Genomic DNA, 277167 nt, shown 5'->3' with positions numbered 1-277167 from the left:
GCATTATTTTCAAGAGGTCTACTGTACACTTGGATGGGGTTTTTTTGCACATAGTAAAGGGATGTGGGAGTTTTGTTGGCTCCATTTTTCAAAGGTGGCCGTTCACATTATTAAATGGGTTGTGAATAGTATGGAGTCTGTTTTGTGTTAAAGAGCCAGCCCAATGGTTGTGAAATGCAACATATCACAAGCTTGCACTGCCCTGATTTACCCATTCTGCTTGGTTTTAGTAAATTATTTGGATCAACTGTTCATTAAAAATGCGTTGTTCATGTTAGAAAGATTGTTTCTGTTTGAAAAATAATCCTGAATATCACAAATGCCTTCCTGGTATCCCAGTTCCAGGTGTTCATTCCTTTTGGCTGAAGAAATGAAAAGGAAACACTTGTTCATTATTATTACTTTAAACTTCTGCATATGGCTCAAATATCTTTCAAGTTAGTGCACTCCTTTAAATGCTCAGAATTTCAAGATTGTTCAACAACAGCTCACATTTACATAGCGTTCTCATGCAGGGTAACATCCTGGAGCCCTTGTTCGCCTTAAATTAAAACTACAAGGATGTAACTCAAAAGTTTAGTTCAAAAGATCCCTGTGCACATGTGGTTTGGATCATTCCTTAATGAATGCATTGAGTAGTAAAGTGCCGCAGGTTCTGGCCTTTGTTACTCGGCAACCAATTGCTGGTGGGTGAAAGTGGCACTTAGACTAAATGGCACTTTTCATGCCTAATGGATAGCAGTTAACCTCTGCTGATGAGCAGAGTAAAATTTGCAACTTGCTCTGCATGGCGTTATCAATGGAAATGCATTGTATCGCCACTTTGCAACAGTAAATCTCATTAGTGCCCTTCTAATCATCGCAACAGGCAGAGATCCTCCACCTTAATGAAAAGTTGTGGTGCACTCAGTAATGTCTGCAGGTTTCTCCCTTGAATAATGATTAGGGTCTTATTACACCTGCATGTATGGGGGGGGGGGGGGTTACAGCTAAATACATTATGGAGATGTAAATAAGCACCTTCAGGTGAAAGTGAAAGCATTCCAGTCCCATCCAGTCAGTACAAGTATAGCTTAAAGATTTAAAGGAATGCAATGTTTGGAGCTCTAGAGCTCTAATTCAGGTATTCAACTTTATCACAGGATGAATTAGTGACTGAAGTTTTTTTTTGATTATTTTTTGTCTAACATAACACTGTACTTAAGAGTATCTAAATCAGACTGAGAATTCCATATATGTACGACACCTACATGTCGGAATTTTCCTGTGTCTGAAATAGAGAGCATTTTGACATGTTGATGGGACAGATCATGCCTTGATACCCGAATACTGATCACTACTGTGAACTGGACTCTTCTAATCTACCACGGTTTGACTGCACACCTCCGAAGTTCACTTTATAATTAATCTTTTTTGCTGCAATTGTGTCCAGTCATTGCCCCTTCAATCACTGACATTTGTAGAGCACAGTGGATCTCTTTGTGGGTTAATTGAATCAATGTTCCTCTGGTTTGGCTTTCCTCCAGTGATGGGCAATATACTGCTTATATCAATTCTTTTGTTGGTAGCTTGTCACAGTATTGTCTGTGGTTTCTTTGAGCATTCTAGCATTCTCTCCGGTTACCATATTGATTTTGTGTGCTCTGTCTTTGTTCCAGTGGGAGGCTAACATCAGGGCTGTGGGGATCAATGATGCTTCCTGAGGCATTGGTAAGTCATTAATAAACTTTCCTTGATTCCTTCACTTGCCACTCGAGGCATGAAACTCACACTTGCTTGGAATGCGATCGCTCAATAGAGGATGCGATCTGAAATAGACAGAACAAATATTCCAAAGATAGTCATGGTTCAGGGCTGAATGCAGAAACACTACTTCAGTGAGCAAGTAGTAAATGTATGGAACAGGCACCCTAGGGAAGCAGAAAGTATTGATTCTTTCAAAAGCAAATTAGATAGATTTCTTATAGGGAGTAATACTTTGGGATACAGTATATAGTTTGGGTCACGTGCATGTGACTGCCAAAATGGTAGAGTGAATTGAATGGAACTTGGTTTCCTTTTGTCCAGCAATTCTTATGTTCTTATGAAGCAACGTCTTCACTGAAAATGTAACAAGCAGTGATGTGTTAAGAGAATTTTTTTTACAGCAATTTTCTCTTTTGGAGAAGGAGCAATACGTGGTCATTGTTGGCGACAATAGGGCTTGTTAGACTGTTATATAAAATAACCCTCGCTCATAGATTATTTTTCTGGTGGCATTCCCTGTTTTGTGCCGGAAGAGCTTTTTTTTGGAGAAGAATGCACCAAATTCAACAAAAACAGCAAAAATGGCATCCATTCGAAAGCTTAAATTGAAGGCACTAAACAGTGTTCACAAAGAGACAAAGCCAAGTTCATGTATCAGTTTGTAACCCTCTTCCCCCCCCCCCCACCCCGAGTTGTATTTTGCCACATGCAGAGCCAAATCGGGGCAGAGACTCAGGTCATTTGTTTTATTGTTGACGTGAATACATATAAACTATATTAATGAACACACAATAAATGTGCGATAAAGGAGGATTGTACACTGTTCAAGCTATAGATTTATTGAACTATTGTGAATGTCCCGTGAATCATTTATTGTACTTTTACTACATAGTGCTGAAGAATCATTTTTTTTCATGGTAAATCCTCTGACTTGAGCAGAAAAGGATGATTCGTCCTGGAAGAATCTGACATTTTTAAGGCACTATATGAATAACTTGCTCTAAAATACTTTGAACGAAAATGTTGTTGATAATTCTCAACGTCTCAGTCCCACAAGTCGAGCAGCTTGTCCAAGCAAAGAAATAGTTCTAAATGATGAACTTGCACTTCCCTCCTCATCGGCCTTCCGAACTCTTCCCTTCACAAGCTGTAGATCATCCAAACCTCTGCAGCTTGTCTACTCTCACGCACCAGGCTCCGCGACCCCATCACTCCCACTCTCGCCCGACTCCACTGGCTCCCCATCCCCCAGAGGATCGAGTTCAAGATCCTCGTCCTCACCTTTAAGGCCATCCATGGCCTCTCTGACCTGCTGATTCCCTACCAACCTGCCCACTCCCTCCGCTCGTCAGGCTCCAGCCTGCTCTATGTCTCCCACCTGACCCGCCCTACCATCGGTGGCCGGGCTTTCAGCCTCTCTGCCCCCACACTCTGGAACTCCATCCCACGGTCCCTTCGCCTCACTTCCTCCCTCGCCTCCTTCAAGGCCGGTCTCAAGACCCTTCTCTTCGACCGTGCTTTTGGTCTCCCTCCCACCTCTCTGCCTTCCCTCACCTCTACACCACCCCTCCCCCATGCTCGGGCCCCGACATCTGACTGTGCAGCGCTTTGGGACGTCCTCCTGGCTGAAAGGTGCTCTATAAATGTAATTTTGTTGTTTTATTCAGACATTTTTCCTTTAAAAATAAAACTGTGCTGAATAATGAAAGCATGAGCTATTTAGCTGTGTCGATGACAAAAGCATTTTAATTCTTTCTCAAGGAAAGTTGCTTGAATATTATCCCAGTCGTCAGCTATTTCTCCCCTCCTCTCGTGCTAGGATATTGTGCCACTGGCTGCCCTTTGATAACTCGACAAAGATTGGCCGATCTTCAGTCGTGAGTTCAGTACCTTGGTAGATTATCCAAGCATGAAGCAAGGCCAATCCTGTGCTCCCTCACTTTCATGTTGTGTGTCAGCCTGACTTGGTCAGTAGGGCTCTTGCTTGAGTCAGAAGACTGTGGGTTCAAGCCACATATAGGGCCTTTGACCTCACAGACTAGACTGAGATTCCAATACATTGCTGCGGGTGGTGTTGCGATTTCAGAGGTGCCGTCCTTCAGAGGAGATGTTAAATGTCCTGTTGAGGTGGACATTAAAGACCCTTGTCACTATTCAAAAAAAGAGCAGGGAGTTTCTCTTGGTGCCCTGCCCTGGCCAACACTCGCACTTACTGCTGAGATCACATTTAGTTTATTTGGTCCAGCAGCGATCAAATAGACTAGAATTTCTTGCATGTTACCACCAGAGGGAGATGAGTGTTAATATCGGATGTTGAATTGCTGAAACACAAACGTTCTATTTTCCTTGACTTTCAGAGGATCTGTTATCCTTTTTTGTTTGGTCAGCTGGGTGTCTGACACATGTGTAAACCCATCACCTTGCTTAATGGTATCCAAACCAAGTTGAGATTTCCATGCATCCCACCTAGATGTGAAAATCCCACAGTACTCCAGATGGCAAATTGTTATGTGGAAAATTGGGAAACCAGTCTTAATTTTGCATCCAATTTTACAGAAGTCCAGCTTCAAAATCAAAACTGAATTAGTCAATTTCTGGAAACTCTGAAATGCTAAGAGAATGGAATAAATCTAGACCCAGATAGAATTTCAAACCCCTTGATCAATTTGTTCTGTGCTTTGCACTTTGGTAATTGTACTGCAGAGAAACTAAAGAAACCTAATTTATACATATATACTTTGGGTTTAAGAAGAGTTGAGCATGTTGAATGTATAACATTTTGAAACAGACAAAAGTACACTATTTTCCAATGATAAGCAAGTAAATAAAGTGACAGGGCAGATTGATTTCCCTTCCACAGATAAGGGATATTAGGGCTTTGACTCAGTAGATCACAAAGAAGACAAAGGTCTTCAACGGATGGACTTAATACAGAACAATTTATCATTCAGATCCAGCGCAATTTTCGGCTTCATAATTTCATGGGCAATCTTCCAGTAACTCTGCCTACACATTAGGTTTCATAAACTAGGGCAGGGATGTCGAGGTGATAAATATTGAACTTTGTCAAAATGAATGTACAATTTTAAAACGATTCCTGGTTTATAGCCTGCAATGAGAACACATCTTGTTCCTGACCTTGGTCTGGAAGAGAACTTGAGCAAGAATAGAAAAAACACTTGGAGGCAGGTCACCACAGACAACTCTCACACTTATTCCTGTGGATTGCTTGAAAAATATTATTCGAAGCTTGAATTGAAGCTTGGACTGGGTCAGCTGCAGTAGGCAGATGTGTGGGTGTGTATTGTGTGTTTGGAAATGCATTTTATAAAGGGGAAAGGGTATTGCTGCTGAGAGATGAGGGTGTTTGTGTTTTTTTGTTTGGGGGTCCGTTTTTTCTAAGGTACATGGGAAGTCCCAACTGTTGTTTTGTGAGTTGTCTTTGCAAATAAATGTACAGGCCGTGTGTTTTTTTTGGGGGGGTGGGCTTTGTGCTTTTTAAACAATCGCGAGTATCATACCTGAACAAGGCAAAGTGTGCCTCTATCGCTGTCAGAGTCATGGTCAGTAAACTAACTGTGTGTTTTATAGGTTCACTGCAATAGTGCGACACCCTAGAACCTCGCTAGGTTGCACGCGTTGAATGGAAATCATTGCTATCAATAATCATTAAGAGTTGCTGTTTCAGCACCTGAAAGGCAGCCTGTCAATCCATGTAACTGGATGTTACACTGCGGTATAAGATAGACTGCTTCAGACGGAAAAAAGAGAGTGGGATAAATATCTGATTGAGAACAGTGTTGGAGGATTACAAGCATAAATGTATACCCTGAACAAATACTGCATGGAGCATTGTGATATCTGTACCTCTGGGAGGGGAGATTGTTTGTCTGTGGAAGGAAGGAGACCTATAGTTTAATAGTGCAAATGTGGGGATGGAGGAAGAATATAGAGCGCTGCTTGATTGACTGAGGGGTTTTGCATGTCTCTTTTCAGAGCTTTTTCCCAGTGACAAAGGTCCTGTTTGTTGTTTTAGTACCATTTCTTTGATGGGATGCCTGTCCCAAAAGCTTTATTCTTCACTCGCATAAAACGCATGAGTTGGAAGCGATACAATCCACAAACATGAACACAGCATCAAACTGTGTTTGCTGGGTCAATGTTCCAAATAAATCTGTGGGAAAAGATACTTCTGATCTTTAGCTTCAATTGGGCCCTGTTTAGTATTAACCCAAGTATTGGAAGGCAGTAGTGGATGGAAGATTGACCTCTAATAGACTCCTGCAGATAATGCACCCCATGCTATAATACAGACTTTGGCTGACTTTGAAACATTGTTTTCTGAAGCTACTTTACCATATTAGGGCTGTTTTCTTTTGCAGAACAGGTTGGCAACTCAAAACTCTTCGTAAAAGTTGGAATCATGAATTTACGATCCAGCTGGGTTGAAATACTTAACCTCGCCATGAGTTCCCAATTTGAAACCTGGTATTTTGTAGAGTTGAAGGTATCTGAATGGAACGGTGGGATTTAGTTTCTGGCTCGTACATAAGCATGTCTGACATGAGTATTTGTTCTCCCGAAATATTTATTCCAAATAGCAACGGGATGGAAATGGACCTCTCTGTGAAACAAAAGGGTTGTTTGCTCTGTTTCTCCCAATGTGAATGCTCTTACTACATCAGTCTTCCACCAGGTGACCAGGGCGCTCTGACCTGCAAGATCGTCAAGATATCAGCCAATGTTCTTCCATAATCTACGGCCAAATCTGCTGTGGAACCAATTAATTTGTGGTCACTTTTTGTGTAAACTGTTGCCCCACCCTGGCCACCTTCTATCAACGTGGCTAGAGATCATGCTTTATTTGGGTGCTTGACTATCAATATATGGCATAGTATTGTGTACGATGGATCCTCCCAGGTCTTTAATCCTCTTGGAGAACCTTGCCATCAGAAACATTCAGTCCCAATTGAGAGACTGGATGAAAGTAAGGGATGGCTTCTCCTCCAGTTCCAGGTCGCTGAAGCAACATCTTAATTTTACTTTGAACATTAATCTAAGCCATGAGCTTCATTCCCTTTCACTTAAGAGATGAAACGTTTCATCAGCCCACTATGTGCACCTAATGCTCTGATGTCGAATGCATGACACAATTCACACAAAGACTTTGTACGATTGTAAAATATTTGCACTTTAATGTGGAACAATATAGGGTTAAATATCAGTGAGGAGAGAACACATCACATATTGAAGACAGACAATGAAATATAAAACAGATATATAATATATATGTATATATATATAAAAAATAACAGGCACACATATTTAAGTCATCTTACCAAATAGTTGTTGCGCAGCAAGCAAACATTGTTTGGGTCACAACAATCAGTTAAATATTAATTGCTCCCTCTCCTCTTATTTTTTTTGACGCTGATCAAACAGAAAGTGGCTGAAGGGTTGATTTGGTGAGGGTTTGGAACCTTCGAGCATCCCAGACACTCACCTAAGATATTCAGTGTCAACTAAAGACAAAACTTGTTGACGTGTCCTGAACTTTTAAGCCTTCGAACATATAATTGTGAATAGGAAGAGGTTTTTAGGAATTCTACCAAGAGGCTAATTCTCTCAGCGCTTGTGATTTCGCAAATATATTTGCAGCTCAACCTAATCCCTTCCCAATAATTAATTCCTTTGAACATTCATGACCTAGATGAAATGTTACAAGAAACGTTTATATGTTGGAACTGGTGAGCATTTTTTTGTAATATCAATTTCAAACCCATCCAATACCATAAGTTGCACAAGATTGTTGTGGCCCGAGAGGTTTCATTTCATTGGAATGGAATTTACTGACAGCGCAAAGGGACTATTATGTCAAGTGTAAGATTTTGTTAACAGTCGTCAAGCTAGAATATCTGGAGCTGTTTTCTGTATTTAAGTCTACAGTTAACCTTTTTTGAAATAAAATAATTTGGTAATTTGGTCACGCAATCCAAGACTGTTTGTGGGACACTGCTATATGGAATTGGCTGCCATATTTTGCACAAATAATATACATTCAATTCACTTTACAGTATATTCTGTGAAGCGCTTTGAGACGTCTCGAAGACGTGAAAAGGCGCTGTATCAAATGCAAGGATTATTATTATATCTATCTAACGTCATTGTGGATCATACACATTGGTGTATGGCAGAGTGCTGCTGTTTGTATTTTGGGTTTGTCAAGTATCCTGACTTCAAAGTATCACAACATAGGTTGTGCCACATTTGGGAGGCTGTTTTGAAAAATTGTCTTCAAATTACTAGAATCAATCATAAAACGTAAAGCATGGAAAGAGACCATTCGGACCATCAAAACTCATCTGGTGCTGATTCATTCACTAGAGTGAACTACACTATTCCCAATTTCCCACTGTTTCATTTGGATGAGAATTTTACTCTCGAGTTCTGCTTTCATCCGTCAATAGCTGGAACTAATTATTTGGACTTTGACAAACGACTTCAGGTTTGGGTGCAATTCTATCACAAATTCAGTGAAGGTGGCATTTTATTGGCACCGGGAAATGAACACATCAGTGGATTGTTTTGGACTTTTTGCACTATAGAAATGGTTGGGTCTGAGTTTGTGCCCATCATGAATCCATGTAATGAGTTGCAGTCCTTGAATTAATCTTTAGAGAGTACCAGTAAGTAGAGACATTGCTCTGCATCTTTAGTGAGAACAAGGAAAAGGTCAGAAGATACACTCCTTAGAGCTGCTCTTGTGAAACCTCCAAAAGGGGCCTTATAAATAAATGAGTCTACTAAAGAGGGGCCATTACAATCAGAAAAGCTATTGTGACAAAAAGGAACAACTTGCTAAATGTTAATTATAGCTTTCTGCTGGCAAAGGACTTAAAGGACACCTAAGAGAAAAATTCCCACTCACAGCAGCAATTAGAATTGTGCTGTGATAAAGTATAGAGTACTGCACAAGCCCACAGACTGAATACCAGAGATTATTAGCATTGATTTAAGTAAATGGAGAATTCAACACTGAATAATCTGATAGTGTAGAACAAAGACACTAGTTATTTTGTTCTGTGATAGCTCATCAACACAGAGTGTGGCAGGATTTATATTAATTTGCAACTGCTTATTAAAGATGAGGAATATTCATACATTTGCTTCTTGTTACCGCCCAAGTGATCTCACCACAATAAATACAACAACAGAAACTTACACTTACATAGCGCCCTCCACGCAGGGTAGTGTCTCAGATCGCTTAACTGTGGTGGAGCCTGACTCCGAGCCAGGGTGTGGAGGGGAGGTGGCTGTAAGCACGGTCGAAGAGGAACGTTTGCAGGATTTGAGAGAGGGGGCAAGGCGGAGGGTTTGAGGGGGAGTGTTCCAGAGTTTATTGGTAACATTAGCAATTCTTTATAGAAACGTAACCACTTTACAAATTATAATGCTTCTCATTTATCACAAAGATAGCTTGCTTAAATAAAATGTACATCATCAAAACATGAATCTAGTGCATTTTGATACCAAGCCAAAAAAAAAACAATATACATTTTAAGCTTTATTTAGCAGCTAATCTAACTGGCAAGTTTCTTGCCTGATTTTATAAGTTGTAAAGCTCTCTACACCAACAATACACATTAACGTTGTCACTCAAGTCGCTCACTTACACAAAGCAAAGCACAGAGACACATGCCTAGATATTTAGGGGTTAAGTGAAAATGTACAGGTATGTATACACTCTAAACCAAGAGATAGATCAAACTTTTTTTCTTCGTGATAAACCATAGAATGGTAGCTTTATACTTCCAATGCGGTAATGCCAATGCTATGCTTCTCTGTAAATTTTCTCTACATAACTACAGGACTTATTTTTAGTTGGTGATTGGTCACCAACATTTAAGATGATTGCGAAAACAAATTTTAGGGACTAACACACAGGTGTAAGTGAATTACAAGCAACTAATCTAATGGAGGATGTTGTACGATTTTGCTTTGTATGAACTCTGATTTACTTTACTTACGCTGTTGTATTGTTGAAGATTTTCGTGACAATGACGGTGTATTGCTGATTTCCATTTCAAAATGATACATGAAAAATTCTGGATTTGCAATGCTGGAAACACAGTACTACCGCATAATTTCTGATGGTAAATGATGTGGAAGTGTCACCACATTGCATGTTTTACTTAGGAGATAATTCTGATGACTGGGTGATATGAAAGATTAATAACTGCAAAAGTACCCTACAGTTATAAAAAGCAATGTTCTCCACTGTGTTACCAGCAGTGCAATAAAATTCTTATCTAACTTAAATCCCACAATGTTCAACACATCAACTTGTATTACATTCCTGTGAATCCTGACCAAAATATTATAGTCAGATATCATTGTATTTGATTTATTCCATGGGTAACTCCATTTACATGTATTCCAGAACGATAACTGTGCAGCAAATGATAATAGTGGCAGGCAGCTATATTTTAATGCGTTCCCATGGAATAAATACTTTCTAAAGACTAAAAAGATTCAGTCAGACGCCATTGATCTCAAGTTTGTTTTTAACAGGGAAACAACCAGTTGGGTTGGAATATACCAGCATAAAGTGAAACATCCCACGCTTAATACAAATTTGTACATTTTTGTTGATCAATCTATATTAAACTGAAATACACAGTGAGGAATACAATTATAGTATTAATATAGGCGTAAAACTAAGTTTTAAGAGCTAAGACCATTGCTACCTTATACTGTACACAAGTTTTAAGCTTTAGCACATGATACTCTTTTGACAATCACATGACATCGTAAAGAGAACTCCAGCACTATTTCTGCACCAAAATCAAAAACTTCTATTACAAAATTACTTTTAAAAAGAACCTTCAAACTTCAAGCATATTGAGAATTGGTTCCACATACTTCACTCACAGAACCTAATATTATTCACAAGGAACGTACAAAATAACACCATTCTCAAAGGCACAGTTTGAAGGAAAATATTCATACTTTGAGGGTTGAAAAGTGTTTTCACTATCTCTGAGTCACACATCACTGCCACCAAACCACTGCCAGTAAGAGGTTGCTGTACTTTATTTTGTAACTACAGTATAAATTATATAATTGCCTAAGTCATATATCTGCTCAAGTCCCATTAAATTTCCTATTATTTATAAGGTTCATATAACTCATGCTTCACATAAGTCATATGAAATGTACGGTTCAACTGATACAACTTATGTGACTGTAGTTCCAGCCTGTTTACTTCCTCCCTGCTATAGAAGTTTGGGAAAGCCCGTTCTGACCTACACATCCATTGGAGTTCATTTTTAAATACTTCATTTAATAAAAAGACTGTTCTCATTTCAAAACCATGTGTCAAAAACTACAGTGATGAATTGAGTTGTGGTGACAGGGAGCTGTTTGAATTAATGCTAATTGTGATCATTAGCTCCATGAATCGAAAGAGATGACAATTTTCTGGGCTGAAATATAACCCAGTTGTTCAAAGCAATGAAAGAATGCAATACAAATTTACATTTATATAGCGCCTTTAAAGTCGGGAGAACGAGGCTTGATAATTTCATTGCACCAATGTGTGTTTGCAAATGTCTTCTTCATTTCCGAGCTAAGTGTGTGTTCTGTCAATAGTTTACGTAATTGTGATTCATCTTTGCTCGGCATGGCTTATAATGGTTAAAATGTAAAACATTTTACGAGAATGCATAATGCAAGGATTATTATTAAGCATTGAAGAGCGTGTTTGGCGGCATATTCTGAATGCTGTACACATATCTGAGGGAGAACACATGTCCTCCCTATGTGCTAGGACTCCAGATCTCTGATTTATAGGGCATAAGTCTTCACATAAACTCCAGATTCTTAGCAATTTGGCACTGGTGGGGCAAGCGACTTTGAACACAAAACTGCAAAAGGAAAGCTTCACCTAAAGTAAATAAAACCGCTGATTTAAGAGTGCCCTGTATGATTAATTAACGGTGTTCAGTTCACTGCATATCATCAGTTTGCATGAATAACTAGACACAAGAGATTCCTGTTTAATATGTGAAATTAATGCACTGAATATATATTATATATGGGATCTGAAGTGATTTGTGAAAACACTCTTCCTGAAAAAGGGGCACACTAGGATTATCACATTAGGATAATTTTTTAATTGAATTGTCTAACTCTGAATCTCCCTGCCCTAAAAATTTTAGTTTTGCAAATGATTTGTATTCCTGATAGCTGCAAGAGAAAAAAAGAGTTGTACTGTTTTTACTATATTGGCTGTAACCAACCACACAAAACTGTTCTAACAATTAGAGAACAGATTTATAAGGATGGTTCCAGCCAACACCATCCTGGTTAATTATTCTAATCCGTGTTATCAATTGTGTTTTCCAACCAGGACTTCATTTGATACACTAATCCAGTAATAAAACCACACGATAAATCAATACATACAGATAAAGATCGAGTTCCGACTTTTATAGACACAGGTTAATTACAACAGTGTTCATTTGGTGAATATCAAATGCAAGGATTATTATTATAATACATAAAGGTTCCAGTTCATGGAAAACCTGGGATATCTTCTGATATCAAAGACCAGCGGCACACCAGTGCTCGCATCCAAGAACATTGAACAAACTAACGTTAATCCTGCACATTGAGTCTTCACTCAATGACGCATCCAGGTTCCATTTTTTTTTCGGTCTTTCCTTCCCAATAAAGCCACGACAACTGACTCTACATAGGAAGGTGGTGCTGAAAGCTTTTCCCTGTAAAATGAGGAAACTAGGATTTGCCTGTGAATGTGTTGTTAGGTGAATTTTAATACAGAGCGCAATTTAGTGATGTAGTCCAGTTCTTCTTATACATTGGACACTGGAACCACTGTACTTATTCACATTGTGTTGCATTAAAAGCATTTGGTATTTAGAATTATCTGCACAGATGTGTGATTTGATGTGACTTTACTTCCTAATTAAAGTTCAGCTTTATGCACAATATTTACAATGTGGGGGGGTGCAAAACAACAACAACAGATTACATTTGTATAACGCCTTTCACGTCAAGAGGACATTCCAAGGCTCTGGTCAGTCAGGGATTTGGAGCTCCTGTGTGTTCATATAATGGGTGACCTTGTGTTGCAATAGTTCATTATTATAACCGTATGATCTTTGCAAAATCATAACCCATTCTCAAGCCAAGGAGTATATACTTATTCTAACTCCATTCATTCAGGGCTCAACAGGACCCTTCTCCCAAACCAGGTTGGAAGTATTAGGTGTGACTGCAGAGAGCGCTGAGATATCATGTTGCTTGCTGAAGGGGGAGGGGGAGAACTGAATGAGTGACTCCATTCAAATACTGGTTTGGAGATCGTCCCCATTCAAGAGAGTTCGTTGGGTGTCTGTCACGTCTTGAAGCCGAGACTTGTCTTGCCTGCTGTCGCTGCGCTCTACCTCGTCGAAGCCAGCAACTTTTTTCAAACAAAGTACATTCTGAAAACTTTTCTTGAAATTGTCAGACAGGAAGGCGTAGAGGATGGGGTTGGCACAACTATTGGCGTAGGAGAGGATTACCACAAACTCGAAGATCCCCTTCATACCCCTGGTGAGTCTGAAGGACCGCGAGAGAGACACAAAGTTGATAATGTAGATTGGCAACCAGCAGAAGACAAAGACCACCACCACGATGGACACCATTTTGGTGACTTTCTTCTCTGACTTCTTGCGCTTGGAGGAGCCCACGCGAATTCCCGAAGCCTTCACCTTAACGATGATCATGAGGTAACAGAAGCAGATGATAGTCAAAGGCAGGAAAAAACCCAAGACAAAAGTGTAGATGATAAAAGCCACATTCCAGGCCTGGTTGGTACTTGGCCAGATGATGTTACAGCTGCCCTTTCCTTCGGAGGGCTGTATTCCGGAGTAGATCATGATGGGAAGGATGACCAACAGCGAGAGTATCCAAACTGCCCCGTTGATCAACTTGGCGACGTGTGGTTTGCGCCATTTAGACGACTTGATGGGATGGACCACGGCCAGAAACCTGTCGATGCTCATCACGGTCAGACAGAAAATACTGGTGAACTGATTGATGCCGTCCACAGTCATCTGGACCCTGCAGGTTGCCTGGCCGAAGGGCCAATAGGCCTTGGCCACTTGGATTGCCATGAAGGGCAGCCCCAACATGAAGAGTTCATCTGCTATGGCCAAGTTGAGGATGTAGATGTTCGTCACCGTCTTCATTTTGGCGTAGCGCAAGATGACATAGATGACTAAGGTGTTGCCGCTGAGTCCCACGACGCACACCACAAAATAGATAAAAGGGATGAACACACTGCCGCTCATGTCGTCAGGAGACCCAGTGGTGTTTTTGGAAGCATTGGAGAAAAGCTCTGTCGAGAAGTTGCCTCCTTCGTATGTGGCCAAAGCCCAATCGGCCGCTGTGGTGAACTGGAATGAGTTGTCCAACGCCATCTTATTTATTACTTTTTGGAACGATCCTCTTTTACACTTACTGACTGACCATTCTAAACCAACCTGAAGCAAAAGACAGTCTCAGTCATCAACTCATCACACACTATCGCACCCTATTTTATTGTTAGAATACCAATAATCCTTGCACTTGATATAGCGTCTTATCACATTGTTGAGCTGTCTCGAAGGCTTCACACAATATTACTGTAAAGTGAATTTATTCTATATTGTGGAGTCCTGTAGCTCACTGGTTAGAGCACTCGCTTTGCAAGCGAGAGACCTGAGTTCAATTCCAGGCAGGTCAGGGCGAAACCTTGGGCAAGTTTCCTTACTCCACACAGAGCCTAATAATAATCCCTCCAAAACCAAAAACAATAATAAATTGGTCATTTTCAATCTACGACTGTTTGTGGGACATTGCTGTGTGCAATTGGCTGCCGCGTTCGCCCACAAATATACAGTCAATTCACTTTACAGTGTGTTCTGTGAAGCGCTTTGGGACGTCCTCCCGACGTGAAAAGCGCTATATCAAATGCAAGGATTATTATTATTATTATTTTGTTGGGGTAAACGCGGCACGCAATTGCACACAGATGTGTCCCACAAACAGTCGTGGATTGAGTGACCAAATTATTATTGTTGTTTTTTGAACAGATTACTACTCCTGAAAAGCAAACAAATGTTAGAAACGAATAGTTATTTCAAAAGACTCAACCCAACACCCCCAAACCGCAGCACAGATTCCAACCGTACATTTTTTACGGCTCCTTTTGCTGACGAGGGGCTTGGTTGAGAGTTGCGCAGGGACTTGATTTAAGGTTCTACCAGTTCTCTGGTCTCACCCACAAAATATACAGTCAATTCACTTTACAGTATTATCTGTGAAGCGCCTTGAGATATCGACTCAAATGCAAGGATAATAATAATTTGTATTATCTTTTATGAACTCGAGGTTTTCCATACAGAGATCATTCAGATGATCATTTCATCCACACACAAAACATACAGTCAATTCACTTTCCAGTATATTGTGTGAAGCGCTTTGAGATGTCTCGAAGACGTGATAAGGTGCTGGATCAAAATGCAAGGATTATTATTTTGTTATTAGATACAGAGCGATCCACCAACAAGTTAACTTGTGAGACAGTGCTAATCAGATCAAGAATAGAATAATGAATATAGGAAATACCTTTGGCAACTCGGAACAGGAGAAACCCGACTTCAAATGCGGTGTGGCGCAGCAATAAATACTGAGGAACTTTTTAAAAATATATGTTCAGTATTAATGAAGCGAACAGCATGACTTTTTGCCGGGAGGAGGGCAGAAATTTGTTTGACCACAGGAGTATATCTGAGACAAACTCTTCTGCACTCCCCTCCCCTACATCTATACAAAACACACCCTTAGTCGAAGGAAGAATCAACTTTCTTAAAAGGCGAAATTCCGCTCCGAGTTGAAAAGCGAGCAAGACTCTCAACAGCGCAAAGCTTACGAGATCCAACATAGCTCTTCCAATACTGTACATATATCTTTCATCTGCTTTTTTTTTTAACATTACAAAAAAAAACTCAGGTGGTAGAACTGCTTGATACACCCGAGGAGCATACGGCAAACATTGGCGTGGGTCGGGATATGTTTTACAGGTCGATTTTAATGGCAAGTTATTTGCAAGAGAATAACCCACCACGCACACACATACATACACGCACACACACCTGTGGAATCCGTGTCAGACCCAGATCAGTGGAAGAACAGGAGAGGGGGCAAACGATTCTGTTTCACATGCACATACACCAGTGATATTTAAGTCTAGATTCCAAGCTATGAAGATCCCGACCACTCGCTCAATAAACCTAACGATAGAGGGAGAAAATAATTTAGGATTTTAACCAGGACTTGGTCAAACACTGTCTGTAATCCCCTTTTTAACCATAGTAAACCACAATAGCATTTAACCCTTTAAATCCCCCCCACTCCCACTACCACCACTACCACCTTCCTTTTTTTTCAATGTAAAACATTTTTTTTTGTGTGGGGGGGGGGGGGGGGGGGAAGAAAAAGAAAAGATAAGGTTGATTTAAATGGCTAAACTCAAACCGGTCCAATGCTGTGTAAAAAGCACTTGACTTACCTCTCTGGAAGCGAAGTGTGGGAGTCAGAAAGCAGCCAATGAACCAAACGCCAGTGACTTTCTTTTGGGAGGTTGAGATGGTCAGAAAAGAATAACCAGATCACAATCGCCATGGGTTTCAAATTCACACCGAGGTCTTTTTTTTTGGGGTGGGGGAATGGAAAAAAAATGCAGTCTAGTCTTTTTTTAACCTTCTTTCTCTGCCTCCCCAACCTGGAATCAATTGAGAGGAGGAGGAGGAGGGGTGAGGTGGTGAAAGGATGAAAGAGGAGAGAGACCCTGATAGACAATTATTTTTAAAAAAAAAGATTTCTCATCACTTTTTGTTTTGTTTTGCTCTCCAAAAACCCTCTCTCTTTGCATCACACACACACACACACTGTACACCCCCTGTACACCCCCCACCACCACCACCCCAAAAAAAATAAAGAGACTATCGTTGCAGAAGTTACAGAGCAAAGCCTCTGCAATGAGAAAGGAGGCTTTTTTTTGGGGGGGGGGGGGGGGGGGGGGGTGGAGTGGGGGGTTAAAAAGAAGGTGGAAAAAGACTTTCAGCCCTGAAACAGCGAAGGGCAGAAGAAAAGACGTGGATTTTTGCGATCAGGGCTATTTTTTTTGTTGGGGAGGGGGTGTTGGGAGGAGGGGATGAAGCAGCCTCGAATGTTGCACACACGATGGAGCCAAAGCGATGGCTGTGACAGATCCTCAGCTGTTGTTAAATATCTGCGACGTTTCTAACGTATCCCTTACGTCAGGTTCCACACAGAGAGAGAGAGAGGGAGGGAGGGAGGAGGGAGGGAGGGAATGAGAGAGAGAAAGAGAGAAAGAAAGAAAGAGAGAGAGAGAGAGAGAGGTACAGAGGCAACTGGTCAGTTACTCCGCAAATCACTGCAACTGAGAGCAGATCAGCTTTGCAAACAGTGAGAAATCCACAGAGAAATACCATCGTTTCCATTATATATATACACACACACACACACACATATATATATATATGCACTTCTATATATATATACATATACATATACATATGTATTCTTATATCAATGCCACAAATGCAACGATTATTGTCGTTGGTGTTCGTTATTACTGTTGGTATTTCTGTCGGTGCATAAGACAAAACACATGGGATTTATTTGTCCACCTTTTCCTGTTCGTGCAATGAAATAATTACCCCCTCGGCTGCCGATTCTTACCCCCCGGGTACTGTCCAGCACATTCAAACCCGGGTTCAGTGGCTCAAAACCATTTCAAAGGCGTAATGATTGATTGATTGATTGATTGATTGATTGATTGATTGATTGATTGATTGATTGATTGATTGATTAAATGAACACTTAGGTATGTGCTGCCTGTGACTGGGAGAGGGCACCGTCTGCTGATGCATTGGCAGTGGTCGGTGTTCCCATTGTCACTTCGATATATTTTGTTCCCAAACGTTAAGAGTTCAGGAAAATGAGCTTCGAAATATTAAATTAAATCACAATCCATTGATGGCCACTGAGCAGATCTGTTTCTGTTAAAACCCACGGGGGGGGGGGGGGGGGGGAGCGATTGGGGGCACTGTTTGGCTCATTTAAGTGTCTTTGAGAGGAGGAATAGTTCTCTCCCTCTATCCTCACCCCCTCACACCCCCCAAAAAAAAAATCTTGATGCAAATGAATCCAAAAATGTCACTTCATCACCAAAAAAAAAGCAAGTGATGGTGGTAGAGATATCACCTCGTTTGCGCCACCTGCGCTTGAAACACTGCATAAAAGTGGAGTTCTATTGCTTTACCAAATAAAAAATAAAAATAAAAATAATAATAAAAATAAAAATAAAAATAAAAATAATAATAATAATAATAATAATAGTGGGGAGAAAATAATACACCCGAGGGGGAGAGGCAGAGGTTTAATGGTTACTTTGGGGGCAGTGGTTTCAAGTGGGTGGAGGAGTTTTGCTGTGATATTTAGGTGCAGGAGATTAAAGAATGGACACACACACACATATATAATATATATATATATATCTTTTGTGTGTGTGTATATATATATACACATAAAGGATCCATCTCTGTGGCCAGAGTCGTGAAGAACAAGGAGATAAATCCTTTGGGGATATATTTTTTTCTCTCGAGAAATTAGCTTAGGTTTCTTTTTCTCTTTCTTTCTCTCTTTCTTTCTTTCTCTCTCTCTTTCTTTCTTTCTTTCTTTCTTTCTTTCTTTCTTTCTCTCTCTCCCTCTCTCTTACTGCACGTCAGACCAGAGGGGCAAACCTGAGAGAGGTAAAGACAACCGCTGGAAAGATGATGGGAAGCAAAATCGGGTGGTGCTGCGATATGGATTTTTTAAAATTATTTTTTAAATTAAATTGAAATAATTGATCTGGAAAAATTTTTTTTTTTTTTTTGGAGGGGGGGGATTCTGTTGAATGCAATTGCATTGCCTTAAGCCAAGTAATATACAAAGCGTCTCAGGTACACAACAGCAGGGATTCATACCAATGTTATTAAGCAAACAATTACTTTGGGGAGGTGGGAGGTGGTTGCAAAATCCTTCGTGATATCATTATTGCCACTCAGTGCAATTCACTGACTTCAGTTGCCAGTCTCGTAAGCAGTGGGTATTTCCTTAAGTACACAACAGTGTCCTAATTATTAACTATATTAAGCCCTCGGAATTGTCAGCCAGTAGTGAACTGCCTAACGTCCTCCAACCATAATATTTGATCTTAATTTTGCTTTAAAGGGGCCACCTGTAACCACTGCTCAAGGATAAGGTAATACAGTACTTATTTAGCCATGGATTCAACTTAACGGGTGCTTAGAACTTAGAAAAATATTAAATAAAAATAATTTCGTCACTTAATCCACGACTGTTTGTGGGACGCTGCTGTGCGCAATTGGCTGCTGAGTTTCTCTCCCACATAATATTACAGTCAATTATTTTTTCGGTATTTTCTGTGAAGGACTTGGAGATGTCTCAATGATGCGATAAGCATTGTATCAAACAAAAAGACTATTATAACTTGGTTAGGTTCCTTCCACCTGAATTACAGAGAGATGCACTTCTGTGCTGTATTAGGCATCAGGAAAGGATTGCTAACAGGACTGCATATGGGGTTTAAAGACCTGACTGGATTGCAATGGAACCAGAAGCAAGAGGGGATGTACAATCCTTTTTGGAAGTGGGTATTTGCTATAACAGGTTCCGGTGGACTGAATTTTCAACATTCACTCACTCTTTGGAGCTCTTTGTATTTGGGAATGTAAATATCTGGGGAGGTGGAGGAGAAGGTCTTTTGCTTTGTTTTGTTCTAGATAGGAACGGGTTAATTGGGTTTGTATAAGTTCCGTAAAGGAGAGTGGGAGTTTTATTGCGCTCGCTTGGCAAAGAGCAAACTGTCCACAGTTTATAGCCTGGGGTTACCATGGCAAAGTGTTCTGGGTACTTGTCCTTATGACCCACCGGTTTAGGCGCTGTGAGTATTAAAATTGGAAATTTGAGCAATATGCAAACAGCAGGCCCATTGATACGTACCTTCTGCAGAGAATGGGAACTTGGACAAACTGAAGCCGTTTATCCGAGAAAACATGGCCACATCTGCTGATGCCGGAGCGCGGTGTGTTGTAAAGGTCAGGCAAGAAGCTAACACATGCAGTCAGTCCGTTTCCCTGACGTCAGCCTCAAAACCTAAGTGTCTTGGCAACCTCACTGTTTCATGAGGCTTTTTGTTGGTAGTGCATACAATGGCTTCTGCTTGCTTTTACAACAACAACAACAAAATTACTTTCACATCGAGAGGATGTCTCAAGGCACTTTACCTACTGCTGGTACCAAGGTTGTTGCCATTTGCCCATAAAATCCACTTTACAGTGTATTCTGTGAAGCTCTGTGAGATTTCTCGATGACATGTTAAGGCGCTACACCAAATGCAAGGATTATTATTATTGTTTTATTTTTGCTTCAGTAATGGTCCCAGAACATTTTTTTTAACAACATACTGAGCAGAACGGATGGGGCGGTGGTTGTGTGTGGGGATATCCTTCATATTTGCAATATGGCACAGTTTGACTGAATTGCTAAAAACAGCAGGACAAGAGGGCGCAGGGTCAGGATTGTGAGGACAAATTTCAAATCTTGTAAAACAATATTTTCAGGTGTTGGTTCTTGCCAACCCGCACTCAATACTTTCCGGAATTAGGTAAGCAGGATGTGTCCCTCCGGGGAGAGAGTACGCATTCCATTCCAACAATCTTTCTCTGGAATTTCGATGAGTAGGTGGGACGCATGGAATTCTCAGTTTGGTTTGGATACTCTTAAGCATGGGGATGGGGTTTCCGCTTGTGTCAGACACCCGGCTGACCAAATATATATTATATATATATATATATATAATGTTTTACACATTCAACTGGTGGACAGGGTTCCCAAGATAGGTGGTTGTGGACACTGGACTCCTGTAAGAAAGATTTTACTTTGGGAAAGGTAGTTGGGTTGTTTTCGTGGAAGGAGGAGATAAAATTACCCAACTAAGCCAAACAAGGGGTCTTCTTCAACTGAATTTGTTTTGTGTCAGTGATAGTGAAGGGGTGGGTTTGTTGCATTTTTAGTTTCTCAATAGGTTAGGTGGCAGGCAGCAACATTGATGACATGACTAAAGTACTGTAATGTTGCATTATTCCAACATTATGTTCAGTCTTTTTCTTTTCCACCTATTTAGTAATTGGATGAAGCAATGAATCCATTTGAAAGAATCTTAAAACCATTTGACAGGATTAAAATATAGAGTTATTTTTACATTTAAAGGCTGTGAAGCGCTTTGAGACATCTCGAAGACATGATAAGGCATCATATCAAATGCTTCTAAACTGTAATGACCCCGCCACCTCTTGGCTTTTTTTTTCACTGGGATTGGGACGTTTTGTCTACGTTTGGCTTGCTCGCCAGCTGATGTCTGATATGTTTCCCAATAAAAACGGTTCGTGTTATTATAAAATATCTGGAGTGTTGGGTTAAAAAATCATTGGAATCAAGCGCTTCAAACAATGCTGGAACCACTTGTTCTGTGAAGACTGTCCTAAGGAAGTTAGCCAGCACGCAGAGAGAAGGCGAAATGACATGCAGTTAAAAAGATGAAAACTATTAACTTTCAAAAGGGAATTGGATATTTGCTTGAAAAGGAAACAAATTGCAAAGGCCATGGGGAAAGAGTGGGGGAGTGGGACTAACAGACATGATGGACCTAATGGCCTTCTTCTGTGCTGTAAGATTCTATGATTCTATCTTGGTTTCTTGGCAAGTCAATTTGAAACACTGTGAATGTCCCATAAAAAATAGCAATTTTTAAAGCGTAAAATTAGACATTTTTGTAAAACGTGTGGATTCTGGATTCAGTTTAAATGCTTCAGTGCATCTATCAATCTTATGGAGACCAATTAAAAGCCACAGCACATGGCTACTAAGCACTGCAATATATTTGGTTAGATAAGAGTTCCAAATAGTAAAGGTGGCTCCCATGTTTAGAAAAAGTAATATCACAAAAAGATATGGTGACAAGATAGGTGGGATATTCCGTGGAAAGATTTCTCTTCCCTCCATCATTAGAACATGTCAATGCTCTCTGTGCAAGCCACTTAAAATTTCCCCCAATCCCACACACACAGGTCAAATGCCACAATGGAATTACTGATTCATATGACATTAATCCATTCAGTTAATAAACTGGGTGTTCTTCAGTAAAACCACAAAAAAACAGACAGCATTAATTCCAAATGGAAAACAGTACGTCTTAAACATTGTAGTAAATGGGTCAAACCCATTTCTGTTGACAGTTGATAGAACTGGATTGATCTAAGAGCTTGCAACTCTCTTGATTATGCACGTCTGGCAAAGGCACCCGGTCACCATCAATCACACGAATAACTGTACCGCACAGAAAGTATAAAGTATTAGAAAGTCCAGTGTCTCGTAGGAAAGTAGAGCACCGCAGAATCTCACTGCTGCGAGAGAGAGAAAAAAAGATAAGAGGCAGGTGTCATCCTTTTGTCAATTGGTCTGGATTTAGATGCGGAGTTGTGGGTACCAATTCCAATGTGTACAGTCAATGTCTCATCCATTTACTGTACTTTACAATTTAGTTGAGTTCAGCATTTCTGTACAATTCTGAAAATGTTGTGTCCCTCCTTCTGTACAAAGAGACACTACCAGAACATCCAGACAAGGATAGGAATGCTTCCTCCCCAATCAAATGCACAGGTGGTGGCGAAATGTAGAGGTATTGCAGTAATTTGCAGCACTGGATTGATCCCAACTGCAAGTCAGTTTCAACAGTTAAGACACCAGGTGGCGAGATTTGCTATGTTGGGGATGTACCCATTTCAGAGGTGCAGGGGAAGGTTGGTGGACTCAATTAGCAGGCAAGCTAAGCTTCCCATTAACTATTATTATTATTATTATTATATAACTACTCATGGGATAGGTTTGACAATACTTGTTCGCCTCAGGCTTTTCTTTGCTGAATGGGGGAAATACCCTGCATATCATACCCTTCGAATGATATCAGTAGAGTGCAAAAAAAAGTCTACGACGTCACTTATCTCTCCTGGCTTCAGCAGGAATGTCCTTACCCTCACATTTTCTGTGGAATATTGTACTGATAGTCATTCTCATCCTGCTACTACTTTCATGTTGTAAATAATTAATTTCTGGGTTAAAGCTGAAACGAACTTTTGCGTGTCAAGTGTGAAGGGCAATGTTATGAATGTGATTATTTTAGTGTATCACACTGAATCATTCATTCATTCAAATTATAATACTCTTTTTAATGTAATTCCAGCAGGGGGGTTGTGGGAGTAATAAATCGTTACTGCCAGCACCATATCTGTATGGAATAAGTAAATATAAATGAAAAGTAAACTATAATGTGAGTTCGCTGAAGGCTGATATTAAAAAGGATTTGGTATTGATCTGTTTGGTTGAATGGCATCATTGTATTGCTCTTGATGCACCTCCCGATATCGGCAGGTCTTTTGAACACTGCAATTTCCTGGTCAATATTTACAAGGAGCAAATTATTATTTTTAAAAATGTACAAAATTGTGTCGAAAAATGTCTGTGTGCACAGCAGTGTCCTACAAACAGTTGTGGATTGAGTGACCAAATTATTGTTTGTTTATATAATATATTATCTGCCACTTTCCCGGTAATGTGAGAAACTCAATGACTTGTAAATTTTGTTTCCCGCTTTGAATGCAATTTGGAGCTTAATTAAATTTAGAAGAAACACATCTTTCACTCTGCGATGTTTAATCGGTTAACAACAATTGGTGTTTTGTGATTTCTACAGCCAGTCAAACACAGCTAGATAAATTATCCACGTGTAGGGCTGCAAATCCCTCAAGTAATGAGTAGGTTTGAATTTGTCTTATTTTACTCTAATCAAAGTAGCATTATTCCACAGCAGATTTAAATGTCCTTGGCCCATGCTAAGCTAGAGCTGCAGAAAATGCCATTCTGCTTATTTGCAAGTTATCTTAATTATTATTGAATAATGAGAATGAAATTCAGTTCAATTGAGTAATGAAAATGCCCTACTCAGTTTAGTCCCTTAGCTCAGTAAACCGTTGTTTTGCTACACTCCCAGGCAAGCAAATGGGTGGCAACCATCCACTTATCATAGAATTATACAGCACAGAAGAAGGCCGTTCGGCCCATTGTGTCTGTGCAGGCTCTTTGAAAAGAGCTATCCAATTCAATCCCACTGCCCCGCTCTCTCCCCATATCCCTGCAAACTTTTCCTCCCCAAATAATCATGCCACAGGACAGATTGGCAGGAATTTGGGAGGCTAAAGGAGACAGTTACACAGCACACATTGGGTCAATGCAAACCAGCATTTGTATTCTCATTGACACAAGGCAATTAGCATCATCCCTGAACCCGTGTAAATTCCACACTTTGCTTGGAATGTGAGATCACCCAAAACTGGCAGTTACACAAAAAAAAACTTCCATGTTTCTAAGGACAGAAAAGAACAGATAGATGTTCAGCTTCTAACCTCCGCATAATTGGAATCTAATGAGCAGAACTCTGCCTTGTGTGTGTTCTGAGCTTGCCCCGAATTAGACCAGACCGCTTTAACATGGGACTCGTTTCTCATTGCTAATCACGCTCTTATCTGATCATTGAATATTGTTCTGTGTTAGTTACGGTTGAATACATTATTATAAAAACAGAAAAAGAAAGTAAATTCTGTGCAACGGAATTTTCCAAGAAAATAGACTAGCATAAGGCACACACCTGACGGTGCTTGGTTCAGTATTAACCTTAACAATAAAAGGACACTGCCGTTATATTCTGTATATTCTATTATTAGTATAAATTCTGGCACTAACTAACACTAAGACTTTTTTTTACTGTTATATTAAAAAATCTGCACCTTTCTTCAGCTAATCACCCCCACTGAATGGTATCAGCCCTGCCATTAACCCACGGGGTGACTTCCACTTTCAGCTCTACCAGTCTGGGAGGGGAGAGGGTGAGACACCACACGTGGATCAAACACTTACCATATTGGGAAGGAAAATGATAGTTAACCTGTGCCTCTAATGCTTTCATCTCTTGGTTGGCTCCAAGTGGTTAGATAGAGTTGGTGATAGACCTTCCTCACCAGAGAAGGCATTATAGTAAAGGAAAGGGGGGGCGGACGTAATAAATGACTTACATATACAATAAATAATGGGTTCAGTTGGAAACCGGTCTAGTATTTTGGCTCAGTTGTTCATCACGGAGCTCCATCGTCACAACTCTATCCATCTAATTTGAGTCTACGCTACACTGACAGAAAGCATGAGGAAAATTACAATATTGCATCTGACACCACATAACTCTCGGGGTTGCTTGCAGCGATTAGCAGGACACACAACTGCATTAACAACGTGACCAGTCTTTATTAATGAGTTTAAAGTGGCATTTTGTGCAAAGAGTTTCTACGTAGGCTTGAATGTCTTAGGTGTAATTAATCTTTTTGTTTAAAATGAGACTGTGTAAACCACACTGCTCTTTTAAATTATACGTTACACCGCCTCAGTCTTCGATAAACCTCTACTTTTTCCTCTAAATACAGGATTGTCAAATTTCACCATTTCTGCTGCTGAATGTAAATGTTTTCAATTATTTCTTGGTATTTTGATTAAGTGCGGACTTTGATGGAATATCACACAAGTCCAACCAATAGGGACCATTAATTGTGTCCTTGACTTACTTACTTTATTGTCAGTAAAGATAATTACATGTTCACCAAATTAAAACCTTAATAATGAGCGGCTGCTGAAGTCGAACAAAATGAATCGCATTAATTCAAAACGATTTACTGTATTATGCAAATGTTACTGGCTTCAAAAGATTTATTTGTTACATGACTTGGGTCATTCTGACCACTCAACAATGCAGTAAAAAGTAGTTTAGCTCAGCTATTTGAGTTTGGTGTTCTGATATTTTTCTTTTATTAATATAAAAAGTAGATTTGTTTTGCGGATTTACCTTCAGTGCAACAGCATAAAATATCCAATAATAGTAATAATCTTTGCATTTGATATAGCGCTTTTCAAGTCTTCTAGACGTCTCAAAGCGCTTCACAGGATATACAGTAAAGTGAAATGACTGTACATTTGTGGGTGAAACGCGGCAGCCAATTGCGCACAGCAGTGTCCCACAAACAGTTGTGGATTGAGTGACCAAATTTTTTTTTTAAGGATTGTTATTCTCTGAAAGTGATCCGCCAATCGACTAACAAACGGGTTCCTTCTTACTTCTAAGTAAACAGAGGTGTGTGGAGTAAGGAAACTTGCCCAACATTTTGCCCTGCCAGGAATCGAACCCAGGTCTCTCACTTGCAAGGCGAGTGCTCTAGCCACTGAGCTACAGGTCTCCAGGACTATGCACACATGTAACCTGGAGTCAAAAGTATCCCAACTTTTGCAACTGTTAAAATGCGCTCAAACATTTGCCTAACCTGTGAGAGTTTGCTTCGTGTAGTGTGTATATTAATAGGAATAAAGGTAAATGTAAAAGGCACTGCTAATGATAACAGCTGGGCGTTACATGTCATATCACGGGTGTAATGTGCAGCCAGTACCTGCCCAACAGAAACAATAGTGGAGGAGAAATGAGGGCAGGGAAATAGAGAGAGGCAAGAATAAAATCAGCCTGCCCTTTCCTCTGGCTGGCTGTAGCTTGGCAGAATCAAAGGCATAATTCAAGTTGAAAGGCAGTCATTTGACCCGAAGGGAAGATAATTAATTTCAGATGGCCTTGCCACTATCCACTTTATATCACTGTACGTTTGTCATTTGCACGTTTTTAAATGTTTTAACTTCGGGGGATGGGGTGAGGGGTGTGGGGGGGGTGGGGGTGGATGGAATACAATGTGCGCTGGCAGTTCTGTACAAGCTGTACAACGTTAATCCAAGTGTAACTACACTTAGCCTGTTTAAACCTATCTGCTCCATTACCAGTGCCTCTTTAGAGATTGAGGTATGCTCTCATTAAAGTTACTGAACTTCGCTTTGAACCAGCAACAGTCACATTAAGTAGCACATAAAGTATGACCTTCAGTAATACTGTTGTGTTGTTTGACTGAATTGGGGCGCTTCAGTCTCAACATATCAACCACTAAGTTCTTGGCATTCACAATGAAGCTGATAGTGGGGTATATATATACATATATATATTTACTGTGTATATACATAGGGTTTGCACAAGCTTGGCAGCAATGGATGAATTGGTTGTCATGGACCATCACTGATTTGGAGCATTGCCCACACATCTTTTTGGACTTGAAGATGGAGTGTTTAAAAAAAAGTTAAAGTTGGCTGCTTTTGTGATTCCTTAACCCCTCCTTTTCTCTCGGCAAACAGCATGCCAAATGGAAAAGAACTTACTGCTTAACTCCATCCTTTGGTTCAGTTTTCAATCGCATTCTCACTAAACCCTTAAACTTTAAGACTAAGATTTCAGATGGTTAGACTCCAGCAGTTACCCGCAATGCACGCTCTGGGGTCCCCGAGTCTTAGTCCCTGCCAACCTGCGCCTAATACTTTCCGGAATTAGGTAAGCAGGATGCATCCCTCCAGGGAGAGAGAGAGTATTCCATTCCAACAATCTATTTCTGGAATTTCAATGTCTAGGTGCCTGGAATTCTCAGTTTGGTTTGGATTCTCTTAAGCGCGGTGATGGGTTTCAGCATGTGTCAGACACCTGGCTGACCAAACCAAATATAAGACTAAGATGACAGGGTTAAGTTCCCAGCTATAACTCAAAGCAGTGATCATTAAAGGTCCCAAGTATCAATTGCTTTTTCCTGGCTGCATTTGATGGTTGTGGATCCAAAGTATAGCCGGCGCCCCAACTCTCTGAATAATGAACGACTCATACAGGATGAAATGAACCAAACTGTGCTGATCCAAACTAAATTTACATTTTTAGCTGCTCAGATGACTTAGCACAGTCGCTTCAGAGCAGATCGGCTGTACAGGTGGTTCCCACGGTCAGTGCAGTCCATTAAATTAATGGTCAGTTTCGTTCTGATGTTTTTTATTTTAAAAAAACTTGAGGGTAGAGACGTGACAATATTCAGAAACTCACGCAACTGCCTCCCAGATTTAGTAGAGATATTTACGATAACTGAGTGTGCCTTGGCAAACGAGGATAATTCCCACCAATATATAAAAGGGAGATAATCACAGGGATCGGGCAAACAAAAACAAAACACCCTCTGGGCCCTAACCACAAGATCTCAAAACAAGCAGCTGGGCTTGTACGTAAGATTGAATTCTATCTCCCCTCATTCCTAGCAATATAAAATATCTTATCTGGTCTGGAGTAAGATTTGAAGAATTTCTAATGCAGTTTAGCCCAAGCTAAGGAGATAATGCCGTGCTTTCTGATACTTAGATGTAGACCCTTCATCAGACTGTGAATTGGATGTCATTTCCCATGCGCAGTGACTAACTAGATAATAATTACAGATTATGATGGAAGAGCTGTTGTCTATATGACAAGAGTGCAGTCAGTGGTCACTTTACTGAACACAGATTTATCTTTACGTTGAACCTTACAGACTTGGATCTGAGGCAGGATCGTGCCAAGAAATTTGCCAGGACCATATTATGTACCTAGGTGCAAATAAGAGTAAACTCTCTCCTGCCCACCCCCCCCCCCCCCACACACACACACGCCCTGAATGTACACCTGCATTTAGTTCAAAGATCAATATCTAATTTAGTACAATATTGATCTAATTTCCTGAATTAATCTGGAGACCAAATACGCATTCTCCCTCTGGGGGCTTGTATTGATTTTTAAACGCATGACCAGCGTTTACTCAAGCTGGTTTCATCCATTAACAGATTAATCTTCCAACACATGAACATATTTTTTTTTTTAAAATTCTGTTGTAACTTTTGAATTATTAAATAAAAGTGTACGTACAACTCAACTGCTTCAAGAATTAAAATTTCTTGGCACATTGCACAACCAAAACCACTCAATCAAATAACATCTGTCATTTAAGGTGCAAGTCTGGCACAGTTGGTAGCAGTCTATTAAGGTGCGGGAGTGATAGGGTGGATGCTGCATTGCCGGAGGTCAGTCCTCCAGTCATAATGTTAAACCGAGGACTTGTCTGCTTGTGCGCTTCTTTAAAGATCCCATGGTACTATTGAAAAAGAGGAGGGTGTTTCTTCAAGCCAACCGTTCTCCGAAAAAATCAATCAACAACAACTTGCATTTATATAGCGTACCCCACACAGGGCAGCATCTCAGAGAGGTTAATCATTTGTGTCTTTGCTCTTTGTGGTACATTGCTAGGCACAAAATTGGATGCTGTTTTTCCTACAAATACATAGTCACTGCACTTTACAATGCAGTTCTATGAGACAATGTGATGACAAACAACAAATTACATTTGTATGTAGCGCCTTTCATGTCGAGAGGACATCCAAGGCGCTGGATTTGTACCCGAGCTGGGGTTTGGGATCAGGAGATGTGGAGAGCAGGGAGGGAAGAGTTAGGAGGGTGACCAAAGGCGAGGTCGAAGAGGAAGGTTTTGAAATGGGCCTTAAAGGAGGGAAGGGAGGTGGCGAGGCGAAGGGACTGTGGGATAGAGTTCCAAAGGGTGGAGGCAGAAAGGCTGAAGGGCCTAAGACAAGGCACTCTTTAAAATACAAGTATTATTATCTACCAAACTAATATTCAGTAAACTTAGAAAACAGATCACTGTTAAAATGAGTATATACAGAATTAATAAAGGAAAATAAACAGCAACGATATCTTTATGATGTAAGTGTCGGGATAAACTGGCAGAAAGACTAACATTGCATCCATTAGACCAAAGTTCTGTTTGGATCAAGTTGCATTTGTCTGCAATGTTTTGGAATAAAGTGAGGTTAGTCTATTAATAATTATTTTAATCGATTGATTTTCCCTAGTAGCAAAAGCAATTTCCCACAGAAATGAACATGAAAAGCATCTGACAAAAACACAGCACTCTAATAGTTCCTAGACTAAGTAAATTTATTTTTATTTTATTTTGTATGTTTACAATTTCATTAAACAGCTCTAAAAAAGTATGTTTAAACAAACACTAGGCAATAAGCACAATAAACCCTGAAAATATTTAATGTTTACTGAGAGGTGTCTTTACAAGACAAATGTAATGAATATTTTGCAAATCCTCCAAAAAAATAAGTCATGTTTACAAGTTTATTTTATTTAGGAAGGCATTAACGATGAAATATAACTCAAGCTATTTATTCCGGATCACTTTAAAAAACAAACAAACTGCTATTTTTAAAAAAATTCAAAGGGCCCAATATAATTTACAAGTACAAACAAGTTTTAGTCACTCCTTCATTAAACAAAACTGCTGGTGAATGAATATAGAATTCACAGCCAATGTATATTCACCCCACCTTACACTTGAGATGTACATTCCAGTCAAACAATATCGAGAGTAAATGAATTTAGAACACAAACCATGAATGTTTTAAGGTCCTTAGCCCTAAATGCAAGATACACTTGAGATAAATGCTTCTGTTTATATTTTGCTGCTTTGGAACCTAATTTAGTATAATCACAACACACTCCACCCAACTAACGCGTTCACACAAACTTCCCTTTAATCTGATACTGTTAACTGTCAAAATTATATGTTTTGCTCACAAAATACACATTCACTTCACAGTGTACTCTGTGAAGCGCTTTGGGACGTCCTCCCGATATTCTGTGAAGCGCTTTGAAACATCTCAACACTATATCAAGTGCAAGGATTATTATTATTATTATTATGATCCACTGAAAATGCATGGGCTGCAGTCTGCTTTAAGCAATCTTGGGGGTTCAAACTGAATTTTGGAAACGATTTGTATCATCTATCATTAGACAAATATGAATGAGCATGGACGTCTGCTACGACGGTATAAAATATTGGCTTCCAATTCAACTTTCAGCCTGGCTCTTTGTTAAAAAGCAAAACTCTCTGCAAGCGATCGAGTTGTGTTCAAAAGAAACAAAGTGGTTCCTGTGCATTTTTTCTGTAATTTCAGTGTAAATTGGAAACCGAGGCATACTATAGTTGTTTCATGTTGACTGTGGTCTATTGTTTCCTCTGTAACTGTGCAATGAGTTCTTGACTGGAATCACTTGTGCTCTATCTCCATTGTTTGTCTGAATGTAAAGGAAGGAAGACATCCTCAGCACGTGAGAATGCTTTCCATTTCACCACTGGAAAGGGTCAACTGACAATCTTTCAGATCACACATCCGCTGATCTTCCCACACTGTCACCTTCTTCCTCCTGACAGATTGAGGGCAGAGCATCATCTGGAAACTCCTCCAGAAACTCTCCGACAGGCAGATGTAGAGAATGGGGTTGAGGCAACTGTTGGAGTAGGAGAGAGTCACCATGAACTCGAAGAGCCTCTTGATGGGGAAGCTGACAGTCAGGGGCAGGAAGAGGAAGCAGACGTTAATCAGGTAGAATGGCAGCCAGCAAATAGCGAAGCCCAACACTATAGCAACCACCATACAGGTGATTTTCTTCTCTGAACTATCTGAGTGCTGTATGCAGGGTGTCACTGCTTTAGTCCTTATTCTAACCAACAACATGATGTAGCAGAGGGTGATGATGATGAACGGCAAGACAAAGCCGAGCACAAAGGTGTAGACAATGAAAGCAGTGTTCCACATAAACACAGGCTCGGGCCAGATGAAGGTACATATTCCAAAAGTGTGGTCCACGTCTGAATAGATTGCTAAGGGGATCACAAGTATGAAGGAGATCAACCACAACATGAGACTGATTTTCTTGGCCAGGCTTGGGTTGTGCCATTTGTAGGACCTGATAGGGTGCACCACCGCCAAGTACCTGTCGACGCTCAGCATAGTGATGCAGAAGACGCTGGTGAACTGGTTGATGCTATCCAGGATCATGACCAACTTACACATGAAGCCCCCAAAGGGCCAGCGATGGAGGGCGATCTGCAGAGCTAGAAAGGGCAGCCCCAACATGAACAAGCCGTCAGCCATGGCCAGGTTGAAGATATAGATGTTGGAAGCCACTCTTCTCATCTTGGCCTGTTGGACAATGGTGAAGATGACCAAAGAATTGCTGACGAGTCCCACCAGGCAAAGCAAACAGTTGAGTGTGGGGATCAGGATATCGTAACTACTTAAGGAAGTTCCATTGTCATGGTCATAATGGGTGTGGTTGGCATGCCACAATCCATCTGAAAGGTTGTCTGTAGTATCCACTTGAATGAGGTCTCCATCGCCCACCTTAAGTGCAGATGTGTTCATTGTTTGACGGGAACCAACTCACTTTGCTAGAAAGTACTGTACTGTAATCTTGTTGTGTTAGTAGAGACAGAATGGAGGTAATCGATGTACAGTGGAGCTATTTTCGATGCAATGGATGGGTGTGCTCGGACATTCACTGGGAACTTTACACTTGTTTTCTCACGAAATTCACTCCAGTCTCATTCGGAGCTCACTCAAGAATGAACACCTTTCTGCTTCTACAGAAGTCGCTGGGAACACTCAGCAGGTCAAGGCAGCATCTATGGAGAAAGGAAAGCGAGTCAATTCGGTCTCCACAGTCCTTTCTCCATAGACCCTTCCTGACCTGCTGAGTGTTCCCAGCCACCTCTGTTTTTGTATCAGATGTCCAGCATCTGCAGTGTATTTCGCGTTTGGTTTATACCTTTCTGCTTCTAATTTGGAAGGTATTTCAGTGACTCACTTCCGCCGGTTGCCAGCAGCCAGTCCATCTGTTCAGTCCTCCATCGAGCTGAACTCTTTCTTTGTCTCTGATCAGCCACTCACTCTCCTTTGAAATACTTTCCAACTTTTCGTCCTGTTAAGGTTACCATGTGAGTTAGTGGTCACTGGTTAAGGTCCAGCAGCCACGACTGCAGACTTAATTGCAGCCTCCACCACTCACTCAAGTGAGAAACATTTGCAGAGCTGTTTCTTTTTATTTCTCTGGAGGAGTTGCTGTTTGAATCAGGATCAAATGGCATTTGCCACCTTCGCGTCAATTTAAAACGACTCGTTGAGAAGGCACAAGGGATAGATCTGATCATTAATTGCCCACCTCCCGACAGAAAAACAACCCTTCTCCAGTTGAACTAAAATGACTCGTTACCTTCTCAAAAACTTCGCAAAGTCAATGCAATCCAGCTGAGTACTACTGCACCTCGGCCAACTTTATTGTCAACCGAGTATAGTTGAAACGCGAACAAAAGGACACTTTATTGTACAAAAGTTGGGATTTCGTGTTAAGAGTTTATAGGGCACTTGATTGCAATTCTATTTCTGATCTGATGCGCATAAAATGATTCACATGGGGGTGGGGGGAGAGGAACTAGCAATCACATAGACCAAAGATTGAATCGTAAGTTATATATTTGTGGGACATTGCTGTGCGCAATTGGCTGCCGCGTTCGCCCACAAATATACAGTCAATTCACTTTACAGTGTGTTCTGTGAAGCGCTTTGGGACGTCCTCCTGACGTGAAAAGCGCTATATCAAATGCAAGGATTATTATTATTATTATTATATTGTAATTTTAAGAAACAACTTCCCGAAGTCGCGTTTTTGTGTTACTCTCGTTAAATTGCAGCTTTCGCACGAACAGCACACATGCCTTGCCCGACACACACACGCACAGAACTATTTCGAACACGCTCTTTCTTAAAAGAGACAAATCTGCTGCCACTTTTTTTTATACATAAAAAAATGATGATGTTCGCTGAATCCCAGGAATAATCTGTGGAAGAATTTCCCAGTCTCATCCATCACAAGACGTGCCTAATTTAACGCATTCCTGTTTGGGCAAATGCCACATTTCCCCAAGGATAACACTCTGCATTCTCCCAGACCCGTTTGATTGACAGACAGACGGTCTCAATAAAAAAGTGTGTGTGTGTGTGTGTGAGGGGTAGAGAAACATATTCTCAGAAAGTCGCAAATCGTCAATAGTAAATTGGCAAGAAAATGTTTATGGAAACTCGCAGGTCTTTTTTTTGGGGGGTGGGGGGGCTTTGACTTTACATCGCATTAGACAAGTTTGTAGGTTACATACCCAACAGCGCAAAAAGTTTAAAAGCAAGTTGGACGGTGGTAGTGTTTCAACGATTCAAATGTTATTTTGTTTAAAAAAATGACATAATTTTTCGAGCACTTCCAAAAATGACTGGTTTCCTTCCCAATGCTAAAAATCGAAGACAATATAATTAAGGCGATTCGAAAGGAGAGCTTTGTCAATTAAAGCAGAACTAAATAATTCCCCCCCCCCCAAAAAAAAAGTGAGATTTTTTTTTTTGAACGTGCACCGTAACGTTAACGGAACACGAGTTGAATGCTCCCACAGCTCTGGGTTGTCGTTACCTAAAGATTATGAGATTATTGGAAATCGATTTACAAAATAAAGTGCAGGTCAAAAAGACACATTTTATAAGGTGGAACCAATTCAAGTTACAACAACAACAACAACAACAACAAGATTACACTTGTCCAGCGCCTTTCACGTCGGAAGGACGTCCCAAGACGTTAAGGTCTTTGGACCGTGGGGTTTGTTTTTGTTAAGTGACTTTTGGAAGTGTCCTGTTTCAAATGTAATTTAAAATGCAAATGTCATTTTAAATTTGGTGGGGGGGGGGGGGGGGGGGGGGGGTTGGTCAATGGAAGTGGATGCCAACAGCTTAACCGATGTGCAGCAAAGGTTTAAAAGGTAAAAAAAAAAAGAAGAAAACTTTTTTTTTTGGAAACAGAGGGACTTGGTCTGAAATCCAAAAAAAGGAGTATCGACGCACTCAGTTCCAAGTTTGAAGGCAGAGATTCGGAGTACTCGCCCACAAAGTGCTGTCAGTGTTAATCGGTGGTCTCTTTGCCTTGTGTGTGTGTGTGTGTTTTTGTGTGTGTGTGTGTTTTTTGTGTGTGTTTTTTGTGTGTGTTTTTTTTGTGTTTTTTTGTGTGTGTGTGTTTTTGTGTGTGTGTTTTTTTTGTGTGTGTGTGTTTTTTTTGTGTGTGTGTGTTTTTGTGTGTGTGTTTTTTGTGTATGTGGTTTTTTTTGTGTGTTTTTTTTGTGTGTGTGTTTTTTGTGTGTGTTTTTTGTGTGTGTGTGTGTGTTTTTGTGTGTGTGTGTGTTTTTTGTGTATGTGTTTTTTTTTGTGTGTTTTTTTTGTATGTGTGTGTTTTTTTGTATGTGTGTGTTTTTTTGTATGTGTGTGTTTTTTTTGTATGTGTGTGTTTTTTTGTGTGTGTGTGTTTTTTTGTATGTGTTTTTGTGTTGTGTGTGTGTGTGTGTGTGGGTTTGCAAAAAAAAAGAAGAAGATTATCACCAGAAATTGCTCCACTCGTCAAGTCAGACAGACACCTCTCCTCTCTTGCAACTGAGCTGAGCCCCCAATCTCCTGTCTCCTCCAAACCTGTGCCTCGCAGCCTCTGAAGGGAGGACTGCGCTGATCCATCCTCACTCTCTCTTAACGCTTTGCACCTCACCTGTACCCCCCACTCCCCAGATCCCCCCCCCACCCCCTCCCACCCCCTCCCCAGACCCCACACGCACTCTCACAGTTACCTGTCGCGATTTCCATCCGACTCCAAACACGACACAGATGTCCACACTGGAGAGTCATTTAACCCTTCGAACTGGAGTGACTGTGTCCTGTGAGATCCGCAGGAGACTACATCCAAAAAAAAAAATTTGCAGTAGCGTTCGACTTGACTCTTTGGTGGGTGGGGAGGGAGGGGGGGGGGGGGGGGGGGTTGGAAGTAACTGAAACTTATCCAAACTGTCCCCCCACCCACACTCCCCCCACCCAAAAAAAAAAAATGCTGCTAGAAGGGTATTTGCAGTTGATGATTAACTCCCATTTCTTCTGGACTGCGGTTCCTCCTGACGCAAAGAACAGTGTAAGCAGTGATCAGTCATCACTCAAACACCAAAGGACTTACTTTCTGCGACACTGGTGTAACTGGCAAGTCCTCATGAGTCACTGGATTAACTAAATCGTGGTGGGTTTAAGAGGGAGTACATGATATATATATATGTATGTATACTTTATATATATATATAATATATTTTTATATGTATATATATGTATACTTTACAGTATATACAGTGGAGTCCTGTAGCTCAGTGGTTAGAGCACTCGCTTTGCAAGCGAGAGACCTGAGTTGAATTCCAAGCAGGTCAGAGCCAAACCTTGGGCAAGTTTCCTTACTCCACCCACACGCCTAATAAATAATCCCTCCAAAACCAAAAACGATAATAAATTGGTCATTTTCAATCCACGACGGTTTGTGGGACGTTGCTGGGCACAATCGGCTGCCGCGTCCGCCCGCAACTGCACAGTCAATTCACTTTACAGTGCGTTCTGTGAAGCGCTTTGGGACGTCCTTCCGACGTGAAAAGCGCTATATCAAATGCAAGGATTATTATTATTATTATTATTATGATCATAGATTACAAGAGAGATGAGAATGTGCAAGGTCTGTTGTTACTTTCGGTACACAGAGACAAGACCGACCCCCCCCCCCCCCCACCACCACCACCACCATCCCTCATCTTCAAACCAACTGCTCCCGCACTCTCTTACCTCACCCCAATGCCCCTCATCCGCACTGCCTCCTCATCCGCACTACCCCCTTTACGCCCAAATCCCCCCTGAACTCCTGAGACTTGGAAAATAGAAAGCCTTGCCTTGTAATCATTTGTTTACAATTCTAATGGATTTAAAATTCTAATGGTTTTGTTAGTTGTCCCTCCCCCCACCACCACAACAAAAGTTTCTGAATACATTTTAAGACTTTTTAAAATATTGTTATTATCAGGAGTCATTTGAGGAAGGAGTGATCACTGGGAATACCTTTTAACCCACACAACAGTCTAAAAAAGTTAATTATGTTAATGAGAGTTTGGAATAAACCTTTTTTTTTGTGGGATGCATCCTGGTTACCTAATTCCGGAAAGTATTAGGCAAGAGCCAAGGCTTGGGGATCCTATGCTTTTCAACATGACTCAAATGTTCCTAAATACCAAGTACCTGTTTCCTTTTCGTTGAAAACAAACTATAAGCAACTTTATAAATCATTTCTCCCCCACCCTTATATTTTGATTCTTGCGACCTGGACCAATCCATCGGTACTGTATGTTTACCATAGGGGTTAATATGGATACTGTGGAGTCTTGTAGCATATTGGTTAGAGCACTCGCCTCCCAAGCAGAAGGATCTGAGTTTGATTCCCGGCAGGGTGAAACGTTAGACCAGTTTCTTTACTACACACACTTCTGTTTACCTGGCAGTAAGTAGGAACCCGGTTGTTCATCATTTGGTGGATTGCTTTTCCGGGGGTAATAATCCTTCCAAAATAATAAATAAAAAAAAATTGGGTCGCTCAACCACAACTGTTGTACTCAATTGGCTGCCGTGTTTTGCCACAAAATATACAGTTAATCCACTTTACAATATATTCTGTAAAGTGCTTTGAGAAGTCTCAATGACGTGGTAAGGCATTATATCAAATGCGAGGATTATTATTATCACAACTCTATATGAATAGTTCTTTGTTTTCATCAGTTTCAGGTGAACTACGTGTGTAGATCCAATGACAGTGGACATGGTGAGATTGTGTGAAGAAAAACAGTGAGTATCTGATTTTGTCCAATCAGGAAGGAATTTAAATAAACAGGATGCATATGAGGTTCATACAAAAAGAACAAGCTGCCCTTGTCATGATGCATTTAAAGAGAAATAGGTTTCAGTTGCTTGATGAAGGCATAAATCTCCCAAGACACCCACCAACATGCTTCACATAGATTCTGTTCTTTGGATAGCTTTTGAGTCAGTCTGGAAGGGTTTGTTCACCATCTTGAAAATCCCCAGAGCACGGATAATAACAACGGTAAATGAAATTACCATACTGTATAGGATTAAAACATTTTGAGAAATTGTCAAAAGTCAGAGTTGAGTTCTAACATCCATGACTCACTGGGGACTCAGTTGGGAAAAAAATAGAATGATCCAAATGTGTGTTAACCAGCCATGCAGTTGTGCAGCAGGTAAGAGAATCACTACAATATGCCATGATTGGTAAAGTGTAATTTGAATCTGTGTCTTAGGTTGTTCATAGAGTGTAGGGAAGGGTACCAACCAGAGGCCAAGGATTTCCCGCAGGGCAGGGAAAACTTGGAGCTTGATTTTTTTTCAGGAATTGGCAGTACCAGGAGCAAATTGCTACTAACATGTTGATGCAGAGCTCAAGAGACCTAAGAAGAGAAGGGGGAAGCATTTAAAAATAACTTCCAAAAGCAAAATTCTGCTTGCAATATTTTCAGCAGATCAAGAAACCATCTTGATCATCTTTCTCCTCCCCACCCCCCTCACTCCGCCTCTCCCAGCTCCGATGTCCATTCAGCACTGTAAAGGCACTTTCAGATGACGTCCGATGTGGATGGCACTATATAAATGTCAATTGTATTGTGTTCATCAAATACCGGTAGCATCAGGAAGCATCTTTGAATATTAACAGTACAATGTTTTTCTTCCATATTGTGTGCACCTTTCCTCAAAGGTGCTGGAAAAGCTTGTATTTTTTAAAAAAATCAATGAATTCCTTCCCTGATATGCGCAATTGACTGCCGTGTTTTGCTCAAAAAATATAGTCAAATCACTTTAAGTATATTCGATGAAGCGCTTTGAGACACTTTGAAGACGTGATAAGGAGCTATATCAAATGCAAGGATTATTATTATTTATATTGAGCATTCACTCCATTGCTGTTGTGTGAGACATTGCAATGTGCAAATCGATTGACACGTTTGCCCACAAAATGCATGCGGTCGCACTACTTTACAGTACATCAAGTAAATAAAGCTTTGAGACGTCTCGAAGATGTGATAAGGCGCTATATCAAATGCAAGGATTATTATTATTACTTTATTTATTATTATTAAATCCTGTTAAGCACTTTGAGACGTCTTGGCAACATGTCAAGGTGCTGCACCAAATGTGAGGATCATTTATTTCTCGTATTTAGTCATGTTCTTTCTTATATGCCATTCCTTTACTGATTGCTCCACAAACTGCACACAGTCACACCGCTTAACAACAACAACAAATTAGGGTAGTGGAAGCCGATTCAATAACAACTTTCAAGAGCGAAGTAGATGGGTATTTGGAGAGGACAAGATTTCAGGGCTCCGGAGAGAAAGTGGGGGCCAGTGGGATCGAGCTGGGTTGCTCTTTTCGGAGCGGGCGCAGAGCCCCCCAACCCCCGATGGGCCGCACGGCCTCTTTCTGCGCTGCGCTGCGCTGTACAATCCCGTGACCCTAAACGGCATGACCGGCGCCCCTTCCCGTTGCCTCGCGCGGGGCACGTCAGGGCGACGGCCCCCGTCGGGCGCTCGGAGACGTCGCGGAGATCGAAACGCCCTTCGTCAAGTGCGACCCGAAGCCCGTGGTGGCCATCGCCGCCCCCCCCACCCATCCACCCCACCCCAGAACCAATCAGCCCCCCAATCAGCCCCCCAATGGCTCCCACTGGGGCAGGTGGACTTAATGGGGACCTCTCAGTCAGCTGTGAAAGGGATACAAGGTGACGGTTGACCGACGGGCGCCGACCACCAATCCCGGCTCGCGTCCCGCCCCGACCGCGCTCCGATTGGAGGACGCGGGCAGCGATCGCCCAATGAGAGGCCGGTGGGGGGCGGGGCTAGCGCTGCCGACCCCGCCCCCTCCCGACACGTGTCCCCCCACTTGGATGCGGAAGTGAACGCTGGAGCCCGAGCGGCTGAGGCTCAGAGTGGTTGGTGGTCGAGCACTGACCCCCACACCCCCCCCCACCCGCACCCCCACACCCGCACCCCCACCGGACGGGCAGACATGATCGAGGGATCCCACCCGGTGTTTCAGAGCCTCCTCGGGACCCTCCTGACCTGGGCTGTCACCGCCGCGGGAGCTGCCTTGGTGTTCATATTCTCCAGCGGGCAGGTTGGTGCCAGAGGGCTGTGCAGCCGCTTGGCCGGTGTGCCAACCTGGCCCGCCTCCTGGGCCAGAGGGCTGTGGGTTCAAGACCCCCCCCCCCACCACCCCACATACCATCCCCAACCCCACCCTCCACACCCACCCCACCCCCCCCCAACCCAACCCCCCAACCCCACCCTCCACACTCCCCCACATCCCCCCCCACCCCACCCTCCACACCCACCCCACCCCCCAACCCCACCCTCCACACTCCCCCACATCCCCCCCAACCCCACCCTCCACACCCACCCCACCCCCCCCCAACCCAACCCCCCCAACCCCACCCCCACACCCCCCCACATCCCTCTAACCCCACACTCCACACACTCCCACCCCCCCAACCCCACCCTCCACACCCCCACCAACCCCACCCTCCACACTCCCCCACATCCCCCCCAACCCCACCCTCCACACACACCCCCATCCCATCCCCAACCCCACCCTCCACACCCCCACCAACCCCATCCCATCCCCAACCCCACCCTCCACACCCCCACCAACCCCACCCTCCACACCCCCACCAACCCCACCCTCCACACTCCCCCACATCCCCCCAACCCCACCCTCCACACACACCCCCATCCCATCCCCAACCCCACCCTCCACACCCCCACCAACCCCATCCCATCCCCAACCCCACCCTCCACACCCCCACCAACCCCACACTCCACACCCCACCCGCAACCCCACCCTCCACACACCCCCAACCCCACCCTCCACACCCCCACACACCCCCAACCCCACCCTCCACACCCCCCCTCTCCACACCCACCCTCCATGTTGGGAAGTTGGAATCACATAAGTCTAAGCTGACATTCTCCAGTGAGGTGCTGGAGGGGGTGTGGGGGTGCGGTGGCGTCGGTGGTGGTGGTGGTGGGGCGGCGGGGGGTATGTTGCATTGTGGCAGGTGCTGTCCTTTGAATGAGACGTTAAACCCGGGTTCCCGTCCGCCTGTTCGGGTGGATGATAAAGATCCCCTGGTACTCTTCGAAAATGGTACTATCTCTCTGGCCCAATGTCCACTGGCCAACAAACCCCCAAATAACACGAGGTGTCAAGCGACTGCCAGGATGGTGAAAGGCAAATTGGTCTCGTTTCGCCTCGTAAATTCTTACGTTCCTCAATAAAATTGATTACTCCATGGCTGTTTGTGGGACATTGCTATGCGCAACTGGCTGCTGCGTTTAGCTCACAGAATACACAGTCAATTCACTTGTGAAACACTTTGAGACGTCTCGACGACGTGATAAGCTGCTATATCAAACGCAAGGATTGTTATTATTAAATTATTTCCTTGGTCTCGATGTTTGGCAGAATCGTTTCTGCTCCTGGCGCAAAAAAGTATGAATGAGTTGCTTGTCTGGACTTTAAATTTCTGAATTCTTAGTGACGGTTGTATAGAATTTAGGGAATGCACGATGATGCAAAAGACAGTCTTGCAGTGCTCAATGGTCTTGCATAACGTTCTAAATAAATTATTAATGTCGAAGTGCCCTTGTACAGCAATATCGATGTCTCGCTCGTATTTGCTCCTGAAGCGGTACTTCAGCTGCAGAGACCATGCTTTGCACTCCAAGGTTTATGCTACGTGGTTACACAGCTACATGGTTACACGGGGTTTATGGTAGGGCTGAAGCAACATCTAGATCATCAAGAAGTGTAGAGTGACTTAAAGGTATTAAGCAATTCTGCTGATGTCTTTTGAGGCCCAAACTGGCCTTATCATCCCTATTCTGCCACTTGATAGTTTCTTCCAGTTTGCTTGGATGTACTTCTGCAATACATCTCCTTGACTTTAAGTATGTCCTCCCCTGGTTTTGCTCCCCTCTCTTTATTTTTGCGAGCGCTCCTTTCTGTTTCAGTTTGCCAACTGAAATGATGAACTCAGAATCTCAGACATTTGTGAAGAGGTTGGGTGCATCCCTCGGTGATGGGAAATTGGAGAAAGAGGGACCCTCGGCTGTACTTTCTTGTGGCTGGTTGTGGAGCAGCAGTGAATGAAGGGACCTGTCCTTTTGATCGTGGATATTGGAGTGATGGGGGAGACCACGGTGGGCGTGTGAAAGGAAGTGTAAATCTGAGGTGTTTAGTGGAAAATTAACTTTCTCAGCAAAGTACAAATTGGGATAGCAGTGGATTTTGGAACATAAACCACTTTCAGCAAACATAATGATGACCCTGGAGTTATGTTGACACATGGTAACTGCTTGATAGATTTTCTATAGGGCACCATATCCTCGTGTATATCCTGTTGTTGATGTATTATGTTGACATTGTGTGTTTTCCTCTAAGGCAGGAGGTAACTGCTGTAACTAGAACTTTGTAAGTGGGAGGCAGTAAGTAAAAGGTGAAACGAATACATATCTGAAAGATTTTCTCCTACAGTTTCGGTGCTTGAATAATTTCTGTCTTACAAGTTGCTGGAAACTCAAGTAGTTCCTGTTAATGGTATGGCTCCAGTGTTTAGATTCTAGCTTTAAACAAATACACATTTTTTTTTTAGTTTGGAGAGGGACATATTAAAAAAAAACATGTTTTCCCACCCGTAGAGGTTACGTAGGTATCCCATTAATATGTGTTGCATTCAGAATAATTTATTAAAACGTTGTTACATCAAAGTGGTGTGTTACAGTTCGTTATATACTATAGGTGGTGGAGTTTCCCCAGCGACAAATTGCATATTAATTCCTGATAAACATGCACAGAATTAGAAAGGATGTTATAGCACAGAAACAGGCCATTTAGTCCAACGAGTCCAGCAGTGTTTATACTTCACACAAGCTTCCACACCTCCTAATCCTTTCCCCCTATGCCCCTCTCTTCCCTTCTCCCTCATGAATGCATCAAGTTTGCTCTTAAATATCCTGATGGTATTCTCACCATGCAATATTCTCACGATGCGATTGTCAAGCATTAAGGATGCCGGCTCATCATAAACTGCCAGCAGCATGGAGGAAATAGCCTCCATGTAAAATAACATGGTTTCTTATATGTAATTGATGCTAAGGACTGACTTCAAGGCTGTAGTCTAGTCTCGACAATTACGTGTAAATTATTAGAGAAGAAAGAAGAAAGAAAGAAAGCTCCAGTGTTTTTTGACACTTCCAAACCTCATCCCTTGCACTTTTAGATTACCATCTGGTAAATGCCATACGCTCAATTAATTCTTAGTTAATTGCACAGTAATTAGCTGCTGGAATGTAGCAATGTTTGAAAGTATTTCTCATCTGGAACTCTACAATATAGAGCACCATTTCTTAAGATGCGATACTTCCAGGATTGGGGTGGAAATTGTTGGAGAGAGTCGGTGTGGGGAACTGAACAGCTTTGTCTTTACCACAGTATTGTCAGTACATTTCTGTGGGGTGCCTTGAAAACTGGGAGGCAGTTTCATTGACTTCTTTATGGTCATGCAGTTGGAAATGAGAGGTGAATGTTTAGAGCTGTTGTAAATACATTATACCTTTAATTTGATTCTTTTTTTTCTCTCTCTCTCGTACAGAAACGAATACTTGATGGAAGTCTTGGGTTTGCGGCAGGGGTAAGTATATAAAGTAGTATTCAACAGCTCTGTTAAAATTACCCTGTGGCCATATGCTGTATCCTTATTATTGCTCATCTTATTATGCCATCTTTATAAATAAATTTATATTTATAAATATAAATTGTTATGCCATCGGTCACACCTCTTCCCCCCCCACCCCTCTCCCGATCCCAGCTCGGGTCTGAAATGCTGTACACTGTCCAACGCCTTGGGACGTCCTCTCAACGTGAAAGGCGCTATACAAATGTAATTTTTCCTGATGTGAGTGAGTTCAAAGTGGCAGCAATTTGATGTGAGGTATCGTACAAGAAGTATATTGTCACATTAGAGTATGTTCATTTTGTTCAGTGTGTGTAGACTTCCGATTACTTGAAGTCAACACACTTGACCAAACCTTTTAGTTATCAGGCTTCCCTCAGCCATTGGTAAAGCGCTAAACTGATGTGCTGATGGAACACATCTCAGCCCCCTACACGATGGAGGATGTTGGTGTCCGTGGGAAGGTGATGGGATGGGTACCAGGTGGGCACATTAGAAGCAGAAGTAGTAGGATTCTATAGGAACGGAAGAGTGCGAACGGTTAGACCGCAAATGCAGCTGGAAACGTTATGCTGACGTGTCCGTGACCATCCTGTTTCACAGCGACTTGCTAACTATGAAACTGGTGACCCTAAAAGCAAATTATGGACATGTGCCAAATAGTACCAAAATGTACCAATCAGCTGTGCTTCAGTAAACCTTTCTTCCTTTAGTATCTAGCAGTTTTAAGAAGCTGATTTTCAAAACTGGCATCTCGGATGTGTTTAGTTAGGGTTGGATTAGGTGTCCACTGGGTACATTGCAGTAACTGCATTGGTCTATATATGTTGAGTACTTCTATCAATCCCAATCCCATACAGGTACTAGAATGGACTCTCAATACATAGCTACGCAGATGGCACAAGTATTCCAATAACTTTTGAGGGATGTTGTTTCTGATCCTTCAAAGGCCCTATGGTAACCGTTAAAGGTCATCAACCCCATTGGCACACAAGTCTTTTCAGCTCTTAAGAACATGATTTGACAAAGTTGCTCTGAACAAGCAATGCTGGATAATAACATTGTTCCGTTGAAGCTCCATCCGTACTGGGGCTGACATCAGTTTCAGCTTTTTCATAGTTCCTTAGTTTGATGTTCACAACGTTCCCAATATTTGTTCTGGAAGGGCATGGATACTGAAACTTCTTTTGTTCTCATTTGTACAAGTTTAACAGTTTAACTTTTTCCAATCCATAAAGTAGCTGTTTTAAGCAGTTTTCCTGTGAAAAGAACAATTTGTTTCCTGAAAATCTCTTTGTAATGAGAGTACGAAGTTGTGCTCAGGTTTGTGCATGGGGCCGAGGTTTCCATTTAAAATCATCCCCTTCACTTGCTCGTTGACCGCACTTCAAATGGACTTTATTATACTGTAAAGTGAATTAACTGAGTGATATTTTGTGGGTGAAACGGCCACATTTAATCGCGTTGTGTACACATAAAGGTTGTATGAGAAACGAGCAGGAGAGAGTGGGGTTAAAGGAGAGGTGGTTTGGATGGAGGGAAACCACTAGCGAATTGAATGGCCCATTTCTTTGCAGTAATGATGAATGATTTATGTGTATGAAATGCCTTCTTGGCCTTAATCTTTGTTGCCGTTGCTAACATTTCTAGCTGCTTAGCGCGAGCAGAACAGGGAGAGCTTTCCTCTGCAAATGGAGATGTTAGACCTAAACTGGAGGTGGTACTTGACACTGACCCTGGGTGCCCACAATGGGGGGAAAAAGGTCATCCTTTTCCCTGAATTCCCTTGCATAATTTCACTAGAAACGTGATTTCAAAGTGTTTCCGACGATTGCGTTCGGTGTGACTGCAACCACTTTAGTTTTTATGATTCCGCTTCCCCTCGCTCTTTCTTTGGTCTTCCCAGGCAGCAGGAGCCATACCCTGGCTGACAGGCCTGGTAGGCAAGAGGTCTCCAGGACTTCGCTAATGCTGCTCTACGACTCAGTGCCGACAGACGCCCAGAGGTTGCGTGACTTGATTCCTAATCTGTCCTCCCTTCAACCTCGGGGCAAAGTACCAAGTGTCTCTGCAGTACAGTATCTCCCATGGGGCAGAGACTTGGTGGGGCAGGAAGAGGGGAATCGTAAATAGCAAAGTATTTCCGTTCATTATTGCGTTTGAAATTCAGATTCAATTATTATTTAGCATATTTCATCCAGGTGCGTGCATGTTTAATTCCGCTAAGTCCTTTTGTTCCTCCCTGAATAACAGTCAGTAATGACTCGTGAAACAGCACAAGCACAGTGGGTAAAATGTGCTGCAAACTTTCTGCATCTTTATTCAGTAAATAAGAAAGAGCTGTTGGTTTTAAACTCCCATCTTAAACTCAATCCTATGACGATTCATCAACTCCCGAAAATTGTCTTTCACATCTCGTCCAAACCGGTGGATTTCCAGCCTTGTAACTCAAATTGATATAACGAGGAGATTCGGGGAGTAGTTTCTGCAAAGTACAAAGGATGGAGAATATATGTTCTGCTGGAAGATCTGGAATAAGATCCATTGTACCTTCGGGCAGAGATGCTGTTTGTTCTTTTCGATGCAGTTGCGCTTCCAAGTCTAAACTGTGTTGGAAAAAGTCCACATCAAAGTAACGCACTGAGTGATGGTAATAAAAGTAACGTGGAATATTTTACTTTCAAGTACATATTCCAAAGACTGGCAGAGACTCTTAATTGAATTGAAGGCAACAAACTAATTTCAAGGCTCACTTAAACCTAAAGTGCACAAGCTCGGATTTTCATGGTCTATGGTGCCACTTAAGCTTCATGATTAGATGGCTACAAAACCCCACTGAGAAAAATATCCTTTTCCCACTTACCAGCCTGTGGTTACCTGTCTTTTCTCTCACTACAAATCTGTCTCCCTTCACCAATTTGACTCCACAAGGAACCGAGAGAGCTTGGAGACGAGCAGTTTGCCTGAAAACCAATGTCCTAAACAGTCAAATCACAATTAAAATAAGATGCTGAGACGGAGTTCAAGCTGGTAAAAGAATGCAATTCAAATGGCTTGCTTAACCATTTTAGCTGTAGAGTTTGATATCGCTTCAACCTCTTTATATTATGGACTGTAAATCCCTCTTATATTGCTTTGCAACTTGATCCCCTCACAAAATACACAGTCAGTTCACTTTACAGTATATTCTGTGAAGCGCTTTGAGAAGTCTTTCAAATGCAAGGATTACGCAAGGATTACTATTATTAATAGGACCATTCCCATCCAGTAGTGTTATTTGTGGCAATGATTACAATGCCTGATAATATCAAATTAGCTTCCTGAAACTTCATAACTTAATGTCATAAAGGACCTTTTTCTAAGCGCTTTGGGACGTCCTCCCGACGTGAAAAGCGCTATATCAAATGCAAGGATTATTATTATTATTATTATTATTAGACCCTTCGGCTTGTTGAGTCTGTTCCGCTAGTTTATTTGCTTAAGCTAGTTTTTTTTGCTACATTTTTAATTTCATTTTTCTACTCTTTCTCCGCATCGCATAATATCGTTATTTTTTTTTAAAAAATCAAACACGATTCTTTCAATGAAAAAAATATACCAAACATAACCAGAATTCACCTGGTGAAGTTGGCCACTGATATATCCCGCATTATTTTAAGATGTTAAAATGGTTAAAAGTGTAAATAGAGATTCGTAGCCTTGCGGTTTGAATATTTGACAAACAGGGATTGTACAGGATGTGTAAGCTTGCAATGCACATCACTCCTGTTTGGGATTGTTGGAATGATATGTGTTTCAAGCTATTGAATGCAATCGTTACACTTAAGACGTCTCAACGACGTGATAAGGCGCTATATCAAATGCAAGGATTATTATATACATCCAATATTTTGTCATTTGGCCCATCGAGTATTATTTTGCAAATTCCTCCACTCGGGCTTTCAACTCTTATCCTGATTCCCTGATCTTTTTTAGTACACATTTATATTCCTCTTCAAATACTTATTCAGATACCTTTTAGATGCTGTTTTGCTCTTAGGCTCGGTAGTTATTTCAGGCAGAGCATTCCAATAGCGCTCTGTGTGAGAAAAGCCTGCTAGCCTCCTCGGTTCGATGATATCAAATTAGATTTCACGATGGAGGAAGATAAATATTTGTTAGGTCAGGATATTAAGGTCAGGATATGGTGCAAAGGCGGGCAAATGGGCTTGAGGTATAGGTCAGCCATGATCTTATAAAATCGCGGAACTGGCTCGAGAAGGGGCTGAATATCATATGTATCTATGATATTTCTGCCGGTTAGTACTAGATATTTGCTGTGCACGTCAGCACTTATTCAACACTGTGTTGGCGCAATGGGGGTTGAGGTGATTGACATTGCAACTCAGAAAACGTTCATCAACTCGAGAGAAAATTGCTTTATTCATTAAAAAATTGTTTCATTAAATATACATCATTGAAGCGTAGTAAAGGTTATTTTGACCCCATTGTGTTATTAGCAGGGCTGCACATAATAACTCAAGAATTGTGCTTGAAAACTTTTTTGTTGTGTGTGTAAATATATATATATATAAAAAATGTTGCAAAAAGGGCTTTTGTGTTAAATTGTGCACCAGCAAAGAGTGCATTGCATTTTCTTCTGGCGGGATGGGCTAATAACTAGAATAATTTCTATTAATGGAGCGTAAATTGTTGTGGTATTGATGTCTGGGGCTGTGAAAAAGGTTTGGTGATGAAAGTGCAGCATTATTTGCAGCTTGTGCTTAATGATAGGGTTAATGTTGAGCTCTTTCGAACAAAGACACCAAATCTGAGTGTCCATTAAGCATCATTCCCCACATACCCCATGAGCTGATACTAAGAAAAAAGAATCCAGTGATGCTATTATCCATCTTTGAATACAGTGGCAATTTTCCTCTCTGCCTGCTGTGGCGCACAGAAATTGTTATCCACATACAAAGATAAACATTTTTACTTTGAAACATCTCAATATACTTCACAGGTAATTTTGGTCAAGTGTAGTGACTGTTTTTGTAGGCACAACCGGGTTGATGGCTGCCATGTGATTAGATGACTTGCCCATGGGGAGAGAGTAACAGAGCCCTTCTTTTCCCTCCGCTTTCCACCCACTTGACACATTTTTTCTTTTGACATGTAAAAGTACATGTGTAAACTGGCTGAGAATTTGACCCGAGTTTATACCGAGTTCATCTAAGCTTCTGAGTTGAAGGCTCGTGCTCCACACACGCACCCATCTCTGCTCTTAATGCTTTGAGGGGAGGACAGTGGGGTGGGTATTGTGGAAGGATGAGATCAAATGTTGATCAAAAAAGGGCCTTCTTCATCCGCACCAATCTTGTGTGCGATGTTTGCTGGTTTGGAGAGCTCTTTGTGGTTTTGCTTAGCTTGAGCTTGCTTGATTGGAGTCGCTCGGATGGTGCCAGGGTGCTTTCCTTGATGGTTTGATTTTTAGCCTACTTTGTAACAAGGGATTTGTGCTGCAGCCTGTGTGAAGTTAATAGAGCAGCTCCAAATTCTCATCTTTGCAAATTCGGGTCCGAGCGAGTTACGAACCAGATGGATATGAATTTCAGCGACTGCCACGACAATGCCGGTAGAGTAAAAGCTTAGCTGGCGATTAAGAGGTCAAAACTCATAAAGCGTGACTGACATCAAAGGAGCCCGGCCATGCATCGGGCTTGACAGGATTATGTAAAGGCACCTAATTGATCCGCATCTCTGTCTGTGGAAATGTAATAACGACTCGAAATGAGAAGATTTTAAGCAATTGCGAGACGTAATTTTTGTTTCTTTACATCCTTAATTAACTCAGAAATTGCTTCAGCACAGCCTAATTCAAGCATCTGATCTCAAGCACCCAGACTAATGGCACGGCTGCATTGTAGGTTGCTTTTGTGTTTCTCTCACCATCCAGACATCTTGGCTCCACGGTCCATCACTGATACGGCAGTGCAAGCAAATGGGATGTGAATTTCTTGCTTATCGAGTGTTAATCAATGCTGCAGAATTATTGAACTGCCCCCCTCCCCCATATGTAGCTTTCGGGGGAGGGAGAAAGAGGTAGGCTGAGCTTCTCGACGCTGCTCTGAACTTTCAAGCCACAAATGGTTTAAAAGAAAGACTTACCGGTAATCTGCGTTCACCTACAAACTCCGCAGCCACTGCACTTTACACTAAATGCTTTGAAGCTTTGAGTTGTCCCTCTGACATAAAAGGCGCTGTATTAAATGCAATGATTACGATAATAATATAAAAATTCTTGCTTTTGATATAGCGACTTGTCGAGTCTTCGAGGCGTCTCAAAGCGCTTCACATAATGTACTGTAAAGTGAATTGACTGTATATTGTATAGTTGCAAACATTCAGATCGATTTCAGAAGAAACTGATAATGACTGAGACCAAATGTCTTAGGACAGGACAGTGGCCATGAAATGTAAGGAAGTGAGTTTTGTTTTGTGATGTACAAATGCAATAGGTTAGTTGGTGATGCGTCGGACTATAGGAATTAAATGATCTGTTTAGACATATTTAGGGTAAGTGAAAATAAATGTTTTTTTTGATGGATGGATATTTGACTTTTTTTGGGCAAGAAAAATGTCCCAACGATCGGGTGGTCAGGTTGCCACGGAGAACAGTCGGCTATTTTTTTTCTTAAAAACGTCTTTTTTCTTTAAATTGCTGAAAAATATATTTGCTTCGGACTTCGGAAAAATACCCGCCTCCGCATATTACACGTGTGTAGTGCCTTTCGCGTTAGGCAGACGTCCCATGGCGCTGGAGAGTCAGTCAGACGCAGTGCTGTGCCTCGGAGTAATTATGGTCATGTTCCTGTGTTCAAGGTTATGCTGGCTGCGTCCTACTGGTCACTACTGGCACCGGCTATTGAAATGGCCGAGACCTCGGGGAGCTACGGAGCCTTCGCATTCTTTCCCGTGGGAGTGGGCTTCACGCTCGGAGCCGCCTTCGTCTACATGGCTGACGTCTTGTTGTCCTCGCTGGTGAGTGCTGCTGATTGGTGGAGCCGGCATTCCCGGCCTCGCCCGGGCCTTTTTCCGCACCCTGCCGGTTGCGTCGCATGGTATTTAAAAGGTTTCGACCTCACCCCCGTTAACGGTGCGGAGGCTGTGGTTTCGTGCCCGTGGTCTACTCCTCGCCGGTCGGGCCTTCAGCCTTTCTGCCCCCACCCTTTCGAACTCCATCCCACATTCCCTTCGCCTCGGCCCCTCCCTTGCCTCCTTCAAGGCGCGGCTCAAAACCCTCCTCTTCGACTGCGCCTTCGTCCACCCTCCTACCTCCACCCTCCCCGATCCCAACCCCCATGCTTGGGGACCAACTCCCTGACTGTCCAGCGCTTTGGGACGTCCTCCCGACATGAAGGGCGCTCTACTAATGTAATTTTGTATTGAATTGAGCACATCATCCTGGCTTTGGGAGATGATTAGAAGCTGAGAGAACAATCAAGAGAGGTGTAAGAGCCAGGCTAAAGCGGGGGGAGCAAAACCACCACCGTGCAGGAAAAAAAATATTGCACTGCAATGTTGCTGGAGGAAAGGCTATGCTTGATAAATCCTGTTAACAGATTGGTAGAATATTAGCAGGAGACATTGGAATTACCATGGTATTTTTCTTACGAGCTGTGTAGTCTGGAGAACATCAATATCACAGGTCGGGAACACGCTGTACAAGCAATCATCAGCTGTTAGTTAAAGGGCTTGAAAGGAGTGAATGGATGCCTTTCATGCTACTTGCCTACCGAATTAGCAGAGGTCCACATGCCCCATGCTCATTGTGGTCGGACCTGTTTGGTTTGTAACCTGTACTTTAGACAGGTGGACACTTGCCCTCTGCTGAGGGGTCTTCATGACTTCCTGTGGCACAAGGTGAAAGATGTGCTTTGTGAGCTGTCGCTTCCCAGTGTGTTGTAGGGATTCCTACAACGCATCTAATTGGAATGATGGAACGCTGGGAGGCAGGCAAATAGGGCCAGAAAACAGGGAAGCAGAGCTTTCTAGTTATCAGCCACAATAAACGCAGAGGGGGAAAGGTCAAAACGAGTTATTTAAAAGCAGCCTTGAGAAACACAGCCTGTTTAATATTGGCCCCAAAACAACAAGATGTCTAATTCATAATCTATGTACAATTGAACTTGGAGCAATTGCATTTGCCTTTTGACCCATTCAATTTAGCTGACATGAAACGAATGGTGTTGTGTGGAGACCTCGTTGCTGTGCTGTGTAAGTGACATTTTATAAGATACACTTGTAATCCAGGTTATTTGTGTTTAGTTGGTGGATTTATCTAGCGTATTAACTTTAGGGCCATGCTGGAGGGCTGAAATAACTTGGATGCTGACATGCTACGGGCTCAAATTCAGCTGATTGCCGGGATGCAACTTGGAGCAGCATTACTTGGTTGACATTTCTCTGCGTAAGCCAGCAGACAGAAATTGGAAATTTTTGCCCCTCCCCCCCCCCCCGTTAAATAAGATCTTTCCCATATAAATCCTAGCAAGCGATGCACAATCCAGACTGACCTTTGTCTACACCAAATACATTTTTCTTTATTGAATTTTTCTTCACTTTAGGCATTTATGAAGGTGTTCATGTGGCATCATCAGTATTTAATGTAAAGTAAATTGTCACTTGCTCACTTACTCACTGGGTTCTTTTTAAGCTAATTTTAACTAACACTTAAAGTAGGATTGACCCCAAGTTAACGCACAAGCCAGCATGCTGTGCCTTTTTTTTGTATAAAAAGTACATGAATTAGAGTACTCCGCTTGATCGAATAATATAATAATAATATTTTTAGTCCCACAGTGGCTGAGGGTTTGGTTCATTCAGAGCAATGTTGTGTGACTTGGATGAATTCAGGCCGTTGAAGATGTTTGTGTCTCAAGAAGCAAGGATGAGTGGAAGAGAAGAACAAGTATAACGTGGAGTCTCCAGTACTTGACTGTTTATACGGCACTCCAATTCGCAATCATTTTTTGCACTAATCCTTCACTTATTTAACCGGAGACAACTATCTGAACTTTAATTCAGTTCCGAAAATAGTTCAGTCAAATTATAGCTCCAATGCACAAGTGGGTAAGAAAGAGGAAAGGAAGCAGCTTTCAATCAAACCAACTAGCAAGTCCCAGAGGGAATTTTTTTAAAAAAAAATATTTTTCAGTCTATTGGGAGTGAATTATAAGGTTTCTGCAGAGATGCTTATCAGGTTCAGTGGAAAAATAGCTAGTTGTAGAAGCTGAGTGATTTGGGTGTAAGAGATAAGGGAACAGATGCATCATCGGGTGAGTTTGGAAGGAAGCAAAGGATTTATGCATAAAGAAGTCCGTGCAGCAGATTGGTGTATGATTAAGCGAGAACGGGCGTGTGGGGCTGCAACAATAATGTGCAGAGGAATACCTGCAAACAGCTTGATTGAAGGACGAGTGGAGGACGTCATTGGGTGAGAGTGCTGCTGTCATGGTGCACTGCCCCTAGTGGACAAGTCTAAATCCTGATGATACTCCAATGCAGTGCTGGGGTCGGGTGTTGATTTGCCGCAGGTGCTGTCCATTGGATGAAACGGTAAACCGGATGTCTGTCTGTTCAGATGGACGCTAAAGATTCCATGGCACGACTGGAAAAGAGAAGGGAATTTCTCCCGGTGTCCTGGTCGACATTCCCCCAAATAAAATTGGTCACTCACTCCACGACTGCCTGTTGGGGCACTGCTGTGCTCAAACTGGCTGCCGTGTTTCGCCCACAAAATACATAGTCGCTCCACTTGACAGTGTATCCTGTGAAACGCTTTGAGACGATAAGGCGCTGCATCAAATGCAAGGATTGTTATTATTACTTGCAGCACCTTGTTCTGGAAATCTCTGATGGTATTGATGACAGGGTCAAGTAGATTGCGCACAAATACAAGGTCGCTGCCTTGACAGCAATTCCCCGTGAAACACTTGCACCCGGTTTGACATTGTGGGTGTTGCATCAAAAGGTTTACTGTAATGTACTGAAGCAAATCCTTCAGCTGGAAGCATAGGACCTTTAAAGCAGTAGAAAATTCAGCCCAGGAGGCTGGTCACCCCCACTGTGCTGTTCTACGTTACCTTGTGCCCTGGAGCTGTCTGCTCTATATTGTATTTCCCCCCAGACTTCATGCTTATGCATGGTAATGGAGGAGAGTCTGGTCACTCTACACCTAGAGTGTGTGCATTTTGCTTGCAATGGAACGATGTAGAGAAAGATTGTGGGGGGAATGGGCTTGGGCTGCAGATGCACGGAGGCAAATAAATGTCAGCCTTGAGCTCTGGTTGCAGTGATTGAAAGCAGTGCTGTGCGTGTCGTTGGGACATGTCTGCTGTAGGTTGTGTGAGTCATTGTTGGGTAATTGAGTCATATCACAGTGGTCGTGCATCATTATTCTGAAGTTCATAAGTGTGGTATGAAAGGTTATTCTTAAACAGAAAACCTCCAGTGTGGGAGCCTCAAATGATGAATCTTATGAGGGGAAAAGGGACAGCCAACTGCTGATAAACCTCTTGTCTAACATTTATTTTCTGAAAACTGTTCTTTCCCGGGACAGCAGATAGTAAATCAAATTAAATGTTCCTCAGCTCTGCAGCTGAGCAGTGCTCTTGGGGCGGAAACAGGTACGAAATGGCATAGGTGAAGCCGGGCACGTTTTGCGGAGGACGTCATTTTGAGGCAATAATAATTTTGACGGTTGTGTAAAGAAGGAAGCTAAACAGTGTAACCTTGGCCTCTGTCTGCGTTCCGAATTGATAACCCCAGAGACGGCTAATATTCAATGATTCAAACCTGCAGGAATTCAATCAGAAGCCTCTGCAATGATCAATATTTATAGCTAATGGCTCTCTGCACCCAGAGGTTACAAGGTGTGACGTCGCTGGAGTAAAGGCTGCCGCATTTTCACCCACAAAATATACAGTCAATTCACTTTCTTTAATTGTGTGACGCGCTTTGAGACATCTCAAAGACATGATAAGGCATTATATCAAATGCGAGGATTATTATATAAGGATTATTATAAAGCAGCACACATAAACCCAGCCTCTGCGGCCATAGAAAGTGCTAATTGTGGTTCATCAGGGCTGATAAAGTCGAATGTTGGAGTGAGGGGGGAAGGGTAAGGAAGATTCCCTCATCTCGAAAATCTGGCCGTTTAATGATTTAATACCAGTAACTGAACAGATGCAGAGAAGTACTCGTAATCTTAGCACGATTGCAGTTGCACGCCTGTCTGAAACACAGTCTGCACCGGCTGAGATTCCTTTGTGTGATATTGACACGTTAACCTGCAAGACAATTAATCAGCAAGTTGTAGATTTCCACTGATTCCTTCAGTAATCGATGGAGTAAATGATTGCTGCTGTGGTCGGTTGGTTCCAGCCATGTTTACCTTCAGTGAAACTGTAGGGACGAATGAGAAAAGCAGGTGGTTTTGGTTTTTGGGAGGCCGAAGTTGCCCTTTAATATTCATTCAAAATTGGATTTGATGTGAAGGAACCGGAGAGAGACTCGCTTTGTGGTTCAGCATTTCAAAGCCTGGATGTACTACCAGCCTTGGAATCGTGACGGGTGAGAGAACGGCAGCAGAAAATAGCTCCCGGTCTAATGAGGTGCACTAATGTTTCCATCTGTCATATTCAATACTTTATGAGACAGCTTGAGCATTCATTCATAACAAATTAAGAAGTGGCATTGCGTTGGGATAGCCATTACTTTTTTATTGTGCACGATGATTGTATATATTTCACCCACAAAACACAGTCAATTCACTTTACATTATATTCTGTGAAGTGCTTTGAGCCGTCTCGAAGACACGATAAAGCGCTATAACAAATGCAAGGATTATTATTATTATTAGGCATGGACCTTTGGAGATTTTCTGTCCCAAGTTGGGGCTATCTATCATCTTCATCTATGAACCTGAGCAATGACCGGCAGAATCATAGAAGGAGGCCATTTGGCCCATCTTGCCTGTGCCCGCTCTTTGAAAGAGCTACCAACTAATCTCACTACCACCCTTGCACCCCATAGTTCTGCAAATTTCCCCATAAGCCAGTGAAACAAAATGTGCACATAATCAGCAAGAGACTAACAGTAGGAAGTGCGAATGACTGAGGCAGATGGAGAGAGAATAAAGACTAGTGCGGATAGGAAGACCAGACCACCACAACTACTTGCAATTCCTGCAGACGAACGTCCAAAGCGCTTTACAGACCGAGCAAAGTGGCGTGGAATTGAGAATAGAGGGAGGCTGGCCTTAAGAGAAAGTGAGAGCGTGTATGCTGCCAGAACCAAGAGAACACATAAAGAGTTTTATGATATTAGATATTTAATTGTTTTAGATAAAATTATAAACAGACCGTGTGGGGGGTCTCCTGTTCCACAGTCGTTCTAAAGTATTGTAAAAGTTCAGTCTTGATTATATATTTAGCGAGGCCTGTAGCACAAGTCCAATCACCATTATACCCCGAAGTGCGGCAATTTCATAGGCACAGCAGACGAAAGCTTAAGCACATTATAAAGCAAAGCGATTTGGCATCTGGCATGCTTACACCTTGTAATGGTTTGGAACCATTCCCACTTCATTGCTTAATGGCGGGGTCTGGTGCTCCCCCTCTCTCACTTGTGAATGAAGTGTGTTGCTGGCAATGTTGTCCACTGAGGCTATTTTGGAGAAAGCAAAAATAAAAAGGTGACTGGGGGGGGAGGGAGCGGATGGAAAGATGTCGGTGTGACACAAATTGGGTACCTCATTCATCTACAAAATACGCAGTCGCAACACTTTGCAATAAATACTGTTATTTGCTTTGAGTCATTTCGAAGATGGGTTGAGGAGCTACAGTCGAATTGCAAGGATTATTATATATTCGAAACAGGATATGTTGGTTAATTCAGTCGAATTCTTCCATTCGCCGTACACCATCGTTATCATCAATCATCATCTTCTAATGGTGGCATCTCTACAAATAAGTCTTCCTCATCGATACCCAGGCCAAGTTTGATCATCCTGTTTGATCACTAATGTTATTAATAATAATAATAACCTATGCTTAATGGTAGCAACAGACAATTTAAGGAATCTCCATGGAGTGTTTTATTTTTGGAAGGGACACATTGATTTTTCTTTTACATCAGGCTCCGCCAATGTTAAGCGCTCTGAGACGCTACCGTACGTGTAAGTCGTTGTTGTTGTTGTTACATGGTTTATATCCTCCATAAGATTCGTTTTTAAACCAAAAAATTGCACAACACTTGTTAATAAAGACATGTGGCCCTTCACTACAGCGAAGGCTCTCAGGGGGAATATTGGAAGAAGCATGCAAGCAAGTGAGATCCAATTTCTGAAATGTTGTGAATTGACATGGGACATTAAGTCAGGAAAGGCCAGAGCTTGTTAATAAATAAAGCTTCGGAGTGAACACGAATACAGTATTTTCTGATTGAATTAGCAAAGGGGCAAAGAGATATCTGTAATCTGTTTTAAATGCCAGCTGTAAAGCCCTCCTGAAATACGACAAATCAAATTGAAATATCTCGCTAGTCGACCAACATTTATTTTCACAGCTTGGCACCCTCTTGCTGCCCGCTTAATCAGACCTCAAGTAGGGGACATGAGCATTGCACGTAATCATGCTGCCCATCACAATTATTTCCAGGACAATTGCAAATGGTTTCCAAGGCTCTTTGGCTCAATCTCCTTCTTCAGAAGCTGTGGCGACTGCTCTTCTGCCCCTCCACAGACTGAAAAGAAAATCCTTGTATTTGATACAGCGCCTTATCACGTCTTCGAGACTTCTCGAAGAGCTTCACAAAATATACTGTTAACGTGAATTTTTTTTGTGGGCGACAATAGAAGACCTTGCATCATTAAGTGCTCCGAGACTCCGTCTGGCTTGAAGGGCACTATGTAAATGCAAGTTGTTGTGGTTGTTCCATCTGTTGCCTAGCCAAAGTCTAAGCACTGACCCAGCTCTTTTGAGTCCGCCGACTAAAGTTCTGAGCGACTGAAGCTTTAGCGAGTGTATGTCTTCAGTAGCTTGTTGGGTCGGATGCCTGTCATGTTGGAGAATGTCTGTGGGTGTGGGGGGGAAGAGGGGGAAGTCTTATGCAGAATGATTTGAGGGTCATAAATTGCTCTATAATAAAATTGAAGCTGATCTGATCACAGAATATATGCAATTATGAATGGTTTCCACAGCAGCCATCGTGGTATTAAAATATTTTCCATTACTTCAATTGATTCAGTCTGAATTGATGAAATCTCTTATCTTGCTGTGTGAACCCAGCATGTAGAAATTTCAGGAGCCAGACAAGCACAGATAGGCTTCCCCCGATGGAGTTAGCATTGCTATTTCAGTTGGCCGACTGCTGATTGCCTATGAACGAACGCTTTGCTGGAGGGAAATCATTCATATGTGACCAAATTGGGCTGCAAGCTCCAGCCTAGGTTTAAGATAAAACGCAAATCTGTGCGGGGAGGGGAAAGATTTAAGTTGTAGATTTCGGGACCAAGGCTTTGTGGGTTTGAATGAATCCGACACCCAGAATCTGTCACAGATATGGTAGCAAATTCTAGCAACGCACTGGAAGTTAGGCTTGTTCTTAAAGAAAACATTCTTGATCCTATTACAAATAAAACTTAATTCATCAAATGAATAATTAAATCTCCGCTATTCTCATCCAAGGTTTGTTCAAAAATAATGTTGTTTTCAAGCAAACTCAGTTATAACTAGGGCAGCTTTCAAAGTACTGAGTCAGAAGGTTGTGGGTTCAAGCCCTTTGAGCCCCATATCAGGACTCCAGAGGAATGCTGGGGTTATGCTTGCTGTGTGTCGGCTTGGCTCAGTGGTAGCACTTTTGCCTCTGAGTCAGAAGGTTGTCGGTTCAAATCCCACATCGGGAACCCGTAGGCTAAGATGACATTCCAATGCAGTCTTGGGGGTGGTGGGGTTTTGCATTGTCAGATGTGCCATCCTTCGTGATGAGACAAAAAAAACGAGGTCCGGTCTGCTTCTTCAGATGGATGTTAAAAGATCTCGTGACACTATTCTAAAAGAGAAGGCAGGTTCTGCCTGTGTCCTGGCCAACAATCCCTCAAATAAAAATTAGTCATTCACGTCATGACTGTTCATGGGATAATGCTGTGCGCAAGTTAACTTCTGCGTTCGCCCACAAGCAAGCAGCGATGTCCTTTGAGGCTGCCTTTCAACTTGAAAGCCACTATACCAAATATGAGGATTACTATTACTGTATTATTTAGTTTTGAAGCGGTATGAGCTTCAACGTTCCTTTTTGTATTATTGACTCATATTTTCGCCTCCCAAACCACACGCTCACTGCACAGTTAACAAGATTTATGAAGTGCTTTGAGACATTTGCGACGTTATCCTCACGTTATCGAATGCAAGGCTTATTTTGATACTGAGTTCAAATTATATTTGTGTTTGGTTTTCAGTTCAAAAGATTCCCTGCTGCTTGTCACTCACATCCACTTGCTTCGTATGAGGCAAGTTTAGTTTGTCTCACCAACACGCTAAGTCCGTCCGGTATTCATTTTCCAGGAGAAGGAAAATAGGCATTGCTTTATCTTTCCAGCATGTGCAGTATTTTGTGAGCTTGATTTGTGATTGGCATTTATGGCCCTTAACCGTTGCATGATCATAGGTACATTTACTGAGCGGAAAGCACCTAAACAGCAGAAACTAGGTATGTCCAATGCTCAGTAAATAACAAAATATATATTGTCGCTTTATCTGCATGTCACTGAGTGCACAATATAAAGAAATAAACTGCTTACATGACTTACTGGTGTCTTTATTAGTACTCGATGATCTCCGGTTGCAATAGCCTGTGAATGGATTCAGATGGCATCAATAAATTGCAAGTGTAAGTGCTTTATGTGAACAAATTTGCTTTGTCTAGTCTCCAAATGGAGGCAACCAGATCTGAAAGATTCACTCTCCTCGCAGGAGATCACTGGTATCGTGTAGGTTCGATCTCCAGCTTGTGATCTAACCTACAAAATATTTTGCCCACAAGATAGACAGTCATTTCACTTTACGGTATATTCTGTGAGACGGCTTTGAGGCGTCTCGGAGACGTGATGAGGCGCTATATCAACTGCAAGGAATATTATTCTCGTTGTGGCAAGGGTTGAGTTATGGGATTACATTCTCTGTGCGTTACTTGTGTGAATGGCAAAGAGAGGTGCGTAATGAACAAGATAGCTTGCAGCTTTTTTTAAAAAAAAGAATGAGGTCGATCCACTGCAATAACCAGCGAAGATTGGGAAAAAAAAATCAAAGCTGCTGTTATATCTCCAGAGGTTTGAACCCCCTACTGCCATGCACTTTTGCCATGAACTCGCAGAGAAAGCTCACTAAATTCCATCTGTAGCCTTCTGAAAGAGGCAGGTCCTCGAGTCACAAATTGAAATCGACCACAGTTTATTTTTTGGTCTGTGCTTTTAACATTTAAAACCCCAAATCAATGTGTCTTAGGTTTCCAGTCGTTGCTTTCCACGTTGGTAGCTTGCTGTGTCATGGCAACCGATAGCAAAGCCACATCGGGCAGTGTGAGCAGCGAACAGACAACGAATCTCATGAAAGATGTAGAAGTGCATATCAGGACCAGACTTGAGAGCGCGTGACACTGTGTGTGATCCAGTCACGTTTTTAGCTGTCATTCACCTTGGGGACTGATACCGAGGGGGAGGAGGGGGAGGAAATGAGACAGTCACTTGTCAATTCTTCATGGTACTTGGCAAATGAGAACATAACCAGCTACAGTCAACCTGGTTACGCAGCACCATGTTCAAGAATCAAGCAATCAAGACACAAGAGCTCCAATTGTTTGAATAAAATTATTTAATGGGGAATACCAGATGCCGGTGGAAGTCACTTGGCTTTTACGAGCCTTCCTTGGATAATCCCTTTAGACTGAGTTCTTGCAGCGGATATCATGCTGAGTGCTGAAAACTACGAACATCTGGTCTTTGTTCCACGGCTACTACAAGTCGCAAAGACTCAACTCAGGAGTAAGGGTTGAAATTGTTTTCTACTGCCTGATACTTTTGCATGCGTCAACACAGTAGAACAAGACCGCAGCTTAGTGTGGCAAAAGGGGGAGCTTCAGGGCAGAATCCAGAAAGTATTTATTTAATGACTGGAACAGGTTGCCAGCAAAGATCAGGATGACGTACTCATTTAAAAAACAGCTTGATATTGTGATGGGAAGACGGTAGAGCGAGTATTCGGGAACGCCGAGAAGATAGGGCAGAAGGGCTTTCTTCATCCGAACTGATCTTGTGATCTTTAGAGCTTTGTTGCATGAGGACTGCATTTGCTCAGAAGTTAGCATTGTTAGCTCCCAGCTGTAAATGAGGAAAGGCGTCACTGGAGCTTTAACATTCGTCACGTCAAATAAATGACTCCCTTTAATAATGTGAGAAGAGATCTATTTTAAAATGTAAAACAACATTTTAGGCTCAATGTATTTGTATGAAGCTGTGCAGAGTTCTGATGGTTGCTTTGGATCTTTTCAAGCCCTCAGATCCATTTTATGGCCTTTGGTGGGATCTTAAGAATCGTCAAATCCTTCCATTTGATACAGTGCCTCTTCACGTCATAATGCTTCACAGAGGCTTTTCTGTAAAGTTTAGTGACTATTTATCTGTCGGAGAATGCAGCAGCAATTTATGCGGGGGAGGTTCCATAGACAGCCATGAAGCAAATGACCTTTTTTTCATCTGGAGGATTGATGGCCTGGTCACCAGCAGAAACTCCTCTTCAAATAGTGTCACGGGGCCTTTAATGTCCACCTGAACAGGCAAAAGGGACCTTGGTTTACTGTCCCATCTAACGGATGGTACTTCTGACAATGCAATGCTTCCCCCAGCACTGTATTAGCGTATCAGCCTCGACTTGTGAACTCAAAAAGTCCGAATTATGATGGTCAAAATTGGGATAAAACCCTTTCAACAAAGCTGTTGAAAAATCTGTTGAATATTGGTGGGCGAGGGTAGATAAATAATTAACTTTATTGGTTAATTATTTATTCATTATTATTGGATTTTGCCCACAAAATATACAGTCACTTTACAGTATATTCAGTGAAGGGCTTTGAGACGTCTCGAAGATGTGATAAGGCGCTGAATCAAATGCAAGGATTATTATTATATTTATTGCATTACGAACTAACATGCTACTCAACAACATCATGGAGGCAAGATACAATCCTGACCTTATTAATCATCAGTGCATTAGCAAAGGTCTTGAGATTCGTTGACTATAATGTTATACTGATTGGATTCAGTTTGTGCACTTGTAGACTTTGCCAACACAATATTGTTCCTTCATAATCACTGATTCACTTTTAAAGTTCTTTTTCCGTTTTCTCAAAAATGAAAATGAATTAAAATGCTGGTCTCCTAAAACCACAAAGGCTAGAATGTTTTTGTTATCAGATTGCATTAAACTCTCTGAATGAAGAGTTAGGTGTACAGTTTTCATCAACTTCCAATCAATCTGGCAGATTTCAAAATATCTCGGTTGATGTAATAGCTGGAAGAACTGAATGGATCAGTGAATTATATTGATTCCTGTCCTTTTCAATCAAATCGTGAGAGGGCCTCAGAGACAGCCTTGTGGGTTTGTGAGGATTTACGAGGAAAAAGCTGGATAACTCTTGTCAGCTGTACACAGTAGGTGTTATGTCCTTAAAGGTGAACTCCAAATTGGAGTTCAACTAAAACAAAAATTCAGAATAAACCTAAACTCTTTATTCAGTCGGGATTGCCTTGAATTTAAGATTTAAGCACTTTCATTTACTGTACGACATTTGACTTACTGTATGCACTCACACACAGATGTGCAGAAGGCTCCCTCAAAGCTACTTTCTTCGGTGGCAGATTTGCACCGAGGGTGGAGATTTTGTGGTTTGGGTGAGGTTTTCCTCGGGGGAAATCATTCTCACAGGATTACCCTGCTTCTCAGTAGAGTTGGCATCGTTCATCGATCAGGAAATCCCATTGGAAGCACACACCAATAACCACCTACCGGTGGTAACATGCCCCTGAAAATAGAAATTACATGGTACATTGACACTTTCTAACAGAGCAGCTGTGTCTAACATGGTGTTGAGAACTCCCACAATGGCATGGCTTCACAAAAATCCATTATTTATAGAACATAGTTACGATGCAGTGAGGAGTAATTACCATCATCAATTGAAGGCAGCTTTATTTACCGTTCCTCCAGTATGCTTGTTATCTGAGTGGTAATTATTGGCTATTAAGAGCAAGTTGCTACGTAACCATTTGCTGAATAATAATTGGGTTTTGAAATGGCATTAATTGTTTTGAGCGGTTGTTTTCCTTGCTAAAATTTAAATGAGTTGAGCGGTTGGTTGACTAAAGCTGAAATGTCGAATGAATTAAAAGGCAACTTATTTTTTCATTTCTTTCACTGCTCACTGTTTCGATGGTGCTGTTTTGGTTTTCCAACCACATTGGCCAGACGTAAGGATAGACCGTGGTAAATTGTGACACACAATTTGTCTTAGATACCACAAACTGGTTATCCATTGTCTCAGTTATCCTTTATCTGTAGAAGTGAAAGAGTTTGGCTAAGCTTCCCCCTCCACCCAGTGCAGCGAAGGGCTTGGTCTTAATTTTAATAATATAAATAATAATAATAATAATTTTAGTCCATTTGAAATCGAGCGTTGACAAAAATATCCAATTTCCTCTTTAAAACCGTCTCTTACCCACATCCACAAACTCTTCAAGTTTCCTTCTTGTTTTGAGGAACCACATCAATCCATTCCTTTTGGCTGTCACCTGAAGGAGTCACATTTGCACAACTCTGGGACCGTTAGGTCCGTTAAATGACATTCCGGGGGCGGGGACGGGGCTTGGGGTGGGAGGTGGGGAGAGGGAATGAAACACGAATGTACGATTGGATTGTAAAAGTGGCAAATTCATATCTTAAGCATTGAAGACTGGATTACATTTAGAAAATTGGCTGAAGGCACCATGGGTCATTTTTTGACAGTGCCGTTGTTCACACAAAGGTGCCTTTGGAGACAGTACCAGTGTTCTGAAAACGCTGTCAGCAGTGCTTCTTGTTACATGGCCAGACATTTTCATTGCCGCACTTATTTTGGCTCGACCCTTGCACAGTTGTCCCTGAACATCACCAGTCTCTTTGGAAGCCAGAATTTCCCTTGCGCTTCCTGATGCATTTTTAATAATAATAATAATCCTTGCGTTTGATACGCAGCCTTATCAGATCGTTGAGACCTCTCAAAGCGCTTCACAGGATACACTGCAAAGTGAATTGACTTGTGTATTTTGTGGGCGAAATGCGGCAGCCAAATAGTTGCGCGCAGTGGCGTCCCGCAAAATTTTGTGTTCACGCCGAAAATACTTTTCAGAGCGTAGGTTTATTTTTTGCATTGCATTTTGTTTTAAAAGAGATTGCTCTGAGAGTCCTCATTAATCCCTCAATGTGCCACCTCTTTTGAAACCATCCTCCAGAAGGGGAAATCTCCGTGTGCAGGTGTGCAGAGCGGCATCTCTCAGCGTTATCGACAAGGGGTTGTGTTGATTCGAATGCTGCAGCTGTTCAAAGGCACGCGGCAGTTTGGAAAATAATTTGCCAAGGAATTAACCGAAGAAAGGAAAAGGAGAAACGTTTTTGAAAGCTGGAAGCTTTCCTGTACGTCGTTCCTGTACAGTGGGGGAGATACTGTGAAGACCTCTTCAAATGATGGCTTAATAGTTCTCCAGCTGGATTCTCAAACTTCTCTTAAGCAACCGGGGCTGAGTGGCGTTCAGGCCATTGCAGAACCTGGCAGCTGTTGTACCCTGAGACCCACAATAGCAGCAGAGCGGATGTTGCATTGAGGGGACATGGCGATCCTTTGCTTTGTAGTTGTGCAATTTCCAGATCACGGTCCCGATACAACAGTTGAGCAAATCGACTGCACCCAAACCGCAAATAAGATATCCTTGAACACAGTACAATATAATATAAATTTACATCCGTACAGCGCCTTTCACATAGAGAGGACATTTGTAACTTTTTTTCTCTCTCACTGACGTTTTCCTTGAAGACTGTAATTTATCCTTGAGTTCAAATTGGGTACCTCAACCAGTGGCTTTTCTTTACCTTAACAATAATACGGACTTGCATTTGATGTACCTGACATCAAACCATCTCAAAATGTTTCACAGGTCATTGCGGTTGAGTGTAATGTCAAAACTGGTGGGTGAATGTGACAGCCAATTTGTACTCCGTGAGATCCTGCAAAATAGGCTTGAAGTGAATGACTAATACCTGGAAGATTGTTGGCCAGGAGCCTGGGAGAAAGCACTCTTCTCTTTTCTAATAGTAATAATAATAATCCTTGCATTGATTAGAGAGCCGTATAATGTCGTCACAACGTCTCAAAGCGCTTCACAGGATATACTGTAAAGTGGGAGCGACTGTGAGTTTTGTGGGCGAAACGCGGCAGCCAGTTGCGCAGAGCAATGTCTCACAAACAGCTGTGGAGTGAGTTGACCGGATTTATTTGGGGGATTCGTTGAAAAAAATAGTGCCACAGCATCTCTTGTCGTCCATTTGAACAGACAGACGCAACCTGGGTTTAATGCATGAGACGGAGGATAGTGCTTCTGTCAATACAGCGCTACCTCACTGGACTATGAAGCCTGGACCATGTAATGACATTCTCTAAGCCCGAGTTGTGAAGCCAGCCTTGCTGTAATGTGTCTCCCCTTTTCACCGTTAACTGCGATTCCTTCGCCTCTGCTTCTTATTAAAGTGGCAGGGGAATCGACAAGCATCCGTAGAAACCCCCTCCCCGCGCCAGTTACCATAGTAACCGTTGCCTTGGCAAGACGTACAAATGCATAATGTTCCTGGTACAGCTTGTGAAATGCAAATTCCATGGTAACATTTTTATGAGCCGGGAGAGAATTCCACACATACTTTCTCCATGACCGTGTCCTTTTGCGTGTCGGAGTGTTTGGGGCGGGGTGCGGGCGAAGGTACCTCACCCTTCAAAAGTGCTGACTCTTCATCCTCATCAACCAAGAGGAGAACTGAAAGCTGTAGGAAAATGGGCGGTAATGTTAGCGCCTTTCAGTCCCAAAAGATCACCGTAAAACTCTCTGACGGCGGAGAGCGAACAAAGGAGTTGTATTTCGTTGGTGAAGAAGCCACAACACCATTGAGATTGGGAGTGTCCTGGGGTTTCCCCTCTCCCCGCCCCCCCCACCTCCCTTTTGCCTCCTTCAAGGTTCGTTTCAAGATCTTCATCTTCAACCGTCCCTTCCGTCCCTTGGAGTCCTGTAGCTCAGTGGTTAGAGCACTCGCCTTGTGGGTTCAAGCGAGACACCTGGGTTCAATTCTAGGCAGGACGAAACCTTGGGCAAGTGTCCTTACTCCACACACAGCCTAATAATAATCCCTCCAAAACAAAACAATAATAAATTGGTCATTTTCAACCCACGACTGTTTGTGGTACATTGCTGTGCGCAATTGGCTGTCGCATTTCGCCCACAAATATACGGTCAATTCACTTTACAGCATATTCTGTGAAGCGCTTTGAGATGTCTAGAAGACGTGAAGAGGCGCTATGTGAAATGCAAGGATTATTATTATTATTGTCTTCCCGCACCATCTCCCCTTGCCCTCCACCCTGCTTGACTCCAACTCACAGCTCAGGTGCCAACCCTTCACTGTCCAAAGCCTTGGGATGTCCTTCCTACGTGAAAGGCGCTACATAAATGCAATTTGTTCTTTTATTCCCTAACACTTTGAGGAGGCGAGAGGAAATGATGGGTGAGATAAGGAAATACAGAGAACAGTGCAGCCAAATCCCGTCATTAATGTTAAGTCAATCAAACCTCCTCGTGTGGCTCATTTTTAACAGCCAGGGCTGCAGAAATTTGCTTTTTAAAGCAATAAATTAGAATTTGTTGCATATTACTCATGAACAAATGCCCGTCACTGACCGTCCACCTGCAAAAGAACTGGTGAAAGGAAAGAAATGTGATGCTGAGCTATTTCAGGAAACAACAACAACTTGGATTTAAACAGCGCCTTCACACAGGGCAGCATCATGGAGTGTTTTTTTTAGGTCAAGTCTGGGGGGATAGCTGTCGAGATGCACTCTGTAAATGCTAGCACACAGTGAGGAGGCTATGCAACCAAGTCACACTTCATTAATTCATTTCTCCTCAGTAATCTCACTCCCTTCATAAGAAATCCAATCCAATCATTCTTTAAGAGGCCTGTCAGTGTAGCTTCCTAGTTTTGCATTTTCATCACCTGTCCTTGAAGTTGATGTTCAGGATTTTGTCGTGGAGTCCTGTAGCTCAGTGGTTAGAGCACTCGCCTTGCAAGCGAAGACGCCTGGGTTCAACTCCAGACAGGGCGAAACCTTGGGCAAGTTTCCTTACTCCACACGCCTAATAATAATCCCTCCAAAACAAAAAAAACATAATAAATTGGTCATACGGTCAATTCACTTTACATCATATATTGTGAAGCGCTTTGAGATGTCTAGAAGACGTGAAAAGCGCTATATCAAGTGCAAGGATTATTATTATTAAAATCCCGTTTCCTTTGGTTTTGTGATTTTTTTAAATATAGATGCAGGGTGGAGTGACTCTTGGGGGTGAGATTCTGTCTTGGGGGTGGGGTTGTCAATCTGCCCTCACGTAGATAATAGTCAAATCTGTCTTCAACCAACCACTCAGTGGACTGGGCCGTAGTGGCCTTTTGTATTAGTGTGGCCTCTGAGTAAGGTTCTTTGGTGTGTGAACCTGACTGTTAACAGTTGGTGGTTGCTGAATAGAGGTAAAATCTTATAAGTGGCCATATGGTGCAGATAGTTTCTCCCAAGTGTGAGTCTCTCACTCACGCACGCCCTCATGAACTCATTCATGAACTCACTCATGAACTAACTCATGACTCGTGTGACTTCTCTTGGCTCTAATGCCTTCCAGAGCGCCTTTCTGCAAGGTCTTCTGTTACCGATCCGAGCCTTTAGCTGCTGTGAGGCTTGTTGACGATGCCCTTTTCCCTCTGTCGAGTGACAGTAATCGAGACAGACGTTCCCTGGCAGAGTCGGAGAAGTGAAATGATCACCCACCTCAACAAAGTGAAGTCTGCTGTCTCTGACACCAGAGGCATTGTTCGGTGGATTGCAAGCAAGGATCAATTTTGACAAGTGATGGCACAGCTCAGGCACTGTGATGAATAGGGGCTGCTGTTCTTTGGAAGACAGGTTTTGTTACAGCTTGATTCAGACAGGCTGTTGATGTTGGTGGCTAGACAACACACTTGAAACGTGAGCAGAATTTTTTAAATCTCAAATCATGTTCCTATTTATCCTTTGGATGATTTGCTTGTACCTTGCCAGTTCAACATAAATATGTGTTTGATATATAAACATGTACCCGCAGATCACTGAGCAGAACTCGATGCTTGGGGTCCAATTGTTTTTTTTACTTTTTCAGAGGACCCAACTTGATTTCCATGTCTTTCATCATTTGACGTGGTTTCTAATTTGTCAAAGCATCTCAAAGAACTTCAAAGGTAATTGCTGTCAATTGTAATGACTGTGGAAGCGAACCCTCAAGCCAATTAGCACACATCAATCAATGAGGACACCAGGTATTCTAGCTGAACCAACACCAAGTGGATGGGAGCTTGGTTTAAGTTGGATAAAGGCATTACACTGAGGTCTCATCTGCCTGTTGAAGTGGATCTAAATGGTCCCATCACATCGGTTGAAAAGAGAAAGGAGTTTCTCCTGGTGTCCTGGCCAACGTTCTCCCGGCTAAAATTGATCATTCACTTCATGGCTGTTTTGGGGGACATGGCTAGGTGCAGATTGGCTGCTGCGTTTTCCTACAAACTACAGTCATTAAGGTTCAGAGTAAATGCTGTGAACCGCTTAGGGACCTAACAATCTTCTAATTATAATATTTGCCTGAGCAGCATGGGTTAGTAGCCACCCTGCCCTCTGCCATGCTCTGTTATACTGCAGAGGCACATGTAGATCATAGGAAAGAATATAGGTGACTGGGGAACTGGCTGTATTTGCGATGATCGTGCCAGTTTCAAGGGGAAGGGAAATCTATTATTACTATTCTCTGCTTCAGTTTGCTTGTGGAAAACTAGATCCCAGGTCTCGGAGGCAACACAGCTGGCTTTTCTGCGGAAGAAATGGCGAATGTTGACTTCAAACAAAACCTGTGTGCTTGGAACGAACTAGGAGGTGATTCATGCTTCATCAGAGAGCTAGTCGTTATCAGCCGACTGTTTGTCATTCGTCTTCAATCGGAGGAGTTAAAAGAGAATGGAGCCTGGCCCATTTCGGGTGATTTCTTGGTAACAAAGTGTTTGTTGCTTTAATTTGTTGGTTTATCAGAAATGAAAGCCGTGGCAGATGCTGCTTTTTGACACGGATTGAATTTGTCGAGAGTTCTTCAGAAACCCTCTTCCATCAGTGTTGGGTATGAGGAGTGGACTGGGTACCTTTGTCTCATGCCCTGATCGTCTCCCCTCGTGACTCTTTGGGGGTCTGGAAGAAAACGATCCTCAAAATGTTGTTTTTTTTCGCTTGGACAACATGCTCAGAATCAGCTTTGGTGGTTGGAAACAAAGTCAGTCTGGATTCCATTCGAACTGTTTACACAAATAAGGAAGTGTAAAAGATACTGTTTGTAGCCCCCTTGGGTACATCTGAATCTAGGTCATTTTGTGCTGCTGTTCCTTCCCTGTAAACATTGCCAGTAATCACTGTCAGCAATTTCTAAGATGATCTCAACGCAGTGAGAGGTACATATGAGTTGGTCGCTCATTTCCTCTCTTCCTCTTTATAGTGCAACTTAGCCTTCCTACAGCAAAGGCTAATTTCTACAATCTTTTCCCTTCTTCCTCTTCCTCCCCATCCCCTTCTCTTACTGCTTTGAAGTACCCTCATTAGCTCTTTCAGACTGCTCAGTGAGATGTAGTTTTAGTATAATATCATATTTTTCTTAAGTATAACAGCGTAGAAGAAGGGAGCTGGCCATCAACCCTGCAGATTAATTGAGTTATTCACTTAGTGGCTGTTGGAAGTTCCTGCTGTGTGCAAATACAATGCCGCGTTTACTAACAAATTCAGTCACTTGTGCAGTAGCAGTGATTCCCTGTGAGACTCTTTGAGATGCTATTAGTGCTGTGTCAATATTGCAATGCAAGGATTATTAGATTATCAACATAATTTTTTCTTACGATTAATTTTATGGATTTACATTGTATTAAACTCATTATCGAGTGGCAAACACAATTTTGCTCAGGAGTTTTTTTTGTGTGGAAAAAAAACCTGACTGGCAATTCAATTAATGAGTAACCTTAAACCTGTCTTGTTTAAACATACCCGCCCGTCCACCCCATGACCTGCCCTTGTTTTGCTTGATGTTGTTCAAACCATTCGGGCCTTCTATCACCTCCACAATCTCCGTGTTTGTTTTCTGTCTCGTCCTCCGCTTTTGTTTGCTCTTGGAGTGGCGAGCACAGGTGATCGAACCCTGTTAAAGTGCAGCCCCCACCCCAGGCCAGCTCCCCTCGGTTCCTTACAACGCGTTTTATTCTTTCTTCTCAAAGGAATACTTTGTTTTCCCCCAAAAAGCTTTTTCACGTAATAACACAAATGGGTGAAGTCCATCGTGTTGTGGGCGATGCCTCAATTTCAAAGGCAGCCAAAGCTGAAAGCTAAAGTGGGTACATCATTACCAGCAACAACATGCCTGCACATGTACAGGTCTGATGCCACTTGAACCATCTGAGATACTCTTGCCTCGGAACGTAGGAATTGCTAAATGAAAAAAGACCGAGGTCCATTGAGTTCGCCTCCTACTATCCCGGTAATCGCACGCTACAATAATGGAGATAATAGTGCTACGATAATGGCATCTTCCCTACAAAAGAGTCACTGCCACTCAATAATTACCGAGAGACACGCTAAGACGTTTTGATGAAATTGGTGCCATAAATTGCAGGTTCTTCTTGCGTTCCTGATTCTGCTCGTTCTCCACCTTGGGTTACACGTGAACACTCACCGCAGCATTTGTACACGATGAGCACATTGCTGGCACAGGGAGTTAGGACAAGCAGTGGCATTGCTGAGACAAATTGCTGTAAAATAAATCGGGTGCCTTTGTCTTTCGGTGTGAGTTGAGATGTATGGTTTGGACGACGAGGAGTGGAGTCCTGTAGCTCAGTTGTTTGAGCACTTGCCTCGCAAGCGAGAGACCTGGGTTTGATTCCCGGTGGGCGAAATGTTAGGCAGTTTTTACTCCTTCCCCCTCTGTTTACCCATCAGTAAGCAGGAACCTGGTTGTTTGTTGATTAGCGGATCGCTTTTCCAGTGGTAATAATTCCTTCAAAAAAAGTGAAATAAACAATAATAATAAATTGGTCACTTCAATCCACGACTGTCTGTGGGACACCGCTGTGCGCAATTGGCTGCCTCGTTTCGCCCACAAAATACATGCAGTCAGTTTCACTTTACAGTATATTCTGTAAGCGCTTTGGGGCGTCTCAAAGGTGTGATTAGGCGCTATATCAAATGCAAAGATTATTATTATAAATCAGGACAACGGGGGACATTCCCCACTATACTTAGGGATAGAGGCAATACAATGTCCGTCATCGAGTTTGCTGTGTCGGGATTGAGGCGGGACTGTTAGCAATATGTTGAGAGCTCACAACCATCTCCAGTGACAAAGGGAACGAACACCTATTTGCTTCAACTGCAGCTGAGGGAGGAACACTCGTACACGACCTGGTGACTTAGCTTTCAAATCCATCATTCCTTGGTGGCATTTATTGTCCGTGTCTTCTCTCCTCCGATAACTCACTGACTGACCTTTGTTGAATTTGCTTAGCCTCTTTCCACAAGCTGATTGATATGTCATTGACCCTTCCCGACCTCATCCTTTAGTGAATGCAGCTGCGTTCACCTGCTTGTCAGTCCAGCTGAGGAATCCTCGCAATTCACTTGCTATTTATCGGGTTATTCCCAGGGCAGCGTGAGCTGCTCGTTCTATACGTCTGTTTGCTGCTGAAACCTGACCGTGGGCTTCCTTCATTCTCATGTTTATTCATGTTCTGCCGGCGGACGGCACGACGGGCCAATTGCACGCGAGGTGCAGACCGGCTCAGGATGGAACGCCCAGCTTCCCTGCAGTGAGCAACGCTGGCATCTGCTGAAGCAGATCCACCCCAGGCAGTTGTATTGAATGGAGAGCTTCCATAGAATGATATGGCACGGCTGCTGGTTAGGTTTGAAGGGAAACCCCTGGGTCTGATTACCCTCTCTGTCCCTTTCTGGCTAGGGATTCCTGAGGACACTTGTCTGCACCTCTCTAGGCCACAAGAGAGGTTTGGATGAAGAACGTTAGACCCATTTGATCTCATCCTTCCAGAATACCATGTACCATCTCCCATTGCACTGTCCAGAATGAGTGAGTCCGTCCACACCACCTTTCCTGGTGATTCAGTCCAACTGTCGATTACTCTCAGTGGGATGAAATACTTCCTGGCCTCTATTGTAAACTTGCCCTTTGTAGCAGTAAACCTGAGCTCCCTTATTAACTACCTTGGTGTATCTGTGTTCTTGGTTCGCTTTCTACCGCTCTTAAGACATGTTTTTTTGAAGCTGAAGAACCCCAGCATATTTAGTCTAGCTGTTGCTCATTTCTGATTGCTGGAGTTCTGCCTGATTCCTCTCTGTGTACGTCTAGCAACCTGGCCTTTATGTCGCGCTGACCAGAACTGTACACAGTACTCCAGGTGCAGCCTGAGCTGCACTTCTGCCCTTCTGAAACATGGCTTACGAAGATCTGAACTCAAACTCACTTGGCAATGCAGCCCAGGATCCCGTTTCTCTTGTTTGTTGTTGCCTCACACCGTTTAGACTTGGTGAATAATGCGTTACAAACGGCCAGAGATCGCTTTCAATTTCCCCTTTGGCATCTTCTATCCCAATACACATACCTCCCAATTATTTACTTTTCACATGCAGCACCTTGTATTTGTCTGCATTGAACTTTGTTTTCCAAGTGCGTATCTGATCGAGTTGTCTTTTAAGATATTTTGTCTGCTTCTGACTTCAGTGGTATTCTGCCTTCTCGTTCCTTCACCTTTCTTCCTATCTTCCCTTCCTTTCTCCCCCTGTCCCACGAGCTTGCCTGTTTGTGGCACATCGCAGTGTGCAAATTGCTGTCACATTAGCCTTACTAAACTCTACCGTAAATCCTGTGCATAACTTTGAATAACGTCCCCCTGATGTGAAAGGTGCTACATCAAACGCAAAGAGTATTATTTATTATTATTGGCATCATCTGCAAATGTAACTACCTTGTACAGAGTCTGATAAGTAAGCCCAGAGCAAGATTGAAGCTGGAAAGGTGTCGTTTTTTTTAATTACAAATTGTTAACCGTGCTGTTGACTCCCAGTAAAATAAGGAAATATACAGTCAACGGTAACAGATTTACTATCGGTGCAACTTATGCTTCTCTCTGATTTGTTGTTGTTCTTGCGTCTGGAAGCCATTAGAAGTGTGTTATTTTGTGTTGCAATGCAGCAAAATGGCTATAAAGCATTTATTAGGGTTGCTTATCTGAAAGCTGAGCATCTGTTGGTTTGGAGAGAAGCCTGCAGCTTCACCTCGTAAATAATGCAGGCTATGATGGGCCTTTTTATCTACAGTTACAGCAAACATCCAGCGCAACTCTTATTTGCCACGACCTAAATCCTTATCTTCATTCTCGTGGCCTGAAAGGCTATGAGATTAATGAAAGCTGAATTGCACTGTCAATGTGGCTGTTGTTTTTGGACAGCAATACAGATTGAGCATTCAGCTGGAAAGTTGGATTGCCTTGTTACCAGTTGTCGCAAGGTTTTAGTCTTGAGCACATTCCTTTTTTGTAAAAAAACACCCTGCAGTGGGTTCTGAATTGCGAAGCTGTGAGAGCAGACGGATTTGGAGAAATTGTACTCAGGTCAAGTCCAACTCTGCGAAAGTAACATTTTAGAGCTTTCACAACTTGGCAAATTCACAAATTCATGGCCGTTTTCGGGGGGCTACTGCTTACAAATTGGCTGCCTCGTTCACTAACAAAATACACAGCCACTACACTTTACAGGAAATCCTGAAGCACTTCGGGAGATCTCCTGAAGCGAATGGTGCTATATTAAATGCAAGGATGATTCTTCATTTTCTTCTTCTTTATTATTATTATTATTCACGGGTCTCAGTAAGCTATTACTTGGATTTTCCAGTGCCTTGAGACGTCCTCCTGCCCTGAAAGGCGCTGCACAAATGTAATTTGTTGTTTTATGGGGAGTTTTGAGTTTGCGACGGTGTCAATCTCGGGGTGAGGAGAAATTCTGTGCGTGTCTGGATTCACTATTTGTGTTAGTTTTGGCACATGACAGAGCGACATGCTACAGCTGATTAATAGCACGTGCTGGGAAATAACTTGTGGTGCTCAAACCCAGATAAACGCAAGCATTGGGGCAATTTATTATTGTTGTCAGATCGCACAGCTCCACGCATTTCTCTTCCCTTCAGTTTATTTTAAAAAGCCTTGGTGCTTACCTGATAAGGTGTTATATCAAATGCAAGGATTATTATTATTATTATTACTATTTATACTCCACACAAACCTCCCACCCCATCCTATTTCCCTCTCAAATGCTTCAACCGCAAATTCTGTCAGTCTCGCCACCCTCTGTGAAAAGAAATTACTCCTAAACTCTCCTTTAGATCTACCAGTGGCTATCTTATGGAGTCCTGTAGCTCAGTGGTTAGAGCACTCGCTTTGTAAGCGAGAGACCTGAGTTCAATTCCAGGCAGAGGGCGAAACCTTGGGCAAGTTTCCTTACTCCACACACAGAGCCTAATAATAATCCCTCCAAAACCAAAATCAATAATAAATTGGTCATTTTCAATCTACGACTGTTTGTGGGACATTGCTGTGCGCAATTGGCTGCCGCGTTCGCCCACAAATACACAGTCAATTCACTTTACAGTGTGTTCTGTGAAGCGCTTTGGGACGTCCTCCCGACGTGAAAAGCGCAATATCAAATGCAAGGATTATTATTATTATATTTATTCCCCCCACCATGTTATGGACCTGCCAATAATTGGGGTCAATAACTTCGCTTGACAAGTATCAGCATAGGATTCTGCTCCTTTAGGTTCAGGCAACGCAGAAAATAAACCTTAATTTTCCCCTCACACCACCCCAGCCCCCTCACTCCAAGCTTGATCAAATCTCTCTTAAACGGAATAGCTTTTGTTCAAAGTGACAACGTTTTTCTGCGCCAATAGAATGGGATTGAAGTTTTACGAGATCCAGAATTTGAACTCCAATCTTCAGATCGGTTAAAGAGGGAAGGAAGAATAACAAAATTACTGTGCAAATAATTCTTAGCGAGTAATTACTTTTTTATGGCGTTTTTAAGTCTGTTTCGAATTAGGGGTTTTACTTGAGGTATTGGAAAGAGGGACCGGGAGTATTAGAGGATTATCCATCGGAACAATCTAACTTCTAGCCCTGTGACCTGTGTGTTTTGTCTGCCTTGATATTGCCGTTAGATAGCGGAGAGGAATTTGCAGCATTAGCAGTGCGAGCTGAGATTTTATTGCATTGTAAGCTGTTTAGCGCCAAGCTTTTTATCCAGGTTTTATTGAAAGCCACCGGACTACACAGTTGTACTGTTTAATTCAATTTCACGAAAAGGAGGCACTATATTCTAAGTTTAGCTTTTGTAGACGGTTTGCAATGCAGCTCAGTGCCGTTTTGCTGACAGATATTGTGCCCTGTTGCATAAAGCTGTCGCTATTTTGTTAGACGTCACACATAGGGCTATCCTGATTTATATATTCCACAACATCTAGGCTGACATCCAGTACAGTGCTGGGGAAGCACTGCATTGTCGGAGGCAGCATACTTGTCTGTCAGGTAGATGTTGAAGAGAAAGGAGTTTCTCCTAGTGTCCTGACCAATAATTGTTCAGGTTGTTAATTTCATACCTGTTTCATAAGGGGCCTTTGCTGTGCGCAAAAGGACTGCCCCGTTTGCCAACTAAAAACAGTTACTACGCTTGCTCCCAATTACTCTGGGAGAGTATAACACCCTGAGAGATTCAAACATTTTAGGTGCTGTATATTAATTACTTTAATAATAATCCTTCAATTTTATATAGCACTTTTCATTGTCGAGAACGTCTCAAAACTCTTCACGGGATTTTCTGTCAAGTGCAGTAACGGTATTTTGTAGACAAATGCGAATTGCAAGAATTCTTATTCTTTTAATCTTCAATTATTATTATTCAATAACAATAATTATTATTATGTATTCTTAATAATAATCATCCTCGCATTTAACATAGCGCCTTATCACTTCTTCGAGACATCTCAAAGCGCTTCACGGAATATATTGTAAAGTGAATAAACCTCATATTTTGTGGGCGAAATGTGGTAGCCAATGACGCACAGCAATTGTTGTTATTATTATAAAAATAATAACAACAGTTACTTTCCTGAAAGGTTTCTCATGCTCTTCTTCCCTGAACTTTGCAGTCACCTCTCTCCGGTTTCCAGGCTGATAGCGCAAAACTCAGGTCAGTGGAAATCTCTCAGACTGTCGCATCACCAGAAAAGATTCATTTCTCAAAACGGCCACAAGTTTCGTGGTTTGCTGAAGGTCAAAGACAGGGCGAGAGCAGATAAGCATGATTTACAGATCTCTGTGGGAACACTGCCTTAATATTTCATTTTGTTAAAAGGCTTGGAATGTTTAAATAAAACAAGGAACCGATTGTTGGGGAACAGAACATTAACTTGTAAATAAATTGCTTTGTTCTTTTTTTTTCAAAGTGCCAGCAAATGCTTTTATAAACCCCCATTTGCCAGGGACCAGTTTGCACTTTGGTTTCTTTCCTAAATTGGAAACATAAGTAAACGAAGCAAAGAGCGTCCGGTTTCCCACTGCTGCTTAAAAAACAATCCGTTGTTCGGGATTCAGGTAGAAATTTTTTGTTGTTGCTCTGCGTCCGGTTAGAAACCCGAAATTTCACCTTATTTTAGGCTGCAAGTTCACTATGGTGCAAAATTCATCCGCTCGCTTTTATTTCGGAAGCCGGCATTCATCTCGAAGAGGTGATAAGGCGCTATATCAAACACAGGGATTATTATTATTATTTCATTATTATTCAGCGGTTCTCCCAAATTAAGGCTGAATTTTAAGACTTTTTTTCCCCCACACGGTACTTAAATTTTAAGAGCCAATGATCTCGGTGGAATTTCACGGTGTCAGTGGCACTGGTTGCAGCCAGGTTCTTAAATGCACATTTCCCTCTGTTTTGGGCTTATTGTAAAAATCCTTCTGTTCCCTCCCTGGCTTCCAGAGGTGAGTTGACACCTGGACCCACTCAACTGCAGGAAAGCTGCTTCTAAAACATTCATTACAAAGTAGGATTTTTCACCTGTGTTTGTCTGACCTCCCTTTAGTGCCCAACGCTGCTTTCAGAAGTTGCAGTTGAAGAGAATCATCAATGCCTATTGCTGTTAAGTGGCCGTCTCAAAGTCACCCATCTGGCCTTAGAATCTCAACTGAGTAATTAATAAAAGTAAGCGTTGTGATCCAGGGACTTAGGATTTGTGCATTTGCGATATCACGGGTGAACGACGGGCTGGAAGTATGTGCAAAAGTCAATTTTTGTGAGCTGCAGAGGGCAATATCTGTGCAATGGGGTGGAATGGAACTGTGGCAGGGCTGCTCCAAGGTAAGTACTGTTGAATTTTAAGTACATAGGTTGGATTTTTAAGAGATTTTAGCTTTGAAATGTATGTTTGTGTGTTTACTGCTTTATTAAGCTTTTAACAGGTACCTGACTGAATCTGAAGAACCTACATTTAACGTGAAGAGCTGTTTTCTTTAACCTCTTGTGATTTGCAAGTTATTTTTTTAAAAAAATGCAAATTGTATTAGATGGAGATTGTGTGCGCGCGTGTGTGTGTGTGTGAGGGGAGGAGGGTAAAAGGCAGGGGGGTCATTGAAGCAAAGATTATACACTGTACCAACTTTGAAAAGGAATAAGATTGCAGGAAAACAGTCTGTGGATTGTGTTCGCCGAAAGAGGTTTATGGTATTGGAGATGCTCTGTTGAAAGTCTGCGTTCCTTACCAGAGTAACAGCAAAACAACTTGCGTTTATATAGCATCCTTCGTTTGGGGTAGCTTCCCGGAGTGCTTTATCTGTGGAAGCCCAGCAACCAAGAGGAAATTGCCTGTGGTCGTGCAATGCAAATGTTTCTGCAAGCATTTTGTTTCGACGAGTCAGGTATGCTCACTGGCGGTCAGTTGGACTAGAGGGCGTGAGGCTCAGTGTCCCATCCAAGGGAGGGGGTGAGGGAGGGATAAGGAGGAGGAACAGAAATGGGATCCGAGGCGGAAATGGACACATATCCGTCCCGTTGATTTCACAAGGAAATTGACCAGAGTCCTGCCCAGCTCTGATTTTCAATGCAGTTCCAAGAGTAATGGTCTTCCTTTCCATCAGCCGTAGCTACTGCTGATCCTGGGGATGGATGTTAGCAACACACCTCCGAATGAAAAGCATGTCCCTCCCAGTCCATACTTGTTAGTGTCCTTACTTTCTAACTTCAGTATAACCCCAGTCTAACGCAGTCGTCCAAGTCCAATCTCTTAGGCTCCGTATTTTACAGACGTCTGGAAAAATTCCAGGTTGTCAGAGCGAAACCTTAGGCAAGTTTCCTTACTCCACACACCTCTGTTTACCTAGCAGTAACAACAACAACAGGATTACATATGTATCGCACTTTCACGTCGGGAGGATGTCCCAAGGCGCTGGACAGTGAACAGCATTTCAGAACCCAGTAAGTAGGAACCCAGTTGTTAAGTCGATTGGCAGTTCGCTTTCTGGGGGTAATAATCCCTTCAAATTATATATAAATTGGTCATTCAATCCATGACTGTTTGTGGGACACTGCTGTGCTCAATTGGCCGCTATGTTTCACCCACAAAATCTATAGTCAGTTCACCTGATAGTATATTCTGTGAAGAGCTTTGAGATGTTCTCAACGACGTGATACGGCCCCATATCAAATGCAAAGGTTATTATGTTAATTGGCAACACTTTCTGCACATTGTGCGTGGACAGTGCTTTGCTTCCTCGGCGAAAGCGACTGACTTCCAAGTCACTGGGTTGCCACCAACATCATTTCCTCTATGCTGTGTGCAAGGAGCACAGCTGACGTCACTTTCCTGAACAAAGCACAGGTGCAGTGGCCAGGAATGACATCGGAGGGGCTTGCTGTGCAAGTTTTAAGAGAAGAGAACCAGAGTCGCCGCAAGATTGTCCGTCTATCTCCCTTTCAAACAGCCCAAATGATTCTTGGTTAACGAATTGCAAGTTTCTGCAGCGCTCGGTGTGAAGAAATGTTTTCTGGGGCGTGCAAGCAATCAGCGGAGTGTGTTTCAGACTGTGAAGCGGGCAGGTTCAGGTTCAAATGATTTTCGCGAAGCTGAGAAGTATTGCTGATCTCTCAGAGCATCACAGCCTTTATAATCCTGTGTGTCCAGCCATCTGTTCAGTCCGCAGGCCGTCTTGCCTACAGGATACTGATATCCTGTAGGGGGTGGAGTAGGATTGTAGATTAATGGTGAGGCTGTTTTTTTTTGTTTGTTGTGCGTCTGTTTTGTTGTGTTTCTGTTCGCTGACCGGCGCACACTTCCTACAGCACTCATGAGGAGACGGCGGGTGGGTTGGACCATTGATTCCTTCCCTGGTTTCTCCCCCAAAAGGATGGGGGCCGAGGTCGCGGAGGTATTTGAATGGGAGGGCAAAAATCTTGAATTCGAAGCGAGCGAGGCTAGAATGTGCGAGACTCAGTATCTCGTCCTGTGGGGGTTGGTGGAGGATTTAGCAGGAGGAAGGTTGGTGGAGTCGAGATGGACATGGACACAAACCCTGTTGATTTCAGATAGCAGATGCCTCTCGTGAGCTGGGTGGCTCCCTCCAATGTTGGCATTTGGTCACACAGGCAACAGGACCTAGACTACGACGAGAAAGAAACATTGCAAAATAAGGTGTGTGTTTTTTTTAGAAAAAGTTAAAAGCAAAAATTGAGGCAAGACGATGAAAGATAAGTGCAAGTCACTTCAAGGACTCTTAACTGCAGCCGCGGAAAAGAAGTTTGATTCCCCTCATCACTCATTCAGGTTTTGTGTGGAATCGAGCAAAGCTTTTAACAGTCACATCAATCTGCAGCTCAACAGAACTGGAAACAGAGTAGATTTATCTTTTTGCCCCTTTTGTTGCTGTTACATCACAATAACAGTCATGAAAGTTGGGGGGACAGGCAATTAGGAACCCAGGAGCAGGAGGGCATTCAGCCCACTGAGACTGTTCCCCAGTTGATTAGCTCAGGGCAGATCATCTAATAGTGGGAGTGTGGAGAAGATGGGCTATGAGTCCAATTTTCAGCCAGTCAGCAATAGATTTATAATCAGATCGTCCTTAAACCAGGAGATGATTAGAAGCGACTGGTAGATTTTTTTTCTTCTGTGGGCGTCTCAAATCCTTGAATTTGTTTTTGGGGGAGAGGAGGCTAGTTTCGGTTGCAAACAAGTTGCCACTGTTGTTGAAAGTAAGCGCTTTAATTCATGTTTAATATATTAATGGAATAGAGAGCAGGTTCCTGCTCCCTATCATCTACAGAGCATTATCCCCCAGAATAATCTCTGCCTGCTGCATCCTCACTGCCTGGAAGATATTTTGGGACAGTTGCCTCATAAAAGTGCTTTTATTGGTGTATTTATTGCTCTTGATTAATACCAAGCAATTACTGCAGAGGAAATTAGACCCCACTCTATCTATGGTGTGAATCAGTCCCGAAACACAAAGAGAAACAGCGACTCTGTAATTAAATAACCAGCCCTCAGTTCAAATAGTTGATCAGCCAGCCCTGCCCACCTCCAACTCCAGGGGTGAGAATCTGCCAATGCTGATGAGAAAGAGCCTCACTTGTAGTATCTTTGAGGAGTTGGGAGAGTTTGCAGTGTGTTCGCGTGAGGATCTCTCAGCAACTGTGCTGGCAAATTGGGACCTAAAAGTTGCAAACCAGGTTTTGAACTCCTCAGCCTTGAAAAGAAGACATCTCGGAGAAGACCTTGTGAGAAGCTCCATGGGATTGAGAAAGAACAATACTTCCAGGGCTGCAAAATGGGAGGGAGCAGGTTGAGGGTTACAAAGGGAAATTTCAGGAAAGACACAACAAAGTATCCCTTAAATCCAGTGTTGACCAACCTTTTTGGTCGGCCGACAAAATAAATTTTCTTGATTGAATATTTCTTGATTTATGATATAAATCAAGAAACATACTATTGATTGAACATGGACTTACCCAGCCAGGTGTGAATATTCTGGGGGGGGCGTGGGGGAGGCATTTTTAAAGGCATGTAGGCCATGGGTTGGCCACCACTGCTTGGTGGAACATCAATTGAAATGTTGAAAAAGACAGTAGCTACTTGGGAAGTCAAGATACTAAGGGCTTGGAGAGAAGGACAAATGCTTGGTGAGAGGTGAAGATTGGTGTTTACATGTTGAGTGCTCTTGTGAGGTTGAGAGCAATGTGGAGGAGGCTTTATTCTGCATCTGGCACCAGCTATTTCTACCCTGGTGACAGCTTGTTATTGAGCTTGGGTACTCGAACCTCGCAAGGTGTTCCATTCCCTGGCCCTGGTTCACACTCTCAAACTAATTAGGAACTATTACTGATTATTTCTCCTAATACTGGGCTCAGAAGGCACCTGAGGGCATTCTCCCTTGATCGCATCATTAGCACAAAGCGATGGGATTAAAGTTTGGCAAAGAGGATGCTGAAGGTAGAGTGATCTTTGTGTGCTGACAGGCATTCGGAGCCATTGATCTACCTACCTGCCGGGCTGAGAAATTATTTTCCCACTTCGTGATGTGTATTGTAATTCTCTGGCTGTGTCCTGACTGATCCTCTGCATTCTGTTTCCTTCCCTCCCCCCCACCCCCACCAAACAAACCCCACAGTGAAATCAAAATTAGGAACATTCATCGACCCGGAGATGCGATCATTCTTAATTCAAGCAAAAAAGTAGACTTTGAACTCACACCATGCACAACGGGAGCCCAAGCTCAAACAACTTAAGCGCTTGTTTGCAATTCTTTTTCAACTTTCTTTTTAACGTTGAGAGAGAGCGAGAGAGAGAGAGATAATGCCTGTTTAAAGTGGTTGTATTAACAGCTGCCACAAGAAGGGGAGAGGTAGAGGGCACCTAGCCTAGTTTTGAACCAGGGTTGTAGTATTTTAAAGGGGCAGTTTTGTAACCCGCTGTGCTTCTGTAGAGTGAGCGCTGTGAAGATGAAACGCCGTGCACTTCATTGTTGGTGTGAACTTGACAATGTTTCAAGGTAGAAAGCAAGAGGTGTGCTTTGTTCGCCTTGCGTCCAAATCCCTGCCTGTCCAGCGCCTTCGGACGTCCTCCTGACTTGAAAGGCGCTACATAAATGTAATTTGCTCTCCTGTGTTTTGCTGCAAGATGGTACGAGGGAGATTGGTGCCTTTGTTTCTCACACAGTGAAATTTGCAGTCCCCCCTGATGTGGGAAGATGCTGATCAGAGGCCTGGGGACGGACTGCAAGGAAGGAGGCAGGACAAATCCAATAGGAAAGTTCACTCTAACCTACCAGAGCATTGCAGGAGAGGAGGTTGGGGGTGGGTGGGGGTGGGGGGGGGCGGAGAGAGGGAATGAAAATAATTGCCCTACAGAGCCTGAATAGCAACACAAAACCTAATCGGTTTCTCCCCTTCTGTTGCAGAATATTGGTGATTCTCCGCAAGTTGCTTTGGCGCTGAATCAAGAGTCGAAACCAACAAAGGATAAGGAGGAAGGTGCCTGCGGTGACGTTCATTCACGCGATGACGAGCTGGCCATCCGGATAGGTAGAAGTGGCTTCTTAGCAGGCAAGCATCGTGTCATATGCCGACAGAAAATATTCTAACCCCCCAGGTTAAAAGGGGAGAGATGCCTTTTATTTTAAGAAAAAGGTTTCATTTTTTTTAAAAAAAAGCAAAATTTCATTCACATTGTCGCCAAAGAGTTTGCTTTCTTTGATGGCTTAAACTGCTGAATTCTAATCAGTAACGAAAAAGCTTTGAAGATTTCTTTCCTTTGGCTTCTATCTTCTAATCTGTGTTTTTGTGTGTGTTGAGTGCGTGTGTGTGTGTGTGCGCGTGCATGCAATTTTGTTCTGGATGTAGTTATACCTTTAGGGTGTGAAATTGCTGTAGTTTTTAAAAGAGCTTACAGAAAACTGGCTTCAAAATTGAGAAATGTTAGTGCACCAAAGACGCAGAAAATTGAATAAATCTAGACCCAAGTGGGATTTCTCCACCTCAGTCCCTCCTTTAAACCACCATAATCAGCCTGATTTAGAAAATATCTTCTTGCACGTCACACCAACTTTTTTCAGAGGTGAGATCAGGTACAGACAAAAAATGTTGTTGTTTTTGATCGGGCCCGTTATACTATTGTGGTCGAATTAATGACCATTTGGGAATGTGTGGGGCTTTGATACAAACAGCCGTTGGAAGTTGGTTGAAGACCAACAGAGTTTATTGCAGTGATTAACGACAGTTGCAAAAAAAAATTAATATCTTGCGGTAGTAATGAGAATGTCACTGTGTTCGGGCCAGAATTATCGTTGCTTATATATTTTTTTGCCTTCTAATTTATCGTGATAATAAATTAATTGTTGAATCAAAAAAAATACATTGCCTGCTCAGGGCTGAGTTCTGATAATGGGACTTATTAAAAAAAAATGAAGGGTCACGGTCACATGCCTTAAATTCATGATTTTTATGATGATGGTCCATGAGACCAAGATCCTGGAACTTGAGGTAAAATCCTGTAAGGGCTTGAATTTGTTCAAAAGGCTCGAATTTTAGGATTCTCTGCCCTTCCGTTTCAAAAGAACCACCGGACCTCGGTGCGCTGAGGACTTAATATTCAGAGTGAGTTCATCAGGTGGAATGTTCGAAATCAATTCGTCCCCTTTCTCCTGTCAACTTGTCCTCATTAATTCAGACAGTCTACATCCTGGCATGTTCTTCCTTTAGGGAACTAATTTCCTCCTGATGTTCAGTGAACAATAGAACTGCCTCTTTTTAGTGGCTGATCCATGTCGGGTTTGACAACAACAACAAAATTACACTCGTATTGTTCCTTTCACGTCGGAAGGACATCCCAAGGAGCTGAACAACCAATGTTTCGGACCTGAGCTTGGGTTCGGGATCGGAGAGGGTGGAGGGCAGTGTCTGGAAGCACTGCTGAGCTGAGAGACATTGCAGCTCAGGTGTTATGCCGTGAAATACATCACTCATTCTGCAATTGACCCAAAACCTACCACACGCACCCCCATGCTATCTGTGGGGTATGCTTGCCGAGAAATCCTTTGATCCCCAAAGTGTATCATCATCTCAACCACATCCATCATCTCTGCTCTTGAATCCTGGCTTTCTTTCCCTGTTCAGGCTACTTTCCTTCCCCCGCCCTGTATTCCAGCAGCTACCTCTACAGCTTCCAGGAATGATCCCAAGCAACCCTTTGTCCAGGTTTTGTTTTTTTAACTTAAGACTCCGTGAACATGGGATTTCCTTCCTATGATGGGAGTTGCATACCGTTTTGTGTGCCTGCAAATTATTTTACTTTGCAATAAAAATTATTGGGAGAGGGCAGAACCTGATCTCACCAACTCTACTAATCCATATTTCATATTTTTTGTGAACTCTGGAACAACAGCTGAAGGTACGTTTTTGTAAAAGCACAGGAATTCTTTGAAACAAAAAAGAAGCCTGTTATGTCCAGTCCCTTTATAGATCATCATTCATGTTACCTTCCCACTACATCCTTTCTCACTGTTAACAGAAACACACATGGTTGCCTGTTGTTGTACACACTTATGATATCAAGTTAAGTCGTCTTGCGTTAAAAAAAATTCCCCTTTTTCAAGTCAAACTCCCTTTTGTATAAAAATATTCCACCTGAGTTCACAGGATCATAGAACGTCACAGCTCAGACATGGGCTAGTGGAAGCCTTCAAGGCTACACTGTTGTTTTTCCCCACATGAGCCAACCTAATCCCACTCACTCCCATTAATATTGCTGCAATCATCTATTCCCCTTTTTAAAAACTCTGTTTCCACTACGGTTTGGTAGCAAACAATTCAAAGTTTCGACTGCCCTCGGTGAGAGAGCTTTTTTCTTTCGAGCCTCCCCTTTATTTCTTCTTGTGATTGTCTGACAGTTGTGATGGAAGCGCTCCGAGCAATAACGGGAGCCTTCAGCGCTCCCAGGTGCAATCCTGCGCGAAGGGCACTACGTAAATGCAAGACGGTGTTGTTGTTGTCGTCGTCGTCGTCCACTTCCCTCCTTCATTCTACTTACCCTGAACTTCGCACCTGATATCCCAATCCTGTGCCAGAGAGCGGGAGAGAGAGAGAGAGAGAGAGAGAGGAGGGAGAGCAATCTTGGAAAGTTCAATTTGTAGCCTGTAAAAGATTGTGCTTTGTTAATATCCATTGAATGAGCAGAAAACATGCCAGTCAGAGAGCAATGGCTTATGAAGAGCAAGCCAATGGCATTACTGCACACCTGTGCCACAGTGCAGCTGGGTGCCACTATTTCACCAGCCCTTGACACGCATCCTGCATTTTATCATTTCTCCCGCTTCATTATTTGCCGCGATTAATGACGCGACTGCAGATTAGTTGGAGTTCGTCCGAAACAATGTAAATAATTAAAAGGACCTTCTAGAGAAGAGCCAGGAAGGTGGCAATCCTGGAGGCTGCTCAAGCCCGAGGTTATAAAACATCGTCCACTTGCCCTTCATTTATTATCTGTTATTGGTATAAATCTCCCTTCACTAAGTTAATGAATACAAAGCTGCGGCAAATTTTCTTTCAATTCTGCAAGCAGGTTCTCGAATACAGTGGATTATAAACAACAACTTTCATTTATATAGCGCTCCTCACGCAGGGTAGTGTTCCAGAGCGCTTGACAGTTGCTGACCCCAACCCAAGGTGGTGTCAGTAGGACGGTCGAAGAGGAAGGTCTTTAGGTGCAAACTAAAGATGGGGAAGGAAGGAGCAAGCCGGAGGGAGAGAGGAAGAGTATTCCGGTTTCAGAGTTTTAGGGAGTAGCGGCTGAAAGCATGGCCACCAATGGTGAAACAGAGGGCACAAGGACATGCAGGAGGCCGGAGCCAGTCGAGCAGAGGCAGTCGGTAGTGTATTGGGGAGTAAGCAGGTCGGAGAGGTAGGGAGGTGCCCAGGACATGAAGGGATTTGAAAATGAGTGTGAGAATCATGAGATCGATCCATTCAACGATAGGGAGCCAGTGGATGCTGGCTGGAACTGGTGTGACGGGGGTACAGAGTTTAGTACGGATGAGTATGCAGGCAAAGGGAGTTTTGGAGCAGCTGGATTTTGTGGATGGTGGAGCTGGGAACACCGACGAGGAGGGCATTTGAATTGTCGAGTCAGGAGATGACGAATGTTTCGGCTGCTTCTGGCAAAGGTACAGTTGGAGGTGGGCAATGTGGAGGAAGGTGTTGAATTGGGTTGGAGCGCGAAGTGACAAAGTGATTTGGGGTTTATCTTAGATTTGTAATCAGGCCATTGCTATTTATCTTTTTCCTCCCTCTCCCTCTCTCTCTCTCTGGCATTTTTGCCCTTCTCCAAAACGAGACCGTCTTGTTTCGGGCAGTTTTACCTGAGTTAAGAGGCTGGTGTGATCCAGCTTGTCAAAACCCTCAGCAAGTCACACGCCACATTGATAGATGGGTATCCATTGGCAAAGGTAGAACTCGGCAATGTTCTAGATGTGATTACCAACCATTTCGCTTCAGGCCTCCATTCAGTGCAAGGCTGTTGTCAGTGAGACGAATCAAGTACTCAGATGAGATCCGAGGTCGACTGGTTGTAAATCCTCAGATTTCTCAAAACAGGTTATTGTAACCTGGCATGAATCACTGGTGAGGCCACATTTGGAACACTGTGTGCAATCTGAAACCCTAACCCTCAGAAGTAATACACTGGACAGGGTTCTGAGAACAAGCTCACAAGGTTTTTCCCTTTATATAGAATATCGAGACTGGGCATAATCCAGCTCTTTTGCCTTGCTGAAAGGCACAAATCTTGTTGACTGCGATCCCTTCCCACTCCCAAAACACTCCGAAGGTTACCCCTGCTGCTTTGAATCTATTGCACCAATTGCTAGGAAGTTAGGATTTTGTCTTGGAGTAGTGGTCAGCCTGATTCAGGTGGTAGCATTCACCAGTTGGAGCTTTGAACTCTCACGCTTTAGGGTGACACTTCAGTGAACTGCTGTGGGGAGTGGTGGGATTGGAGGTTGCATTGTCGGAGAAGCCGTCCTTCAGATGAAATGTTAATACGAGGCCCCATCTGCCTGTTCAGGTGGATGGTAAAGACGATCATAATAATAATAATCCTCGCATTTGATATAGTGCCTCATCACGTTGCTGAGACCTATGGCACTACCTGAACAGAGAAGGGAGTTTCTCCTGGTGTCCTGGCCAACAATCACTCAGCAAAATTTGGTCATTCAGTCCATAGCTGTTTGTAGGACATTGCTGTCTGTACATTGCACCAAGTTGCAAAACCGTAGTAAGTAAAGCTATAATAATTATTGAAGCACGGCAGATTAAGTTGAGGCTTTTTGCTCATTTTAGGCAATTTCTACCATTGCTCCCTCCTCCCCCACATCATTGTATAATGTATGTCTAAACCTGCAGCACACTAGCAGCGAGATTTGATACAGAGCAGATTTTGTCGCAGTATAGGAGAGGATTCATTGGGGATTACTTGTCCTTTTCTATTTTTGCGAGCAAATGAGGCATTGTTGGGAATCAGCTAATGCTTTATGAAACCTTCGTAGCGCGGCTGATTCTGTGAGGCTAAATGATCTTAAGACATCTTACACAAAGCCTTTCTGGAGCATGCCCACATTGGTATTGATAAACTGGCATTTTCCACCTTCATCTCGTTCTATAAACAGCAGTTACACGCCAATGAATCTCTGCTAAAAAGAAAGGCTTTCTTTGGCACTGGATAAATTGAGATTGTAAAGTAAAACCCACTGTTTACAGGAGGAGGTTTTCAGATTGGCCTGATTCCGCAGACCCAGCTTCAGAGACTAGCAGATAGCAGCACAATGAAACGACGCAGCATTATCCATCAAGTCGTATTTGGGGGTGAGCGAGACGATGGCCTCTGAACCAGACTGTACACGTAAATGAAATGGTTGCCATAGCGCCAAATCGGAGCTTGTCCCACAATCAGATTGTGAGTTCCAGCTCAAAGGGATGCCACTTGACCCTCTCCAGCCATTGTTAGTTTCCTAGCTCTTCTGCTGGGAGCTAAAACATTTAATTTCCCAGACCTTCCATGGTAGATTTTTCTTCCAATATTTAACCAGTTCCCTTTGAAATATCGTTCTGGTCTTGGCTTCAGTAACCTCTTGTGTCAAAGCAAGCCACATTGGAACGTGCAAAGCCATGTTCTCGCACGCACAAGAGTTTCCATACGTTAGCTTTCTCGCTGGTGAATGTCTCTACGTTTCAGTTCTGGCAAAAGTGCTGTTCACTTAATTGGAAATGTTCCGTTCGGATCATGATTTCGATTAACTCAAAGTAACCAACTTACAAAATCTAGCGTCACAACCTCAGCTAAACAATGAGCCGATTTAACCCAAATCAAAAGTAATATATTAATAATTATTATTAAATCAAAAGTAGCGCTATTTTACATAAAATAGATCAGTTAAAATAGATCTTAAAAACACCTGACATATTTCTTGTATAAAAATTTGAATCGTTGATGAAAGAATACTGGGCAACTAGAAACTCGTCTGCTGTGGAATACATATACAGAAAGATGGTGTAGAAGGAAAGGTAGAGAGACGGAAAGAGAGAGAAAAGTAGAGTGGGAGAGAGCTACAGGGTGTGGAGCAGTTACACAGAGATAAACTCGGAATCAGACAGTAAGAAATTTGAGCAAAAATAAAATAGAAGCTTAGATTTGTATTGTATGAAAGTTATTCATCTTACGGTGCTGTAAGAATAGTATTAAGATTGGGCGTATGTGTTCTCATTCAGCACTATGACCTTTCTATTTCTCTGTTTTTCAACTGGTTGCTCCTGGTAATCTTTCTGTCTTCCTGGTGCTCTCACTTGCTTTTCCAAGGAAGTCTCTGAACGTTAATTGGGATTTCAAGCTACCCTGTTCGGGTTTTGCTGGCCTATCTAGGAGCGGTTTAAAAAAATTAAAAATAATTTACTGAGCTTTTGTTGCCTCGATTGATTGTATTTTCTAAACAGCTTCACAAAGACAGACGAGAGTCGATCTTCCTTCCAATTCTTGCCAAAACCTGCCTTTATGTCCCGAGGTCCCAATGAGTTTTGATAATTGGTGAACTTGGCAAAGCTGAGGGAGGGTTTGACCGTGCAATTATGCACAAGAATGGATCATTCTTTCCTGTTTTTAAACTAAACAATGAAGCTTGAGGTGCAGGAGCTTGGGTGCAATATGATAATAACTTTGATGCACCTTCGATGTTTAAATTGCCTGAGCTACTTCCAGCCTCCGAGTAACAAGACACGGACATGAGACATCACCTGCCATCATATCCAGGCTCTCACAGAGATGTTTCATTCAGTGCCATGTTGGCGCATTGGCGCATGTCCCCTAGAAATTCAGCTAATCCTGATCCGTTACTTAACTTCAACCCTTTAACATTCACAAGGGATCGTTAACCTGATCCCAAATATTTGGGCTTTTGCTGCGTCCTGCACCTCGGTAAAAACCACTGTGTCTGACCCGTCCTCCAAATGATTTGCAAAATACATGTCATACAGCCAACTCACTTTACAGTATATTCTGTGAATCGCTTTGAGACATCTCGACGATGCGGTTAGGCGCTATTATTATTATCACAATTAATCTCCCAATTTCTATTGTTGTTCCTTTCCTTTGAAGCCTCTCAACTCATCGCAGCTGCTTGTGGCAGTGCCAGGCATTTGCATCTTTGGGTTTGTCACCTATGTAGATGAATGTCAATCTACAGCTTGACTGAGGCAGGGACAGAGATTGCAAATCCCAATTGAAAGACAACCTCTGCTCAGTATCAGAATGATTGCTTTTGAAAGCCAAAGCTGTGCTAGTTCCTTCATCAAATTGCAATGTCAAATACGTTTTGTTTCATTTAAACCCACCCTAGAAGGCCAGCAGCTTTAGCTTGAAGCATGGATAATTAATTTTCTTTCTTTTCATCTAGCTTTTGCAGATGTCACGATATTTTAAAAGGCTTAATCGCAATGATGGCATGTTTCGTAAAATAAGTCATTCCCCCCCCCCACTGGAAAATATTCAAACATTTTGTCATCAGATATTTATTTCTCATTGTTTTCCGCGGATCGATTAATCAATAATGATATATTTATCGAAATGAGAAATCAGAATTGGGAGATTTGGATATTATTTCCTTAAATGAGAATTGTAATCAACATGCAAGCACAAGACCAAATAAATAATAGACTAAGTGCATATTCACTTTAATTGTAATTGCAAATATTATTCTGTGAAGATCTGAGGACTAATAAACACACAATGCAAGGCAGATTCTCATTGAGATCAAGTTTCCTCTAACTGCCTGTTATTCGCTATACTCCCCTATTAATTCTAACCTTTAAATGCTGGGATAATGACTCCAACTCAATATTGTGACATCCGTGTCTTGTAAGGTCTATTATCTAAACCAAATCATCCTGGCCATCAAAGACATTCAGAATTGCTGGAGCAAAAAAGATTCCATGTTAATATTAACAGGAAGTTTATTCAAGATATTATTCTTTTGAAAGAACCATCTGTAGTTTTTCGTTCCTGTTATGTATATTTACTCAGATTATGGTATATGACACAGGATGTTTTAAAATGCCTGCAGTTTATTACACATACTAATTATGTTCTCTTGCAAATTATGAATGTGATTATGAAATTATGAATGGCGGTTTTAGGGTGAAAAAAAAGTTCAGTTTTGGTGTAGCATGAGTTGCTTTCAAGTTTAATTTATTCTTCAATGAAAGTCTTCATTTTCTTCCCAATGATGTCTAATTTGCAGCAATTCATAACAGGAGTCATTATAGAAACAGGATTTAGATCAGGTCAGAGCAAAGTTCCCACAGGTTAATGTGACACCTTCAGTTACCAGAAGGATCCAGTATGATTAAAAGGCTCCTGTTATGATTCGCTGCAATTTAATCCCCAACGTAAGTATGTAAGAATTATCATCATTAAGTATATTGATGGAGATATGTGACATGAAGGTGATAAAATATTGTGACATTTTGATGCTTGGCAAGGGACAAACAAAAGGACCTTTGAGAACTATTTCAAATTTTTGACCACCAAGAGAAAGGTGAGTGTGTTTTGGTTCATTTTGTTTTTGTCAGCCGGGTGTCTGGTGAACTCTGACAACGTTTGTGCCTGCCAACTCAGCATACCATCACCATCTGGGCTCTGAGTGGAGACCAGCCACTTTTCTCTCCTGCACACAGAGAGTTATCAAACTAACTGTTGGAGCCTTAACCCTTAAACCTGGAACTCTTAACACTGGCTGGAACTCTTTACTGGAGTCTTCGTCCTCAGTCCCTGACCCCTAATGTCTCACACTTCACAGCAGTTCGCTGTGAAGCACCTGGAGACGTTTCCATGTAAAAGGCGTTACATGGACTGCGAGCATTCCCGAAGACAGGTTGTCTTCCCAGGGAGGCGAGGAAAGATTGTTTTTGAGAAGAACATTTATATGTCCTTATGCAAGTACATTTGTCACTTCTATAATCTTGAGGAGCAATATCAAAACTTTTTTTTGCAAATGTGATGTGGGAAAATATGTAAAGAGCATTCACTAATCAAAAATTTGTCAGACGCATATTCACTTTTTGAGATTAAATGGACTGAAGAGCCTTTTTAATGCAAACCGCTCTTCTGATGATAATAATAATAATAATCCTTACATTTGATATAGTGCCTTATCACGTCTTCGAAACGTCTCAAAGCACTTCACAGAATAAACTGTGAAGTGAATTGACTGTATATTTTGTGGGCGATCCAATTCCTTGGTTCACAAGTTTATCTCCTTCGCAAAGAGCTTGCAACAACAAAAGTTTTACCAGGTGCACAACTGAAGTAAAAGGCCCGCCAGGTGTGCTAAGTTTTGTAGAACATCAATGACTCTTATCACATCATGAGATATTTTCCATCCACGTTTGAAGTTGGTTGTTCTGTGTGTCGGAGAGTGAACTGACCAGAATGGATCAGTGGCTAAAAGGTTTGTTAGTGTTTGTTAGTTAAAAGTGTTTGTTAGTTCCCAAGCAAGAATTCAGTTCCTTTTCCAAATGACGTCCTTTTGATATTTAATCTGAAAAAAGAATTGTCTAACCTACAAGGAGAGGAATCGAGGTAAATAACAACTGGTAAATTTGTGGCCAGAATAAAGCAGAGCAGATTGCATTCTGCCTTTTTTGTTTTGTTTTACAGCACAAGTCCTTGCAGCGGAGAATTTCCAGGGGCAAACAGACGCTTAGATTTTAATAGATTTGTTAGTAAGTGGGTGGGGGAAGGAAAAAGCAACCATTAGGTCCATTTGTTTAAACAGCTTATTAGCAACTGTGGTGGTGGAACCGCCACAATAATGTTGGCTGCTGAGCGACAGATGTGCAGCTGCTTCATTGAATGGGTTTCATCCATTAGAATAACGCATTGGTCGTAAATCTGTTTGACTGGTTCTCGGAGACTATCCATCGTGCGCGTTTGAGAGGTAGAACTGTTTCTGGTTTGTTGAATCGAATTGACGAGGGCCGTATCCGTTCAGCTTCCAAGAGGAATGTCGCAGCTGCATTGGACTTGCGCTCGCTTTGCGCTGTGCGCTGTCGGCCGCGCGCAATTGGCTGCCTCGTTTCACCCACAAAATACACAAGTCAATTCACTTTGTAGTATGTTCTGTGAAGCGCGTTGAGTGTAAGTGTCTGAAGAGCATTGCTGCTTAAGAGATGCGCTTCCCCTACAGTTTCTGACGGAGAGTTTTGAAGTGAGACTTAATCCTGCTTGTTCCTTTGAACGACATTAAACGCTGAAATTCAGCGGAAGAACGCTGTGAACAAAATAGAGCAACCATTATTATGATTCATGGTCAAAACAAACAAAATAGACTGATTACAGCCCAGCCAATTCCATGCAACCAGTTACTGGACAAAAATACTGCAAAACGGTCTTCAATTATTCCTTGCCCGTAACCCCTTCACTGACCCGCCGTCTGAATGCAGAAACTATTTGTTCTGATGCCTGCAAACAGTGCAAAGGCTCAGCAAAAGAACACAGAGTTGCTTTGTCCTTTTAAGGAGTACTTTCTTTCATGATCTTTCTCTCTTTCTCTCTCTCTCTTTGCTCTTCTGAAGCCTGTGTGCCACCTATTGTTGCATATCGGGTGAGTTTTGCTCCAGCTCAGAATCGAGTTAGCCATCTAGCCACCATTGATTTAAAAATGTAGGAGAGATGATGGCGAAAGGATTAAATCTGTTTGAGGTTTCACAATGAAGGTCAGTTTAATTAGTCTCGCAGGTGACAATTTTCTGCAGCTCCACCGTCGACTTGGTTATTTATACAGCGCCCTTCACGTCAGACAACATCTTGGAGAACTACATTGAGTATTGGGGATGCTGCTGTATACCTTTAATGGTTTCTATTGAAATTGTTTGATTATTAATTAGCAGCGTTTTACTAATGAGTTCATTATGATAATTGTCATCAAGTGCATTTTGAAACGCCTCTAATTTCACCTCTACATCTGCGTTAATGTCTCGTCTGTTGTTTCTTATCGATCTGGTCAGTTCATCTATGTTTGACAACAATATGTAGGATATTATTATTGCTATTCAGATTTTCACCCGGGGAAACACATGAACTGAGTCCTCACCAGTAATGATATTTGGAAATGTAATAGTCAAGGATCCTTCAGCCGAGAGTGTTTACTCAAAGTCCCAATATGGGGCTTGAACCCAGAATTTTCTGACTCAGAGGCGAGAGTGTTACCAACTGAGCCAGGATGACGCCTGAGATAACACAATGAGTGCAAAAGAAGTTGGGTGAAAATCCTATGGCATCTGATGTTTGTAAGTAACTGAAGTATAGCTCGTTTTCTTTTGAGAACTAACATTATGGGATATAGTACATAGGTAGTTTGGGACATCTGTGCATGTGACCGCCAGGAAGGTGGAAGGTGAACTAGATGGTCCTTGGTCATTTTTCGTCTAGCATTTATTATGAAGTGTTGAAGGAATATAGCTGAGTTGAAGTACATACCACCTATAAATCACAGCAGTGAATGTCAGGAACTCATTGACACGAGCAGTCGTGCCCTGTCCTTAAAAATATTTTCCAAAGAAATCTAGTTTTCAAAGATCAAAGAGCAGCAGTGCTATATAACAAATGAGTGTCTGCCAGAATATTCATCATCGGTTCTTAAGAACTTATAAATATTACAATAATCGAGAAGCGGACACATACAGAGTTCCAAATCTCTCTCTGAAGTACAATTGATTTTGTCTGGGTTAACACAGGGACAGGTATTGCTGTCAGTATCATTTCCCCATCTTGTTTAATCAGAGTGTAGCATTGGAGAGAGTTCAGAGTAGATTTATAAGTATGTTACTAAAGATGAATGGATACAGCCATCAAGAAAGATTGAACAGGTTGGAGATTTTTCTCTCTTGCGTTCAGATGATTGAGAAGGGAACTGAAAGAGGTGTTAGGATCTTATAAGCATTTGATGAGGTGGAACGGAGTCTGTGTCCACTTGTTGGTGAGTCCAAAGCAAGAGGGCATAATAAATATAAGATAGCTACAGCAGATCTAATAGGGAGTTCAGGTGGAACTTCTTTACACAGACTGTGATGGGTATGTGGAACTTAAGGCCAAAAGATGTGGGCGGAACAAAAAGGATCAATGTACTTAAAGGAAAGCTTGATAAGTGTATAAATAGAAGGGATTAGAAGGGTGCAGGATTAGGAATGGGGGCTCTTGTAGACTACAAACACTGGCATGGACTGGTTGGGCCAAATGGCCTGTTTCCACGCTGTATCATTCACTCAATGGAATTCTATGTAATCATCAGGTTTAGTCTTTCTCTGTTGGAGGCGTCCTAAAATGAAAATTCTCTGTGGCGCTGTAGTCCCTGCCATCAACTTTCATATTATTCTTTCTCTGGTTCTGATCAGCAGCAAAGCACCAAGGCAATCTTTATAGTCGATCTGTTTATGTTGACATTGAGATGTGTCTAGGCATTTACAGATGCCTAGACCTCTGGAGTTTTGATGCTCAGTCCATCACTTGGCATCGAAGAAGATCGTGATCTTTTTAGTCATCCTGAGCTGTTCTGTTGGTACACAGGTTTGCCGCGATGAACGGACAGGCAAAATTAATAAGCTTCTGTTAAAACCCCTGAGTCTATAGATAGAAACAAGAACATAGGAAAACAGGAGCAGGTCAATCTCGAGCATGTTCCACCAGTTTATTAGATCCGGGATCATTTAATCTCAATGCGCTGCCCTTTTGCCATACCCTTTAACACCTCTACCATTGAAGAGTCTCTCTTTTAAACATCCCTATCGATCCCTCCCATACAGCTTCAGTGATTGATCATTTGCATCTGAATACCATATGTAACGCAGTTCAAAAATAAGCCAGAGGAGGTTTCCCTTCACTGTTACCTGTTGTTGCAAAATATCAAAGTGATGCACCTATGTGCTCTAATTGGTACCATTCGCTTCTTTTCTTGTCAGAGTGCCTGCAGCCCTGGTGGGAAGTTTTCTATCGACTTTCTTATAGTTGGCCAATGATTTGATATGTAATATATATATATATAATATATATAAAAGAAGCAGTCGTGACTTCAGTTTTAATGAAGCAGAAATTAAATTAAAGCGCTGCGTTCAGGCAGCAATCCTGAATCCCACACGCAGAGAACGGCACATTTATCAGCCTTGACATTTAGAAAGTCCTGGAGAGAGGCACAGTTTGCCCACTGTGGTCTGCATCAATTACTGTGCTTCATTTGACAATTAGTGCAGAGCACAGCTGAGGTAAGGGCTAGGTATTGATGGACGGAATCAAACTCCGAACAGCAAGCTTGGCGACTGGAGGAGTTGGAGGTCCGAGCGCAGTTGGAAGGTAATTAGGTTGAACTGCATAAAAGATGCGGTAATTTTGTTATTTACTGCGAAACATATTTGGAAAAAAAAAGCATTGTTGGAAGAGTTTGATGCAGGACATTAGATCGAAAACTATTTGCTTCATGAACGGGTGTGTTTATTGTGTGGAGCACCTCTTTCTCGCTAGACCAACCCCCACCCCCCTCCGCCCTAAATTCAAGGATTATAGGCCCCCATTCAAGTTGGATTCAGCAGCTTGAGAAATAAGGGGATTTGGCCGAATGCTGATTTGATCTTTGTGATCTTCCTAAAGCATTCGTGCTCATATCAGTATTGGTCTTTCTCCGTCGCAGGGCAAATTGGATCATTAGGGATTCCTCACACTGACTTTGACTCTTGCAAAAAAAAAGAAAAAATCCTCGCTCTGTTTCCGACGTGCACTGCAGTACGTGAATTGAAGTCTTCATCAAGTTGCTCACAAAGTTCTAGCCAGTATTTCTGCCTCATCCACATTCACCGGCAAAATAAAATACATTATGGATACTGGAGCAAAATTCCACCGGGTTTGTCTGGAAGTTCTTAAAAGAATGTAGAGAAAAGCAGTTTCGAAATGTAGGATGTATTTTGAGGATGAATTTGCCAAAACTTGTATGCTCTGAAAAGCTTATGTTAATAGAGTAAATCTAGATGCAGGTGAAATGTTACCCCTACATTAATATCCCATTAATTTCAATGGTGCTGCATGTAATGAGATGAAAAAAAATGTCCTGGGCTTCAAAAAGTGGTTCGTTGTTTGAAGAATTCTGAGACATGAAGAGGTACTGTATGCAATGCAAGTATTGTGCTCCTTTGATGGCCTATTGGGTGAAAGGACTACTGAGTACAGAACTCAGCTCTTCTTAATCCGGTCTTGCCTCTCATTATATTAGGTGTTTATTAATAAGTTCTCCAATGAGGATGCACTTCTAGAATTGCCTCTCCCAGCCCAGACTGTGAGCTCAAAGTTTATTTCCTGACCCAGAAATGAGGGTGCAACGAACTAAGCCAGGCTGACATCTCATTGCTCCCAACTTCGCCAACAAAATATGCAGTCAATTCATTTTACGGTATGAAACAGAAACAGAGAGAGCTGGTAAAACTCAGCAGGTCAGGCAGCATCTATGGAGAAAGGAAAGGAGTCAATGTTTCGGGTCCACGACCCTTCGTCAGAGCCCTGCTGAGTTTTTCCCAGATCTCTCTGTTTTTGTTTCAGATTTCCAGGATCTGCAGTATTTTGTGTTTTGTTCATTTTACAGTATATTCTGTGAAACACTTTTGAGACGTGATAAGACGCTATATCACGTGTCCTGTAGGTCAGTGGTTATAGCTCTCGCCTCACAAGCCAGAGACCTGGGTTCGATTCCTGACAGGGCGAAACGTTGGGCAAGTTTCCTTACTCCACACACCTCTGCCGACGTGAAAGGCGCTGTACAAATGTGTTTTTGTTGTTGTTCTTTACCTAGCAGTAAGTAGGAACCCGGTTTCCGGGGGGGGGAGGGGGGGTAAGAAAATTATTTGAGACGTCTCGAAGACGTGATAAGGCACTATATCAAATGCAAGGGTTATTGCTATATTAAATGCAAGGATTATTATTGTTCCATGCTCTCTGCCAATCTGGGTTGCTTTTATCCTGTTGGTGACGGTTACATGCGATAAAGAAATGAGCCAGTTGGTGAGAGAAGCTACTTCTAAAGCTCAGCAGTGCGACACACTGCGGAAAACAAAACCACTCAGAAGCACTCCTTCACAGTTCAATTCATCAGGAAATCCATTCATTTGGCCTTTCAGGTGGCAGAAAACAAACAAGGAAAACCTGCAGTGCTTTATTAGTGATATCTGCAGTGATACCTTCTCGGTTATATTTTTATATAAACATTCCCCATCCTTCCTCTCTCTCTTTCTCTCTCTCCACCCCCCACCTCCTTCATTTTCTCCCACCCTCCCTCTCCGGGACCCAGGGTGTTGTGCTGTATTTAGAACAAATTACTTGCAGCTGGCTTGTAAATGCTGAGCTGTGGTTGCACGGGAGATTGCCTCAAATCCACGATACAAAAGCTGCTAAGCATTTGAGTTTGTCTTAAACTGTGCTTGGAAGAAGCAAACATTGCCACCTTCCGCTCGGAAGCTTCTTACTAAGAAACCGCAACGTTCCTCTTGAGTTTCGAAGTAAACCCTAATGGCTTTCCCAAAAGCTGCACTGACTGAGTTACAAAGATTTCCAAATAATAATAATCCTTGCATTTGATATAGCGCTTTTCACGTCGGGAGGACGTCCCAAAGCGCTTCACAGAACACACTGTAAAGTGAATTGACTGTATATTTGTGGGCGAACGTGGCAGCCAATTGCACACAGCAATGTCCCACAAACAGTCGTAGATTGAAAGTGAAAGGAAACTTGCCCAAGGTTTGGCCCTGCCTGGAATTGAACTTAGGTCTCTTGCTTACAAACCGAGTGCTCTAACCACTGAGCTACAGGACTGAGTACAAAGAATGTACAGCATTAGGAACGTAGGAAGTGCTGGATGNAAAAAGACCAAGGTCCATCTAGTTTGCCTTCTACCATCCTGGTAGTCACATGCTACCATTACAATAATGAAACTATTGATAGTAATTAATTCTGTATGGATTAGGCTGCAACAGAGTGAAAAACGTTGGGAACCTTAGATCCAATGCTGCCTGGTTCTTTCGAGCATATTACACTTACTACATGTCATGTCTCAAATTACTTGCATACTGTATCCGAAAATATTATTTTCTAAAAGATATCTTATCTGATTTGTATTCGAATGAGTACAATTGATCGACCCGACCAAATCTGCGTTGGTGTTTATACTCTGCATGAGTCTCCACCCATTCCTTCCTTCCTCCCTCCCATAACCTTCCCGATGGGTCAACAGAGATAAAACAATCCATGCATTTGATATAGGACCTTTCACGTCAGGAGGGCGTCTCAAAGCGCTTTGGAGAGTTACCATAAAGTGTAGTGACTGTTTTGTAGGCAAACAAGGCGAAGCAAATGTGGAAAGACCCTGAGAAATTCATCTTTAGGTAATGTGCCGCAGTAAACATTGTGAATCTCTGGATCCAAATTGGCCCTGGCAAGGGGGACTAGCAGTACTAGTGGCATCCAGTTCATGTTCACTGGCCTTGTGCCAAGCAAAAAATAATTTTCTCCAACCATCTGCTGCACAAGTGATAGAATTAGACTCTAATTTTTGTAGGTCAGGGTACTAAGGGATATGGGGAGAAAGTGGGAAATTGGAATTGAAAGATTAGTTGAGCTACAGATCAGCCATGATCTAATTAAATGGCGGAACAGGCTCGAAGGGCTGAACAGCCTCCTCCTGTTCCTATGTTCCTATGTAATCAAATGTGGTGCTCGTCCTTTGAAGAATGTCAGAACATCTGGGCTTGCTTCTGGACGCGAGCAAAGGCTTCCTGGTATTTAGTTCGGAGAGAATTGACTCCCACTGAACTTAAGGCAATCATCTTCGAGCTGGGAGTCAAATTAACGGCTGCGAAGTTGAAAACTATGAAGTTGGCGAAATTGCATTCAGGCAAATGGAGCTGGGGGGGGGTGGGGGGAGTGGTTTCATCAGAGTGATGTTCATTGAAGAGTAACATTCAGCGAAAGAGGCTGCATTCAAAACCAATTTGTGGAGAAATTGCAGCACAGAAGGAGGCCATTTGGCCCTTTATTCCTTTGCTGGAGCCAGCTCCTCCTCCAATGGAGCTAAAGACTCCAACGCAATAGTCACTCCCAATAAGTTTATGCCTGTTTAAATCAACTGAGGGTTAGGATGTTCATTGGGGATGGATAAAGATGTTCATCTTCTATTTTTCTTTTCAGTTAGCTGCCAAATCCCCCATCAGGTCGATGCCATTGTCACTTCCTGGGACAAGCCGGGGAGGGTGAGAGGAGCAACATCATTATTACAGGGTTGCCCTGTAGCTTGTGAAGGAGAATTTGGCAGATAACTGAAAAGAAAAATAGAAGATGAACATCTTTATCCATCCCCAATGAACATCCTAACCCTCAGTTGATTTAGCTTGTCCCAGGAAGTGACAATGGCGTTGACCTGACGACTTGGAAGTCGGACATTTTTTCATGATTTACTTGTAACATGAGGCCTGAGATATTGGATCCAGGTGACTAGATTAAAACAGAATTGCCGCATATTAGGGATACTGCTTCAACCATCGTTTTGGTAGAGCATTTTAGAATCAACGCAGAACCAAGACTGAATGCAGTGAAGAGGATGCAACTTACGGAAGCTAACCAGTTCAGTAAAATGGCTCAAAGGCAGAAATCTAATCTTAATAGTTCCAACCCAACAACAGCAACAAGTTACATTTGTATAGTGCCTTTCAGTCGAGATTCAGTCCCGCAGGTAATTTTTTTTGACAGTTTTGACAGTATTCTGTCTATCAATTCAATGACTGTTCTGGAATTGCTCGAAGTCTCCTTAACCCTCCAGTTAATCTTTTGTCAGAGGTTAGAGATTTCCCCTGAGTGCCCACTTTGTCACTGAACAAGCACAGCTTAAGCTTTTCTCACCTTTGTCTCTGCAATAAAGTGGATTTGCCTTTTTATTTGCACTTAAGACCAAAATATGTGTTCGATGCTTTGACACCAATAAATAGTGATTGCAGGGCACTGTGAAATAGGGTGAGTAGCATGCAATAAATAGTGTGTGGAGGGGGCAGTGGGGAGGAGAGCTTATAAAAACACCTGGTCAGTCTCCTAATGCTTTCTGTCAGCCCAGGGCACCACGAAGGTCCAGCGGGCAGAAAAAGACAGTCGTTACACATTACACTAAATCCCGTGAAGAACTTTGAAACATCCTCCCGAGGTGAAAGACGCTATAATCAAATGCAAAGGTTGTTTATCGTGATTGTGAAAGGAATCTGGGACTGATGGTGTTCACATACACCCATGCGTAGGCGTGAAGCCTCAAGAGGGTGATTACTGTTGTTTTCGAGCAGTTCAGTGAACAAGTGAACGCTACAGCCCTGGAATTTGGGTGGAAAATGGCTCCTCCATTGCAAACAGTGCAACATTAATCTCCATTTGCTCGTTGCCTGCAGCAGGTCTCCAATATTCTTGAGAAATACAGCATGACCTGGAAGCTCCATTTCTCCCCAATTGCACCGAGGCTTTGAATAAGGTTATTAGTGTTGCTAGTCACGTTTAAATGTCATTGGGTTCCTGCATTTTAATAATAATAATAACCCTTGCATTTGATATAGCGCTTTTCACGTCGGGAGGACGTCCCAAAGCGCTTCACTGAACACACTGTAAAGTGAATTGACTATATTTTTGGGCGAATTTTCTTTGTCGCTTGACTAAGTGGAAGCTGCTTCAGTTTCTCATACAATTCATTTCTCTGTCTCCCTCTGCCCCCCCCCCCCCCCACCCTCTATCCCGATTTCACTCCCAACTCCATCGAAACTCTCACCACCTCCAGACTCCATTCCTCCAAACCCTGCTTGCCTACCTTTCCCGTGTCAAATCATCCAGAACTCTACAGCTCACAATCTTCCCCCTTCTCAGACTTTGTCAGCCCATCGCTTATCCGTGTTTGGCTCCATTGGCTCCACGTTCCCCAGCGGATTGATTGGTTTCACATTTGATCAGAAGGACGGCACCTCAGTCATTGCAGAGCTTCCCCCAGCACTGCACTCTTGTTTCTTCCCCAGCCGATGAGCTCAAAATCCTGGCGTGGAGCTCGACCTCGCAATCCGCTGACCGAGAGGCAAGATTGCTACCCACTGAGCCAGGCTTATTCTGTCTTATTGTGGTGGTTTGACCGACGCTGATTTAATATAGCATCAGAAACACTTAATTTGTTTTGATACACTCCAGTTCAATTATACAGAAAGCTCATCCTGAATTATTAAAACATTGAGCAGCCAAGAAGCTAATACAAGGAGAAAGCGCATGTTCTGCTTGCAAAGTAAGAATTCAATTAAGACTGAAAAGCCTAAAGGTATTGTACAGTTTCGAAGTAAGCCTGACGAGGTACAATGGGATTTAAACTTGCTTCAAACAGGAGGCTGAATGAACGAAGAGTTCTTAGATTAGTTGCAGCAGGTGACTCAACCCCACACTGCTAAACCCTCAGATTCCATGAGAAACGACTGATCATTTACAGGTATTCATTCCTGTGTCGTTCAGAACTCCTGGGCTGGGATACTCAATGATATCATAGCTAGGTCAAGAAAGAAAGAGTAAGAGAGGAAGCTTTACAGGTGATTGATGATCCTTGCACTTGATATAACGCCTTATCACATCCTCGAGACGTCTCAAAGCACTTTTTACAGGGTTGACTATAAAGTGTTGCAACTGCACATACGAAAGGAAAGGCCAATATTCCACAAACAGCCGTGAAGTGAATGACCAATTAATCCGAGGAGCCTGGCTGGCTCGCTTGCATGATCCCTGCCGACTGCAGCTGCTGACGTGTTCCCCTTGTGCTGGTGCCAGGTGGTGGGGACGTCCGCACTGTCTGTCCGGGTTGACCCCTTTGGAAAATATCCCAGCCCCGGAGGAAAACACTCTCCCCCGTGATTGATTGTACTCAAGCGAGCTGCGGCCTGCACTCGTGCCTCTTGAACCACTGGGCGGCCTCACAGTCAGGTCAGCGTCAGCCTGGCGGTTGCTGCACAGATCAGAGATCATGGATCACCCTGCTTCAAGTCTCAGGTCATGAGTCTTTTCACGCTTTGGCGGAGCTTCACGAGAGGAGGTTTGAGTGCTCCACTCGCTCCCCCTTTCCCCCCTATCACCCCACCCCTTACCCAGATGAATGAGAAATGATCGGGAACAGATGGGACCTGTGTTTCGCCTTGGATCTGTGCAGCAAAATCCCTGGCCGGGCGTAAGGCAGGCAGGTTTCCGAGAACAGAAAAAAATATTGGAAAAGAAAGTCGTACCATAAAAAAAAACCCTCATAAAACACGTCAATGGGGTTTTGCCTAATACCGGATTGAACTGAAAAGGGTGCAGTCCATCAGTAAATGCTAGCTTTTGCCAATTGCTCCCTGTGACCCCCCCACCCCTCTCCACTTCTCCAGCACCCCCCACCCCCCCCCAAGCTGTCCCTCCAGTATTTACTGGAAACGCACTGATTAAGCAGATATGCTAATGGGTGTCCCACTGGCTCTGTTCTGACCTTCCGAAGCCCTGCTCTACATTCACAGCTTGTCATGTCAGGAGGTGCACCAAAATAAATAGCTTTGTAGCCGGTTTCTTTTTAACCTCTTAATGATCCCATTCGTGGCGAAAGAGGGAACGGGCCGGGTTGGGGTGGGGGGAGAGGGAAGTGTGGGGGGTCACAGGGCTGTCCAGCCCGGTTTGATACTGTAACTCCCATGGCAGCAAGGCTGGAAAGTTTTGGATATGAAAATAATTGGTGGGGGAGGTCAGAACATTCCTGCGCGATATTAAAAATGTTTCTTTCGGGCTCTTGCATTCGTTATACGTTTGCCTATCTTTTGACCGGTTTCATTGGAAGCCTGCTTGTGTGAAAGGTGTACACTCAGGTACATTGAAGACAATATTTCACTGCATAAATGGCGTATTGATCAGCAACCCAGCGGTGGTATCTGCTGTGCGCTGTATAAATCCGTGGCTGCACTGCTGTCTGCTTTGCAGCCAAACAAATGGACCAAATCACTTCAACTCAAACAGTGGAAATCACCAGTATTAAAATTCAGCCTTACGACTTCTGTTTGAAGAACTGTGATTAAAGGTTGTCGCTGTTCACTTAACAGGCTCGTCAGACCACTATGTACATCAGGTGAAAGCCCGACTCAGGCACACACAGCCCTGTTGTTTGCAAATAGAAATTGTGAACTTTTCTGTTCCTCCGCTATATCCAATCTGTTTCTTCTGGGTTTTCTGTACACGTGGCTGAAACATACTCAGTAATGGGCTGCGGGTAGTGCGGCATAAACTCATGATTGTCATTGGAAGAGTTGTTAATATCGTCGTAAAACGAATTAATAATCCTTGCATTTGATCAAGCGCCTTTCACGTAAGCTTCCGCAAAGAGCTTCACTGGATTCACTGTGAAGTGCTGTGACTGTATTTTTGTGGGCAGGCACGACATCTGTTCAGTACACAGCAGTGTTCCACAAACAGCCACAAAGTCAATGACCAAATGCCTAGAATTTTAGGTTAGAAGAAACCTATTCACCCAGAGGCTTATCAGAGTATGGAATGCTTTGGCACCAGTGGTTACTGAGACTGTAACAACATATAAAAGGGAATCGGATAAACATTTGAAGATGAAGCACACAACATGGTGCAGGAAACGAGCAGGGAATTGGGATTGGAGTGGAGGATCGAGCAGTAGCAGCAACAAGTCCTGAAGCTCAGTGGTTAGAGCACTCGCCTTGCAAGCGAGACACCCGGGTTCAATTCCCGGCAGGTCAGGGCGAAACCTTGGGCAAGTTTCCTTACTCCACACACAGCCTAATAATAATCCCTCCAAAACAATAATAAATTGGTCATTCTCAATCCACGATTGTTTGTGGGACACTGCTGTGTGCAATTGGCTGCCACGTTTCGCCCACAAATATAGGGTCAATTCACTTTACAGCATATTCTGCAAAGCGCTTTGAGACGCCTGGAAGACGTGAAAAGCGCTATATCAAATGCAAGGATTATTATTATTATATAACAACAACTTGCATTTATATAGCGCCCCTCATGCAGGGCAGCGCCCCAGAGCGCTTGGGATAGCACAGGCTTGATTGCCTCCTTTGCTGTCATTTCACAAGATCTTGGGAGAAGTTGGCATGAAGAAGATTCATCAGTCCATTTGATCTTTCGGAATCCTCACCCATCCCTTTAAACATCCAGCTGTTTCTTAAAGGAGTCCCATTGCCCTGGCCTCTACCACCTTCCCTGCTACTGCCGACCGTCTGTAAAGAGAGACCTCATGTGATTGTGTTCTGTCTTTGTTTTAATGTCAAGAAATCGATTTGAAGGCAATTGCCAACCAGACTTTGAAACAAGCCACTCTGACTTTTCAGTCTTCAATGAGAAGCAATGGTCTTCACCGAGAGCTGGAGGAAACCCTGCAGCTTAAAAGGAAATGTTAACATACAAGAGAGTCAATTCAATAACTAAACACGTCTTGTGAATTATTTACTCAGACCTATTAGCAATTCTAAATGGTTTTCATGTTACCAAATTATTTGCAGAAAGTATTAGATCCATGGATCTTAATGAACGGGTGTTTGATTTGAAGGATCAGAATTGTATTGGACTGTTGAATTATTCAGTTAACATTTATAGCTCTTAATCTTTGGCGTGTGTTTTTGTATATGCTGTTTATAAGGTCTGAATCCATTTGAACCTTCAGTTACTAAAAGAAAGCTTCAAATTGAATGGGATTCATTAGGGATGTGTTTCCTTTTGCTACAGTAAAAGGAAATGTGTGTAGGACTCATTATAACCTCTCTGTCAATGCAAACGCTTGTACTTTCCATCTGCAGAGAACACTTTTGAAAGACCTGATTTCTAGGCATGAAGAGTTTTATTTACTTGGGCATTTCGATTAAGGTTTAAGCATACATTATTAAGACTTATTATGGAAGCTTCTCAACAACATAAATGTGTACATTTCATGTAGCGCTTTATCGTATGTAAGATGAGGTGCTTAGAAGTGTAGTGATATTTTTACACGAATCCCAACCCACGGCTCGGGTGCAATCTCCTCATTGTCCAGCAGCTTGGGACGTCCTCCCAATGTGAAAGACGATATATAAATGCAATTTGTTGTTGTTCCTGTTCTCTAACCCCGAACAACAACAACTTGCATTTATTTAGCGCCCTTCACGCGGGGTAGTGCCTGAAGCGCTGGAACTTCTGTGCATAGACTTAACACTTTCAGCAAATTATTTTAGCATTTATTTGCAGCTGTTCTGTAACAGGATTCCTCTTCATTCGAAGATTACATTGAAAGCTCAAATGCTCACGGATAGAAGAATCATTGATTAAGTTGGGAGTTCATATTCCTTTACTCGCGCTGTGTATGACTTCGGGGAAATCAACTCCTTTCAGAATTGAGGAAGTTGATCCAGATGATGTTAGTCAGATTAGCTTCGAGCGGCAAATAACCCAGGAGTCTCCTGAGATTGTATCTGATTGTCTGATGAATAAGCCCAGAGCTTGTTCCTGGAGTCAGCCGATGTGGATTTCAGATTCTCTGCAGTTAGTGTTGGGGTGGCGTGGGTGAACAGATTGAGGGCGAACAGTTGCTAAGGTCCAAATGATTGACGAATCGTACGTTAGATAAATGGTCCCTGGCCACTTGGATCGAATTAGCGCAAGAGCTGAGACCTTGAGATATCAGAGAGGCATCATTTTTAACATGCTTTAAAATGTTCGCCTTCGCTCAGAAGTTATTTCCCCTGAGCTCACATGCGCATTAATATCTGCTGAATATTTTGCATGGAAGAAGCCTCAAAGATTGAACACTTGAGGTGCAGATGGATCAGAGGTAGTTTAGCTCAGTGGTTAGAGAACTCGCCTCGCAAGCAAGAGGACCTGGGTTCGATTCCCCGGTGGGGGAAAATGTTAGGCAAGCTTCCTTACTCCACATGCCTCTGTTTTCCTAGCAGTAAATATGAACCCGGTTGTTAGTTGATTGGTGGATCACTTTTCCAGGGGAAATAATCCCTTCAAAAAAAAAATTTGGTCACTCAATCCACGACTGTTTGTGGGACGCTGCTGCGCACAATTGGCTGCCGCTTTTCCCCCACAAAATATACAGTCAATTCACTTTACAGTATGTTTTGTGAAGCGCTTTGAGATGTCTCGGAGACTGATAAAGCGATATATCAAATGCAAGGATTATTATTATTATCAGTTTTCCACTTTTACCATTTAGTGTAAATTCGCCGATTGGGGCTTGAAACTTGCCCTGAATGATCAAAATGACGATTTCCTCCCTGTGCCATCCGTAAGGGTCTGTAATGTGGGCAGTTCATAACTAGAGTGGGTTTCAGTTATTGCAACCCAGGCTCTAATGACCAGCAGTCCACAGCACAGCATAGAGTGGTACACTAATTGGCAGTACCGCTCTGGGGAACCTGAGGTTGTCTGGTGTAGGAAATGGAAAGGTCAAAGTGTAGTAGAAAGAAGAGCACTGCTGTGGTTCGGATCAAGCCATGTTAGTGGAAGGGGGCAGAGAGAGTTTTGCTCTGCACCTGGCCTGTTAGCCCAAATGCAGTAATAATCATAATCCTTGCCTTTGGTGCAGTAATCATAATGTTGAAACGTCTCGAAGAGCTTTACGAGCAGTTGCTGTCAAATTTTAGCGACTTGTGTGTATGTCACACTCACCACCGAGTGCATCACAACAACTTGAATTCCCATGGCATCCTTCATGTAGGATAGCATCTCGGAGGAGCACTCCACAGTGACAGCACTCCGAGACGCCATCCGGCTTGAAGGACGCTATCTAAATGCAAGTTGTTGGTGGCGGTGCTGTTGACAGACCTCGCCTTGTGGGGGGGGGAAAAAAAAAGTGGGGCTGTAGCTGTGGGAGAGTCTTTATCTCAGAAGCTCTTGGTTTGTTTTGGTGAGTAAAAAAATCAACAATACTAGAAAATCCGAATCAGGTTTTTCTCAAAAAGCCCTTTGAAAATTTGCGGCATGTTGCAAGCAGGAAGCCCCCGAGATTTTCGTGCAACATCTGATTCTCGGAGCACCTCAAATTAAATTTGGTTCCGAGGCAGCGCAGTACAGCTTGCTGGTGGCAATGTCAATCAATAGTGCATTTTCTGTTCCACCAGAAAAAGCCGTTGGATTCACAGCAAAATTGATGGGCTCAGTGAGGAAATGGAAATGTAATACTGGGCTCCCGAAACATTCTATCCTTGCGATGACCTTCACTGACATGTTTCAGCGGTGACTGGAATGCTAAATGGTGGTGGCTCACGTTAGAATAGTCTCCTCCTCTCCATTCATCCCAACCTGGACATTCTCTCTCCCTATGCTCTCTCTCTCTGTCTCTCTCCATCTCTCTCTCGTCTGCCCCTTCTTTATCCCATTTTCTCCACCTTTCTTTCTTTCTTTCTTTCTTTCTTTCTTTCTTTCTTTCTTTCTTTCTTTCTTTCTTTCTTTCTTTCTTTCTTTCTTTCTTTCTTTCTTTCTTTCTTTCTTTTTCTCTCTCTCTCACACTGTCTTCTTTCTCTTTTTCTCTTTCCTCTTTCTTATTCTCTCTATCCTATCTCCTTTCTCTCTATCCTGTCTCCCTCTAGCCTGTCACGTTCAAATAAAAGGAGTATTTTCACTCAACGCAGAAAGCATAATTTGAATGCGGGGCAGAAAGAAGATTTCTTTATCCAAAAGCCCTGAAGGTGAAATATTAGCAAGGTCCACAATTTCAATTGAAATTGAATGTTGTATTCTGTAAATTAAGTTAATGGTTTGAACGTTTCATTTCTGCTCTTTACAGAAAATCGGAAATCAAACCATCACTTGTTGCACCTGTGCCTTATTTGCATAACATTGTGAAATTATGTGGATTATTTGCAGGTCGGGGTTGTTGATGAAGCTCCCTTTGTGCTGCTGTGTTGATACATGAGACCAACAAGGTGGTTGTGGGGATTCTGCAGCATTTAAGATGGAATAACAGCTTGCGAAGGAAACCTTTCCCTCCAAGTTGCCCCTTTGGGTGACAGCCACTGCTCAAGTCGGGCTTGAGACTCGCAGTCCAGGCTGACACTCCAGTGTAGTGCTGGGGGAGTGCTGCAATGTCGGAGATGCTGCCCTTTGGTTGAGATGCCTGTTCAGGTGTTAGCCCTAGTCGAACAGAGAAGGGAGTTTCTCTTGATGTTGTGGCCCAAATAAAAATGGTCATTCACTTTCTGGATCTTTGTTGGACGTTGCAATCGGCTGCCGTGTTCTCCCACAAAATATACAGTCGTTCCACTTTACAGTATGTCCTGTGAAGCGCTTTGAGATGTCTTGTATCATCAAATGGCAAAGAAAATGAAAGGATTATCAGTGTTATGACAAAGACTTCACGGGTGTATGGAAGTAACTTGTTCCGAATAGATAATAATAATAAAATAATAATCCTTGCATTTGATATAGCGCCTCATCAAATTTTCGAGACGTCTCAAAGTGCTTCATAGAATATACTGTAAAGTGAATTGACTGTATATTTTGTGGGCGAAACCAATTGCGCACAGCAGTCATGGATTGAGTGAACAATTTATTGTTGTTATTATCAACCTAGTATGAATTTGAGTAGTTAGACATGAGCCTTATGATCTCTCCTCGGGGCATCTGCCCTTTTTTTTCCTGCCAAATAATATGTTGGGTGTTAATTTCATGGGTCAGTGCGCTGCAGGTGCTCTCCAAGCTGCCTGTATCTGATCCCGTTGGCTTCGTGAGCGGGATTAACAGCCCGAGGAATCATTTGCTGTTGAGCAAGCGGAAAATTTCACGCTCCAGTGTCAATTTCCGGAGACGTTGAGATTTATTTTCCCACCCAAACTGACCTTTCATCTCCAGGCGATTATTATTAATAATAATAATAATTTGCGTTTGCTGTTGCGAGTATTTTTTTCCCCGTACGCATCTGGGCCTGTGCTGCTTCATTTCAATTATCCGGGTCACTTGAATGATCGGTTGTAAAAAACATTTGCCGGTTGTCTGGTCGCTTCCTGTCGCAGATGAATTAGCAGCCATCGTCCGTCCTTGTCACCCTGCTTTCCGCTGCTTTCATGGTAATTGAACAAAGTGAGCCAAGCAGAATGATTCCCAAGAGTTTCATCCCGGGACTTAGATTTCCTCAATTTGCTTAGCGTTTCAGGCTATCCAGAATTTGGCGAATTCTTAAACTCAGCCATGACTTTGGTCTCAGCCTGCTTCAGTTGGTAGTTTTGAGCCACAAGGTTGTGGGTTCGAGCTGCACTTTGGGGACTTTAATGGCGTCCTTTGGATGAGACTTTAAACCCAGGTCCCATCTCGCGAAAGATCTCCCGGCACTATTCAAAAAGAGAAGGGAATTCCTCCTGGTGTCTGGGCTCCAACTTCCTGTAAATTCTGTGAAGCACTTTGAGACATCCACCCAACGTGAAAGGCACTATGAAATGCAAGGATAATTAACCATAGCCTAGACCAGTGGTGGCCAAGGTGTGGCTTAGGCCAGAAGTATCCCACAGGGTTGTCAAGAAGCCCCCTGAATATTTGCACAAGTCTAGGTGTGTTCGTATTCGATTGCTCGTGTGATTTTCAGTTTTTTTCTTGATTGATTTGTGGCATAAATCAAGAAATATTCAATCAAGAACATTTATTTTGTTGGCCGACCATAAAGGTTAGTCACCAGTGGTCTAGGCTCACTCTCCAGTTAAGCATTGAGTGTGTGTGTGTGTGTATGTATGCATGTATATGTGTGTGTGTTGAGTGTGCATTGCACACCAATGCCGTCCATATTGGGTGCAGTGCAGTTTTCACCTGATAATTATTGCATTGAATCTGCCAGGAAACCATGCCACCTCAGCGTGACAAGGGATGATTTGATCCTACACCTGGACTGAATTTTAATACGGTGAAACAATTGGTGATTGATTATGCAGTACATCTTACGTAAACTCTGCACCGTCTGACACACAAATCCAGCAGGTCTTCAATGGGCTCCATGTTCCTCCTGCAGATTGTTAGTGAGATGGTTTTATTTCCTTATCCGAATGGATTATGCCTGGTCGTAGGCAAATAAAAGATCTCTCAATTGATATACCAATGGCAGTGGGGACAAGAACAGAACCAAAGAGACCCAAAAAGGGGCAAGTTTTCAAGGGCCATATCCACAAGTGTCTGTGGGGGAGTCGGGGAAGAAATCAAAGTCACTGTTTCGACCCTGATGTTCTCTTCTGTTTAGCAACAGGAGATCACGAGTGTTAAAAAGAAAAGACTTTCCATCCGAGTCTGAAGAATTAAAATGCGGATGTGCTGTGTTGTGTGTGAGGGGATCAACGCCACCTTTGAAAATGTTTCATTTAAATTCAGTCAGCGCCTCTGCCAATGTGGGCAGCTTCGTAATTAGATGGATTTTTTGGAAGCTCTCAAACTGAATATAAATTGCTTCATCATAGCTCATCTACTTATGATGGTCTGTACTAAAAACAAGTCAATAAAAATCGAGATGGGGGCAATAATGGGGTTACAGTTGCAGGGAAAACGGGGCTTGGTGAATGAGTGTCGTTGGCTCACACGCTGAATTTTTTTCCGTGTCTGAACCATTTTGACTGGAATTATTTTACATTAAGTTAATTTGCTTTCCCTCTTTCCCTCTTTCGTGTGTCTTTACAGTCGGCTCTGACTGAGAGCATAGTTTGAGATCTTCACTGCTGCTGCTCTTCAGCAGAGAGAGAACTGGAAGAGAATTTGCTTTTTCTCAATGCCCTTATCAAGTCAAAATGTCTCGCAAGTGGATAGTGACTCTTTTTTTCTGGACGAACGCAGTGGCCTCTATTTCACACAGCTGGGTCCCACGCAAACAGCCACCAGGCGCTGTACGACTGGAAATATAGCAGTCCCTACCCTGGCTAAACCAGCTTCTGTTGTGCTATCATTGCGTCAAGTAAATCACCAAATTAACCCAACAGTGAATCAAAGGAAACCTAGTCACCTTCAGGGCGTACTTTGATGGAGAGAAATATTCACTGGAGGGACTATGTTTTAGCCCGTTTACGTGGCATTTTAGAGCGTTAGAATTTTTTTTCAAACACCGCTTTAATTTTCAAATCATATTTCTGTACATTTCTTTTAAGAACTGCAGGAAACTGACTTCAAAGGCAAGACTGCATTCAACAGTTTGCCGAATCCTGGGTGCTCGGAAAAGCTGTGTAGATGAAGCGAACCTGGACCCAGGTGTAATTTTCTCTCCAGGTGGATTTGCGGATTCCGTCAAATTGTGGAGTCCTGTAGCTCAGTGATTGGAGCACTCGCTTTGCAAGCGAGAGACCTGGGCTTAATTCCCGGCAGGGTGAAACCTTGGCCAAGTTTCTTTCATCCACACGCCTAATAATAATCCCTCAAAAAAAAACAATAATAAATTGGTCATTTCAATCCACGACTGTTTGTGGGACACTGCTGTGCGCAATTGGCTGCCGCATTTTGCCCACAAATATACAGTCAATTCACTTTACAGTCTATTTTGTGAAGCGCTTTGAGACGTCTAGAAGACGTGAAAAGCGCTATATCAAATGCAAGGATTATTATATCATTGTAACCGTCCTTTTTTGGAAACCCGCTTAATATTTTGAAGCCGTGAGCAGCCTTGCGGTCAGGTTACATTTTCTCACTTAAAATGTTTCGCTTTGCCACCCGAGGGAACTGGATTTCAACTGGTTTCTTTTTTTAAGAGTGAATCGAAAGATAAGGACAGGACATGTGCTGCTGTTGTCAGCGGAGAACGGCGGACTGTTCACACACACACACACACATACACAGAACCCCGAGATAAGAAGTTCTATGTTGCTAGGTGGTCACCTTCCAGCCAAAGCAAACTTTCGTGTGTTGCTTGTACAAAGCACTTCCTCGTAAAATCATTAGGCAGTTCCTTCACTATTCCTGAAATGATTTAATATTTGAATGAATATAAAAGCCATTGTAAACCTGCAAGAAGTTTATGGCTGTATCTGGGCTCAGACCTTATCCTGTGATGAATGAATGTGACATTGATTGAACCTCAGGTCATTCAGATTACTCTTTTTATTTGTTCAAGCCCAATGCCAGTTGGCTGGAGCCACGGCTGGATATCTAAATAATGAATTTGTGGCAAAGCTGGCAGTGTTTGTAGCATGTGGAACAGGAGGATAATCGAACCAATTGTGCTCAGAGACCAGCCCTGACATGCTTCTTAACTGATTGCTTATTGAAGTGGTTTATCTGATTCACCAAATATTAGTTGTGCTTCTCCCCCCCAAGTTCCCCGTATAGATCCAACTGTTTATCAGTGCTTTACACATTTATAAGAAACCATTTGTGTATTTAATTGGAACAGTAAATACCCTCGCATTTGACACAGCAGAGAGGACGTCTCAAAGTGTTTCACAAGCGTTTCTGCAATGCGCAGCGTAACTGTGCCTTTTTAGGCCAGCCCGGCCGCCAATTTGTGCGCTGGCAGGAGTTGGCGAGATGTGACTTTGACTTTAAATGGGTCCCTACGAAAAAAAAATACCAGCAAAGTAATCTCCGCCTCAGGGCTGTGCCAGGGCAATTGGGAGAATTGTGTCGACCGTTCTACTCTATGACTATCCAGTTTAACTGGAGGAGCGAGCTGATCCAGTCCCACATTGGCAAAGCAAGAAGCTTTTTCCAACTCGCCAGATGTGAAATTGTCCATCAGGTTGAATGGGATTTGCAGGTATCAGGAAGAAAATTTACAGAGGAGCAGCTTACACCCAAGTGGAGCCCATTTGTGCAGGCTAATGACTTGGAATATGAGCAAAAGTGATGCCAAGTCCTGAAATATACCCTTCTCTGCGTATGGGGAGTTGAATGCACTCTGGGGCTCTAACATGGGAGGTGTTATTGTGGTCCTGGAGATATTGTTGCCATGAGCTGAGTAATTGATGCTTGATGTGCAAGTAGCCCGTCTGGTTTGGCATTTTCAATCCCTGCCGTCTTGCCTCTTGTCACCATAGATATGCCAGGCTCCTCCGAATAAATAAAAGGTACATTGAGAGAATGATCTGAAGCAAATGATCCAGTGAGTGGAATTCAGGGTGTGGGTTTTATGTTGTGAAACCTTGTTCTGCCTCGACTGCTCTGAACGACCTATTTATAGAGGTGGCCTTTATGTAACCAAGACTTTTAGTATCCGTTTATCTAAATTCATGACTTCAAATTGAACCATGTTTTCTCCTGGTGCGCTGAGCTGATTGATTCAGTAACAAAAGGCCAGAATAAATGAGCACAATAACTTGTAGATAACTGGAAGTAGCTTGGCGGACCAATTGTGCGGACTGCTGACGAATGAAAGGAGTGAAGTGAAATGCAGAGCTGCTTCTTTGCATAGGTAGCGCAGGAGGAAAAGGGCGTTACTATGTAATGCTCTCTGATCCGTGCCCTGGTGAGTTGTAGATGTCAGCGGTAAAGCGAGCAAATTTACATTCCGACTCGCTCGATGATGGGGGAACAGAGCTGCCAAATAATTTGCAAATCATTTAGCGCTGGTCTGAACGCAACCCAGAAAACGCTTCAGAAGTCAAAGAGTCCAAGTTTGACGTCAAAGTTAGATCCACGCTTTGAACCAACCCAACATTTTGATACCATTTTTAGCAAAGCTGCCGGTTCAACAGTTGAACAGTTGAACAGATGTTCGGCAGGATAGATATACAACAGGAGGACAACGAGTGTGGTTACTGGTATTCAAAGGCTGTCATAATTTCAGCCTCCAGGAGTGTGCGCATTCTATTTGCGATACCCTTCTATGGCGAGTTTGGTATGGTCTCTTGACAGATAGCTAGATGGCATTCTATAAGGTTACTATTCCATTGGGATAGGAGAGGGATTCTGATCTGTTTTTTTGTAAAAAAAAAAGGGCTTCTCTTGCTAGACAATTGGACGTGAGGCGAGTGCAGACTGAGCACTCTGTTCTGCCTTTCAAACAAGCCGAGTAAGTGTAGACCGAGGGAGGAAGCAACGAGGGCAAATCGGAGTCGAAATTATTTAGAAAAGTTTTGTCTACACATTATAAATTCAAAATACACTCTGTGTACTCAGATACTGGCATCTGAAACATTTTGTAATGTTTTTCATGGTAATTCCATAGATCAAACTGCAATCGCTTTCTCATTGCAACACGGCATAAATCTCTCCAATGGCTCAACAAATACCGCTTCCAGCCCATAATTGGATTGCTGAGACATGAGCAATCTGCATTGAAAACAACTGATAAGGACAACATAAGCACGAACTGTTTCAACATGTAAGCCACTTAGCATTCTAGAAATTGACCTTCAAGATCCGATGTTAGTCTGTAAGTGCCTCCAATCCTGTCTTCCATTCTGAGCATTGGAAACAACTGCAGGTTTAAATCCATTCAGCCCAGTACAATCATTGAGTTTTGAAAAGAAACAAATGCGCTAATCTTTCTGAGTACTTGCTGAATAGAGAACACAACGTAAGAGTGATGACTTCAGTGCCAGGGCTTTAAATAATTGAAAGCCAATAGTTACACTCAAACAGCTGAGGGCACAGATACCCATCCATTGCCTTCTCAGCTGGATGTGCACTCTGACATCTTTCCAGCTCTTCTCCTCCTGTAGATTTAAATGGTCGGGGAAAAAAGTGGTAGGATAGTTCACAAAGTGTTCAATTTGATGAAAAATCCGAAGAAAAAAGGTGGCTTTAGACAACACCTACCGAGAGCTGAAGACTTGTAATTGCCTTGATAATGTGATATAGAACATTTGATTTGGTCAGCTGGGCGTCTGATGCATGTGGAAACTCTCAAGAGTATCTGAACCAATCTGAGAATAACATGCACCCTACCTACACATGGAGATTCCAGAGATGAATTATTGAAATGGAATGTGCACTCCCTCCCTTGAGGGAAGCATCCTGCTTACCTAATTCTTCGATAACAACGTGATCTGGGAGATTGCAAATTGTGTGTTGGATGGAGGAGAGTCTTCTACAGGATGTACCGGTGTAACAAACACTAAGAGACAACTTCACTGTGAAGCGGATCGCCAGCTCGAGTGACGTACACCCTATTGTCGATAGCAGACCTCGTTTGGACACTCGGAATTTCTTATTAAGGAATTGTGTTAACAAATACCTCAAATCAGGACCACCCCCCCCCCCCCCCACCCCTGTATATATTGTGGAAACTGAAAGTGTCTTTGAAGGGTTAATAGGCCCTGACTTTGTTCTGGCTTAAGTGACTCCAGTGATTCAAGATTTTACATGTTAAATTCTTCTGTGTGTGTGGAGAGGGAAGTTATTAGAAGAAGTTGTTCATAGGCCCTTCTGACAAAATGTTATGACATTTTGGTAGGGCACTGCAACCTAATTGCTTAACATCAATTTGATGGTATACGTGACCTAGCATTCGAGGCCATCTTTGGGAGCATTCTGTAACGAGATTTTAATGTGGTTCATCCAGGAATATATGGTAGATACTGTATATCAGCCAGTGTTGCAGCAGAGATCTGGTGTGTCCTGTTGTTTTTTGAAATGAAGAAAAAAAAACATTTCCCCCCTCCCCATGTTTTTTTGTTTTATTTGAGAAGACCGGACTGCCTGGGGTTGAAAGAGCTCCTTAGTCTTTTTCATGAGTTCAGATCCTAAAATGATCATAAAGTCACGACTTGTAAAAGCAGCTCTCTGTGGTTAATGGGGAGAATTTCACAAAGCACTAATTCTGTGCAGTTGATGTGTAGCCTTACATTTCTACAGTAAGGGGTTTCCAATAACACGAGTCACTGTATGGATGAGATTGCCTCGTTAAATTTCCCTTTTCCTTGGCTGTTTAAATATGATTCCTTGCCTCCATTATAGAATCATAGAATTTTACAGCACAGAAGAAGGCCGTTGGACATATAGTGCCTGCGCTGGTTCTCTGAAAGGGCTGTCCATTTAGACTCAGGCTGATTTACTTTGCGGTCCTGAAATTCTGTGCAGCGTTGATGTTTTTCATGGCACGACCCATGTTAATTGCAAAAACTAAGCATTCGCAGCTGAAGGATGCGATAAGCAAATTCTGAATGTGGCGTGCAAAGCAAGGGACAAAGCGAAGAGAACTCTTGAGATCTAAGTGATTACAGCTTCAAAGTCTGGTCTCCACTCATAGTGCTACTGTACTCCGTTGCTGTCTTTAGGAACATTGATTCGTGTCAACCTGGCCCAGTCGGCAGCACTGTCAACAACAAGAGCAACATGCGCTCACACGCAGGGTGGCCTGAAGTGACCTTGGAGCTTGAGTTTGGCTCAATTTGTAACCCGATTGCCTCCGGAACAAATTGTTGCGGGTTCAAGCCCAACACTGGAAACTTGAGCTCACAGTCCAGGCTGAGGCTCCAGTGCGGTCCACAATTGGGGAGGCACTCCACTGTCCTCTTATCTTTTGGCCGAGACTTCAAACCGAGATCTGGCCCGCCTTCCTGATTGAGATGAAACTATGCCGTCCAAGCTCGCAGGTAATTTACAACTTCCTTTGCGATATGAACGTGGTCAAATAGGATTACAGCTGTTCAGAACCAGCAGATCTCATTGATGGGCTGGGGTTTTCTTTGCAACAATGGCTGAATCTCCAGACCACTTGATATCTCAGCTGGACACGATGTGTACTGGTGTGTATTATGGAGTTTTGGCCATGGGTTGCAGACGTCTGAAGGAAGAATAATATCAGTGCAATCAATGTGTGGATTGCTAGGGTGGCTTTAACTCCAAAGTAAAAGACAAGGTCTGGCTCCAAGGGATTTTATCTTCCTGACTTGGAGCTGGTTCAGGAATTATCTTTTTGGCTGCTGGACTTGCTGAAGATTTAAATTGGAAACAAACTGGACCCAAGGGTTCTGTCTGGCCCTCTCCAGGACATGGGTGAATTGTTCTTCGATACTTTCTGTGAACGTACGGCTAAATCTGACTGATTTGTGGTGTGATACTGCGAACGACCCTTACGTTTGAGAGAAGGATTTTGCATTTTGTTTCAACACTCGCTGAGTGCTTTATCGACCTAAAATTGTGAAGGGTTGAGAGGACACACCGTCAGGATTCGAGCCCACAACCTTCACGGTCCCAAGTCCAGCACTCAAGTCAACTGAGCTACCCCCGGGTCAGCCGTGGTAACATCTTCGGTACTTAATGACCATCTGCTGAAAGTCACTGGTTTTATGAAAATAGTCTGAATCTGAATCCCTGCTCTGAATTTCCGGATGGCTCCGCATCCGAGCAAAGCACATTTATTATAATAACAAATATAACGATGATAATTTCACCAGACTGCTTGCGGATTCTTAGAGCAGTCAACCGAACGGGAGAGAATTCTGTCGGAACCCGTCGGCGGATCGCCTCATTACAGCTAATTCCGATTGATCCTCGCCAAGTGACTGCTCGTGTTTCACCGCCCCACGTTGCTGACGGACTGTGCGATCGCAGTCGCTTGCCGTCCAGGCTCCTGAATTGCTACAACAGGTAGGTTAAGGAGACCCAGTAGGAACAATGACACGGCTGCCAATTTCTCAGTCTGGCTTCCTTCCCACATGATGAGTGGCAAGATGAAACTGGCATTAAGTAAGTCGATTCACAGTGTCTGACAGTACCGGAGTAAATGGGAACTCGTAGCACATTCTGACTGGGATAAAAAAGCTTTGGAATTCCACCAGAGAGAAATAAACATTTTTTTTCTGTAAAACAATTTGTTCCTTCACCCAGCAAACAATACTTCTCTCTGTTTGAACTCACTGTTCCTGAACCACTAAATTAGCACCACTGTGATTAACTACGGTCAAGATTCATGCAATGTGACCACACTGTGTGTATTCGCACACGCCATTGAACCGGATTGACAGGCCAGCACACCAAGGGAATCGTTGAGAGCAATGAGCTGGCTTAATGGGATAGATCTAATATAGGGCTCCTCTACGTTGTACCCATTTTAATATTAATAATGATAATAATTGTGTACTTCACTTTCCCTAACACACCTCCTCTCCCACCACTGCACACACACACATCTCACGCAACCCATACACCTTCTCCTTTCTTTACACACTCACACTTACCCCAGTCACCCAAACACACCTATTAACAATACTATTATTGTTATTAGGTTTGGGCGCAATTGGCTGCCACGTTTCATCTACAAAAATAAGCAGTCAATTCACTTTACAGTATATTCTGTGAAGCCCTTTGAGACGCCTCGAAGACGTGATAAGGCTTTGTATCAAATGCAAGGATTTTTATTATTACTAACAATATGTGTGGTTATTCAGAAATTGTGATGTGCCTTCCCACATGATGGATGGCAAAATGAAACTGCCGTTAAGTAAGTCGATATACAGTGTCTGACAGTACCTGAGTAAATGAGTGGTGTTTAAGTATTCTAAGATTAGTGACAGGTCATTGTACAGATGCCAGAGTTATTCATCACTGTCAAATGTGCTGTATGCAAAGCACTAATGCTCAGCTTCTTTGAATTCAGAATCCCCTCCACACACAGACTCTTCCCCTTCCCCCCCCAAAAAAAAACCCTAAACTTGCCTCCTCCTGTTGCGCTTGTTACAAAGAGCCCTTGCCAAACCAGATGTAAAAGTTTTAAATGAAATCGCAAATAATTGTCATTGTGCAATGCTGCACAGAAATACCATGAATAATTTCTCTTGTTCCCTGGTTAGCCTCCACAGCACAGTGTTCCATCTCCTGAGGACATGTTTAGTTTCACAAGGCCTGGGTTCAATCAGCTCTAGTTGCATGCTTTGCAAGTGAGGATGTTAAGGGGTACGGGGAAAGCGTGGGAAAATGGGATTGAAAGATGTGCCACGATGTAATAAACAGACTTGATGGGCTGAATGGCCTCCTCCTGTTCCTTGTAATGACAGTTGTGCAATTAGTTCAGAGTAAAAGATCTTATTTATTTAGAGAAACATCTCCCGTTTCCCTTTCTCCCTCCTCCCCCCGCCCCCCCGCACATACCCATACTCTCCATTACCAGCGTCATGTCAAGGTCGCCCTTCAGCCCCTCCTGTCAGCCCGGGGGAATAAAAACTCTGGTAGTCAGTGCTGGAGGAGGATTTGATTCTAGTGACTTAGGAACAAGCGATTTGCAAAAGTGACTGTTCAAATAACAGTTATGTAAAAAGAGTGTAATTGTGAGTGAATGTGATGGATTGTATCTTGAGGAGCTTCACTGAAGATGGTGGGTATCGATATCACCAGTAAACCTGAAATCGTTGCCTCTGCGTTTGAAATTCCCCACAACTTCTGACGAGCAGAGAAAGGCAGGGAATACCACGGGGTTTCAGATCCAGACGCTGTTGCTTGCTGTTGGGGGAACGTGTTGATGTAAGAGGAGAGGTGAAGTGACCGACATCAGGAATGTGTCAGACGTGGGAGTAAGTGATAACCGTGTAGCCTGGTGCTTGTCCAGCCGTGACCGCCTTATGATGCAGGGGCTTTGGTTCCAACAATAGAAAGCTGCGTTTGTATAGACATCAGGAGGACGTCCCAAGGTGCTGGTTCCTTTTTGATGCCCAGACAAGCTAGGTGACAGACAACCACCTGTTGTCCTACTGTCAATAATTAGAAGAAATGTGGAGTCTTTCTTCAGCTTTATCCTGTCTTACATTTCTTTCCCTCTCGTCAACATTCACACCCAAACTCAAATTAATTGGCCTCTCATCTCATCGTTATTAAACCGAGTATCCCGTCTACCTGGGATTCTAAAGGATCCCGAGTGTGCTACTCAAAAGAGGGTGGTGAGGTTTCTCCCAGCAGCCTGGCCAACAATTCTTCCATTCTCCGACAAAATTGGTCATTCACTGTATGGCTTTTTTTGGGACGTCACTGTGCCCAGATTGGCCTGCTTGTTTGCCCACAAATACATAGCCACGTACACTTTACAGTTAAATCCTGGTAAGTGCTTTGAGACATCTTGATGACTTGATAAGGTCCATCAAATTCCATCAAATGCAAGAGCTATTATTTATTGTTGTGGGACGCAGCTGGTCCAGATTAGTGTTTTCCCTGCAAATCAATGATATTTTGTATGCCACTTGAGGACATTTATGAAGTAACAGGCAGCTACTTTAAGTCACATTACTCTAAATGCAAGTTATTATTTATTATTGTAGAATGGCATTCTCAATACCTTGAGCCCTGGCAGCTTCAACTGCTTTGAGGAAGCAAAGCTTGTGTATGTATCCAGGCCGACTGCGACTTTTCGATGCAAAAGAGTGCAAAAGTCTCCTGATTAAGCTGAGCTGACATTTGAGTGACCATCTTAAGCCCTGTGCATTGGAGTGTAAAACTGATATAATGAGAATGTTTAATCTGTAAATTTATGCCCCGGGGGGGTGGGGCGGGGGGGAATCAAATGCATCTGTTGCCTTTCACTTTTGAGTAGCTCGGTTATTTCAGACGTACTGCACTGTACGACACTGGTTCCCATGATGGCTGTTGCTATTTCCAAACATAAATGTCGGTTCCAGAATAGTTCTGGTCCTGTTGCATAGTCTTCCAAAAATCTGCCTACGTATTTGTGTTATTTAAAGAAAAGTTACCCTCTCCCCCACCCCCCCCTCCCCACCCACACAATCGGCCTTACTCTTGTGCTTTTAACATCTCTGGTCGAGAAGAATGCAAAGTCTCAAGCTTGACCTTACTTAAGAAGGTGTTAAGTCGCCTCCCTTGCTTCCTTCAAAGCCCGTCTCAAGACTTTCCTCTTTGATTGTGTTTTTGCCCCCCACACTCCCACACATGCACCCCCCCCCCCCCCACCTCCCCTCCCTTCTTCTTGATTCCAACCCCCAGCTCGGTTGCAAACCCTCACCTGTCCAGCACCTTGGGACATCCTTCCGACGTGAAAGGCGCTGTGTGATTTCGTGGTGGTGGTTATTTAATATTAAGTAAGATTAGCCTTGAGATGGCAAGGCTGTGCCTGATTGTAGTATTTAATCAGCCTGAGCCATCTCTTAAAGTAATGTGCTAATCTCGCAAGAGCAACTGCAATGTAATGCACTAATGAACCACATTGCACTGTGATGTGGTACAAACCAGGTTATTTAATGAGCATGTCTGGTGGCAGCGAAACTCTTTACAAGTATTTTGTTCCGCAAAGGTTTCCCCAAAACTATTTTGAAGTGTAAAACTTGAGTTTCAGCAATATATATTTTTAAGTTCACTAATAAGGGCCAGACTGCATTGGCCATCCGTCGCTATGGTTACGCGAGTTGACTCTTTGAATCTTTGAAACCTTGGCTGTGTCTGCAGAGAGAAAGATCGAGAGATTGTGCACTGATCTCGTACAATGTCTGCCCTTCAATAAAACAAGCAGAGTAAACTGCATTGAAGTGTCAACAACAATGAGGTGAACATAGCAATTGAAGCACGTCCTTTAACAAGATCAGCTTAGGCTCGTGTGGTGTTTTTGAGTAGGAATAACATCTCGATGGGCTTCACGGAGATGATGCAGATCGCCAAGTAGCATGGGGGGGGGGAGTGGGAGTTTGAGGATGTTGCCCAAAGATCAAAAAGAGAGCGGTAGGTGCAAGGCGAAGAGATTTCAAGAGAATGTCCGATATAGCTTGAAGCAGAGAGGCTGTTTGCTAACGGCCGTGAGTGCTTTGTGCCAGGCTTTAGAATGGGATTGGTTCCCCCACTTTCTGGAATAAGAAGAGGCATTTGCTGGCGTGGGTCCGATTCCCAGAGGCTGTTATCTGAGAAAACTGTTCCCCCTCACGCCAACCGATCGGGTTCCTCGCACTCGTACTGTGCAAAGCTCTTTCACATCCAGTGCTTGTGGAGTTCTGCTACGATATAAAACGACGAGTTCAACACAGGGCCGGCTGTTGTATCTCACTCCGATTTGTATTGCTCGGCTCCATTGCGCACCACTTGCTTATTGCTTGTTTTTAATGTCTCCCGATATCCATCTGCCTGGTTAATAAAACCTCCGTAAATCACTTCTAACGCATCTCTCTCTCTTTCTCTCTCTCTCTCGCCTCGCAATTGCTGGTAACAACTTAGTATCCCAAAGAAAAAAAACTTAGGCATTCTTCACTTTTGCTCCCTTATCAAGATGCTGCGTAAATATTGCGAACAGCACAGAATCTGCGGTCGGTCCCTGGAGAGCTCAGCTGGGTCACAGCAGCCCAATTAAAATGATGACCATTAACAGTTGTTGTTTATTTTCTGTAATTCAGCCTTAATTTGTTGCCTTAATTTGCAGCGTGATCTTCTTTTCCAAGTCCTTTTCGCCACAAAGCCTCCCCAACCCCCCCCCACCCCGGGATAAAATTCGAAGACGCTAATTTACTAACACTAACACTCTTTCCTCCCCACTCAACAAAAACAAATCCTCAGCAGTTGCACTCAATGTGCTGCCTTTTACTGAACCCGACGTTGCTTGGAATTTATTCAATTCATTTCTTTGTGATGGAGTCCAGTGTTTTTTTTCTCCACCATAAAACACGCCTGGAATTTCACATTTTTTAATATGCTTCAGTGTAACCCAGGTCCACTTAGACGAATAATAATAATAATAAATTATCCTTGCATTTGATATAGAGCCTTATCACGTCCTCGAGACGTCTCAAAGCGCTTCACAGAATATACTGTAATGTGAATTATATTTTGTGGGCAAAACCCAGGTTCACATATGCTGGAATTGGGGTGTTTAATTAGCAGGAAAAATGTCTGACTTCCAGTTCACCCAGTCAGAACTGACTTCCCTTCCGCATGCATGAAATTACCTCGTTGGGGACCCGATGACCTAGAAGTCGGCCATTATCTACCCACAAGGTGCCTGCCTGCCTGCATTTTGAAGCCAGGTTTTTGTACACACACATACAGTGAAATTCACAAGGTCTAACTGGCAATCATGCCCCTATTATAAGGCTGGTTGGATTTAAGCCTTCCCCCGTGTTGTAATAGAATTCTACTCTATTGGCTTAACTCCTTAACTGCAGAGTGAACATACAAGTCTGTTGCATAAATAAAAAAAAATTCTGAGATTGAATGGATTGAAATAAGTCGAGCACAATCATTTTACTGAGTGTATTCCTTCGGGGGGAAAATCTATCATATTATGTGCCAACTAGCAGCTGCAATTAAGACATTAATAGATTCATTGAGAGTTCAGAACATCTGTAAGTAATTGCAGAAAATTTTGGAAAGAAAACGCCAGACATAAATCAATCTTACACATCCGTCTGTTACCCATGGCAACATGAAACAATGCGTTGCAGTGTACGTGGGGGCATTTTGAATAGAAGTAGCTGCACAAAATGTACAGTCAATCCACTTCGCAATATATGCTGTGAAGCGCTTTGAGATGTTTTGAAGACGTGATAAGTTGCTATATCAAATGCAAGGATTATAGCAACAACAACTTGCATTTATATAGCGCCCTTCATGTGGGGTAGCATCCTGGAGTGCTTCACAGTGGCGGAGTCTTGACAACTAAAGAATTACAGAAGTAATAAAAATTAGGAGAAGATACCGGGGCAACTGATGGAGTTGAACCAGCTAAAACCGTGCAGCTTGCCAACGCAAGCGCTGCCTGGCAGGCTTCGTCCAGCTCGGACCACCCTCGCTGTTTAGCAGGAGCTCTAAGTGCGATGTGGAGTCCTGTAGCTCAGTGGTTAGAGCACTCGCTTTGCAAGCGAGAGACCTGAGTTCAATTCCAGCCAGAGGGCGAAACCTTGGGCAAGTTTCCTTACTCCACACAGAGCCTAATAATAATCCCTCCAAAAAGCAAAAACAATAATAAATTGGTCATTTTCAATCTACGACTGTTTGTGGGACATTGCTGTGCACAATTGGCTGCCGCGTTTCGCCCACAAATATACAGTCAATTCACTTTACAGTTATTCTGTGAAGCGCTTTGGGATGTCCTCCCGACGTGAAAAGCACTATATCAAATGCAAGGATTATTATTATTATGAACACAAGGCTCTGGACTTGTGCCATGTGGTGGCTCCATTCACTGATGTGCGATTCGGACAGTTCGACCGGGAATGGACACCAATCCAACAGCAACCAAAGCCATTCCCAAGACGGGACACACGGCTGATCCACCTTTCTGTTGCTGGGAAAAAGATTTTAACCTTTATATTTTATTATAAATGCGCTTGTGTCTCAGTGGGTTACAACTTCTCTTTTTGCTCATTACAAGAGAACTTTCAATCACCAAAGAGAGCTGACAGGCAATTCACTGGGGGGCAGAGGAAGAGGGAGGGGGAAGAAGGNAAAAAAAACCTTTGGCATCAACAGGGCGGAAATGAGATGACAAATCCGGTTATTGTTGTGCTCTGTAAATAGGTTATTAACGTGTTCTGGAGCTTTTCATTACGGGATGATTAATGGTGGAGATTGCAGGTCAACAGGCTAAATAGTCCTGCTGGAAAACCTTCCTCTTCGACTGTGTTTACGACCACCTCCCCCATCCCCCCCACCCGCCCCCCCCTCCCCACCTGGCTCAGAGCCAGGCTCCGCTACTGTCGAGATGCTACTCTGCGCAAAGGGCGCTATGTTCGTGCAAGCCGTTGTTGTTGTTTTAAATCATGCGCCATGCTAAAGCTGAAATGTAAGCTTGCAGGGCCATAACACACGGGATGGAATACTGCAAATGAATCACCTCCGTTTCAATTGCAAAATCCTGGCTCACTCACAAGTGAATTTTAATGAACTTCCAGTCTTCAAAGTAAATCTCAAGTGGCCTCGGCACCTCACACTCAAGCTCCCGTATGCCAGGGTGTGATTTTACTTTGAGATTTTACTTTGAAGTCCCAACCTGTGGTAATGCAGATCTTGTTATTAAGTAGAACAGGAGGTGGTGGACCAAGGTTCATGCTCAGTGTCTCTCGTCGCATTGTGTTGGCTGGTTACCGCGCTCAGTGAGGAGTGTGACTGGAAGAGTTGATGGGAGTGCAGAAGATCTTTCACACACGAGCACGAGGTGTAACTGTAAGACAGCCACGAACTGGTCTGAAAGGGAGTTTTATGGCAGAACTTCTATTACGCACAGGATGGTGAGCATGTGGAACTCACTGATGGAAGATTTTGCCCTTTTAAGGAGATGCTCGGAGCAGCCCGCCATTTTTTAAATAAAAAAAACGCTCGTTCTCCATGAATCTGCTCAGGGCTCCAGAGGCAATTCGTGACCGAGACACCCGTCCCAATCTCTGTTGTTTCTGAGCAATGTGGGGACGCTGCTGTGCACAATTAGCTGCTGCGTTTCGCCCACAAAATATACAGTCAATTCACTTTATGCTATATTCTGTGAAGTGCTTTGAAACGCCTCGAAGACGTGATAAGGCGCTGTATCAAATGCAAGGACTATTATTATCTCGTCAGTTTGTGTGTGTCTCGCCTTCAGTGGGGGCTTCAAATTCAGATCGGTCACAGTGTCACGGGCAGCAAGAAAGAGGAGGAACGTTGATTGTGGATTGCTTTCTAGAGTTCTGTGAGGAGGGGCAGGAGTGAGGGGGGTGCACAGTGGACGTGCAGGCTCTGAAACTGATAGACCCTGGGCTCACAATGAGCCAAAGGCTGTAATAAATCTGTACGTCTGAGCTTCAGGGAACTGGTAACTCTTTTTAGGTCAATTGTTGTGGCTGGACTGCCCCTTCTAAATGAGCTCGATTCAGTTCCATTCCCTTAAAAGAAACTTAAGCGATGGTTTGCCGCCCAGTGAAGGCGACGTAGAAAATGAGCAATTCCCCCACGCCCGTCGACCGAATTTTATTCTGTCCCGAGCAGATTTTTTTTCCCACCCTTCTTACCGATTGTTCTTTGTTCTTTCAGACAAGCTAGAAAATGGGGACGTGTACCAGAGAAAAAGAGGACAGCAGCCCAGCTACTTGGAGGATTTGCCCTCAGTCCACAGTCCAAAGCTCAGCCCCGAACAGCAACACAATAGCTGGAAGCGCATCCTGCTGCTTATTCTAGCTATCACCATCCACAATGTCCCAGGTAAGACCCACCACATTCCTCGACAGAGCTGGGGCCGAAGTTGTCAACACAGTGAGACACCCACTGTCCGCCTGTCCCCTTAACCGCATCGGGTTTCACGTGAGAAACAATGGCAGAGGAAACGGTTAGTTCGGGCGTCCGAGCACGTTTGTAATTTCACGACCAAGAGCGAGACCTTAAGCAGTAAGTACACAGTTAGACGCACATCCACGCAAGTGTACAAAGCGCAAGTCCCAATTGCTGCAGGTATCAGGCTCTCAACTGCGCACACAGAGTCGGTGCAATAAAAACACAGGGTGTGAAATCCTTCTGTCGGGTCAAAAAACCACCTGAAAATTTTCGATCTGCAAACGAAGGACTGTGCACATCCGGTTGCAATCCGGTGATCTTTCGGAATCCTGGGATTTTAATGCCCCGAATCCCGGGATCCCGAATCTTACCTTGTCCCGGAACGCCTGGGGCTGTTCTCCGCACCAGCGTTTAAACACCAGCCAGTCCCCCCGGCTCGGCCTTTATACATTCCCAACATCCCAGGATTCTCTTCAAAGAATCCCAGGATTTCAGGAGCACCATTACCCTTTGGGATCCCAGGATCGGGAATCCAGGTATTGCAACCCCTTCGTGTGACGAAGCTTGTCGTGGGTCACTCACTGGCGGCTCAAGGCCGGGCATGTGATGTTCAATCTTCTCCCAGCCGCACAAGTAGTACTTTCTAACTCAAAATCTCAGTCTCGTCGAAGCTGAAGGCCCACATAAGGAGCAACGTTGGGCGGGATAACAAAGTGCTGGCCCTTATCATTTTGACAACACTTCAGAACCAGTAAGGCTTTATGGGAGCAATTTCATCTGGTTGCATTTCAAGGGCAGGAGGAAGGTTGGAGCGCAGATAAAGTGGCACTTCACGAGGCCAGTCAAGGCACCAATTTACTGGCCACCTAGGATCTCGTTATTTGCAATCAAGACAGTGCAGTTCTGCTTCGCTCCATTGTACAGTAGCATCGAACACACTGGTTTTGGAGAGGCACGTTTATTACAGGCAAAAAAAAAGTGTTGTTCACAGGAGACTTAATAAATTGAAACCGACGACAGTGAGGAGGTTGTTACCGTTCAGTGATGGAGCTGCCTGCTTTATTCGTACGACCCACCAGTACACTTGTCGCTACTTTAGCTGGGTTCAGAGGGTTACTTGCAGAATCATCGCAAGTCTTTTGTGGAAGAAGCACCGACTTAGTTACTCCTTCAAGTTCGAGTTAATGAGCTAAAGGCAGGCAGGTTGAGACCAGTCGACCAGCTTTTTATTTTGGTGATTCAAAATATCTTTACAAACACAAAGACACACGCACACACACACACAAGCCATGCTTAAGAGTATGCAAACTGAACCACAGAGCTTTCCACTCAAGCATTGGAAATTTCCGTTTGTCTGGCGTGGAGAGGGTATAACACTCTCTCCCTAAGGGACGCACACTGCTCACCCTAATGCTGGAAAGTTGGGGAGGGCAAAGGCTTGGGCTCGTAGAAAGGTTCATTAAAATACGCAGTCAATTCACTTTGCAGTATATTCTGTGAAGCGCTTTGAGAACGTCTCGAAGACGTGATCAGGCGCTATATCAAACGCCATTATTATTATTTTTATCAAGTCCTGCCACCACTTGACCCCCCTTTTCTGCAGGATCAATCCAATTTCCTGCACAACATGATTCAAGAGCGTAAATGGGATGTGATGCTATTTGTTGGCAGAACAGCGAGGAGCCTCCTGGAGTGGGTTTATCCCCAGTACGAGGAGTCAACGTGGTCTTGGTCTGCATTCAAGCCACGGCCTTGCCAAGTGTTTCAATCAGAGAGCAGGCTCAGCACGCACATTCTGGACACTATGTTCTTCAAGCTGATCAGTCAGGGGAGGGGAGGTGGGGGGGGGTGGCTTGGGGGATGTCGTAGGCGCCACATCAAATGCACGGGTTCGTATCACTTCGGTAAAAAATGCTGGGCCTCACGAATGCACTGGAGACGGGAAGGTTTTTTTTTGGGTGGGGGGGGGGGTTGTTTTTAACCGACAGTCAATTTCATTCCGTCGTCAAATTAGGCCGACGAACGGCTGGTTCGAGAGGGAAAGCGTGCCTCTCTCCCGGTTATGAACCCGCTGCGCTGTCGAGCCCCACTTCACGTCCATTTGCTATTGCTGCTGATTGACAGAGCAAGTTAAAAACGGCAGCGCAGCCCCAGTTGACGTTAATGCGCAAAGAGGAGCTTTCCCCCGCGCTCCGTGTCAGATCCGCCGCAGATGTTCGAGCTGTTTAGTGTCTCGAACAGATGCAAGCTCTCTGCTCTTCCCCGCAGAGATGGAGCGCAGTGCTCAACACGGTTTGCAAAAGAGAAATTGTGCGCGGTTTCATGGGGGCACGCTGTTGCCTTGTCTTTGCCATCGATTCTATTAGTTTTGCGACTCCCAGTGGCCGAGGAGACCGTGTAATGAGGCAGCTCAGTTTCATGTCCGTTGTTTCACGACAATGAATCTTTCCAGTTAACAGCTGGCCTGAAATCAATCGGCAACTTGCACAGACGCACCCGAGCTCGCTCTCTGTTGAAAAGACCGGACGGGTTGCTTCATTCAGCGGACCGCTTGCAAGTGGACTTTGCCAGATGGAAAGCCACCTACATACACTGGAACTCCCTGCACCGTCCACAACCCCTTTGGCCAGTCCAGGCGCTCTGAGACGCTACCCTGCGCGAGGGGCGCTATATAAACGCAAGTTGTTGTTGTTGTTGAAGTCCGGCACTGGGACCTTTATCTTCCAGTTGCTGTTGCCTCTGGAAATTCCTTATCAAACGTGTCCTGTCCCCTCCGGCTCAAGAATCTTCTGTGCGATGAACCAACCCGGCTTCCGCCGATGACCGTTTCCCCGCCGTACCCTCGCTCTCTCCCTGCTTCTCCCCCCCACCCCCACCCCCTCGCACGCTGCCCCTTGCCCTCTGCTTCACACTGACCTCTCGCAGTGAGGCTTTTCCATTGCGTCATCCCACCGCCCCCAAACCCACCACAGTCTCTCTCAGCATGTCCCCCTTCGCTGTCCTGCCCCGGGTCATTGTAATAAATTAGTTCTATTGCTGCTTTCAGGCTTTTCACAGCTCTGCTGCACGCACATCTTTCTGGGAGAGTGGCCAGTGGCTTCTGACATGAGCGTGTTAGTGTTTCTGGTTAAGTCAGGGGCAACAGAGCTGAACTTCCTCACCATTGATGTAGCCTCTAGCCTTTCTCTGTGTTAAATATCAATAGTTGTCAGACAATAATTGTGGTCAGCAGGAACTATATTGGAGACCGAGCAAAACATCAGCAAATACTGCAAAATATACTCTATTTACTGCCTTTATCCCTCACCCGATGATCCCATCACTGATTTTAAAGGTTGGCTCAGTCAGTCACCACTCATGTCTCTGGTTCAAAGGATTTTGGTCTCAATTCCCACGTCAAACATGAGCTCAGAGCTCCTGTGTAGTGCTGAAGAAATGCTGCATTGTCCTTCGGATGAGACTTTAAACACAGCAATTGGGACATTGGTGCGTGCAAATTGGCTGCCGCGTTTCAGTACACAATACACAGTCACTACTCTTTGACAGCAATTCCCTGCAAAGCACTTTGGTCTTATAGACCCAGAGCCAAATGCAAGGATTATTAGTACGAGTTCGTTCCAAGCTGCGTAAATGAATTCCAGTGCACACTAACTTCAAAATGGAATCCTGGAGCTTAGTGGTTAGAGCACTCGCCTCGCAAGCGAGAGGACCTGGGTTCGATTCCTGGGCAGGACGAAACATACGGCAACTTTCCTTACTCCACACGCCTCTGTTTATGTAGCGATAAGTAGGAACCTGGCTTGTTAGTCGATTGGCGGATCACTTTTTCGGGAGTAATGGTCCCTTTTTAAAAAAAAATTGGGTCACTCGATCCCCGACTGTTTGTGGGGCACTCAGCTCAGCACTGAGCTCTCAGGAAAAATTAGTTCCTGCAGATTTTTTTGTGAAAAGAAAGGTGAAAAAAAGAACATCCACTGCAAAGCTCCAAAAGGTCCATCTCCAGCTCTTAAAAAATGCAGAAGTGCCAATATTTTATTCTCTTCCAGTTCAATATCCGGCTGTGGACCGGTGGGGGGGGGGGGGGGTAACGGATTAAAATGGATTCTGCTGTATGAATCAGTGTCATTGTTTCTTGATTGCTGTCTGAGAGCTTTTTAAACACAAGAAGCATGGATTGCAGAGATGGAATTCAGTTTTTAAAAAGGCACTCGCTGTAAAAGCTCTAATTGCTCCTCGTTGTTTGTATTTTGTGTGTTCCATACGGCGAAATATGTAAATGTTGTTGCTGAAAGCTAATGGTTCTCGTGATCTGTTGATTGCTGCCTTTCGCTCGCTTTGGGTTGGAGTGTGGGTTTCTGCAGCAGGCAGTAATGTGATGCGTTATGGCAGTGACTGAGCTGTGTCACCCCATGTTCTCACTAGTATGCTAAAGGCTTTTGGTTTTAAAGTATCTTTGTTGAAGGGGAGACGTGGTTGTGGACAAATCGGCCGCTGCCTTCGCCCGACAGACTTGCAGATCCTCCACATTGACAGCAGTTTGCTTTGAGACTTTTCGATGTTGTCAAACACGAGGCTTAATTGGTACATTTTCACCTCAGCCGGTACAAAACTTGACAAGTCCAGTTTGAAGCAACACAAGACAGTACAAAATTGCGTTTGTACAGCGTCTTTCACGTCGGGAGGACGTCCCAAGGCACTGGACAGTCACGGATTTGCACCCGAGCAGGGGAGTGGGGTTGGGGTAAGGGAGGGTGGAGGGCAAGGGACTGTGGGAGGTTGACCAAAGGCACGGTCGAAGAAGAGGGTCTTGAGACGTGCCTTGAAGGAGGCAGGGGAGGGAGCGAGGTGAAGGGAATGTGAAATTAAAATAAATGCCTCTGTTTACCGAGCAGTAAATCGAAACCCGGTTGTTAGTCGATTAGCTGATTGCTTTCTGGGTGTAATCCTTCCAAAGCAACGAATGGCATCATAAAATGTTGTGTGATCACCACCTCCACTCAGCGGGCAAGTATTGTTTAAAATCTCCCCGCACACAGGCGGAAGGAGACATTTATCATGCCATACAGCTACGTCTTATTCTATTTATAACCATTGTCACAGCTTTTCAGCTGAGAAAGATTAATGAACATTGTTGGCCCTCCAGACAGTGGTGTAAAGTCAGTTTGGAAGTCACTGGCATTTTCACGTCAGCTTCCCAGGAATCTGATTTTAAAATAGACGCCTCTGTTTACCTAGCAGTAAGTTGGAAACTGGTTGTTAGTCATTTGGCTGATTGCTTTCTGTGGCTAATAATCCCTCCGCAATAATTTTAAAACAATTTGGTCACTCAATTCACGACTGTTTGGGAGAGAGAGAGAAAGAGTGAGCAAAGTAGCAAGAAGGAGATTGGCGCAATTGGCTGTCGCGTTTTCCCCACAAAATGTACAGTTAATTCGGTTCAGAGTATATTCCGCGAAGCGCTTTGAGACCTCTCAACGGCGTGATAAGGCGCTGTGTCAGTTGCAAGGATTAGCATTGTTTTTATTTCCACTGGCTTTCTTCCGGATGAATAGAGTAGACATTGATTGTGGCACCTTAGGCCATCAGAACTGGTGTAATATTTCAGTTATTGTTGGTTTTTGTTTGTGTGCCTTTTGTTTTGTGATGATTCCTGCATCAGCCTGCGCTTGGCGTTTGAAGCTGATGACTTGGAACTTCGAACTGTCCCTCAGTGTCCCACGTGTGTGCTGTGCAGTAGCGCTCACCGCAGCAGGAACTGCAACACAAAATACTCAGTCGATTCGCTTTACAGATTATTCTTTGTGATGTCTCAACAAAGTGATATATCAAGTGCAAGGATTATTATTATTATTATTATTATTATTATCTTGTCTCGTCTCATCATTGTCACAGCCTTTGTTGTTTTCTTCACATTGTTACTGAAGTATAATTGTTTTATAAAAGGTCGTACTCTTACTTACCTGGTCTTACTCCCTGTCTCTCCCTCTCTCTTTCTCCCTCTCCCTCTCCCTCTCTCTCATCCTTTGCAGTCCTTCTCACTCCCTTGTACTTTCTCTTGCTCTCCTTCTTGCTACTTTGCTCACTTTCTCTCTCTCTCTCTCTCTCGCTCCACTTCTCACCCATGTTCAATTTTCTCCCACGCTATCAACGCTCTCCAACATCGGTCGATCACTTGAGAGCTTGTTCTATTTGTAATTGATTGACGAGCCACAATGGGCTGAATAGCATTTACTTATCCCCGACTTTTCTCATGTAACAATGCTCAATTCACGTGGCAACACAGTGATGACAATAGCTATGAAATGCGCTGCAGAACAGAAGACCTTCAGATACCTGGAGCACAAAATGGGAGGTTTCCATTCCATCTTCCTGTACTGAACAAGCTCTTACAGCAGGGGGCTGTGTTAGTGCCTGAGTGTATCTAATTGCATTGCAGATTCCAACGAACGATCCACCACTTGAAGAATATCCCTCTCTCGCTCTCTCTCAATTGATTAGACCGCTGAGAAATTGACCTTCCTTTAATCAACCATCTGTCTCCTATTTTACGATGAAGCTGACTCAGTCAAACTTTATATCCTCAGTATCCTGGAACTTAATAAAAAATAGTCCTTGGATTTAATATCGTGTCTTATCATGACAAAATGTCTCAAAGAACCTAACAGGTAATTGCTGTCAACTGTAGTGACTGCGTTTCTGTAGGCGGACTGCATATCTCAACACCTGCTTAACTCGTCACGACCACTTAAGTTGCACTGTCAATATTCCGGGCACATTTATTTAGGTACTTACACATATGGCTAACTCGTCACTGAGCCCTTTTCCCTTGAAGCGTTGAGTTATCAGAAATTTACAGTATTTATTATGCTCTTCCCCACCCCACACGTGCTTTTTTTTTCGGGTTGGGGGGGGGAAGGCGGCGGTGATCTTAAGCCTTTATCAGATATTTTGCGCCCGGCTTTTCGGGGCTCGCAAGGAAAAGAGCAGAGGCTGGCGGTCGTGATTTACCTCTCCTTTTGTAGTAAAAGCTCCTCAAATTGCACTGAAACATCGCAGTGAAAATCCGCAGTCGGCAAGCGTCGGGACTTAAATCATATCCAAACAGCCAAACCACACACGATATGCCAAGCATAAATTGCCGACTCGCGTGGTTGCCAGCGATTATTAATTATTGCAAACTTAACATATTACAATGGTAATAATTTCAGCACAGCCCAATATTAACAATTAATTTTCTGAATACTTGGATCAGATCGCAAAAGGTTACGTCTCAATATCCCGCACGGTTTGATTTAACAGCTACTTTGCATTTAATCAGGATTAGTTCAGTTTTCATTAGCGGCCCTTTTTTTTTCTCATTAGAACTGAGCAATTAATGGATATTTTCCACGTACAAATTCAAAGCCAGCGCCAATGACTCTTCTCTCATTTGTCCCTGAGCTTTGATGAAGTGCTGGTTTATCCGCCTTGTAAACGAGGCGCCAACACACAGTTGATGCCAGGCTGCTTGTGGGCAACTTGTGTGCCGAGCGAACTCGATGTTAAATTGCTGTATGACATTTGGCCTCTGAACTTTTATCTGCAAATACCCAGTCGCTACATTTGTTGGCAACGATCTGTGAAGCACATTTTAGTCGTGACCGAATAGAAGGATTATTGCTTAGGGTGGAACAGATGGACTTTTTTTTAATTTAGCGGGAATGAGTTGTCTTAGGGCACAGTCTATAGCAGAGCTGTCCAGTAGCATGATGTTAAATTCGGTGTATCTAATGCACCCTTGACTCTGGCTCCCCTTCCCTGTGGACGTGCCCCTGTGGGCCTGTCTCCTGCCAAATGCAATGGCACATCCACAGTTTGACATCTTGGCTGAGGTATAGGACTGGTAACATCTGGAAGTGGGCAGCTCACTTTCTAGAACGGTTGAATTATACAGCACAGAAGGAGACCGTTTGACCCTGTGCGGGCTCTTTGAAAGAGCTATCCAAATTAATCCCACTCCCCCGCGCTCTCCTCATAGCCTTGCAAAATTGTCCTCCCGAAATATCTATCTGCTTTCTCTCTCGAAAGTCGTTATCGAATTGGCTTGCACCAGCCTTTCAGGCAATGCATTCCAGATCCGAACAACTCGCTGTGTGAAAACTTGCAGCCGTGTTTCCACTTGGACAATGTTAATCCCTCCCCAGCGATTGAGATCAGAGCAGATAGTTGTTGTCCTTCTGCGTAGCATATCCTGTGAAGCGCTTTGCGACGTCTCGTAGGTGTGATAAGGCGCTATATCAAATGCAAGGATTATTAATGTAGGGCGTTGGATCGAGCTGTTCTGTCACCCTCCCAAGTACTTGAATCCCTGTTCTACCTCGGAAGGGAACAATCTTCCAAACCCCCCCCCCCCCCGCACCACGCTCTCTCCTTCCCTCTCTCTCTTCCTCTCTCTACAAAGCACTTTGAAGACGTTCTTCCCATTGAAAACGTTGAAGTGCCTTGTTGGAACTCATCGCTATAGTCAAACAATTGTTTTATTCCCCCCCCCCCCCCACTCCCCAACCCCCCACTCTATGTTTGTGGACGATTTGCAACTTTTTAGCCTTTCAAAATAAAAAGTAATCTCATTAAAATGAGAGAAAGGCCTGGATATGGCTATAACAGACGCTTTGAGTACTATATGATGACTTAAGTACACACAAAACAGATGGTGCTCAACCTGAACGTTTTTGGAACTGATCAGACCCTCGGGGTCTCCTCATAATTGTCAACCTTTATTGCTGGCGCATGGCATGCGACTGGAGGCAGGGAAGGAGGATACCAGTGAAATGTTTTGAGGTTCGCCCTTCGCAGGGGGGATCTCATTGCCCTTCCAATGAGAGATGCTACGGGTGATTGGGTCAGCGGCAGAGCTTTGAGCAAGGAGCTTTCTCGGAGATCAGGAGGGACGAACTTTCAAGCCATTCTACCCTCACCTTCTAGAACCTCCACCCCTTCCCCTACTCCCCGCCCCCATCCTGAACTCCTCTGTGCACCCAGGTCCTGTGTATCTAAGCTCCGTGCATTTTACCTCTGTATAGCAAAGCCCGGTACTGCCACCTGATGGCATTTAAGATTATAGCTTCCGCCTCACCTGAATCGAGTTGGGGGGTTTCAATTTCTTGCTTGCAAGCACACTAATGCCATCCTTGTCGCCTAGAAGGCGACCTTTGTATGCAGGTCTATTTATTTTGAGATCGATTCTTATGCTGGCTGCTTGATCTCAAAAGCCCAGTCTCAGAGGTTCAGGGAGTAGGATTGATGTGGTACTAGGTATGGAACGCCTGTGCCTGGTACACGTGTCGTAGCAGAAATGTGAACAAGGCAACCGAAGGTGTTGCTGCGTTAACCAACACATTTGTCAAATTGTGAAACAATGAAGATCTCTCTCTCTGGACGCACCATTTGGTTTGCAGTGCAATTGAAATGTGAAAATATTGCCTATCCAAAAACTCCACTTGGTTTTTGATCAATCATTTGGGTTAGCGATGGGCTGTCGTGGTCTCATTCATCCCTCAAGGTCTCCCCTCCGCTGAGCAAAGTTAAAGGTAGCTTTAGATTTATTGCAGCGAATTGGAGCCCTCAGCCATATTGGCTTTTCCTGGCTTAGTAATAATAACAGTCCTTGTATTTGATATCACATCTTCGAGACTTCTCAAGCGCTTCACAGAATATACTGTAAAATGAATTGACTGTATGTGTTGTCGGCGAAATGCAGCAGCCAATTGCGCACAGCAGTGTCCCACAAACAGTCGCGGACTGAGTGACCAAATTATTATTGAGCAGGTGATTGCCTGTCTGCTGAAAGTGGAGGTGCTGAAAAAGCCTCCATGCAGTGAACCTAAGTTATTAAAATAGAAATAATCGATGGGTTTGATAAGGCGCCCATAACGAAAAGAGGTCTCAGTGCTTCACAAATAAGAGTCTCGGAGTAAAGCAACTCTGGTTTAATTAGAATTTGTTACAGACGACTGCTTTTTATGAACCAAATGCAAACAGTGAAATTGATTACCGATGTAAGCCACACATCACAAGTGTAAGGGAGTCAAACTTGATGTTAAGGGAATGGACTACACTCGACACACTCACTCCCTCTCACACACAGACACAGACACTTACAGCAGACTACCTTCAGTGGTCGGTCCAGGACACTGTCGGAAAAGAAAAAGGAATTTCTCCCAAGTCCTGGCCGACAATCCTCTGGTCGCTAACTTCACTAACTTCATGTGCAAATTGCTTAAAGCACTTTGAGACATTTCAACTATGTGTGCTATAATAATGCAGAGTCTCTCTGTCTAGACTTTCCTGTGGTGTCTGGGCACCTGAGAATAAGATGAGCGACATGAGAAACTGTCAGCCTTTGCTTCCTGTCATGGCATTCTTCAGAAAGTTCCCGGAAATGCTCACGTGTACAGATTCCACCTTTAAGCTCTTATTTTGTGACCCTAAAATCTTGTAGTTTTGACTTGTTTGCCAGTGTCCCTTTTGCCACTGAATCTCTGACTGTAAGAGTGGCAGATCTGAGCATGTTTCCATTAGGCAAAACCTAAGTCAAACCCTTTTCACTTATACGACAGAAAAAAATGAACATTAATTTTAATTAACGTACGAAAACATTTCCTCGCTCCGCAATCTGTTTCCCGAGCAGGAGACTGATCAGCCACCTGCTCCCCGGCCTCTGCCAGTGCTGCTCAGTAGCAACAACAACAACAACTTGCATTTATATAGCGACCTCAAGCTGCGTAGCAACCCTGAGCATCTGTATCAGCCATAGGGCAGTGTGTGAAAGTGGTTCGAGGGTGCTGATGCACTGCAGTACAACCTGTTATAAAGCACTTCATTATACCACAGGTTCGCTGATAGGCATGTAAATAAATGTAAATAGATCCTAAATAAGCACAAAAATCCCCATATCGCCTGCTGGCTCCTCACAATTGTCACTGGCGATGTTGTCACCGGCGATGTTGGCAGCTTAACGTGCCAAGGATTTTCCTGCCCTTTTCTTGAATCAAACTTTGCACCTGGAAATGTGGGGGAAAAACACGCGAGGTAATCTCACAGCAATCCGGTTGGGATATTTGATGCATTGAGAAATATTTATAACAAATAAAGCAGTGGTGGAACTGCATCAGTAAGTCCTCCGGTTTATACAGTAATTTTTGTTTGATGGAAGACCTTATATCACATTTGCAGCTAAATTACCAACATACTCATTCCTTACAGTTAATTCCGGCTAATAGATATTTGCCAATTTCTTTCTCTTGGGGTTCTGCGTGAGCCAAATCTATGATTTTGTTTGTGGCAAATATCCTCCAGGATCCTAATGGAATTTTAAAGAGTGGGCTGAAACATAATGAATTATTATACATACATGTCTTAGTATTTCATTAAAATATTTGCTCCGCTTGACTTCCTGTTTCAAGTCAGAGACGTCTTTCATCTGGCAAAGAAGCTCACTCGTTGACAGAAGCTGAGCGTTTTTTACCTTTTAGATACCGTGACTGTGGCTGCTGTGTTTGGGGCGGTAATTATTTTAATTGCAAGGTATCTGAATAGCAAAGGACCGCAGTGAAGACACAAACACCAACACTGGGTTGAATGGCCCCCGTGCTGTGTCGCAGATTTCCGCGGGTTATTGTTGACTGCGCTAATTGTTGTTTTGCCTACCCATCGTCAAGGGGAGAGAGAGCGCAATCCATTCCAACAATCTATCTCTGGAATTGCCGTGTGCAGGTGGTGGGATGCAAGGAATTCCACTTTGGTTCTAAAGCAGACCACGATTATGTCCCGAAACGTATCTAACTGACCAAATGTCAAGTATACCTCCAAAGGCCTGAATAAACCGATTGCTGTGAAAGCGCTTACTCTGTGTTTGCGTTGCTAAAGGTTTGCACATGGCTGAATATTCAGAAAATAACATTGTTTTGCTTTTAATCGGTCCAAAGAAACTTTACACCAGGCTTTCGATCATGATGACTTCTGCTCTATTTCTGGGGTAAATTTATATTTTTTAAAAGAAATCATTGGATTTAAAATAAAACAGCACTTGCATTGCTGAGTGACTGTCTGTGAATCCCAAGCTAAATTCAATTAGTCTTTCGTTCTTTTTACGCTATCCCAACAAAGGATAATGGCAGATTATGGCCAAATAGGGAAACGACTGGAGAGAAATTCCACCTTGGTCAAGATTACGCTTACCAGACAGTGCTATCAATGGCAAGATATGCGATGTTAGCTGGTTCGACTCCAGCAGGTACCCCAACTCACACTCTGGGATCCCCAAGGCTTAGCTCTTGCCGACCTGCTCCTAATACTTTCCGGAGATAAGTCTCCAACAATCTATCTCTGGAGTTTCCATGTGTAAGTGGGGACGCATGGAATTCCCAGCTTGGTTTGGATGCTCCTAAGCACGGTGATGGGTTTCCGCACGTGTCAGTCACCCAGCTGACCAAAAATAAGATGTACAACAACGACGACGACAAGGTAACATTTCAGGGCAGCTAGAATTTCCAGAGCGTTCCAAAATTTCTCAAACACAGCCTTACCTTTGAAGCCATTTTCCTGTAAGCTTCTTTTTTAAGAACGTACAGAAAAACCTGTTCCGAGTTGAGACTCAATTGAACAATTGGCCAAACTCTGCACGCTGCAAAACATTATGTAAATCGAGGAAATCCCTTGCCTCCTGTCTCTGTCTTATTCCGTTTTGTTTTGTACTTGGCAAAAGACCTTGCCCTTGGAATAACTGCGCCCCCACCTCCATCCCCTTTCCAAAAATAATGTGCTGCCGACATGAGATCATTGAAACCAATTTAAAAGGGAGAAAAAGCAGATGGTTCACACGTGCCTGAACTACAAAGGAACGAGATTGTGTTGATTTTGATTATAGGTTTATGGTTTTGCAGTGGGCGTTCGATCCTAATTGTGGCCACACAAGACAATAATTATCCCCATAGCTGCTCAGGAGAGGAGATGTCTATCCCTATCTGGGCTGAATTGGAACATTGCTGCAATGGCGAAAAAAGAGGCAGTGTTTTAATTCATCACCGTCACCCAGTCTTCTGGACCCAGCACTATAATCTGTTGAATTGCTCACACCAGGGGGATAGCCAGAAGTTTTCCACATGAAGCACAAGTGAGATGCTGGGATCACCTGTTGCTGTGAAACTGAAGGTCACCTCAGTGGGTTCAGTGGCCTCTTCTGTTCCTACACCCCCAGGGATCTGTCCTCTCTGGCACCTCAGAGATCAAACTGAACTGTCACTTAGTGCCCCACAAGATTGTGGTTAGATTGTGGTCCTTTGGTTAACGCAGGATTAACTGGAACTGAAACATATATATATATATAACATAAGTAATCCTTGCATTTCATATAGCGCCTTATCATGTCATTGAGATGAGTCACAGAATATATTGTAAAGTGGTTTGACTGTGCATTTTGTGGGTGAAACAGGGCAGACAGTTGCGTACAGCAGTGTCCCATCAACAGTCGTGGATTGAGTGACCAATTTTTATTGGGGGTGTGGGATGGATTATTATAACCCCCAGAAAGCAATCTGCCAAACAGCTAACAACCGGGTTCCTACTTGCTGCCAGGCAAACAGAGGCTCGTGGAGTAAGGAAACTTGCCTAAGGTTTCATCCCACCCATTAATCGAACTCCGGTCCTTTCACTTGCGAAGCGAGCGAGCTAACCACTACAATACAGGACTTCCAAGGGAATCCCAAATCAGGAGGCTTTCACTGCAACTCAGGCTCCTGTAGCATTGGAAAGAATCATTTCCTGAAAGAGCAGAGGCAAGACCGGAGGGAGCACGGCTTGTGCGAGCTCTCTCCCCGGCGGGTGCATGCTGCCTGAGGCTCTCAGCCTCTTGTATGCAAACGTGGAGAGACAACTCAGCATTGCCTGCTGAGCCAGGTTTATTGGAGCGTGCTTACAGCCACAGGGAGCCTGCGGGCTCGCCTGTGACATTGCAGCACAGATTCTGCAGATCACGAGCGCTCTTTAGAGGACAATTCTGGTCTTGGGATTAGCTGCTTCCAGACCGAACCCAATTGACCCTGGCAGCGCACAAAAGCGACACCCTATTAGGCAAGTTTCCTTACTCCACACGCCCCAGTTTACATAGTGGTAAGTAGAAACCCGGTTGTTAATCGATTGGTGGATCGCTATCTGTGAGTAATAATCCCTCAAAAAAATGTGGTCACTCAATCCACGACTGTTTGTGGGGATGCTGCTGTGGGCAATTGGCTGCTGCGTTTCACCCACAAAGTATACACTCAACTCACTTTGCAGTACATTCTGTGAAGCGGTTTGAGACGTCTCAACGACTTGATAAGGCACTCTATCCAATGCAAGGATTATTATTACTATTATGAATAGTGATGGGTTTGGTTTGGTTTCTCGACTCCGCTAAATGGTCTGTTTATGGTCGCAGGTTACAATTATCCGTTAATGTCGGGCGCCATTCAACGACTTCTAAGCGACGTATTTTGGTCGGGAGAATAAAAAGTCCTCAAAATGAAGCGTGACAGTGATGTGCTTCTTAATTTTTCGAGAGGCTCAAAGTTCAGCTGCTTTCACTCTGCCTTGGTCTCAAAAAGAACGACTTAGACCTTTGTTCAGGTCTTTGCAGAACACTGTAATTAACTATTCGACTCGTGAAGTGACGGTTAGTTTTGCCGGCATAATGTACTCATCATTTCTAGATTAAAATGTCACTGGGTTTGGAAGCTCAGTATAATTAAGGCTTTTATTGTCTCATGGAGCTCAGTAGGTTGAGTTGCTCTGCAAAGTCAGCAGCTCCTCAGGTGAAGAACTGCTGTCCCGATGCATGGCTGGTAGCTAAATAAGCCTATATTTCTGAACATTGATGGACCGTTACGTGCAGTGGGAGAAATATTTCCTTTACTTTAGGAAACATATCAAGGCATCAGCGAGAAAAGGAAAGAAGCAAAGGAGATTTACCAGGATGGTACCAGGAATGAGGGACTTCAGTTATCAGGAGAGGCTGGAGAAGATAGGATTATTCTCCTTGGAGGAGAGAGGGTTAAGAGGAGACTTAGTAGAAGTTTTCAAAATTATGAGGGAATTCAATAGGGTGAACAAGGAGAAACTATTCCCACTGGCGGGTGGGTTGGTAACCCCGGGACACCGATTTGAAATAGTTGTTAAAAAAAACAGAGGGGAGGTGAAGAGAAATTTTTTCACACAGCGAGTTGTTTGGATCCGGAATGCATTGCCTGAAAGGCTGGTGGAAGCCGATTCGATAACAACTTTTAAGAGAGAAGCAGATAATTATTTGGGGAGGACAAGTTTGCAGGGCTATGGGGAGAGAGCGGGGGAATGGGATTGATTTGGGTAGCTCTTCTCAAAGAGCCAGCACAGACACGATGGGCCGATTGGCCTTCTTCTGTGCTGTATAGTTCTATGATTTTATGATTTCCATTTCCATGTTATGTAAAGTTTTTCTTGAACTATCGGGTCCAATTTTTTAAAGGGCTGATGAAACCCTCAGAATATTATAATCCTTACGATTGATACTGTGCCTTTCAGGTCCGGCAGCTGTCTCAAAGCGTTTCAGAATATACTGTAAAATCTGTGTGCATCATATACTCCATACATGACATCTTTTGTGACTTAATGGCATTAAGCTTAAGACCTGGAAGTCAACGCAGTGCCAGTTCTCTTTCACAATAGAAAGTTCATTCCTTCAAAGCAACATCTCTGTGTACGTGAGGACTATTATTCTCGACAGGCTAACTACTGTAGAGACTCCCATCCTTCAGCCATTTCAGTTCCACTGTTAATTGCCATTAGCAATATTCCTGCTTCCTGAGCCTTCGGTATAGCAACAGAAGGATGCTCAGTGCTGGTTTGGCTGTGAGGCAGCACTTGTAATCCAGTGATATTGTACTGCTTGTACGTGAAATTCACTCCTTATGAAACCATCCAGACCGCTGCAGTGAATGTTTTTTTTTGAACTCCGCCGAATGAAAAGTGTCCGAGGGGCTGTCCCTAATTGCTGTCTCTTTCAAAAGAGTGTGGAGGGCAGTTTGCTCCCCTCCCAGAGGGTATTATTAAAACTCTGTAGAAGCCGTCTTACAGCACACGGTGACCCCTTTCTCTAGGGGCCGTACCCATGTGTATGGTGGTTGGAGGGGGGGAGGTCTTGTGAAAATGACAGCGAAAAAATTAGGCACACGATTTATTTTTAATACTAATCCTTGCCTTCGATTTTGGGCAAATTCTGGATTTGTTGAAAGAAAATGTTGGATTCGGAAAGATTCAAAACGAGAGGGTTTTCAAACAAAGGGTTCGCCTGAAGTATTTCCTCTTCGACCGTGTTTTACGGTCACCTCCCCCCTCCCTCCTGCTCAGGATCAGGCTACGCCACTGTTAAGCACTCTAACCTATCCAGTGAGGGGCGCTATATAAATGCAAGTTGTTGTTGCTTGCAGGATAACGCAAGAGGCATTTTGCACACTGCCTGCAGTTGGGATCGAAACCGGTGAGAAAACTTGTCGGGGTGGTTAGGACATGGATGAAATAAAAAAAACGTTGATTTTATTTTCGGCGCTCACAGGATTCATTTCGTTTGCTGGCTCCTGATTCATATTAACTGGCGAGAATCAAGGGTGAAAATCGCTCAGTGAGGTTGTTCAGGCGAGTGGGCTGCAGAGTAGTGCTGTCATTGCAACAAATATGTAGGCTTTCTCTCTCTCTCTTTCTAAATTTAGATGCTTTACGTGGGAGGTATTGTCAATCTGAACAGCGCACAGACACTGCTGCACTGCAGGTACTGGGGGGGTAGGGGGGAAATAAAGAGATCAAATGCGTGCATTAACACACCGAACATGATGATGTGCCATCTGTCGTTTTTCAAGAAACCAGCCCCCCAAAAGTAATAGGTTTCTGTGACCCGTTGCAGCAAAAAGATTCGAGTCCAGGGGGTGCGTGAGCAGCGAGTTAATAATTCAAGTTAAAGCTCTGTTAAAGCAGAGGATATTAATGGAAATCTGTCAAGATTCTGTGCTGAGCCCCACAACAGAAGCTCCCCTTCAATCCCATGACAAGCACCGAATTCTGGGTGGGGGGGTAATCATATTTGCTCTCGCCGCCTTTGAATCCTTTTGACTTCTTGGCAGCATTTTCAGGGCTGAGTGCTCTGAAGATAGAGGAGAATACAACTGTGACATTTTGGTTGATAGTAATTATAATAACAATAATAACTTGTGCATTTATTATAGTGCCTAATTATGTCGCCTCAATGTCACAAAGCACCTCACGGGATTTACTATCAGAGTATATTTTTTTGTAGACGATCGTTGTGAGAGAGGAGAGAGAGAGAGGAAGAACAAATGACACTTTTTTTATACCGTTATTAAATTGTAAAGCCTAAAACCAGAAGAATGGCAACTGGCCTTTTATCAGGTTTATATAAGTCTATTCTTCCTGTGTACTTATAAAAGGCCACCAGAGATTACACAACACTCAACCTGTTCTTATATACATCTAAGTTGTCCATCGATTTCCCCCAGTTCAAACAATCAGATGTCCAGGTCGGTTCCATTAGCGGCTTGCTGTGTGCGTATGTGTTCATGTTCTGGGGGAGGAAAAAGTGGTCCTTTTAGTGTTTTCTTTTGTGCTAGTCCATCACCTGCACTTTCAGCCTTGGACAGAGTGAGCGGACAGCTACTTATCTAGGAAATTGAGTCTTTTCCACATCCTCCAGTGCGTGGAATTATTTCTATGTTACAGCAAGCCATTGCGCCCTGGCAGGAAGAATGGTAAGATTGCAGTTTCAGCAGTACCCCAAAGTGGTTTCCTTAACTCCAGCGCAGGCATAGTTATCACTGTTAGGAGCCACTTACTGTTACTCTTTGAATCCTTTCTGAGTGTTTAAAGCTCTTTCAAATAAATGTTTGGGTTCAAATAGTGTAGATGGAGCTCTGAGCTGTCCCTCTCTATTAGTGGTACTTTCAACAGATAATATTAACAACCAACTTTTGTCTTGAAACATCTCTTGAAGCCGTGCCAACATGAGCCTGATACTTTCCGGAATTAGTAAGTAGGATGCGTTCCTCCAGCGAGAGAGAGTGCGCATCCCATTCCAACAATTTATCTCTGGGAGATATATATGTCGGTGGAATGCATGGAATTCTCAGTTTGGCTTGGATACTCCTAAGCACGGTGATGGGTTTCCGCGTGTGTCAGACACCCGGCTGACCAGAAGCCTGAACGTGCAGAGGTCAGTCAGTCAGTCCAGTGACTGAGTAACTATTACCAGGGTGGGGCTGGGGGGAAGAGAGGAGGGGTGGGGGGGTGTGGGGAGGAAGGAGTTTAACCCGATTTCTTGACAGCTTCTCAAGAATTTGCAGCATTTTGCCACGAAATGTATGTTTTGGGTGGAAAGCCAATTTTCTAGGAGCTTGTTAAGACAGTAATCACTGATTCACTTTGGACAAGATTAGCATCCGTTCCGAATTAGTCATCTGGTGGAACTTTGTCACGGAGCAGCTAACTTTCTCCCCCCTCCTCCGCGTGCAGATTCAATTCTGCGCTTCACGGGGGTAATTAGATCTGGAGAGAGAACATGGTCTGCTGCCGTTGAATGCAATTATTTGCTCCACCGAGTGTGCATTCAGGCCAAGCCTTCTCTATCGTCTTCAGTTCACTATGCTGTTTCGTGCAGGTTTGAGGCTGGCCCTCGCAAGTCGTGGGCCCATGTCTCTTCCATCCCCAATGGCACAGCATCAGACTAAGTGAGCGGTAATTTGCAGCCAAAGTATTTGATAGCCATCAGCTGGCAGAGTTGAGTTTACTCAGAGACATCCAAAATGTGAATTAATGGCCAAATCAGATCATCTGATGGCTTTTTGGGGGAATAAATTGGTTAACAACAATCCAACTGTTGTCATGACATTGCTCCAGATTTTTTACCCTCTGTGCTTTTCTGGTCGATCAGGACACAGTGAAGATTGGCTCACACTCCCGCTGCTTGAGGAACAATTGGGATCCATTACACGGGAAACCCTACGCGAATGCAAAACTCTCTCAGTAGTTTGGTTTGGAGACTCTTGCTTGTGATGATGGGATTTCGCGAGGGTCATGTAACGAGTTGACCAAAGTAAAATTACAAATCGCAGCTGGAGCAGAAAGTTGGCGCCTGGTACCTCCTCGCTCCCAAAGCTTGAGGCGTGCTCCAGATATTTGAAAGGCTCTCAGATTAAATTGATCATTTCTAAAAAGGAATCAATGCTTTCTTTGCTGGACTTGGAAGGTAGAGTGGGTGATAGCCCCAGTTATGACTGAGGGGAGTTGTAGCATCGACAGTCAATTGAAAAACTTTGGGCTTTGGGCAACACACAGAGCTGTTAGTTTACAGAGTTAAATAGAGTGGGTTAGCCTAGCGCAGTGATAGCACTCTTGCCTCTGAGTCAAAAAGCTGTGGGTTCAAACCCCACTAGCGAGGTGTTGCACTATATGAGGTGTCAACTTAGACTACGGGATGCACTGTCAGAGGTGCAGTTCTTCGGATGAGACATAAAACGGAGATCCTGTCTGCCTATTTAGGTGGATGTAAAGGATTCCAAGACACTGTTTGACAAGTAAAGGGAGTTTCTCCTGGTTCCCTCGCCAACAATCCTCGAAATAAATTGCTCATTCACTTCATGGCTGCTGTGGGACATTGCTGCATGCAAATTGGTTGCTGCGTCTGCCTACAAACACCCTTGATAACAATTGCCTGTGAAGCACTTTGGGAAAATTTAATATTATAACTGCTGTACCAACTGTGAGGATTATTATCATAATAATTCCTGTACATAAAGATTTGAGTGGTTTCTGGGGATACATGGTAAGTAATCCAGCATCCTTCAATGAGACACTGTTGAGTATAGTGACATCTAGTGGCCAAAGTCGGGCAGTCACCATCCAAGGGGTGAGTCGGTGCTCAACGAAATAAGAATCCCAATTGGAAAATCTCTGTGTGTTCATCGTAAAACCTGTGACTGTGTATTTGTAGGTGAACATGGCAGCCATTTTGCGCACAGCAATGTCCCATTGGTCATGAAGTGACCGGGGATTGTTGGCCTAGACACCGAGAGAAATTCCCTTCTCTTTTCACACAGTGCCGTGGGATCTTCAACATAACATCCATACGAACAGGCAGACAGGAACTCGGTTTAAAGTCTGATCCGATGGATGGCAGTTTGCGCACAGGAATGGCCCACAAGCTGCAATAGGTTGAATGAACTACGCCCTGAAACTCTGGAACACTCTTCCTCTATCCCTCCGCATTGCCACCTCCTCCCCGATTTTCAGGTCACACCTGAAAACCTTCCTCTTCAACCGTGTCTGCGGTCACCTCCCTCACCCGGCTCGGCGTCTCGTTTGGGCCTTTAACAATATGGCCATCAAGAGCGATGAGGCTCACCTTCTACTCATTTCCAGCGGGAGCCAGAATCCATTTACTTCCTCGCCTACTTGTTCAGCTGCTGCTCTTCGCTGTAAAGTCTGTCATGTCAGGAAAACCTTTTTTTTAACAAAAGGGAGAAATTCCGGAACAGACGACATTTGAAGCGAGAGGATTCTGGCAGGACACGCTCTCGAGTGCTGCCGGTTGGGTGAGTCACCACTCAGGCACGGATCGCTGTCTGTGCTTCCACAGCTAATGTGGCCAGAACTGCGTAGGTGTGAATTACTTTGAAGGTATCATTATAGTTGGATTAAAGCGCGGTTCAATGTTGGTGCGGCATCCGCTGGGTCTGCTATCCTTCAAAACATTACCCTCACGCCGGGCTTCTTTATCAAATGCCGAGCTTGTCTTGGAAATGGCTTCAGTAGTGCGGGGTACACTTAGAGTTCCTCTTTGCTAAATGGTTTATTTTGGGAGCGCTTTGGCCTCTCAGTCAGGAGATTGTGGGTTCATGCCCCCTCGTCAGGATTTTGAGCTCACGGTCTAGGCTGACACTCCAGTGCAGTGGGACGGAGTCAGGCGTTTACAGCATTAATAACATTAATAATAATGCTGGCGAGGAGAGACCTCTTCTTAAAGTCAAAAGAAAGAACAAGTTATTCCCTTAGCACTGTTGTGTTGGCACGACATCTGAATCTGGGCTTATTATTGCAAAATCTCTTTGGTTGGTTGAATGCCCTGTATCTTATAATAATCCTAGCACTTGATATAGCGCCTTATCGCGCCTTCTAGACGGCTCAAAGCGCTTCACAGAATATATTGTAAAGTGACCAATTTATTATTGATTATTTTTTTTCTTGAGGGATTATTATCAGGCGTGTGGAGTAAGGAAAGTTGCCTAAGGTTTTGCTCTGTTGGGAATCGAACCCGGGTCTCTCGCTTGCAAGGCGAGTGCCCTAACCGCTGAGCTACTGGACTCCAGACTTAGCAGGACATGCTATCAATGCTATCAATTCTGTGCAGCTCAGTGCCTGAGTCAGGGAGAAAGGCAAAGCTCACTATTTTCCCCACTCAACAATTAATGGGCCCTTCAAAACACTGCTGCTTTAGTACCTCTTGATGTCTTAGTGATGGATTGATAGAGGAGTCGGCATGTAATATGCCTCATCTCTTATGTATGAGTAGAATTAATTCAGCAAAGCCCCTGGGACATGGTGCAGATATATAAGGTGCATACATTCATTTCACACCCCATCTCACGTTGGCGGTAAAGTCACATTGGGCCCTTAATGACTGCAGCTTGGGTCTTTGATTCATTGTGTGATTGAGTTCATTGCAGATCAGATCAAACCAGTGTGTTGGGTTGTTGAGAATGGACCCAATAATAATAATAATAATTAATCCTAGCATTTGATACACCAGCCAAGAAACCCATCAATAAACAATTACCTCAGAATGACTCCCCAGAACGTATTTGCTTAATAAAGGCTTCAGAAATAACTACACGTTATTGCGATCGCCCTGGAGGCAATTGTATAAAAAAAATCTCCTTTCCTAACCCTTCAATATACATTAGCCTGCATATATCTGCGCTGGGGAATAGGTGCACAGATTCCCTTTCATTCCCCCTTTGCTGTGATGTTCATTGCTTGCACCGAACAGCACGCTAACCGTTTTCGTCATGCAATTAAATGAGTCATTGTGCTGTGCCCTGTGCACATATTGAACTGCTAATTGTCTTGTCAACTGCCGAAGATGTGCAGCATGTTTTTTTTTTGCACAGAGTCGCTATTGAAGACTGAAATGTCTATTCCAACAGTCATTTGTGTTGGAAACCACAAAGGCAACTGGTTTATTGACCGAGCCTGAGCAGAGGGATTTATCACAGCTCTGTGATGTTTGCAAGCCTTCATCCCTCGAAGCTGTGCGTCATGACAGATTGCACACTGAGAGAGAGAGAGAGACACCGTCTCGGCATATTTGCGCGAGACCATGGCCTGGGGTAAAATCTCCGACACAATTGTTCCGTCGTTTGGTAACAGTCTTGACAGTGTAAAGGCTTTGCCTTTCAAAAAAAACTGTTTCCCCTGACATGGGAAGCCATTTAAATCATTCTGCGTCTGCTGAACTGTTCAACTGTTCTCCTCATATTTGATTTCATGTTTCCAGGCAAAGGCTCTTGTCTTTTAAAGTCTTGCTTTCAAAGCCTTTTGCTGTAAGGAGCTCAATGCCCACACTAATTGGGACCAGCTCCGTTGCGCAAGGGAAATCTCCCTCTTGTTGTCTCTCTGACTCTGACTACCTGTCTGTCTATCTGACTCTGATTGCCTGTGTCTCTCTCTCTCTCTCTCTCTCTCAATCTCTGCTTGTCAACAGCTTACATTCTGCTCCTATGTTTTGCAGTGACTGCATTTTGCAGGTGAACGCAGCTCAGAAACAAGAGTGCTATCAACCGAACCAGATTGGCTCTGTAATGCAATGAAAAGACACTTGCACACGGCATTCACATGAGTACACACACACGTTCTCATTCACTCACTCACTCACTCACTGACTCACTCACTCACTCACTCACTCACTCACTCCCTCGCTCCAAAATGGATAGAGATGAGATGCAGAGCCAGAGCAAACACAAGCCACAAACTGCTGCAAATTGCCACCTGAAGGACAATTACGGCAATTGGTTCCAAACAAAATTTGTTTGTGTTAATTTTTTTTTAGTCGTGGCCATGCAGAGATGTGATACCGCTCTCTCCCACACCTCTCAGCCACTCATTGCTGCCTATGCAAACTCCCTTTATCTCACCTCAAATCTACTATCTTTCCATTTTCCATTTCCACCGCAAAGGAACAACTGTGATCGTGACGTCGTCTTTAATAGCTTTCTTCTGATGGAACTTTTCTTTGTCACAGTAAAATGCTACTTTTGTGCAAATGGCATTATGTGGAGACAGTTTTATGTCAATTTTTCCAGTTTCATTCACGCGGGCAGATCGCACTTGCCGGAAGAAGCTGGGGCCAAGTCAATAAGTACTGCAATCCAGCCTGCCTTCTCACAAATCAGTGCAGTGCTTCGACCGCTCGTAATGAAAAATGGGCTCTTTGCAAAGCAACAGAAATTGCTTGCTGCTTCGGAACTTAAATCATTAAAGTTGCTTCTTTCAATTTTGATGATGCTGGAAAAGTACATTCATTTTTCATGCTGTCGTGCCACATCAACTCTCTTAATATTAACTACTGGCTGTTCTCGCATAATGGATTTCCAGGGGTAATAATCCCTCTCAAACTAAATACATTTGGTCATTCAATCCACGGCCTGTTTGTGGGACACTGCAGTGTGCAATTGTCTGCCACGTTTTGACCCACAAAATAATCAGTCCACTTTACAATATATTCTGTGAAGCGCTTTGAGACGTCTGAACGACGTGATAAGGCATTATATCAAATGCAAGGATATTTATTATTAATCGGATGTAAGGTTGGCTTGGTCATGAGTACTTGCACCTCTGAGTTAGAAAGTTGAGGGTTCAAGCCAGTTATATTTGAGCTTTGAACTCACAACGTCTCGACTGACACTCGTGATGATGGTGAGAACCCCTGCATTGTCAGAGGGCTTTCGGATGAGACTTTAATCCAAGATCGTGTCTGCCTGCTCAGGTGGATGTCAAAGATCCCATGGTGCTACTCAAAAAGCAAAGCAAAATCTTGGCCAACAATCCCCCATATAAAAGTGGTCACTCACTTTTTGGCTGCTTGCAGGACATTGCTGTGTGCAAATTGGCTTTCAGATTGGCCTTGTGAAGCTCTTTCAGATATGCTGACAACGTGATAAGGTGTTATGTCAAATGCAAGGATTATTATTAAAAATTGGTGAAGAAATTCAATAGCAACGACTCGCATTTACCTAGCGTCCCTCACGAAGGGTAGTGTCCAAAAGCACTTGACAGTGGCGAAGCACAAAATAGTTCTCCAGGAAGAGAAGCCTTTTTTTGGTTCAACCGGATGTCTGACACTTGCGGAAACCAGTGACAATGCAGAGATGTAATGCTGCACCTCCTTACCCTCCTACCTGTGCTAACTCCCTTTGCCTCATCTCAAGCTTCTTTGCATTTCCACTAGCTTGCTCTCCCAGGTACTCTGCTCTTTCTCTTTTCTTTTTACTGTGCTGACTGACTGAACATTGAGTCTTTCGTTGACATACCCACGGAGCTGACCTTTATTTGCCTTGGCCTGTTCAGTGCCAAGACACTGATTTGCTTTTCTACTGAATAACGGCCTGTCACTGCTCTACTTCTGTGTAAATATTCAATAGTTGACCACATTACTGATAGATATGATCTTTCCCCACCTCTATTTATTCACTGAACTCGATAAAGACAGGATTAACCTCCGGGGTGGTGTGTATGTGTATGTGTAGGGGGAATTGGAGTTGGGGGAATCTAATTAACCTTTAGAAACAGCCAGGCAGATGTAGGAGATCCTGGAAATATATTGGAGGCATTTTTGTGAGAGAGGAAGGAAAGACTTGACTGTTTAACTACTAATAGACGGGGGAAGAGAGCTAATGTGCAGTTACCTTTTATCTTGTCGGACTCGGGTGTTCTAATAGATCTCTCAAGACAAACCACTGAGAGCTCCACACATGTTCAGGAAGCTTTGTACCATGGGGTGTTTTTGCCATCCATTGTTGCTGTCAGACTGTTCCAGTCAAGGTTGTAGCGCGACATTTAATATGAATAATATTTATCTTATTTAAGCAAGATAAATAATGCTTAGTGGGTGTTGTGCCTTTCACTGCCCACCTTTACAGGCAGATCTGAGACACGCAATAAGAACGAACAAATGAATGAGAAAAAAGTCGACATTTTTATCCAATCACCCCCTCCAAAAAAAACTCTCTTCAATGTCTTAAATCAATAACAGTTTCACTTTGCTGGAAACAATTTTTTTTCATGCTCGGGTTCAAATCCCTCATTATCTTTCGACTCGGGATATCCTCCCGACGTGAAAGGCGCTATAGAAATACAATCTGTGTTTTGTTCTTGTTAAAAAGAATTAATTCTGCCGAGCCTTCTTCAGACCGGAGCCAAGAGAACAGGAGAGGGAAAGTGATCCTTACGTTGTGTGCAGCCTTGCTGTTACTGATCTACGTGTTTGTTGTGTTTCTCTTTCAGAGGTTTAGCAGTGGGAGTCGGATTTGGAGCCATAGGCAAGACCTCGACTGCAACCTTTGAAAGTGCAAGGTAAGGCTTTACATCTATTGCCTGAAATCCGGGATTTTCACCCTCCATTCTGCCACATAGAGGGCTGGTGTTATTTCAGGTGATGGCTTGTTCCGGGAAGGTTCCATTATCCATGGATTATGGGATCAGTTTGGCTCTTTGAACATTGTTTCCCAGCCAGCCTTGAAAGGGAATAGCGCCGAGTCCAAACTTGCTGTCTGTTCTATTCTTAATCCTCAATGACAATGACGATGAAATCAGTTGCATAAGCGAGTGGGTATCAGGCTTCACTTTGTCACCATGGGACTTATGGAAGATTAAGCTCAACAGATAACTGCAGAGCCTATCTTGACCACTGTTAAACGCAAAACTTTTGCAGCCTAGCTCTTGCTATTATGTCTGGATTACGAGGTCATTCCGCTCGTTGAACACTTGTTGCTATTTTGCGGCCATGATTGGGGAGCCTTGATGTGTGCGGTGGCGTGTAAGGAAGGCTGCTGTGCAAGCAATGAGAAGTCTCTTCGGGAAGCCCGGTTCACGCTGAGGATTTGAACAATCCCGTGTGGTGTGGGCTGTTGGGCTCCGAAACTCCCAAGTTGAGAGATGCCCTTCTGCCCTCAACGGCGCCGAAACAAATAGGCAGAGGACCAAGTGTTTTGTAGCCTCAGCGAGTGGGGCAGCGAGGAAATGGAGCAGCTATTCAATCGCACTCTTTAGATGCGCATTCTCCCTACGTGGAAGGTACAATACAACACAAAATTACATTTGTAAAGCACCTTTCAGATCGGGAGGATGTCCCAAGGCATTGAACAGAGAGGGATTAGGACCGGAGCAGGTGCGGGGTGGTTGGAGGGTAGGAGGATGGCCGAAGGCACGGTCGAAGAGGAAGGTCTTGAGGCGTGCCTTGAAGGAGGTAATGGAGGGAGTGAGGCCAAGGGAATGTGGGATGGAGTTACAGAGTGTGAGGGCAGAGGGTAGGTAGGTTCATAAGTACAGATTGTTGTTGTTTACAACAAGAACAAGAACAACAACTTGCAGTTGTATAGCGCCCTTCACGTAGGGTAAACTCACTTCCAAAGCCATTTTGCCTCATTAGTTTCCTTCCAAAGCCCCCCCCCCCCCCTTGTAGAAACTTTTTGTTTCAAACATCTTGATCTCTGGTCAGCATCTTTGAGCACCACTGCATTTCACAAGTGCTTTTGAGAGATTCTTTTATATGAAAGGCACTGTAAAACTAATGGCGTTTCCTCTATTACTGCAAATCAACCATATGGAAAAACAGAGCAAATTCCCACTTCGCAACTCGGTGGAAGGTTGAAGACAAGTGCCTTTCAGCTCCAAGCTGCGGAAGCAGAAAATCGAGGAATGTCAAAGAGCCTTCCAGTACTTTGATGTTCATCTGTTTGGCTCTACGTTGAGAAAACACTCACTTTGGGTAAATGTGCCAGATCCTCAGAGAAAGGCAAGGCATCCTCTGTAGCTCTGAAACTCTTACCTAGCCTTGGGCTGGAAGAGCATTTTGGCTTAGAAATTTAAGAGCTCCAATTCAGCCTCAAATTTTCAAGCACGGCAGATAATCAAGCGGATTTCAGTTTCAAACTGGATTGAATATATATCCACAGTTGCGCACGATCTTAAATATTAAGACAGTGTTGCCTTACAGACCCAAGTGGAATTTCAGTACCTACCTACCTAGCTAGCTTCCAGCAGTCTTGCAGATTACATTTCCTGGTATTCATTTCCAGCGATTTTCATGCTAGGTCATTCCAAAGTGTAACTGTTATTGAATTAAGATATTGGAGGGTAGTTTTTTTTTGGGGGGGATGGGGTGTGGGGATGGGGTGTTGGTTGTTGGCAGCTATCTAGAGAGATGGTGGAAGGCTCGATGGGCTGAATGGCTTCCTCTTATGTTTTCAATCCTGTCGTAGATTCTTGGATTTCGAAATCTGCATTGGAAACGTTCATGTGGCTTATTTCCCAGGGTTGAGTTGCCAAGATTTCACTTGCATATAAGGGAGTTACTTTCCTGACAATAAGAGCCTTCACTCCATCCAGCAGAATGCAAATAACTTGAGACAAGAAAAATACACATTTGGAAATCTTTTTAAATGTCACCGGTTTAGACAATTAGGACTGCAGTCCGAGGAAGGCGAACAGTTTCCTGAGCAAATGTTAGCAAAGCCTTTCCAGTCTTGAGATTGAAGTCCCTGTTCTGCTTTTCATTGGAATAAGAAGCTTGGCTCAGTTGGTAGCATTCGCGGCTATGAGTCAGAAGGTTGTGGGTTCAAGCCCCACATCAGGATTTGAGCTGATATGTTAGTGAAGTGGTCAGGGATCTTTGTGTTGTCAGAGATGACCTTTCTACAGATGAGGAATTAAACCAAGGTCCCCTCAAAGTCTGTTCAGGCGGACGTTACAAATCCTATGACACTTATGTGGAGTGCAAATTGGCTGCTGCATTTGCCATCAAAAATACGGCCATTTGGTTTATGCTGTATCAAATGCAAGGGTTATTATTATGATGATGATGAGTATCATTTCAGAAGGACAGGGAGCAAAATGTATCATTGCAACTGGACTGGATCAGTTGCACCCATTATCTGATGTAAAATGAACTTTGTTGTGCTGTAAAAACAACCAGTGTAGTGGTGTTGAGTGTTCAATGAGGTCAGAGATCTACAGTTATGGTACTTGGGAAGACACCGTGCATAAATTGAACAGTTTTATTTCTGCACTTGACTCCAGGACCACTGCTGTGCTGACAGAATGTCTGTCAGGCATCAAGTCCTGGATTAGAGCTAACTTTCTTCAGTTAAACGTCAGTAAGACCGAGGCTCTCCTGATTGGCTCCCGTCAGCGCCTCCTCACCTCAGAGGCTCGACTGTGCAAACTCCCTGCTTGTCGGCCTCACCAACTTCTCCCTCCACAGGCTGCAGGTCATCCAGAACTCTGCAGCCCGTGTCTTCTCCCGCTCTAGGCTCCGCGACCCTATCACCCCCAACCTCGCCCAACTCCACTGGCTTCCCGTCACACAGAGGATACAGTTCAAGATCCTGGTCCTCACCTTCAAAGCCCTCCTTGCCTTGCTCCCCCTGACCTCTCCAACCTCCTGACCCGTTGCCACCCTGTTCACTCCCTCCGCTCAACGGGCTCCGGCCTGATTCATAACTCCCGCCTTGCTCGCCCCACTAGTGGCAGGCGGGCCTTACGCCACTCCGCGCCCCCCCCCCCACCCAGAACTCCATCCCGCAGTCCCTTCATCTCGCCCCTTCCCTCGCCACCTTCAAGACCCACCTCAAGACCCTCCTCTTCGACCGTGCTTTCGATCTCCCTGCTTCAATGAGGCAATCTGACCTCCACCCACCACCCCCACCCTTGACCAGGCAGTGCAATCAGCTGGCCAGCCTCACACGCTCAAGGCTGGTGGTGAGCAGAGATGCCAGGCTGTTCTGCTCCAGCTTTGCATTGGTACTTTACAGTGTAGGTCATTTGCCTTGTGGCAGCTGAGCTGTTGTGGGATATTCTGGGAGGAACGGAACTTAACGCCTTGCTGCGTTCTGTCAATAGTTTGCGCTTGCATGCAAGGCAAGAACAAGATCACCACCTAAACTAAACCAAACCAAACCAATTAGCAGTTAAATGACACGCCATGTCGGTAGTCGCATGCTGTAGTAATGGAGAATAACTATTATATTATTATTACGGGAGAAATGGCCACTCTGCCCTTGATTGATTAAGTCTTCTTCTGGGTAAGTATCGGAATGCCCACCTTAACTGTGCCAAGTCTTTCTCGGAAATATTACCATCTGCATTGAATAATATGATTTTAGTTTTTTTTATTGCCCCCCCACCCCTCCCCCCACCGCCGCCCTCCAACCACTTGTGCTCAGAAGAAGGGATTCAAGCACCACCACCGGGTTGCTTTCTCACAGGCCAGTGTGATGCGTTCCAGACATTGGCTTCAATCAACGGAGTGATGGGCATTGCTTATGACAGCCATGTGGCAATGATTTCTTCCCGTTAACTCACAAAGAGTTCTTCATCTCTGCAAGATCAAGGCTTCAGCGCTTTGTTACTTAACTGCAACTCATGTTTTTCGATCGTTTAGTGAAGGAGTCCCATTACACAGAACAATGCGTTCATTGAAAACCCAATGCAGACATTGAACTGCTTCACGTCCGAATTACAGCTGCCTAATTTCTCTCCAGCATTTTTCCCTGAAAGGGATGGTTCATAAACCCCACTCACTCCCTATGCATCTTCTACGTGCTGTAGTTTACTTACAAACTATTAACCTTTGAAACGCAGAGATGAGTTGCAAAAGCAGAAGTCTTGAGTGTAAAGTGATGGCTGACAATTATCGACGGCAGACAGAGAGATCCTGCCTCTTTGGTTGTGCTAAAATCTGTCTCTCACTTCCCGAGTCAGAAGGTTGTGAGTTCAAGCCCTGCATCGGGACATTTTTGGCTCCTATAATCCAGTGCTGGGGGTTGTTTTCGCTGCTGTCTTTCAGATGAGACATTAAACCGAGGTCCCGTCTGCCTGTTTGGAAGGACATTGGAAATCCTGTGTCACTGTTCGAAAAAGAGAAGGGAATTTCTCCCAGTATTCTGGCTAACAAGGGCTGGGACCAATTACGGTTTTTAGCCTTTGGTCGGGATATTGATCCCCACGCCATTCCCCTCCGCTCCACTCTCTTACTAAATCCTTACGAGCAGAGCAGTACAATGCAAAGGCAATCTCTCCTTCTGTTGTGTCGAAACACGTGTAAATACTCGCGAACAAAATAGTCGTCATAAAATGCTTGTTGGCTCTTATTAGCGTTTAGCAAGCGGTGATGTTCTGAGGCAGAACGGAAGCCAGGTGCAGCCAGCAGTTTGGTACTTTGGTAAGTTCTGTCCTTTTGCATTCACCGTGAAAGGGAACATCCTTAATCATTTCATGCTGTGGAGGGCGAATGCAAATTGTGCCATTTACGAATACCTTCAAGTGCTCTTTCGCACAACGAAATGTCGTTCGCCGTGGCTCTCTGCCACTGAAATGGAGATTTATGAGCACTCTGCAGATGGAAAAAGAAAATACAACCCTTTTGCGGTGGGAATATCAAGCGCTGAAAAGTAGTTTCGCACACAATTGACTCTCGATTGCCTCCCATCCTTGCCCCCTCCCCCCACCCGCACGATCTCAGGCAAGATAGACTTTCCGGATTGGGATCGTCTACGTTGTAATGGTCACCGTGACACGAAGAGGGCTGCCCAGGGCTAGAGACAGTGTGAAGGAGAACAGCTGGGCTGGTACCCAGTGTTAGAGGGTTGAGGATTGGCGAGATAAGGCAGTTTCTTCAATAAAGCTGCCTAAGAAGGCGACTTATACAAGCTATTAAAAGATACTTAATGGGATAGCTGGGAAGGAGAAAGTAAGCCAAACAAAGACTTTTAGTAAGATAAGAGGACATAGCTGATTGTGAAAACTGCGAAAGTCCCAACAGGGGGAAGGGGAATTCTTTTGCAAAAATTAAAGCATTATAATAACAAGAACAGCTTAATGATAATAATAATCATATTCATAAACTTGCATTTATATTGCGCCCTTCCTGCGGGGTAGTGTCCCGGAGCTATAATAATTCATGAATTTATCAAACTGCAGCGTGACAAAATACAAAGGAGAACGAACAATCACGGGGGAGCTGTGGGGAGATGGGGGGGTGGGGGGTGGGCGGCGGGAGAGAAGGGGGCAAGGGTTCACACTAGATTCAATCACATTAATCTGTTAAGAAATATTTTTCACCTGAATATTTATTGCTGCCTACGTGCAGAACAGGCAGTTGAATTACATTAATCTCATTGATATATGTTACGGGCCACACTGTCCCTAAACCACCTCCGCTTAGAGGAATATGCTGCCAATTTGTAATTACTGAGTCCGCAGTTACATTTGTGAATTTGATTCTGCGTGTGTGTGTCTCTCTCTCTCTCTCTCTGTCTGTCTATGGCTGAGTCTATCTCTCGACATGTCTTCCCTCATCTCTTTCTTTTCCTCTCTGCTTCTCTTTCTCTCTTCGTCACCCTCTCTCTTTCTCTCTCTCTCTCCCACTGCCTCTCTTGTTTCTCTATCTCTCTCTGTCCCTCTGCGACTATCGCTTGCCCTGTCTTTCTCTCTAGTTGCTTCTTTCCCTCTTATCTCTCTCTGCCTCTCTTTCTTTCTCTCCAGTGCCCTTCTCTGTCTCTCTCTCTCTCTCTCTCTCCCTTTCTCTCCACAGACGGCTGCCTGTATAGATATTAACAGCTACCTAAACATCAAATGGGCAGCCCATACAAAAGTTGCATGTAACACTGTTAAATACTCTTGTGAGTGAGATTTGATTTGAGGTGTTTTGAAGGTGAATGTTGTATGAGGTTGATGGTCGAGTTAAAGTGCCAACAAGTGCCTTTAGTGCACATCTTTATCTTTTAAACTGTTTCGAGGACGAGAAATGATGAATGGTGTTAATCTGCTGTCCTGGTGTTCTCCTTAACCTGCTCGAAAGAAACCAGCATCAAGTGTTCCCATTTCAGCAAATAAATAATTCAGTTTTTATTGAGTCTGGGCAGGGAAGGTGATTGAGTTCTCGCCACTGACTTTCTTGCCACCTAACAAGATTTTGATCCATTACTCAGTGCATTATTTGATTCCCTCGCAAGCCTGAACTAACCTGCTGCCTGTTGCTCCACAGGATCAGGCTTCTTGAGCCGGGCAGCCCGATAGGACATAGGTATATAGATATATGTTCTGCTCCACAGAACACTGGAGATGATTAGATCACAATGTGCATTCGGATTAAACAAGCTCTTTGAGGTGGAAGTGGTGATATTGCGCTGACGTTGGCCCCCCCCACACCCTCTGGAACTCCATCCCACAGTCCCTCCGCCTCGTCCCCTCTCTTCAAAACCCATCTCAAGATCCTCATCTTCTACTGTGCTTTCGGTCACTCTCCCAGCCCCGACCCTCCCCGCCCTCCACCCCCTCCTGATCCCAACCAGCAGCTCGGGTGCGGTTCCCTGTCTCTCGCACCTGCCTACTTATACACAGTCACTACACTTGACCGTAAACATATGTTCGCAAAGCACTCTCCAGACGTTTTGACTTTACAGGCACTGTGAAAAAATGTACGTTCTTTTGTACGAGAGAGAGAGAGAGAGAGAGAGACAGAAGACTAGTAAATCAGTTAGTGAGAGGACAATATATTGTAGTGTTCGTTCCAGATGGAAAGAATTTAAGTTAATTACGGCATATGCCTAAAAAATAATTGAAAATCCTCCCCAGAGTGCAAATTGTTGCAAATATATGGTGTTTTTATTGTCAACACTAATATTTTTGTGTCTGACAGTGTTGTGTTGCCATGGATACTAGATCCCTAATGGGTTTTAATATGCATTTTGGAAATATTTTGTGTCTGATTTTATCAGTTCAAGAAAAGTTTATTCCATGGACTTTTCCAATTTCAATTGACGGAATGACAGAGGGGGTTCAGTGAGCGGTTGTTAACCTCAAGTCACAGTCAGCAACAAAGTGCAATTTGTTAAATGACAATAATGATCATTACCGTTGGATAAAACTCCTTTCACATCGGGGAGGACGTCTCAATGCGCATGATATACTGTAAAGTGTCGTGGCTGTGTATTTTGTGGGTGAACAGCCAGGTTGCGCACAGCCAGGTTCCCACAAACAGCTCACGAATTGAGAGACCAATTTTATCTGGCAGGAATTGCTGACCCAGACACCGAGAGAAACTCCCCTCCCTTTTGCGGATAATGCCACGGGATCTTCAGCGTCCACCCGAACAGGCGCAGGCGGGACTTCAGTTTAACGTCTCATCCGCAAGACGGCACCTCCTTCGATGCAGCAAAACTGAAACGCTCCCCCCACAATCTCCCTCGGGTTTTGATTGAACCTTTTACTGTCGGGTTTCAACGTCTCTCTGGAGAGCATCCAAACCAAGCTGAGAAGCCGCACGGGAAATCTCAGCTCGGTTTGGATAATTCTAAGCACGGTGATGGGTTTCCGCATGTGTCAGACACCCGGCTGCCCTCACCCCCCCCAAGTAAAAATCCCGAGAAATTAGATGAGAAGAGATGAGGAGAAAAGGAAAATTTTCATTGTCACATTCCTCCTCTGTGCGCACACTCGCCGTGAACAGGAGACTCGATGTTGCCTTGACATTTGCCCGGCCTGAGCACAGCAAAGCGAGCAAAGGTGTTGCTTCCATCATCCCTTCTCTGCTGCCACCTTGTGCTTTGTTCCGCCACTGAGCCTTAAGAGGTTTTCCTTTTATACATTTGGGGGGGGGGGGGTGGGGGGGAGAAAAAGCAGGTTAACGGAGCCAGAGAACAGCGAGAGAAATTCGTAGATACTGGAAGCTGCGTTCGTGTCAAGTACGTTCCCCAGAGTTTAGGCAATGAATCTTTAGAGGTAACCTGCATCAGATTGGAGTGTTTTTTCATAAATCACATTGACGCTATCCAACCCCTCTCTGTCTCTGTGAAGAGTGTTACATAAATGCAAGTTGTCATTGTGGTTGTTGATGGATTCTAAGCATGTGAGGGTTTAGGAGTGCAAACCGCCGTAAACTATGAGGACATCTTTGAGCCATCAAAGTATCTCCCGATCATGGCCTTAAAGGTCCACAGTCTTAAGACAGTATAGAATGGAAAGTCAGATGGTTTTCCAGAACTGCAGGAAAGCAGAGTCCAAATTAATAGTAAAAATAATAAGCCTTGCATTTGATATAGCGCCTCATCATGTCATCGAGACTCCTCAAAGCGCTTCAGAGTATACTGTAAAGTGAATCGACTGCATATTTTCTGGGCGAGAAACCCAAGACCGAATTTAAGAATCCTTCTAAATTTCCGCACCATCTTGCAAGATTAGGACGGCAGTCTTAAGGCTGAGACCAGGAGGTGTTTCAGGCCCTCGGATGGCAAAGCGAAGTGACCAGTTATCACGCATCCTGCCAAATACACTCAGAAGCTCAAGGGACCGTTTAATTGTTTTTTCTTTAGCGAGATCTCCTTTTCGGGCGCTAAGATTAGACTCCTTGGCTGGCAGCAATGGATGGCGTGCACCAGCCATCAATCACTGCTTTTGACCTACAGTGACTTTGTGCGACAACTTTCAAAGCGAAACAAAATTGAGTTGCAGTTCACCGCTCACTCACCGAGCAAGGCAATTAATTGTACCTTGGGCCAACTCTCCCTGTTTTCCTCTGTCCGTTGTCAGTCGCCCCCGGCTGGAGGATTGGCACCCAGAATAATCTCCTCAACCTCCTCAGTAAACCTCAGGGCAGTGGAGATTTTTGCACTCTGCGCCATTGACTTAGCTTGGAAAAAAATTGCTTATTTTATGGTTCAATTAATCGGACTGTTTTCGCAGCGATTGATTGAGCGCTGAGGCACGGAGCTTAAGGAATCATGATCGTCCTTGAATTTGATACTGTGCCTTAACACAGTGTGAAAACGTCTCCAAGCTCTTCACAGGATCCTACTGTTAAAATGCAGCGACTGTGTACTTGTGAGCAAACACAGCCGTCGAGTATTCTTAACCTCAGTGTTTCCGCGCTGGGCGCAGACCACCTTGGCAGTCGGAAAAATGTGTAACAGCTGCTATCCATTCGGACAAATTAAAATTCTTGCTGCGCTCACGAACCACTGCTTCTATGTTCTTCAGCAACAACAGAGCGCTGGGCTCTCATGACGTTCTCCTATTGCGAATCAAAGTCGCTCCTCCGACGGCTGAGTGGTTAAAAGTTCGAATCCCATACCTTGTTGGCTGGAAGGGGTTTGGGGATAAGGCAGGCCAGTGGGATCGAATGAACAACTTTCTCTGAGAGCCAGTTTAGACTCGATGAGTCAAATAGCCTCCTTCTGCGCTGTAAATTTCTTCGGTTTTACAAGTGCGCCAGGGTAATGAGTGAGTGAATAATAATACTTGCTGCGTCAAAGTCTCGTCCTTCAGGTGAGACATTGAACCAAGGTGTCCCACCATTAATAAGCAATGTATAAGCAGTTTTGCTGGAATTTCGACGTCCAACCTGAGTGGGTTAGACGGGACCTTTAACGTTTAACATTTCATCCAAAGGACGTTCCAACGCTTCATCAAAGTGTTGATCATTGTCACTCCACAGTGTAACAGACTGAGCCAAGGTGACAAGTTGGGGCATTAGATTTGGTCTCTATGTCCCTGGATTAGAGGGAGGAAATTCAGCTGTCATTAGTGACTCCATACAGGTGACAAAATAAAGGAGATAAAAATAGATTCAGGAAGGGAAGAGTGAAAAATTGGCAGAAATAAACGTGGCGCGCGCGTGTGTGTACATAAAATAAGTTATGTCCTTAATTTTGTGCTCATTTTTCACAACTCTTCTCTTCGTGGAGTCTTCGGGAAGTTGGAGTTTCAATTAAGAACTGATCACTGTTTTCGCTTTGCCGGGCGACATTCACTTTCGTTATCTACAGGAAGAATAGCTCCTTTGTTGCCCTCGGTTGAAAGACCGGTTGTTTTGAGGAGCGAAGTTGCTGTGCCTTGCGTTAAAAGAGAATAATCCTTGCATTTCACACAGAGCCTTCAACAACAACAACAAGATTCCATTTATTGAGCGCCTTTCACGTCGGGAGGACATCTCGAAGCGCTATCCAGAATTTACTGTAAAGCACAGTGCACGTTTTGTAGCCAAAGTTCCTTCCCCTCCCGCCCTTGTTTTGCCGTCATTTTCAGAGGAAACTGACTAATGGTTTAGTAGTTGTTTGAAGGCCAGAGCCAGTGACAGGGTGGGGATGATGCATTTGCAGTCAGGAATGGTGCAGAGCTTCACAGTACACAGTACAGGTACTGTGTTTGCCTACGGGAAAGAGGGAGGGGAAGCAAATCCTGTCTGTGAACCCAGACGTGACACAAAACTAGATCAGGAAGATTGATAGTGCAAAGCCTCAGCCCAAAGAGTTACTGACGGCCACAGAGGAGACACTATGCTTGTTGTTAGAGTTGCGTGCAATGGATTTTAAAAACTTGGTTCAAAACAAAACTCTGTACAATCTTTGACCTGACTTTCGGAGCAATACATGCCCCGTGCAGCTCTCTGCGCTACATAACAAAGAAACAAATCTCCCGAAAAGACCATCGCTTGTCGAGTGCACTGTTTGCAGGACGTTGCTGTGCGCAAATTGGCTGCCACATTTGCCTACAAATAAATAAGCAGCCACCAGTAAATCCTGTGAAACTCTTTGAGACATCCTCCCAATGTGAAAGGCGCGATACCAAATGCAGGGATGATTGTTTGATTCCCTACAAATACAGAGTGATTATACTTTGCAATACAAGTCCTGTGAAATTCTTTGAGCATAAGTAGTAAGGCACGAGACCAAATCCAGGAATTGCTATGAATAATAATAATAATACTAAATCATAATAAATGTGACCTCTTTGAACACTGACGTCACTCCTTACCCTCTGTATTTTCATTCAAAGCATATCTTAAAATTAACTTTCAGCCCTTTAATTCAAACTGAGCAACAGCGGTTACAAATGTGCGGATACCATGATTGTGAGATGGTTGAGTGCTTCACTGCAGTCCTGCTTTCTCGTGTTCTGCCACTTGAGGGCAGAGGAGATAGAAGAGACAGAATTTGAATAGCTGGAAAAAGATTCACGTGGAGACACTTGAGGTGGAGATTCTTATTCGGACTTGCGAGAGACGTGAAGAAACTGGATCATTGAGCAAGGGATGACAATAGCTTCGCTTTTGTACAGTGCAAAATAAATTTCCCCAAATGAAAGACAAGTTGACCGAGGTGTACGTTGTTCTATACACGTAAGTCGTATCACTTGGGACCATACATTTAATACGACTTACGAGTTATGTCAAACTTGCGTAGAATATAAAATCTTGAATGGGACTTGGGCAGATGTACAACTTGGGCGATTATACGTTTGATGCAGATGTGTTAAAAGTGAACCTTAGGTGCTTAGTAAGGGGGTTCCCCCTCCCACCCCACCTTTCAAGCCCACCTTGAAACTTTTTGGACCATACTTCAGGTTCACCCCTCCACCACCTCTCTCTCGAGACCCCGGTCAGTTTTGTGAAGCACTTTGAAACGTCCTCCCGAAGTGAAAGGCTCTATATCACCGTAAAAAAAAAAGGGTGCAGCAAACGAACACCCAACACCGGCACGATGGGCCCGAAATGGCCTCCTCCTGCACTGCAATCGCTAGGATTCTTGTGTCCGTTCTTCTGGCTCGATACAAGGTCGGGCGACCTGATGGGGTTATTTTGCCCAAGTGAAGCCTTTGCCAGTGACTGCATCATGGAACGAGCGAGCGTCTGGAACCTGTGGCTCTCGTTCTCTGTCTCGGTGGCAGTGACGTACGGCGTTCACAATGAACGCTGCGCGTCTGCTATTGACACAGCTGTTGCCGAGCCGAGTAATGTCACAATACTGGTTTGAATCAGTTGCTGGTGACTTAACCCAATAACAGTCCAACGTCCTCTGACTCTCTCTGACTGACTGACTCTCTCCCCGCCCCTAGGTTCAGCTTCAAATCTTACTTTATCAAAAAAAAACATTTAGATTGTTTTTGGGTGACCGGTCGATTGTGAAACTTAGCCCATTTTTCTACTGGTTACTCATGTCATGGCTGTCTGTGGGACGTGGGTGTGTTCAAATGGCCTGCCTCGTTCGCCTACGAACTAAGCAGTTGCAGTAAATCCTGTAAAGCGTTTTGAGACGACCTCCTGACGCAATAGTTGCTGCATCAAACGTAGCAAGGATTATTATTGTGTGCGTTTTTTTTCTTTTTAAATCTACAGAGCAATTAGTTGCAACTAAATACGCTGCATTGTCAAGGAAGGGGTGCCCTAGCCTGCACTTACTATTTATTTATTACTGGCTGTTGCACTTACCTTACGGAAAGCAATCGCTGCCGGAATTAAATTCTACCAAATCTTGACAATGTGGGCGGGTGGGGGGGGGGGTTTGGGGGGGGAGGGGGCTTACGAAACGCAATCTCCTTCTCTCTTGCCGTCGGTCTGAATTTAAAACGATGCTGAGAGTGTGGCCGAGCGATGGAGGGCTCTGTGCGCGTGACTGTCCCATCAGTCACTTTGAACCAAAAAAAGGAAGCAACGGAAAATCGAGAGCTCCCACCTCCTCGGTTGCCATTTGCCGTCGGGTTCCGAGGCGAAATTGGTTCCTCAATGCCGTGATTGAGCACTGTGTCGCTGGTATGCAGCCTAACCCCACTCCAGATGTGAGCGGAGGAATGATGTGGCCTCTGGATACTCTCCAGACAGGAAGGTGAAGGAAAGGCCAGCCTTGTCTGTTAATGAGACAATCTTTTTTTTAAAAAAAAGCTGCCTCGCCTGACTGATTAAAGTGAACCAGATGAGATTTTTTTTAAAAAAAAGCTCGCACCAAATCCCACTCCTGGCTTCAGCGTTCCCTCAGCTGTGGGACAATGCTTCTCTTTCTCCGAAGTGCAACAATGTTCAACAATATACATATATTTTATATATATATATATATACACCTCTGTAAAAACTAGCCCCAAAGAGACGTCTATCATTTCTCAGCATGATTCCGAAGGGGGTGACACGATTACACGTTTATGTCATCAATTTATCGATGGTCGTATTATTGAGGTTCCAAGTGGGTTCCATGGAGCACAAGCCCAGTTTGGCAGCAATTTTGAAAGTCCCTCAGTAACTTCGCCCCCAACACAGACACACACACACTATTCTTTCTCATATCTTCCCCCAATGGCTCAATGAGAAAAGCCGCTGGTCAGAAATTCCACCCAGTCTCAGCCTTCCTTTGAAACAGTTTCAAGGCCACTAAATTTTCCCACGGGAAAATTCTTAACATTCACTCCTGATTTGGAATCCGTTTTTTCTGCATTTCTTTAAAAAAAAACGGGAAAACCTGGAATAAAACCTTCGAAAATGTCCTTCCTCCGTGAAAGGATATATTGCGCAGGTGGTTTGGGATATCTCTGTATGTGACCGCCAGGAAGGTGGAAAGCGATCTAGATGGACGTTGGTCTGGTTTTCTTGCCTAGCATTTCTTATGTTCTTATGAAAGACCTGTTTCAAATGTAACGATTCTTTATCTGTCTATTGATTTGGATGTCTCAAGCTTGCCTTCTTCACCTTTCGCCTCTGTTTTAACTGAGGTTGCAGACCTATACGTAATGAAGTCACTAGACAATCTAGTCTCGTCCAGGATTGATTAATATGGGTATTTTTTTTAAGGATGGAATCAAATAAACTGGGGAGTGAGGAGGGGAAGGGTACTCCACCTCTCTTGTGTTCTCACACAGTTTGCTTGGGTTACAGCCAAAGTAATGGTTGTGAATGGAAAAAGGAGCAGAGGTTGTCATTAGAATTCTAAGTTTGGTTCAGATACCTCCTTAATGATCCTTGAGTTTGATAGAGCGCTCATAACATTGAAATGTCACAAAAATCCTACAGTCACTACTCTTTGGTAAAAATCCTATGAAGCGCTTGGAGAAGTCTCGAAGAAGTGATAAGGTGCTATATCAAATGCACGGGTTGTTATTTATTACAACGCTTCCCAGGTACGGTAATTGGTGTCAAGTGTAGTGATCGCTTTGGATGACCCATTTGCACGCAGCAAGATTCCTCGCAAAGCCATGAAATGAATGACTGAGTTCATCAGGAAGATTGTCGGCCAGAACACCAGGAGAAACTCCCTTCTCTATTCGCACGGCATCTTTGACGTCCACCAGAAAAGGCAGACGTCCGGGACCTTGGTTTAATCGCGCGCCTCAGACATAGCACGTCTGCATCGGTTCAGTCAAAGTTGGTTTACTCGGTTTTATGAACCAGTACATGAATTGCCGCTGCTTTTCATTAAAATAGATATGATTTATTTGGAGTGTAAAAACCCAATGCCAATGGTGAAGTTTTACAAGGTCCTTAAACAATCCTAACTAGCATTGTCAGCTCCTTCAGGACTGCTCTGGGCTGCTGCCATTCACTTTAAAAGGCAATTTATTTCATTGGAAACGGGCAATGAATGAATGAATGAATGAATGAACAATGGAAATATCTACCTGTGACAGAGAACAGATTTCCAAAATCTGTCCAGACAAATGTTCAGCAACAACAAAGTGCACAGCGTGCCAGCCTGGCACTGTGGTAGCATTCTCGCCTCTCGCGCTCTCGTGTCAGAAAGTTGTTGGTTCGAGACCCCACGTCGGCACTTGGAATCGCAGCATCTCAGCTGACGCTCAAATGCGGTGCTGCGGGTAATGATGCATTGTTGGAGCTGCCGTCCTGTGGATGAGATGTTGAACCGAGGTCCCGTCTGCCTGTTCAGGTGCACTCTAAAGATCCCGTGGCTCTATTCAAACAGAGAAGGGAGTTTCTTCCGGTGTCCTGGTCAACAATCCCCCAAATAAAATTGATCGCTCACCCCGTGCCTGTCTGCGCGCAACTAGCTGCTGTGTTTCACCCGCAAAATACACAGTCCATCCACTTTACAGCATATCCTGTGAGGCGCTTTGCCCAAATCAGCAGCCGCGTTTTTCGTACAAACGCACAGTCATTGCGCTTCACAGTAAAATTCTGTGAACGCTTTGAGACGTCACAACAACGTTTAAAGGCACCATAACAAGAGGAAGCATTATTCTTATTATCTAAATCTCTTTGACGTGCCAGACTAGCTTTTCAGTGCGTGGCATTAGGGAATGTTCCTGAATTCTGTGCCTCGGTGACAGTGAGGATTCATTCTGGAATACAGTCTGTGAGAGCAGAAATTGAACCACCCGAAGAACAACTTATTCATAGAGTTACTTAGAGTGGTATTGCACGGAAATAAGATGTTGGCCCAAGTAGTCTATGCCGGTATTTATGCTCCACATGAGCACCCACCCCTCCTAATCTCCTCCTACACCCCTCTACTCCCTTCTCCCTCATGTCTGCTTCACCCTTTCCACACCCTTTTGTATCTGCAATGAATGAAGCATTTGTTTTGCTCATTGGCAAGGCAAAGGTTGTTTTAGTGGGTAGCGTGTGGGCAGGCAGCACCGAGCGGAGTTGTGCTGTATGAATTTGTTCCTCCCCTCACACAGAATCTCTGAAACGTGTGCCCGCATGCGCTGGTATTCCCAAAGGGACAGATGGATTCAGGAACGAGACAGGGAAGATCTCCTGGGGAGATGTGCTGGATTGCTGGAGAAAGGGAGGGGAAAGATTTTGACAAAGGTGAACATTGGGCTGAAGGAAAAGAATTCTGGCTTTGTGTCTGGATCCAGACCTGACCACTCCAAGCCTCAAACAGCTCGAAGCTGATGCTCACAAAGAATAAACCAGGTGGGCCTCCAAGCAAGGCAAGGTTCAGGGTTTCAATGGAAGCCACAATCCACCAGGTTTTCAGCACAGGTTTGGATGGAATGACACTAGCCCATTACTGAATGCCAACACGACGAAAGGTGAAAGACTCACACACAGGGCGAGCTGTGGGAATGTAATGGGTTGATGCAGGCTGCAGGCCAACACTGCAGCCATTCATCGGAGCATTCGGAATGGATGTGAGAGAGAGAGAGAGAGCGCGAGAGAGGGGTGGGGAAAAGAAAGGAGAAAGAACTCACAGTATTTAACTATCCTGTGCAGTGAATTTATTTTTATTGGCAATCGCGGCAGCCATTTTGTGCAAGCATCGTCCTACAAGCAGCCATAAGGTAAAATGACCAATAAGTCTAGAGGATTGTCAGCCGGAACACCGGGAGAAGGTACCATCTCTTTTTTGAAGAGCCTCACGTGACCATCAGGAATACGGCCCGGTTAAAAGCCCCCGAATCCGGTTGGTGCCAGGGCCCTCCCGATAAAAATCTCAACAACCGCAGCAAATGGGAGCGAAGCAAAGCCAAATTCGTGCCTGTAATTTCACCAAAGTGAGTTCCTTTGCACAGGAACCTTTTCATAACCCAGCCCTCCAGAGACAATTACGCCAGAAATTAAAAACAGTTCGGACCGACACATTCCTGCAGCATTGAGTCAGCAGAACGTCTCTCTCTGACAGACACCGTATATCACTTGCTTTTAATTTCGAACAGAGCTAAAGCCCGGGTCTGTGTCCAAACAGTCCATATTACCTCACACCTTTTTCCTGTTGAATTAAAGAACTCGGTCTCCTTTTTGGATAGGTGTCAGATTTTGCAATTACCGGTTGCTTTGAGGGTTCTGTGCGTGTTAGAAGTTGAGCGTTGAGTCAATATTTTATAATGGAACATTAGCAGGCACATGAGCAAGTCTTGAACAGTATAAGAATCCACCAATCTGTATTTAACCACATTAGACCCAAATTTCCACCTCGTCTGTGAAACAAATTTGTCTTAAAATTTACGGTAGCGCAGAATTGTAGAAACGCGTTTCCAGATTTCTGATCATCTTAAATTTTAAGACAAGGCGCTCCTGTTTGCTGGGATGAATTGGGATTTCAGACCTGTTTCATATGGATTTATGATATGATGATAGCACTTTCTCTTCTCAACTCCAACTCACCTTTAAAGAAATATAAAGGCAAATTTGCCGGAATCCTTAGTGCGTGCCTTGTGTTAATTGGTTTACGGTAATCAATCACCGGTGATGTCTTGGGGTGGGGGGGGGAATGTGGAGGAGTGGGAGGGCATCATGCAGCAAGCCTAAATTAGCCGAGTGTTGGGGGTGAGCAGATGAGTAGGATAGGACAAAATACAATTATAATTACCATATCATATCATTTCACCTCCCCCCATGAAAACAAGAAAAATACAGAGCTATCATGGCTGCTCCACCGTTCTCTGGGGAGTTTGTCACATTCAAAAAAAATACATAATCCCACTCTCTCACTCTTTCCCCATAACCCTTACTATGTCTGTTTCGATCTTATCCAGTCCTCTTATGGATGATTCCATTGATCATTCGATCAATAGGATTTTTTTTCCTGAAGCGAGGTATTGCATTATAACCCACAAGAGCAAATATTGTATCATACATAACGTGGTTTTCAGTTCACCACTAGACTCACAGCTACGACACTGCTGGAAAATAGTGTGAAGGGCTTTGAGATGTTTCGATGTAACAAGATGCTATATCAATCGCAAGGATTATTATTAGCAGTGACACCTCAAAGCTTTCATATTTTTTTCCCCTTGGAATTCAAAGCCAAAGTGTATGATTCAAACTCTTCTCACTCTGTGTGTTCATGACCGTGATCCCTTCCAGACGCATTTTCAACCCATCCACTTGTGGTTTGATCTTTATTTCAATCCCCTGGCTACAATGGAAGATGAAGTAATGCTTTGAAGCTTCCACCCCACCCTCCTTCCACCCCCAAAGCCTTGCCTCAATCACAACTCTAGTTTTGCCTGAAGACAAATTGGAAACCTCATCTTACTCATTGTGAAACCGTTCATCAAGTAAACCTGAAACTCTTCAAGCCCCTGCTCTTTGCCCGCGCTTTCAGTCATCTTTCCCCTCGCCTCCCCTTCCCTCTTCAGCCCTCCGCAGACCCACCCCGCTCAAGTGCCGAGCCCAGAGTGTAAAGTGCTTTGAGACGTCCTCCAGACGTTAAAGCCGCTGTATAAATGTAAATTGTATTGCGACTTACAAACACAGATTTTAAATACACCGAATGACTTGAATGAAGTCGGATCCCATTTCAATTCAGGTGCTTTTTTGAGCATCGCTTCGCCCACAAAATACGCCGTCAATTCACTATACAGTATATTCTGTGAAGCGCCTTGAGACGTCTCGAAGAGTTGATAAAGCGCTATATCAAATGCAAGGATTCTTATTATTATTTTGTGGACCTCCGAAGTTCTATTCGGGACGAGCAAAAAAATAACCTTTGCCCCGATGAATCCACCGGCCTCGATACCTCGGAGCGATTAAAAAGAGATCCCTCATCCAGGGAACAGTCTGTGATAATGAAACATGGCGTTCAAACACACAGCCTCATCTGCTCAAATTTAATAAAACAACACCAGAGCAGTAACAATAGCGAGGCATAAGGAAGTCATACAAGAGCACAAATTACATTTTGGAAACAGTGACATAAGAACAGATTAAGTCCGATTACAACGATATTTTTTGTGGTAAATAATTGAATGATTGCTCTTTAAACTTGATTATAAGCCACATGCACATAGTTTGGTAAAGAATTCCAAAGCTGTGGGCCAGTAAAAGGAATGGGTAATTTACTATAATTTGAGAGCACAGTGTTTTTTGGCAGCTAAAAAGCCTATAATTGCTGTGGGATCGTGTGGTAGGTTTGCATACAGATGACCCCTCAATAAATCTCCTTGAACGCAGAGGTACCAGGTTATGAGGCCAAACATAAATTAAAGTATATCAAGAGAAAAAATCAAGACCAGGATTGAAGGCTGAGTGGGGTACAATCTCTAAACAGCACTGGATTTGTAGATGAAACTGTTTCTGTCAGGGATGGGAGAAACGGCTAAAAGTGCCACTCTTCTCTCCCCCACTCCGCCCCCGCANCCCCCCCCATCGTTTAAATTTTTAGCTGTAAATATATTCTACTAAAGATTAGTACCAGTGCCGGTCTGATTATTTTACAGCTGATCCTGAGGGAAATTGGGGAAGAAATTACATTTGGAGTTTGACCTACAAACTATCGGCTTGCCCCAAGCCAGTTGCGTTTTCCTAAAACAAGGCTATGATACATTTATTGGAATTGGATCCCATCGAAATTCCAGCAAAACTGCTTATACAATGTGGTCAATTGTTTCAACGCAGATTGGCAGCCCCCTCCCCCCTCCCCGCACACACACACTCGCACACTTTGAAATTAAATCTCGCCAATAACACTGAAGTCGTGGGAGGGAACTTAAAACAATAGGAACACCAGTAATACACCAAGTGTTGGGAGGAAAAAGGGGAAACAATAATTTGATTTTTTTTTAAAAAAAGGATTATTTTGCTTAATTTGGAAGCTGGTTTCTCTGGGTTTTTGTTAAGCTGGCTCCCGAACGAAGACTGGAATTTCAGAATTTTCCACAATCTGCCCAATCTTGTATGTTAAAATGGAAAGCGGTTACAGGTCAGGCTAACTCTTAACGGCTGGGCGGAATTTCTGTGCGTTAGTGAGCGATCCTGCAAGTTCCCTTACTCCACACGCCTCTGTTTAGCCAGCGGCAAGTAGGAACCCGGTTGTTTAGTCGATTGGCGGACCGCTTTCTGGGGGTAGTAATCCCCCCCCACCCCAAAAACTCCAAAATTGGTCACTCGGTCCGCGACTGTTTGTGGGACACAGCTGTGCGCAATGGGCTGCCGCCGATTCGTCCACAAATTATACAGTCACTTCACTTTACGATACGTTCTCTGATGCGCTTTGATACGTGTCGATGACGTGATAAAGCGCTGTGTCAAATGTAAGGATTATTATTATTATCCTCACTTAATTCATTAGTTTCTCCTCCTTTGGCATCATGACTAGGCTTGTAGGGCAGCAAACAGGACAATGTGGGTCACCCTCACACCCCCAAACTACCTCTGAACAGAATAAAACGCTGGATTGAGGGAGACTGAGAGGCACTGTTAAGTGTACAGGGAACCTTAGAGCATTGAGGATCATGTAGCAATTCTATAAAAATACACTTCCTCTCGAAATAAAATAAACATCTCAACAGAAGAACTTGTCTCTTTGATATATACTGTAAATATATATATATGTATATATAACCTATAAAAGAAGGAGATTTTCTCAATCGGGAGGGGAGCTTGAGTGTCTTGTTCCGAGCGTGCTATTTATTGTTTGTGTTTATTTTTCTATTGCCGCTGGGCGCTGGAATGTTAAAAGAATTCCAAGCGTTTTGTTTTAGGCCTCGGCGTTTGCTTGCCCTTGTCACAAATGGAGCTTTCACATTGCAAAAAAAAAAGAATTTTCAAGCCAGCCCAGACATTCTTCCTAAAGGTTTAACATCAGTCTACGCACTTGAAACCACATCAGAGTGTCACTAGGTACAAGGAAACTATTGACTGCTTGCGGAAACTCAGGCCTACTTTGTGGCTTTGGGTGAGTTTCATCTGAGGATGCAGTTTTGCTATCATCAAGTTGTGGCCAGCTTTGAACCAAGGATGTTGGAAGTTATTTCAACAGCCCAGTTTCACAGCGCAGTAAAATAGATTTGTTTTAATTTCTCGCATAGCCTGCGATTGATAATAATAATAATAATAATCCTTGTATTTGATATAACACCTTATCATGTCTTCGAGACGCCTCAAAGCGCTTCACAGGATATACTGTAAAGTGAATTGACTGTATATCTTGTGGGCGATAGCACTATTTCACCAGCTGCCAGGTAGGTTTACCAACACTGTACTGTCTTGTCACAGTGAACTGCCTCCGAGAGCTGCCTCTTAAGGTGAGTTATCTGACATAATCCGTTTTGCGATTAAACCTCAATACTTTGTGATAACCATTGTTCAGATGGGCTTTATTAAGTTTCAAACAGTCATTTCTCGTCCCTTACAACATAAACCCATTCTGTGGCCCTGCCTTAACAAAAACAGTATTGCTTTTGTTAATCAGCATATGGCTTCAAATATGCATGTTCAGATTTACTCTCATCTCACCCCCATTGTAATGTGCCTGGTATCTCATCCAGGTTCAAAGCGAACGAACAGTATGGTTCATTGTGATATTATATGTATGAGACATTAGACTCGACCCAATCTGGGTTTTAGTTGCTTTTTTTTTCTCAATAAGCCTTTTGAGTTTAGATTTCACCGTTCTATAGGAATGGTATTTGAGGAGAAGGGTGGTTTGCGGGTTATGGGAAGCTGACAAGGGCCAGGTATTCGTTTGTATAATTAAGAGTGATAATGTTGTGTGGGGGGGAGGGGGGAAATAAAATCTGCCTGGAGGTAATTCAGCTTCCCTTTATGGAAGTTGTAGGTGATTTTCTCTTGGTGTGGGCGGTGGTGAGAGGGTGGGCGGGGGTCGTTTCTGAGTGGAAAGCGACCCTTTCTAAAACAGGATCAGATTCATTAGTGGTGGTTGGTAGAACGTTCAGATCTTTATCATGTTAGTGGGCAGCTGAGACCCCAGTAGATGTCTATTATCTATATATATATATATATTGGAATGAAGATTGACTTTATGGAGGGATTTGCTTAAAGGTCTCATGGATCTCATCCTCCTAACTTTAGATGATGCTCCGGGAATCTTTGGTCTGAAATACTGGCTGGGGGCTAACATTTCTGACCTTGGGTGTTTGGATTTCCGCACCAAATGGCAGCTTCCAAGAGGTTTTCCTTCAGCTCTGAGACGAGCAGTCTGCCGATGTAGATGGACAGTTTTTGGGAGGGAATCGAGTGGCAGAAGTGAATTGAGGGCATGTGTGAGAGGGAGGCACATCATATGAAAATGGGACTGATGAGCTGTGATGCTCTTTTCCGGTCCTACATGTCTCTTTAGACGCCACGTGGCTGAATGCCATTCATTCAGTGGCCTTGGAGTTGATGAGTTTTATCAGATGATCCAACTTGCCGATGAATGAGTACGGTTGACGTCACCCACAGCTGAATCGGAGACGGATGCCCGAAGAATAATGTGTGTGGTGTTGTGACGTCTGTAGCCGATTTTCTGTTTGTTCCGAGTGCGAGGAACGAAGCGAACGGTTTTGAAAAAAGGGGATACAAACAAGAACATCTGCAAGTTCTTGCTTAACACTGGGATCATTACATGGATAAATCGTACCACAGTTAAGAATGTATCACATAAAAGAGGCTTGAAGTGCTCAGTGCTAAATAAGAAGAACCACATGTGTTCTAAGTCTTCAGTGCAGGGATCCATTTACAACCGAGTCATAATTTTGGAATTTCTGTGATTTGCGAATGATGTAAACAGATAAGGCTCCTTTTTTTTTACAGTGATGAAGAACAAAGCATTTCTTTCACAGAATGTTTACCGAGAAACTATTATACTGTAATTAGTTTCCGTTGCCCGCAGATAGTCCCCACTCGCTGCTTGTATAAAGAAGGTCCGAGATTGCCTGCTCCTGGCAGTCAAAATCATTCGCAAAGGATTGACACGGTGAAGAGTGATGCACCCTGAATTGAATCTTCTATTTAAAGTCAACACCGATAATTTGAGGGTGGTGGAGGAGGAGGCCTTTGCCTTATTAAGCTGGAAATGAGAAGGCAAAAGTGTTGCAGAACCCCTCTGTCTCATTTTCCCATCCTCCTCAAACCTGTTCTTTGTAAATCCATCCCTCTCCTGATTCCTTGCAAGCCCCTGTTTTGCCTCTCTCTCTCTCTCTCTCTCTCTCGCTTCTCTCTCTCTCTCATGTTGTTTGCGACTGTTCCTTTCTCTCCGCGTTTGCCTACAAAATACACAGTCACTACACGTTACAGTAAACTTTAGAGCAGTACTTTAGGATGTCCTCCAGACTTAAAATGCAAAGATTATTTTTGGTTGTACACGAGAGGAACACTCAGCCTGGTTTGGGTTTCCCTAAGCATGGTGATGGGTCTCCACATGTGTCAGACAGCCATCCCGACCCAAAAAATGTGTGAACGTTTCTTACTTTCCAACTAACGTGTTATGTCTAACTGGTCCACTCTCGCTTACTCTCGTGCTTTAATATGTCTGGCCCTGTTCCTTTGTACGTGGTTCTCTCGGGCTCCTTTTCTTCCCAGCTCAATTCCTTTGTCTCTACCTTGCTCCACGTATTATCCTCTGCCGTTCTTTCCCAGCCTCGGGTCCTCCCTGATGTAATACGTAGCAGTCGTTTTCTTTTTACAAATCAGCCCCATCTCCCTAAAACTCCAGCGCCAAAACTCCAGTGTGTCTGCGGGATGCTTTAAGAACCCAAATGAAATTCAAAAGAGGCAGCCTGTTGTTCGCAAGACCCCTCTTCCAGCCCGCAGAGGAAGTGGAAGAACAGCTGGGGAAATGTCCTGATCCCTGTTTGAGGAGCGAACCAAAAATTCATACAAAAGTCTCGCCCCTGCTCTCTCAGCGTTGGAGGTTTCCAAATGAACAAAAAAAATCCCCCTTTAAACAGCAGCTTCCCACCAGCGATTCACACCAGCGATTCACACAGGGACTGAAAGACATTGAACCCCATTATCAATGAAGAAAAAAACTCAACGGTTCCAATTAACAGTGAGCCAACCCTTCCTCTTTCTTTAGCCACTGGCTAGCACTGAATGGAAGGCGAATTAATTCGGAACAAAAACGTATTTTATTACAACTTATTGTTTTTCTTTACTTGTCCTTGTCTTTTACTCGTTTCTTATCCGATGGTTTCTTGCATCTTCCAGTTGCTCCTGTCCCTTCACAACTAACTGGCATTCTCTGGGGGGAGTGTTCAGACTTGTGGGGGAAGGAAAGATCTAAGTTCAGGTCCTGTTGGCATTTCCAAATTTCACCCCAAATGAAATTCAAAAGAAGCAGCTCGTTGATCCCGAGACACTCTTCCAGCCCGCAGGGGAAAACCAAACATCTGGGTGATGCCCTAATCTCTTTTTTCACGAACGAACCAAAAATTCACTCAGCAATTCCAAGTTTCAAGGTCAATACAGCGAGCACCAAAACGTTCTGACAGGAAAATCAGCCAGGGTCCATTCTCCTTATCGCTGGGCAAAAGGACACAAGTTCAGTTTAAGGCAATGATCGTATGGGAAAAAGCACAGTGTGGCTTAGGGAGGTACAAAAGCATGCTGTACGATTGATTCTCTGACTCTGACCCCTCTTTCTATCTCTTGGACTGCCTGGAGTCTGAAGCTAATAGACTCATCCGACCCCTCCACAGCCACACAGATTAGCAAACCAAAGGCCTGCCTGCCTGAGTGCACAGTCCGCGTATTGCAGCATTATTATCAATGAACCGTTTATTTTACTGATGAGCTTAGCTACGCTGGCGCGGATTAGAAGTGCATCTTCCTGACACAATCAGTTAAACGACATTGAGAAATCAATCACGTGTGGGAGACGTCAATAGCATTCAGGAATGATCTCTTCAGAACGTTCACTGGTGGAGGTGTTGTGTCTGGCGGGGACTTGCTGACCGCTCACTTCAGTCATTTTCACTTTACAGTATATTCTGTGAAGCGCTTTGAGGCGTCTCGAAGACGTGATAAAGTGCCATATCAAACGCAAGGGGGAATCATTATTATTATCCTCGCCTTTCTCACTCGTGCTGTTTTGTCGAGACATTTTTCTCACCCCCCCCGCCCGCCCCCTTCTTTGAGTGGAAACGACTCTGTAGCAAATGAGCGTTGGACTAACTGTGGTCATCTGGAGAGGGGGTGCGTTCAAGAGAAAATGAACCGTTTCTGGAAATGTCTTTTAGTGGAAGGACACACACACTCACGATGTTTCGGATTCATCATCAACCCCTTTATTAAGGACAAGACTGCCATTTAGAACACTGACACAAACGCACACGTCTAACATACGGTGACTCTGCTTCCAGAGTCATTTAAAATCTTTGAAATCCGACTGCCAACTCTTCATTAATTTTGCCAGCAGCTATGTCTTTCGTAATTCAAGATCGCACTCTTCGTGCCAGAGCTGGGGTTTTTTTCAATAAAAGAAAGTTTCCATGCTGTAGGCTTTCAAGTTCCAGTTGGAGTGGGTGGCAGAGCGTATTGGAATACTGTTTTTTCACCTCCCTTGACCCAAGCTCAAAAGCAGCTCTGAGGGGGCAAAGGATCTTTCTTTACTCTCTGTCCTTCCTGCTCCTAACCTCCCTCCCTCCCCCCTCTGTCGCTGAGGTCTGTGCCCAATGCTGGGTCAAAAGTGGGGGGGAAAGAACTTGCTCCAGCTATCGCTAAAGTCTGCCCCACGTGTGAGTCCTGGCACGGCTGCGGCAGTAATTGGCACGTGCTTTGGCACACAAGTGGAAGGAGATCAGAGCAAAGACCTGCGTGTAACTCGATCGCCTTTTCCGTCGACAAAGAAAGATGCAGTGCAGGGGAGCGAGAACTCTTGCAACGCTGAGGGAGAAAAAAAGGAAAGGGGAGGGAGAGCGAGAGTATCTGATACAATTGCAACTGAAATAGTGGTTCATTGTCGGGGCTGAATCCTCAGGAGGTAAATCAATTTGTTGGAATGCTGAATCAAGGAGGCTTTGATTGGCTTTTTATGCAGGTGTCCATATGGTTAAATGCTTAGCGGAATGAGAATGTTGTTTCAGATGGTTTAAGGAAAAATTATTTTATTTGACTTCGGCTCTCAATCTTTTTGGAACAGTTCCACAAAAAGGATTGGTGGTGGTTGCCGCGGGTGGGAGGTGGTGGGGGTGGGGGGGTATCGGAGGGGTGGGGGGGGGTGTACGTAGGGGGAAACCTTGAGTTTCGAGCTTAAAGCTGCAGATTCTTTCCACCCACTTTTTAACATGACTGCTGCATGTTCATATCTGTTGCGAGTTAGTCTCAGTTTCAGAGGAAAAAAACATGAATGCAAACGTAATGAGAGTGTGCAAAGTTTTGCTCTCCCCCCCCCCCGGGCTAGCAGGTTTGAAGTCCATTCCTCAGTGGGAACAGCACTGGACTGCATCCAGTCAAGTCAACCAGGTTAATATGAATGAATATCCTCATTGACTCCCCGTCCAAGAGCATCCAATGGGGCGGTAATTTAACAGCACGTGGCCTGCAGTCAGCCCAGTTCAGCCAGAATGTCATCTTGTTACATTAACTTAGCTTAATTGTCTGGTCAATTGTACAATCAGCAGACGATGGCTGAATGACAACACTATCGTTCTTCTCCCACAGTGCTTAGCTTATTTTTAAGGCAAAAATCTGTGTAAATCTCCAGCGTAGTTACCTACGGTTAGCTAATTTACAGTACAGTGTAGTGACTGTGCTGAGTGACATTGCCGAGTTGCTACCAGATTCTAGGCAGCCGGTGTTTTTGGCTGTCGAACTGCATCCGTGGAGCCTAAAGTGGGGGACGGATAGGAAGCGATCGAAAGAAGTACCTCCAATTGCGCCACAAATAGCCATGAGGCAAAATGGCCAGTTCATGGAGGGGATTGTCGGCAAGGACACAGGGAGAAACTCCCTTCCTTATTTTATTTTCAGAAACGGGAACTTTGCAGTCGACTTAGATAGGCAGACGGGGCCTCGATTTAACGTCTCGTCTGAAAGGCAGCGTAGAGCTCCCTCGGTACTGCAGTGGAGTGTCCATCCCGCTCAACCCGTGGGTTAAAAAAAATCCTTGTGAAGGTGAGTGGTGATGTTCCAATTGTACAATAACAGAGGAGCAGTCTGTTCCTCAGTCCATCTCTCCTACCCTCACGCCTCAAAAGAGCACAAATCGCAAAAGAGAAGAGGCGAAGAGGGAACAAAAAAAGTTTTTTTTATATGCATAAAATTACGTCCAGTGTACGAAATCTACAGCATCCTTCAAACGCAAAACAAAGACTGGAACTATTGCGGACGTCCAAAGTTACAAGGTGATACTCCATGTTCTGACATTGGAATGTACAAAATCCATGTCTTTTCTCCGAAAACTTACACAAGTATTTTGTGTGGTATCCATTAGAGGGCTATTTTGGCAGCTCAGTATTCCAAGTGCAGCAGTTGAGTTATTTCCAAGTTTAAGTCCCAGAGCTTCCTGATGCTCAAGCCTGCCTGCGTTTCCAGAGTGTGTTTGCCTTCTCTTGGACGTCAGACGAGTTCGGTCTGTGTGGGGATAAACAGGAACAGGAGGAGGCCATTCAGCCCATCAAGCCTGTTCCACAAAGCTTGACAACAACTGGCTTACTTACCTCGCCAGAATTACACTACCACTTGGTTTTGAAACTGAGTCTCAACACATAGGCTCAATGCAGCATCCCTGAGATTTGTTGGACATCTCATGGGGGAGAGGGGTGCTCACCGGCTTATAAACTGTCCCCTTTTGGTGCCTGTTCTTCCCCTTTGATGTCTATTTGTGCGTGCCGAGTGTCATTTGGACCCATATCGTGCACCATATCGTGAAGGTTAGTTGGGTGGGGTAGGGGGAAGAAAGAGATGAACTAACCTACCTGACAGTCGCTGTCCATCCAATTCAACCATTTGTCACCTTTGTTGAAGTATATTCTCCCTGATAGACATATGGCTGTCTGACAATTGTGTGATTATTGGAGGGATGGGGTTGTCTATTATGCGAGTTGTGTAAACAATACATATTGTACGAGTTGTGTAAACCCACATAGAGGGTGGTTGAGGAGACATATCAATGAGGTGTATGTTTTTCATTCTCATCCCGCCACCTTGTTCCTCCCTCCCCGCCCACCACTTATTTGTTTGTGTTCGCCTACAAAATGCACAGTCAGTACACTTTACAGTAAAATCCTGTGAAGCACTTTGAGACGTTTCGACTGTATCAAATGCGAGGATTAATTTTATTGTTATTACAATTAATGCACCATCTGAAACACGATCACTTTCACGTCAATTTTTTAACCCGGCGGAATTTTGATTTCACTCGCAATTTCGTTGATGCGAAGTGAGCCTGAGAGCCAGTCTGCGAAATCTGACGCCTGTCTGCGAGCTGCTCTCGAGACACGTTTGTGGAAAAGTCCTCTTTGTAACTCCGGAAAACGCATGTGGTGGCAACTGGGTTACCTGGGAGGAGAAGGAGAATTAGGAGAAAGGGGAAAGAAAATGATTGATTTATAACTGCAAAGTTCCAGGAAAAATCCTGCGCCGTTTTTTCCAGGCTTATATTTTAGTAAATGTACTTCCAATTTTTTTTCCCCATCAACACAGCTTTAAAGTCACCTTCAAGTATTCTCTTCCGCTTTAATTGAACAGTGAGTCTGGCCTGCTCTGTCCACGTTAATGGTATTCTCTTACACACTCGTTCAGTTATTTATTGTCCATGCCTGCAGAAACAGTGGGATCATTGTACTATGGGAAAGGGTTCGTAAGAGAATGAAGACAAGCCCATTCTTTCATTGAGAGTTGGCATTGCAGACGCCTTTCACACTGGGAAGTCATGAACTTACTTGTTTCGTGTGACACCCTCTTCAAATCTGCACTGCCCCTGAGCGTCGCAGTCAATCAGCAGGCCAGAGTTAGGCAGGGAAAGACTTTACCTTCCGTGAGGTTTCTAAATAACATTTTCTCGGCCAGAACACTGGGAGATACTCCCATCTGTTTTCGACCAGAGCCACGGGATCTCTGACGTCGACCCCAGGTTCAGCACAGGTGGGACCTCGGCACCTCTGTCTATTTACGAAAGCTTGCTGCAAGCTCGTCCTTCCAAGACCTCTTGAAGGGACAAAAGGAGACACATTGTCAGAAGCGTTAACAGAGGGTTGAGGGGTTTCATCTGATTTGTTTTGCAGTGACTTTATTGATTCAGCGGGGAGGTTTCCAAAACAAAAGTTGGAAGCCTTAAAAAGCAGTTTAATAACCTTCCTCCTGACCTGTTATGTAATGGAGGGGTATTATCTTTTGTGGGATGAGGGAAATCTTATATCCCCTTTGTATGTGGATTAACACAGTGCCCAAGTTCCCGATCTGTGAAGTAGGTGGTGGCTCATGCTAAAGTGGAATGTCAGGGGACCTCCCTACCTCTCCGACTTGCTTACTCCCCAACCCACTACCCGCTGCCTCCGATCAACTGGCTCCGGACTCCAGCATGTCCCTCATGCTCGCCATTCCGCCATTGGTGGCCGGGCTTTCAGCCACTACGCCCCGAAACTCTGGAACACTCTTCCTCTATCCCTCCGCCTTTCCTCATCCTTCCCCATCTTCAGATCGCGTCTAGCAAGACCTGGTCACTTCCCCCTTCCCCGGCTCGGCGTCAGAGTCCGCCCATTGTTCAGCGCTCAGCAACACCGTGTGAAGGGAGCCATACAGATACAAGTTGTTGTCATTATTGTTATAGAAAAAGTCGGGTGTCCCCAAAAAATAACACGGATTTTCTCCACTTGGGACAGGGAGATGGAATGTCTTGATGAGAGTGTCTTGTAACTCCGAGGTTTTGGTTTCAGGGCACCTTTCACTCCTGGCATATCGGCCTCCAGCATGTCCCTCGCACCCTCCGCTCCACCATCGGAGGACGCGCTTTCAGCCACCTCGCCGCTGTTAAGCGCTCTGAGACGATACCCTACGTGGAGGGCTCTATATACGTGCAAGTTGCTGTTGTTGTATAAATGTTGAATCCCACTGTTCCCACATTGTCTACCGTCCACTTTGTAAAGGCTGTGTTTTTTTTAAAGGCGTTTTAACAACTCCCAAAGTGGATTCATCCACTTAGATGGGGTTGGTGGGATGTGGATGGGTGGTGGGAGGGCGGGGGGGAACGAGTGGAATAGGGCAAAAAAAAAAGTACGTCATAATTAAGAAAGGGGTCAGTGAAATTAAGGCCAGCTCATTTTCAACGTGATTGATACTCGACCAAAGAAAATTTTAGCATTTAAACCAACGCATTTGATGGGAAAAGCCCTCGAAACCAAATGTTATTCTTCTCGGCCTCAAAGCGGACATTGTGCAGATGCCCACAAAGACATTCCAGGCTGTGAAAAGGGTCCTTTCTCTCCAGCCCTTGACAGCTGCTTCTTGCCTGTCTCTCCCCTTCACTTTGTTCTCAGAGCTCTGTGCACTCACACTTGTAACACTATCACAGCCTTAAATGCTCTTTGAATCTTTGTTCTGCCGGTTGCTGGCTGCAGTCGCGCAATGACCACCGCCACCCCCCACCCCCACTCCCACCCCCGCTCTGCCCACCCACCCCCGCTCCCTCGGGAGTCGCTGAGATAGACTAACACGAAGCGAGTTTGTTAGTTGCTGGGGCTGGGGGGTGGGGGGTGTTGGGTGAGGTGGCTGTCACAGCCTTGGAGCTTCCCAGCTCCCACTTTCAACGTGGCATCATTTCTCAAAGCAGTCCTTTACGGTAACCAAACCCACTAATTGGAACAAACCTGTTAATAGGTTTCTGGAGAAGCCCAAACTCCCAAAGCAGCCATCTGGGTCGCGCTCCAGTTCTCCAGCCAATCAACCCTTGCGTTAATCTGCAATTCAGCGGGAGCGTTAACAAAACAAAATCAACGTGTTTACAGCACGGGGGACCTTTCAAGGCATCGCAAAAGGAGCTTTGCCAGAGGTGCAGTGGGGTCGGTTGGAACTTTTTTTTAAAAAAATGGGCTCAGTAGGATCCACGTTGAAAAAAACACAGGCACAGACACCCACACACACACCAACACACCCACACACACACACTTACACAAACACACACACAGACACAGACACCAGAACCAGCATTGATAGCTCACTGTGTAAATCTGCGGTTGAAGTCTGACTTGCTAGTTTATCAACTGCACTTACAGGATCATAGAGATTACAGCAAAGGCCGTTCAGCCCATCGAGTCTAGGCAGGTGCTCGCGGCTCCACTAAAGCCACATACTTGAATCCCAGTGCTATTCGTCTGGCGTTATAGAGCAGCTTGTTCCATTTCCGGGAAACATCTTGAAACAGAATCAGATCTATCAGCGCCTATCGGAAATTCTGACCGAATTCGTGGCCGAACAGGCTGCACAAGACCACATGGAATGCGGAGTCTTCCCGAAGACTTGGGAGACATGTTTTACCGTTACATTTGGAGGTTTGAGACTTGTACTTAACGTTGGCCCAGAAATGTTAAGAGAATTCTGGACCGAGGTACGAATCAATCTTAATAATCCTTGCATTTGCATTTGGTACGGCGCCTTATCACATGGTCAAGATGTCTCAAAACGCTTCACGGGGTATACTGTAAAGTGAATTGGCTGTATATTTGTGGGTGAAACGTCAATTGTGCACAGGGGTGCATTGAGTGACCAAATTATTATTTTTTTTTAAAGGGATTATTACCCTCGGAAAGCGATTCGCTAATCAACTAACAACCGGGTTCCTACTTACCGCTAGGTTAACAGAAGCGTTGGAGTAAGGAAATTCGCCTAAGGTTTTGCTTGCGAGGCGAGCTACCAATACGCGACAGGACTCCACCGTACGCTGTTAGTTCAGTTGGTGACAAATGAGTTTCCACGTCGGCTATAATCGCAATGTAATGTTTCTTTAAAACACAGTTTAAGCTCACAAGAGCTTGTTAAATGGATTTTCCAGCAATCATGTGCAGAAAGTGCCCTATCGGTACTTTAGAGATTAATAGGTGTGGCTTCCGGCAGGAAACCTTCCAAAAGAAATAGCCCCTAAACCATCATAAGCCCCACACTGGGCTGATGTTTTATTATCAGACTCCCGCAAACTTAATTCGAGCACTTTGTTGTGTGCGTGTGTGTGTGTGAATGTTTCCAGATCATTTACTTTTTAATATTCAGCCCTTTTTTTCTGGTTCATGCATTGTTTTTACAAAGAGACAAATTATGGACTTTTCAGTCATCAATCACCTCCGCCTCGTGGCCCCTGAGTTATGTATTGCTCGAGTCAGATGTAATTGCAATGAATTGTTTCCTGACGCTCTGTAGCATTTGGTGCGGGATACATACTCGATTCAGATCTTAAACATACAGACGGGGACAAAGAAAATATACTGAACTGCAGGAATAATCAATACTGAAGGAATTAGACATGTTACAGGAACGGTGCAATTTTACACTACGATTTTAATGATTTTAATCCTCTTTGATATGGGCACTTGCGTTTCCGCACAAAGAACATCTTTTAGGCTTGAAATTCCACCTGGTCTCGCCTAGTCACGAGAGAGTTTGGCTTAAAAAAGTTAAGAATAGTGCAAAATCCTTTTCGTACACTGGTTTCCAAATTAAGACTGAATTTAACAGTTTATAGCAATCCCGTGCGGACTAACATTTTAAGACAAAATTGCGATAGAGACGAGGACAGAGTGGAATTTCAGGCCTTCTGTGCGTTAATTGAAAGATTTTTCACAATCCTACGCATTAAAATACAGTCTAAGACTAGGTGTAAATTCTGGTCTCTGTTGGAATCTCAGCTATACTGTTTATAACACATCCTCTACACACAGTTGAGGTTAGCAATTTCAGTTCTTTTGAGGCGATCACTTCATAGACTGAAATATAGATCCCAAAGGAACTTCAGCTTTTATTGCCAAAGAACGTAATTTCTCCAATCGCATTAGTTCTTGTCTGTAGCTCCTGTAAAATTGGAACCAATGGACAGTTTGATGGAAAGGTTAACAACAACTACAGTTTGAACACGTCCATTCAAATAGCCTGCCAACGCCTGCTGCCAAGGGTCACGTTTGAGTAATGGTCACTTGGCTGAGATACTGAAGACACTACTCGAAAAGAGAAGGGAGTTTTTCTCTCCCCATGTCCTGGCTAACAAACTTCCAGATAAAATTCATGGCTGTGTGTGTGGGACAATGCTGTGCCTAAATTGGCTGCCATGTATGCCTACAAATACACAGCCACTACATTTCACTTTAAAGTTCTGTAAAGTGCTCAGAGATGTTCCGACCATGCAAAAGACCGCATCAGATGTAGGGATTATTATTTTTTTCCTCTGCAAAACACGTTAAGGCGTATGTTCGGGTTACAAAGCGTGACACAGTCAGCTCTGTGCTCTCTTATTAATAGGGAACAATGTGTCCTTCTTTACACTGTAATCTCTGTTGACTTTTGTGTTACCCTTGTGACGGCTGATAGTTTTGCCAGGGATACTCCCTTCGTCCTGTGGATTTTGAAACCTTGGAATGATACCTGGCTTCTCTTGAATTGATTCCTTGTGTCTGTCTGAGAATTCTTTGCGCCTTTGTTCTTCTTTCAGTTTTTACTGGATTACGTAAGAACTCCTTTCGCCCACAAAATATACAGTCAATCCACCTCACAGTAGTTTTTGTGGAGTGCTTTGAGACGTCGCGAAGACGTGATGAGGCGCCATGTCAAATGCAAGGAATATTATTGTTATTATACTGTAACTCTGTGTGAAACTCCTATTCAGCAATGGCGGCTGAAATCTTTGGACTTAACCATTGCGTCCAGGTTGGGTGCGAGGGTTCGTGCTCTAATGGTTGCCTGGTTTTTGACCCCAATTTTGGTCGGGTTTGATATTTGTCACAACACATTGTGCATTTTTGCACTACCAGCCTCCCACCCCCTCCCCAATTAGGAACCCAAATCCACAGGGAATGGGTACACAGTACTGGGTGTAGATCGGTTGTCCAGCTAATAAAATCCGGATCAAAGAGTGAATTTTTAGTATCAGTTTCATTATCGACAGGATGTCAGGAAGTCTGCTGTGGAAAACAAAAGACTTGGAATGATCTAATCCAGCCTGTCGAGTCAGGCACGAACGAGTCTGTTCGTTAGTGGTTCCATTTGAAGCGATTAATCATTTGTAATTGATAAGCCAACAGTTAAATGAGTGACTGGGACCCAAGAACTGTGCAACAGTTTCTATCATTAGTTTGTTGTTGGGTTTGTTGGGTTACTACAGAGAGAGAGAGAGTGGGGGGAGAGAGACAGAGATGGAGAATGTCAGCTTCACCTCTCTCTACGCCAAACGAGTGCTTTGCTGGTTTCCCCACCTGCCAGTTTGATTGAAACGAGTCCAAACACAGTGAAACATGTGACTGGTGGATTAGTGGAATAGGCAGCTCTGGAAAAGAGCTCTGAATGTGAACCGTGATGTTTATGAGCCAGTCAGTGGTTTGCGAGAATTAATCTATACTCTCGCCGGAGTGCTTTTCAAATTAAACATCACGAGTGGAGGAAGGTGTGAAGTGAGAGACGGACCCGTTTCTCTCTTTTTTGTTTTGCCCTTGTAATCTGCTTTCAAACAAATAACACCAAACGAAGGGCTCAAAGGAATCTTCCAACTCTCAGAAATTCCACTGTCTTCCTTCCCCCCCCCCCCCCCCCCCACTGATGTACGGGGTCACCAACAATAATTTGGTCACTTCAATCCACAGCTGTTTGTGGGACACCTGCTGTGCGCAATTGGCTGCCGCGTTTCGTCCACAAAAATACACAGTCACTCCACTTCACAATATATTCTGTGAAGCGCTTTGAGACGTCTCAACGTAAAACAAACCCTGGGATTATCAGGATTTTTTGTACACGCTGTGTTGTGCGCTCACCGAGTTACCCACGGGTTGCTGTGGGATATTTTAACGTTAGCGTGGCGTCATTGTGACGAGACTCTCATCGCTTTGTTTCAGCTGAACGTTCGTTCGGAAACCTCCTGCCTCACCCAAACTGTTAGCTCAGCGCAATATCGCTCTTTAGAGGCACTTCACATGTTGGTCCTTAGGCAACAAATCACTGGATGATGGGGCATCCACCTCAATTAAAAAGCCTGTAATAACACTCTGCAGCATGTTTTCCTGCAATTAGAGTAATTACATGGCAAAACATTCTCAAAGACAATTTGCGGTAGTTTTGAATTACACTTCTGTCATAAATGTTTTCACTGTCCATGTAATGGGTACTCCACGAGGTTAACATAATAAACGTTAATTGCCACATTTTCACTTGTGCCATGAGAGCACATCACGACTGGCAAATCCGACTTTAAAGGAGAAATGTTTCTTTCTATTAATTTACCCTCCTGTTATCAGGCATGAGTGCTTTCCAGGGTTTGGACAGGGAACAGACTCGTCTAGGCAATATATCCAGGCTGAGGATAAAGAGATGCTGTTTTCAAGCAGCACGTAGCTCTCGGTCGCTCTGCCGACCCACAGACTTACCGGGCGAGTGGACAATGGGTTGCCATGTTGTGTTACATCCACGGTCCAGGAATCCTGGAACACAGCGCGTCAGGAACAGTTTCAAATCCCGCTAGGATAACGTCTTGTCGACCAGTCTTTCAGATTGTTGTGGCCAGGCTGACCTCGTTCATCCCCTTTCTACCCAGTCTGGCCTCACCACCCGTTGACCCTGACCAAACACTACACCCTGCTCTCTCGCCCGCTTGCTTCTGCCCTCTTTACTTTAAGCTGCGGACGTTTGCAAACCCCTCAACTTGGAAAGTCGGCCCCAATAACACAAGATTGGTTTGGACGGAGGCTCTTGATCTCTGCTAATAATATAATAACCCCTGCATTTAATACAGCCCCTCATCACGTCTTCAAGACCTCTCGAAGCATTTCACAGGATACACCATAAAGTGAATTGACTTAATATTTTATGGACGAAATACGGCAGCCAATTGCGCACAGCAGTGTCCCACAAACAGTTCCATCCAGAATACTGCCTTACCGAGTGTCGTCCTGACAATAAAGAACCCCTCAACTATCCTGTAGAGGGCTGGTCCTGTTGATCAAATGCACTGCAGTTAAATATCAAGCAGCCACAATAATACATTGACATCTGGATCCCTTGCTTAAATCCAACCTGCAGAAAACCTCCCAACTAACCACAGAATATGACAATTCTCTCATTTATTTGGCGCCCTTCACGTAGGCTCAAGTCTGGGAGCGCTGTGATGAGATCTAGTAACTAACTCTCAGTAAAATGAGATCTTTTCAGGAGGGTGTCATTTGCTCAGCCAGGCTTGCTCTTGATGTGTTTTTTTTTAGAAAAAAAGAACGAGTTGAAGGTTTCATTTCGGATCTTTTACTTATTTCAATTTGTGACGACTCTCCTCTGGCCAGACAGATTTCCTCCCTCTCCCTCTCTCTCTCTCTCTCTCTCTCCTCAACTAACCCCCCCCCCCCCCCACCCACCCCGTATCTAAAATATTTAAAACATTGACTTCAGTTCAATAGAATCCGCACAATCTGCACTGGGATTAAGCAAGCAGCTGGACACGCAGCCACAGGTTAGCTGAGGAACTGGAGCCTGTGCGTGGAGATTTACAAGGGCAGTTACTGAGGGAGAGCTAGTCACGATAATATGCGCTTGTGTTTTTTTATATACATTTCGCCCATTCTGCTGCGTTAGTATTTTCCATCTTCTTTCATTTCATTCTTAAAAAGAAAAAAAAAACCTCCACTTATCCCTGTGGCTCATTCTGTTAGTGAGCCTTTAATGCAGCAAATACACTCTTACTTAAGCTGCACATATTTAACATTTTGTACTATTGACTTTGGCAACGGTTGGTTTAACAGAGAGCTAGTAACCTTTCTATTCAGGCTGACACATTACTTAATCATTACGTTGGGTGAGATTGTTGCAAACTCGACTCCCAAAGACAGAGCCTTTACACCACTGCCTACAGGTGGCAATTGACTGCCAACTTGATTTCCAAGCAGTTGATGTACGTGTATAACGCCAACGCACTTCACAGGTAATTTCTGTAAAGTGTAGTGACTCAAAAGCAATCTCCCAGCTAAAGGGGAAACCATTTTTTTTGGGGGGGTGGGGCGGGGGGGGGTAAAGGATCATTCCACAGTTGCCGCACCCATCACCATTCGCAGAAATAACACACTGTCCCTTTCAAGAACAAAAGAAAAATCTCCTTCAATATCCAGTTGCTTTAAAGGAAGACAAAGGGGTTTTTCTTGAATGCCCCTAACTCTGTTCCTGGCGATCTGTTTGGACAAGCAGTACATGCTTTGTCGGCCAACTAAGCTAAGCTAAGCTAAGCGTTGGCGTTTTTTTAAAAAAAAAGTTGATTGTGGTTCCTGGAGTCTGGTAGCCATTCACATTCTTGCTCATTTTAGTGCGAGAAGTCACAAAGCTGCTTTTTAGAAGCTTAGCCCTTGATTGCAAAATTGCAGTAACCCTCCCGGTCTGTGCAGGGGAGGACGCCTATAGTTTCTCTAAATAGACTGAGGCTCATACTGTAAAACAGCTGCTTACTTCACCATTGTTCATTCGGCTTCCCCTCGACCTCTACCTCAGATCGCAATTGATGCCAGGCTTCCCACGAGGCATTTGCTATAATTGCGCTGTTTTACAGTGTTACAAATGGCTTTTAGAACTACGCTGGCCATATAACTCTATTCAACTCCAAATAGCACAGACAAAATAACCCGTTTCTCGGGGAGAACGATTCTAGCGGAGGGAGGGAGAGAGGGGGGAAAAAACACGGCTTTAGTAGTTGTTGAAACGGACTTGGAAACGGTCTCGTTGCAACAAGCAGTTATTCCGGTCCGTTCAGCTGCGTCGCTCTCTTTTTAGCGCTGCATCTGACTTCATTCCATTGCAAAAGGCGTTATATAAATGGAAGCGTGTACCGTATCTGTGTCTGCCTGGCAATGATACTCGCAACGGGGATGGGCCGGGTGCTAATTGCGACCTTGATTTGGCAGCTCACAAACCGTCCTGGTTTCCGACATTCGCAAAACAGCTAAAACCAGGATCTCCGGGAGGCGGCAGCAGGAGACCCCAGGGCTTTGCTTTGTCCCTGACCTTATTCCGCAATGCGTAGTTCGAATCCCCACTGAACGGTGAACAAGCAGACTGAACGGATGGGGATGGGGTGATGTTAGAGGCTTTGTCTGCTGTGGGTTAGCATTGACTTTTAATTTCTACCCTTTTGTTTAATTTTCGAAAAGTAAATTACCCCGGCAGAAAGATCATTATTCTCCGCCCCCCCCCCCCCCAGAGACTGTGACACAAGTAACTTACAGGTGATTAAAAAGCTCAAACATTCAGACTGCGGATACAAATCTCCCCCAAAGGTGCATTTACTTGTCCTGCACGATGTCCTAATGAGACGGGGTTGTGACCTTGAGTAAATGTCACTCGTGATAATGGAGAAATCATCGGAGCTGAACTTTGTAAACTGCTGTTCACACCCTTTGTGTTTTGCGAAACACTATGCTACAAAGTCCTTTGGTAACATTTAACAGTAGCCTACTGTTCCAGCCCGGCTGTGCCTTAACCAGGGCGAGGGCTTGAAGGGCAACTCCCCGAATGACAACCTCGGCAGTTCACAGATCTTTGCTTAAGGCGCAGGACTGCAGTCAGACAGAGCACTGAGGATCACGTTGGCGTTCAAGAGCTGTCAGAGTTCATCGGGTCACAGCTCATGCTGGTCTGAGTACATAACTAGTGCAAACAGATTACGCGCTGTAAAAAAAGCCATGGGAGTTGGAAAAACGAGGTAGCTTTGCAGCGACGTTTTGGGACTCGACAGACACACCACTGATGAAACTCTGGGTACGGTGATCCTCTGTCCGGGATCTTGCCCCCCCCTTAGTGACCATTATTGATGTGAGAGCCTTAGCAGTGAGCTAATACATAAACATGTAAATTGTTGCTCAGTGCACTTCTATACATGCCAGTTGCCCTCTGGTATTTCATCCCAATGACAATTATAGACGTGGGAGCATGATCACCAAGTGTTGGCAGGTTACTTGACTGCGGAGCGCACTGCAGCCTTTGTGACTCACAGGGCTTAGTAGGTGGGAATGGGTAATATCAATACTCAGAAGGCAGTTCCTTCAAATGGCTGAAGGCTAATGATATACCAGGGTGAGAAATAAGCTTTTCATTGCTGAGCCTTTCAAAAAAAAACATCGGGGAACTTATCTCCTAGTTTCCGCAAACAAATATTTGTTGGGTACGGGTATCAAAGAATATGGGGCAAGGGTGGGCAATTGGAGTTGAGGTACAGATTAACCATGATCTTATAGAATGGCGGAACAGGCTCGAAGGGCTGAATGGCCTACTCCGGTTCCTGCATTTAGAAAATATTCGGCAAAAGTACCAAAAGTAGCAAAGGACCATCAAAGTGTTTTTTTTTAATTCCAGAAGCAGGTATTTTTTCGGGGAGCGAAGGCAGGTTTCTGTAGTTTTCCTGCAAACTAGAAAACACCGGGGAAAAAAATTGGAGGGTTCAGGGATTTGGGATGAAATAGAAGGGAGAAGGAATTCTCAAGCAGTCCGTTAGCTTGTGGCAATTTAATTTGATGGCTTTTTATTTTACCTTGTTAATTTCACCCTGTGTCCTAGCCAACAGCTCCCCCGCCCCACAGATAACTTGGCCATTCACCTCATTGCTATTTGTGGGACATTGCCTTGCGCAAACTGGCTGCTCCATTTCCCTCCAAGCAGACAGTCACTACACTTGACGGCAACTCGCTGTGAAGCGCTTTGAGACGGCGCGAAGTGATAGGCGTTTGCGTCAAATGCGAAGTTATCATTTTGATGGTTATCGTCCGTATCTGTGTTGCTCAGCGTAGGACTGATGCGCGTTCTGTTCCAGAAAAAGAAAAGATTCGGAAGTTGAGGGGTTAAAATATTTGCTTTGAACTTTTTTTTAAAGAAAAACAAAATGTGTCGGGAAGCCATTTCTCCTGAAATCATTGGTTGGATCACGCAGAGCAGATTCAGCGGCCAAAAATGTCTCAACCTACGTTTGCGTGCAGTTGGAGTACAGCTGCCTTGCCCTGTCAATCAGTGTTGGATTGCGTGCATTCGGTGCTGAACTAAGAACGCATTGCGTGCTAAGTTGACTGCGAGGAGCAGGTAGGGTAGGTATGGGGAAGTGCTTGAGCCCTGCGGTTTGTGTAAAAGTTCTTAGCCACCTGCAGGCAGATCAAATGCTGGGCTGTGAGCTGTAGTGGGAAGTGGTGATGTAATCTCCAGCCAAAACAATTGCCTCTTTCAGGTCGTCTGATAACAATCAAAACAGCATGAAGATCCCTGCCACGCAATGCTCTCACGGCAGGAGCGAGCCTTCTGCTGAGAAGCCTTACGCAGCTGGTTTGAATCGCCCCTTCTTTTCACAAATCCACCCCCCCCCCCACACACGCCCCCCCGTACCCTCCCAACCGCTGGCAATTTTTAACAGCTCCGTAAAAGGGTTGCGAAATCTAACGATCAGTAAGACAACGCTCCTTGCGTTCGATACGGCGCACTTCACGTCCGCAGGACGTCTCGCGGCGCCTTCGCGAGATTTACCGTAAAGAGTCGTGGATTTTGTCTTTTTTTTTTCCGGTCGTCGAACGCGGCAGCCAATTTGCGTGCGGAGTTTTTTTCTCGGGGTCTGTCGGTCGGCTGTCTGACACGTGTGGAAAAGCGTAGCTGTGTTTTAAGAATATCCGAACCAGACAGAGTGTTTTCACGCATGTGCCACCTACTAATGGAAATTTCCCGTGTCTGGAATGGAACACGCACGGTCTCACCGGAGGGACGAACCCTCTTACCAAGATCCAAGGCTTCAAGACCCCAGAGTGTTTGTTGGGGTAACTGCTGGACTTTAACCAGTTGAATCTGTCAAACCTCCCACTGCTTGTCCGGCTTAGACCACCTGAGCCACCGGAGCTTTAGCTTGCAGGGTTAAGAGGGATTTGAGTGAGAAGAATCCTTGCCCCCAGTGCAGTGTTCCACAAAGTGAGGCGAATGAACAATTAACTCAATGCGGCACGCGACTTTACAACTTGTAATCGTATCAGGGGAAGTTGGAATGTGCGGTTTAAAACTGATAATTAGAGATATCAAATAATGAATGGAATCTGCTCAAAGACTTTGCAGCACATGTGACAAGTTCCTAATAATTAAAAGTGTGTTTCGTGATAGCGGGGATAACCACAGGTCAGGAAGATGTGTCGGTTAGCAACTCTTGTTACGAAACACCGAATCTGACCACCAAATTGTCTTTCTGATATAATCGTTTAGCTGTGGCCATCGGGCATTTCAGGTTAAACAGACTGCATTCGATGGAGACTGTCAAAATAACTGCAGGTTAGCATGACTTTGGGCGCGGACTTCACAACCTCGCCTGGATTCACAGGGCAAGCAATGTAACAGCTGACTGCTCATGTGAAAGGCTTGGGTGTAACCAGGGCTTAGTGTGAAAAAAAACCTTTGCCCTGTGAAATTTTGTATTCAATTTGAGGCAAACCTGTATAAAAAAAGATCAAACGTACTCTTGATGCCTGGGTCATTAATTCCAATCCTCATGCCTCATACCTGTTCCGCATAATTATTACAATAATAATTATTATTACTAAATTGGAATCTTTACTTCTTTAAAATCTGGTCTTTTTGATCAAACCTGGAATAACTCTCTGTAGCATTAATGATTATTACCTATAACATCACAGCGCTTCACGGGTATTTGTTCTTAGCCGTAGTCATTGTGTATTTTGTAGGCAAGCATCGCAGTCGATTTGCGATGACATCCCACAAACAGCCATGCAGTGAATGACCAATTTTGCACGTGAAGAGAGTTGTTAAGACAAGCGATGGTCAAAGCAGGATCTGCATTAGCTTCCAAGAGCGAACCAGATAGATTGATAGAAGTCTAAAAAAGGAGTAAAGGGGTTTGAATCGGTTGTTCTTTGAAAGAGACAGCACAGACGTGATGGGCCGAATTACCTCCTTCTGTGCTGTATGTTTGTAAGTCACATCTGCGTGTGTCAATCACTTCCATTCTCAGCCAGCCGGCAAACCCAACCACCAAACCATAGTTGGGTGGAAACTGGCACAAAAAGAAGAAATCTCACCGCAGGCATCTTGTGGTGACGGCCGGGTTTCTGTCACCCGCTACGTCCTTCCTTGTTGCAAAAAAAAATTCAGGAAATAAAGATAGCAAAAAGATAAAAGAAACAAAGAGTGTGAGAGAGAGAGAGAAGTTACAATTGATATCGTTTGCCTCGTTAAAGTCAAATGATTCTCTTCACAGACTTTTTAATAATAATAATAATCCTTGCATTTGATATAGCGCTTTTCACGTCTTCTCGATGTCTCAAAGCGCTTCACAGGATAGACTGTAAAGTGAATTGACCGTATATTTGTGGGTGAATAATCGTTGCTTTTGATATAGCGCCTTATCACATCTTCACGACGTCTCAAAGCACTTCACAGAATATACTGTAAAGTGAGTTGACTGCGTATTTGTCGGCAAAACACAGCAGCCAATTGCGCACAGCAGCGTCCCACAAACAGTCGTGGATTGAGTGACCCAATTATTATTGGGTTTTTTTGAGGGATTATTATCCTAAGGAAACTTGCTCAGTATTTCTCCCTGTCGGGAATAGAACCCAGGTCTCTCGTTTGTGAGGCGATTATTCTAACTGCTGAACTACAGGACTCCAGGTTTATTCCAGGTTTGATCAGAAAGACCAGGTTTTAAAGAAATACGTTTTCTAATTTCATCTTTTTTTCACCACAATCCCTAATGGCACAATGGATGTAATGTACACACAGTGCACTGGTACAAAAGAAAGCCTTCAGTGTCAAATACAACAACTTGGATTTATATAGCGCCCTCCACACAGGATAGAATAGCTGGTCAGCACTCACCAGCAAGGCTCAAGCTAATTCATATTAGGAACAATATCAGAGGGCAATACATTCGTTCGCCCACAAATATACAGTCAATTCACTTTACAGTCTATTCTGTGAAGCGCTTTGAGATGTCGAGAAGACGTGAAAAGTGCTATATCAAATGCAAGGATTATTATTACTATATTCCACTGGAACATCAGCCGAGAGTGTGAGTCCAATGTTCCAACCGACTACAACCCACAACCTTCTGACTCAGAGACGAGAATGCTACCAACTGAGCCAGGCTAACACCTGTCGGAGGAATAGGGGAGCCAATGCCTTCAGGCCTGGGAGAGTGGAAATGAAAATAAAATTGGAGGAGAAAAACGATTGAATAATTGGCCAAAGCTAGTTCCAGACCACACTAAAAAAAAAGACCATTGAAATGAACAAATGGAATCATTTATCTGTCCAATCTCGTCAATTACTTCTTGTTCATTTCGATTGTATTTTATTCCTGATCCCATTTGCATTTTCAAGGAAAACTGATCCAAATCTTAAAAACACTGCCCAAGATACATACCTTTTTATATACTGTATATATAAATATATTTATTGTGAGCGTTTCACCCAGAAAGTATACAGTCAGTTTACTTTACAGTACATTCTGTGACGTGCTTTGAGACGTCTCAAAGACGTGATAAGGAGCTATGTCAAATGCAAGGATTATTATTACTACTATTATTAGGATTTTTATTATATATATATTTATATAATTGCTGGGCAGAGTAAATCTCAACCCATTCTCTGCCAAGTCTAACCAAGTGGCGACATTGCCATTTCCCATCACAGCCCTTGGAAAATATACATATATATTTCCGTTCTGCTTCTATTCGATCAATTTCCAAGCAAGTGTTTAACTGGGCTCTAGTACAAAGATGTACAAATTCATATTTCTGTCGCTGATTCCTCCAAACACCCATGATCCAAGCACAGCATTTGCTGGCAGATTGTTCGTATGTTTAACAGGATTCAACTCTTATTTTTCGAGTGTGGTTTTTAAACCACTGCCTCCAGCGGACTGTGCTCTGGAATGGAGACAGAGAGCTGTCATCTTGCACGTTAATCCACACCATGCCGTCCTGTAGCATTAGCTTTTGAAGTTTCAAATAGATTCTTGGAACATGGGAGCCGACTGGGGATTCGAGTCTCCATCCTCAGCTGGTCAGAACATGTTCGATGCATAATTAGTGCGCTAATGTGCTTTACATCACTTTACAAAAACAAACCTGATCTTCCCAAAAAGGATACAGGTTTTGAAGTATTTTTGTAGAATATAATACAGGGGAGCCCTGATTTAACGCTCTGGAACCATGCGTGGCTTCCTGTGTTGACTGACTTCCAGGTCATCAGGTTGCCACCATCGCCACTTCCCGCTGCACAGGACCCAATGACTCTGAAGTCGGTCATTTTTTTTAAGATCGGAAGCTGTCTGGCTTCTTGCACGCACGAGTAATAATAATAATAATAATAATCCTTGCACTTGATATAGCGCTTTTCACGTCGGGAGGACGTCCCAAAGCGCTTCACAGAACACACTGTAAAGTGAACTGACTGTATATTTGTGGGCGAACGCGGCAGCCAATTGCGCACAGCAATGTCCCACAAACAGTCGTAGATTGAAAATGACCAATTTATTATTGTTTTTGGTTTTGGAGGGATTATTATTAGGCTGTGTGTGGAGTAAGGAAACTTGCCCAAGGTTTCGCCCTCTGCCTGGAATTGAACTCAGGTCTCTCACTTGCAAAGCGAGTGCTCTAACCACTGAGCTACAGGACTCCACAAAGTGGTATGACTGGTCACGAGAACAGTTAGAACATGCTGACTGGAAATCATATCCCCTTGTTAGTCAGCTTTGGGATTTTAAGGATCCGAACTACTGTGCTATATCAGGGCTGCACTATGTGCTATGGAACAAATCCATTGTTTTGACGTAGCCGAAGATTTTCATTCTGTCGGTTTCGAATCCCATTCATATGTGCCCCAAAGTACACCCTCGCTCTCTCTCATCACTTTACTGAAACAATCCCGTTTGGGATCGGTCAGTTTTCGCGGCTTATCATCCAGGCTCGACACAACGGCTTTCAAAGGATAGCGGTGAGTTCAGAGAGGGGCAGCGAGGCTCAAAGTATCGGGTCGAGTTCGGAAAACGTTACCGACAGTAGTTCCGTGATGACGTACTAGGGGTTCAAATGGAGCTGGAATCTTCAGAACTGCTTGCGCTCAAGAAAAGGTGACCATCAGCCTTTAAAAAGACTTCAAAGTCCATTTGACGTGTCTAAGTTACTTGAACCTTGGACACACAGTAGCGTATCTGGCAAAATCCCAACTCCTTTAATTGATTCAGGGGAGACGTCAAGCCGAGACCTCGTCTGCCTGTTCAGGCAGACATTAACAATCCCACATCACTCGTTGGGAAAAAACCAAGGGAGCTTCTCCCAACATCCTGGCCAAACAATCCCCCAGATCAAAATCGGTCATTCACTTCAAGCCATTTTGTGGGACATCGCTGAGTGCAAATTGTCTGTAGTGTTTGCCCACAGAACACACGGTCACTACACTTCACCGTGAATCATATGAAGAGCTTTGAGCTGGCCTTCTGAATTGAAAGGCGTCACAGCAAATGCAAGGGCTGTCTCTGTAATTGCGTTACTGCCAAGAAGCTCACTTTTAGAAATGTATCCTTACAGGAGGTTTCTTATTCGAGATGAGTGCAAAGCTGCAGTCAGTGCAGAAGTTATTTGCAAATGAAATAAAGATCCAGTGATCTTTGCAATGTGTTGGAAGTCTGTGCGAGCGTTAGATATTTTTGCTAAGTGTAAGGAAATAAAACATTTTTTTATAGCATCTTGCTGTGCTGAAATATCTCAAAACGCTAAACAGCAGTTAATGTGATTGACCTTTTATAGGCAAATGTGGCAGTCATTTTTGCACGCAACAAAGTCCCACAAACAGCCTTGTGTTGAATATCTAATTTTATTAGAAAGGTTGTTGGACAAGACACGATCCTGGGAGAAACTCCCTTCTCTTTATCGAGCCAACTTTACGTCAGCTGTGATGTGCCAGATTTGAATGTACGCATCATGTGACTGTATATAACGTGTGACAATTAGTACATCATAAGTTGCATTTATGCACCCCAATTTTTACTTTTAATGCCTTGCATCCATCCCTTCATGACCATCACACTCATTCAACATGTGTGAGTAATTGGCTCTCGGAAGTCAGAGTTAACAACCACTGTTGTTCTTGGCTGATTGAATGTGTGAGCGTTGAGTAAACTGATTTAAGTTCTGGTCTTTATTCGGGATGAGCAGCAATATGAATTAGGCCTCGGTGAGCCTCATTGGACTCTATAAGGGTTAATGTTAAACAGACAAATTTGAACCGTTTTTGAGTTAATAGGGAGAATGAGTCTTGGATGTTTTCCTGTGTAATGGCTCCAGTGAAGTGCCTCAGAATCAGTCATGAAACATCTGAAGGAGTGAAAAATAAGGTAGTTTTTTTAGGCGGAATAATTAAGGACAGATAGAGTGGGGTCAACAACAACTCCAAATTGCATTTGTATAGCGCCTTTCACGTCGGGAGGGCGTCCCAAAGTGCTGGACAGTCAGGGATCCGCACCCCAAGCTGGTGGCTGGGGTCAAGGGGCGGGGTGGGAGGGCGGGGAGGGTAGGGGTTGGAGGGCGACTGAAGGCACGGTCGAAGAGGAGGGTCTTGAGACGGGTTTCGAAGGAGGCAAGGGAGAGGTAGAGGGAGTTCCAGAGTTGAGGGGTAGTGGTAGCTGAAAGTGCCAGATGACACACAATGAGCCCGAGTTAGCTTATCGTGTCTACCCAACCCAGTGTTAAAACTGCACTCTTTTGTTTCGTGCACTGTGCCATACTTACCCCTTCCTGCTATTTAACTCTCATTGACGTCTCCCTCCTATAAGCAAAATGAAAATTATGTGGAGGTTTTGTTTCGTTCTCGGATTTCCTCTGTAGAACGCCGCAGTTCAGGGATTTACAACCACTCAAAAAAAGGTCAGAGTGATTAATGGACTCTCTTAGGCAAAATACATCTAAGATTGCGATCTGAAATAATATCGCGCACACACCACCGTTCTGTTTGGAGAAATCGCAGAGCTTCTCTCGCGTCTGCACTGGCAGGGCCTTCGGCAGCGACGGTGGATGAAACGCAGTGGGGTCCGAGCAAGTCGGACGGCGTGAGGCGCTCGAGGGGTTAACGGCAGCCCCGTTTAAAATTACCCAGGGAGGAGAGCTTAAGATCTTGTCCGGGAGTGTCAGAGCTGTGAGCCGTTGGCCTGGCTCCTGCCGTTCTCACAGTTAATCCTTGTTGTTACTGCTGAGCTGAGGTGAAAGGTTAGGGTTTTTCTGTGTTGTTGGTGGGGCTCTGGGGGCCTGTATTTAGTTCTTCAGAGAGTCCATTCACATGTCTGCTCCCACACGTTAATTTGTTGTGGTCAGGGGCAGAAATGGCTTCTTTGTGCTTCCCACTGCACAGAGAGCGAGAGCGAGAGAGAAAAAAGGTCTGGGAGACAGAGTGGCACTGTTTGCCGGAATGGATGGCTTTTTCCTGTGTGTTGAATAGTGTTTAAGATATTTCTGTAGTGGTTAGGAAAACTATGCGCTTGTTTTGCCATCTGTGTAGCACTTTGCAAAGGACCCATCTCTCAACTTGTGGGAGTCGATCGTTCGTTCCAACTAAAAAAAAAAGTAAAGAGGTTTTTTTTTAAAATCTCGATGCGACTTTTTACTTTGGACGATATTAAGCAGCACATGTGAACCCTGAAGGCAATTTGTATTCATTTTTGTCCCGAGCAATTTTTTGAAACCGTTCCAAGTAAAATAATTGTACCGTTGCTCTCTTTTTGAAACGCAAAAATGTTTCTTTCGGGGTCATTTTTGTGCTTGTAGCTATAAGTTATGGCTTTGCTTGCTGCATTTAGCTAAATTACAGGCTGTGTCCCAGTATGAGGAGCAAAGGGTTTGTAGCCTTAATACAAACTAGATGCAGCTGTGAGCAAATTGCGTTATATTTCGATTGTGCTTTTAAAACCAGCGATGGGCATAGAAACTCCTGTATACTCTCCCTGCTCTGCCGTCGTTGGTGAAAACTGCAAATGTCTGCTGGAGCAAGAGTTGTTAAAGCAAAAATAATAATCCTATGTCATCACGCTTCTAATATTAAACCTGTTATAATATTCCCCTGTACAAAGGAGTGCTGTATAAATACAAGTTGTGATTGTAATGCACACAGGAAGGTCTCACCAACTATTGTAAAGATAATGACCAATTCATCTGTGGAAGATTATGGTGGAAAGGCCACTGAGAGGAACTAACTCCCTTCCCTTTTCCAGTAGTGTCACTTCAGTGTAGTACTGGGGGAGCCCTGCATTGCCAGATGTGCTGCCCTTCAGGTGAGACTTTAAACTTCTGTCTGTTCTTCAGGTGGACCTCAAAGATCCAATGACATGATACAAAAAAATGAAGGGCGTTCCTCCCAGTATCCTGGCCAACAACCCTACACCTCGTGGCTGTTTGTGGGGCTTTGCTGTGCACATCTTGGTTGCCACATTTGCCATCACTTGACAGCAATTACTTGTTAAGTGTTCTGAGATACTTCGAAGCAATAAGGTGCTATAAAAATGCACACTCTTTCTGCAGCTCCCTAGAGCGTTGGCTAGAAGTCTTCATACAAACCATCGTCAGCTTCTAGTTGCTGGAGGTCGAAGAAACAAAGAGCAACTCTTCAGCACAGCAGTCTGATTTCCTTCGCCAGTATATATACTGCTGTTTAAGGTCAAGGGCACAATGGAAAAGGTCTCCCATGACATGCAAGAACTAGGAAAATATTGTTCTTTAGAATGACCAATATCTGTGCTGAATTTTCCTTTCATTTGTTGCCTTTTGACTGAAGCCATGCTCACACTGTGACTGCAGTTATAAATCACATCATCATTCCTGCCCACGCTGGGCTTACCAGCACGGACTTTCTCAATCCCAAGAGTTTCCCGGAATGTAGGTCTGGGTTATGAGAAAATAGCAGGGAATTGGGATTAGTAAAGATGGCTTCATTGGAGGAACCAACACCGACACTAACACAAGGGAATGTGGTACATTTCCAATGCAGTACTGGGTACCCACTGCATTGATGGAGTACCTTCCTTTGGATGAGACATTAAACTGAGGTCTTGCCTGTCTAGCCTGTTCAACAGCCTAGCCTGTCTAGGTGTTAAACATGGCACTATTTTGTATTTTATAGGTGAGTGTGGCAGCCAAATTGCGCCCATAAATGCCTTGCAAACAGCCATGAAGGCAATGAGGCAATTTATTTGGGGAACTAGTGGCCAGGGCACCAGGAGGAAACTTCTTGCCATGGGACCTTTAACATCCACCTGAACAGGCAGATAGTTAACGTCTCATCAGAAGGATGACACCTCTGGCAATGCAGCACCAGACACTATTTTATTAGGGGTGTGTGAAAAAAAATGACCGTGTGTAATGTGGTAATTATCATCAGTGATGTGATAATTACCACATTTCATCAGTTTTCCCAGAACAATCATTGTCCTGGAAAAGCTGAAACCTAGCTATCAATCTGCCATGTCATTGAGGTGCCTGTGTTTCCTTTGAGACCATTTTCTCTCAGCTCCCTCCGACCCTACTCGACTGAAGCACATTGTCAGCATGAGGAAACGAGCTATTACACCTGAGGTTATTGTGCAGGGGGAATGTCATTTGGAAGCGTGGATGCTTTGTAAGCAAGCCAAATCTTTGGGGATAAAATTTCACGACAGGTATTATGTGACACAAGCCCTACAATAAAGACACCTTTAAAGCATCGTGGCCTCAATGCCTCTTTGCATAGCTGCAATAAATGGGGATATTTATCAATTTCATGTTTGTTTCATGAACAAAACAAAAAAAATTCAACCCAGTGCCCTTTGTGCCATCAGGTTGGCTTAGAAATAGGATCACAGGGACTGGGAGGCACAAATTAGATTCCCGTCCTTTCATTTTGAATTGATGGAATGAGGGTCATTTTACTTCCTAACGGGAATGAGTTTGGCCAGTGGCTTGGTGTGGGTGTGTGCGTGTTGGGTGGGGAGGAGCGCTGGGTAAGAGGTAATTTGTAAAATATTTCATAATGTGAATTTGTTTGGTCGTAAAACACATCTCAGTAGGAAATTAATTTCTTTTTTTGCAATAAGAACATAATGTCAGGTAGAGTCAGAGGAGCTTTACTTTGCAACTCAACAGGCATGTGGAATGTTTAAGGGCAAATATACAAGGTGGCTTGTTGAGAAGCAGGGTAGGGTGTGAGTCTGCGAATCTAAGGTATGCGAAAAACAAATTCCACTCCGTGCCTCTTGATATGATATCAGAATTATTCGCTGGCTTGCGCCAAGTTAACCGGTCTCGTACAGTGAGGTGAGACAGTTGGCGTCAGCGATCTTGGACTATTGAGGACCAATGGGGCCAGGATTCTTGCTACTGACTAGTATCTGTCTGCCTATGGGCATTGTTGGAGGTTCAGTAAGGACAGTGTGAGGCTTGGATCCAATCACCACCAAGGGGTCAAATAGTTTATCCTTGTGTTTGGATACAATGCTTGACTGGTATCCCCACGCTGTAAGGTCCAACATCCGAAAGGAATTAGATTTCTTTTTATACCGCTTTGTCTTGCCCTGTGGGGGACGCGACTGTATATACTTAAACACCAGTAAAGATTAAAAAGTAGGGTATCATTACATTTAAGTCTTGTTTTTTTGCCAACAAAAAATGCAAGGATCGTTAAAAGATGTGAATGAAAGGTGCAGTGTGGCGCTGTGTGTCTATATAATATATATATTTTTTTAAAAAGCTTTTGTTTCCCAATGTTTTACGAGCAGGCAGCGTAAAAAGATATTGCTTTTTTTAAAAAAAAAACTGCTCCCCCCTTCCCTTATGCTTTTCGTTACGGAAATGAAGATGGAAATACCAAAAAAATCTGAGTCCCATTAATCGGGAGATGATGTAAGAAATAGCTGCACTTTCCCAGAGAGCAGCTAGTGTTCATCATCAACCGAATGGCCTTCACTGCTCTGTTACTGGAAGAGAATCAGTTGTTTGAGTTGACTGGTGGCAACAGTGAGTTGTAAGGAGACTGTGTCTACAGCAACTGACTGGACAGCGAACGGTTTATACTGAAAAAAAAGCTGTGTAAAAGGGTAGTTGTTGCAGTAATTACTTTCTGACGGCTTTTATTTGCTTTATATTTGTAGAGACAGAGGCTGTTGGCAGTGCTGCAGACTGAAGTACTGTAATCCATTGTGAATTTCTTATTGGCAAAACATTCAGCATTGAGAAACGACTTGTGCACAATCACAGACAGTAAATGTTCTATCTATCTAAATATTTTATAATCCTTACATTTGATTCAGTGCCATTCAGTGCTGAATGTCGCCTCAAAGCACTTAACAGAATTTCTGCAGAGGGATTGTACTTGTAGGCGAACATAACCGCCAATGTGCACACAGCAATGCCCCACAAACAGTCGTAAAGTGAATGACTAATTTTTTCAAAGAAGAGTTGTTGGCCAGGACACTGGGACTTCCCTTCTCTTTTTGAATAGTATCATGGGATTTTGAAAGTCCGATTGAACCGGTACCTCTGTTTCACGACTTGCACCTCTGCAATGCAGCACTCTCTCCAGCACTGCATCGGGGTGTCAACCTAAACCGTAACCTCTAAAGTTCCCGACATAAGGCTTGAACCAACGACCTCCTGAGCTAGAGGCAAGAGTGCTGCCAACTGAGCCGGACTGTGGAGGAGCCAGCGGAACTGGAAATCTAACAGTTCTTTTGCGTCCGTTCGGACCCATTGAGAAATTTCCGAGCTCACCTTGAGTTACAATCCAATCGCCCCCGATTTTGTTTTTGTCCCGATCTTCCCCTGAAGGTCACATTGCTGAATCGTCGGAAATTCCTACGGTTCCGGTCCTGATAGATCAAAGAAAGGAACATCAACAGCCGTCAACCATTCCCTAGTTGGGAGGACGAATGGTCCAGGGGGAGGGAGAGACAGAGTCATTTGGAAATGGATCTTCTCAATGGCATGGCTGGCGGTGACCTTGCTAACCGACTGAATTTCCAATCCCGAACACAACAGAGTTCAAATATTTGGACCTGAGGAGTTCGGCAGAGGCGTGGCATGCTTGGCAAGGAATTAGCACAGGCTGAGAGGCTGGATAGAAACGGGAGAAGAAGAGACGGAAAAAGCAACCTGGACAGAATTCGGCAATGGTGTGGGGAACTAAATAGCAACTGGCAAGGTCCTGCAGCTCGATCGGAGTAGGTTGGGAGTAACAGAAACCACAAGAGATCGCAGTGTGAGAACGTTGGGAGTGACGCAGTTTTCAAGACAGGAAGAGACCAGGAACAGTGAGAAGGAAGTCAGCGCGCAGAAGACGTTTTGTGGAGGTAATCGGTGACTTATTTTTTTAACTCTGAATTGGAGTACAAGAGAAGACGACACCATATCCAGTTCTAATGGTTAGCACTTAAACCAGAGCTGATGAATGCCCTGGAAGTGGGGTAACGCTCGTGTTCCCGTGATGATTATTAGATGTTCTGCTTATTGAAGCCAAAAAATACTAACGCAGTGATTCAGGAATGCAAATGTTGGCCCTACGGCAAGCAAGCTCGGGTGGATTATGTGGGAAGCAGGACTGGAGAATGAAACCCAAGGAAAATGGAATTTGTAAGGGGAATGAATGGAAAGAATATATACAGTACTTCTGTGAGGAAGAGGAAAAAATGTTGCCAGAACCATGCCAAATCATTGAATAAAGAGATCAAGGGAAACTTAAAAGGAAGAGATCTGGAAAATCCGAGTAATTCAAGACAGACTTTCACTATAAAGCACGTCCTCATTGCCTGCAAGCCGAAGGCATCCTAGCTGGACTAGTGCCAAGCTGTGCGGTTCCCTGGCTTCATAGAGAGCTCAACTTTGCCCTGGCTTCCCCATCGCTGCCCTGAAACTGACAGACAGGCAGACAAGGTGCACTGCACTAGACGTTTCAATCGTTTCATTTCCCTCCAACACATCGAGGAACCCACTGAGAGCCAGAGGGGTTGCCGTGAGTGAGCGAGCGAGCGAGCGAGGCACGAAATGTGCTGTTGAGTGACTCTGGGAACCCGAAGCCTTGACCAACTTGGGAGGAAGAAGCCTGTGCTGTTAACTCAAGACTGCTGTGACTCTAGAACAATACGACCTTTGAGACTCTGCAGGAATCCAGTGCGTGATGTCCTCTTTTTATTTTTCCTCTTCAAGCTGGAGTTTCCAGCTGGATCTGTGCTCCCTGTGTGCTGCAGGCTGATGTGCAGATGTGGTAGAGGCAGCTTTTGTGCTGCTAACAGATAGACTTTTGTTCTCTGCAGCCCGTTTCCCGTTATTAGGTTGTACAACGGCTGCCTCTTCCCCTCGCAGCAGGTCCAAACGGTTCACAAATTGCATAGCATCGTATTTATAACTTCCACAAGAACCATATGGGCAAAAAAACGCAGCCACCGAGTTTCGAAACACAACAACACTCACCACAGCTCCTTTACAGAGGACAATAGAGGTTTTTTGAATCTTGGCTTTCAGCTGCAGTGTTTGGAGGAACGCACACAGTGTACTCCACTTAGACGCCCTGTAAATTCCCACAGTTTTCCTTCCCTTGTCTCACGCGATGCCCCGTTCCACAGGATGAATCGATTTTAGAAATGTTTCTTTCCTCTTTGCCTTTGCTGTCGGCAGCCCAACCAGAACATCGGGAAGATCCTCTGAGATTAATAAAAAAAATCTCCCCATCAGATCACATTGGGGTCTATTGTGTGTCTCTTGAGCCCCAATGCTGAAATTGCTCGTTAATGTGAGCACCTAAGAGTCTTTGCAAGGGGTTCAACTGTAGCAAAGTATAAAGCGTAATGCATATTGGACGTTTAGCCAGTCTGCATAATGTTAAGGCTAGAAACGTCTTCACCTGAGTCTAGATTTACACTATTTCCTTACTATTTGAGAACATTCAGAATTTGGCAAGTTCTTTTAACGCAGTCTTTGTTTCGAACCCGGTTTTCTGTTTTAAGTTTTATTCTTATTTGTCACAACTTCAAAGCTAAGACTGAATTTAACAGTTTTACCAAATTCCGAAGTCCTGGCTCTGAAACTCTACATAAAATGAGCGAATCTGGACACGGTGGGAAAAACCGCCCGAGCAAAATGCCTGAGAAACTGAAGAAACACAAAATTTCTCCTGAGTTAATCGGAGAACCTGTTAGAGGTTTATACAGAAGGTTCCGCTCTACAAAGTGGAAGCAAAGGAAAAAAATTAGGGTTATCAGAGGTTAGGTTATAATAATAATATTCCTTGCATTTGCTACAGCAGCTCATCACGTCGTTGAGACATCTCAAAGCGCTTCACAGAATACAGCATAAAGTGGATTGACTGTGTATTTTGTGGGCCAAACGCAACAGCCAATTGTGCACAGCAGCGTGCCACAAATAGTGGATTCAGTGACCACATTTTTTTGGAGAGAGAGTGTCACTCTCAATGAATTACTGGAGACAATCTACTCAAAGCTGGTCGTGGCACACTTGGTATATTTTAGATGGTATGTGTTCAGCGAATTGTAGCCATTCACCCCATAGAGTTCTCCTCTGGAACTGTGCACTCTAATCCCAATGACCTGCTCGTTCCCCCAAACCCTTTTGTATTGTTCCTGCTGAACTACGTATCCAATTTCCCCTTCAATATGTTAGGGGTGTGAGCAGCTTGTACCACATGCCACCGGTAGATGAGGGTCACTCTGTGCACTGTGTTGTTAAGGCAGCAGATTAGCCAGACTCATCTCCGTGTGAGATTGCACAGCGGTGGGAGCAGGGCAAGTCCAGTGTAACGGCGGGCATTCAGCTATCTGTTCGTTCGGGATCAAACGCCATCATTGGGGTGAAAATTGCAGCGTGCGATGTGCTCATTTATCATCCGGCCCCAAATCGAGGTCAAACCGTTTTACCGACGATACGAAGAAGAAAAATCTTTGCGACAATGCCTTTCACGCTGGACAGACGTCACAAGGCGCTTCACAGGATACACTGCAAAGTGTAGAGTAGGCAACGAGTATGATCACGGCTCACAGACACAGTGGGGCTCAGTTAGTGCATGGTAAACCTGCATTGTAAGAGAGGTAGCATATTTGAGGGGTCATCTTAATATGAAAGGCGCTGCATCACATGCCCGGATTATTGCCTCTTATTATTATTATGATTACTTCCACAGGGTTCTTTCCTTCTCCCCCCCCCCATCCCCCCTCCTCTCCCCTCTGTGTTTGACAAGCACATCAAGTGTGAAATTGAAAGGCAAAAAAAAAAGTGGGGAAGAGGTACGTTTCCCTTGTTTATGAGACCACACAGTCTGCGCTGGAAAGGTAGCAAAGAGAGGGGGAAAAAAACAGCAGTGCTCAGTCAACCACAGCCCTTTCAAAAAAAAACACCCTCCTTCATAGCGCACTTCTAAGTTGCATTCCTAGGTGGGTCCCAGTGGTGCATGAAAAAGCCAGTCATTAGAATAATTTATTTTAAATGCTGCAGGCAGCCTCTTTGATTCAATCAATTGGCAAAGTATTAAGCTGCACGAGTCCATATTTCATTAAAGGGGATGTTGCAGGAGTGGAGGTGGGGGGAGTGGGGTGGAGGGAACGGTAATGGTGAAGAGTATTGTGTGTGTGTGTGTGTGCGTGTGTATATATTATACACAGAGAGGCACCTACTGCCTTCAAAATGAAAAGCTGCAATGAACAGGAAAACAACTCGTGGAAATGTATTTCATTCACTACTTTAACAAGAGGTTTGGTGTATGTCCTGTGCCTGGCATTTGAGGATTGATATATCGAGTGCCAGTGGGTGTTGGCTTGCGTTACACAATAAGAGGAATGTATTCAGGCTTTAGCAGCCTTCTCGTGACTAGCTCCAATTTATCTATTTTATTCCAGGGCAGAATCTTGAAGCCAAGCCAGTGGCAGTCAATACAAGCCAAGGAGAATACAGCGTAGCAAAGCAAAGCAGCCTTTCATTATTAGAAATCATCTGCAGCTCATGCCATACACTGGGTTCATTACCCTCAAGGGCTCTCTTTACAAAGGGCTTCTTTGGAATGGCCCTGAGCAGTCAAAGACAAATTCAATGTATTTTAGATGAAAGGAAGGGAACAAATACACGTCCACCGAAATTTACCTTAAAACTCTTGAATTTTGAAGCTGCTACTTATCTTTTGTTGACAGATCTTTAACTTGAGTTGGTTCTTCCCAGCCTTCTCCCCACTACCCTCCGCTCCCTCCCCCACCACCAACCCTGAGCACTTGTGTCAAACAGGGATGGAGCGTTGCCGTTTAAACATGAGCTGTGTGTGTGTGTGTTGAAGCGATCTGCTTGGCAAAGGTGCAAGTGAGAGATTCAGGCTCATGTTACTTTACCCGCTGACATCCGCTGACTCTGATCTCTTTGTGTTCCTTGTTGATTGCAGGAATTTAGCAATTGGGATTGGACTCCAGAACTTCCCCGAAGGCCTTGCGGTCAGCCTACCGTTGCGTGGAGCAGGAATGTCCACGTGGAAAGCCTTCTGGTAGGTGATTCCCACGCACAGCGCGAGGCTCAGAACTCTTGAAGGGGTTAAGGTTCGCGCACCGTACATTGCTGAAGGGGTTAAGGCCGTGAGCGTACGATGCTGAAAGTGTTAAGGCCGTGAGGGCTAAATTGCTGAAAGGGTTACGATTGCGAGCGGTACATTGATGAAAGGGTTAAGATCGCCCAAGCTGTACATTGCTGAAGGATTCCAGTTAGTGTCTATATAAAGTGTCGCCAAAGCAGCATTCGCTGACTGGATTGAGGGACGACAGACATTGCTACGAAAACATTGCAGAGAAAAACTAATAACGTAGCGCACTTGCACGTCTGCTGGTTAGTTGTTCTTCATCTTATCTTATTGGCAGTTGACTTCTGTCTCCTTCCCCGCCAGATCTGTCTTTATTGAGAGATAAACATTTTTATTTCAGCCCAACCTGCTTTGATCCCATACATACATGTCATCACTTTGAGTGGTTTTGTGTGGCAACAAAAAGCAGCTTTCTCTGTAGCTACTTAGTGTTATCTAGAGATTCTCGGCTTCCTGATAATTCCCACCGCGCCACTTTTGCTGGGACGCTCGCTGGGCGGAGGGGAAGCTTTCGTCCGGCTAAGGTAACGCATGTTCGCACGCTTACCTGTCGGGCTGTTTGCCCCCAGTTCACTCCTGGCCCTGAAGCCCACAGCATTTGCACGACTGCAGCATTTCATGTTAACGCCTTTCCTCACAGGCTCATTATAGCGTTGTTTCTGCTGTTGTAAGCTCTCCCTTCTCCCCGCCTCACACACACCAAACACCACACGTGAACCTTTCTACTCTGATTCGATTCTGCCCTTTAAAACGATTTGTCCTTGAGTATTTCTCCCGCTCCTTTCTCTATGTGCTTAATCTCAACACCCGTTTACAATGACTCATTCAACGTCTCGTTAAATCCATTTCTTTTCTTCTGGAGGTGATAATAATTCCGGACCCTTGTTATTGACTCATCGATCGGTGGCAACAGCTTTCCCTATTTATCCTCTCAAAAGCATTCATACTTCTAAAACCTTTTATGAAATCCCCTTGCTTAACCTGATTTTGTTGGGGTGAGGGTTACTTCTTTACCTCCCTTCAAGCCCTTACCCCATCTTTCTACTTCTTATGCCTCTGTTGTTGTTGTTGTTGTTGTTGTGAAGGTATGGCCAGCTAAGTGGTATGGTTGAACCAGTGGCCGGAGTGCTGGGAGCCTTCGCTGTGGTTCTGGCGGAGCCTATCCTGCCCTACGCTTTGGCATTTGCTGCCGGCGCCATGGTTTACGTTGTCGTGGACGACATCATTCCCGAAGCGCAGCTCAGGTGAGCACCGCACGGTCCTCAAAGCAACCCTTCCCCCCACCCACCCACCTCCCCGTCTCAAACCCAGACCAGCTGAGTGTTCCCAATTACCTCAGCCACCAGATAAACTGGTCGGTCCAAGGTACCTTGTTATATCAGTGCCAAGAGTGCTTGATAACTGCAGCCCGACAGGCGTCTGGCAGGAGATTGCAAAGCAATAATTCAATGAAGTGGCTCTGACGATGGGACAATAATGAGAGCAAAGGGCAAGCGATTTATGAGTGCCAGCGGAGCACAAGATGCCTGAGCCGTTGCTTTAGTCTTTGTACAGTGGCACCAAATGTGCGGTGATTTACAGCGACGTTCCTTAAAAGGGAATCCCACTGGGGCCCGGCGACCGCACTCGGCGACCGGGAAAGTCCGTCCCATGACGATTTTTGTGGGAACGCCGCTCTGACAGGAGCACGTTGGAGGTTGGCGTGACGCCTTTCCGATTCGCTTGGTGGAGAATCCCGTTAGAAATTCCTGCATGGAGCACCCTCTGACGCCTATCACCCCCGTGTCCTTTTAAACCAACTACAATGCAGTACTTTCGTCTGGTTACTGTGAGAGGGAAGGAATCTTGCCCGAGGGAGGGTTTGAGCACAGAGGAGGGGTGTGACGCTCGCTTTCTGTATTAAAGCCTGGGAAGAATTGGAATGACCGCATTCGCACACAGTAATTTTGCTAGAGAGCTGCAAAGGGGAGGGGGGAGGGGGGAGCTGATGGGTGGTGAGGGGGGGCGCAAGGAATGTGATCCGAATTGTACGCCAATGGACAGCTGGATCTGTTTAAAGACACACTGACCTTGTTTGCTTTTGTTTGTAGCGGGAATGGCAAGCTGGCTTCCTGGATGTCCATCCTGGGCTTCGTCTTGATGATGTCACTCGACGTTGGTCTCGGATAATCTCAAGTTAATCATTCTTCCCCTAACCCCCAGCCTCACCCCCACCACCCTCTCCCAACCCCAACCCCACTCCTATCCGTAGACTACCTTCCCGACTGGGTCTGCTGTACTGAACACTGGGGATCGGGGCATCTCTCGTTGATTTGTTGCTCAGTCACAGAATTTCCAATTGTTTATGAATTTCTACTTGAATCTTAAAGGACAATCGCAAAGTTCAGTTTCTCGCTCCTTAAAAAGTACTTTTTTTCTCTCTCGCTCTCTCGCTCTCTCTCCAGCACATTGGAATGATAAAAGTTGTCCATTCCACAGGCTTGGCACCCGGGAGTAATAAACGCTGTATTTCCCCTGGCTCTGCTTGCCCCACGGGTAATTGCGCAGTGCTGGTATCTCCCTCTACCTGCAGCCCACGAACACGGAGGGCCATCAGATACCAGAATGGCCCCAGCGTGGCCCCAGCCCTGGGGACGGGAATATGTCTTTGGTGAAGCTGCTGGGAGGTTTGAACTGGTTGAATTCTTCGTTAAAGTCATTTTCCTGATACTTTACGAAGAATTCGCCTCTCTCGGTTTGGAAGGGGGAGTAAAACCCTTTTGATAAGGCAATTTTATTTGTGGATCTGACGGCACCGCTTGTTGAACAAAATGGACCTTTTTCCGTGTGAGACCAAGTTCCGGAAACAACCTTCAGATAACTTATGACATCCCGCAATTCGTTTTGGCCAGAACTTTAACCTGCGTTGGTCTAAATGTTTTTTTTAAAGTACGCAGTGAGAGCTTAGGTGAAGGGTCAATAGCTCCAAAGAGTGGATGTAACCTGATTCCATATCCAATTGCCAAACTGCACAATTAGGCAGTCGTTTGCCTACGAATACACAGTCACTACACTTTACAGTACTGTATATCACATGAGATGTTTCAATGACGTGATAGGGCGATATATCAAATGAATGGATTACTATTATTATTATTTATTCTGGAGCCCGGCACAGATTCTCCATGAGAGCACTTATTTCAGGGGCTTTTATCAGTCAACTTCTTTTGAAGGATTGATTGACTCTCTCTCTTACAGTGGTGGCAGTTCCTCTTTACATTCAGACACATTATGCAGCCATAGTGAAATTCAGTCTCCCGACTCTTAAACTCGAGATGCCCTTTCCTGTCCTTGCAGGCAGTACAGAGTGAAATACGAGTCCAACCACTTGGGACTTCATCAAGTGAACTCATCTCACTTCACAAAGGCCTCCAGCCAAGCTGGGTTCCCGAAGGATTCCAGGCTCAAACCTGATCCATCACTGATCAATGGATGCCCATCCTGTCGGTCTGTGAATGTCTGCTTCAAGGCAGTCAGCTCTAGAGGAGTTTCCTGTTAGCCATTTGCCAGACAGTAGGGTCCATCCTGACACATGACGATTTCTAAAGGGGTAGAATTACCCCAGTGAGGAATCTGCGTGGGGGTTGCTTCCGGGACGCGGAACTTTCGATGCGGGAACTCCGCTTGGAGCAGGGTTCCTGCCCGTCGAAGGAAACCTACATCCGCTCCCCCGCAAGGAATCTTCGTCAAGGCTCCTTATTGAGGAACCCCGTTGGAAATCAACACGTAAGGCGCCCCATTGCACAAAATCGGCCCGAAATGGCAGACGGGATGGGATGGGAGTTGGGGAGAGCGCGAAAACAAGTGAGGACTTCTACCCTTCCAACATGTTAGGTAGCAAACAGGGGAAGAGACTATTTTCCAAATGGCTAATAAAACCATATAACGTCTATCTGATGCCCAGGAATTTATAAGAGGGCAATAAAGTTTGTGGCCGAGTGTTTCCCATGCGCTCACAAAGGAAAGTGATCTTCAGACACGACTTCACGGCGGCCAGCACTTAATTCCATGCTTAACATTTCCCATCCAACACAATAGGCCAGTGTACTTTAGACGTTTACTACTAACTCACCCACCCATTTACAAACCCCTGATGTCGCTGTCCTCTTGGCCAGTGCCTCGTTTTAAACAGCATTTAAGCGTACAATGTCGTGTTTGTTTTTGAAGTAAATATGTAACCGCTGTGTAATGAGGTGAATTATAAAAAGGTTATTGATGGATATCGCTCTGGCACGGCACCGTTGGCTCCGCAACCGGACAAAAGTGAGGGGGGTGGGGGGTTAGGAGGGGAGTGAGGGGAGGACCAGAGCGGAGGGGGGGGGGGGTGGGGAGGAATTAAATCTTGTCGCTGTCTTCAGTTGAATTATAGTGGTTGAACTCTTTAACCCTGACAAGTGCTTGTGGTACTTTAAGGTTAAGGAAGCACTTGGAAGGTTCAGATCTCTTGCTCTTGCTTATTGCGTTGACATCCAGTCTTGCAGCACTTTGTTTTGTCTCAACCACCGACCAAGACACTGGAACCTGTCTGATTGACAGGCCTCAGCGATAGAGAAAGTCAAAACACTTAATGCAACGATGAAATGCTTCAGAGCTCTGATTCTATTTATGAGGAGTGCGGTGGGGTGGGGGGTGGCGGGAGGGGGATGGTGGCCAATGTAATGTTAATCACTAACTTCGAAATCGCAGGACGACTTATAATTTTATTTTGGGTGAAGCTGCCTTCGCTGCCACACGTTGAGTCCTGCCTGCCGCGAAATTGGATTTGAAGTCTTGCTTTTGTCACTGCAGCTCAATCAGGGAAAGCGAGATTCTCCCCGAGTCCTGGCCAACAATTAACTCCTTCCACCTCTCCTCCCCGCCGCCCCCCACCCCCACCCACCACCTCACCCTCCCACCTCCAACCCTCCTACCCTTCCACCCACCCAGATAAAATCGGTCATGGATTTCACAGCTGTTTGCGGGAAACAATACACTTGACAGCAGTTCCCAGTGAAGCGCTTTCACACTGTGGAGCTCACAGCAAGTTGAAGGATTATCGTTATTACTTTTTGTTACGGCTCATCGGCTGATTGGAAATATCGGGGTGAAGGGAATGCAGTCCTCCGTGCCAGTGTTACAGTCAGTGAAGTTGTGGCTTGAATCTCCCTCGCTGGTTGTTGAAGGAGGCGAGAGCCCTGGGAGGGAACAGGCTGGAACAGCAGCTGACTGCACTCGTTCCTGGCTGACACTTGCCATTGACTCTTGACACTGACCCGAAACTGTGGCGACTTCAAATGCTGTGGATAAACTTTGCTGAGGTACCGAACCTTTGAACGAGTAATGGGCTTTTTTTTTCCCCCCCTTCCCCCCGAAGGAAGATTGCCAGTAGTGTAAACTGTGAACCTATAACTGTCTTATCAATTTAAAATATGTATTTTTAAGGAATTTTCGTAACAAAATATGAGGGATAGTGGTCTGATACCTGCTAAGTCTATTATTTTTGTGTGAGTTGAGTAAAATACACAGCTAAGCTTGGTTCTTCTGAAGCACAAACCATACTCACAGAGACAATGGGCTAAATATATATATTTTGTAAGAGGAGCTGCTAACATTGAACCATAATTACCTATGAACCACCTCCCACCAATCATTGGATCAAACTGTGATATAACAGGATACAGAACACAGAGCTTTGGGGGATTGGGAGGTGCTCAGGGTATATATATATATATATATATATATATATCAAATGTGTTTACATTATACCATTCGATTTGGAGTGATTTATTTTCCAGTAAACCCTATGAAAAAGCGACATCTTTTTAGAATGAAGATTCAAGGCTTTTTTTTCAAAAAACTTCCACCCAATGGTTTGTGTGTTTTTAGAAGAAATGTGATGGAACACTCTTCCAGTGTCTATCTGTGTAATGTATCACACAAAAAAATGCCTGTTCTTTGTTTTTTTTTTGCACGTGTGTGATGGAGTATTTTAATCTCAAATGCAAGTTAATACTTTTTATTACACGCAAATCTACGTAATTATATATGTAATGCAGCGGAAGAAACCCACGCTTGAAGGTTCAAGGCTCCAGGCAGATATGAAGGTAAACAGAGAGCAATCCTGGCTGGCAGCCAGATCTCAAAGACATGCACTAAACGGCAACTGTCAGGCCATAGGTAAGGCATTCAGAAAACCTGCAATGCCAAACGAGATGCTCTCGGCTGAGAAATAAGACGAGCGCTGTAGATTTTTGCTTTACCCCTGCTCTTGAGACTAAAATGCTCTTTTGTTAATTCAAAGGATGGTGGATGTGGATGGTACCGGTTACAAGCCCATAGTCAATGCTTGAATCCATTCCTTGTTCCAAGGAAAATTCTGCAGTCGGTTCAGACTGCTCCTGTTCCTATTCCTAACACACCAAATATTCTGACTGGGGAAAATTCCTACTGATTGACTTCCATTTTCCCCTATTGACACAGGTCGCTCTGCTTACAACAGGTCTCACAAATACGGTGGGAGGCTTCAGCTCTTTTTCTCCCACTCCGACTGTAATTCTTTTATGACTCTTGTTCTTACTGTAGAACAATTTGAGTCCAATTTGCGGCATTTCTTGATGGGAAATGATGGAAAAACATTTTCTAAAACACTAAATGAGCTGCAGAAGAGGAAATTCAAATTGATTACACGTTTCACATTAAGAAATACCGCAAACTAATCTTAATTTTACGAATCATTCTGTTGAAAAGCAGTGACTTATTGAAGTGTTTCTTCAACTGAGAAGTACAGGCTCTATGTCTACACAACCATCCTATGCACTGGTCATTAATCTAATGAGTGCAGCCCTCCCCTGACCAGCACTAAATGTTATATTGCTACATTGGTATGCTGCCCTCCCCTCAAACTGCCCTTATCTCTGGAAAAGCATAAAAGGATCACCCAGGCAAGGACATCACATCAGCAAAATAGCACAACTTTCAGTAAAGTATTGAAGATGGAAGAGAACAGGAAACTTAACTAGGCATAGCACTGAGAAAGTGAGCAGAGGAAGAAATATTATGGCGTACCTTAATTTATTATCCCCCGATGATGCTCACAATATTTATTCATTTAACGCACCTTTTTTTTCCCTGGGCTGAAATTCCAGGTATTCAATGACAAGCTATGTGGTTTTAGCTGGCTAGATTCCAGCAGTACCCCAAACACACACTCTGGGGTCCCCAAGCCTTGGCTCTTGCCAACCTGCTGCTAATACCTTCCGGAATTAGGTAAGCAGGATACGTCCCTCCAGGGAGAGAGAAAAAATGCACATTCCATTCCAACAATCTATCCCTGGAATTTCCATGTGTAGGTGGGATGCATGGAATTCTCAACCTGGTTTGAATACTCTTATCCAAATCATGATGGGTTTCTGCGTGTGTCGGTCACCCAACTGACCCAAAATAAATACTTGACTACGCTGGACTGAATGCTGGATTAGCCAGAAACGGAGGATTCATTTGCAAAATCCAATCTATTCAAACACACCTCAAGGATTGTTCTCAGGGATTGGATCCAACTGTCAAATAACCAGTGGATCAAACGTAAAACATTCCGCAAATTAAAATGCGAGGCTCCATTAAATGGGCTTTTTCTTTTATTATTTTCATACTTGAACACTTTGCATTCACTGGACTATGCCCCCACCCCCAAACACACACAGACACACACTTTAAAAAAACTATGTGTATTCATTCTTTGAAGCTTTGTGAGGATGTTGAAAGACTATTTTCTTGCTATGTGCAAGCGCAAAGTAAGTGTTCCAAGCAATTCGTTCCCTCTGGCCACTACATTTAAAATCTTGTATAGATGTGTCATCCTGCCACCTTAAACAAAACTGTTTACCTGAACCTCAGTGGTACACTTGTAATATATATAGATCCCACAAGTTGTTTGGATTGGGATACAATCACATTTTGATTGTTGCACTTCATTCCATTGACTTGCCTCTCACCAGCCTTGCTTCTTACCATTCCCTAGTTCTGAACCATTGCCTGATGTTTCGTGTTTGTCCTAAGTAAAGCAGGAAAGAAAAGATCAGTGCCTAAATGCCAATAATTGCCTATTGGTACACACACTCTGCAACTTGCTTCCCAAATACCCGGTAACAACAAAGGCTCATAAAAAGGTTTTAATTCTCTCATTCTCACGTCTCCGTGTTTGTCCACGAAGAACTGTGGAGAAAGCTTAGTCCCTAAGCATCCGTCCTTGTCAAAATACTTCCTAGATCAATAGAAAATTGTCACATTCCACTTTTCATCGAATTAATCACTGGGAAGTAATGAGAGTTCATTGTGAGCCTGAGCAAAGTCTGACAACACATCCTAGTAAATTGCAAACAGCTCTGCCTAAGGTCTTGTATCTGGGAAAAAAAACACCATCGTTTTGTGTATTCAATGTTTTTTTTTCTGTAGTCTTTGTTTCAGCGTTTTAGGCTGGGGTTCCAGCACTGATTCTGACACCCATTGTTGGGGAGTTAATTTTGGAAATAAATCACTTGATTGAAATTCGTATCCTGTTTGACCTTTATTTTTGATGCATGTCACCTACAAATGCATACTCACGGTTTTAGAGCAAAGCGATTTGCGACCTTTCAATAAGGTGATATATCGCCTGAAAAGATGATGATGATTATTATTATTTATCTGATTTTCTTTTCAACCTCAGCTGTACTGACCTTGGCCTAGATTACTCAAGGATGTGTCTGCAAACAGTTCGGAAAGACTAGTGACGTGGAGAGACCTGATCGGCAGGATTCTTATGGAAACTAAGCTTAACATGTTTTGTTCATATATGTCATCAATTCGAATGTTCTTTTAGCATGGCGAACAAAATAGTAAGTGTACGAGATTTGATCAATGGATCGTCCATTCCTACTCATGCAGGTAAGTAACAGATAATATCAGATATTAGCTTGGCACAGCATTCACTACATAATCGAAAATAATCAACTAACACTAATGAAGGAAGCTGACTCAGTGGTTGGGTTCCAAAATCTTGGGATGTAGAATTTGATGATTGATATCAGCCGTTGGGTCAAGATTTTCTTTTGACCTCATGAATACCCGTGTAAATAGGCTTAGAAATGCCAATTTATACAAGGACACCCAGAGGAGACCATATTGCTCTACTCTGATTCTGGAGGCGAGCAAAATATTAATCCCCGAGGATATTAAATGTGACTTCCACTAAGTATTTGACGAGTTGGCTTGATTTTCTTTTCCTCAAGAGTTAATTGTAAGCTAAATAAAGACATCCTGTTAATTGAAATTCCTGATCTGAAAATTCGTTTTCATGCCAAATGACTTACCAAGTCTGAAGTGCAAGCAATTTGCATGCTTAGAGAGATGAAAGCTACTCCTTGCATGGAAAGATGCAATGCTGTATCTTAAATGCACAAGAATTTTTTTAGTTTAGTCCCATTCATCACCCCCTCCCCCCCCAACCTCCCCCTCCCCACTCCATCCATCAGAATCACGCTAAGTAAAACACGGGTGCAATCCACGATTCTTCTGCTCTGCCTTATATCTTTTTGCTTTGTTCTTTTGCAAAGTCTTATTCCAAAAATAATAGCATTTCACTGAAAATATGTCTGAGCCTTTAAAGCATGTGGGTGTTTATTTGGTCAAGTGTTTTTTGCATTTTTTTTAATATAAGAATGTGCTTGTTCCATACGGGCTCTTGAGTTTCAGAAAATCTGTTGCAGATCATTTCCGTTGCAGTGAATGGAAATAGAAAGCTGGCAGCAAATATATATAAATATAATGCAGAATGTTCTGGAATGTACTGTACTTGTAATTACAGTTTCTGGGCTTTTGAACGAGATGCAAGAAGGAATTGGAATACTCTCAAAACGAGGATCCAATGATCTTCCATTGCGTTTTATGCTAATATCATGACATTTGTATATACTGTATTTGTTCGATTGCTTGTCCTACTATATCTGTTCCGATTTCATCTCCTTCCCCGTGTACATGTCCTTAGGATAAGATGTTAAACTGATACTTAATGACCCACAAGTGACTGTCCTTCTTTGAGGGAAGATAAAGCACAGTGTCTTCAGGGCAGAGTTGGCTCCAAGGTGACATGCCTGGCAATGGAAGACCGGAATCGCTTACATTTTCTGTGACGGTCTTGGTTCGTCTGATAGCTGAGCCAGGCATTTCCAGTAGTGCCGTTGAAAATTTAACGTCCACCCGAACAGACAGTAACTCGACTTAATGTGTCATCCACAGGGTGGTACCTCCAACAATGCAGCGTTCTCACCCCACTCCTCGCACCCCCCACCCCTCTCGCACCCCCAGTACTGCACTGGAGTTTCAGCCTGGACTAAACTTTAGATTCCAAGTCCCGATGTTGAGGTCGAACCCACAACTTTCCGACACTTGAGCAAGATGCCTAACAACTGAGCCAGGCCAACACACGTAGATTGATTGCTGAGCTTGAATGAGTTAAATGTGTTTTACCTGTATTTTACTTGGCCGCTTCCACAGATTCAGGGATCAGCTACCAAAACAGTAACTCCAAACCAGGTGCAAGGGCAAAGTAGGATGAGTCGTTCTCCAACATTCCCTCCCTCCCACCCTCTAGGGAAGCAATTCCACCTCTCTAACCTTCTCCGCCTCGCTCCCGCCACCCCCACCCATTCCCAACAGAAAGGACTGGTTGTGCAAGAGAAATAATCGTTACCAAGAATTAAATTCGGTTGACAAATATATACTACCTTGGGGGCATCCATAAAATGATCAGGAGAATGGAGTGATCTTATTGAAGATAATTGGAAGCAGGCTGTGTTACACAAAGCAATCCTTTGAGGTCTTGGTAGCAGTAAACGTAAATTTATTCAGGAAATACATCAAATGAAGAAGTGCTCTGTGCCTTTTTTTCACATTTTTTCATTTGCACAGAGGTCCCATCTGCCTGTTTCAGGTGGATGTTAAGGATCGCTGTGTGCAAATTGGCTGTCCGGTTCATCTATATATACACAGTCACGCTGCTTTACAGTAAATCCTATGAAGTGCTTTGAGAAGTTTCAACAATGTGATAAGGTGAGATATCAAGTGCAAGGATCACAATGAAAATTATTAATGGTTCTCGGTTCTGATTTTGCAGGTTCGCTCTACCTCTGGATTGATGTTTTGTCGGACGTATCAACGCGACTGTATTTTGTGGGCGAATTGGCAGCCACAGTCTATTGCAATTTAAGCACCATTCACCACATGGGGAAAGGCAGGTGGGACCTTGGTTTAATCTATCCAAATAGGTAGTACCTCTGATAACACCCAGAATTCAGCCCACTTTGTAAAGTACAGGCGTCCACGTATAACCAGAAAAACTGTCCTATTCACACAGTATAGTATTTTCTGTAAAGCACTTTGAGACGTCTCGAAGACATGACAAGGCTCTCTATCAAATGCAAGGATTATTACACATTGCAGATCACTGCTCCAAGGTTGCACAGTAAACATTGCATCCATGTTTTTACATGTTTGACACATCCCCGTGGTTTGGAACTCAGGGCACTGTCAGTTAGGTAATGTTTTCCTCCCCCTCAAATCTTGTCCTTGATTTCTCCCCTCGGGGCTTGTGTCTCATTTTGGTGTGTGCCTCCGTAAGTACCCAACAGTTGTCCAGCACATGTGAGCCGTGGCAATGTGTGCTGGCAGAGAGCTCAACCGTGGAGAGTATCATAGCCAACCAAGTCTGTTCCTGTCCTTGCCCATTGTTCACCCGCCCACAAGCTTTGCAGCAGGAGGTCACTACCAAGCAATCAGCTGATTTTTTTTCTCTTTAGTCTGTGGGCAACGATACCAGTTGCATTGCGCCTACCACTGCCCCAGCTGAGATCAGCTCACTCGTATCACGGGGTCTTTAATGCCCACCTGAGCAGACAGACATGGCCTCAGCCTAACGTCTCATCCAAAGAACGACACCTCTGACAAGGCAGCACACCCCACAGCCTTGCACTGGAGTGTCACTCGAGACTGAATCTCACATCCCCGACATGGGACTTGAACCCACAACCTTCTGATTCCGAGGCGAGTGTGCTGTGCTACCAAATGAGCCAGGCTGGCATTTCACTCCCTGGCACGAAAGCCAAATGAACCAACGAGACTGACCTGGGGAAGTTAAAGGCTCAGTCACCCTCCTATGTGCCAGGGTGACTGACAAGCTACCGACAGAACAAATTACCAACATTAAGCCAGTTTGCCTCATTTACTTTTATTACCGCTAAGTATCTGCACTCGATAGCTAAATATTATTCTTAGCAATTTGTAGTGGATAGGCTCATTGCTTTCCGTGGGTAATAATCTCTTCAAAAAATAAATAACTTGGGCACTCAATCCACGACTGTTTGTGGAACACTGCGATGCGCAATCGGCTGCCGCGTTTCGCCCACAAAATACACAGTCAGTCCACTTTATAGTAAATTCCGTGAAGCGCTTTGAGACACCTCAACGACATGACAAGGCTCTGTATCAAATGAAAGGATTATTATGGTTGTCATTATTTAAAACGTTTCAGCGTATCAAATGCTTTTACATTCATCTCATTCCTTTTTTTATGTAAAAAGAACTGTGCTGAGGATTTCCCTATTGTCCCAGAAATTGATATAAAAGAGAGCAAAAAATTCTGCTTTGCAAAAAGGGTTATTGACCCAAGCTTGAGGGAGCGAGTGAGAGTGTGTGTGTGCGTGAGTGATGGGACAGACCTCGTCCTCTACATCGCCTGCCCCGCTCTGTTACACTTGGGTGGCAGTGGCTGTCGATAAGGAGAGTGCACAGTGGTGGTGAGAGATTTGAAGAGAAGTTTAAAAAAAGAGAGAGAGAGAGAGGAGATTTCTGTTGTGCGTTGCTGGAGTTCCGGGTCGGGGTGAGTCAGAGGCTGGGAATGCATGAGGTGAGATGGCGTGCGGAGAGAGCTTGTTTACTGTCCCTGGGAAAGGTGTAGCAGAGCGGCTTGTGGTTTCACAGAGTGGGCGGGGGAAAGGCAGGGAGCAGCCAGCTTCGCACGCACATTAAACAAGGGGCCCATTCAAACAATACTTTCCTTCTTCCACAACCTGGGCCAGTCAGCTAATAGAAAACACTTAGACAAATGGGCAATTAAAACCCTACCTGGTTGGAGATTCAACATGCCTCCTCCTCGCAACGCTTGTGTTTTTTTAAGAAAAGCACTTTTGATGTACAAATGCGACAACTTGGAACTGTGAAGGGGTGGGGGGAGGGTGGTGGGGGTAAGGATGGCAAGACAAAATAACACAAAGTTTCTTTCATCAGTTTGAAGTTTGTTTTATTTGGCGTTGCCCGCTGCACCTTGTAATGATCATAAGTCCAGTGTGTAGGTTACATTGTCCTTTTTCTCTCTCTCTCTCTCTCTCTTTCACGCTCTCTTTCTCTCGCTTTTGTCTCTCTTTCTCAGAACACGCAATTGGCAAAAAGGGTTCGACAGTGCCTTAAATCCAGCAAGTACACAACAGGCGTGTTTTGAGAGCCGTTGTGAAGCAGATTATTGAGAAGAACACGCAAAAAAATCCATGCAAATGGGCAACGTAAAACCCGTGTCCCTGTTCAGGCGGACGTTAAAGATCCTGCTGCACTACTCGAAAAGAGAAGGGACTTTCTCCCTCCTGGTGTCCCAGCCATCAACACCCCAAATATAATCCGTCACTCACTTCATAGGCTGCCGTGATCACCTACAACACACACAGTCACTGCACTTTACAGTAAATCCTTGAGACATCCTCCTGACGTGAGATTGCGAGGAATCTTAAATGTTCAGGAATATTTTTTTAAAAGTCCCATCATGGTATATGATTTACAAAATGATAACTTTACTTGTCTATGACCTCCCACAAGTGACCATTTGTCATGTGCGAGCTGACATAGTGAACGTCTCCAGACTATTTGACCATATTTCCCCCTCCCCCACCCTCCATTTCTCCGAGCCCTACTGCTATTTCACAGTCAAACCCATGTCTCCAACTCTTTCCTCTATCCACAAATTAGGAGCTTTGCACAACCCATTAATGCCTCTGTTTCCTCACAAGATTGGTTCAGATTCAGAAGGTTGCTTCAGTCTGTTTTGCATGTCTCCTTTTTTTTGGGTAGAAACCCATCGCAGTACTTAATAGCATCCAAACCAGACTGAGAGTTCCACATCGGCAGGCACGCCACCCACGCGTGGAAATTTCCCTGTGTCTAGAATGGAACATGGAGCACTCTATCCCTTTCCAGAATTCCCACACTACCGTCTACCCATCAAAGCATCGAGCTGTGTTTTTAATGAGTCCCAGCATCCTGGCCTCGACCACCTTCCTGGTGTAACCAATTGTAATTATTTTCCCCACATGTTCCTTTGTGTTAATATATGTGGGGTTTTTTCCTTGCTTGTATATCCTGTATAGGGACTTCTGATGAAACGTCAGCCCTGCCTTTCTCTTTTGGGTGCAATTTAATCCGAGACAGATTTCCAGCATTTCAGTTTCAGATCTCTCAACGGACGCACTCTTCTATCTTTTCATTTGGTCGTCCGCTGCATTGTTCAAGAACGACTATTTTACCCGACTCGTGCCCCTTTTACAACGCCAGTAAAAGTGACCAAGCAAGCATTCCTCGGAAAAGCTGCTTTTTAGTTTTGAGGTCTTGACTTAGGGAAGGAAATGAGCGTTTGAGTTTGGTGTCACGTCTCGTTCTCTCAATCCTTACCCGCTCTCTTTGACCTTGTTGGTGCCCTGAACCTTGCCCTTTACTTAAGTTTCCCAACTTTAAGGGAAGGATTGTGCAGTGCACAGGAGAGTTGAACGATAACTGCAGACAAAAAGGTGGGGACCAAACCTTTATTAACATGCGTTGGTCAACGTGTATGAGCATACCAAAGGAAATTGGTTTGAGAACATTTAAAAACTGTATATTAGACAAAAGTCAACAATACCAATATATATTATATATATATATTATATATATACAGTGCTTTAGGAATGTCAATGAGACATTTGGGAAATATTCTACTACTGCTTTTAAGCACTCCTAGACGCTACCCCGTGTGAAGGGCGCTATATAAATGCAACTTCTTGTTGTTGTTTGGACTTGTTAGCAGAATGCAGAGTAAAAGGTTATTCTTATCCTGTGCCACCTCCCTTTCTCCTTCCTATTCCGGGTTGCCGAAGATTTTCAGGATGGGTTCAATTAATCCCCACAGTTTTGTTCCTCAGCCCAAGGGCACTTATAAGACCAGCTTGGTTTTCACACTGTGTAGGTGCTACCCCATCTCTCTATTGTTGTGGTGACAACTAGGTCCTTGACAACTGCATACTAATCCTATCTTCCGGCTGCAACTCAATCTCTTTCCCCTGCTCTGTTATGCCTCCCTTCAATTTTATGTTTGCGATTCCCCCGGGTCCGTCCAGATTTATTTCTACAATCTATATGTCTCGGACTCCCTTACCCACGGAGAAGTTGTGTACATTTCTGCAGCCATGCTAAAACCGCCTGTGTTACTGGGGCCATCTCCACTACAATGCGAGTTAACTCTCGCTGCCAATCACTCAGGAACCATTCAGAACTGCTAAGAAGCATCAATGCATTTGATATCAGGGATTTATCCCCCAAAAACGTTTTTGAAGGCAGTTTTCTCTGATGAAACTATTTGCCGACAGAGCACCCAGGGACTCGCAGTGTAATATCAATTACAATCAGACCCCACCTTCTTTCCCCTCCCCCTCTCCTCTCCAAGAGTAATCAATCCTTTAAATATACGATCTTCCTTCTCACACTGCCGAGAAATAAGAGTCCTGTAGGATGTGTTAGCTCAACACATGCTGAGTCAAGTTTAAGGGTTAAAACAGCAATATTGTTCCATTTTATGTATGAAACAGATGTAAAAGTGAAAAGCCTACAATCCCTGTACACATTGTGCTTGTTTTAATTCCTGTACTTGTTTTATCTTGGATAAAAATCGTCCTTCGGATGAGACGTAAAGTTGATGTCCCCAAATCTGGCTGCTTGTTCAGGTGGAGATGTGAAAAATTCCATGGCACTATTCGAAAAGAGAAGGGAGTTCCTCTCAGTGTCCTGGCGATCAGTTCCACCCCCCACCCCAATAATACTGGTCATGGCTGTTTGTGGAATGCTGCCTGAAAATATGCAGTCGCTGCACTTTAAGGTACATCCTGAGAAGCGCTTTGAGATCTCAACCCAATGTGAAAGGCGCTGTATCAAACACGAGGAGTATTTATCGTGGTTTTATCCATCAATTTACACATTCATTTAAGTAAGTCTTTGGCGAAGAAGTCAATTGAGGGGCAGGAGCGTTAGAATAGTGCCTGATCTTTTGTGGCAATGGGACCTGCCAGATGGACCTCAGTGGCTTTTTTTTCCAGGCTGTACATTGCCATATCGGCACATTCCCTTTGTCCATTAATGTCATTGCAGTCCACTCCCTCTCCCCGTTGGGGCTTGCCTAAAGCATTTCGGCAGTAGACTAGCTCGCAAAGTGTTAAACTGATAAAAAAAAAATTCAAAAGATTAAACGGTTAAAAAATCGAAGGTTCATACTATAGCTTTAAGGAGATAAACTCAGGTTCCCTGTGTTGTTCCACTGAAATCCCTCCTTCGTGGTATTCTTATTGGGGTTACCTGTGATAGATGGATTCCTGTTTGGCTCGTAGCTTTGCCCGTCAAACAGTGCTGTGATTGACACATTGCGTGTAAAGAGCAGTGAGGATTTGCAGTTGTGATTACGCTTGATCTCTAGCCTGCGGCTTGCGGTTTGCATTGTGTGCTGACACTCAGTGACTGATTGACTTTGTGCTATTGCACTGAATGGAGGTGCTGTTGGTGGTGGATACAATAGAGATTATTGTTAGCGCTGCAGGTTCCAGCTCGCACCCCCTCCAAACCCAGTCATTTCTTAGAGATATTCGTGAGGAGCTGATGCAGGTGAATTTTACATGAGTCACGCCATGTGCAGGGAGCAGATACAATCCAGCTGATCTCCTCTGGGATTTCAGAACAATTTTTTAAATTCGATTTTCTTTTTTTTTAAAAAAAAAGGCCAGTTTTATTCTCGGTTAAATGAGATTGATGTTAATTATTTTTTTAAAAAAAACGTCTCCCTGGAGCATTAACCCTTGAGGTGCTGAAAGCGCACAACAATTGAAAAGCATTCGACGTTATTTCTTCAACCAAAAGAAATCTATTCGGAATGCAAAATAAGTTCGAGAATGTCAGTGAATTAGACCAAACTCTACATTGCCTTTTATTCCTGGAAATCAATTGGACACATTTCCTAACAAATTGGGTAGCTCAGATTGAGGACTGAACCTGGAAAGCAGACAAAGCTATTTGAGGTAAAAAATGACAGAGAAATGGGTCATTCTGCCCAACTAGTCCGTGCCGGTGTTTATATTCCACACCTCAACCCCTCCTTTTATCCCTCACCTATATCACTCTATTCCCTTCTCTCTCATGTGTGTATCAGTTTTTTTCTTCAACGCATGGATGCTTTTTTGCCTTCAACCACAGCTTCCCTGGTTAATACTTTGCTATGTGTAAAATATCCCCTAAGCATGGTCTTCCTAGGGTTGTACTGGCTCAACAGTAAATCAAGGCAGAATTAAGAAGAAAATAATCCCTGCATTTGATTTCTGCCTTGTACAAGGTTGCAATACAGAGCATCACACTAAATAGCCTGATCACTAGCAGCAATGGTAAAAATACTTTCTGATATAGCCCCAATAAACTTGAAATGCCCCAAAGTGTTTCACAAGGAATTGCTGTCAAGTGCGGTGATTGTGTGTTTGTATGGAAATGTGGCTGCAGTTTTGCTCGAGTAACATGAAAGGCCATGAGGTGAATATCCAAATGACCCAGAATATTGTTGGCTGGGACACAAGGGAGAAACTCCCCGTTCTTTTCAAATAATGTAATGGGATCTTACCCAATCACCTGAAAAAGGCAGATGGAACCTCGGTTTTAATGGCTCTTCTGAAGGACAGCATCTCCTGACATCTTAGCTCTCACCCAGCACTGCACTGGAGGGTCAGCCAAGCCAAGCCTGTGAGCTCAGGGGCAGTAAGTCAACGTTCCCTCACCCTGCAAATAAAGGCGGCATGGTTCAGCTCAGTTCAATGCCGGGAACTTGTCAATAGGTGTTATTTTCACCAACCCTGGCGGCTATTCTTTCACACCGTAAAAGTAATCAGCAGCACATGTGGAAGCAACAATCACGCTCCCTGCCACATGTTGCACTGGACTTGAAACACTCTGATTAACTCAACCTGTAAAACTCAGCTCAGCGTTGCTCCACATGATCACGTTAAAGAGGAGCCCAGAGCCTCAAACCAATCTCGTTGACCCAAAAGCTGGAGGCAGTGCAGATCCACTTCACTAACAGTGCCATGATCCGTCCACACACTAAAAGACCAGCAAGGATATTTTCCGTAGCTAAGAGGAGTTGAAACTCCTCTTCATTCTTAGCCAAACGGCCGACTCTCTCGAATTTCATCCCACAAGAGTCTTCATATTGGGAGGATGTCTCACAGCGCCTCAGGATTTACTGCAAAATGCAGTAACTGTGCACTTGTTCAGAAATGATATATACTGCACTGTTAGAGCACTCGCCTCGCATGCGAGAGGATCTGTGTTCAATTCCCAGGCAGTGCGAAACATTGGGCAAATTTCCTTACTCCACTCGCCTCTGTTAAGTAAGTAGGAACCCAGTTGTTAGTTGATTGGGGAATCGCTTTTCTGAGGGTAATAATCCCTTCNAAAAAAATAGTAATAATAATTTGGTCACTCAGTCCATGACTGTTTGTGGGACACTGCTGTGTGCAATTGGCAACCATGCTTCGCCCACAAAATATGCAGTTAATTCACTTTACAGTATATTCTGTGACGCGCTTTGAGACGTCTAGCAGACGTGATAAGGTGCTATATCAAATGCAAGTATTTTTTATTACACAAGCAGCTGAAAAAGGATGTACTTGCATTAGCTTCAATGCTGCGTAAAGCTCTTAAGGGTTGCCTTGCTTTTGTTTTTCAGAGTGAGTTTAAGTGGTACCATTCCTGAAAACAAAAAAAAAATAACCAGACAAGACCAGACTGGGTCTGAATTTTTTGGTACCAGCCTTATTTAGTCTAAGATTAATTCAAAAACACTTTCCAAACTCCATCAGACTTGCTGTGCTTGTGAGCCTCTCACACTTATAAAAGAGAGCAGTAACACAGCATCGGGGCCAATTCAGCCACTATTTATTCACTAAGCATTAATTTCCTGAGAATTGGGTACAGCTCAGACTGCAAAATAAACTGCCTTAATCACTTGCTTTGCTTTCAAATACCGTGCATCAGTTGACGAACCTTTATGTGCCTATTTGACTAGAGATGTTTGTTTAGGAGGAATTAACACTGAAGAACAGAATTAGTACATGGGTTCACTGACAAAAAACATACTTACCCAAACTGAGAGTCTGCGCACACATTGGAATTACTTTGTTGGAATAATAATGAAATGTTTAGGAGTTGGGGTTATGTTTTTTTCTACTGTGGGACAATGTTTCCTAAATGCCTGCCTCGGTCTGCACCCATGCTGGGTAGCAATTTTCAATAGCTTCCTTATATTTTTATCCTCCTGTGAACGCATGGAGGTGAGAAATGTGCTGTGCGATGTGATAATTAACACCAGTGATTGCTTGCCATTTCTCAGCCCATCCACTCTATTCCATTTTCTCGCTCTGGTTTTCTTGGTCTCTCGTGCTTGATTGACCTCCAGGTTTCTTTGCTGTCCTACATAGTCTCCAGAGTCTTGCAGTCCCGCATATCCTATGTCTAACAGCCTAGGGGAGGTGGCGGGGGCTCCCAGGTCCTCACTCCTCACTCCTCACTCCTCTGTTCTGGGAAAAACAAATTATCAATGGGTAAAACTTTGGGTAAATATGTTAGTTAACAGGAGCCGGCGTCTTAAAGTGAGCTGAGGAATAATAATAATAATAATCCTTGCATTTGATATAGCGCCTTATCACATGCTTGAGACGTCTCAAAGCGCTTCACAGGATATACTGTAAAGTGAATTGACTGCAGCTGATTGCGCACAGCAGTGTCCTGATGGTCGTGGGTTGAGTAACCACGTTTTTTTAAAAGGGATTCATTAATTTATTAATTATTCATAATTAGAATTCGTACAGGGTGCATGAGGTTTACGACATCTGTTTATTTACTGCAAGTAAGCACTTCAGGTACATTGGATCACACCTGAAAGCTATTGTAACATTAATGCCTTGTTGGTTCACTCATGAGCCTTGTTCATTAAACATTCCAAGGAGTTTAAACATCTCCCGATGTGAAAGGCGCTATCCAAATGTAATTTTGTTGTTGTTGTTCACTCTGCAGCTTGGAGGTTTCACACATCCAGCTAAATCTGCACCCTAAATCCTCTGTGTAAATGCGCACAGTGTGTTGTCTGCTCCGAGTTCAGAGTGAACAGTCCCGGCTTTGAGTACTGGAATCAAAATAAATGGTAAGGACTTGTATCCAGCTGCTGTGAGCAAATCTGTCATTTTCTACTATGTTTAATATATAATCCTTATATTCGATCCCAGAGGGTTATCATTGTCAAAAAAAAACATCACAGGTATAGAGATTGGTTTTGTGGTGCAAACGCAGCACTAATTCCACACAGCGATTGCCCAAAAAAACACTTCACCTCTCGACCAGGTCACGGGAGAAACTCCCTTCTGAATTGCCTTTATGCCATGGGATCTCTAATGTCCACTTGAACAAGCAAACGGGGTCTCTGTTTAATGACTCGTCCAAAGGACAGCACCTCCGACACTGCAGCACTCCCCCCAGCACCACACTGAACATGAGCTCAAAGTCCCAAGGCAGGGTTTGAGCCTTCTGATCTAGAGGTGAGGGTGCAACCATCTGAGGATGGCTGACACCATCATCAATAACAAGGGTTAAGTAGTAAGGAGTCTCACCTAAATATTGTGTAGGTTAGGGTAATGTACATCAGAACATTGTAATTTGAAATCTGGAATTCTCTATAGAACAAAGCTGTAAGTCATAACACGAGGCACCTCTTTATGCCCCACCTGCATGTTCTCTGCTTTTCAGACAGGCTTTTTCAAGTCATCTTATTGTTGTCTGGAACACAAACGTAGCCAGAGCCTGGGAATGTTCCGACGATCACAGATCTACAGAGGTCCAAATCGTCCCTAAATTTCCAGGACTTTCCAGGCATTAATGTGACAGCCCTGCTTCCCGGATTGCTTGCGCCATTCACTGAAGCTGTCAGTGATCAAAGCAATCCACCATCACACACAACGCCAATAAGCCCTGCATGTGATACAGTGCCTCTCGTGTCAGGAGGTTGTCTCAGAGTACTTTGCAGGACACACTGTAAAGTGTAGTGACTGTGTATTTTTGCAGTCTAAACATGCTCATATAAAAAAATAATTTCTCCTGGTTTCCTCCGCCCCCTTCCCTCCTCCCACCCGCCATTGAAATCTTACAATTTAAGATCGCACAGAATTGTTTAAAAATCACACGCTCACCTTCAAAACGCAAAGTGATTTCCCAGCCGTTCGTAAAAAGAACTGAACTGTTTTTCAAAGTGAAAAAGGATCTTTCCCCAATTCCGTGTTGTGTTGAGAAGAAAACATGCTTACAGGTTAAGACTAGGTGGAAGTTTAGGCCAGACAGTTAGGAGAAACTCCCAATGGCACCTTGCACATCGAGGGTCAAGGCCGTCTACAGCTTTTCTTGGGTGGGAGGGGGGGTGGGGGGGCGCGCAAAGGGGGTTTGTAAATCATACGAAGGAGAATTTTTCCATCCGAATGAAAAGACAGCCGTTCTGTTCTTCCTATTACTCTTTTGTCACCATCCTGGTTTCAATCCTAACCGCGAGCTTGAGTCCTGCAGTCAGATCTGTGTAGAATTACATGCACCTGAAGAACTTTCAATCTCCACAAAGTGACATTGTTCACGTTCTCTTGTGCATTTTAGCTTTGGCCAAGAGCCAGCAGTGCAAGTGGGAGTCTGTACGTTTGTAGCTCTGGTGTGGGTCGCTGCCAAGTTTCTGATAAAGCATCGCTGACATTGGTTCTGTCAGCAATGGTGTGAAAGTCATACATTGATCAATTTGGAGGTAAATTTTTTTGAACAAATATTTGACAACTGTATTCCTGCGCTGCTCAGAGACCTGACCCAGATGTGGAGGTTTGCACAGCCGTGAATGACAACTCCGTTCTTTAATTAAAATGGCACTTGCCGTCCCCTGCCAGGAACGACTTTGTGAACGAGTTGGATGCTTTTGTCGGTTGTTACTTGGTTATATATCAGAGCATTTATTTGGGTTTTCTTTTTTCACTGCCACAATGCCTCCAATTCTCTCTTCCCGTTCCTCCTCCTCTGAATTTGTTTGATTACAGGATTAAGGTTGCCAGCTATTGTATAGAGATGTCAGCTTGCCTTCCTTGGCCTCTGGGTTAAAAGGTTGTAAACTCAAGCTGATGATTTGAGCTCACTGTACAGGCTGATATTCCAGTACAGTGCTGGGTTAGCACTGCATGGTCAGATGCACCATCAATAAGATGAGGCATTAAACTGAGATCCAGTCTGCGGTTAAAGGTCCCACAACACTAATTGAAAAGAGAAGGGAGTTTCTTCAAGAGAACCCTGGCCAACAGTCCTCCAGGTTATTTGCTCACATGCTTCACAGCTGCTGAAGGAACCTTGAGGTATGCAAAGTGGCCCCAACTGCCTTCAAATACGCAGTCACTACACTTGACAATAATTCCGGTAGAATGCATTGAAAGGTTTTGACCTGCTGTGACACGATAAAAATTCAAGGCTGATGAAATTCCGGTGTAATGCCTTTGGTTGAGGTGTGATTATAATGTATAATGGGGGGAGGGGGGAGATGTGGGTGGAGAATCCAATTAACTGCAACAGCTTTGCATGATGCCACCCAGAATTTTATTCCACGAGTCTGCCACTTATTTCAACACTTTCTTGAGTAAAAGTTGTACGTTACTTATCCCCCCCACCCCCGTGTGTGGGTGTGTTCTCAGTCATGATCAAGCCTGTCACTTTGTGAAATGTCAAACAGTGGGCACTGATTGAGCGTGTCAGTGTTTATTCTCAGTCTCCAGCGGAGCTTAAAACTCGGTCAGAAACCTTGAAGTTCTTTGAAACCTCAGTCAATACTCTTGGACTGGCTATAAATTTACCTCCGTCCCAGTGAAAATTTGAAGCAGCTCATTGTAATTATCAAATTCAAGGCATTTCTGGTATTTTATTGGAATAATTTGGCTGGCAGTGAATAATATAATAATTGTTGCATTTGATATAGCGTCTTATCACATCTTAAAGACATCTCAAAGTGCTTCACAGCGTATACTGTAAAGTGAATTGACTGTATATTGAGTACCATTCTTCAGGGCAGAGGCTGCTGTTTCATGTTAGGCTAAAATAATAAACTTTTACAGTGCTGGCATCCAGAATTTTGAAGAAAATCGTGTTGGGTTGTGGCAAATATACACACCTTGATGCACACAAAGGAAATTGGCAATTTGGACTGGCACCAGGTTGTTGGAAGGACTATTGCTCAGTGAATTGTGTAATAGGCTGCACCCTGTTAACAAAGCTAATGACGTCGTAAAGCTTTCTTTTCGAGTTACACGCATAGGGCGAATTTCAGTCCAGTGAAAGCGCTCTGAGACATTACCCTACATGAAGGGTGTCATATAAATGCAAATTGTTGTTCTTGAACGTGCACTTTTCCAGATGTTTTGTTGAGGGTGTTGGTTTTGGAACCTGAGATCAAATAGCTTGGGTTGAGATGCCTGAGGGTAATTGATGCCTGTGGAATCATACTCTGGTAGAAGGATAAAAAACAAGTCAATGCCTTGAGAATTTGAGAGCGCCACGTTTAAATTTCAGCTGTTCTGGCTCCGCGCTCTGGAACTCCATCCTGGAGTCCTTCTGATACGTTCCCTCACTCACCTCGTTCAGGGTCTGTCTCAAGACGTTCGCTTTGACTGCATTTTCGGTCATCTTTCCCTTCCCCCCGCCCCCTCCAACCCCCACCCCCCCAGCTCGAGCGCCCAGCCAGCAGTTTTGAGACGTCCTCCCGACACATACGGAGTGATACAAAGGTAAATTGTATTTGTAGTCCGATTTTCAACTATCGGGAACTATTTTTGTTTCCCTTTTCAGTAAATGTTTAAGAGGATTTTTCTGGTTGGAAAGTTCAATGCCTTAGTCCTAGATTATATCAGATCTACAGAGAGAGAGAGAGAGAGAGTAGCTCTGAACACACCACTTCTGTTCTTACCCCACCCTCCATCCTCCACCCTGCCCTAGAGGCGCGGCAGAGATGAAATGTCAGAGAAGTCTGCGATTCAGATGAAATGAAAGTAACTTGGTGTGAATAACACCCCCGCCAGATCAACCACTTGATTTCTGCTTCCCGCATTAATGCAGTCACTTCAGGAGCAGATCTGTCGACCCTCTGAGACAACAGAGGGTGGCACTCAATGCCTACCACCTACTGACATGTACAATGGGCAGTGACACCATCCATCAAGTCAAGGGCCCCCAATGATCACTGAGGCATTAGGCCATTAAACTCTCCCTTTCCTGGAAGAGAATGCTACACGTTACCTAATGTCGCAGTTTTGCAATTTCCAAAGCTTCTAATTTCTGAGGTTTAATGTCGAGAGCGCTGTTCCTGAAAGCAGCAGAAGGACTTTGACTTCTTTACTGCAAATGCAAGCATGTCAGTGAGTGTTGCACCAGCGTAACTGCTGATGGTTTAAATAATGGGAAGCACTTGACATGCCCTTTGTTATGCCACCCATAGAGACCCAGTTCATTTAGTCTCGTAGGAGTTAATGTTCAACTGTTTGAACAAAGAGCCTTACAGGCACAGTTTCCTTACAAAATGTTATAAGAAACATGAACCACTAGCCTATATAAAAAAAACCTTCCCCGTCGCCTCTTTTGGTTACAAAATACTGATTTGATTCACAGGAGATATTGCACAATACCATAAAACAGCAATTCCGGTTACATCTCTTGGAATATGAAAGGATCAAAAATACTTAACCTTCTATTGAACATCTGGTATCCCATTGCACACCCCATAACACAGTGTTAAAGAATGGATGTATGGGACTGAGCAACAGTAGGACAGTGAGATGCTGACGTGATTGCCTGGTATTTGTACATACTGAAAGGGAATTTTTTTTACACAGCTTTCAAGTTTGCCCACAAACAAGCAGTCAACTCCGCTTTACAGTAAATCCTGTGAGGCGCTTTGAGATGTCCTGATGACCTGACAAGAAGCTATGGCCAAATGTAAGGATTATTATTATTATGAAATGTAGCGTTACCATCACCTCTCACAATTAGGGTGGCATCAAGTGACTGTGGGAGTGTAGTCGAGCCACAGCAGCCAATTTGCGCACCTCCGTGTCTCACAAATAGCCAGGATGTGATCATTCAGGAACAAAATCCTCGCACTCTGTCTGATGATAGATTTATTCTTTGCTTTCTCAACTGTTTTTTTTCGAGTGTTCTATTGGATAAACAGATTACAATACCAGGCTCACTTTTATGAGCTTGAGAAGTTTATTTTTTTGATGATTTGTTTGTATACAGCAGCTGAGTTTATACACAGACGAGATGAAAGCACCGTGTAACGACTAAAGCCCTGTTTAAATGGGCGTCTGAGGCTGTTCCTGTCTGCTCCAGACCCATTCACACGACACTACAGTACACCAGGGATGTGGAAAGAGCAGGGGAATAGGATTAGAGAGGCAGCTCCAGTGGAAGAACTAACACCAGCACAGATTTAATGGGGCCAAATGGTCTCTGTCTGCGCTACAAACATTGTATGATTCTACGTGACAAAGCTCGGATTTCCAGGGTTACCAGAAAGGGTGGTTGAGGTCAGGACACTTCTTTGAAAAGACTTGATGCTTTAATAGGCAGACGGTAGGGTTGGGGGATTCTGGAGGGATGAAATCAAATGGGTCATAGGGCCTTCTTCATCATTCCGAGAACCAATCTTGTGATACAAGCCCTCCCTCTGAGAAAACCATGAGAAATGTAAATTTTTTGCTCTAACCAGTGTCTGTTTTACAATGAAAAATACAAGCATGGTGCTTTAGTGAAGCTCTTGTGTTGAGGGCTTTTTAACAAAAGACACATTACATTATTAACACTAAAGCTGTGAAATCTCATCTTCCATGATTAGTGAATATAAGTGTTGGTTCAGCCCTGACTGGATTAGGGATATTTCCCAGTTCAAGCTCCCTGTGGTGCGTGACCTAATCGGTTACATCTGCAATGTTGTTTAACATATCAAAGCGGAAGTAATAAAGAGAAAAATGAAATTCTTTTCCTTGTTAGGCAGGAGGTGGGAAAACATTTCCTTTACGTTACTCGTATGATAATTTTAACTTCTATTAACACCAGTATTAACAAGCCTGTTGAGTTTACGGAAAAGCATCACAACTGTATCTTCCAAATATTATGAACCAACAATCACATCAGAATTCACATTTCGTTCCTTTTCAAATGAAGAATAATTTAAGTGTTAAAAGCATTTTGTGCTTTTATTTGCCCTCACCTCACCCCCCCCCCCACCCCCCTCCTATATGTGGGCTATTATATATAATAATAGTAATAATCCTTGCATTTGATAGAGAGGTTTAGCGCATCATTGAGACGTCTCAAAGCGCCTCAAAGGATTTACTGTAGGGCAGTGTGGCTGTGTGTCTCAAAATATACAGTCAATTCTTTTTACAGTATATTCTGTGAAGCACTTTGAGGCATCAGAGAGTGATTAGTTGTGATTAGTAGATATACCATTATTCACTTTATTGTTTATCACCAAGGTTTTTCTCCTCTAAATGATCTGCCTGTCCGTCTCCTCCTCCATCTCTCCTGATGGTGTTTGACATTTTTGACTTACTAGGATGTGATTCACAGTTGTTTACAAAGGTTGTTTTTTTTAAACAAACGTCCTTTTGGGTTCACACTCCTGTTAAAAAAATATTCTTTATATTAGAAGGGGGGGTGGGGGTGGCAAAGAGGAGTTGGGATGAAATATTTCCAGTCAAGTGTTATTTTAGGAATGGTTGTTCAATAACAGAGTCGCCTAGGCCAGCGACATAATCATTTATAACGCACTGTCTGAACAAGTGGCACACATTTTAAAAAAGTCTGTTGATTCCAAGCACTTTCCATGTTAAAATGCTAACTCCATAGTGCTGGAATCCAGGAACATTAAAAGGAATGGTTTTATTCCCTTAAAAACTATATGCGGCACATCTAAAAAAAATTGGACACGGCGAAGGCTTAAATGGTTAAAAAAAATGCTGTATCTTCAAAGACCCTGTGAAGAGGTACCTTAAAGTTTCCTTCTACACTCTCAACAGCAAACTTTCAGTTGTTGTTCGCTGTTGAGTGGTTAGGCTGAGCTGTTTGTCTTGTAATCAGTACGTTATATCCCAGTCTAGCGAAAGAAGGCACACATTGTGTTTAGCTGTGTGTCATGTCTGAAAAATGAAGGCTGTATAAATCGAGCTTTCATTTCCAAATTATAAGCTTGTCATTCAGTTTAGGGTACACACATTCGCAGAATAAACACATTCTCAGGCTCTCTGAGAGACCGAGACTGTTCAGCAAGTGACGCGACATTTTTTTTTCCAAAAAAAGATCTGAATTAGGAGGTTGGCTGGCAAGTGAGCATGAACTCTCTCAGTCGAGCCTTGTTTTCTGAGAACATATTTTACTGCTAGTACTTCGCTTTGCTCCAAGAACCTATTTGAAATTCAAGCCAGTACAAAGTATCGCAATGTGGAATTGTTTACATTTTTATAATTCTTTTTATAGTACCCATGTGAACTTTGAGGGTCCTTTTTTCTTGCCTTGTGTTTTCTCAACTCAGCTCCATTAATCCTCGCTCCGTTTCGCTTCCAGTGTTCAGCCCAAGGAAGCTCAAAGGGGAAAAAATTCTAATGAGTGCGTAAGGACCAATTAAAGTCAAATAGTTTGGTGTAGAATTTCCTTTGGACTCGCAGAAATTACAGCGCTGGGGAAGAGATCATTTAGTCCATCAAGTCTCTATGTTGATGCTAGTTAGCTCCACCATTGGAGCTCACTACTCTTTAACACAGTCGCCTGCTCTCTCTCTCTCTCTCTTCCTGTAAGCTTTTATATTGTTTCTCATAAATATTTATCCAGTTCTCTTTTGAACTGCGTTCAAACTCTCAGCCTTAATAGCCACTTTGTAGCAAAGCGTTCGGCGTTCTAATAACTCTCTGTGTGAAAATGTTTCTTCCAACCACCTCCCTTAACTCTTCCAGGGCCAAGACCAAGCTTATGCCCCATCCTGCTCCATCTCCCTACTGACTCCAGCCAAGCCACACAATCCAGCACTCCCCCAGCACTAACTGTACAGAAGTGTCAGCCTAAACTATGAGCTCAAGCCCCGATGTATGCTCCGACAACCTTCTGGCCAGAGCTGAGTATGCTATCAAGTGAGGCAACCTGACATCTAACTCTATACGGCCTGTTGGCATCCAGCTCATGAGCTTATCAGCATCGAAACGCCGGGCCGCTCTGGCGAGTCAGTCGGAACCGTTCCCGATGCTGCTGTGAGTATGTGCAGCCGACCTGCGCCTTAATACTTTCCAGAATTAGGTAGTCCCTATCCCTCCGGGGATAGAGTGCTCATTCCATTCCAACAATCTGTCTCTGGGATTTCCACGTGCAGGGGGAATTCTCAGCCCGGTTTGGATACTCTTAAGAGTGGCGATGGTTTTTCCGCATGCGTCCGGTGACTCCCAGACACATCGTGATGACTCAGTCAAAACGGAAGAGGAGGAAATTCCTTTTCGAAACCACCTGAGAAACGTTAGCCTACTTTGCAATCTTGCCTGCACTTTGGCAGCGTGACGCAATCTGGTATCTTATCATCTGTTATCGCCCGGTGATCAATACAGTGCTATTTTAAAAATGTTTGCGAAAATTCCGAGCGTGGCTTCCTTTTCCATGTATGGAAGCTTTCTCGCGCTAAATAGATTGCCTTCAATTCGCCTGGAAAATTTCTTGACTTGCTGCATGCCGCGTGTATCAAGATTGCAATATACAGACAATCATTCCACTTTCCAGTAAACACTTTGAGATGTCCTCCCAGCGTGAAAGGGCAGATATAAGGATTATTTTAAGAAAAATATCTGACATTATCAGATACATGGTTCGCCCATAAAATATACAGTCAATCCACTTAACAGTAACTTGTTATTATATCCTGTGAAGCGCTTTCAGTCATCACGTCGGCATGATAAGGTGTTATATCAAGTGTAAGGATTATTATTATTGTTAATAAGAGGGAGCACATAGGTGTTAAGAAAGCAGGAAATAAATCAATAAAAAAAGGATAGGTTTGCCCATAACACAACGTGGTCTGATCAAACATCACGGATTATGGGTGGGTTAGTTTAAAATGTGAATCAATCTCATCCTCCATTTGCTTTGTATGCTCAGTTGCCCAACACAAGGCGGGTTAATGACGATTAAAGATGTCAATGTAGCTGATCGCTGGTGCTGTTGGGTAGTATTTCCAACGAGTGTTTGGCTGAGGGAGAGAGGAATGGGGACACTGGTTTGGAATGGCTTTGTGAACCACTGCTAAGCCGCTACTCTTCAACATTTTTATTGTGCAAAACACCCCCATCTATTCATGTCCTTTGCTTCTCGTTGACCAGCACAGGAACCGCAAGGCGGGGAATGCTGGCAGTGAATTGGATTTGTGAGCAACTTTGCTTACAGGGGGCAGGGTGGGCCTTCTGTCACTCCGCCCCCGCCCTCTGGAACTCCATCCCGCAGTCCCTCTGCCTCGCCGTCTCCTTTGCCTCCTTCAAGACCGGTCTCAAGACCCTCCTCTTCGACTGTGCCTTCGGTCACGCTCCTTCCCCCCTGACTTCCATCCTCCTTGATCCCGACTCCCAGCTCGGGTCCGAAACATTGATTATCCAGCGCCTTGGGACATCTTCCCGACGTGAAAGGCGCTGTACAAATGTTGTTTGTGGTCGTTGTTACAGCAGAAAATACCTGCGGGCCGAAATTCTACCAAGTCTTAGCCCGAGCGACCAAAATAGCCTGTGGCTTTCAGAATTTAAGATCGTGGTGAACTGCGAAAGTTTCTTAAATTGAGTCTTGATTTGGAAGCTGTTTCTCCGCAGTTCCTAAAAGAAACCAGCTTCCAAATTAAGACTGAATTGAAGAATTATTCATAACTGCGCACGGTCATAAACTTTTAAGACAGAATGCCTGAGACCAAGCGAAATGTGGGGCCTGAAATCTGGGGAGGTGCTGCAAACTAATCCCCCCTCAAATTGTATTTTTTTTAAAAAAGAAATGTATATATTTATATATAGTTAAGAAACCCAATCGAACATTTGGATTTTTATATATCATTTTTGGGACTCTATAGCGAGATACTGTAACGTGTCTCTCAATGAACAGCATATGGGAAAGTTAAAATCATACCAGACTGCGCTGACAAATTCAATGACAAGCATTTGACTTTGAACAGGACATTGACATTAATTCTGTTGCTTGCTGGATTGCTGCTGGGTTTCATGGGGCAGTTACCCAGATGTTTGGCGTTGTGGGGGGGGGGGAGTGCATGTGTATGCGTGTGTGCTTGTGGGGTGGGGGTCTAATTATGAATGTACCTGTCTCAGAGAAACACCAGCTGACCGCAAAGTTATTTTTTTGCAAAAAAAAACCCAAAAAACTAATAAAAGTTTTTTTTTCTTTCCTGCTGCCCCTCACGATCTCTGGCACGAACCCAGTTAATGAGTAACTGTGTCGCAATAAAACAGCCTTTCATTCTGATCTCCGTGGGCATTTTGTGAGGATAAGAGTACGTTTGTTCGCCGTGGCCTGAATGAAGCGTTGTGGAGACACTAAATAATAAGGAGAGTTTTATTTGGAGGGGGGAGGGGGGAGGGATGGGTGGAAAAAGAGAGCAAAATTATCCTTTGAGGAATAATGGACACCAGATTTGCTTAAACCTATTTTTTTTCTAAGCCTGTTAATTAATGCTTGACATTTCTTATATCTTAAAATATTGACCCCCCCCCACCCTCCCCACCACCCCTCTTTTCATATAAAAATATATATTTTAAATCCTCCTCTTCCCCTTCTTACTCTCTCCCAAGTGTTAACTTAATCAGAGTTTGGACAACTATTTATTGGGGATGGGGGGGATTTTTTTTGACTTGCTAATCCAATTCAATTCACATTGATTCAAAGGTTTTTCATCTGTGTGTGTATGTGTGTGTGTGTAAAAGGGATTTTTTTTTGGGGGGGGACATAGAAAAAAAAAGTAGAAGGAAATAAATATGTGAGGAGGAGGGAGGGAGGGAGAGGGAAGGAGGGAGGGAGGGGGATGGATAACGATAAGGATAAATATGAAATAAACCAAGTGTGAAACATGTTCATGGAAGGAAGATGCAAAGGTAGAGCTGAGTTGACAGTGTACATGTGGAGGAAGGAGGAGGAAGGGAGGGAGGGAGGGAGGTGTTGGATGGGTTTTGCAGGGAGGGGAGGTGGAGGGAGCCCCCAAATACAATTGCTTTGTATTTCCAGCTCAGCCGCAGTCACGCCAACCTTGTGTGTACAAACTTTTAAGTAACAGACAATAAAGTGATCGCATACAGGTATTTGACAGCATCGCGTGCGGCTCAGGTACCAGACACTCTGGCACAGAGCCAGAGAGAGAGAGAGAGAGAGGTCCCAACGTCTGCACTGGATCACCACCCATCTGGATTTGGCCAACGTTATTAGCAACAAAATACACTGACCAAAGCCCCCCCCCCCTCCCCCCACACCTGGGTTTGACCTGAGGGTGGGTGGGGTGGGTGGCTGAGTCTGGGGGTGAGGGGGTGATGTTTGCAAAACGCCCACCTTGCAACCTTAAACCCCACCTGTTTTTTTTTGCAACCCATCAATTTTACAGCCATGCAAAAAAAAAAGAGAGAAAACAAACTGAATGTTTTAACACACCTGGATATTATTATTATTATTATTATTATTATCATTATTATTATCATCATCATCTAACAAACGCAGTGCTGCCCCTTTCGTTTTGATTACGATGCATGTATTTTATTATAGATCTATAGATAGATATAGATATATATATATCGCGATGAGGGGTGTTTTCCGTGCGATATATGTATTTTTCTTTTCCAACACAAGCAGCGGCCGTTCCGCCGATCCAGCCCGTGTTTTCCAAGGTGATGCCTTTTGCGTGCTAAACACTTTAAAAGATACCTAAGAAGAAATGGGAGCCTCGGGGCTAAGTAGGAATTCAACGTAAGGTAGCAGAACAAGAAGTTCATTCATTAAGGTGATCCACAGGAATGATACTGATTAGTGCATGTGTTATTCAAACTATTAAGGCAGTGCCCAGGGCAACAGGATAAAAGCCTACTTGCCAAACAATAATATTTAATGTTTCACAGTGTAACAGGGAGCACCAAAGCCTTGGATTTTTTTTTCTTCTTCTTTAAAAACTTTTTTTTTATACATATAAAAAAAAAGGCTCTATGTTTTTGTCTGGGATCCACCAAAATGACACATCGTTCCATCATTTCTGCAAAAAAAAATCTGAATTCCAATTGGACCCTTCCCTCTGAAGCGTTTTAACAGAAGGCTTGGCTGGTAATGACTGATAAATGATCAACGGATTGATAGGATTTTTTATTGCAAAGTTATTCGGTTTAAGGCTCGGCCGCTTTATTGTACTTGGAACGTCCAGCGTTTATTTTAATCATTTTTTTTTCTTGCCATATAAATGATATAACATGACTCTTACAAAGCTATGATTGATCCCAAGATTGGGGGGGGGAGTGTGATATCATTTATGGATTGAGGATCCAATCCACCTGATGTAACGATAATCTCCATATTGTATTTAAATACAATTAAATAATGGTAATCCGTGTATTTGACATGGCGCATTGTTATGTCTTCAAGGGGTCTTAAAGCACTCGCTTTGCAAGTGAGAGACCTGGGTTCAATTCTAGGCAGAGGGCCGAAACCTTGGGCAAGTTTCCTTACTCCACACACAGCCCAATAATAATCCCTCCAAAACCAAAAACAATAATAAATTGGTCATTTTCAATCTACGACTGTTTGTGGGACATTGCTGTGCGCAATTGGCTGCCGCGTTCGCCCACAAATATACAGTCAGTTCACTTTACAGTGTGTTCTGTGAAGCGCTTTGGGACGTCCTCCCGACGTGAAAAGCGCTATATCAAATGCAAAGATTATTATTATTATTATTATTACTACATGATTTACTGTAGTAAAGTAGTGACTGGTATTCTAGTGGAGGCAAACAAGGCTCACAGACATGAAATGAATAACCGATTTCATCACTGCTTCTGTGTGACTGTACCCACTACTTATTTCATTTGCACCTTTGAATTTGGACTTATTTTAATTCCAAGAGTGGACCTAATGTCCGACCTTGATTCAGTGATGTGATTTGCAAAGTATTTTAGCAAAATCAATTTGCAACCCAGTGCTTTGTACTGACCAAAAGCAATGTTTGACCATACACTTGCCCGGGTCTTCAAGAACTGATCACATAATATATATATATATATATATATATCATTGGAGTTATTTATTTTTCAAAGGGTGAGATGTTTTCAAACAATAGTGGTGAGTGCTTTTCACGAATGACTGATCATTGTGTGGGGATTGTTGCAGTTTGTTATGTTGCGGTATATGTGTTATGTTTGAGAGTTGTTCCTCTCTCTCCGCCTTTCTCTTCGAGCGATGGAGTTACGTTTGTTTTTCGTAATGGGAGAATAATAATAATAATAATAATAATACCAATTTAGCGACAGTGTTTCTCTTTGCAAATGTCTCCACTTTATTCCGTCTGAGAGCCCCATCCTCCACGGTCTCCCCCCACACCCCCTCCCCCCCACACGCCCCCCACACCCCCTCCCCCCCCACACCCCCCCACACCCCCTCCCCCCCCCCCCCACACCCCCTCCCCCCACACACCCCCCACACCCCCCACACCCCCTCCCCCCACACCCCCTCCTCTGGTTGCACTCTCCAACCCCTTTTTGGGTTATGTTTTGTTCTGCTCTGTTGATGATTTCCATTAGATATTCCCATTTGCTTTGCACAACATTTATATATATATATATACTCATCTCTCTCTTTCTCTCTCTCTCTCTTCCTCTCTCTCTCTCTCTCTGTGTTTTGCAATGACGGGATCTCACTCCAGTTCAAGGAACACGGGAATCCCGGGAATGAGAAATATCCCAGTGTTTCCCCAGGACCAGGACCCAGGACATCTGCTCCAATGCAACGGAGAGAGAGAGAGAGAGAGAAGGAGAGAGAAGGAAAAAAAAACACAATGACATTCCCAGTCCCAAAGGAGATACAAAGTAGCGCCGTGCAACCCACCTTGAACCGCCGGGGCAGCGGCTGAGCGCGCGGGGGCTCCCGGGAGCTGTGGTCCCGGCCGCCGCCGCCGCCGCTCGGGGGCGCGCCGGGGGGAACTACATCTCCCGGGAGGCACCGCGCCGGGGCTGACCGGCTCCGCCTCCTCCTCCTCGTCCCCCCCCCCCCCCCGCCCCTCCCCGCCCTCGATTGTCCGGCCTCGCTTCCGATTGGTCGGGCCGGGAGAGGAATGCGCCGAAGCGCTCGCTGATTGGTCGAGCGCCTCCCACCCCGCCCCCCCCCCCCCAGCACTCGGGGCCGACGCCCATCAGGTTAGGTTGAGCCCCGCTGGGCTTTATAGTGAGGACATGGTTCACTCTCACGCCAATAGCAGCCGCGCGTACGCAGCGGCCGGACCGTGGTTCGAGGCTCCCCACCGCCACACAGTGTGTGTGTGTGCGAGTGAGAGAGAGAGTGTGAGAGAGAGAGACTCCCATTCAAAAGGGACATTGCTGACAGTGTGAGTGTGTCTCTCTCTCTCTCTCTGTGTATATTATGGGGGGGGGTTTGGTTTGCAGAGCAACAGGACTCTGTTAAGGATTAAATAAGTCTTTTTTTTTTGGGGGTGGGGGGGGGTCTGGATTTTTTTTTTCGGGGGGGGGGGAGGAGGAGGGGAAGGGAATGGAATCGTACGTTTATACGACCTCCTTTTATGTTATTGTCTTTTTTTCATTTTTTTTTATAATATAAAAAAAATTAGATTTTTTTTTTGGATTTTTTTTTTTGGATTTTTTTTTAAAAATTATTTTTTTTTTTAAAAAAAGATGTGGAGCCAATATTGGAGAGAGAGAGAGAGAGGGGGGGGGAGAGGGGGTTCCATCACCAAAGGCATCAAGGCTGCTGGACTTGTGGTTGGGGCTTCCTGGGCTCTGATGATGCTATTTTTTTGCAGCAACTGCTGGGATGGGGGTGGAGAGCATCATCGAGATACCATATATTCCTCGGGGATTATTGGAGGAGTTTTGCAGTTTTTAGCCTCAATGCGTGTGTGGGGGGTTTTGTTTTTAATATGGGGCCGAATCGGTGGAAAAGGCTTTCGCCCTTTTTTTTTTTTTGAAAAAAAAATAATAATAATATCGCTGGAGGTTTCGAAATCAGAATTGGAGTACATCATCGAATGGTTTTTCTTTTCTGGGCGACGTTTGGCAATTGCCACCAACACCACCAACAACACCACTACTACTACCACTACTACTACTACTTCCACCACCACCACCACCTCCACAGCTTCTTTTTTTTTTGCAAAAGGTTTTCTTTTTTTCCCTCCTCCCCCCCCCAAAAAAAAAAGATTGCTTGGATTCGATCCCTTTGGAAATATTGGTGACTGGCTTTTTCTGGAGTTTTCTGGCGATTTTGGGGGGTAGAGGGGGTGAGGGGGGGGGTTTGCAGGTCGCAATTGGGATGGATGCATCGACTCCACAAGGATGTATCATCATTATTATTACTATTTTTCTTCTTCTTCTTCTTCTTCTGATTATTGTACCCCATCGATGTTTTGAAGAAAGCCTCGGGATGTACACTGCACAGGATATTAAGTGGATTTATTCTGAACACGTAACCCTGTGGATTTTTTTTTATATGATGATGATGATGATGATGGAAGAAAAAAAAACCCCCCCCACACACACACACATTTTTTTTTTGGGGGGGGAATTAATCATTGCTTTTGCAAACGGTAAGTGTCTTCTGTTATTTTTTTTTTGTGGGGGGGGGGAAAAAAGTGCTCATTTTTAACAGGTGAAATGGATAATTCATTGACTTGCAAAGCACTGATGATCAGCCTCGACCTGTGATCGTTAAGTGGGCAGTCGAGTTAAAAACAACCCCAGCATTTTTTTTCTCTCTATTATATATATATATATGTATATATGTACAGAAAAAAGAATAGATTAATAGATGACAAATGCACTGTTCAGTTGGGAGCAGTGATTTACTACAACGAAGTGTCGTGACAGGACGTTTGCACCACACAAATAGTGTGTGGGCACACAATTGCACTATTATTTGCCTTTTATTTATTTTTGGGTGGGGGGGTGACCTTCTCCAAACCCTTAGGTTTGGAAAGCATTGCCATCCCGTTACTTTACCTCGAAATGTAGGTCCGGATCAGGTTCTGATGGAGGGCAGAAGTATTTTTTTCTCTCCCCCTCCCCAATTTTTTGCATTGCAATTGGTGCGTATGTGTGCGTTTTTGCAGCAATCAAATCAAATGGGGAGGGAGGGAAGGGGGTGGGTGGGGGGGGGGGGAGGTTTAACACCTCTCAATTAAGCACAGGTTCTTGCAAATGATGTGAACGTGTTTATTCCTGCTCCCCCCCCCTGCAGCCCCCACTGCACCAGTTGTTAACCAGCAAACCCTCCTTTAACCAGTCCTCTCCACTGGTGTCTCGGTTGTGACACTGACCCACAGTGATGGGGCAGAACATTGCTGTGGGTGATCCAATGCACCTGATTTGAATGGCAACCCACGTCCCCCCCCCCCCCCCCCACCGCCCCCCCGCAGCTCTGGGCTCTTTGCTTACACCACATGGAGTGTGCTGAGTGTCAGGCAGTCTGCATTCTGATAGTCCAAGCATTTGTGAGTGAGTGTGTGTGTGAGTGAGTGAGTGTGAGTGAGTGAGGGGAGAGGGTAATGCTTTAACGCATTGCTGTGCATTTGAACTAACCTCCCACTTTCCTGAAGTTTCATCCCCCTCTCTTTCTCTGTCTCTCTCTCTTTCTCCACCTTAAGACGGTGTGAAACAGCCGAGGTGGTGTTCAATTCCTTCTGCTGCCCTTCCTTCCTTCTTTCCTTCCTTCTCTCTCTCTCTCCAGCAGATGCACCTGTCAAGTCGCCCTACAGAGCAGCTCAAAGTGCTTTGCTCTGTCGATTCCTTGACTGTCATAGGTGCCTCTCAATGGGAAAGTGAGAACCACTTTGCATTTAAACCCCCAAAGGCCAATTGCGACATAACAGGGATGGAGTCTCTATTGTAACACACACACACAGGTTGGGTTGAAATTGGACACAAGACATTCCCAGCAGTCGTTCATCCCGGTTCAGAGCTTGCAACTGGAATTGGCATCCCAACCATCACGTTTCCCTGCCGCGTTCGCCCACAAATATACAGTCAATTCACTTGACAGTGTGTTCTGTGAAGCGCTTTGGGACGTCCTCCCGACACGAAAAGCGCTATATCAAATGCAAGGATTATTATTATTATTATTATTGTCCCATTATTGCTGTAGAGGTAGAAAAGATGGTGATTGATGACGATGATAATCCTTGCATTTGACATCACGCTCTTATCGCGTCGTGGAGACGCCTCAAAGCGCTTCACAGAACGTGCCGGAACACTTAAAAGTGGATGGAGTGACTGTGTTTTTCTGGGCCAAGCGAATAATGGCAATTCAGAGTTGCTGCAAACCAACCGCAAGCCCTGGCTTCCTGCTTGCCCTTTAACAAAATATCATGTGGTCCAAGAGGATGTATTGTTCTTGTGTGTTTTACAGACTTAATTTTGGGTGCTGTACAGTTTGTTTGGAAGGCAATGTGTGCTCTATTTCCCTCTCTCTCTCATCAATTCTATTCTCGCCCCCCCCCCCCCCCCTCTCTATCTTATTCCCTTTCTCTCTTGAACTAGTGTAAGTATGGAGTCCAGAAGCGTAGTGGTTAGAGCACTTGCCTCGCAAACGAGAGGACCCAGGTTCTCTCTTCTACCCACCCACTCCTTAACCAAGCTTCACTTGGAGATGCTGAAGTCTGTGGAATCAATCAATTGCTCTCGCTTTCTCTTTCGCCCACCACCCCCCTGGGCTGAGAGTGAACGATCACATCACAGACCAGAAATCGAGCCTTCCTCGTCTGTGTTGCTCAGTACCACGTTTTACATATTGCATTTTGCCCACTTGGGGTTTTTAATTTCCTGTCTGAATAAACCGAGCTCTCCCTAGCACCACTTTAAGGATACTTGTGGGCTTTTTCCTTCCACCTACTTTTCCTGTGATTGTATTTTTTTTAAAAAAATAGAAAAAGTACTACAGCTGTTTTGTAGATTCTCTGGGTATATACATTGTGCACATATATTGCATTTCCCCCCCATTTGCCTTCAGGAGTACAATAATATAAAGGCACATTCTAGCCAACTTCAATACATTGAGGAGCTTTCACTTTCTGGAGCTCTGTAGGTTTTGGCTTGAAGTAAAATGGAAACATTAACTAGTGTAAAGTTAGTTTTCCTGTAATCTTGTGATTATCCTTTGGTGGCAGTTTAAGCAAGTCGATGTGACATTGTGGTCAACAATAACAGCAACAAATTGCATTTATATAATTTTTTAATGTTGAGAGGCTGTTCCAAGATGCTGGACAGTCAAGGGTTTGCACCAGAGAGGAGTGGAGGGTTAGGGGGTGGGAGGATGACTGAATGGGCGGTCAAAGAGAAAGGTTTTGGGATGCACCTTGGAGGGGGCAAGGGAGAGGCCAGGGCAAAGGGTCTCCGTAATGGAGTTCCAGAGGGTGGGGGCAGAAAGGCTGGAGGGATAGGGTGGGGGACATGAAGCCGGCCAGTGCCAGATTAGCAATACAAAACGAAGTCTCTGGGAACATGCAGCAGGTCAGGCAGCATCTATGGAGAGAGGAAAATGTTTCCTGTTTCAGGTGAATGAGTCAATGTTTCAGGTCGATGACTCTTCCTCAGATGAGAAGTTCATGGACCTCAAACCTGTGGTGTCTGGAAAGTGTTAACTAAAATTTGCCAAAAAAAGTTATAATGTGGCCTTCATTTTATGAAATGGGTTTGAATCTCTCTTGACCTGGCTTTTTGCCCTGAAAGAGAAAGTGAAATCACCTCTCGCGGTTTGCAGGTTAGACTAGCAGGAAAATGGAAACAAGATTATTACCCTCAGGGCTTCTGAAATTATTCAGCTCATACCAGCGCCCATTAAAGTAAAGTGCTGCATTCACCTACCTACAAGCAGAAGACTTGACTTTAATAGCAATGAAACCAGAGGAAACGAATTAAAAAAAAAACACGCGCCATTTGTAGCAAGCCCATACAGTCCTTCCGATGTGACGTTAAATCAAGGTCCCGTCCACCTGCTCAGGTGGATGTTAAACGTCCCGTGGCACTGCTTGAAAGGGAACAGAGTTTCTCCCGGTGACCTGACCAACAGTCCAGTCCCAGCAAATAAAATGGATCATTCACTGAGTAGCTGGTTGTGGCATTTTGGCAAATTGGCTGCCACTTCGGTCGAGAAAATATGCAGTTGCTCCATTTTACAAGAAATCCTGTGAAGTGCTTTGGAATGTCTTAAGAGGCACTGTATTGGATTCACATGCAAGGTATTTCACTTTGGGTTTAAAAAAAAAGAACAATATAACCATATAAAGGCCATTTTTTGTGCTGCCTGGGATATTTTCTTGAAAAGGGTGAGCATTCATTCATTTAGGTGTAGTATTCATTCATTCATTCAATCATTCATTCATTCATTCATTCATTCATTCATTCATTCATACTGTGGTACAACTTGTGAGCCAAAATATAGAGGTGAGAGACTTGACTAAAGAGTTTGTGTGCATTCTCACTTCAACTTCAACAGGAGTCCTGTAGCTCAGAGCACTCGCCTCGCAAGTGAGCGACCTGGGTTTGATTCCCAGCAGGGTGAAACCTTGGGCAAGCTTCCTTACTCCACACGCCTGATAATAATCCCTCAAGAAAATAAAAAATAATAAATTGGTCACGTCACTCCACGACTGTTTGTGGGACACTGCTGTGCGCAATTGGCTGCCGTGTTTTGCCCACAAATATACAGTCATTTTATTCATTTTCAATATATTCTGTCCAGAAGACGTGAAAAAGCCCTATGTCAAATGCAAGGATTATTATTGTTTATTTAACTTCCCTCCCAGCTTGGGGAAAAGGCACAGTGATGGTTCAGTTGCCTGTTCCCACAGCACATTAACCTGCAGCTGGAGACTCGCTCCCTATAGAAGAGATGCCTCTTCTCTTGGTGTTGGGTTTGGTCTTTGCATGTCCTCCAATGCTTACCATGTATCAGCAATCAAAGGTCTACTGTGACGATTCAGTAACTTCTGATGCCTTTTTTTTGTTTAAAAAGGCTCTTGACACAACCTCTCCGAGGCTTATTTTCAAATGTGTGCCTACCAACAGTCACTGCACTTCACAGTAAGTCGCTGTGAAGCGCTCTGATGTTTTGACGATGTGATAAGGTACCAGATCGAGGGCGAGAATTCTTAGTTTAGCCATGAAAGGTAGCTTCAGTAGTTCGCATATTTTTCAGCTGTGTCAACTATACATACGTTCAAATAAAAGCTGCATTATAGCCGCAGCCCAGTATGGAGACACCTGGCGTGGGTTTTCCATGCTGCTCACTTCACATTTCCAGAAACCGTATCCATTTTTAATCGTTCCAAATGCAGCCGATACAGAGCCTGCCTGTATTGCTGGGTCCACTGCAGATGCTCGGATCATATTTTTGTTTTAAACCAAGCTTGGATGATGGACAGGCAAGGCAATTAGTCAAGTGTCCCAGAAGACTCGCACTTGTGAGCTATGGTGAGATACATTTGCTTGCTGACCGACTTTCAGCAAATGCACCAGATTGGAAAAACACTGGGCTGGGAGCCTTTAATGCGAAACTGGGTTCAGTTTGTTTAATAATAATCCTTGCATTTGATGCATTCTTCGAGACATCTAAAAGCGCTTCACAGAATATACTGTAAAGTGAATTGGCTGTATATTTTGTGGGCAAAATGTCCATGCTGAGCCTTCAGCCAGGTTGTGAAGTGCGGCTGCAAGCTGAGCCCAGCATTAATCATTCCCCCACCCTCCCAACTATACATCTATAATTTCACAATCTGTTCTTTTCATTTCTTTTTAAAAAAAAAGAACTGTGGGTGTTTTGCGTCCAGGATCTCTCACAAATCCACCGTTTAGAGCTCATTGGGTTTCAAATTCTGCCCAGAGCTGATGTCAAGAGCGCTTGGGGGTTTCCTGGGCACGCAACGGGTTAAATGCGACGCTATGTTTTGCAAACTAAGGATCAAATATGCAAGCAAGGAAAATAAATATACTTTGTATATAAAGGTTTTTAAAATGGCTGCTTTGTGTTTCAAAATGCTCATTTCCAAAACTCATGTGCACTTCTGAATCAGATCAAAAAGAGTTCCGCGACTAGTTAACGTGGCTCAGGGTTACTGTGACATTTTTTTGTTAAGTGCACAAAGCACAAAAGGGATGCATAATCTTGAACGCCAGCTCTATACTTCATTGCACATCAGTTCAGCAAAGCACCAGTGGGACTTAAAACTTGAAACGACTGCAAACATAATTGGCTTGCCAACAACGCAAAAAAAAAACCCTCAATTCCTCTTGGTTTCTAAATATTTACTTTTACAAGAGGGGTGTGTGTGTGTGTGTGTGTGTGTGGGAGGGAGAGAGAGAGAGAGAGGGGGGGGAGAGGAAACTATCCTCCACTATTTGCAAGATGAGTTAAGTCTCTCATTCTGTACTGTGGGATTGAGCAGGTAGAAAGATTTGGCTGTGCGTGTCTGTGGGTTATGGACAAATCCTGTTTTGGAAGAGAAGAATGGATAAAGGGCTAGTGATCACACAAAGATGCTTTTAGTCCATAGAGCAGATTAACTCAGACTGGTAGAATAGGAGCTCTGTTGTGGCATGCAGAGGTTGACGGGCAGGCAGTCATATTGACCGTTTGGATACTGAGTGTGTATTGGAACTCATTTAAAAGGAAACATACACACACACCCCAACACACATTTTTCCACACACATTGCTTTATGAATGCATTTTCTGCTCCGTGGAGCTGTCAAATCTTGCAGAAGGCGGCAAGCAGACAGACGTTGCACCTGGCATATTCATCGCCCAGCAATCAGCAAGCATTTCCAAAAACAAAAGTATTCTTTGAGAGGAGTTCTTGCTTTCCACTTCAGTTTTTGTTTGTCGACTATGTGCATAAGGGGTTTGTTTTAAAGGAAATGGAATTGAATCCCTTTTTTGCCCATTTTAGATGTTCTGCAGGGAATTTAAACAACCCTAAGTCTCCATAAACGACATCTTGTCACCTTTCCTGTGAGCGAGTTTGGGGTTTAGATCCCGTTAACCTGCAGAATAACTGCTGGGATTAGGGTGCAAACTGACCTATTGGGACAGGAAAAAAGGATTTGAAACCAAAACACCTTTTCTGAGTTAGAGTGTCACTAATTCAATGACAGGTCGGTTCAGTTGAGCTAACAGGTTGAGCTGCCTGTTAGGAAGGTGGTGGGAGATTTACATTGACAATCCACGCAGGTGCGAGCGTGTGGATGCTGAGTTTTAGGCTTGGGTATGATTCGTTTTTTTGTCGTCCATTGGTATGGTCAATGGAAAAGAAAACAATCTCCTACAAGGCGCGCGTGTGTGTGTGTGTGTCTTTTTTTCTCTTTTCGCATTTCTCCCACCATTTTTTTTTAAAAAAGCATTTCTTTGTAAGCAAATCTCAGTTCGTAGTCTTGACAGAGACCCCTCTGTCAGTTCCCAGTGTCTCCCTCCAGCTCCCCTCTCCACTGACCCCCTCATTAAAATTTCCTGCCACAAGCACTTCTTTTTCTCTGCTCAAGAGAGGCGACTGTCTAATGCCAAGTGACTATCGGGATTGTTTTCATTGTCCGACACTCTGCAAAATGTGAGTTTACAAAGAGAGCTTGGAGTGTCATGTAAACTCGGTCAGGCCCCGAGCACAAAAAATTCCTTTTTTTCCCGCCGGGGACAAAGGCAGACTTTGTGCCTGCGAGCAGACCCTAACAGAACAGCATTTCACGCGGGATGGTGTGCACTGTAAATCACGCTGCTCTTGTCCGGCGAGAGGCATTGAAGGCTGATTTGAACAGGAGCTTACTGTCTGTCTCTGGTCGTCCACCCTGCACCCCAGCCACTTCGCTCTCTGTCTGTCCTCGCTTACCGTGGGGTACACAGCAACAACAAATTGCATTTATAGAGCGCCTTTCACGTCGGGAAGACGTCTCAAGTAGAGAGACCTTGCTTTCCCCTTTGCTGGTCACTGTGGACTGAATGAATCCCATTTGAGGACATCCGACGAAATTTTGCCCTCTGGGGTGGGGGGGGATATCAGATTCTCTAAATGTTGCAGACACATCACGGAACCAACAAGTGACAACTTTGCCCTTTTTAATTAAAAAAAATGAATGCAACCGTATAGAGCATTAACAAAGAGATCCCTTATATTGCAGTGGTTTACCAGATCTTTTTGTGTAGCTTTACTGGAGATTTTTGTTCCGTGTACTTATATAACCGGGCTGAGTCGCAGTCAAGTTGTATGTAACTCATCCTGCGACTTAGCCCGTTTTGCGAAACGCTTCCTGTTAATGTGATGAAGCTACTTCAGTGTTAAGCGTGGAGCGGTGGAGACTTGGTATTGAGCACTGGGGACATTACGTAGGCTGAGAGCACTTTGAGTCAGAAGTGTTTATTCACTGCACAAAACACAGGAGGCACAATGTGGGTGGAAGTTTCTCCATTGAGAACAAGAGAAACATTCCAGCAACCCACCCACACACTGCTGGTAACCCTTCTACCGAGTTGTGTAATCTGGGCGAAGAAAAATCAGACAGATTTCAGAACTGTGGCAGAAACGGAAGCTGGTTTTGACTCTCGCCCACAAAATTACACAGTATTACCTGTGAAGCGCTTTGAGAGACATCTCCGCAGTGTGATTAGGTGCAAGATCAAATGCAAGGATTGTTATTTTTATTAGTTCTGAATTCACCTCTGCAACTAAACGCAAATACCCTCCGAGTGCATTAAATTCATGCTGCCACCTCATCAAATAACACTGGTTTGGGCACCATTGCAGTTTCACACTTACTTTGCCTGCTGAATCGTCTCGTTATAGATTCGCGGGTAGGGAATGTGCAAACCATCCCGGGTTGAGGCATCTGATTTACTGCACTTAAATTAAACTTCTAGCTGGTTGTACAGGAAGCAACTGGTATCAATGCCAACCAGACCAGCTGAACAGTTTCTGGTATGAAGCATACAGTCTAGTCTACTTCACATCCTGCCCACCAACAACCATTTAATTCTCTTTCAGCGTTATTATATATTGCAGCAGCTGAAATAATGAGTGTGAAAACGCCGTAAACTTTATTGGATCGCAAATCGGAGGGAGCCTTGCAGTATTTTGAGAAGAGAGCTCCAATTCTTTAAGTGACCATTTCCTGCACTGCTATTTTGACTGTTTTGAGTCACTGATGTGGTCCCTGGCAAGGATACCCTCTCTCACTGGGACCGCCAGAGGTAGCCAAATGCTTTTAAAGTGGCACCTCTTCACCTGCTGTGGTCAGTGCCTCACCTGAAGAACACAGTGCTTTGGGTTAGCCAGCAGGTGGAGCTTCAAGCCTTAGGCTTTTTAAACCCGTACCGTGTTACCTGGGGCTCGCAGCTTTACAAAGCAGCTTAACCACAGAGGCAAAAATGGCGCAGACCATCAAGGATGGAATGGGGAAAGGCCATTCAGCCCATCTAAACCCCCTTCCTCTCGTCCAAGTCCATCACCGACTTTACCCCATCCACTCGTCATCTGTGGGCCATGTTCTGCACTAATGTAATCATAATCCTTGTGTTTTGGTAATGACTTCTGCAAACTTGGGAGTCTTGAACCGCTTTACAATCCCCAACCCCTGTTTAGCAGAGCATTTGATTCATGCTGCACTCTTTATGGGAGCTTGGCACGCAGATTACAGCCATGATGGTGGAAATAACCAGTTTATTTGGATAGTTATTGGCCAGAACATCGGGAGAAATTTCCTTCTCTCTCCGAATAGTGTTGTGAAAATGTGTCCCACGTGGTTGATTTGTTTGCCTGCTGATGCTCATGCAGACAAGTGACTTGATAGCGATTCTCTTTGCTTTGAGATGTTCTGACTCTGCATGCTGTATAAAATGCCCGTGCAATTAAGTAATTGCAGGGACAGATGTGGACTCGAGTGTGTGAAAGTGTCACAGAGGTAGAGGTCATACGTCATTGAAATGTTTTATAATTTTAGGTATTCAAGTCCCCTTGTGGCTTGGCTGAGAGTTTGGGGGGAAAAAATATCACTCTCAAACTGAAGGCTTGAAACCAGCAACGATGTCTGACTAACCCTGAACCTAATCCGTTTTGATTATTGGGTTATTTTGGGGTATTAAGTTCGGTGCTGGCTCTTTTTTTCTTTCTTTTGCATTTGGCAACTTTCTCCCTTCTGTTCTGAAGGAACCAGCTCTTTTAGTGTGTTTTTTTGGGGGGGGTGTGTGAGAAGGGAGCTTATACTGTCTTCTAGGCTCTGATCACCGATTGGTAGCTCTGCCAAGCGTTTCACGTGTAAACTCAAGAGCCAAGCAAGGTGGTCGATCCAATGCGTGGTGTCCTAATAGAGCCCAATACTGCCAACAGCAATCGAGAGCGGAAACCCTCAGTGATGTTTGTTAGTCGTTCGATCCAAGTTGTCCGACATTCACAGCGGAAATATCTTTTGTTTTGTCTGTTTTCGTGGCGATGGTGTCGCGTTGCACCCGAGGAATGGAGCCTGTCTCTGCTTTTCGAGGAAGCCGGTGAAACGCGGTGAGGCCTGTGCTTTTTCCACTGGCCGCCCCGATGTTCTCTTCTGTTGCTGCGGGAGAGTGCACGCATCACAAGGCACACACAACTACTCCTCTGACTCGAGGATGAGCAAGTCAGATCAGGCTGACCTACAGCACCACAAAAGATCCGTGTTAAGAGACACGGACCCGGGCTGGTTGGCATCTGCTGGAAACATTTAGAAGGAATGACACAATTATTCTTTTTCAGTTGCATTTGAATGTAAACTGGCGTCTTTTAAGCTTTGAGGCACGTATGAAGAGATTTTAGGCTGAACTAACTGCTCTTTTTTTGGCAGTAGTTTCACCTCACTCCTGTGTGAAATAGCTCACAAACAATGCTCTGTTTCAGACCTCCTTATAATGTACAAAGAGAGCAGAATACAAGCTTTTTATATCAAAAAAGAAAAGGCTCATTTAGGCAACTTTAAAGTATGTCAGAGCGGGGAGTTGTCATTTATTGGTGTAGCAATACAATGTAGAGCTTGTCTGGAGAGTTTTTAAGCACCCATAGAGTATAAAGAGATATTCGAAGCTTGGGTCCAATGCACAAACAAGCTCACATCTGATTAAAATAAGCTGACCCTTGGGACAAGGGGAGGGCGAAAAAAGCACCTTTTGTCTTGGAGTAAAATCCTGAGGTGTTTGCGCTGAAAGGGAGAAAGAGAGGTGGGTGGGTGCTATGTGTTAGGCTACTCCTTGGCTGGTAACCTGTCCCATCAGTGTGGAGCTTGGTTTTAGACGAGATGAGGGCTGACAGCAGATGTAAAAATTGGGGCGGAGTGAGGGGTGGGCGGAGGGAAAGAGAGACAAAAGGAAAAAGGGACAAAGGGAAAGATCATCTGCTTTTGGCTGGGTGGGCAGCCCAGACACGAGCAATTTTTTCTTCTATTTCTATTGGTCTCTGAAGCTTATACTGTTGGTGTGCGAAAGCCACAAAGGGGAAAAGTAGTGAATGGCATACTGCATCTCCATCTCTATTCACTCGCTCCCATCTCTCTGGTTCACTTAGAACGCCGGTGTCCTGTGCACCTGCAGTTAGCACAAGTGTGGTATCCTTCCAGCTGTGCAGGAAGTGACTTCAGCAGCAACCAGACGAGCCGGAAGTGGGATCGGTGGCCATTCTTATTTGCAGACCCGTTGTCATTGTGTTTGTTTTTATGGAGCCAGAACGCCATGTTTGTAACGGGATCGCCGTGCACCAGGAGTGGTTGGATTCACCAGAGCAGGGGATCTCGGAGAAACATCCTATGATCCACCTCTGCACTGGATCGATCTGAACCATCCACCTCCGACCCAGCACTGGTGACCTAAACGGACAGCTGATCCAGGCAGGTCTGAGCGTGACAATACCTGGAGTCCTGGCTGCCAATCATCACAGCACATGCCCGCCACGTGTCCATACCCCCCCCCCCACAAATGCACTTGTGAACAAGTGGCAGGAAATTGCCTTTTAATTTTCTCCAACCGCTCAACACAGAAAATATTGCCAAAATTAAACCCGTCTTTCGGAAGCCGACAAAAGAGCTGCTGTTTCTTGAAATACCTTCTGTTAAGCAGTGGAAAATGTATTAGCCTTAACCACGTCCTCTTAGTATAATGATTTGTTTGTTGAATTGTAATACCGAGAAAATGTAGCATCAGAGAATGAGCCGCTGTTTCAGCGACCAAGATTTCACTCCGACTGAACTTAACGCTCAAATTGTCTCGCTTAAGAATTTTTGCTCTATGTTGCCTTGCTCGGTTTCAACGCCGTTCAGTTCCTGTGACGTTTTCTTCAATTAACGTTTGCTTAGGAAGCTCGCCAACTAGTTTAGGTGCAGACCGAATTTGTGTTGGACCAATTTAGCACTCCAGTTTTATTTTGTGCTGTGCATTTGCACTTTCCTGGCATTTAAAACAATTTTTTAAATGCGCTATTTCCCAAAGTACTTGATTGACGTTTTCACCTGGACTCCGTACACTTGGCCTTTCTCCCTCTTCGTGTCTGTGTGTCTGCATTGTGCCGCATTCTCTCTGCCCTCCCTGTTCACATCGAATTCAAGGCCAAATCTTTTGCACAGGAAACCGGTTAATTTAATGAGGAATTTGTGGATTTCACTGCTATTGATCTTGGCTTATTGAGGATGTAGCTGTTTAGCTGAAGTCACAGCAAAATGTCACTGCGTATTTCAGATTTTTTTTTCCCCCTCAGTGCAGAATCATTCTTCCTGAGTGTTTTTTCCTCCCTCTCTAAAGTTTCACAATCCAGATCTCTGGATATTGAGAAATGTGGGGAAAGAGTTTGATTCATTTGGAAAAAAACCGACTTGGAAACAATAGGTAGTTGTCACACAGACTGGTCCTCTTCTGGGTTGAAAATATACTGCCCGCTTTGTTGCACGATGAAAGAATATTTAATACACAGAGCTGGGACGTTGGTGCGATAACCGATCACTTGCTGTTTCCAGTCATTGAGATGCTGTTACCAGCTAAACGTACACCAGTCCAGCTTGCATCTCGAGGCCACTGTAACTCGCATTTCGCCCACACGATATACACTCAATTCACTTTACAGTTTATTCTGTGAAGGGCTTTGAGACGTCTCGAAGACCTGATAAGGCGCTATGTCAAATGCAAGGATTATTATTGTAACTTGGCATACATTCTGCTAATATTACAACGCATCATCTCTTCAGGGTCAACAATAAGGTTGACTGAGGAGGTTGGGGCACTTGGAGTGTGAGGAGAGACGAGCAGAGTTGCGTGGTCTTTTCATTGAGAAAGCTAAAATTAAGGGGTTTTTTTTAACGCAAGGGAGTAGAGATAAAGGTGTTTTAATCGGATTTGTGCAGAGCTTGGGTTTCAATTCAACAAAGGACTGGAGATTAGAAACTGTATGTTTTTTTCTGCCTGAGTTATAGAGGTATGGAACCAAGTCCCAAAGGAAAATCCACTTTAGCTGCATTGACCTTGATTGACCAGATGGAGGGGGGAAAATTCCTGAACTGGAACCAATGGTGCCTGTGTTCTTCGGGCTCAAAGATCAGATGATGGCCATGGAGGGCAACAGGCCAGTGTCAAGGGGTGCGGACGGTTGAATATTCTGGAATCTTTTTGCTTGATAACCTTTTTCGGCACTGGGGGAGCATCCATCCAGTTCTTTCATCGTGAGTTTAAAAGGGTGGAGGTCAGAGTCCACCGAAGTGCTGTTTTGCCCAGAGCATCCGTAAAAGGTTGTCTTGAAAGACCAAACAGCTTCTTTGTTTGTTTGTTTGTTTGTTGTTTGGTTGTTTGGTTAAATTACTTAAAGTACGTGCGCTTTGACTGTTTTTTATTTTAAAAAAAATCCACTGTGCATAATCGCAAAGCTCTTCGTACGTGCCCATGTTCAAGGTTGCCGATCGCTTTCTCTGACCCACTTCCCAGATTATCCTGGCTGTGCTGTGCCTCTTTGGTCTCCGGTTGACCCGCGGAGTCGATTCTTTCCCACACCTACGCACATGTGTCCCTTCAAGAGCACACCTGAAAGTTTGGCAATTCCAAGACAATTCCAAAACAAGACATTCCCCCCCAACTAAAAAAAACAGCCTGCTGAATTCAATAGCCAACATAAATGCTTTATAACACGCTCTGTTGCAGTGCTTTTCAAAGCTGACGGGCCTACAGTATGTAAACATACTGAGTGATGAGTTGACATACGTGACGATTCAAACTCCTCCGGGTGTACTTGCCGTATGGCTTTGTTCCAGTGCGGATGAAGTGTAGCATTCCTGCACAAGAAATGAGAGTCAATAACCAACGAATCTTTCGCGGCCGATCCCATTTCGCTTCTGAATCATAGTAAAGGAGAAGGAGAGGGGTGTTGTGGGGTTGGGGGTGGTGGTGGTTGGAGGGGGAGCCGGGAAACTTGGTGATCGTTTAAAATCTTCGGAAGCTGCTGCCAATAATTTTGTTTCTTTTTATATTTCTCAAAAGGCGCACCCTGTGTTGTAGGAAAGCGATTTGGCTTTTGCGGTGAATGTTATTTAAAAACAAATGACAGAAAATGTTTCTACAACCGTGATTGTGAGTGGGAGACAGACACCAGACTTGCAGTCCTTTCTTTTTTTCTCTCTCTCTTTCTCTCTCTCTCTTTCCAGTGAACCTATTGCTTCATGTGAACGAACAGTGTGGGGGGAAACAGAGGAACAATCCTGGCTGTGTTTGACTGTATTTGCATGTTATGTTAACCCTGATGTTTGGGGAGCGTGTCTCGCAATAGCCAAAATGTCACTGAACACCTGGAGCAATAAGCATATCTCCTTGCTCAATCCTTTCTTCTGGTGCTGTCTTTATTTCCCTTTCCTCCCCCGCTCCCATATCATCCCTTTCATGCACTCCCCCACCCCCACCCCCCCACCCCCACCTTCAACAAGGTGGGGTTGCACCCTTTTACAATACAGTACAAAATTACATTGAATGGTTTGTTCTGTTTAAAATGCCTCTGTTTGAGATTGAAGGGCCCCGCACGCTGGATTTGTGCTGGAGGAGTGAATATTAAGTGTTAATCCTTACATTTACATGTAGCGCCTTTCGCGTCGGGAGGATGTCCTAATGTGCTTTACAGGATTTTCTGTGATGGGTAGTGACTGTATGCAGCAACATTGTGCTACAAACGGCTAATAGAGTGAAGGAGCAACTTGTACCACTGACAAACCCTCACCGCTGGCTGCTCCAAGTTCAACAACAACAACAAGATTTCATTTATAGAGCGCCTTTCACGTCGGGAGGACGTCCCAAGGCGCTGGACAGTTGGATCAGGACCCGAGCATTGGGGGAAATGAGGGGAGGGAAGGGAGGGAGCGAGGAGGGAGTAGAGAGTCGAGAGGGGAGCTGAAGGCACGGTCAAAGAGAAAGGTCTTGAGGCCGGACTTGAAGGAGGAAAGGGAGCTGTCTGTCTGCTGACGAACTGCAGATTTATTTTCTCTTCCAAAGAAATATTCCCTTTCCCTTCCGGGAGGCTGATCACAATCAATACAATTATTATTTATTTATTGCATCGGATACTTGTGTTGCAACAACAAAATGTTCGTCCGCTACAAACTGTGGAAGAACAATCCAAAGAGATTGTATTAAACAGGACATGTCTTAATGCTAATGTCCAACTAATCTGCAATGTCTATCGCGCACTAAAACAGTATTTCTGGTGACTTGAAGGTTTCAAAATTAATATAAATCAATCCCACCACCGACTGCTTTAATCTCGCGAAACTCCTTCTACATCAAAGCGTAGGAATGAACGTGACATTGAACCATGAGAGAAGTGCTTTATGTATTGGGGTGTGATTAAAAACCTCCTGCGCTGGGTAACTTAACGTGGAAGCTTGCCATCAGTTCAGACATTAACTTGCTTGTTACCACTAACTTAAGCGATGGTTAGACAAAAGGTAAGGACTTTTGATGCGTGATGGTGTGACAACAGGATTGGTATTTCTGGATGGATGAGATCAGATGGGCTGAAGGACCTTCTTCGTCCGAACTGATCTTGGAAGAGGAGGTGTGGGGGGTGTTGTAAGAGTTTCGAATGAAGTTCCAGTGGGAGTTCAAGTAACATCAGAGCCATAGATTTGACTCTTTGAACAATTGTTAACTCAGCTGTGTTAGTTTGCTCAACTCCCCTCAGCCTTTTCCTCGGTACTCTGTGTTCAACCAAAACTATTCCACTCAGGCAATTGTCAGAAAACTCCCCCCAAAAGCGATTGACTTTGAATTTTGTTTTGCTTCAGCTAAAGGTGAAGCCACACATTGTTTGGTTTAGGCTCGGTGCAATCTCGTTGCCCTGCTTTCTGCTCGTTAACTGGTTCATTATTTGTATTTGATTCAGTGCCTTTCACGACAGGATGACATCTCGAAGAACTTGACGCGATAAGCAGAGGACAGTGACTGTATTTTACTAGTTGTGCTAGTTGGTAGCAATTGGTAGTGGTATACTCTTTTGTGGACCGTGTGTGTGTGTGTGTGTGTGTGGGGGTTGTGTTATGGTGTGTGTGCAGTGTGTGTGCGGTGTGTGTGGTTGTGTTGTGTTATGGTGTGTGTGTGCATGTATGACATCTTTCAGCGTTTAACTTGACTTACAAAGAGTAAAACTAAACAGTCTGAATTGGAGTGGTGCAATGTACTGCCCCACATGAAGGTCGCTATATAAGAAGCAAGTTGTTCAGTGAGCATGTTCCTGAAACACAGCGTAAACGTCACTGAAAGAAGGAAGAATTATTTTTTCTTTCACTTTTTTTTATTGTGCTGCTTTGATTTTTAATTATTTTACAGTTTTCACTTTCCAGGATAACCTCCTCCAGTCCTGAACTACTTTAGCCGTCAGGTCAGACCCTCTGACACGCAAACCAAAGTCAAAAGCAAACTTAAACTTAAAGCATCCACTCTGCATTGACCTAACCTGCCCATTGTAGCTTAAGTCTGAAATGGTTGTTTTCTTCCTAAAACCTCCAGTGTTTTGTTCTCTGTTCTCTTTCCTCTCCCCCCCACCCACTCCCCGCCTTTCCCAAACAGGTCCTGAAGGATAGAGACTCCTTTGTTTCAGGTCGTGTGTAAAGCCCTGTCTATTTCAGGCCAGGTGGCCAGTGCTTTAAGCCCGAGGCCACTGTTCCCTATCCCACTGGCCCTCCAAAAAAAACCTCTTTGCAAACCTTCACCGCTGGCTGCTCCGAGTTCAGACTCCAGAGACTCTCTGATGACGAACCGCAGATTTATTTGAGCTCCAGATTCTTTTCTCTTCCAAAAAAATATTTGCTTTCCCTTCCAGGAGGCTCCCTCACAGCTTCCTCCAGCTGATCACCATCAATACAATTATTATTTATTTATTGCATCGGAGACAGAGCCGATAACCTTAAACGTCTCCAAGTGCTTCACAATGTTTTCTGTGGAGTGCAGTGACTGTTCATTTCTATTCGCTTCTCCAGTGAATGGTTAGCAGTGGGGGGGGGGGCAGAAGGAGGCCTAACGGCAGTGGGTTGTGTGAAACCTTTCTCTTAATAAGTCTGGAAGAAAAAAAGTCCACTTTTTCCCCAGAAATCTGTCTCAACTCAGTTTGTCATAATGTCTGTCATAATGTCCTCCTGTCTGGGTCCATGGGTTACAAATTACTCTGACCAAAGTTTGCTTGCACTTAGCTGAAACTTTGAAGAGCTTTGAAGTTATAGCCACTATATCAACTGCAAGTATTATTATTCAATCTTTAGTTCACCGCCTCTTTGGTAGCCCAATGCCGAAAACCTGGTGTATCTTGAACACTTGCATCGCGTGGCAATCTTTTTCTTTGGGTGTCTGACTTGTGTGGGAACTCATTACCGTGTCCAAGAGATTCCAAAACCAAGCCGTTGAACATTCCACGTAACAGGTGACTGTCGAGTGCGTGCGTTTGTGTCATTTTACATTGGAAAGCAGCTGAACGCCGCCCCAAATCTGTACTTCTCTAGACTGGACTCTCTTGAAACTAGTATAAAATGTGGTGATGGGCGAGAGCTGAGGGGGAGAGAAGTTCCTTTGTTAAATGTAACGTTTGATTTGTCAGTCAAAGTGAAGTGGTGTTTCAGCGACTGAGTGAAATGTCGCGAATGCCACGTAGCAAATCAGTTCAGTCGTCGTCGGTGTGGAGGGCGCTATATAAATGCAAGTTGTTGTTGTTGTTATTGTCGCTGTCGCAATCTCACGTCCAGCCAAAATAACCAGGGGAGTTGAAATGCGCGGAAGAGATGATATGCCAGCAATCTGGACTCCAGCATGCGCAGTTCATCTGGGTTTTAGAGCCCCTCAGTCTACTTTTAGTGCTTTGCTAGTCCTTGTCCCAGATGGTTGGGGAGTACTGCAACAACACAATTCATTGTTCCTCATACTGACTCTGCTTACGGCGGTGAGAATGGGAGGGAAAGGTTTGTTATCGCTGACTGCGGGTTAAACAGAAAGCCAGGGAACGACTGTACCCTTTTCAGGGCCATTGCTGGTAAGCGCTTTGAGGTGCTCTATAAATGTACGTTGCTGTTGGGGGTGTAAATTTGGTCCGGTTCCTGCCCCACTGACTTGCCTCTGACTCATGGCCACGGGGATGGCTGGGGTGGGAACGTGGAACATGTTTTGCCACACAGTTTGGAAATGTGGGTGGCACTTTGGGAACTAAAGTTGTATTCGTTGTGTTGATTGTGACTGTGTGGGACTGGGAGGCTGGTGCGGAGTGGGGGTGGGACGGGGGTGGAGAGAGGTGGAGAGAGACAATACCCCACATTTTCCCCCCATTCCCGAAGCTCAACAGATCCCTGGGCATTCGCTCACAGGAGTTTATTCAAGACTCCACCAACGTTTCCAGAATTCCTGTTGGCAAATATCAGGTTTTAGATACCCCCCCTCCCCCCCACCACCTCCTTTATCAGGGAAGACTAAACCAAGCTTTGCACTGCGTCAGAATTGGGCGGTGGCAAAGCTCAACAGGGAGAATGGGTTCCGTTTTCCCACCATCCACGTCCGTCACATCCATTTGCCAACTTTTTGTGTTTTTCTTAAAAAAAAATGAGATTGCATTTCTCAAAGCTCCACACAATTGAATCATTGTAAGGCGACTGTATGTTCGACAGGAATACATTATACTGAACTAGGACATGGGACTGTGCCCTCCCTGTTTCTCTCTCTCTTTCTCTCTCTCCATCCGCCAACCCCCCCCACCCCCTAGAGAACCGGGTGTACTGTACGATATGTACTATATGCTATATTTGGAATGGGTGCAATTTGTTCCGCCTAAAATGTTTGCGCTGAGACAAATATACAGAACGTGTGAGAGCGAGAGAGTGAGCTCCTCCTGATGCAAAAGGCACTGCAATCGAATGCAAAGGTTATTTCTAACCAACGCCTTGGCTTCAGGAGTAAACGGATCGCTCCTTGGCCCCTTTTTGTCCTTTCCCTACAGCGAGCTGTGTCCCTTTCTGATTTGTTTTCCCTGTGATCATGGACTAAAATCCTCGTCGGCCACTTCAGAAAATGAGTCACGGCCTTGAAACCTCCGAGACTCTACCCTGCGTTAGAGGGGTTATATAAATGCAAGTTGTTGTTGACGCATGCCATTCAGGCCACCTTGCCCGTGCTAGTCTTTATACACCCACACGAGATCCCACCCCTCCTCATCCCTTCTCTCACACCCCTCTATTCCCTTCTCAGTCACGTCTGTGCCAATTGTTGTAGAACTTTCGGTCTCGCCTGAGCCATCGTGAGCTGTCATTCACCAGTGGGAACATTAGCTTCTCACTGACTGTCTGTCCACTGGAACGTTGTAATCCATTTCCCTTGGGGACCCTGCTTTGTGCTGGGAACGGCCTTGAAATTCCTGCAGGATCGTTTAATGTTTTCGTAGTGTTCAATGGGATTTGGTGGAAAATCCAAGACAATATTGTACATATTGGTGGAATTCTGTAGCAATTAGGAAACTAGGATGAATTCTATTCGATAAGCTGCCAGTGTTATACAATCACTAACCGTGGCTTATTGGAAAGAATCCTCTCCCACTGACCGTAATCTAGATGGTACTGTATCATACATAAGCACCTGGTGGCTTCCATGATCTTGTTCCTAACGGGAATAACCTGGGATCCACTGTGCGTTGACGCAAATAATTCCCTCCCTAAATGTTATGCTTATTCAACAGTTAAGATAATATAAATCTGATCTTTATACTCTCCGTACTCTCCACCCTCCCACCCCCGCCATCTTTGGAGATGATTTGTCAACTCGCTCAATCACTCTTCTGCTCAAATGAGGACCTTTAACACAATACAAAATTGTATTTGTGTTGCGCCTTTCACGCCTGGAGGTAATGAGGATGTAGCATTGTTTTCACTGACTTGCCAGAGGTTCAGAGAGACTGAAAATAGGAATTTTGGGCACAAAACTACACCGACTGTGAAAGCATTGGAACAATTGGGGAGGGGGGAGTGAGCAAGGGCAGAATTGGTGGGTATTTGAGGGAGAGTTTTTACATAATACTGACGCGCAACCCTGTGTCCCCGTCACCCACAGACAACGGTTTCAGCAAAAACTGATGGCGATCGAGAAATGTTTTGGATCTTTTTAATGCGCAAGTCCCTTTTACAATACCAACATTTGACATAACAAATAAAACCGCCTGGCTTGCTGTTTGTGTATCTCCCTCCTTCCCCCCACCCCCTTAGCTGCCAACACTTTGCGATGAGGGGGGGGCTTGTCAGGAGAATGACCTTGAGGAGGGAGAGCCCGAGTGTTTGGATGCGATGCGGGTCCTGTCAGACTGCAAGCTGTTTTGCCCAGTGAAGGTGTGGGTACATTGTGAGGACACCCAACATGTGAGAAAGATTGGCCTTTTAGATTAGTACAATGTGGGTTCTCCTTTCACAACGCACACCGAAACACAAGCCCTCTTTCATTTGATGACTCAGAACAATGCATCGCAATGGCCATTTTGCAATACCCCTCATTCAGATTTTCCTTAAATACGTGTTTTTTTGAGAGTTTCCAGAGTCCTAAAAAGTCTCAGGAGTCCTGGGAGATGATCGACCAGTGCCCTCTACTGGTAGAATCTCAGAGTCACAGCTCTCCAGATGGGGCTCGTCTCGCTTCAAGTCCAGTGCCTGTAACCCACAAGAAGGCTGTTTGTCGTCTGTCCCAATCATTCTAATGCTGGTCAGATCAGCAGGAGGCCAGAGCAGAAAGAGACTGAATGAGCTTGGAAAGATCAATTGGAATTGGTTTGGGTTTGGAAATAATAATAATAATACTTGCATTCGATATAGCGCCTTATCACATCGTCGAGGCGTCTCAAAGCTCTTCTCCGCTGTAAAGTGGATTGACTGTGTACTTTGTGGCCAAAATGTGAATTAAATTAGACATGAAATTGTATGCATTGCAGTTGACCTTGACCTCCCCTGGCATCAAATCCGCTTTGCACGTGACACCAATGGGTAAAATTTTGAGGTGATATTTATGATTTTTATTATCTTCGATTTCTATTTGATCCATGTATGTTTTTTCTTGAAGTATTAGTTTTACAACTATAAGAGAGAGAGAGACAGAGAGAGAAACGTCTCTTTTAAAAAGTGACATTTCCTTACACTCTGACGGAGTCCTGGAGCTCAGTGGTTAGAGCACTCGCTTTGCAAGCGAGAGACCTGAGTTCAATTCCAGGCAGAGGGCGAAACCTTGGGCAAGTTTCCTTACTCCACACAGAGCCTAATAATAATCCCTCCAAAAAACCAAAAACAGTAATAAATTGGTCATTTTCAATCTACGACTGTTTGTGGGACATCGCTGTGCGCAATTGGCTGCCGCGTTCGCCCACAAAAATACAGTCCATTAACTTTACAGTGTGTTCTGTGAAGTGCTTTGGGACGTCCTCCCGACGTGAAAAGCGCTATATCAAATGCAAGGATTATTATTAATACAGGAACGTAGGTATTGCTGGATGAAATAAAACAAAGGTCCATCTCATCCAACTTCTACCATCCTGGTAGTCGCATGCCACAATAATAGAGACGTTGATACAGGCAATTCTAACTTCAATAACGTAAGCAGTATCTTTCACACGAGGGAGAATGTTCCAAAAGCCCTTTGCAAAGATCGGAATAGGAGCCCAAGCCAGTAGCGAGATGCGAGGGCTGGTGTTGATGGAAGAAGGCGCAGTCAAAAGAGGGGAGGGCGGGGGGGGGCGGTCTTTCGATGGGTTTTGAAAGGAGAGTTGAAAGGGAATGAGGTGCAGCAGTTTGAGAAGAGAATTCCAGAGCGATTTGGGGCAAATTGGCTGACTGTTCACCCACCAGTGGTGATGGGGAGCGGAAGGCAGATCAAGAGTTAGCGGAGGGAGTGCTGGGATGGTCAGATACTAACGTGATGAAACGTGCGCACAAACCGAACACAAAGTCAGTGTATTCCTCCCCAGTGTGGTGAATGCAAGATCTTTATAATACAGTTGTCAGCCTTGGTGATTGTGCTGGTCTGTGGCTTGTGCTGGGGTTCTGTTGCCACCTACGGGCTACCTCAGGCACCAAAGCCTTTTTGAAGGTACTTTCTGAGCACGTGTTCCAAATATCCAGTTGGTAATATAAATGCTTTGGCACCGCTCACTGATCCAAGTGAGCAGCCTGTATAATTTTGCCTGTATAAGGCTGTACAGCAGCCTGTATAATTTTGCCTGTATAAGGCTGTACAGCAGCCTGTATAATTTTGCCTGTATAAGGCTGTACAGCAGCCTGTATAATTTCGCATTGAAGCGCACACCCTTTCAGCGCCTTGGGACGTCCTCTCGACCTGAAACGCGCGATACAAATGCAATTTGTTGTTGTAACAACAACTTGGATTTATATAGCGCCCTCCACGGCGGAGGGCGTCTCAGAGCGCTTATAGTAATCCTTGCATTTGATACAGCGCCTTATCACGTCTCAAAGCGCTTCACAGAATATACACCTAAAGTGAATTGACTGTATATTTTGTGGGTTTGTTGTTTTTGCTTCTAGAACAGTAGCATAGAAATGCATCAACGCTCGAAAGAAATCCCCATGTGTTTTGTATATTTTTATATATTTTTACACTATCTTGCCTCTTCGAATGCGGTGGCCACCTTTTCCCCCTCCTCCCACTCGGCGTAAAGCACTCGGAGATGTTGTTCTTGCTGCAGGGACGCTCTCAATGCAAGTTGTTCATCTCGTGCCCTTTGCAGTATTTTAAACCACACGTAAGTTCCCAGCGATTCACACAGCGCCTCATCACACGCCGTTGGGACGTCCCGAAGCGCTTCGCTGAATACGCTGTCACGTGAATCGACTGGTGAATCGTGGGCGAAATCCAAAGCCCGACTGCATCTCATGGCAGCGGCGAGGTGTCTGCTCTGTAACGGATGTGATTCGGGGGTAATTGAGGTGGCGACAGTTTTAGAACGTACAGATTTGGGGGACGAATTAATTCCGCGTTTGCCGACAGCAAAGATCTCGAGCGGATTCTGTGGGGTTGTGGCGCCCTCCACTGGCACAATGGGGGCGCTGCACCTCCGAAGGCTTCCCTTTCTCGCGCGTTCACCTGCGCTGCCCAGTCAGCGAGTTTTGCTGTTGAATTGCGCCCTCTACGGGCAAATTTGAGAGGCTGCGGTTTGCGCAGTCCTCTCGACAGCGACATTGGCTGGCACTTGGGCAAGTCCCGTTCATTGGTCACTGGCCAAGTATGGGCAATCGGTGCATGCAGCGCGCCTTGTCGGAGATGCAGTCATTCGGACGAGGTGTCAGCCGAAGCCCGGTCTGCCCGTTCAGGTGGATGTCAAAGATCCCACGGCATTAATCAAAAAGAGGAGGGAGTTCCTCCCTGTGCTGTGTCCTGGCCAACAAATCCCCCCCCCAAATAAAATCGGTCACTCACTTCGTGGCTGCTTGTGGGCTACGGCTGCGGGCGTATCGGCTGGCGTGTTTGCCAACAAAATACAGTCGCTGCTCTTCACATTTCACGGCTCATGTTGTGTACAAAAATGCAAGGGTGATTGTCAATTCCTCCCACTGTTTACACCGGACTGACTCGCTGATGCCAAGCGGCGCCGATTTAACCGTGCGGCTTTCACTTTGGATCCCGTAACGGTAATTGATTGAACTTAGCCATTCGGAGGTGTTGTTGAGAGGATGAGGAGCCCTGAGCTCTGAGACACTTGGCTGGTGGCCAAACACCATGAACTGAGCAGGGAATGAGTCTAGTTTATCGTCCTGCCTTCCCGGCACCAAACTTCTAGAGGGGGGGCGAGGTAATCAGGATGGGAAAGATAATAATAATAATAATCCTTGCATTTGATGCAGAGCTTTATCACGTCTTTGAGACGTCACAAAGCACTTCACAGAGGATACTGTAAAAGTGAATTGACTGTATATTTTGTGAGCGAAAGATATTCCACTAAAGCAATCTAATTGAAACACCAACACAATACTGTAGCCCCCCCCCCACACACACACACACAAGCTTCACAGGATTCACTGTAAAGTGTAGTCATTGTGTAATTTGTTGGTGAACATGAACAGAATGATTTTAGCCAATTCAATGCAGTCTTCATTTTGGAGCTGGAGTGTGTGTAAGTTTCTTTTAAAGAACTGCCAACAATCGAGACTGAATTCAACAATTTGCCCAATTCTGGACGCTCTGTGGCATCGATAATAAATTGAGGCCAGGGTGGAATTTCTCTCTCAACATGTAGGACAAAAGGTCAGGACAAAACTCACCCGGTGTCCAGAATTGTTTTTGTGCGAGAGGAAATCTTCCAAGGAACATTTGTGGTGAAACATCAACGACGAGGAAATGATTATCAATAGGTGAACATTTTGCCCCACAAAATACAGACAGTCACACCACCTTGCAGGATTTATGATAGTAATCCTTGCATTTGATACAGCGCCTTATCACGTCCTCGAGACGTCCCAATTATTTTCTAAAACAAAGAGATTCCTGTGAAGCGCTTTGAGATGTCTTGATGATGTGATAAGACGGGACAGTATATCACGTGGAAAGAATGTTATAACAGTGCTTAGGCTTTATTGCATATTTGACTGCTTGCAATTTGTATTGAATGGACTAGATGGCAGTGTTTTCCCATATATGAAGCAAAAATCCTTCGAATTGCTGCTGTATCCAATTAAATGACCTTCCCCACAGACTGCTATACAGACCTACACATGGGTTTTGTTGCAGCTTTGGACTAAGTCCTGCTGATACCTAATAAGTCCAAAAAACCTTCAGCATAGAATTTCATTGCACTCCTGCCTTAATCATTTTATTTCAGTAAACCAAATGGACTCTCTAGCTCTGCTTAGGCATTTGGAATAAAGCCTTGTCTTTTGAGAATTGACATTAATATACTACTATTTTTGGGTGAGTTATATGTAGTTTTAAAAGAAAACCTTTGCCCGCTAATGACTGGCTACTTCATGGCTGCCATTTCTAGTATTTTCTCCTTTTTTTTATGTATCATCTCCGAGTCAGAACATTGGTACTTTGTGCTCGTAGTCTAGGCCAGGGTTTCCAACTGGTAGTCCTCGTGCTGATTTCATTCCCCCCACCACCCCCAAACCGTTTCATCTGCTGTGCGCAATTGGCTGCCGCGTTTCGCCCACAAAATATACAGTCAATTCGCTTTGAGACGTCTCAAAGGCATGATCAGGCGCTGTATCAAATGCAAAGATTGTTATTATCCAGTCCACCCGCTCCTTCCATAACCCGTAAATGTGACGATTCTGGAAGGGAGACGTAAACGTATCGCTTTTTGCGTCCCGCAAAATAGGGCATCCGGCCCTCGGCAGCCAAAAGGTTGAACCAGCAGATAACAACAACAGCAACTTGCATTTATATAGCATTCTTCACGCGGGGAAGCACATAGTTTGCCTGCTGCGGATATTGTATTAGGCAGAGAAGCTCCATGGATACAAGACACTTGTACAAGATAGAGCAGCTCAGTCGTGCTGAGAGCTTGTGTTGAGCTTGGAAAAGCTGAGTGTGGTGAGCAGGGGCAGGATTATAAGAGTACATCAGGTTATAGCAGTTCAAGGCCTGTAGTTGGGTATTATGCTACATTCCTTCCCTGCCACAACTTGCACTTCTTCATGGGGGGGTGGGGGGAGGAGAGGGTGCGGGGAAGGAGGAGGAGTGGTGGATTTAATCTAATACATTGATTGATATATTTAAAGACTGTTTCCGAAAGTGTTTTATTGATGTTGGATTTTGGAGGAGAATGGATGGAAATCTCTGCCTTAGCCCCTGGGTAGAGTAAGTATCTCCAGTCACTCCCGCTTTGGCAGGTCTATGGCTTGCTGGCTTCCACGTAGAACAACAGGAACTTGAACTGGAGTGTTCAATCTCGTTCGTTACCTTTCGACCCTCCTTATCGCTCAGCAAAACTTCGCATGAATAGTCCGGGCAAAGAAGACCCATCAGCCCATCCAATCTCATTGCCCCAGAATGTCTCATTGGCTCAGTCTCTCTCTCTCTGCCTTTCCTGTTTTCCTTTTCTACCATCTTTTGCCTAATTACATTTGGTGGTGGGGGGAAACGATAATACTTCCCCCGGGTTCTCACTATTGCACTGCTGAGGTTACGGAACATGGGAGCTCGGAGCCCACTAATCTGCTTGTGAAATCTGCCTATTTCTCCACCACCCCCCCCCCTCGTCTCTCTCTCCCCACCACCCCCACGCCAAAACCATTGAGCCGGTGTATTTACAGTCACCTCGTGCTCACCCCACCAGCTGCCTACAGCCAATGGTGGAGTCCAGTGCTTACCTTGCTCATTGATTCTCGACTTTGGAGAGAAAGGGTTGTTTGTCTACATAATGAGCTTATTACGGCAGACGCTTTTTCATATAAACTTAAGGGGATATTGGATTAAGCCAGCAAAGCCGGCCTTAATATCTTGTAATAGTTACCTTGCATTTCTGCCTCTGAACTGCGCACACAGTTCTAATGGCTGAAACTGGCCTCGGCTGCGGCTTGACATTTTCCCGAATACCCGACTGATTTGGGAGGCTGTACGCACGGAAACCTGTCCTCCACTTAAAGGATTACCAAGACTGCTTTCCCCAGCTCCCCCGGTTTACTTCACTTGCGATGTCTACCGGAGACGGGGGCGACTGATGTGTCTGGCGTGCAGAATCCAGCGAGTTGCAAGCCCCCACCACCCATCATTGACCCTCCTCGCGTTCGCTAGATAGAGGGCCTTTCCCGTCGCGAGGGTGTCCCTGAGCACTCCACGGGATGTCACTGTAAAGTGCAGTGGCTGTGTATTTTTTGTCAGGCGAGCGCAGCAGCCGATTTGCGCGATGCCGCAAACGGCTGTGTGCTTCGTGAAATGAATCCACGTCTTTGTGTTCTGTAATAATCCTTGTGTTTGATTCAGCGCCCGTGACGCTGAGACTTCTCTAAGGCAGAGAGCGCTTTGTATTCAGAGAACTTCGGAGGACGTGCCTTCTGTAACCTCTCTCTCGCTCTGTCTCACATACACACTCACAGGTACCCAAGCCAAGTCCTGTCTCAGATTCCTGAATCTTTTCTGCCACAAGCACCTGCCCACATTTGTTTTTCAATCTCCTGATTATTTTTCTCTCTCTTCCCCCCGGCCCCCACCCCCCTCCTCCCCATTTGGCTCGGATGTGGTAGGCTAATCCCCCTAGTAAATCTCCACCATTCTCACTGGGTGGATTTTAAATTCCAAACCTCTGGCAAGTTCCGAGCAAGTCTGAATGTGCAAACTGCAATGTACTTGGGAGTTCATAGTCCTTTAGATAAAAGGGTTCCAGCCCAGATTCCCACATCTGCCAGTACCCCTCTGCCTGCTGCGTTCTCCACTTGCAAGAGAACAGCTTTTGCTTATCGTCTGCCCAGTTCCTTGTCTTAACGAGGTTTGCCGAAATATTTTTTTAAGGGGATCCATCCCTCCGTTAAGACCATTTTCCCACCGTTCACCTTGCTTTGCTCCCGCGCTGGAATTTCCCCATGTAAATGCTTCGGGCTAATTAAATATTGTTCAGGCTTGATTGCTTAAAGCCACCTTTGTTTGCACAGTGCAGATAAGGTCTCGTTTTTTTTCTTGCTGTGAAGGACACTTGTGGGCTGAAGGAGGCGTTGCCAACAAGTCTGGTGCTGTTTTGGGGGCGAGGAAAGAGCAATAATTTACTGTGCTTTTTTCCCCTAACCACGCCTCCCCCGCACCCCCCCCCCCCCCCACGCCCTGGGAATTTTTCAACTTTTTATTGAACATCCTGAGTTATGTCACTCCACCCTCGTCATTCCCACTTCACAGATCAAAGTCTTCTCTTCCTTTTAGTGGAAGAATACAGCACTTTCTTGATTTACCAAAGGGCTCAATATACTGGACTGTATATTTGTGGCTAATGTGACCATTTAATTCTCGACATGACCCACATCTTTTCGATACCATGAGAGAAGACTAAATTATGTTGCCGTTGTGATCTCTCGGATCTGTCGGTTCTCGTGAACTGCATTTGAGATTTATTTTTTTACTCTCCACCTCTGCGGACATGAGAGATTCTTGTACAAGTACTGTACGAAATTGTTGCTGTGTTTTCTTTTACTAAAAGGGAGCAGTGTAGGTTTCAAGATGGGAAAGGGGAGTTTGAGAGGTTAGGTGTGTGTATGTGGTTGTTGGTTAAAGACTGGATCAAGCTTGACTGTGAGTTTCTTTCCTTTCTCCATCCCTCCTCCCCCAGTCCACCAACATTCGGTGTCTAGACTCCCTCACGTATTCATTTGGGTGAAATAACAAGACAGTGATCAGCCCTAGAGAGAGTCTTTAGAAGAGCTTGAGAAAATAGGGGGAGAAAATAACAAGAGAACCAAACAATATAATTAGTGGTTCAATGTTCTGTTCGTTTGGTGCGTAACATTTTGTAAGTTATAGTTTTTCTGTGTTTGAAAGGTTGCGAGGAGTGATTCACTTTGCTGATTTTTGGGGAGGGGAGGATTCAAAAGTATCTTAACTCATTCTTAACGTTAAACATTTCGCCTACAAATATAGTCAATTCACCTTACAGCATATTCTGTAAAGCACTTTGAAACGTCTAGAAGACGTGAAAAGCGCTATATCAAATGCAGGGATTATTATTATTGTTATTTTTTGTTCAATTTTGTCTCCCTCTAAGCTTTCTATGCCATCTCCTTCTAACTGCGAGATTAGTCGTTCATTTCCCCGCTGTTTGCAGGACAATGGCTGCCGAGTTTCGACTACAAAACATACAGTAGATTCACTTTACAGTCTCTTCTGTGAAAACTTTGGGACGTCTAGAAGACGTGATAAGGCGCTATATCAAAAGCAAGGATTATCATTATTATTGCTGTCTGCAAATTCCCTCGCCCAGGCGCCAAAATACTCAGTTCCTGCACTTTACGGGAAATCCTATGAAGCGCTTTGAGACGGCTTCCTGATGTATCAAACACAAGGATCATTTATTATCAACCGACATATCTTTCCCTGTTCAGGTGGACGGTGGAGGTCGCAGGAAGTCTCCCCCGCTACCCTCCAGTTCAATTGATCAGTCTCATCATTGTTCTTTGTGGGGCATCGCTGTGTGCAAATAATTTCCAGACCTCAGAGGTGAATTAAAATGCTAAATTCTAGACGAGAGAAGCTCATTGGAATTCAGGGCTTGGATCAGATGTGTGTTTAGACATGCGTTCAACTATTAATTCCCTGAGGGCCGCAAATACTTTTTATTTCCACCTCCCCCCACCCCCCACCTCAGCTTTCAAGATCTGCTTGTTTTATGTCACATGAATCTCATGCACTGATTTTTTTTCCGTTAAGCTCTAGAACTGAATACTCCATGATTCAATGCAATTGTATAGAGCAGCTCTTAAACTGCTTAGTTCCCTCACTGTACCATTCAGGTGGGCATTAAAGGTGATCCTTTCTTATCCCCCCCCCCCACACCGCCCACAACCCCCACCGTGTAGATTGGGCTCTCAGCAAAGTGTCCTGCCCAAACAGAACTGGGTAATTGCAGGCATCCTCATGCTTGTTATATGATACCTATGAGAATGGGGCTGGGTAGAAAATATGAATGCAGCGGAATTCTTTTTTTCGCACAAAGTATTTCAAATATGTATTGTCCTGTATTTTTTTATACAGAGGCTATTCTTAACAGGGCAATGTTATCCGAGTGGCGAGGTGAGGGAGCTAGCCTCTGTGAACAGCCCACGGAACAGACTTGTGTTCTCAATGCGACCCTTTTTGTTTCGGTAATATTACATTTTGGGTGACGGGCAACTTGGTCTGCCTGTGTGTTGGGAATTTCTGACTTGCAAGTGAAATAATGCCTAAAGATTTTAAAGGGTTTGGAGACTCTCTGCTTCTCTTTCCACCCTCCTCCCCCCCCACCCACCTGTATTAACATGTTGTGCGTTGAATACACACACTCACACACACCATTTCATTTCCCCATGCACACAAGATTGATACTCAATGTGTGGCATAACTGTCTGCATTGTTAGTTTACAGTTCCAGGCAACCGCATATATTTTTTGGGGGGAAAAGAATAAAAATTCCCACACAGAGGTGAACAAAATATAATTCAGAAACACAGGTAAATCGGGCAAGCCAGTTGCTGGAGTGAAATCTTAATGTCAGTCGTGCCTAGTGTGGACTTGGATCTTTTTATTTGTCACCTTGTCTAGAATTGGGCATCTCTCTTGTATCTTCACTCCTAACGGAGCAGTGAGACGATCAGGCCGAGAGTATTGCCCAGCTCGAGGCCAATATTCCAGAGCTGTGAAATGAGGCAGTGACTATTTTTACCACGTTTTACACAGGTGAATTTTACACTCTAGCAGTACCCCATCAGCACCACTAAATGTCACTAGTACACTTGGCAAATGGAGTGGCAGTCTTTCAGGGCGAGAGCTTGTTTGCCGAGCAGATGATATTGCAGTGGATGATGGGTGGGGGGGAGGTCTGATTGAATGTTGCTGAGTGACTGCTGAAACCGAAGTTCAAGGGCAGTAAACAGTTCTGTGTTCATGTTGCCCTGTTTGTTTTCAAAGGCCCTCCTTCCTTCTCAAAACAAATCTCAGCCTTCCTTGGGTTAAGTCTAGGCTAAAACTTGCTGCATACGAGGTGGGGAAGGGGGGAGAAATCCTGGGTTTGTGTGACTTGACTGGTAGGGCAGTGGGAGAGCCACTGCCCTACCATGGTTCGAGATCACGAGAGAGGATTTGGCCCAATTGACCCTGTTCTTCCTTTATTCCCACCTTGCTTCCTTCTCTCCCATTGAGCTGCTTCTTAAATGAGTCCAGTGTCCTGCCTGGCCTTGACCCACCCTGTCTGATATCCCTGTTTCAGTTGTTAATTTTACTACTAAGTAAATAAACATCTGGCAGATGCCCTGAAATTGCCGTTTGTAGTTGATGTGCCGACTGTGGTCCTGTGGGCTAAGCAATGGGAAAATTTGCTCTGCCGTGTTCTCTTGTTGCAGGCTGTAGCTATTGCCATTCAGTTCAATAGTCAGTCCAGACGAATGAAATGGGTTCCATTCTGCTCTGGCATTAAGCTAACAGTGTCCAGCCTTGTGAAAAGCAACTTTGCAGGATTCGTGTCGTTTGCTCTGAGTTATTCCTGACTTGGACTCGGAATTAAAATGACCCAACTATAAGAATCCATGTATTTGACTGTATCTCTTCAACTCTGCTTTTGTTCACCACTAAACCTGAGACCTTGAGGTTGCTTGTCTTAGCGTCTTTTTGCAGACCAGGACGGCAGACGCATTACGAAAGGGTTAAAGAAATGATTGGAAGACTCAGTTTGTAGCTTTTTTCAAAAAAAAACTTCCTCTCTCTCTTTGCGGGCCCCACCCCAAAGTGAAGTGAAAGGTGAATTAATGCACAGTTTGAACACTCCCTGTGGGAAGGAAACATAATGAAGTTCTTATCTATAGCGCCTGATCAAAGAGCCATAAATCCTGCTGTGATGCAAGCTCCTTGCAATTCAATTGCTTGGAATCGGAGAGTTACTGTACAATTTGGGATGATTCAGCCTTAGGTTGGAATGTCAATGTTTCTCCCACAGAATATGCAGTCAAACCACTTTGCAGTATACTCCG

General features: G+C 44.0%; 3 protein-coding genes and 1 long non-coding RNA gene across 4 annotated transcripts in view; 2 read left to right on the top strand and 2 right to left on the bottom strand.

Annotated features, from left to right (window-relative positions):
- Positions 1-12816: 12816 nt before the first annotated feature.
- On the bottom strand, positions 12817-14237 carry LOC103175733 (somatostatin receptor type 2-like). The gene has a single exon (XM_007888905.2). The coding sequence runs from the start codon at positions 14235-14237 to the stop codon at positions 13116-13118; it is 1122 nt and encodes a 373-aa protein (XP_007887096.1). The 3' UTR covers positions 12817-13115.
- A 16394-nt stretch (positions 14238-30631) lies between these two features.
- On the bottom strand, positions 30632-32225 carry LOC103175537 (somatostatin receptor type 5-like). The gene has a single exon (XM_007888632.2). It carries the CDS (start codon positions 32206-32208, stop codon positions 31105-31107), a length of 1104 nt encoding a protein of 367 aa, XP_007886823.2. The 5' UTR covers positions 32209-32225; the 3' UTR covers positions 30632-31104.
- Positions 32226-39796: 7571 nt separating this feature from the next.
- LOC103175539 (zinc transporter ZIP11) lies at positions 39797-211696 on the top strand. The gene is made up of 9 exons (XM_042342563.1): positions 39797-39906; positions 43442-43480; positions 50384-50542; positions 82522-82645; positions 126534-126701; positions 152384-152450; positions 209122-209220; positions 210396-210554; positions 211401-211696. The coding sequence occupies exons 1-9, from the start codon at positions 39799-39801 to the stop codon at positions 211477-211479; spliced, it is 1002 nt and encodes a 333-aa protein (XP_042198497.1). The 5' UTR covers positions 39797-39798; the 3' UTR covers positions 211480-211696.
- A 33521-nt stretch (positions 211697-245217) lies between these two features.
- LOC103175540 overlaps positions 245218-277167 on the top strand; it is a 174331-nt gene continuing 142381 nt past the window's right edge. Inside the window, exon 1 of the long non-coding RNA XR_006085616.1 lies at positions 245218-245599. This is a non-coding gene — a long non-coding RNA (uncharacterized LOC103175540). The remainder of the gene's footprint in view (positions 245600-277167) is intronic.

The sequence above is a fragment of the Callorhinchus milii genome, unplaced genomic scaffold (genome assembly GCF_018977255.1).
Source record: "Callorhinchus milii isolate IMCB2004 unplaced genomic scaffold, IMCB_Cmil_1.0 Scaffold20, whole genome shotgun sequence".
Lineage (NCBI taxonomy): Eukaryota > Metazoa > Chordata > Chondrichthyes > Chimaeriformes > Callorhinchidae > Callorhinchus > Callorhinchus milii.
The sequence above is the reverse complement of the archived record's forward strand: the minus strand, read 5'-3'. Positions and strand labels throughout refer to the sequence as shown.

Excerpts from the sequence above, each read along its gene's own strand:
- LOC103175733 (XM_007888905.2), bottom strand. The coding sequence starts at position 14,237 with ATGGCGTTGGACAACTCATTCCAGTTCACCACAGCGGCCGATTGGGCT.
- LOC103175537 (XM_007888632.2), bottom strand. The coding sequence starts at position 32,208 with ATGAACACATCTGCACTTAAGGTGGGCGATGGAGACCTCATTCAAGTG.
- LOC103175539 (XM_042342563.1), top strand. The coding sequence starts at position 39,799 with ATGATCGAGGGATCCCACCCGGTGTTTCAGAGCCTCCTCGGGACCCTC. Across the intron at positions 50,543-82,521 it reads ACGTCTTGTTGTCCTCGCTG|AATATTGGTGATTCTCCGCA; the intron begins GTGAGTGCTGCT and ends CTTCTGTTGCAG. Across the intron at positions 152,451-209,121 it reads GCAACCTTTGAAAGTGCAAG|GAATTTAGCAATTGGGATTG; the intron begins GTAAGGCTTTAC and ends TGTTGATTGCAG.